At 39.8% G+C, this 247,088-nt stretch overlaps 3 protein-coding genes across 4 annotated transcripts; all 3 read left to right on the top strand.

The window, feature by feature from the left end:
• The first annotated feature begins 20,949 nt into the window (after positions 1-20,949).
• Positions 20,950-68,346, top strand: RFX7 (regulatory factor X7). Its single transcript, XM_074156272.1, has 9 exons — positions 20,950-21,095; positions 42,788-42,821; positions 50,780-50,862; positions 51,696-51,818; positions 57,885-58,001; positions 60,168-60,252; positions 60,957-61,164; positions 63,774-64,069; positions 65,032-68,346. The coding sequence occupies exons 1-9, from the start codon at positions 20,950-20,952 to the stop codon at positions 68,344-68,346; spliced, it is 4,407 nt and encodes a 1,468-aa protein (XP_074012373.1).
• A 14,561-nt stretch (positions 68,347-82,907) lies between these two features.
• NEDD4 (NEDD4 E3 ubiquitin protein ligase) lies at positions 82,908-142,888 on the top strand. Of its 2 annotated transcripts, XM_074156255.1 has the most exons (29): positions 82,908-83,022; positions 94,199-94,272; positions 95,868-95,946; positions 97,084-97,122; positions 97,554-97,607; positions 117,214-117,264; positions 120,070-120,131; positions 121,753-121,855; positions 122,737-122,906; positions 123,511-123,628; positions 123,755-123,922; positions 125,721-125,786; positions 126,409-126,528; positions 126,910-127,116; positions 128,134-128,211; positions 128,426-128,480; positions 128,571-128,629; positions 129,553-129,618; positions 131,880-132,109; positions 132,725-132,846; positions 132,943-133,013; positions 134,582-134,677; positions 135,778-135,851; positions 136,000-136,060; positions 136,631-136,690; positions 136,789-136,896; positions 137,495-137,591; positions 140,899-140,971; positions 141,049-142,888. In XM_074156255.1, the coding sequence occupies exons 1-29, from the start codon at positions 82,978-82,980 to the stop codon at positions 141,149-141,151; spliced, it is 2,709 nt and encodes a 902-aa protein (XP_074012356.1). In that variant the 5' UTR covers positions 82,908-82,977; the 3' UTR covers positions 141,152-142,888. The 2 variants fall into 2 exon arrangements, with proteins under 2 accessions (XP_074012356.1, XP_074012355.1); XM_074156254.1 differs by lacking the exons at positions 82,908-83,022; positions 94,199-94,272; positions 95,868-95,946; positions 97,084-97,122; positions 97,554-97,607 and adding an exon at positions 102,310-104,096.
• Positions 142,889-157,467: 14,579 nt separating this feature from the next.
• Positions 157,468-243,619, top strand: PRTG (protogenin). Its single transcript, XM_074156424.1, is given in 20 exon segments — positions 157,468-157,543; positions 158,250-158,552; positions 194,653-194,797; positions 195,797-195,930; positions 196,238-196,375; positions 197,532-197,690; positions 198,290-198,449; positions 199,096-199,343; positions 203,312-203,476; positions 204,518-204,823; positions 205,942-206,130; positions 231,277-231,372; positions 231,945-232,131; positions 233,830-233,957; positions 234,714-234,884; positions 238,495-238,677; positions 239,833-239,953; positions 240,861-241,026; positions 242,014-242,118; positions 243,230-243,619. Coding segments are annotated over 20 exon segments (3,570 nt in total).
• Positions 243,620-247,088: the final 3,469 nt, after the last annotated feature.

Below are 247,088 nucleotides of genomic sequence, written 5' to 3'. Positions count from 1 at the left end.
ATCCTAAGCTGGTTTACCATCAGTATAGCCTGATACCTTTTGTCTTCTGTCAGAATGACCCTGATGGATGTTGGTTGGTTGCTTGTGTCAAGTTTAGTGTGTGGAAGTCAGAGAGGTGTGTGGGAACTGAGCATACAGATTCTGAGGCACAATGGGGGACTGGGGGCTGGGCAAGCTGACCTAATAAGTCTCTTCCACCTCCAGTGCCTCCAGTTGCTTTCATATGGATTTCCATGAAATGGAAATGTTTATTCTGTTTCTAGCAGCTGTGTAGACATATGCAATACTTCATTTCTAGGCTAGTCTAAGTTATTTTTTTATATAGCTATAGCCAGCATACTTGGGGTATCCAGATTGCTATTTAAAAGTACAAACATTTTTCTTTGTTCTTCTCTGCTTCGCTGCACTATTGGGGCTTACTTATTTCAGTGTCATCCTTCCTAACCTAATCCAAACAATAACCTTGGCTCAACAATTTAAACATATTGAATCCCCAACCAGAGTAGTTTTCCCTAGTAATACTCTGATTACAGCAGCTTTTATGTCTGAACAAGAAAGGACCTTAAACACTAAATCTCATCAGCACTGTAAAAAATAAGTGGTGAGCATCAGTCACATTTTCTTGAAATACCACAAGTCTTTCTTGAGGCCTAATCCTTTAATCTCTGGATTTTGGGCACTTCTGTTCTGATTACTAGGGATCAAAAGGTTTGGCAAATACTCTTCAGACCACTCTTCAAAGTGGCCACTGTAATATTACCAGGTTGTTATGACAATTGTATGATTTATTGTTGTGGTAGTAGCTGGTATTTTTGGAAAAAGCAGAGAAGTTAGTTTATCAGTGCAACAGTCTGCCACATTGAAAATTAATAAAAAAAGCACATGGTCCTCCAGTACAGTGGTTCAGAGCATTTCAGAACACGGCAACATCAAAGGGAAATATCCTTCACTGATGATGGAAATACCTCGTGCTGTGTAAGACCCAACATTTTCTAATGGAGAGTACTCTTAAAGGGTTGCTGGAACATAAACAAATGCTGTTTTCCTAGCTTGTTCCCAAAGCGACAATTCATTTTACTGATATTAGAATTCTTATACCATTTCCTACCCAAAATAGTCATGTGCGAAGTTACATTTAAAAAAAAAAAACAAGAAAGAAAGAAAAAATTTTGCATGTTATCCATTAGACCAAAATCAGTCCCTTAGACCCTACTACTGGACAGTTTTGTCAAATGTTCATTGGTCTGTTCTGAAAGTATACAGTTCTTTCCTAAATGAGATTATTTCCACATCCTAGTTCAAACAAAGGCTATATAAGTTGAAATGAATCAGTGACGACTCCTCCCCAAGTTTTATTTTACTTATTGCAAACTAGAAATAAAATTGGTGTAAATGTTTTTCTCTATATTTAGTCACAGACTCCTAAAGACTGTCACTTTACATGTTAGATCTCTGTCTGAAGAAAACAACCCCATCTCACTTAAACTTGAGAGGTAACAAGCTGCTTTTAAGAAAAAAATCAGTGACTTTCCAACAGAGAGAGCAGATTTTGAAAAAGAAACAATCTTGTAACCTGGATGCAGAGCCCTGCAGTTATCACAGGAGCAAGTGCAAATCTACCTGTGCTATTCCTGTTCGTCACAGCCTTCGTTACTGGCCTGCATTTATTGTTCCCGCCCAAGCGGTTGTCCGTGAGAAATCCAATCATGTATTTAGTACCAAAAACCCTAGAGCCTGAAAGAGCCAAATGCTCTCCTGCTCTTTTCATGAATATTTTATTTGCATAGGTGTGTCATCACTTGTATCCAATTCCTCTTCACTTGGAAGATTATGCTCTGCTACATAGCATAAAATTAATTTCGAAACCCTTTTTTAATACTGTTACTTTCATGGGGCTTGCCACATTGTATATTTGAGCGTGCACATCAAGGGTGAATGCAGATGAGGTCTTTCAAAATTACTTTGCTGTGTTGACAACACCAAAACAGATCTGGCCTTTACTATCAACTTGCATATTTTTATTAATTTTTCATTCTGTGCAGAGTAAGACATAATGGTTCTAAAATATTCAGTGAATATACTGTGGCAGCACCCAGCAAATTAATATTATGTAACAAGTGCAAACAAGTTCTAACATTTTAAATGTGTCAATGTTAGCATTCAATGTTAGCCTTAAACTAGAATAACACATGTTTGGGCATTTGCTCATTCTATGTTGCTTGATAAAAGAAATGCTAATTCAGTCTGTATTGTCAGTTCAGCCCTTGGCTTCCCTGCTAATACCTACTCTCCCTTACAGAACTTGTTCCAGTGTAATAAAAAGGATTAAAAGTCAACCTGAACCTTCCTGTGTAAACCCCCAGTATGAATGCATTTGACTTGTTAGTGCATTAAACTGCATTGGAAAATTATTTCAATTTAGGGGAGGTAAAAACTTTTTTGCTAGCTGTAGTAAAAGATGTGTAGCTCGGTGCGGGCTGGGGGGAGAATGTTGGTTTGTTATCTTTTGCCTGTTTTCATAAAAAAATGCCGACAGCAATTATTGTTACTGCAGAGCCAGCAGAAATTCACTGGGGTTTTCTTTTTGTTGTTCTGCCACACAAAAAAAAGTGATGTTATTTTAACAACAGAATGGTTGATAGCTTTTAAAAATACAAGGCCTAATTTTCAGGCATGCTGAGCCCCCCTAATTGCTATTAAGGTCAGCTCTTGCTGCAGATGCCCGACAGCACGCTAAGGAGTCCCTTGGATTCGAGATCCAAGTACGACATTAGGGAACATCTCTGATGTGAGGGTAGCCACCAGGAAAAGCACAGGGGCTTTTGTTTTCTGCACGTGAACTCAAATTGGACTGAGCCTTCTGAAAGGCACATACATTGAGTGCGTTCATAAACTTTGCCAGGGCATCCTCACAGCAACCACCCTCAGTAGTAACGTCCAGCTTAGCTTAAAATAAAGCAGGGCTTCTCTGATGGGAATTGCTTTGTGAGAGGGAACGCAGAGCTAAGCTTTGGATATAACTACTGTGGGACAATAAGTGAAAGATCTGTTTTTTGAAGAAACTACCTATGACAAAAATAACCCTGGACTGAATACTGAGCTAAATTCCCTGAAAGAGATTTAAAGGGTTTTTTTTGCTTGGTCACTACATTTGTTTTTTTTCCCCTTAGAGCAGCTAAGGTTTTCCCAGGATTCATGCCTCAGCAGGTAACAGTTAACAGATAACTAAGAAGGCCTTCAAAAAAGCCAACCCCAAACTATATAACATTTCAAATCTCTGACAAAAACAGATACATAAATAAAATTGTAATAGTTGCATATATAAACAAAGTGGAAAAATGCCCTTACTTCTGCCCCATCACTCCTTACCATCCTCTTTCCCCCAAAAAAGTTGAATCCCTATTTTAATTTATATGTTGTGTATTCATTGAGCGTTATAGGACAGATGTACAGGCAATGTAGTGGCAGGTAAAAGGCTGTCCATTCCCTTAAAATTTAATGTCAACTAATTTATTAGCATTATTAAGTGAATTTCGCTGTTCAAATGCTCTGAACCTTTGGTTTAACCAGGTAGGAGAGAATTAAAACTGGCTGATGTTAATTTTGAATGACTCAGCTTTTATGCCTGTGGCTGTCCTGAGTAAAAAGAGCACTCCAAAGGCATTTAAGTTCAAAGACTAAGTTGTGGGTTCTTTTCACTAAAACCCGATCAAAAGAAAAAGATCCATTGGAAGAGATATTTTGTTTACTTAGATTTGGGCGTTCTTCTCGAGTGCTGGCAACTCAGACTTTGGAAGATCATGCCACTGCATAAGAAGCAGAAAGTGGAATGTGTAGATGAAAGCAAACGTTTGCTATCAAAGAAAAGTTGAATTCTCACTGTAAACAGGTAGCTTGAATAGTGAAAATATTAATTGTAAAATTATTGTGGGTATCAGTAAATTAAAAAGTTACATTTAAGCATTAAGTGTAAAGTCACATTTAATAACTTTTTTAATCAGCATTTAAACAGCTCTGGTTATAAACATGATTCTGTAGTGCTTCTTTTAATTGAATATTGAGTATTAAAAGGTACTTAGGTGGAATTAAAACTTAAAATAATATAAAATTCTAGACTGAGATTGTCATAAACTTGTCATACCTCCAGAATGGCGACTTCACTTTGGTGAGGATCACCTGCCTATCATTTCTTAACCAGGCTGAACTAACAGCTATATTGTAGATGATAGTCTTAGTACAAACTTAAAGACCAAAAGTGCACTAAAAACCCCACACAACTGATACTGTACAACATAGGAAGCTGCTGTACTCACTGTAAAAGCATTACTTATAGAGGAAGTAATTATCTCTGACATGAGTCTCAATGTGTTTGTTATCACTGAACGCATTAAAACTCTTCTCAGGGACTACCTTGTTAAAAGCAACGTGTGATGCTGGTCATGTAAAGTCGCTGAAGTCTCTTAAGTAATCTTTCTCCTTATTTTAAATATTAGAAGATGAATTAGTTAAATTAGAAGAGAGATAGTTTCAATTTGAAACCACATTAAGCAGATAGTGAATACAATAAAATCATCTTAATATTTTCTACTAAGCTAACTCTTAGCAGAGGACTGAGTAAAGAAAACACTACTTTTGTAAAACTGAAAACATACTTTTCCTTCCCAGCTTGCATAATATTTTTGTAGATCTTGTCTGACAAAGATTTGAGTTTTGTCGGAGGTTTATTCTAACATTGGAACTCTGTTTCAGGAAAGTGGTTAAGCTCACATATAGTGCTAAGCACGTGAGCTGTTATCTAACTACATTGCTGAATCAGATTTCTAAATTTGTTTCATCTCCTTTTGAATGGAAATTGATTGAAATTGTTCTGAAATACTGCTCATGCTAATCAAAACATCAGTATTTTTCCAGAAAGCCATGCTAGTTGAGTTAATATTTGTCTTTAAAGTTTGGTTTCTCCTGGCAGAGGGAATAGTTTAAATTATGTCTGGGCTACAGTAGAACGAATTTCATAATGAATATATAAGAGATGAGAGAAGCATATCTAGCTTTCCTGCAAGTAATATGAAGCGCCCTATTTTATTGTTTGATCTATGCCTATGCTGTACCGTTTGAGATTAATAAGATTTCTTCTTTTGCTTTAAATCTTTTCCTAATGTTTCAATCCCCCAAAGTATTTATCCTTTGAATTAGTTAACAAGGTATGAAACTGTACTGTCTCTTTCCAAGTTCTTTTAGAGTTTACTTTTATACATGTTTAGCTCAATTTTAAAAAAAGTGTTCATGTTAACCCTTTCCGACCTGTACTCCTTCACTTGCCTTACCTATTTTTCAAGTTTTTTTTTATTCTGCATGTTATTTTTATGGCAGAGACCATGATGCAGCGACGACATTTGGGACTGATGTTGTGTGATCTGGAGTCTTTGCAATGTGGGTTGCAGTCACTGACGCGGGACAGAGGTGAGCTCATTAACTTAGCTTTCCACTCGTGCTGTGATGTTTGTGTCTAGGTGGCTTTAACCTTTTACTCTTAAAATATCTCATCGTTACCGCCTCTGGTTTGGCTCCGTGAGAGCGCAAGTCTACAGATAGCTCATGCAACAACCAAGCTTTTGTGTTCTAGGTCAACTAGTATTCAGGCATTCATCACAAAAGCAGCCAAAATAGTAGCAGAAATGGTGAGAAATTACTCTTTTGGTTGAGGGAGAAAAACTGAAGAATGGAACCTGCGTTTCATTATCTCAGACACCAGAGAGTGCTGACACTGTGAATCTGTTAGCACATGCGCACAGTTTGAGAACAACAGCTATCGTGCCCAAATTTCCATGGCGTCTATTCATAATAGTCCCTCTTTCTCAGTAAAAAGCAAGCTTTTGGTGCCCTTTCTGAATTTTTCTGCTGAAAACTATGTATCTTAAAATTTGGATGCAGCTGAACTCTCTGGCTAAGCCTGATTCTTCTGTTTGTTTGTACTTTGACCAAAGGATTACACTGACAGTTTCCCAGGATCCAAAACTGTATTTAATCTGTTTACGGAGCCACGTATGTTATTTGAATGAGAAAAAAGGAAACGAAAGTGGCGTTGCCCACCTCAGCTGGTGGCTGTTCGCAGGGAGCAGCAATTGCTGTCTAGCCTTCTTCCCGGGACAGCCCTCCCCATGGCTTCACCTGGCTGCCTGGTGCGTGGACACACAGCCTCACCACCAAAAACATCAAAAAAGCATCAGAGAGCAATAAACCACAAGTAGAATAATAGGAATTAGAATAATTCCTGCATTAAATCACAAGTAGAATAATAGGAATTAGAATAATTCCTGCATTAACATAACTGAAGGTGATTTCACTTGCAATTGTCAAACTGAGCGGAATTGGGAATGGAAGGAATGTGTATTTGTAATCTGTAGCTGTGCACTCATAGCGAAGGAGGGACTCAGGCCGGGCACACGCAGACGGTATCACCTCTTTCAAATTCCCCCAGCCAGTACAGCACCCTGCATTCTTCCCCTTTGCTTTTTTTGGTCACAGCTCACACATCTGTGAATCATTCAAGGGGAAAGTTTGAGAGATGCTATGTGTCAGGTCAATCCAGGTTCATCCACTGTATGTCCTTAGAAAGCTAGAAACACTGGTCTGTAAACAAGGGAGGGGGAGGGAGGTTTAACTAGACAACCAGGGTTAATCTTTTCTTTCAATATTGTGTATAATTTGGTTTTCTGATTACACACTAAACTACAGTTGTATTTTCTTTAATTCAGTTATACAAACGCGGCAGCCAATTAATATTCCTGCATTCTGTGTGCTGTGAGGGATGCACAGAGAAAACCTTTGTTATTTTTCTGGTGCTAAAGGAGCTGTTCAAGTTAAACCGTATTCCTCTACACAGCAACAGCAAAGTAAGTGACAGCATTAATTCAATTCAGAATGCTTGATAAATTGAGAGGGGTTGTTTACCTAGTGTATGAAAAAGTCTCTCGGGGATGGGTTTTATTGCGATCCGCATAGCCATCCATCTTCCTATACTGTCTGTGTTCATGTCTGTGAGTAAAACACACAGTAATTTAGCATTCAGATAATCCCACAGCTATAATCCAGACAGATTTAGCTCAAATTTCTCCAGGATTTCTATTATCTAGATTTAGCAGTGTGGTGTTGACTGGATATTTTAAATTGCTGCAAATGCTTTTTTCTGCAATAAACAACATATTTTGATGTTCTCATAATTGAAGCTGTGGATTCTTCCTGGCAATAACCACATGCAAAACATATCTTTGTGAGGTCAGTGATTGCACAGCTGGAGCACGGTTTTAATGGATTTCAGCTATTTGTCTACATACTGTATAAGATCATACAATGTTTATAAGAAAATCAATGTAACATGTATGAAAGTACTAACAAGGCTAATCTGAAGAATGCTCATCTCCACACATCATCTATTTGAAAATGACCTCAACTGCTTCAATTTTAATAATGTTTTACTACAGTATATCAGATAATATAATAACATAGAGCCTGGCTCGCTTACAGCACTTTTCATAAGTAGATCAGAGCTTTTATTGTTTTCAGTTTCCTCAGACAAAACTTCTAGTCTTCCTCACTCAGCAGTTTTGAGGAAAAGAGGGAGTCCAGGGGAACAGCGAGCATCATTATCTGCTTGAAATGATGTGATATCAAGTCCAAATGCACTGGGTATCTTTCACAGCAGATCACCCTTTGTCATGCGTTCCTCTGATTAATTGCAAATGTCTTCAAGGGAGCAGAGCAGACACTGTAGAGAGGGTCCAAATATTCTTGTACCAAATATGCCAGCCCTCCCACACTTGCAGAGGTGGAGCTGCAGGAGTAAGAATGCCTATCTGGGAGATTTTTAGGAGGAAGTGTACTGTGGGGGAAATAGTAAAGCTGCTTCTTTCACCCGAGTAGCTTGAGTGTGAGTGAACAGAGGCGAGCTGCAGAGCAAGGCAGTGCATGCACTGTGCTCTGCCTTGTAATTGTGTTGCAAATGCACCAAGTACATTATTCACCCCCAGGCCAGATCTTCTGGGAAGAGGCTTGTGCACACTTGGCAATAATTTGATGCTAAGATTATGTCATCCATAAGTGCCTGAGAAATTAAAAATAAGCAATCCACTTGGAAATGTTTGGAAAACAAACTATTTGGAACCATTTGTGGGATTTGGGATGCCTCATGTCTTATTTTTCTCCCTGAACTGGCAGAATCAGACAGGTATGCTGTACCTGGAAGCACCTCCATCGTGTTCTCTTGCAGATATCTTGTCTGACTCTGCAATATTGCCAGCCCCACTAACTATAAAAATTTTAAGAGAGATTTTCAATGTGAAGAAAGAGGGAGGATGCTCATATAATCAGTTGTGATAAAGCTGGTCCAGGTATAAAACATGTATTTATTTAGTCCCCAAACTGCAGGTTTGCCAGAATGATTAGAGAGGGGGAAAAAAAAAAAAGGCAGCATGAATGAGAGAGACTTTTATAGTTAACAATCACACTTCTGGGTAGAAACCTTCTGAAAGAAATATGCTGTGTCTATGAGGCAGTACTTTTGGTTTCATAATCGCTCTGAGTTATTCTGTGCAATACTATAGCAGCTGGGTTTCAGGAGCAGCAGTGCTTACGTACTTGCAACAAAAAATAACCAGAGCCAGAGCATTCATGCGCCCCGCTCCAATGCCCCTGCTAACGTGATGGGCCTGCACTAAAAGCCCCCACTTCTGGTGCGAGAAATTGTATTTATACTGAAAAATTTACCAATTTCCAAGTTGGATCCCCAGTAAGTCAGAGCTACAAAGCTGTAATGGCAGTGAGATGGAAAAGCAATCCGCTGGCTCTCAAACTGCTCTTTCTTCCAGACTGTGCCTGGGGCACCAACTGTTGTTCTTGGGAGTTTTCAAGCCCCAATTCCCTTCTTCCTCAAAAAGATTTCCTTAGACCCCTAAAAAGTGGTATGAAAAACCCACAAATGAGCAGAAGGCTTTAGAATGGATCTGACATAACTATGCCTTAGCTATGTGAACAGAAGTATAAATCAATTTAAAGTTTTACAGTCAGCATCTGAGGAAGCCGCAAATGGCCTTCTCATTGCTGCATACAGCTACTCAGCTACCTAGTTGGAGTCTGGTTGCCATGTTTTTCTTTAGGTTTGTTTGGTTTTTTGTTTTGTTGTTTGTTTGTTTTTTAATTTTTAAATCCTATTATATCCTCACTTCTTATTCAGCAATTATTTTGAATCATGCTGAGGACACTTTTCCTCACTCCTTCTGGATTTTCACTTGCTAATGCAAATGCAAAATATCATGTTCCCAAGTTATTAGATCCAGGCCTTGATGATGCATACTGGGCTTAGTCAAAGTATCAAACCATCAAAGAAAGACCAAGAAATGAAAGCCATGTAAATATTGACAGATTTTTTTTATGACTAAGCTATGATTGTTCTTTGTTAATTTGTCTATGCTTTCAGAAAGGAAGGGAGGACATTTAAACAGCATAGTGGGGTTTTTTTTAACAAGAGGCAACTGTGTGCAGTGATCGTAGAGTTTTCTATTCAAGAAATCCAGAAATTCAGAACAAAACCCCCAAAATATCTTACAGTGGGGCAAGTCTGGTATATTTAAAAGCGTGTGTCTGCATTTGTAATTTGAGACTATAGACACTGTGGATAAGGTTAAAAACATAAGCTTTTCTAACCACCTACCAGGCATTTATCCAGCATATTGTTTCCTTTTTGACAGATTACTAGTAATAAGGTTCTGCATCTCTGCCATGAGAGTGTTTGTCCTCTAACATGGTTATGCCACTGTATTCTCTGCTATCAGCTGCACCAGTGCAATGAGGGCAGAATCTCGGCCTGTAGCATTTAGTTAATTGTTCTGCATGCCATTAGCAGAGCTGATACCTTTCTGCCCCCTCCCCTGCCTCAATGCTGGAGGGATAAAGCAACTCAAAGTCAAACTAGTCAATTGCTGCAATTCTGAAAATATTTTTTTCTGCTCAAGAAGTTGCCGTCTGCACAATCGTCCTTTTCCTCTTGGAGTAGCAAACAGCCAGAAGGTACTGAGCTTCCTCTCTTCGTGGCAGAGGGAAGAACCTCAGACATGGCTTTCGTAGCTGTGCCCTGCTGGTTTTTTAACGCATTGAGGTATTTTCTAAAGATGCTCTTATTTCCGTGTGCTTGGCTGGTGTTATGGTGACCATGAGGGCGTATATCAAGTTACTGGTATGGGAGTAGCCCTGCCAGGAAGCCAGAGGGCATGTTCAGTGCAAACTGTTTTTAGAAGCCTAAATAGGCACAGCTCTAAGTTAGGTGCCTGCTATCTTAATAAAAGGACTCAGCATTACTTCTTGTACCTTTCAACATAGACAGAACACAGCTTGTGTCTGGGAAAAGGCTTACTCCTGGGTTGGTGTCGCACTTGGTTAATTGGTTCTTACAGCATTGTGTAAAATATTCATAAACTAGGGTTAGGAAGTCAGATTTTTGAGCTTGGGATATGCTAGAATTTTAAAAACTAAAAGGGGAGAAATTAAGAAAAGAAGCAAACAAGCAAACAAACACCCCATCTCCCTCCAACATGGGAAATTTTAGTGAACAAAATGTGATCAACTTATTCTAAGGGTTAAAGTGAAAACGAAGAGCAGAGGGAAAGCTGCCTGTACTTCCTTTCTTCCTGATTTTGAAAGAGATCTGTTCCTTGCTTCGTGAGGGAAAGGAAATAATCTGCCTCAGGAAAATCAAGTTAAGAAGGTGACCTACCGATTTATTTATTTTACTCTTCTCATGGTGGTATAAAACATCCAGCTGCAAAGTGCACTGGTTTGTAAACTGAGCTGCTCCACTAGAGGTTATTCAGGTTAAAACTGCTGAAAAACTCTGAGCACCATCCCAAATGGTAAAGTCCAGGATTTTATCAACTGTAATCCCCATGCTTTCCTCCTATCCCCAGATGATATCTGTTGTAAAATGCCAGCTTTTATATAAATTTCCATATTTGCACACATAATATTTATTAAAAAGCTATTTAAATACATCAATCATCTCTTAGGTTCACTTAAAAATAGCAGAGGACATGAAGTGCTCTCTTATACTGAAGTTTATACCTTAGTCTGTTTTTCTTTTGAATTGTTAGAGAAATGGAACAGCTGTTTCTCGGCTGTATTTGGTATTGATTTGTAAGAGTAGTGATACTGTAACTGTTCAACTAATTAAGACATTGATAAAGCACCTTGATAAAGGATGCCATTCTTCTCCTATCTAAACTGATTTGCTATTGGGTTTTTTGCCAGGTTGACAATCCAACCTAAACACATTGGTTAAGACCGCAAAGATCCCTGTGGGTACTGAGAAGACTCTAACCACCACTGCTGACTCATTCACTGCCACACTCATCTGACATGGGAACCGCTACCCAGCCTTTCCCTCCCACCCCCGTTCACATGTTGTTATCTGCTCATGGACTGGGTTCCCTCAGCAGCTCTCTGGCTTCATCCCCATCTCAGTGGTACCTTTCCTGATTGATAGCCTAATTTTGGCTCTCAGCTAGATCCAGTGCCTAGACAGGATAAGTATAAGATTTCAGCCACATGGATTATGAACAACATTTTCTTTTCAATGTTCTTGGCTCCAACCCCACAGAAGATTGCTTCAGCCCAACAGAATAAAACCCCATCCTTCAGGCAGCTGAGCCAGTTGCGTTACTTTAGCACACAATGTAATTATCCTGTATGTTCCATGTAACAGGTATTCCACTTGGAGCTTCTGTTTTCCATCTGAAATCTGGATGTGCTGCTGACTTTGGGACCACGCAGTGTGAACTTCCTTACAAACAAAGATGAAGGCATTAAGAATCTGGACCTATGTACAGTATCACAAATAAACAGTCTTTCATTTCTTACATTTCACCCTGATAAGGAAAAATAATGTCCATGCTCCACTGAGTGCTGTGCTGGTGAGGAAAACTCCTGTGAAGCTTAAACCTATTCAATGCATATAGATAATATGACTTTTTTCCTCAACCTGATTCAGATTATAAATGAATGAGATTTAGTCCACTAGTCCTTACTGAGTAATTCTGTAATCGTATATTCACGCTGAGGAAGACCTTTCAGTGGGATTCTTTGCAGGATAAGACTTTGTCAGTTATTGGAAGTGGGATGGTTGCAGAGATACTAACATTTTCCTGCTACTTATCAAATGCTGCACAAATCTGCCTGGCATCTTTGTTAATTATTCAGAGTGTAGCAGACAAAGATAATATTCTTAGAATTATTATTGGAAGAATTTATGACCTATTATGAAGTGAAAGCGATTTTGATATATGAGCAGTACTGGGAGGAACTGCCAGTGTGAAAACTCAAACCGGATCTGTGTGCATAATATTCTTGTCTCGCAGGAAGTAGTGGGAGTAATATGTGAAAAAGAGTTGTTCACAAATCCTCGGGAGCTCTCTAGATGACTTCTCCTACACTTTGTGATATTCTGAAGAAAGAAAGATCCTCTTTCCCCTTCTTGAGCCTTTTTCTGTCACAAACAGTGCACACAAAGCCACATGTGTAACATCTCACACTGGTTCTTCATCAAAGGATGCAGAGTACAATCAGGTACAAAACAAAGGTTCCAATGTGTGATGGTGGTTACAACTAAAAATGTCAGTGCAAAATAATGTTAATCATTAAAAAGAAAGGTATTCTTAACATAGTCTCCACTATGAAAGGCTGATTTACCTTTCCACGTTACAGGGGGATGAACACCAGACAAGCTTTTGTGTTGTCTTCACTCACAGCTTAACTGGAATCATGAACAGTTTTCATAATGAAGTCCACAGCCTGCAAAAGATTTGTATTCCAAGTGTATGCATAGACCCTGTTGTTCCAAATTGTACTTCTTTCCTGAAGCATGCACTGACAAACTCTTCAGCATGTTTATTACTGTACAACACTGTGAGCCAAATAATGTTTATTACTGGCTGCGTATTAGGTCAATCCAGAATTTCAGCACAACAAGGCACGTTTTAGATGGATTGTGCCTGAAAGACACTATCCCTTATGGATCAGCTTAATGGGGAAAAGAGCCTGCATCTTAATAAGGATGAGCTAGGCTCCCACCTCAGCCTCAGGGGTGAGCAGGTAGAGTGACAAGTCCTGTCCTTGTATTCCCCAACTACAACCACTCTTGATTTGTATCTGGACCTTTTCCAGGGCTCTGGGATGGAGGAATTCCTCCTCATGTCCTGCCTCACTCCATATAGCTGCGCTAAGGCCAACTGCAATTACTGGTATGTATATTAAGTTGAATAATTAAATTTATGCAACAACATAAATACATGTGTATTATAGCTAAGTTATGTTCATAGAGCAAAGATGCATCCATAAATACATGTACCAGACTGCTCCATACATAGAAGACAGATGGTATTTATTCTGTATTAATTAATATTGGATGCAGTATTTCCTCCCTCTTTAAATACCTTGAACATCCTTTTTTAGAATCTAAATGTACACATACAGATTCTTTTTGATTTGGCAGCTGACCATTGTTCTCCTTTCAGCATAGGTGGCCTTGGTTTGTTCTCATAAGTACTATCTTGTGTATCTTCAAGCTAAATGTTAATATTGTAATTCTACTTTCTACTTAAATCAAGTTAATCAGTTGATGCAATCAATTTAAAGATGGAAAGCAAGCAATAGTGCTAACCATCCTGAAATTTGGAGAGTTGAAAGGTCAAGTTTGACCAGATTTGGGTCTGTGGGTGTTGGCTTCACTGGCCGTCACCTCTTTTTTATAGTTTGTTTTTCCTTAGTCACTTGTTTTAGAATAGCATTACACATAAGGATGAAACATGGCCACTGCTGAGATTTTACTGTTCAGTGAAACTTGTTCAGAAATATTGCTTGAGATGTGGTCTCTGCCATTGTAGTCTTACGCTGGAACATTTCTGCCTTACAACTGGAGCCATACATAGGTGTGGCTAAAACCAAAAAAAGCAGTGATGCTATCTTGGATATTCAAACCCCATTGCTTTAAGGGACGCTCTAAAGGAAACTAGGCCAAAAACTTGACCTATTTTAAAAGATATGGCAATCTGTTCTTTTAAAAAATTGTTCACACTTCATTGAGTCCTTCTCTCTCTCCTATACCATGAAAAATATTGTACAGTAGCAAGATTCAGGATTCTTCTATCTCTGTACAGTTTTTCAAACAAATATTGCAAGCTGAAGTCTCCAGTTTGACAATTTAATTTTTCTCCATCACTGATCTTGAAAAAGAAATCATCTTAAAAATTAGCAAATGCATAAATTGAACTAATTAGGTGTAGCTAACTAAAATTGCTGCAGTGCTGCATTTTCTCCCTAGTGTTAGCTGCAATGGGCCCATTTGGCAACCAAAAGGTCTTAGGATCCACAAAGGATTTTTGCTTCTAGGGACTTTCATGTTTTGAATCTGAAAACCAGGAGCAGTGAGCCATATTTCTCAGTTATTTTGTTGTTTGAAATCTGGCTGTGAAACTCTATTTACTTTGCGTTGGACTCCCGCCAGAGGAGGCCTGGTTTCAGCAGATGGTGGTGGAGCAGAGGCCAGACGTTTCCTGCTGTGTCCTCACAAGGCACTGATAGCACCGCTCCGGGCTTGGGCAGCGCTGCCTTCGGCAGCCACTGGGGCTGGAGAGGCAGTGGCTGCTGGCTGAAAGGTTGTGAAGAGTCCACGAAGCATCCCTGGGGCCCAAAGCCCTCGTGGATGAAAGTGTCTTGATGTGGTGCTCAGGGGTGGTGGAGCTGCCAGCCAGAAGCCGAGCAGGGGGAGGGCTGGAGTTTTGACCAAGAAGAAATGAAGTGTTAAAACCAGATGGACGTAAACCAGTAGCAATGAAATGTGATTGCTCTGATGCTTGACAGGACACCCTGTTGTCTTGTCAGGGATAGAGAGCTGAGAGAAGACAAAACGTGAGGCGAAGGCATCGTACTGTTGTGTGGGTTCACCTGCCTGCTCTACAGGAACAATGTGCAGGTAGTATTTTCCTTCCCCTCCATTTCTGGGGGGCAACTTCTCTGAGAACAGAAATCTTTAATGTGTCCTCAGGCTGTATTTGATCTTTCAAGGCACTGCCTGCTTGCAAGATGGGGAATCAAAGGGCAGTGCCATAATCACAAGCACTTGTGTATCGCTGGATCACTGCCTTGTCAATTTGCATACAGGAGAAAATGCAAGCAAATTTCTCAGGAGGCCATAGGGCCTAGAAATCCTCCAGGATTCCTTCAGGCAGCAGTAAGATTAAGGACATAGAATCATCTAGTTGGAAGGGACCTTCCAAGGGAAGGTCATCAAGTCCAGCCATTAACCTAACAGTGCCAAAACCACCATTAAACCACGTCCCTAAGCACCATGTCTACCTGTCTTTTAAATGCCTCCAGGGATGGTGATTCAACCACTTCTCTGGAGACTCAGAGCTTGGACCAACATAGCTGAAATTCATGGTTCCTGTGCCACATGGCTCTGTGTTTGAGAATTTGGTGCTCTCCCATCCTCTGCTATCAGATACCTGGAGCCACTGTGTTACCCTGTGAGGCTTTCCTGGGTCATGACTTTCTGCAGGTAGGCAACGTTTAGTTTTGAATGCTTGTGCCTTTCCAGTTTACTACTGGATCTCAAAAGGAAAAAAAAATCAAGGAAATACTGAAGTGTTGATTGCTTTGTTACATGAAACTTGCATATATTTCTCTCTCCTTGGCCTTGATTCTGTCAGAATCTCCCTAAAACAGCCTCTGGGTCAGCACAAGAGACAACTGACAAGATCAGGCATCTGCACAGGGGTCTGACTGAAAACGTTTTTCGCCGAAATTCTACCTACAGGATCACCAAATATTCAACAACACTGAAAATGGAAGGATGTCTCGGCTTAAAACCTCACTCAGTCAAGTATCAAACTTTGGTATTTCTTCCTTCCTGCTCATCAACCTTGTACAAGACAGTCTGAATCACCACTTTCATCACCCACTGTCCCCTTCTAAGTAGTTTTCTTAGGTAGCTTACGCCTTTTTCTTCCTTATTGACTTCTTCCAGTTTGAAAACAAGCATGCAGTGTATATGAGCACCATGCTCATAACTTTTTCAAGCTCAGCAGCTGAGCCCATTTGACATTACATTGATACAAAGATTTATTGCACTGTACAGAGGAGGCAGTCTACAGAAATGAAAAGTTTCAAACTATCTGTGTATTAGCCCAGCGAAACGCCACACTCCTCATCTGACCAACTGTGGCAAGCTACAGCCAGGCTTGTGGGAGCCTGGGCCATCATTGTCTTGTGCCTGATGACCATCCACATCTACACAGAGTAAGGGGTGCATACCCATTCCATTAGCGCCTTAAAACTGCATTGCAGGGATATAAATGACTAAATGGATGGCAAAGCAGGGAACGGGAGCTGTGGTTACCAAGAAAACTGTTTCTATAACTAGTCAGAGTGGTGGTTAATACTCTTTCTTTGCTGGAGAAGAACCCGCGATCACGGGGCCTACCTCAGACTTCCCTAGTGTGTTCTTTTCTAATGTTTCCTGTTATTTGCCAGGTTGCGATACTGCCCACCGCACAACGCTTGCACCCTCTCCAAACATGCTGCAAGACCCAGAAAAGTTTGGCAAAACTCCTGGTCAAGCAGGCTTTCATTATAATTAAAATAGCCCCCTTTTCACTGCCAGGTTTGAACACAGCCTGGGTTCTCCTGCCAGCTGGTATGATATGAGTTTGAAGGTTTCCTAGGTAAACTGGCTATTTTTTTTTAAATAATTGAAACCATGAAAGCTATATCCATTAAAATTGGTTAGGTGAATTACTAGTTACTGCACTTTCATTTTACAGGTGCTACACGTGAATGGAGGTAACAAACCAAAGAGAAGCAGAGGGATACGTCTTGGGCATAGCTCAGGATACACGGAGACAGACATCCCTCGGGAAGGAGAGCTGCAAAAAGGCTTCAAAATGGAGTTCACTGAACCAGCATTTAAAGCTTTTGTAAAGTGTCTTTTTTTAGCAAGCCTTTAAAGTCAATTATCCTCACAGAATATGTTTTATGTTTGTCTTGAGGATAAAGATAGCAAGATTTCATTATTTATCCGCCTCCTACCTCAGGTTAGTCCCTGGCCCTGTGCTAGACAAGAGGTGGTGGATCCCTCTCTGTCGACAGGGGAGCGGGAGAAGTGCCCTCCCCTCAGTGCTGGCCAGGCATTCCTCCTTGAAAGCATCAGACGCCCCATTCCCTGACTGCCAGAGACAGTGTGTAACAGGGAAGAAAAAAACCAAAACAAAGCCATGCTAAAGTACAGTAGAGAAAATCCTGGAAAATAGGTTAGGCAGTATTTAAGCACAACTTTTTCCCTGCAGAGAGGACTTGCGTTAGATCCTACGCTCCAGAAATGGAGGAAAAATAAACACAGCTTTTGGAATTATCCTGGCAAAATGGAGTTAGCTCCTGTCTGTCACAGGACCGCACGGTGGAGATTGTATTCGTGCAGACAGCCGCCTCTTTCTTTCCCCAAAACGGCTCTTTCATTCTCTTTTGAAGATCATCCTTTAATGAATATATCTGTCCAGTGCAGCAGGCTTCCAGCGCTTTTTGAGTTAGAAAAGACGGGAATCTTAGCGCTAATACAGCTACATCAGTTTCTAGAGGAGCAAAATCTGTCTGCAGAAGGGGAGAGGAGGAAAGGCAGCCCCCAGCCCACCTGCTCTGAGCTCGGCTGCTGCGCTCTGCCGTAAAAATGGACATGTGGAAAATGGGAAAGAACAGGAAAGATCCTGGTCCTATAAAGACTGGTCGGGTTCCTGACATGCTTAAACTCTCACACATGCCTTTGTTTACAGTAATGGGACTTTTAACTCGTTTGTATTACTTTTTGTGTGTTTTTTACACAGTGCTGGCCAGGAGCTCCATCTCCACATCAAATCATAGAGTTTGGAAGGGACCTTAAAGATCATCGAGTTCCAGAGCCATTAGGTGCAAGACTCCAGCAGATGGTCACAGTGGTCTTGGGTGGATATTCCATGGAGGTCTCCTGTTGGTCCATCTCAGTTCAGGTTCGTCTCGTAGCCGTTAAATAATTCCCCTCAGTGTCTTCAAGCTAATTCTGACAGCACAAGCTTTTTGTGTACACAGTTATTCGGGATCTATTTGTCCTTTGCTTTAGTTGTATATAATCATGTAAAACAGGGTATAAGATGCCGCCATTTTTTCTTTCACCCATCTTGCACAGGTGTGGAGACCGTACAAAACACAAGGTGAGTTCAGCTGGTTGTGTAGGAGTCACTCTGTGTATGGGCCTACCTACTGAATAAAGGGAAACATCCCTCGCTGGGTGTTAAAACAGGCAGATAACGAACCCGCACCAAGCCCTGCGCTCGGTCGCGCTGAGGGAAGGGGAGGAAAGCACCCAGGGAGAACTACTGGGTGAGAATTACAGGCAGAATTCATATGAAAAAGGTTTTTGGGGAGCAGAGCGTGGGCCTCTCTGCTCCAGCTACACACATCACAGCCCCAGCGCTTTCAGGTATCATGCTGGCAAAAATTGTTAAATTCCTCTTTACTGCCAGGCCTGAGGAGGAAACCTCTTCCAAGGCCAGGCTGGATGGGGCTTTGAGCAACCTGGTCTAGGGGGAGGTGTCCCTGCCCTGAGCAGGGCGGTTGAAACTCAATGATTTTTAAGGTTCCTTCCAACATAAACCACTCTGTGATTCTATGATTGATTCTTTATACCAAATCGGACCCCGATCCTATTTTGGGCCTCTGTGCAATCTCATTTTGGGCCTACTACTCAAGCTCAGTAACAGAAACTGGCCAACGGTTCAAAGGCCTCACACTGAACAAGGGCAGGAAAAAAACCCAATTTTTTTTTTTAAAAAAAGGTGACTTGATAGTGAGATGTGGGAGTAGAGACATAGCTTTTGAGGCCCACTGACCACTTCCACCACCAAAGTGCAACCTGGGGGTCTAGCCTGCTTATTTAATCTCTGTGCCAATTTAATCACATTTTGCCCTAAAACACCTGGTGTGATTACAGAGCGGCGGTGGCAGCCCCAGGGTGCCAACCTGGGACTGGCACGGCAGATTTTGCAGGGGAGAGGTGGCTAATTTATTTTTTTGGGTCATATGATGCCCACACAGCTGTAAATAAGCGTGATTACAATTTGACTTGGCTGGGAATTAAATTCACAAGGAACTAAATAACAAACTTGTCTTCCAACTGCTGGTTTAGACTGAAAGCAACACTGAAATGATGTGTACTTTTCCAATTTATTGGAATAGTCTATGATCCTGCAAACGTGATGCACATCTGTTGAACTTTATTATTCCCATTGATTTCCATCAGGGACTGGTAGATAGGCGCTGGCAGGAATGTTTTTGGGGCTGGGATCCCTGCGGGTTAAGCTCCGGCTGGTCAGATTTCACAGGATCCAACCAAAGATCTAAAGAGAGGCAACCCTGGCTGTGTCCATACAATTGGTATGAAGCGGAAATTGCTGCAAAACTAGAAAATATCACCTTTGTCTTCCTGTGCCTCTTTACATGCATATTGATGTAGTTTTCCTGCAAAAAACATAGCAGTTAGGGATTTTAAATTGATTAGTTTTCTGTTTACTTCTGATTACAGTTTTTACTTGTATTTTTCTCTTCTTTTTTTGGATGCCCTTCAGAAATTTCCAATTAAAGTTAAAAAAATGCTTTTAATAAGAGGCAGGAACAAGAGAGCTTAGTTTTTGTGGTTCTGATGAGAGGTTTTACAAGGAGAAGAAAATCACCATCATTGTCATAGCCATAAATGTTCTGATTTTGGAGCAGTGGAAAACGTAAGCGAAGATTTATTTTTGAAAAGTCTCTCTTTGGTTGGTGACATAGTAATTTACAAATACTCATCGTCTAAATTTAGCAATGCCCTGTCTCCATGTGTGTATTTACATCATTAGTCGTCTTTAGGCCCATGTTTTCTGTGATCAGTCCTTTCTCTTTGTGTACCACGGTCAGAAGGGGTACCTGGGCGTCCATCCCCCTGCCATGGGCTGCCCGAGCATGAAGATTGTGACTTCCCATCCAGAATTGGAGTGATTGGGGAAAGAAGGGCAGCTTGAGCGAGAAGCTAGGGGTAAAGGCCTGCGGGACTCATGGCCCCATGATTTATGTCCAGGGGACATAGGAGCTAGCTGAGGGCGACGGACAGCCCCGAGTTGATGACTGTGGCTTCCTCAGGGAGGCGTGAGCAGTGCAGGATTTAATTATTTTTTTCAATTAACGAGCATTTTGAGCTGGCAGCAGGGATGGTGCACCCCGAGAGGCGATGGTGCAGCTGGCTGATGTCACCCTGCCGCAGGAGTGGGCTTCGTGTGTCTCTGGCGACGTGCTTGTTGCACCCCGTATCAATCATCCACATCTATGTGTATTTATATATATAGCCACATAAATATATATATATATTTTTAATACACGCACGGAGGTGTTATTTTCGCAGCGAAGGCCACCCCCGCAGAACGGGGCCGCGGCGGGAGGAGCCCCTCTCTCACCCCGCGGACCCCGGCTACCGGAGGGACCGCCCCCCCCCGCCCCGGCTCCGGCTGCCCGCCGGCGGCCGCGCCCCCGGTCCCCTCCCCGGCGGCGGCGCGGGGCGGCCCGTCTGCTCGGGCAGCGCCGAGCCTGCGCACTCGGCGGCCAGGCGGGCACGGCGAGGAGCGGCGGCGGCTGGGGAGGGCCGGGCCAGGTGCCGCGAGGCGGGGAGGGGGAGAAGCGCGGAGCGACCCTGCGCGGTCGCCATGCGCCGTGCCGCGGGCCGGGCCGGCTATCCTGCGGCGTAGCGACGGGAGGCGACTGGGCTTCTCCCCGCCCGTGATGTCCCCCGGGCAGCGGGGGAAGGCGACTCACTCGAGGGCTGCGGCAGAGGCCTAGTGGCGGCCAGCGTCCCCCATGGCCGAGGAGCAGCAGGCGGAGGGGCAGCCGCCGCGGCGGCTGGCCGGCGCCCCGGCGCCCGGCGGGGCCCTGCCGGCCCTGGTGCCGGGGCTGCAGGGCGGAGAGGCCAGCGCGCTGCAGCACAAGATCCGCAGCTCTATCTGGTAAGGGCCGTGCCGTGCCGGGCCGTGCCCCGGGGATGGCGGAGGGGGGGGCGGTGCGCGGGCGCGGCCCCTTTGTGCCGGGAAGCGCGGAGCCGCCCGCGGGGCTGCGCGGAAAACACGCGTGGCGGTGGGCAGGTGTGCCGGGAGGCGGGGGGGGTGTGGGTGGGTTTGGGGGGTGTGTGTGCGCGTTAGCGGCGCTGCCCGCTGGTGCGCGGCGATAATGATGATTACGGATGGGTCCGGTCTCACCTGCCGAAGGCATTTTAATTAGTCGGCGTCTTACGCGGCCCGCGGTTTTTTACGCCTGTTTTTGCTAAGGCGCGGAGCGTTGGCGCAGCGCGGAATGCGGAGCGCTGCAGTCGGGGCGCGATTTCCCAGCCCCCCTGTAAACCTCGCCTCCTCTCAGCCTCCAAAATGCGATTTCGGCTGAAACTTGTGACGATGGTCCCCGAGTTCCTGCACAGGAATCCAGTTATGTGGTGTTGGTTTTTTTCCCTAAAAATTAAACCAAAATGCATAGCGTACCAACGTTTTACTTAACGATGTTTACTTTGCATGGGTTTGGGGGAAATAGACGAATTTGAGTTTAGCTTGCCCTGCAAATAAAATATTCTGTTGTTTTAAAAAATAAATATCTGCAAGAGGCTGTCACCTGCAGCATTTATATTTTGTGTATGTTTGTAAAAGCTGCTTTTGGCGGAGGGGGCTGATAAAGTATTGTGAAAGTTGGGAGTTGTAAATACAGGTTACTCATAATGTTTTCCTTTATATATATGCACCGTATATATTTATATACATGTCCTCATCCTAATAAAAACATACTGATCTTGCTTGCATATTACCTCATCATATAGTTAGATTTTATGGTTTGAATTGATGTAGGTGGAAAAGAAAGAGAATCTAAATATAATTTTACCTTCTGATTCTTTTATTGTATGGCATACTGAAATTGCATTTATTGTTTAGTTGTTGGTTGTTTTTTCTTTTTTTAATATAGCCAGTAAATAATAATTCATTGTCCTTAATCCACGCTTGCCACCTTTTGTTTTGGTTTTCTCTGCAATGTGACCTAGAGAAGGAATACGAACTGCAGAATTTCCTGTCTGTTTACATCACGAAATCTTCACACCCTCCTGATTTATTTTGTTATTTAGTGATGGCTTTTTATATTTTCTTCTCTTTCCATGAACATGCTGTTTGGAAATGAGCCTCCGAGAGCATGTTTACATTGCATTCAGATTAGGTATCATGTCCAAGTTGAAGACAAAATGGCTACTAAGTAAAAGCTCTGCTTTTATTATGGGTTTTCTTTTCAAGGAAAGAGAGCACATATGTTAGGCTTTTAAATGAAAGCTGCTTATTTGATTCGGGTAAACCTGATGAGTAGCCCAAGCCCAGGTTTGGTACAAAGGAATGTGGAGTTTTGTCTGGTGTAGGTGGCTTGCCCGGTGCCACAAGCCTGTGACCAGCAAAGGTTTTGCCAGCACCTCGCAGCCCTGTCTCCTGGTACTTTTGCCAGCGTTCCTCACCTCCACACGAGTGGTCCTCCTGGCTACCCATTTCCTGCACCTGGCTGGGAATTCCCCGCTGCTTCCAGGCAGTAGCCCTTCCTTGCGGGTTACACTGTTGAAATGCAGTATTTCAAGATAACCTTATCTTTTATAAGAAAACCTTTTTTTTTTTTTTTTTTTAATATCTTCAAATCTTGTGTCTGTGACTACTAGAAATTCTGTGTTGTGATCAAGTGGTCATCATTTGAGGCTGTAGTTTAATGTTAATTTGCGTCTTCGGGGAGATAGGGTCGTTGGTTTTGAGGAGCGTTGCCAGGGAAGTTGCACACGCTGCACTGGGAGGAAACACTGGAAAGTCATCTTCTGGAGTTGTGGTCTCGGATCTGCTGTGCTGCTCAGCAGGTGCTGGTGATGGATAAACAGTGGGAGAGATGGTAGAAGGCAGCTTGTGAAAATGGCAGCGCTCTGCTGTTGACTAGGTGTAATGTGCAGAGGAGACCTTCCTCTTTTCTCCCTTCCCTCCTCTTCCTCCCCTCTTCCCCTGCCGTGCCAGCTGTGTGTGCTGGCAGGTTGGCATCCTCAGTCCCTCCTTTGCTTCCCGAAGGATTTAGCCATCTAGATCAGTACTTTTCCATATTGTTTTCCTCACACCTCTTTTCTCCTACACCTCTGTGCATAGTGGATGGATGTTTTTAGTTGGTTTTGTTTGTTGTTTGTTTTGGTGGTTTGTTTTTTATTTCTTTTTTTAAAAAAAAAAGGCTTTCAGTCTTCAAATTGTATTCTCAATGAAAATAGTAGTATAGTAAAATATAGCAGCTACTGAAATACTGGACTTGAGGGTCACAAACAAGTCTGTGCTTGTCCTTCCACTGTACAGACAAATATAAATATAGTGTGTGATGTAGGCCTCGAGCGGGACAATGAGTTATTCATTATCTCAACTCATACTTAATTTATTCTGTTTATTAAATTAAAATGTAGTTTGACAAAAGTAGTTCAAGTAATTGTGAACATGTGGAGTCCCTTAAAGTGAAACAATAGGTTAAGTCCTGCTGGTTAAAATTGCAGGCACAGTCAATGTATGTACTGAAGACTTAAAAATGTGCTTGCTAGGACTCCGGCATGATCTGGGGGGGGGGGGGGGGTTGTGGTGTTGGTTTTTTTGCATATGAAGTGACCATTTGTTTGGACTGAGGAGGGGAAGATAAAAGAATTATTTAGCTGTGATTAAAAACAAATCTGGAAGTATTTATTTGCATCATAGCATCACATACAGGTATTTAACTGCAGTTTGGTTACAATAAATAAAGTTCATCACTGTCTGACTGTTTTTTTTTTTCCTGTCTGCCCCACTTGAACACATCCAGCAAAGGAGTATCCGGTTTTGTGTTGTGTTGCAGATGCGAGTTGCTGAGGCAGTTGGATGTGTTCTTGCGGTGTCGCTGAAAGGGGCAGAAATAATATTAGATGTCTTTTCCCATTGCTGGATTAGAAGTCTAGACGGGGAGAACACGTCTTTGGGAGCCCAGCCTGGCTGATTAGTGTTGGGTTGGGCGGGTTTGTAAAGTGCCCTGGCCTTCGCTGGACACTGGGCCTTAATCTGCCTAGTTTTATTTCCCTTTAGATTCATTAAAGCTTTCATATTTATTAATAGCTTTTTGTCCAGACGTTAGAGCCGGAGGTGGGAAAACTTCCCTTAGTCAGCTGTCTGAGCATATAGACTAATGGGGTTTCAGTTGTTTTCTTCGGGTGAGGGTACTGTATTACTGAGTGTGTGTTATTTGTATGTGATGTTTCTGTACCCAAACATATGGTGGTGAAGACAGTCTACTCGATATTACGTTAAGTTACCAAAGAATATCCTGTAGCTGGGGACAGCCAGGGGTGTATGTGTGTAAAAGCAGTGTGGCACCAGGATTGGGATGTGGGGATGACCAAGGGAGGAAGGTGTCGACTGAGGGTCTGCTCTCATTGGCGTGGAAGAAAAAGACCAACAGTTTTAGGCAATTTAATCCCTCCACTCACTGTATTAATATAAAATCCTGTCCGTAGCTGCAAACATTGAGGGGTTTGTTTTCTTGTTCACTGTGGCGAATAACTGGCGATGATTCCTCAATGAGTGCTTGTTTACTGTGTAAATGGTAATCTGGTGCTTGCATCTGTGCATGGGTTGGCCCCAGCTTCTTTCACCTTGCCTCCATCTCAGCTTTTTTGTCCTAAAGGCATCTGTTAGGATTTGAATATAATAATTCTGCTTGAGAGATTAATTTCTCTCCTCCCCCACTCCGGTATCTCATATGTAAACCAAGCTGAGGACCAGCGGCATGAAGTGGCAAACACAAAGCACTGCTTTTGCAGCCATTTCAGTTGGATGTGGGTGTGGGTTTCAGATCCATAATCTTTGTCCTCAAATCGCTCTTCCAGCTAGAAATTGTATTGGAAAACCACATGAGCTAGGCCGGGCAGTGCCAAAATTATATGTCCTGAGGCCCAGTTTGTCTCATGTTGAAGGGGGAGTAGGAGGTGAATTGTGCCCTTGTTAGTTTTGGACTCTTGGTATTGTGCTAGAAAACCAGATTAGCTGATCGTAACACCAATATTTTCTAATCTTTGGAAGGCTCCATTCTTTCTTACAACTTACATCATTCCTGCTCCCTCCTGCAATTCATCCATCACTCCTCATTAGGCATTGTCAGCAAGTGTGGATCGTCGCTTAGCTGTTGGCAGAGCAAATGTTCTGCAATTTGGGAAATGCCATTGAGATTTTTCATAATAGGAAATGCTACTTATTTGTACGGTTAGGTCAGCAGAAAAAACGATTGACAGTTTTGATATTTTTAATAAAGCACCTGGCAATGCAGCGGGAAGCTCAAGGGGTACGTGTTTCAGGCTCTTTGCAAATGCAGGTGCAAACAGTTTTTTGGTAGTTTTCTTCTGCAGTTGAAATTACTGTAACACCCTTTATGTATTTTTTCAAAACACGGATTTCTCGAGTCGGGTTGGATAAATCTGTAGCAGTCCATCTGCATTTACTCTTTTTCAGTTTTGTGTAGCTTGGGAGAAGGAGGCAGGGAATAAAAGCAAAAAAAAAAAAAAGTACCCCAAACCCAACCCTCTATATTTTGTTAAGTGGTCTGTCAAAACTGAGTGGAGAACTTAAAATTTCCTGTAACTGATTACAGACTCTTTGTGGTTATTCTGTACCCCCAGCCCAAAATGCACCAGCCACCATTCCCTTCTTCATCCTGGTTAATTCATTGTTGGAGGTGGGAAGCAAAATCTATAATTCTTCGGTAGAAGATTGCTAACTATTGTAAGGAGGAGCTAATAATTATCATTGACAGGCGTACAGGCTGCACTCACTTTGCTAAATCTATGTAACATCAGAAGTGTGTTTATACCTCCTTTGAAAAAGTACTTTGAGCCCCGCAGCTAAGACATGTTGTGTGAAACTGCAAAAATTTCTTGTCACTAACCCAGTTTTCCCTGGGTTTATGGTTCCATGGTTTACAGATGATGGTGAATCCTGAATGTGTTTCCCGATACAGTGTATAAGCAGTCAAATACACAGGAAAAAATTGAGTTGTGGACCATATTTTAGAATAGTTCTTGGTGATTTCAGGGAAGGTCAGCCTTCCTTGGGCAAAGCATTTAGCAGCATGTCATTTTTCTTCACACTCTGCTTCCCCAAATGGATAGGAACAGAAAGTGGAATTTGTTTCATTTGACTCCATCTGTTTCTGCACAAGTTGGTCAAGGTAAGCTCCCTTGTAACCGTTGTGGAGAAAAATGCACTTCTGAGGTGAGGACCATCTCCGAGGGAAGGCGTTTCTGTAAAACAATCCATCTGATCACTTTATATGCCTGTTTCTCTTTGACTGTAAACAAATTTTAAACTGTGTGCCAGGGTGTACCCATCTGTGGTGCAGATCTCTTGAACTGGGCAAAATAAATCCTAGACCATTTGTCACTTTTTCAATGTGACTTCTTTTCCTGGAGGATGACTGCTCCATCCCCTCCATGGGTGGTTTTGGAGATCTTCCATTCCCTTGAACAAGCTCCAGGTACACTCTTTACCTATGACCATGTTTTCCTGTATGGAGGAAACCTTCCATTTCAGGGAGAAGCCCCCACAGAAGAATTCCTCCTCACCAAAGCGGCTTAAAAAAAGCATTTACTATTTTCTGCTGAAATTGATCCCCTTGCTATTGGGAAAGCCTTCTCCGTGCTGCCTCCCACCAGGAACAGGCAGGTCAACGGCACGCTGCCGTCCGTGCCAGATCGGCGTGGGAGGAGAAGCAACTTTCCAAAATGGGGCACAGCCACCACGGTGGTGGCGTTTCTAGGTCAGCAGGTGTGGAAGCCAATTTGGTCTGCAGGCATTTTTACAAGGTTAGAAAATAAACCTGAATAAAGTGAATGCTGACCTTTATGTAACCTTTTGAGAATGGAGTTGAGGTTTTATTGAATATCCTGGCTGGGAGTTGGACAGAATAGCTTTGCAGAAAAAAGATCTTTGTAAATCTGCTTTTAGGAAGAGTGGATTTTTCACTCTTGCTCGTGTGTTTTGTTTGTCTTTGTTTCTTGAAACAATAGGATCTAATCAAGTATATGGGGGAAAAAACCAGTATTGAAGTAATAAAAGATTTGGCTAAGTTTTACTGCTGTTCATTTAAAATGCATAGGAGTGCATTAAATTGTTGACTTCACAGCATCAAACATATGCAATCCCTTGTTTCATAAACATTTTGCTTTCCACTGCAGGAGTTCCCTTCGGTGAAGCAAGTCAGACGGTGTGACATTGTGATTCAGAGCAGCATTTCTAACGAGTTCTTAATAAGCACAGAACTGCAGGATTGTCATCCCAGGCCTCCCTCTTCGATTTGCATGTGTCTGTATGCCATTGGTGAGGAGGAATCCAAATCTCTGTCTGAAAAGCACACCTAAAAACCCCTCCTAAAATTTTCTGGATGCCGTATAAATTAATCGAAAAAATACTGTAACTGGGTGAGATGACAGTAGTGCTCTGTTTTGGGTGATCAGATTTATACTGGAGCACTGATTAATCTTTTAATTGGGTTTTGGGGTGGTTTTGTTAGTCTTTTTGTGTGTGTCGTTTTGAGAGCAGGGGTTGAGCTTAATGTTTTTATACAGATCCTGTAACTTATGTATGTTGCCTTCTCTTGTTACTCCACTCTGCCGCTTGCCAAACAGAAGTATTTGGAGAAGGGCCAGAGCTGCAAAATTCAGATCAGGATTCAAATTTGGATTTTTGGTTCAAGCCTTTCTAATATCTAATATTACAAAGCCTCATATATAAATAAGGAACTCCTTATTTTTAAACTGCGAAGATGAGGAGATGCAAGTAGCTTTCTGTCTTGCCTCTGGAGCAGTCCAGGTAGAACACTGGACTGTACATTTGAAAAGTTATCAGCAGGTGATTCGAAAGGTAAATTGAATAGATGGAAATGCAGTGCTCTGTCACCCAGGAAGAGCCCAACCAGAAGGCCAGCACAAATTGGTACTTTCAAGCTAGTGAGAAGAATCCCCTAAATACATCTAAAACTTCTGAAAGTGCTGGGTGTTTTGTTGTGTTCCCTTAGATCCTTGGGAATTTTGAGGGTTTGTTTTGTTCTAAATGGAGTTAGGCAGTATCTCAATTTTAATGCTTTCTTGATTTAATGGAAAAAGGATTATCTGTCATCAAGTAGGATGCTCGTTATCGGCTGCTGTGCCATCAACAGGCTTTCAGTAAGCTGCCAAGTGTTTTCTGTTGTTGAATGTTTAATCATTAAGACAGTGGAAAAAACCATTCAAAACTTCCCGAATATTTTCCCTATTGCTTGTGGTTGCTGCAGTGACATTGTGCCAGTCAAAGGCTGGGGAGGCCGGGTATTGCTGCAGGTGGAACTGGGGGTGGTAATGGGGATGGTCTGTGTGGGTGGGACCTGGCGGAGGGTCCTCCCGTGGGTGGCAGACCCGACAGGCTCTCCTTGCCCAGCCAGTGGTCTAGTCTTCATGTATTGCTCAGGCTGCCTCGGCTGTTAACTTTTTCTAGCTAGAACCTATAAATACACCACATAGTGCCGTGTGTGGCAGTTGGGGATGTGCCTACGGATGTGGGATTCTTGGGGAGTACCTGTGCTTCTCCGGAGCGATGGATCCTGCTTTGCTTTTCCCTGGAGCTGGATGGGGATGGTATCGCTTACCAATTGTCAGGTACTTCAAGTTTGGGAAGAAAATCTTGTTCCTGGGAAGAACTCATTTATTAAATGAGGCATCTTTGTATCTCCCCCTGAGAGGAAATTTGTGGTTAAATGTCAAGGTCTGTGATTTATGGCTGTCCTTCCTGATGGATGGTCTCACAGGCATGGAGGCAATCTGTATTTCTTAGTCAGAGATTCCTAAGTGCCGTTATAAAGTTGTTGGGACTCCTGCCAGTGAAAAAGTTGGATTGCACTGGATAGCAGGAGTTACAGTTCATTACTTTGGTTGACTATAAAGCAGTGAATTCAATTATTTTTAAAGCTGTCAGCAATACGAACATACTGTTGGAACTTTATCATAGTATGATGTTGCCTGGTAGTGTCTGCCTCGAGCACCTCTTGGACAAATGAGAATTAGCAAGGTGTGCTGGGCGGTAGGATGGGCAATTTGTTCTGATGCAAGTTCCACACCTTCTTCTTGTCCTTCTTTCGAAGTCACCTGAAAATACTTGGAGTAGTCTTTGTGACTTCAGTGAAAATACTCCCGTGTACTTTCTCCCTTCCTCTTCAGAACCGTTACCATATTAAAATACAGACTTAAAAGACAGTTACTCAGTACCACAAGTGGTAACCGGTTGAAGGCCTGTAAATGGAAAAGGTTTAATATTTTTTGTGTATGGAATTGCAAGTCCTTTTTTAATCCGCTTTGAAAAATAGTGACAACTCCCTCCTCCAGAACCACATGCTAGTTTTATTGCTAATTCGGTGGAGAAAAGTACTCGAGTGCTTACTAAGCCGGGGGAAGAACTGGGCAAGGTGGTACTGGATGCTGTGGGAGTGCTGTGTCTGGAGGCAACCTGAAACTGGGACTCGAGGTTTCTACTTCAGGGCTGGACGTCCTCTGGCAGGACCGGTGTATTGTCAGTGCTGGTGGGGTGCAGGCAGTGGTTTCTCTGGAAGAGCACACAGGCAGCAGATGTCCCTGCTGCACCCTGTCGGGACAGGTGCCCTGCCGAAGTGAGCCGAAGTGCTTGGTACTTACACAGCATCGTCCACCTGCGGCTGCCATCTCCCACATTATGGTCAGATGGTTTGTGCTTCTCAAAGTGTTTGTCAATGAAAGGTGAATGTTTGCTCTGTGAACCTTGTGCCAATTATACGGAATTCAGTAGCTGTGGGTGAGGCAGCTCTGGCAAAGCGTGGTGTTCCTTTCATTAAGGGTACATAAAAATTTTGCGTGTTTTCTTTACAGTTTGATTTTTTTTTTTTTTTTCATTAGGCCTGTTAGCATTTTAAATGACAAGCTGTGTTAGGGCCTACAGTTGCTACTAGTGGTCATGTAAACTAAATAAATGAGTTGATATTTAAAAGACAGTCAAGTTACTCACTGGCAGTAATCACAAGCTAGACACCTGGGACCGCAGTGCGCTGAAGAGCTTTTGGCTCTGGGAGCCTGTTCTGCAGAATTACCTTCATTATACTCGATTCCAGCGGTATAGTTCAATGATTAACTCATAAAAAGTTGAGAAATGAATTGGCAGCTGAGAGAAAAGTGTATTGCTGCTTCCATTCAACAAGTGAATGAAGTGGGATTGACAGATCTAGTTCTAAAAATGTGGAAAGGGGTACTTTGAACATAAACCATCAGTTGTATTTAACAACTGGAGATAGCTTACTGAGTCAAAAAAATCCCAGGTAATCAACAAATGTGCTGAAGAATTAAGAAAAAGCACTTTTTTTTTCCTTTTTATGGTAATTTTGAAATGCTAGTTTGTGTGTGTTTAATTACATCAGACAAAAGTTTGTCTAAATGGAGTTTAAAGTGAAATTTCAGTTAAAAATTAATCTTGTAAATTATCATTTTATTGTGCAAAAAAAATGCTAAAATGCTGCCCCTGAAGATTTGGTAACCTATATAACTGAGTCCCTGATCCGTGAAGATATTCAGACAACTATCTCTTACTGATTACTTCCAAGTAGAAGGTGGGTGTCAGATTACCCTGTAGATACATGCCTGAACTTACGCTATGAATAGTCAGTTTTCCTGATTAATAATGGCTAAGGAAATGGTAATACTATTGATCTCTCAGGCTGAGAATAAAAATGAAAAACAAGGTAATTTTTTTGTTTTGTGTAGTAGCAGTAAGTTTAAGCAGTCCCCATTCAGCTTTTGTTCCACATATCCCCATGGATATGTGCATCTTTTTCTTGCTAGAAGCTTGCTTCTCTTGGAGGGATTAAGAACGTGAGGTTCGTGTACCATCGTGGTTTGTATGTTCAAGTTGGTGAAACCCATAGCTGAAAAACAAAAGTTAGATGGTGTATAGGGTGGTTCAGCGTGTGGAAGGGCTCTCTGTGAACAACAAGACACACGTCTATGTACTGGGATGTTGTCCATCAATAGCTCCACATGTTCATTTCTAACGGGTAAGTGTTTGCAGTGCAGAACCTAATAATTGTTATTTGTCACTTCACAGGGATTCTTGTCACTTCAGAAAAGTTCTTAGTTACCACCGAATACTTAAAATGCCAGTAGCTTTGTGGCAAGTTAGGCCCAATGTAGAATCAGGAGGTAGCTCGAGTACCTTGTATTTTTCTGGAAGAAATGGTCCTTCCTAAATTCATCAAACTCAGACAAGTGAGCTGCAGTTCTGGCTTGATTATTAGTTCAGCTGCTCAGCAAGGGAGTGCCAAAGCAGCATATAGTTCACCTTGAAAACTGAAATCAAACTGTGTTAATAATCAGGGAAAGACATTTTTATTCCCTCAATGCAGACGTCTGCTCTCCCACTGGCATGTTTACGCATGGTTTAGTTCACAGGAATGAAAATCCAGGACGATCAATTCTGTAGCGTTCTTAGACAATGTCTCCTTCTGAGAGACCCATCAGACAAGTATTTGGGGGTAACACTAGTGCAAGACTTTTATACAATATAGTTCAGTAAATTGTTAGATGCTGAAAGATGTTAGCCAGTTACATGCTGCAGCCTACAGGTGAATTTCAACAGTGCGGTTATCAGTGAATATTGCTTTAGTAGCTTTCTGTCTACATCCATCTTAAATATATTTCTCTGGTACTATGATTTTGGGTAAGTCAGAAGCTTGATGCAGTTTTTTCTGAAATCTGTTCTAGATTTAATCAAAGACAGCCTTTTCTGTTTCTGACTATTTTAGTAAGTTGTGGTGTAACTTTGCAGTTCCCTGGGATGTTTGAAATGGACATATTATGAATCCAGGCAGGTGTTGTGCAAATTGTGCTATTAGGGTGCTAAACTTAGTGACCTGTGTGGCTGTGGCTTCAGTACTTTCTACCAGGGGAGGGCAGTTTATAAAAGAAAACGGTGGCAATATGAAAACTTTTAAAATAGATATCAAAATGTTTATGGGCAATATCGTGTCTGCAAAGCAGGTGTGTTACTTAAGAAAACGGCCAAGTTCTCAGTGTTTTGGGTCCCATCCCCACCCAGTTGCCTACAGAAGTAGTATGGGGTGGCAGAACCAAGTGTAACACAGTCTGCCTGCGTATGTCGTCCTCTCCTATGAGGAGACAGAGCACTGAACCCTACAGTTGTGGGGCATTAAGTACTGGTCAGATGCCTGGTCTTCATAATTTTCATTCATAAATGAGATTTCGGAGGAAAGAGACTCTGATGGACTTGGTGATTCATTGGTCACGGCTGCAGAGGCAGCCCGGTCCTGAAGGAGGCAGTAGGTGGAGGGAAGGTGATGGAGGAAATGATGCTCCTCTGCCCTACACTTGTCTTTTATGCAGCGCTGGCAGTGGAGTCATCTCTTCTGGCGACCGTGAAGCTGCACAGGCCTGAGGGTGCCTCAGCCCGAGAGCTGATAAACCACATCTTGGGTTGGAGCAACCGGTCCCGCAGTGCAGGCTCTTGCGAGATGCTCGTTTGACGCAGTGAAGCTGCCACCTAGGAGGGAGTGCAGCTGTGTTCCAGCTCAGCTTTGTAGGTGCTAACTGAAATAGATGCGTGCAGGTATGAACTTACACAGCTTTAACTTAATTAAATTTTGTGCAGCTTTAATTTTAAGCAAGCGCAGCTTACAGGTTTAGACAAGCTGTTGAGTCTGCAAGCAAACTAAAGTTCAGCTGGGTTGCAGGCTAGGGGACCTCAAACTTTCCAAACTAAATCCTTGAGAATTGGAGTAGCATGTGTTTGTAACTTTTCTGAAGATTCTAGTTTTGGGGTTAAAATAATTTTAAAAGATGCCATTAGGATTATTTTTTTTATCCCCAGAAACAGAGGGTGGAAAACTTCAGGTTTATACTGCTTTAGTATTCAGTGAACTGGCCTTTGAGGAGGCAAGAGACTTCTGGCTACTTGTAGCTTTTTATTTGCAGAGACCAGACAGTTTCTGTGCCTGGAGTGGGTCGAAGCTGGTAAGCAGAGGTGAGAAATGCCCCAGGGTGCAGGTGCAAGGCTGTAGGACAGAGGTCAGAAAGAACCTGTGGCAGCTGAACAAGAAGGAAGAATTTTTTGAGATGGGAGGTTGTGTGGCTGTCACCATCAGGCAGCAGTGCCATGTTCATCCCACATACATTCAGCTTTTAGATCTTCAACTCTACAAAAAAATTGAGGATGGGAGTAGGGTTGTGGGATATGCCAGTGAGCAGCATGGCACAGATCAGGGAGAGAAGTTACCTTTCCTGTGGCAGTGAAGGTGCGCCCATCTAGCATGAAAGAAGTGACTCTTAGTAGGCAGATGCTTGGAGAGTGCTTGTAGATACTCAGGGCATTACTCAGCACAGGGAAACCTAAGAGGTTGCAAGGATTGCATTCCCTGGGAGTTAGCAAGGTCAGCACTCGCTTACAGGTTCCTCCTTCAGTGGAAAAAAGGGTCCAGAGGAGCTGTGCGGTGGACAGCCATGGGAGGAAAGGGAGCGATGAGGAGGAGGAATGCAGATGTCCAGAGACCGGGGCAGAAGCAGAGGTAATAGGATATTGCAAGCAGCATTGAGAGGAGGGGGCTGGATAAAAGCTGTATTTGTTTGCAGAGAGACAGGCTGGTGTCTATGGGTGAGCTGTTCAATGTGGAGGGGAGAGATGGATGTCTGCGGCGTGGAGGAGGGACAAAGTGTGTGTCAGGGAAGCCCTGTGGGTTGAGCTAAACCTCCCCAGCATGCTGTCTGTGAAGGGCTAACCAGCCCCACAGCACCCTCAGAATGCTTCTCGGCTGTGTAGCACTGAGATGGCAGCATGGGATGATGGCTGGGGCTCCTCTCCAGGCTGCCAGTGGGACATCTGTGGCTATTGACCCTGCAGATTCTGGAGAGGGGCTGGCTGCCTGGGGTGTCCAAGTACTGGCTCGTCTTGATGGGACTCAAGCAGTGCATGGGGCTCAGCGCTGGGCTTGGCAGTGTGGGAGGGTCTGGTCTGCTCCACATGCCGGCACTCGCTCAGGGTAAAGCCACAAAAGAGCTTGGATGGGACTGGGTTATGGCACTGCTAACCAGGTGATACCTCCCTGGGTCCCAAATGAATAGGGTCATGAAGAGGTACAACCAGTAGCAAACCTGTTTGTTAACAGAAAGCAACTAGGATAGCTGTGGGTCATGGAAATGTTGAAGGCAATAATGAGAAATAAAGAAGAAGAAAAGTGTCTTTTATCAGCAGGCTTAAATCTGCCGTCCAGGCACCTGCACCAGCGCTGGGAAACACGTGTGGAAGGAGAGCACTGCTGTAGAGCTGCTAACACTGGAAGCTTTTACATTGGATTCAGCTAAGCTTTGTGTAACTATGTACAATGAACATAGCCCTGTGCAGATTTGTGCATTTATGGGTGTGTATGAACCGTAAGCAGAGTGTAGAACCATTCCTAGTTTCTCGTGAGCATTGTTTCACTTTGCTGCCAGCTATCCGTAGCCACCACTTCTCGAGGGAAAGGCAGTGCAGGACCAGGTCTGTGCCCTGTGGCAGGCTGCCATGCACAGCGAGGCACTGCCTTCCTCTTCTTCCTCCTCCTTCTCCTGTTGGCTCTGCAGGCATGGAATTGAAATGATTTTGTGCACATGTGTTTTGTAGGTGTGCTTTTTTCCCTTTTTTTTTTTTTTTCTCTTGTTAAGTGCTCCTGAGGAATGTCACCCCTTTAGTTTCACTAAGCATCCTTCCTTAGAGCCGTCTGGGACAAAGGCTTGAGAAAAATCTCATCATGCTTTATGGCATCTCTGGTTTAGACCCCTTAGAAATAGTAGCATTAAGTAATAACTTTGTGAATAGGCTTCTGCTGACCATGGCTGAAAATACCCCAGCAGATCTTTTAGCTATCTATAGACTGAATTCAGAAGCAACCAAAGATTGATTGATTGATTTGTTTTTTCATAATTAGTTTTAAAACCAGAAGTTTTCATTGTGAAATACGTGAGCCGTCGGGATGGATGATTTGCTCTTTAGCCACAAACCTGCCTATCTGGCGACTATATCCATTCTTTCTGCTTTTAGTGGGGCATACTTTAGATTAAGTTCCTACTCAAGCAGTCTTTTTTCATGTAGCTTTATTGAGATCACCCTGTGCTTTTTGTACTTAGCCTTTCTAGGCAATTGATCCTTGCAGACTGATCTTAGAACACTGCCCTGCAGTGCCCCATGTATATTGTTAGTAATAAATACAGGATGCAGCTCCTCTGAAGTCATATCTTCACGTAATGTAGAGAGGGCATGGCATCCTTGGAATAGAGTCCTGCCTGAATATAACAATGTGCACTGATTTTAATTCAGAGCAGTGCTGAAAGAACCAGGGTGAGAGCTGTGTAAAAGCTCTCTCTTAAGAGTTCATTAAAGTACCTTGTGGCAAAATACTGTATTTAAATAAATGTAGAAAAATCCCAGGAACTTAAATTACTGTCTTGTTGCTGGAATAGAGCACCTGGCAGTGTGTGTTTTTTGCTAGCTCTTCCCAGTTATTTTAAGAATTGTGGAACAAGCCTTTAGCATTGAATACAGCTAGATTTCTTTGGAGAGCTAAAAGAGATGTTTACAGACCTATATTTCAGACATAGGTATTCTGATGTCTGCTGGCTAATCATTTCTTGGCAGTTCATTACAATGGGCTACAGTTGAGACTTGGGCAGCCTTATCTTCCTTCTTTGTTCAGCTGTTTGTATAGTTGGCATTATTTAATACTCATAAAATGATCATAGTGTCAGAAATGGTGAAGGGATTAAATTTTTATCCTATATGAAATATTTTAATTGCATTTATTTTAGTAACAAGAGTTGAAGTCATGTGTTTGACCAATTTTAACCTGCACTAACTTAAAATATTGTGCCATGCTGAACTACTGCTTTTTTCAGCCCTGTGATGCAGCATTGCTCCTCGCGTCTGATGGAAAACTGGTCTGGCTTATTCTCTTGGGCGAGTGGAAAGGCGTAGATTAGGTTACAGGGAAGATGAAATGGTTGCAGCTTGCCCCTGTTGCACTGTTTTATCGGCTTGCTGCGCTTGTTGCTTCCTTATTTTGCTGACTTGGACTGAGGAGGAGTCTGCCTGAAAGTCAAGCTGAAAGAGCCAATATTTACAAATTCGTGAATACTTGCTTTGTTTATTTCTGATGCCTGAGAGTTGGATGCTTTTCTACATTTCCAGTGGACACAACTCTGTGGCTATTTTTATGCTTTAGGGAAATAACAATAGTTCATGTATTTCCAAGATGCAGTTAGGATCCCTGTAGCTTTTATCTGGAGTAAGAATATATCTGCGTTTGAATACTGGAAGATTTAATTTGTCTTGTCTTAAATATTTTGCTTCTGTTTGCTTGTGTTTGTGCTAGGTTCAAGTGGCTTGTCTGTAAGGTGTGACGTTAAATTATCCCCGGGGGAGAGAGAAATGCAGGCAGGGAGGGAGCCCCTAGGTGGCATCAGAAGCCACGCAATTTTTGGGTCCTGCATGCCGGGGGCAGGGGGCAAGCAGTGCAGGTGGCAGGGAGCCCTGGGTGACTTGGGGACCTGCCGGCTTGAGAGTGCTTTCTCTTCTCAGTAACCGCTGCTTGGCAAAAGCTCCCACTCCATTAGCTGAGTGGTATATACAGTCGTCATTTCACTAATTCAAACATGTTTCAACCTTTTGCAGCTCTGCTTTCTAAATATTTAATTGAAATGCTTTTACAGCCATTTTACTTCTTTATCAACGTGAGCCAAGCCAGACAATGTAACATGGCATATGTTAAGATGTTAATTGAGTAGCAGCACACATAGGCGGCTGTTTCATAATTTTCTCCTTAGATGATCCTTGGCTCCAGTTTAACATTTCTTTGTGCTTCTGAATGGAAGGTTATATAAAGATTTATTTAGAGCTGTTAGTCTGAGAAAGAGAAGCATTAATTCAGTAAGATTAAGAATTAAGGGCTGAATCCTGCAGGCACCGATGGGACACAGCGCTTGTTGTGGTAAGGATGTGATAATAGTACCTTTCTGATAGTACCACTTACTGTAATGGGGCTGGTAATCCTTCTATTGAGTGGTTCCTCACAGCATGCAGAGTAAATAGATTTTTTTTATTTTTTTATTTTTTTTATGTCACCTGATGTCATCAGAGTTGTGGAAGAGATATCAAATCTTTCCAAAAGGATGTGTGGTCAGTTTAATAACGCCCCTCTCTAGTGTGGCTTTCAGAAAGACGACTTTGCCAAAACTGTCACTGTTGGTATTTAGTAGCAGAGTCAACTTGCTTTCTTTCCTTGGGAGCTAGCTGGGTTTTTGCAGGAGGCAGAGAGGCAGCAGGACGCTGGTCAGGAGAAGGAGCTCCTGGGTGCTGCCAGCACCCAAACACCCCTTGTGCTGGGGGACATGGGCCTGGAAAATGCTGCTCATGTGGTTTTGCTCCCCATAGAAAGAGCCTTTCAAGACTACCCATGGACCCTCTTGTGAAGCAGGTTGACAAGCAACCCTCAGAGATGGTAAGGGGAAACGAACAATGCAGTGGAAGATGGAGGCTTTTCAGAACTGAGTAATTTTTGAAAGGCCGTGTGGCCAAAATAATTCTTCCTTGGCAGACACCTTGGACTGCTGTCTTGGGTATCCTTCTCACAGGGAAGGCTTGCTTTCAGATAGCTGAGTAAAAATACTGGGGCTGCCCTGTGTTAGGGCTGGGAGGGTTTCCAAACAGCCCCTGCGCCGGTTCCTCCACTGGAGCTGCTGAATGCTCAAGAGATAAAACTTACAGTTTTTTGGGGTTTGTTTTTTCCCCTTCTCCAAAGAAAGCTTATTTTAGAACTTCATAAACCTCCTCTCTCTCTCTGTTACTTGCCTGAGAGGGTAGGTGGTTTAGTTTGTGAGGTGGTAACTAGTTAACACTGCTGGTGATACCTTAACTGCGCACTGAGGTTTTCCGTTCTAGTTGCAACTTTTCTTACTGCCTCCAGTCTATAGGGTAATAATGTAACATCATTTATCGGTACTGCAGACTGGGAGCCCTGGCTGTCGGGTCAGGGGTTGTGTCCTGTCTTCGTGATGTATGGCATGGCTATTAGCAGTGATGGAAGGTGGGTCCTTTTCAGAAATTGCATTAGGATTTGGCAGAAATACTGTTTTCCCTAGGCTGTCCAAAATGTACCAAGCACATGAAACACAGCTACAGAGGCTGTTTTGGGGGAGGGTGTTTCCATTTATGCAAACATTTGCAGTCGTGGGCTGAAGAGGATACAGAGTATCTGTGGCAACTTCACTGATGGGGTGAAATGTCCTAATGAAAAAATTACTCTTGGCTTCCTGGCTTTGACTGCCTGGTCAAACCGTTGTGGTATTTTGCACAATGAATTGTGGCTCCACTTGTCCCCAGAATATTGTTGAACTGGACTTGTTGTTACTGTCATCTTCCTCCACTCGAGGACTGAGTGCTGGTGCCTGAGTGATGAGAGCCGCATCCCCTGTGACTTTCAGGGCTGGGAGGTCCCTGCTGGAGCAGAACTGTGGTGTCCTGGAGGTGCTGCTGTCCCGATCCTGCCGGGGACACAGTTGGGAGCCACTTCTCCAGCATCCTTCCCTGCACAGTGTGTCCCAGGACAGGAGTTGTGCTGTGGTGGATGGTGTTCACACAGCGTGTTCACTGTGCATGTGCTCCCCAGTATGTGTTACGCTGCCAGCTTTCATGGGGGGTGAGTGATCTGCAGTTGGAAAGCTGATAAGGGTTAGTTTCAGTGACTGTGCAGGCTTTGAGAAGGCGTAGAGTTAACTAGGCAGTAGCTAATAAGTTTGAGGGCTTACCCCTCCCAACCACCTTCCTCTTTCTGATCTCACAGGCAGAAGGCTTCTCATCTCCCTTGAGGTTATATCGCTTCTACTCTCTGCAGCATTAAGGAAATACTCGGTGTGCTCAGAGCAACTGAATTCTGCCACCTCTTGTAATACAATAGTCCCATATTGCTCAGCATAGTTCAGCTACCTATTCCTGAAAGTAAAGTGTTGCTTAATTAGAGGAAGGTTTGGCAGCATCTGGTTTTATGCCACTTCAAAAAAACCTACATCTCCTTGCCTTCTCCCCCGGCCTTTTCCCCTCCATCTCTGCCTCAGTGCAAAGTAAACCCAGAGAGAACACACCTGTGGAGAGAACACACTCCTTATTCTGCCCGTGCCAAGTCAGGGCTGCTAAAATGGGGCTGTTTTCAGTAGAAATACATAAATAGGTCAGGGAAAGCAGACATGCATACTTTGGCATAAGATAGAAGAGGAGTTTGAGGAAATACTTTAGTCTGATTTCCCCCCTCCCCAAGATACTTTCAAGAGTTTGTCAACGTGGCTTCGGCCTTTAGGAGATTAAATTACTGCAGTATTTGAAAGTTACCTTCAAGATTCTTTCAAAGGTCTTGGGTCTAAAGGTTAAGTCAAGAGCTGAGGTTGTTAAGATGGGCTGGAGGCTTTCCAGTAAGGCTTGCTGCTGCAGACACAGAGCAGCCAATGTGTTCCCTGGGCAGATGTAGGGATGGGGGTCTCCTTCATGGCAGGGAGCCACCCTGCTGTGCTTCTCTAAACCACAGGCTAAGAAACCCCCTTTTCTCTGCTGTTTTACTGAACAGTAGAAGCTGGGCTCTTGTTTTTGAGTGGCTGATGGTAGTTCTTCAGATGCGAGCAGGGTGATCCAGACTGTTAATGTTCAGGCTTCCAGCATTTGAGGAGCATTGCTGTAGACAGTAGAACAGGACTACGTCCCTCTTAGTTACTCGGTGTACCTTAACTATTAAACAGTCTGCACTGGTGATACCCACTGAGCAAAAGTTTCGTCATTGGTTGTGATATAGTGTCACTGATTTTATTATTTTTTCAAAGTTTTGATATATAGTTTTATGCTCCCGGGTTCTTGTGGTGGATCAGTATCTGGTACAGGCTGGTGAATCCAAGGCAGCTGTAAAAGCAACCACCTTTCTTACCACTTGTAAGAGACAGCTACCCCCCAGAATCAGAAAACATGCCTTCTTGTCCTGGATGAAACTGCTTAAAGTAGCCTGAACTAAGTTTTAGATCAAGTAAGTGGACTAGTTTAAGTTCAGGGAGGCTGTCGACATCAAGAGCTGTGGAGGGGAGAGTAACGTCCTCTGTGCTTCTGGCTGGGGTTGAGTCCCAGCAAGCCCTCTGGAGCAGCTCTCCAAGAGGATCAATGCTGGCTCTTGGCTCACGGTGCAGTTTGTAAGTTTAGTTTTCCAATGGACTCAAGTCCCTAATAGATTCAAATGGTTATTTTCATTAGTGAGAACATCCATTGCTCCCGCTCTCTCCTGCAGCAGTTCCTAGATGTGTAGCAAAGCATGTGGGTAGCAGCCTCCAAACATTAGGAACGGCTCTGTGTATCAGTGCTGTAGGAGCAGAGGTCACAACTGGGAGAGCCTGAACTAAATTTGAGAGTTTACATTTACTGACTCAGAGTGATATTTGGAGATAAAAGGACAGCTCTAGGGATCTCCTGCCCAGCTGCCTCCTGGCAACTTGTCTCTTTCTCTTTGCAAGAAGAAAATATTAATGCAAATGGGCATGCTGATGTGCAGTTTGGCAAAACCTAGCAGGATGGGAAACTGTGCTGGCTGAAGCATGTTCTCTTGAGAAGCCTGGTGGATAGATAGTGTCCTCTGGAAGTCTGTAGAGCAGAGGCTGTATTTGGGCTAAGTTTGATCAGCTTGTCTTCTGCATCCCCTTATCTTTCGTGTTCTTTTTCTGCATTAAGCTATCATGTGAAACCATAGAAGAGGTTTAGGTACAAAAATGGGCACATGTACCTGAGCCCTGTTGCCTGCTGCCATGAGCTCTGCTTTGCTGGAGAGGCTGTGGATCTGTAGCAGCACCAGGATTGTGAGACTCTGCGAGGGGCAGGAGGCAGTGGGGCGAGGTGGGGTCCAGGGTGAAAGACGTGCTGCTGGAGCAGCCGTCTGTGTCAGTGTGACTTTGGTCAGCACACCTTGGTCAGCTTTGGGTCAGATGTGGTGATAACTCTTCACAGGAGGTTTCCAAACTTGGAGTCCTTTGACTTTTCTTTTGAGACGGTGGTTTTTGAAGAGTGAGATGATATTTGGGTTCCTTTCTTCAGTTGCTATGGTAGATGTGAGCATCTTCCCCAAGGCAAGGAAGAAGCTCCCATTTGACTGTCATTAGCATTGCCTGTTCTCACAAATCCTCAACAGCTCTGCTTTACTCCCTCCTTGGTGTTCCTGAGTGTCCACCCATCTGATTGTCTTCTAGACAAAGTCAGCTGAAGTGGGTGTCTGCTGATGTATCTGCTTCATATATTTACCTTCATATATTTACCATATATTATATACTTACCATATATTCTTCCTGTCGAAATATTCTATTGTATTCTGTCACTATAGCATATGCAGTTCTTTTATGGGAAGGGGCATCAGTATTAGCAGTAGCAGATTTTAGACCGTCTGATTTCAAAATGAGGTGTTGTAACAAGCAGGACAACCAAGCTCCTGCCTCTTCCTGCATCTGGTACAACAGTAGATGCTGGTTTCAGTAGCTTTGTTTCTTATCACCACCGGACACTAGAGCCATTTGTTTTGCTTGTTTGTTACTTATGGTTTTAGTGTATCCACCAGATACCTTTACTTGGTCTTTCTTTGTATGTTGTAGCACCTTTACAAAAGTAGAATAACTGGAAATTAGATGTTTTGTTGTGTTAATGGGAGATTGAATTATGTTTTATCACAGTAGGAAAATAATTGCTCCCTGAACTCTGAAAATGGTTGTTCAGTGCTTGTTCAGTAGGTGTCCACTGGACTATTGTTTGCATGTTAAAGCTCCTGCTTCTCTTCAGACCAATGATAAAATGCCTTCAAGTAATGCAGTCAAACCAAGCACGTGGAATACAGCACCCTTAAGAAACACAAAAGCTGCTTATGGGTGTGTTTATATGAAGTATAATAAGTTCTGTACCGTTGGCAGTCCTTGGCACGTGTACTGATGTCATTTATGGTATACTTTAATTCAGTCCCCACCCAATGTCGTCTTAATAAGCCAACTGGGAGGTAGTGAGACTAACGTGGAAACCTCCTAAGTTGCCAGTGGGATACCAATTGTCTGCTTTGTAGCAGCTCTTTGGAAAGCTAGAAATAAATGCCTTGAAGTGGTGGGATTTACTGAAGCGCAGGGAGAAGGGGGTGTTAATTGTTTTTAGAGATGAACAAATAAAATGCATCTGAATTGTGGAAGAGCTTACAATAAAAGTAGTGATATCCATCCTGGCTGCTTTGCAACTTGGGATAATAGCTCCCAGTTGCAATGATATTTCATTAAAAAAAATACAGATCTTGTATAAAAGAGCAAAACGGAAGAATTCTAACAAACAGTTAAATTTGGGTTGACTTTCTACAAAAAAATGGCTGGATGAATATTCTTCCATAGACGAGCAGGATATTTCACAGCAGGAGATTAAGTCTGTAGTACAGTAATAGAAGTTCTAATATGTAATATTTTTGTCATTGCTGTTTGGATTAATTCAAGATTTCTATTCTCTCTTTCTTCCCTCACATCTAGCAAAACTGTACAATCTAAAGTGGACTGCATTTTGGTAAGTACAACTCCAGAATGCTTTTTAATATTTAATAAACTGCAAGACCAAAATAGATGGCTCTGGAGACTGACAGCTATTACGAAGGCTTTCCATAGCAGTGCTTTAAGCTACTACCACTAAATGTGATCAAAATTAGTTCCCATTGCCAAAAAAATACATGATGTGGCTTTGGTGTTTGTTTTCTGTGGGAGTATTGACCTCTCATTGCCAGCAGCAAGTGGCTGTGATTGCCACTTGTAGAGCTGTCATTATAGATACAGCACAGAAAGGTGACTTAATGCTTTTGTAAGTGTGATTTTAGTAAATGCAAGATTGTGTTGCACAGATCAGAGTATGCAAGAAGCTAATTGTGCCTTCAAGTCCCATTGCTCTTTAAGCCTTTAGTGACAATGGTTATTGCTTTTGTTGTTGTTTCCTTGAAACAGTTATTTCATGTCCAGTACTATGTTTTAAAGAAGGAACTAGATTGAAGTGCATGTTTGCACAAAACCTGGCAGACTAATGTCCTGGTCTGTGAAAATCTTGCGGGCATCGTAATTATCAGGTTTTTGGTTTGTTTTTTATAAAATCTTGCTAACCTCAAAACTTGCACGCCGTCTCAGGTACCTTCCCAGAAATGTGCAACACTGGAGGTCCTGTTAGCTCTGCTGTACTATTTTGACAGAGAGACAATATCATTTTTTGAAGAAAGAAAGCCCTTGAAATGCAGAAACATCATCTTCCTTTGTGCATTAAAATAACAAGATCTAGACAGTGATAAGAGATTATTTCTGGGAAGCAAATATCTAGCACTAACTTAGAAAGGGGTTTTAGTTGTTTTTAATAGTGAGCAGGCTGTGACTTTCTTTACATCAGAGTCTGAGTTCATAAATCTTAAGACTGGAAGGGACTGCTTATTCTGACTTTCTACCTTCGGCATTTCATCCAGAAGTACCAGCGGGTAAGATAGAAAGATGACACAGACAACCATCTGGATACTATCAAACAGAATCTGTTCAGCTGTATGGCTGAGCTAAATAAGAATACTCCTTAAAGTCACATTTTCAAAGGCTAATTCAGATGGCACTCAACTCTCTTTCCTTAAAATGTTGTCTTAATTTATTGTGGTAAGAGATTTAAAATAAGCTGTATTGTCGTATTGCAAACAAACTTTGCACCTAATTTTGCCTATGCTTAAAATTTTTTGGATGCATCCAACTAAAACAGCAATGCAAAATGTCACTTTTGTTCACTTTACTCATCATTCACATTTGTGAACACAATGCAGGTGTCTTATGATCTTAATTTTTGTGTGTGTGAGTCTTCAGTGGCAAAAGGGCAAATTGCACTTCTTTAACGTCAGATTTTTCTGTGGTGAAAAATGGGAAGTGGGGTGAGTGTTCCCAAGTAGCATTAGAGAGGAAGTAAGTTGGAGGTTAACTGATCATCTGCTTCTTGGAAATCTGTTTTAAGAAAATGGAATTACACTAGGACTATTCTTGCATTGAATTCGGCAGATTGGCAGACCTAGGGTACTGAGGTGGGGGTTATCAGTTTGTCTGAGCCCGTTCATTTGTGTAGGTCTCACCCATCCGATGGACAGGCTATTTTTCTGACTAGTGCTCTTGGATGCAAAGCCGTGTCCACGTCTTGACTTGGAACAGAGCAGCAGTGACCTGATGGTCTAATTTTCTGTTCCAGATGCCTCTTCATCTGTCTTGCTGATGAGTTCAGAGGAGTCCTGTCAACAGTGGAAAGGCCACTCTAGGTTAGCAAAGGTAGATCTAACACTGTTCAGGTAGTTTAAAAAAGAAAAAACCAAGATCAGAATAGTTTCAGGAAATAAGAATTAAACTTAATTCTGGCAAAATGGTTTCTGCATTTTTATGTGCATTTGGAAAGCTGTGAGCTGCAAGGCAGAACCTAAAAGTATGTTAAACTAGAAGGCCATGCCTGTATAGCTCTAAACTTGTTTGGAGCTTCCTTGCAGTGTCCTGCAGGAGGTAGATGAGCAGGTTGCCTCTCTGGTAGAACGTCTATGGGTTTGTCAGAGCAGCCCTGTGATGGGGGTACCAGCTGCTTGCAGAGAGTCCGACTCCAAGCTTATGGGCAGGTCAGAACTTTCCCTTAACGTGCATGTTCTTACATGCTTGGTTCAGATAGAAACCTGTGCAGAGCCTTCTAATCAGTCTCATGAAGCATAAAGGGACAATGTCCGTACCTCATCTCCCTTCTTACTAAGGAGGAGATTTGAGACTAGCTTTCAGCTATATTGGGAGGTGCCGATAATACCTTAAAGCAATTAAACTTGATCAGTTTGCTAGCACTCTTAAAAGAAAAAATGCCAATAGACAAAAATCTGACTATGCTTGTTGCCATTTGTGTTTGGTAGGACCAGGCAGGGCCACACACAAATGCTCTTTGGCACGTAGACTGCCTAGTTCAACACTGGACAGCAAGAAAGAGAGGAAGAAGAAACTGAGGTGTGAGGTTGTTCGGGAGGTAGCTAGCAGCAGAGGACTATGAAAAACAGCAAGTATAAGGGCACTGGGGCTGCAATTACTCATACAAGAGACCAAAGTTATCTGCTTTTTACTTGTTATACTGCACCACTTACATTCTGACATAATGTCAGTTTCTGGAAGATCATAAGAAAATCATTGTATGCTGTGCAATCCAAAAAAGATAATTAGCAAGAATTGTGGTGTAAACAGCCATTAAAAATTCATTATAACATCTTTTTAACTGTAGTAAACACGTCTAGCAGTAGATTCTCTTATGACTTCACTTGTTCTATTTGTTGCCACATACTAAGTGAACTCTTGAACCTGTTTTTTTAAATGGTATGCTCCATATAATCTCTCAGCAAGAAGGTTAAGGTTTCTTTGTGTGGTCCTCTGAAAAGAGGTCAGTGCTGGTGAGAGAGTGCTGGATTGATGGCCATGAAAAGTGAAGGTGCCGAGGGCTGGAGCAGTTACAGTGTGGGTAGCAGCAGAGTGCCAGGTCTGTTGGAGCAGTGTGCCTTGGTCCTGCTGCAGAGAAGGTGGTGTCTTCTCACTTGTCTCTTTGGCCGGATAGGAGGTGGGCAGAAGCTCCATGAAGCTTTGGCAGCTGTGCTTGGACACTGTCAGGACAAAGCTGCCATGTGTTTTTAGGGCTTGTTTGGAATATTTAGCACCTGAAATATGTTTCTGCTTCTGTTCAGATAAAGAACATCAAATGTATTTATTAGCAGCTTTATAGAATAATAGATTCTCTTTCAAGTATTAGCTGTTTTCTCTTTCGATCATATTTTCATCAAAACGTCTGACCTTGAGCAAATTATTTAAACTCTTCGTCTTGTTTCTTGGTTCACAGCGTGGGGAGGTGATTGCTTGACTACTTTGCTATTCTTAGCCTGGTTGTTAAATAATAGATGTTTGTTTTGCTGAAGTATGACAACTCTTAGAACCAGCACGCCAGTAGGTGCAAGCTACATTGCCATTGGCATAGCCTTTTTTACTTCGAGTAGAGTATAGTTATCTTTAAATACTCAAAATGTGGAAAGAAATATTAAGATCAGTCTACACTTTCTAAAATAGTAGTCTTGCAAAAGGCTTGCAGCAGTGCCCTCGACCTTCAGCTCCTCTTCACCAGAACTTGAGGACAGAAATAACCTGTAATTCTGCCTTCACTGTGGAAATACAAAATAGTTCAAATTTGAATGCCACTTTTCCGCTGTGTTCATTACATAAGTTGTAACTCTGCTAATTGTTCCTTAGTATATTCTTCCTCTGTCCTATTTAAAGTTTGGCCTGACTAAATGTTTTCTTCTTTAAAACAATTCAGAAAAAGCACATTCCCTGGAGTTTCTCCATAGTAATGTCTTTTGGTTCTCTGGTTCAAGCAGGAACATGAATAAACTCATGTTTCCTATAACACAGATTAAGTCCTTAACCACATTCTATATAGAACTGATCTTTGTCTCTTTGTGTTGCGAAAAGTTTCAGTGTTTAGTTAACTAGTGTCTCTCGGAATGGAACCAGATGTTAAAACCTGCTATTTTCATTTAAAAAAAAACCCAACCCACAACATTTTGGCCATTCTGGTTTATTTCACAGCTGTTTGTTTGCTCAGTCAAAATGCCTGTTAGAATGAATAAGAAAGTTGCTTCTGTTCCTAAGAGATCCTTTTTCTGTGTCTGTCTTAGGCAGCAAAAGGACAGATTGATTTGGAGCAGACCTATGTGGCCACTAATAACACAAATATAAATGGGCCTCTGGTTTAATTTATTTGCTACATATATTGTGCATTTCTTTAGTGAACTATCTACATTTGGTAACTGTCAAAACAAAAATATCAGAGATTTCTGCTTCTTTATTACTGAAAGTCTTTGCTTACCTGGGACTTGAGATTTCAAATTCTTTGTCCTTGGTTTTTCTGTGTCGGAATATAAGATCACTCAAATATTTTGAGTACTTAATATATTTTTGGCTAAATTGAAGCCAAGTTGTGAAAATAAGTATGAACAGTGCTTGCTCCCCATCTTCACTGGATCTTCCTTTATTTAATGCGGTTCTAATTACTGGAGATAAATATAACGTGTGAACAGCAAGAGTAACAGAGGTGGTGCTTTGTGATGGCTTTACCGCTCAACCTGGCAAGCAGTTTAGCATTTTCATGCATTTTTCTAATGCAGCTTCAAAAAATATGGTTTATAAATAGCCTTCGGAGAATTAGACAATCTTTGTATGATTTGATAGAACCAGTCAATCAAGGTCAGGAAACTTCAAGCAAAATTTTTACTTAGATCATTTTAAGGAGCGGAAAAGGATTCCCCAGACATTTTACATCCTGTATGGGTTTTAAATCTACTGTAGCATAAGCTTTAATGGGCTATGCAAAGGGGAATTTGTCCAAGATGATGCTAGCATTGCAGTCTTCCTTTTGATGCTGCAACTCTCTTCCACTCTATTGACCTATTTTTTTTCCACACTATTGACCTATTTGGGGGATGGTGGTGGAGAAAATTTATAGTGTACTTTGTGTTCTTGTTTCTTTTTATTCATTTCCATATGCATCCACCTTAGTACACAGAAAAAATCAGGATGAATGAATCTTTTCCTTCTTAGTCAGTAGCCCAGCTGAAATGTTCCCCCAGTTTCCCAAATTCTTTTCTGATTGCATTAAGAAATTTGAGAGTTTTTGATACTCTGAACAGTTGCTGTAACAGAGTTATTGTCAGACCTTTAGCATTGAGAAATGGTGGGTCAGCTGAGAAGAGATTGTACTTACAGAGGTTGTAAATCAAGTTTTGAGAGTTTTAGAAATGTTTTTATCGCAAACAGCCTAAACAAAACATAACGTTAAACAAATCTTTAAACCAAACAAAACTTGATGTTTCCTGAATCTGCTTGCACTGACTGTCACACTCCATCCCTTGGCTGCCACTTCTTTAGTTTTAAGATGATTTTCTCTAAATAGATTCAGTCTCATCTAATAAGCTTAGGTTTATCTAATTATCACCCAGGTAGGATTACCTCTGTGAACTGCCTGTGACTTCTGGCTGCGTGCTAACTCTCCTGTATCGAGGAGGTCCTGCCTCCCCGGGGCTTTCCTGCAGCCTTCCCTGGAAGCTGGAGGAGTTGTGCGGAAAGTGCTGCCTGGGGCCGGGCCCGGAGTGGAGCAGGGTTTGAGTGTAGACAGCGAGAGGACATCACCGTCCAGCTGCTGCTGCTGAAGATGTGAGAAAGCCGTAATCCTCAGTTTGCTGATGAGAGAGTCACTGGCTCGCTTGTGACCTTTGGAAAAGGCTCTGCTATCATAGGTCCAGTCAATCTTTTTCTCTACACATAGATCATTTAGGGGTTTTGTTATCTTCTTTTTTTTTTTTTTTAATTAGGGGGTTTGATGGATGGGACCTGCAGAGCCTCCACGGCTCAGGCCGTTCCCCGTAGCCCCTTCCTTCAGCCAGGAACCCACAGAAGTTGCTCCAACTGCAGTGAGCACTGAGACGACTTCAGTGGTTTTTGATGAAACCAATGTTTCTTCTAAAATCTCACCGTTTGTATCTCACTCTGGCACATTAGATTTGGAAGTGAGAGGTTGTCTTTACCTCAGTGTTGGAGTCATCGGGGTTTTTTGTTTTGCCTGGGATGCTTTTGCCGTGTGGATTAGCACTTACAATGCAAGGTAATCTCACCCAAAACGCCTCCTTTGGTGTGCTGCTTTGGCATTTGCCCTTCAAAACAAAAAGCAGCTCACTTCCTTGAAGAGGAGATCTAATAAACAAGTGCAAATTTTCTTGCAGTTGTTAGGTTTCTATCTTTTCATAAATAAATGCTAGATTTTCTGTAAATTCTGTCTTTGAAGAGTGTTCATCTTTTCAGTAGTGGGTTTGATAAAGGAAAACCCACCCATCCAAACGCTGTGATTTGTGCAGTGAAACAGAGAATTTAACAAACTGCACCCACTAAGAAATACCTCTCTGGATATTTGGGGGTCTGAGCACCACTGCTGTGTAAGCTGCTGTAGAGCCACGCAGAAATTGGTGTCAGCAAATTGTGGAAGTTTGTCAGAGGGGAAAAAAACAACACCCAAATGTTTTGGTTTGCTGCAGCTTATAAAAGCAACAAATCCAGCGTCTGTTACCTGGCTGCTGCTGGAAGTGTTTCTCTTGGCTCTGAGGGCGCCTGTCACATTGCTGGTGGCCCAGTTCTGTGGAGCAGTTTTGCTGTGGGGTTTAGCGAGCCCCAGCGCCCGTTCCCTGGTTGGCGTGTCCCTCTGAGCCTGTTGCCCAGAGTCCGGGGTCGAGGAGGGACCCCGGTGTTGGCCCCTGCGGAGGGGAAGTGGGAGCTAACCTCTCTCTAGTGCTGCTGTTAATTGTGTGCCAGCTGAAGCGAGGTGGATCTGGAGATGACGGGGGCAGGTAGGGAGCCCAGGTTTGAGGTGAAGTTTAGGTTTTCAGTTTACCCACTCTCTGTGCTCATTCCTGAACTAAACAGCCAGGAGCTGTTGGTCCCTCTCTCTTCTTTTCTCTTCCTTTTGGAAAAGGTTACATTGGCAGTAAGACACCAGTAAAGTAAAAGAGAATTAACTGTAATCCAGAAGCTACATTCTGACTTAAAAAAGCATCATAAGAGTCTTTCACTCTGCGCTGATGGTGCACCCCTCATACCTTGCTTCTGCAGCGTCTTCCTGAAGGAGAACCCATTTGGTCCCTGCTGCATAGCTTTATTCGTGCTGCTGCTGAGCAGGCCTGAGCACATGACCACAACCAATCTTCCTAGGACTTCTAAGTCCCTGCAGCTGGTTTCAGATGACCAAAAGCTAGTTTGTAGGTAGCAATCACTGTTCGCATGCATCAGGTAAAACTCTCCCTTGTGTCTGATGCTCAGCTGGTATCCTCTGGAGGAGTCGTCCAGCATCACTGAGATTCATGTTAACTGAATGGCTTGTCTTCGCTACCTGTTCAATAACTCTGATTTCCAAAGGAAACAAAAAAATACATATGTATGTAGATAGATTCTTAAGATGTCTTCATTGACGTATCTTACGCTTAACTGTTAGTATATAGTGGATCACAGGATCAGGTCTGACATCCTGTGTTATTACAGTGTAGTTGTTTTTTGATGCTGTTTTCTCAGAGGTGCTTCATGTGTGCTCTGAGAAGATAAAGTTTTCATATTACATGCCTAGTCCCAGAAGTGATTTCTTACTGACATTTTTCCTAATTCTGCTTTTGTTGCATGTGAATTTTGTAATGGCGACCAGTGATTTCTAGTGTGTGATTGTGTGCAATTAACACAGAAAGTCACGTTTCTAGTCTGAGCGCTCAGTCACATTCTTTCACATAAGTAAATATTGTCTTGTTTAGAATTAGGTCAGATGACAGTTTTTAGCTGTCAAGCTCAACTCTTATTGTTTGCTTTTTCTCCCCTGCCTCCCCTCACCTTTTTTTTTTTTTTTTTTTTAACCAAAACACCTTTGCTATCTAGCAAGAAGTTGAGAAGTTTACAGACCTAGAGAAACTCTACCTCTACCTTCAGCTGCCTTCGGGTCCCAACAATGGAGACAAAAGGTATGTGTGGGAGTGTGTAAACATGGGCAGCTAATACTGAAAACTTACTTTCTATGGCACTTGTCTGCTGAGCAACCATTCACATGACATGTTTGGTAGCAGAAGGAGCCTTTATTAAACATTGACTCTTCTTTTCCTGAAGATTGTTTTGTTGCTTTTTTTTTTTAACTTTGGAATCTTTAGTGATTAATAGCTTATAAATATAAACCTCCTAAAATGCAAGAGTCATCAGAGAAAGTGTTTTGCAGCCTAAGTGTGATCGTTCCTTTGTTCCTTCACTTTTTATGTAGGAAGTGATAATACAGCAACACAAATGGGGGGGAGGGGGGAAAGAAGGAACTAAATGGTATTTCTTGTAACATTTGTTTCACTAAAGAATGGTCTAGAAACACTAATTTTGGGATCTGCAGGTTGGTTATGTTTCCAGTAGGATGGTTATAGGCAGGCAGGTGCCTACAGGAAGCACTCTGAGCATCTGCTGGGAAAGTTGGATGTTTCCAAAGGGCAGCTGGCAAACTGAGTGGGCAAAAGCTTAGACGTGGTCAGTAAGGAACAACAAATTTAAGAGGGGAAATAGGTGAGCTCTCAGCCATCACTGTCTACTCGCAGCTGCATATCAGCCAAGAACGGGAGTGTGGAGTCTTTGTTAAATTGTGGATGAAAGAGGGAGGTAACTGCTGCCCACACCTCAAGGAGTAGCTAAATGTCTGAGGTACTGGCCCTCGTTGTCTCTGGTGTCTCTCCACCTGTGTATGCAGACAGTTATTAAGTCTTGTAACTGAGGAGGAGCTATAGAGCAAAGTCTTCATCGGCACTGCTTCTTCTTTCACTAGCGATCAGGTCTCCATGTCGTCCAGCCGTGCCCAGCAGATGCACGCCTTCTCGTGGATACGGAACACCTTGGAAGAACATCCTGAGACATCCCTTCCCAAGCAGGAGGTTTATGATGAATACAAGTGAGTGCTTCCAAAACTGGATCCATGCACATGGCTTCGGCAAGCGCAGATAGTTTGGTGACACTGGCTCTACAGGTTCTCCCCTGATGTGCATGTACAGGTGCATAGAGCAGAACCAGGCCGTATGTACTGCTGTACCTGAGAATGTACTAGCTACAGTGAGGCAAACTGTATTCAGTATTTCTGTCACTGAAGATAAGACTGTGACGTTTAGATTGTGCATTGCATATGCTGAAGGAAAGGTACGAGTATTTCTTAACAAGTAACTATTTGTATGAATATTGTTTTTGTTTTGTGGAGAGAGCAGCATGGGTAAAAAGCACAAGTTAGTACCTTACAGTACATTTTAGCTGCTTGTATATACATACATATATGACTGCCTTAACAAGGATGAGGGGTTGAATAGCTGGACATGCAACTATTTTGCACGTAAGACCTAGTCCATCACACCTTTCTTTCCAGAATAAGGCATAAATATTGGACCTTCCTGCAGCAAACCTGACTTCTACAGAGGCACAATATATCTGAATATGTATGAAACCAGTAACCAAGGCCACTGTGTTGTCAAGTCTCAAAGCTACCATGTAACGAGAAAGCGATTAGAAGCAAGGGAGAGGGAGCTGTCTGACGGAAGTTGGATTTGAATTCATTTACGGAACGTTCCCCATGGAGCGATGGGGGGGAAATTGTCCTCAGCCCAGTTGCCTGAAGATGAATAACAGATTTATGATCTAGTATGAATATTTCCATAATCTGAATGATTACAGTAATTTGCAGCGAGCTGAATCCCTTCACCTCCTAAGTGCCTACAGGATTCAGCCCTTAGTAATTGTTATTGCAGGGTTGCCTTCTGCGAATACCTCCTTTTAATTAACTCTCTCTGGTCAAGTTTTTTACTCTGAACTGAAATACGATGGCATTCGCTTGCCTGGGGTTGATAAACATGCAGACACCTATTTCTGAAATCTCGCCATCGACTGGAGTGGTGACGCAGCCTGGAAATATAGCCAATGGCACAAACGTGCCGGGGTGGCCAATCCCCGCACAGCAGCCGCTCGCGCAGACACAGCAACAGCGGCAGCTGCTGTGCGGGAGAGAGATGGAAGCGTTATTCTTAAATATATTTCTTATTAAATAATTTATGGCCTGCTTCAGCAACAAATCTGCTTGGCTTCCATGCTGTGCCAAGCTGCAGATGCCCGGAAAAATCATCATCTACAGATTGTGGAGTGTGAAATTTGGATGGCTTTTGTTTGTAGCTGCATCAAGTATTTGTGTATTGTATTTTTTGTCCTAACAAAATAAGGGTGGTAAGCAAATATTCAGGAAAATATCAAATGTTTGGAATCTGTTCTCCTTTGAAAGCATCTGTTCTGTTTTTAAAACATTCAGTTTCTTTGAATATTTTCATGAGTTATTCTTGCACACCAAAGGAGAAGTAGTCTTGGAGTGGGAGGTGGGGAACAGGCATATAAATAGACAAGAGAGTTAGTTTTGATAAGTCATTTTTCTTTACCTGAGGGTGTTAAGACCTCTCAAAACTCACTTCTGTCATATTAACAAGTTAAAGTTTCCCTTCTCAATGTGCAAAGATAGATGTTGCATGAGCTCACAGTGAGTGACCTTGCACTCTGCATGTATAAATCAAAGTTACAAGGCTTCAGAGAGTGCTGCATCATACCAGCATCTCAATTCCTTCTGTAAATTTTGGTCAAATCTTGCAAAACTAGTCAGCTTCTGTGTCACCTTTCATGGGGTTTTGTGTTTGTTTTTTTCCTATGAAAAGGGAAAGACAGAAGCTCGCACTCCAAACAAGTCCACCGTTGGCAAGTGTTGATGGTGTTTCCAGCTCCTCCACTTTTCAGTAGCCTCTTCTCGCTGAGCTTATTCAATATAGTGACTCTTCCTTCTGTTTTCTTACTCTTCCATTTAATTGTGAGTTCACATCTCAAACCAGATAAAAGTGAGTGGATTCATCTTCCTTTTGAAAAGCATAAAATAAATGAAAAATGCGTCATAACATAAAGCAGTAGCACATGAGAAGATTGAGGGCTTGCAGCTGATTTTCAGAGAGGAGGCAGATGAGGGCTAGTTCACCTCTCTTGTTAGTGCTGTGATGCCGCTTGCACTGACCGAATAGATCGGGCTGCAAGAAGCTGTGCTTCTGCTGGGCACACATGGTTCTTCTGCCAGCACCCTCTGGGAGCTGTGGGGGAATACAGCCTGGAAAAATAATACGGAAACTCATGGGGAGCTGCCTGACATGTTATCGAGCCTGCAGAGAATGGATGCTGCTTGCCATCAAATCCTTTCAGTGTTTTCTTTTAAATCAGTTTTACTTGGGTGTCTTCTCCCCATTAGTAAATGCCCTTCTGGAGGCAGCTAGATGTAGGCTTAGCTGAGTGTAGAGAATTAGGATTCTGAGTTAAGTGCAGTCCTGTAGTACTTATGCAGACAAAATCCCTATTTGCCCACAAAATGATTTGTTGAGCCTTCAGTAAACACTTGGGTCCTCTTATCTTGCTTCTACTGCAGTGACGCAAGCAAAGAAAGTCATTCATATTTAAGTTTGGTGCCCTGAAAATTCACTTGATACGCTTAATATGGCGTAGGAGGTCTTTGAGTCATTCTGTATCTCTTTCCTTCAGTTTGTAAATCATTAATCATTGCTTTACTGGCTGCTGGGCCACCTGACACGTAGATTTATGTGCACAAAGTGTTAAGAATGTTAACCAACAAGTTAGAAGAAGAACATTCAGAAGCTACCACAGAAGTGGGTACTAGGTATAGGAATACCATATCTGTTAAACAAATAAAAGACACAAGATGCATACTAATCTTGTTTGATAGCACTTAACCGGTGTTTTTATATAAAGCTCCCTGATTGGAACAGGTTGGGACCTATTGTATTTTAAAGTCCAGTCCTCTGTCATAAGCAAAAACCTCCATATTCCTTTTAGAAGCTGATCAAACTCCATCTAAAGCAGTTGTTTCCCACCTCTGCTGCTGCTTTTGGGAGTCTGATGTTTAATTTCATTTCTCTAACGGTTTTCAGACATCTGGTTTCCATCCTACTTGATTTTTAAGATGCATTTCTGTGCCGGCATTGTTCATCAGCTTACCGAGAGCCTACCTCTTCCTAAGGTTCTTCACTCTAACCCATTTTTAGAGACCAGGGGTTTTGCTGGATTGTATAAGCCAAGGTCTTTGCTTCATTTCATGCAATAGATTCTTTGTCATTTGCTATTCATAATGCTTTTTCTGCCCAGAAAGCTGTGTAAGCTGAGCTGCAGAGCCTGGCTGTCTCTGTTGGCTTTTTGGTTAATCTTATCGGTAGTTTAATTCAGGTGCACTCCCAGTATATTTTATGACTTGAGTACATTTAATTTGAAGGTCTTACCCTCTCCCCAAAAAAGATCTCTGCACAAAGGAACATAAGCGACTGCGTGTCCATTGTCATTGCTGTCTCAGCGTAGACCTTCCCTCCCCCCATCTGTCTCCCACCCACCCTTCAAATAAGCAAAACAGCTCCTGGGCTCAGCGACGTGCCAAGAGTGCAAGTAGCAGAGAGAAGAGCTTCAGGGAAGAGACTCCTGGTATGTGTTGTCAAGTCAATGAGAGACCACAGATGGACATGGAGGGTTCTCAGCTGAGCTGGGAGGAGGAGGGGCCACATGGGATGATCTGTCTGAATACTGAAATTACATGATAATAATAATAATAGCTCAGAAATCACAAGCTTGCAGAGCTGCCAGTATGGATATGAGAGGACCATGTAACTGTATGTTTTGCTGCTAGCAAGTAATTGTCTTGAAACAGATGTGCTAGACTTGAGGAACTGATTTTTTTTCCCCTGTTTTATTTATTTATTTTCTCCTAGAGAGGGAATAATTTTAACTTTAAAGTTGATTGATTGGTAGGTCCCTAATCCTGTTGGGTTTTTTTATTTTGTTTTGCTGATGTTGATGAATTTCAGTCAAAGATACTGCTGACTGTGGCAGAGAAATTCAGACTTAGTCCTGTAATCAGCATCAGTAAGGGACAGACCCCCCTTTTAGGAATTTTCAAAGTAAAGTTAAAATCCATTGGAGCCTGACAAGATACAAGAGAAAAAAAGGGCGCACAGAGATCTGTCTGTTAATGTAAAGCAACGTCTGATTCCTAAGAGGGTGCAGTGAGGCAGGAGAAAGTATTCCTTTGTATTAACTTCATAGGGAGATGTCCAGAATCTAAATTCTGTGACTGACAGGCATTGAAATGAAGTATGTTGGTATATAAATTGGATAAAAACCTTCTTGGTGTTCCATACAGAAACTAGACTAATGGCTGACTGTATCCCAGGTTGTAGGCCACATCTCCTGGTTTGGCCAGCATGGCCCTGTAGCTGGGGGAAGAGGGCATACACGAGCCCTGCAGGGAAACGTCAGAACCAAAGAGCGTGTCTTGCCGTTTATCATTGTCAAAATAGTAACATTTGTGGTGGTGCTTTCCAAGTGGAGCACACCTACATACAGCCAAGGCAAAAGCAGAAGATACTGCTCTGTAATAACTAGTATTTTTGCAGAGAAAATAAATGCAGTGGAAGCATCTCAAGAAATACATGCTGCTTTCTATAGATCTACAGTTTTCAGAGGAGACATTTTGACTGGCCTACTTGGATTCAAGTGCCATTGCTAATTGTTACTGGTTTTATTGGGTGATGCTGGGAATTAAACAACTGTTTCAGGAGCGCTGCTTTTTCTTTCTTTCTTCCTTTATGAGCAGAGACTTGTTTGTACCTGATCAGAGTAGCAGGCAACGTGGTGCATGAGGGTGTTGTTCTCCTGCTGTCCTGCCGATGCCCACACAGGATCGTGTACAGTCACCTCTTCTTTTCAGAGGCGGGGTGTTTGCCTGTACTGCTGGTAGGGCTTCTCACAGGAAAGGAGGTCGTTGCTGTCTGGTGCTGACTCTGTGACTGTAGGAAATCTGAATGAGAATATTTTAACGGTATGTTTTGGGCCTCAGCACATTAACATCTGGGCTTTTGAACAAAAGGCAATGTGGCACTCATGCCTTTGTGCAGCCTTAAGCACTTGCTGTGTAGGTAAGCCTTCCAGAGCATTTCCCAGTTTCCTCTGCTTTCACACCTTTCTGATTTTCCAGAACATTCACATTTTGCAGCGAAATCAACGATTCTTGTTCTGTGCCTCAAGGAGATATTTTTTAAATATCTCAGATGTTGAAACATCTGAATAGGTGTTGAAACAAAATTCCTTCTGCTGTTTTTGAGAACTGAAGACAGATAACAATCCCCATTTTACTGGAGTAAGTAAACTTAGCAAAATAATTAACCTTCTGTTGCTTTAGTCCCCTATATCATCGGTTCGCACAAAGATCTGCATTTGCAGAGGCAGTTGAAATCTCTGTTAAGTTAGGGCTGTTAATGAATATAAGGATGTCTGTAATTAAGCAGCTGTCATAGTTAAGCAGTGGTACGGTGGTAAGAGGGCTGGGTCCTCAGTACATGTTTATGTTACACCTATAAAGATGAAGCTGGTTCTCTGGGAAGACACGTTTAATTAAATTAAGTTCTGTTAAACTCTCTTAAATGGAGATTGTGTAGGCAGAATCTTTCTCTGGACACTGGGAAGTCTCTTTCATACTGCTTTTTGAATATTCCTGCAGGACTTCAGGCCTCACCACACTCAAGGTATACTTTTGGCTAGAACAACGTCTCTGCTTTTATTATGTCCTCAAATAAGTGAATTGAACCATATGCTTCAAACTAAGTTGTGGAGTAAATCTTAACTGTGCTCTAGATAATGCCGCTACTTGTTATGTCTCTACATGACTTGTCTTTGAACTCAGTAGAGAACAAGGCAAAAACTATGGTATTAATAGCTCTGTTTATACATTTTTAATGCATTCAATTCGTTGTGGATAGCTTCATTAATGTTAAATGTGGTTCTAAATATGGATGGGTATAAGTGTTTTCTTTTGAAAACCTTTGATGGAGTCTAGCATGCAGGCTGGCCTCTGGTATAAACTTTGATTCCATTCACGCTTTCTTTCTCTCTGTTGCAGGAGCTATTGTGACAATCTTGGCTACCACCCATTAAGTGCTGCTGACTTTGGAAAGATCATGAAAAATGTCTTTCCGAATATGAAGGCCCGTCGTCTAGGCACAAGAGGCAAATCAAAATATCCTTTGCTAGAACACTTCTCAGTAACTTCTTCTACACATGCTTGGAGAACTTCTGTCGTTATGGCTTAACTACCAGCTAAATGTAGAAGTAACGTTAAATAAAAAATACAGACACTTTCCCAATGTTCTGTAAAAATTATTAATTGCGGTAGTGTTAGGTTGTAAGATACAACTTTGGAAAAAAGTACTTAAATTTGGGTTCTGACGCTTAGTTGTCACAGCAGCGAGGAATCAAAGCAGCTTTATCATTTAGTACAAAGGGAGATACTGAAATAAAGGCACTTACCTTATATGTGCAGTAGCTAGTATTTTATTGGTAGTACAGCTCAGAAATACCAGAATACTTGGTTTTATTTTATACTTATGCACACCAGTAATTTTAAAATCAGTTGTAAAGCCAAAGATGGCAAACCACTGGTGGTTCTGCTGCTTCAGTGTAGGGGGCAAGAAGCTCTGCTAGGAAAGAAATGCGATAATCAAGTCTAAGGGCTACAAGGATGTGAATTTTTCTCAGGCTTTTCTGAGACTGAGCTGCAGTTTGTCTAGTCTTTAGCACATTGAGTTGTTCCATGAAAAAACAGAAATGGTTAGCGATTTTCAAAGTAAATAGTTTTTTTTATCTAGCAAGAATTTTGTCTTTTTCAAGTGGACAGTTACACCTTCCCTTGAGAATCCTTACAAACTATCATGAGGTGATACAATACCTGCTGCATCCCCCAGGGTCGACTCTTACTGTGTTCTGAGGTGCTGGGTAGGCTCAGCCGCTGCAGTAAGCAAGGGAGGGAGAGCATTAAAAAGCCAAAAAGGCATCAAAGTGCTTGTAGGTTCTAATTAAAAAACAGTCAAAAGAACTAGCAGTGATGGTATGGATGTGCTGTAATACTGGCCTTTGCCAAGGTCTCACTTGAAACATGCACCTACAGAGAGAACTAAATGCTAGTGGGCAGCCCAGAATTGTTTGTCTTCCATAGAGGGGAAAAAACCTTCCCTGTAAATGGGAAGTTATGTGTCAGTTAAATTGTTTCATAAAATACAGTGTTGGATTATTTGGCAGTGGAGTCCGAAATTTAGCAGTGATGTTCTGGATACAGCTAGAGAAGTTTTAAGGAAGAAATCTTATAATGTAATTGTAGCTTGACCCAGGGGATCTCTTTCAGTTCCGTTCCCCGAGTTTCTAATTCAGAATTATTAAAATGTGACCTTATCTCACACTTAGCTTAATACCTAACCTCCTTATATTTATTTTACTGTAATTATGCTCCATCCAGGTTAATGCAAGCAAATGCAAACTTCATGGTCTAGGAAAGAGAAATACAGACATATTTACAGAATGTAAAAAATTAGTGGTCCTGAAAAGGCTTTGTATGTCGCAGAGAAGAGACGCTGTGTGTGAACTCCCAAAGTAATGCTGTGGAGAGGAAAAAAGGCTGATTTGATTTTTAGACCTATAAACAAGTGAGTAAAGAGTAGTGGAGGGAGTATATTTTTGTGTACTGATCTGATGAGATCAATGTAAGAACAAATCTGGGTATTTGTATCCTTATTTTTACAGAAGAAGAGTTATCAGGGGTGGGGAGAGAGCCACAAAAATGGTGTGAAATCTTAGGAAGAAATGTCCTCACCAGTCACTACCTTGTCATAGGAAACTTCTTCAGTTTGTGGAAGTCCCTTAGGAGAAGGAAATGTCAGGAAATTTAGCAAAAAGTGGCCAAAAAGAACAACTCATAATAAAGTAAAACCTAAATTTGGGAACAGACTTTTTAATAGTGATTAACTTTTGGAAATGCATTCTCCATCTTGTTTTAGGCCTGGTTTAGGAAGGGAATTTAGTCCAGATTTAAGTTTATGATTTAAATATTGAGTAGTTAATTGAAATACTCATCATGATTTAGTGGTTCTTCTAAGTCATCAAATGAAATTCATCACACCCAGCATCACTTGCTCCTCTGTGTAGATGGAGAAGCCCAATGACCTGCCCAAGAGTGCAGCTGTGTATAGGCTGTTGACTCTGGCTGACTGTGAGACCATGGTAATGACAGTAATTCTTAGATCTGTTGTTGAGTTTGCTTATAAAGCTTGAGGGGTATCAGAGGAATTACTGCCCTTCCCTCTCATCCCCCAACCAACGAGCAGAGACGATTCAGACCTTAATTCTTGTTCACATATTGCTACAGTGGACTGAGGAAGAAGGCTTTTGTGCATATGCCAACACTGCCCAACCTTGACTTTCATAAAACTGGAGATGGGGTATGATACATACTTGCTTACTTATATATTTCTGCAAATTAACATTTATTATGTTGGTTTTCTGTCTTAAGTTTTCAAAACAAAGTGAAGAGCTGTGTAGTTTTTTAAGCTTTTTATTTACAATACTTACATTCTGAATCATTCTTTGATATTTTTCTATAAAGTTCAGAACAAATTGCAGTGCTATTAAAAAACCTTATTTAGGAGGTGAAGCAGACTTTCACAGTGTTGCCACCCACAAACTGTATCTTTTTAACTCTGATTCTGTTTTGGTTTTACTGTTTTGTTGTTGTTTTTGTTGTTGTTGTTTGTTGTTTTTTTTTTAAAAGTCAATGCCAGGGAAAAGGAACCCCAGTGAAAGAAGCAGTTCCTGGGTAACAGCGGCTGCTGAGTTGGCAAGACTCTGGATGCAGGGAGCATCAGTTCTTGGTGGTCCAGATATGAGGGTTCTCTCTGCAGTTTTCTTCCAGAAATGCTAGCTCCATATAATGCATTTGGAAACAACCAGTAGATTAATGTTAAGACACTTCATTTTGAATGATACTGATGTTGTGATCTCATTCTCCCAATTTCATGAAAAGCTGTGAACATACTTACTCAATTTTTTGTGTGTTTCTGATCATTATTTGCTCTGTTTTTGTTTTCATGCCTTAATGACCCTTAATAATTAAAGTAACCTTTCCTCCTTTGTTTGTTTGTTTTAGTTGGATGGGGCAGAGCCGTCTGGGCAGCTGCAAAGTGCTGATGAGGAAGTTGTCTCTGCGGCCTGCCGGCTTGTTTGTGAATGGGCCCAGAAAGTGCTGAGCCAGCCTTTTGATACAGTGTTGGAATTGGCTCGTTTTCTTGTAAAAAGTCACTATATCGGTACCAAGTCGATGGCAGCTTTAACAGTAATGGCAGGGGCACCAGCAGGTAATGAGATAACTTAATGCTGAATCGATGAAATAGGGGATTTTTTTTTTTTAGAGTAATAGCATCTTGGTTTGAGGAAGCACTTCTCTTCAGGGCAGACTTCAAACTCTGAGTTTGAGCGTTGAACATGCATTTACATGATTTTTAGTCCACATTGCTGCAAATTACTTTTATTGTTGGTAGGCTGGGTAAAGAGATCTGAAAATAAGCAGTGGTATCAGGTTTAGTTTGTGATTCTCCCATTCCTCGAATGAGGACCCTGGTCTTTTAAAGCACTTCAGGGCATAGGAGTAATTGTGCTGAATTTATGTACTTTGCTAGACCAGGAGTTTGGTGCCAGTACAGTGCTGTTTTGTAGACAAACTGCTGGTGTAGCTGTGTTTCCGTCTGATAACTTGTCCTAATTTGGAAACAGTTGTCTGCCTTAATTTTCTCTCGAGCAGATTTTCTTACAGGCATTTCTGATATGTCAGATGCAAGTTTTCCTGAGATATTTGGTCAGTGTCAGGTAGTACGAGCACGTCAGCTGCTGTTGTTATTGAGCACATTAGAAATAAGGGGTTGAGGGGCATTGAGAGGGACAGGAGAGCCTTCTCTGGGGCCAGTTATGTGACTGAGATTCCAGCACTTGATTTCAAATCTTCATTAAAGGTTGAGGTAAAGAGAAGAATTATTTTGTATTTTGCTACATCAGATGAATTCTCGTTCTATTCAGTCTCTGGGAAAGCTTACGTTCAATGTGGTTGGTTGTACATCTACTTTCGTGTTACATGTTTCCCTCTTCATGCTCAAAATCAGTCAATCATTTAAAGTGGGTTTTTTTGTGGCTGTGGGTGAAGTCAATTACAAAAATGAAGGATGAGGAGGGAAGTGCAGGTGCACAACATGCCCCTAAGACTTCCCTCTGGGAAATTCTCCCTAGGCCTGTCAAACAAAATGTGTTTGGATCAAGGCAAATCTCTTGACTTGAGACAGGCTATTTCAAATGCAAACCAGTGGTCAGGGCTGTAGGTTGGGATGATCCCCTCCTGGATCATGTGTTCTCCTTCCAGCTCTCTTTCCTTTAATGCAACTTGGAACTGATCGGTGGCAGTAGCTGGTTTTGCTGCCTTTATGCTCCTTTTTTACCTGTCATTGCTCTGTTGGTTCTGCTTGCTGTGCTGCTAGAAGGAACGCTAGGTGTATGTACAGCTCTCGTGTAGCTTCTCTCCCTTACTTCTTTCAAGAGAAGATGGTTTTCTCCAAGGAAAAGGGCAGCTATTTCCAGTGCATGCCTCCGTGGCTTGGATAGTCATTTCAGGAGAGGTTCTTTCTAGAATGGCAAATAAAATATTCCCATTCCTCTTTATTGCAAGGAACTACGGTGTCTCTGTGCATTAATGGAAGAAAAAGCAAACTTTTCCCCTTAAAGAAAAATGTGTTGATTTTTTTTTTTTCTGATAAATGTTACTTGCCTTCAGTATTCAGCCCACATAGATGACTTGTTTTCCAGTAATTGCAATACATTTGGGCATTTCGCTGCTCTGTGAAGAAAGAATTGTGAAAGTGGAGGCAATGTTGCGTGTTCACACACTCATGGTACATGCAGACTGCTGCTGAGAGGGTGGGCTCCCAGACCACAGTTCCTAAGCAGGTACTGGGGATCTAAAACCAGATACTTGCCTTAAAATGGTGTCAATTCATCTATATTTAAGAGTTATTTTGAAAACTGTGAAACTTGCAAAGTGTAAATGAAACGGTGTTAAAGCATTTTTAGAAGGGCAGTTCAACGGGGTTAGTTGGTCACTGAGAGAGCACGCTAATCCTCCTGACTGTTAGTAAACAAAAGATCATAAATGTGATGTGATTTTGTAAGGAAAATTGGTACCAGCTGTGCGGATGAGACTAACTCCCTGGTGTTCTCTGTGGAAGCACCACTTGCTTGCTTGTGATCAGCAAAGGCATTGTCTCCCGAAAAAATGTTCTTCTATTCTAATTTCTGTAGGTTTTTTCACATTTTCTTTCTTTCTTTTTTTTTTCCCTGGACACTTCTCGCCCTTATTTCACCATTATCCCTGATCACACACAGGTTGTGATCATTCTGGTATTAGATGCATTGTGTTTAATGCGTTGGCCATTAGATAATATCATCTGCTCAGAGCTGCTCCTCTGTGATACAGACCCTCAGGTTTCTGGAATGATTTTTAATTTTTAAAGCTGCCTTAGACATTTACAACAAAACAAAAACACAGTAGATGAAGAATTTTAAAGGTACATCTAAAACATATCCGCTGCCCTCTGCTGTCAGTTAAATGAAATGCATCGGGTTTTAGATTTTGCTGACACAAAAGTTGCAATTTGGAATTCCTGGAAACAAGATGCCCAGTACACAGTATTTGAGCAGCTAATGCCCAGCTTGTCTAACAGATAAAGGTTTTGCCACAAATGTGGAAATAAACTGAAACACTGAATAGATTTGAGCATGAAGTGGATGGGAGCACCTCATGGAGGAGGTGTTCCCAGAATGGTTGTGGAGATGCCTGCCATGTATTCTGGGTGGTTACATACAGAAGTGGCACTACAGCAGACAGGGTATGTGTGGTTATAATTCATTTTTCTTTTGCATTCAGGAATAAAAGGGATCCCCCAGCCCTCAGCTTTTATACCTACTGCTGAAAGTAATTCCTTTCAACCACAAGTGAAAACTCTGCCATCTCCTGTTGATGCCAAGCAGCAGCTGCAGCGCAAGATCCAGAAGAAGCAGCAAGAACAGAAACTGCAGTCTCCTTTGCCAGGAGAGTCTCCAGCAAAGAAAACGGAAGGCACCGCAACCAACGGTGTGACCAGTATATCTAATGGAAGTCCTGCAATTCTGTCCCCTCCGCCTATTGGCATTGTTGTGGCAGCTGTCCCCAGCCCGATACCGGTAATGTTCTCCAGCAATTCTACAGAGAAACCACTTTATGAAAGGGTTGTGAATTGCCGGTAACTAAGTAGTGGTGTCAGTGGGATAGAAAAATGGTTTCCGTTCGAAGGCTTGGGTCCCTTGATGCTTTCCTCTACCAAGGACTGTGATACCACGTGAGTTTTGGGATCGATACTGAGGCAGCCGAGTTCTGATCACATAGCACAGGCCAAGTTTGTCTCTCAAGTCCTTGACAGTGGAATTTCAGCTTGTAATAATCAAGGTTATATTTGAGAATAATTGCCCTTGAGATGGGGTTTAACCAGACGAGAGAGCTGTCACCAGTTGTGTGGGTCGCTGAGCCCCTCATATGGAATCTGAATTGCCTTTCATTGGCCTGGCACGTTTAGTGACGGCAACAATTTTATTTTTGCATGGATGTCTGTAGTATAGAACATCTTCATCTTTCAGCCATACAAAACTGGGCAGCAGGGGAGGGAAGGTTATTTGTTTTTAATGTTGTTGTTTTTTGTGTTGTTGATTTCGATAGTTGAGCCAATTTTTCTGCCTGATACTATGTTTGTATTTAATTTGCTTTTGAAACCTTAACAATGAGCAGCGTTTTGAACACATTCTCTCCTCTTTAACCTTTGTATGTCTATCTTTTTGTTCCATGTGGTGGAGGATTCTATGAGAATGACCCTTTCATTAGCAGAAGAGCAGCCTACTGTGTAGACCAGTGCCTCATGCCTTAAAAATTGAGGGCATGTATCTGTCCACCAGTCCTTAGGCACGCAAATAGAAAATGTCTTGTATATAATTGAAGAACTTGTTTTGTTTCAAACCAACATTAACTACCTTTGGTGTATGGAGCTGTGTTTGTGTTGTCCTTTACCTTTGAAATGCTTGGGGATGAGCTAGTCTGTAGGCTTTGGGGAATTTCTTGCTTCATTGCCACACCTTTTCTCTTTCTCTCTCTACAGGTGCCAAGGACCAGGCAGTTGGTGACATCTCCAAGTCCTATGGGATCGTCTGATAGCAAGGTCCTCCCGCTCAACGTTCAGGTGGTCACTCAGCACATGCAATCAGTCAAGCAGTCACCAAAGACTCCCCAGAACGTTCCCGCCAGCCCAGTTGGTGACCGCTCTGCCCGGCATCGCTACCCACAGATCTTACCGAAGCCAGCAAATACCAGTGCTCTCACCATCCGCTCTCCCACGACGGTGCTCTTTACCAGTAGCCCAATCAAGACTGTTGTGCCAGCTCCACATGTGAATTCCTTAAATGTGGTAAAAATGACAGCAATATCTCTCGCCCCAAGCAGCAGCAGTGTGCCCGTCAAACAGACGTCTTCAGTTAGCAGTAGTGCAGGAGCAGCGGAAGAAGGGAGGACTGGTCCACAGATCAAAAACGGATCTGTTGTGTCACTGCAGTCTCCAGGATCCAAGCCTAGCACTGTTGTAGCTGCGTCTGCAGTCAAGATCAAAATGGAACCAGAAGCATTGCTGGATGAGAACTCGGTACAGGGCCAAGAGAGCTCTGATGTGTCTAAATCCATAAAGGCAACCCCTGACCTGCCTCCTGCTCAACTAATTAATTTTGAAGTTGCAACCTTGAAGGTTTCAGCTGATGATGTCACGGAAGCAAAACCAGTTAAGGGCTGTGATCAGGGAGCTGAAGAAGCAGGGACCAAATATAAAATACAATCTAGTGAGATCACACCAGTTTCTTCAGCAGGCAATAATCAAAGCACTCTAAAGCTCTCAGTTGCCAGTCAGAATTTGTCCAGCACCAGCATCGGTTCACCTCCTACTGGTGAGTCTACAATTAAAGACAAAACATGCACTAAAAGTCCAAGAAAGCGACAACCTTCTACACTTCAGGATTCCCAGGTACCACCTGTAAAGAAACCACTGGTGGAGCAGCTTTCAGCTGGTAGTGCTGTGGAGGGTCAAAAAGCAAACAGTGTTAAGAAGTCTCCGAAGGCTGGATTGTTAGCTAACAGTGACAATACAGCAACACTTGCTCAAGTTCCCAGCACGGTACCTGTGAAGATATCTGTACCTTCTGCAGCTGCAGCAAACTTAGCGACAGACCTTTCTTTGAGTACCAATTTAGATACCAGTGATTCTACTTTAGGACAGCAGCTTGCATCAGCATCATCTCCAGAGATAAAAGTGAAATTGGAAGGAAACATGTTTATCATAGAAAATGATTCAAAATCTGATGGCAGCTTTAACCCAAATACGTGGCACCATATCACCAAAACTTCTGACTTTGCATCTGTGAATTGTGAACAGCAGCAAGATATCAGTGTTATGGCGATTGCAGGGCACTCTGGCTCTAGTGACTTACAGGAATCGGCATGGGAGCCGGTGCACTGTGATGGTATACAGCAGGACACCTACAACCAGCAGCTACAGAGTCAGATCCAGGACTCCTCCTTGGGTCAAATACAAGCACAGTCTTCAAATCAGTTACCTCTGCAGTCTGAGCTGAAAGAGTTTGAACATACAGTCCCTCAGTCAAACGAAAATTTCTTTTCATTTGACGATGACCTTACCCAGGACAGCATTGTGGAGGAGCTGGTGCTCATGGAGGAGCAAATGTCCCTGAATAATTCTCATCCTTACGGCGGTTGTCTAGGAATGGCACTTCAGAGTCAGACCGCAGCTCAAGGAACTCCTGTGTCATCTCATCCAAGCGGCACGCACTTTTACCATTCGATCCATAACAACAGCACTCCAATTCACACTCCCACCCCCACCCCCACCCCGACGCCCACCCCCACCCCGACTCCAACACCCACCTCTGAAATGATCGCTGGGTCTCAGAACATGTCCCGAGAGAGCCCTTGTTCGAGGCTGGCTCAGACGACTCCCGTAGACAGTGCTCTAGGAAGCAGCCGGCATACGCCCATCGGCACACCGCATTCGAACTGCAGCAGCAGTGTCCCGCCAAGTCCTGTGGAATGCCGAAACCCGTTTGCATTCACTCCCATCAGCTCCAGTATGGCATACCACGATGCAAGCATTATATCAAGTAGCCCCGTGAAGCCAATGCAGCGGCCTATGGCTACCCATCCTGACAAAACCAAGCTTGAGTGGATGAATAATGGCTACAGTGGCGTTAGCAATTCGTCAGTTGCAAACCACGGCATCCTTACAAGCTATCAGGAGCTGGTGGAAGACCGCTTCAGGAAACCTCACGCTTTCGCCGTTCCTGGCCAGTCATACCAATCTCAGCCACGCCACCATGATACTCACTTCGGTCGAGTGACTCCTGTTTCTCCTGTGCAGCACCAGGCAGCCCCTGTGAGTAGCGCCACCAAGCAAGAGGGCTTTGCTGTTCCTGCTCCTTTGGACAACAAAGGAACCGGTTCCTCTCTCAACAACAGTCTGAGATGCCGGAGTGTGAGCCCTGCTGTCCATCGCCAGCGTAATCTCAGTGGAAGCACCGTTTACCCTGTTTCAAATATACCACGCTCTAACCTGACACCTTTTGGAAGTCCAGTGACTCCTGAAGTTCACAATGTATTTGCTAATATCCATGCAGACACCAGTGCCAATAACATAGCGCAAAGAAGCCAGTCAGTCCCGTTGACTGTGATGATGCAGACGGCCTTCCCATCTCTTCAGAAACAAACAAACACTAAAAAAATAACCAATGTGTTGTTAAACAAACTTGATTCTGATAGTGATGATGCGGTGAGAGGTTTGGGAATGAACAACATGCCCTCAAATTACACAGCCAGGATGAATCTCACTCAGATTTTAGAGACATCCGCCGCTTTTCCTAGTGCCAACCCACAAAATATGATCAATTCCAGCACTTCAGTTTATGAATTCCAAGCACCAAATTACCTCACAAAAAACAGCAGCACCGATCAGATCAGTTTTTCTTCTGGAGATAACCAAGCACAATCAGACATCGGAGAGCAGCAATTAGATTTTAGCAGCACTGTAAAAGACCTTTTAGGGGAGGACAGTCTGCCAACAAACCAGCAGCTGGTGAATCAGGTGGCATCGGATCTCAATAACGTTGCATCTGTCTTTTCCAGCGACATCAGGTTGTCTTCCGAGCTCTCAGGCAGCATTAACGATCTGAACACTTTAGACACAAATCTACTGTTTGATCCAGGTCGTCAGCAGGGACAAGACGATGATGCTACACTGGAGGAATTAAAAAACGACCCCTTGTTTCAACAAATCTGCAATGAATCCATTAACTCAATGACTGCATCAGGTTTTGAGTGGATGGAGAGTAAGGATCATCCTGCCGTTGAAATGTTGGGTTAATCTTGTTTTATAATATGTATGTAGCACACTGTATCTAAAAGACAGACGTATTGTATTTGTCTTAATGGAAGTGCCTCCCGCAGCAGAAACACTTGCTATGTATTGTGGCATTTTAAAAAAAGTTTGCTGTACCGTTGCTCATTCTTCAGCAGGGAAAAGGCAGTCTTACCAATTTTAAACAAATCTCTGAAGGTGATGGGCTATCAAAGAGCCAGTATTCAAATTTGAAATTTATAGTGTTTCCCATTCAACATTTCTTATTGTAGTAAATATAGAAGTGGTTAATAGCCAGCCAGCAGTGACAGCTATGGTTGCGGCTTTGGGAGGGTTTTAAGTCAAGCTCGTTAGTAGGCTTTCCGTACTTTGTATTGCTTGTTACTTCTTAATAGATGATCCTTACTGACCTTTGCTGTTCTGGTCTGAAATGCAGGGTGCCTGCAGATAGGTAGGCAGTGGGGAGTGGGTACAAGTGAACCGGGTGACACGCAGGTGCCTGACCTGCTCAGCGGTGAACTGTGGGAAATCTCTGTAGCACTGGTGCCATCGCCATCTCTAGTAAAACGCAGAGAGAGGAAAAACTAACAGAGATGATCAAGGAAAAAGAAAGCTGCACTAAATCTTTTATTATTTAAGAGAAATAAATCTATGTAGTTATTTTATCCATTAATATTCATTACGTACTTGATATTTTAGTTCTCACTTCTATGTTTTTATATTAGGTAAAATTAATGCAAAAAGATTTTGAGCACTGAGATTTAATCTAGGCATAACACCCTATTTTAAAGTGATAGGTGCTGTTTAATTATTTATCAACGCTAGAGAAGGAACGTGATATTTTCCCTCTTTTTTTTTTTTTAAATAAGGAGCTGCTGGAGCTCATTAAAATACTATTTTTAAAGATTCATTTTTAAAGTTTGCTCTTTCCTAAGCTAGTTGAGGGTGTAGGAAGATGTTCTTTTCTCTGTGTTTCAGTAGGTTGAGCCTTTCTGTCTTTCTTGCTTGCTCTCTTTCCCTCAAACAGCAGATGACTAAAGTATTAGAAAATGTGGTTGATCTAAAAATATTTCATATAGAGCCATAATACTGCCAGGCACTTTACAGATACACAGTAAGACATGTGATCTTTCTTTCTTTAGGTAAAACTTCTTTTAAAAGTACTTACTGCTTTAGAAGCCTGAATTCAATTTTCATAAGTGATTTGACAGGACTGGTGAATCTAATTTTTTTATTTTTTTTTTTAGAAGTCCTTAGCTGCCCCTCTGGAAAATGAGATTTACAATTCTGCCTCACTAGTTCACTTGCACCAAAAAAGACTTTTTGTTTTTTCAGCATGGCATGGCTCTCTCTAATAGTCAAAACAGAGAGGTACTTAACTGGCCATGGCCCTGATGCTAGAAAGAAGACTTGCAGGGTGAGCTTTTCCAAAAGTGATGTGCTGAGGACGCTACCATACCATCCCTTAAGCTTAGTATAAAACTGATTTTTTTTCTCCTGTGAATTGACACTTACAAAACAGAAAACAGAGCGGAAAACCTCTTCTTCTCTTGCCTTATTTTTTTGAGTGAGTAGTCATGAATTTACGAAGGGGGAGGCACAATAAGCCTCCCTAGATTTACTTAAGGGGAAGATGCTCAGATTTTTCGGGTGATTAGTGTTTTTTTGTTTAAGTGTCTTGGTGGTCTTCTGTTTCTTCAGTTTTTGCTAATGACTTGAGATCCCAGTACTGGTCAATGTTTTTGGCGGTGCTGACTCAACTTGTGCTGCTGCATTGGCACTTGAGGTGTACCACAGCTTCTCTTGTTCTTGCCCCAATTCATGGCCAGTCTGTGGCCTCTTCTGCAGTGACAAACAGTTGTGCCAAGCTATAGCACCTTTTATGGGGGCCTGGTTTCACTGTGCTTGCTTCAGAAGTTTTGCCGCCTTGTCAGGAACAAACTTGGAGAGTTGAGATCCCTCCTTGAAGCACATGGATGTGCGATGGTGTGGTTTGCTTCATTGAAGACCAAGTGACCCTTTTTAAGTTTTGTTAAGGAAATGGGGAGGAGACTAAAGACTGCATGGTTGCCTTCTGCTTGTTATCTTGCTAGGTGTCTGTCAGTAAGGCTTGAACAATTTTTCTTGTAGACTAAAGTTGCTAAAGGCAGGGCTTGAGTTCTGTACCTGCCCGTGGCCTTTCGCTAGAAGTGTGTTGAACATCCTCTTACCTTGTTGACTTCACTGGGTCTGAGAGACACTCAGCACCTCTCTTTTTTTTCCCTTGACCCTGTGTGAAGTGCCAGCACTACTGTGAATAGGTGAAACCTGCCTTCCGACAGAGAGGCCCGGGGGAGGACGCGGGTGCCGGTGCTGCGGGGAGAAGCCACAGAGGTGCTGCAGCAGCCCATGCATTCGTGTGACGCAGTGGCCTCACCTCCAGGTCACTAATGCAGAGACTGAGGTGGGCTTGGGAAAAGAAGTTTTTGCCTAACTCTACTAGTAGTCTTTTAAGAACATTTCTCAGAAAAGCAAGAGTGGATTTAAAGCTGATGCGTTCAAAATTATGCAGCCGTCACCAAAGGTTTTTAAAAGTGCGTTTAAAATTATTTTTAAATACAAGCATTACATTGGGCCTAAACATGTGACTTAATTAGTAGAAGTATTCTATAATCAGTGGATTTAAAGCAAATATATGTTTAATTTAAGAAGTGTTAAATTCGATAAGGATTGTTTCAGAAAAATCCAAGGCACAGGCACAGCTTTGTACATTGGTATGTATTATTTTAGAGGTGTTTGTGTGTTGGTGTTATAATTAATAATGTTAGGTCCCTATTCTTAGTGCTAGTTAGTTCTTTATGATACATTGAGACAGAGCACTACTGCACACCAAAGTATGCAATACCCAAAGGAAAACTCTCTGATTCTAACACGTGGAAGCCTGTCTGTGTCAGATAATCCAAAACTAAGAATTTGAGACAGTTCTGACCCCTTGTTTACATTATTGGCTTCCTACTAACATGAGAAATAAATTATTTTGATAGCAGTTTTTGCTTAAGTATACAAACTAGTGAATTTGTACCCTGTGTACAGTATTGCAGCAAACACTTTAAATTTGGTTGGTTGGTTAGTCCAGCAAACTTTCTGGGTTCATATATTGCACTAAAATTCTGTTGAACCTGTGGCAGGCACATTCCTTAGGATAAATGCAACAAATACGGCCCACAGATTTAAAAAAAAAAAAAGGCAAAACAAAAAAAAAACCTTTTTAATGTGTTTCACTATTAAAAGGCAAAATGTCATTAAAAGTGACAGGTGAAATTGTCTTATGTAGCAATGTGCATTGATCTCAATGAGATATTTCTATTTCTTATTCTCTTACATGAGAATATTACAGCAGGAAAAATTAAGTTTAGTTTGCTTCACCATGTTAATACATGATCACAAAACGTGCATGAGTGTTAATGACTTAATCTTGTACAGTACTAGATATATTCCTGTAACCACTTTTATTTTTTTTATTCTTTTGCTGTATGGAAACTGGTTCAGTGTTAACCAGGTGAGCATAGTTATTCACAAGTTATTTACTTTTTTATGTTAACTAATTCAGCTTAGTTATTGTTGAATATGTTCCTTTCTTGGATTATTTTTTATTGTTCTGGTGTTGAAAAACATTTTTGCATCATTTTATCATGATAAGAATTCATGAAGTAAATAATTTGCAAATAATTGCAATAAGCACTGACTTCTGAACTGAAAAGAAGGAAAGCGTTTCTTGTGCAGTGCATCTGAGGTTCATATAATAGTCTTGTACTATACTGTGCTTTATTTACTGCACCGTGAGGAAAGAAAAACCCCTGTTCCACGTTTTCATTTAGTGCAGGAAATCCAGTTTCTCCCCTCTTCCTCAGTGTTTTGTTGTCTGTTGTACTGCTGAAACTACAGTAGTTGAATATTGCAGTAGCATTTCAGTTATTTTTTTTATTGAAAGTGCTCAAAAATTGTTTTTTAAATGTTTTCAAAAACAATAAAAACATTTTATATTAAAATGACTTCTGGAGTTTTTCTTTATATGGAAAATGTGTTAAAGTTGACCTAAAATACAGAGCTTTCCAGTTTCTGGGAAGACAGATCACAGCTGCCCAGTTGTATGGACTTGCAGCAGCTGCTGAGCCCAGTCAGACACGTAGAGCTGAGCATGAAGCAGCGGTGCCTTGGTCAGTCTCTCAGAGTTACTTGAGAGGTCAGTGGTACTGGGCTTCTGACCATTCACTTTGTCTTTATACTCCATTTCTGTAGGTATCCCTTTTAAGTGGAAGGTACTTTTGTGGGAACACTGTTATGTTTGGGGGATGAAAACAGCTGCAGCTCACAGTTGAACCTGACTGTTCAAATTTGCCATCAAACATTAAAATAATATTTTGGTCAAGGCTGTACTTCAGAACGCGGTAATGATAGTTGTGCTTGTTAGAGTTGTTGGTCACATGCAGCTCCTCTGTGCTGCGTTCCTCCCGGTGTGCGTGCTGGTGGAAGTGTTCGTTTTCGTGCCTGGGTGGTGGCTCTTGCTGTTGTGGCATACAACATCCCATTGCTGGTGTAGCCATCCACAGTGGCAGTGCTTGGCTGGTTTTGCCTTTCGATACTAGTAAAGCACTCTTACAAGATAGTGTTACGGTACAGCTTGACTCGTTGCCATAAAGGGGAAAATCATCTATGGAGTCCTTTATTTAGGCTGTAAAATTGTATGGAAACCCAGCAGTGTTCCCAGCACAGTCTACGTGAACACGATGGAAAAGTACTGCCACAGAACAGAAACTGGCTATGAGAAAATGAGGATGAGGATAAACATTGAGGTTTTCACGCAAAAAGATAGCACTGGTTAACAGACTCCATCCCAGGTTACAGAGGTGCTGAGATGAGCCTGCAGGTGGCAATTTGATGGTGGCACAAAATCACTTAGGTTCGTCAAGAAAGAGAGTCATCAGGGAGACATCAATGAGACAACATGAATGAAAAAGCATCAAAAAGATTAATATGACATTGGAGGGAATGCTATTAATATATTGCACTGGGTTCTAAATTAACGTACTCCAAAAAGAGTTCTCTTTTCTCTGAAACAATTCATAGACATGCTTTCTCCATGTTCCACAGCCATAAAAAAATGCCAATTAAAAATTCCGAGGAATGACATGGAATATAATGTATATTATATAAAGAGATATAAAAGGCTATTTTAGAAATTGATAGTTTATCTGAAGTAATAATAGTTTTAATCAGAACCTCTCACCTGTAGACTGGAAAGAATTGGCCTTCATGGTTAATAGAAGGTGTGATAAGAGCAGACAAATCTGTGGATGGAAATGGCCTAACAGGAAGGACTTAAGAAGGTGGAAATGTCGGAACTAAATGCATGATCGAAGTAACTACCTCAAAATGTTGAAGTCGTGAGCTATGTAGGTTTCAAACAGACTAGATGTTTGTGTGCTTAATAAAGACATCCAGAGTAAATACTAAACAACTGCTTAGAAATATTTTTACATCTCCAGAAATATAAATCTGCATGTGTGATTGCAGCTGGTATTCTGGTAAACAGAATTCTCCCTCTAGGGTCATAAGGATTCTTGTGTCAAATTAGCCGGTGGTTCATGTAGCCTATACAACGTCTCTCGTAATTGATACCACCATCTTCTCCAAAGAAAGAAGCCTTGCATTATTACAAAGTCGCAAAATAAATTGCCCCTGTAAAAGCTGCTCTCCTGGACCCAAGGGCTAGAAGCTCAATCTGAACTCAATGCACTAGAGAAGCGGGGGGCGGACTAGGTGACCTCTGGAGCTTCCTTCCAACCTCTCTTTGTCAGACTGTGCGTCAAGGCTGGAGGGTTGAGTAAACCCAACTGGATCTGACAGTGCAGCGTGGCTGATCTCAGGTAAAGTTTAAGCATAATATTTGATGATTATCAAATTCATTTGACAGCAAACTTTTAATTATCTAGGTCTCCTCTGATGCATGTCAGAGATAACCAATGCTCAGATCTTGCCCCTCTCCTTGGATAAGGATAAGCTTGGAGAAGGAGAGGAAATGCAAGAAAAATGTGTAGTGAGGCTTACAGATTGTGGAGTAACTCTGGAAAGTGATTCCAAACTTAAGAAATGAGCACTGACCTGCCTGTACGCTTAAGATGTTTCTGAGTAATGCTTATAAAGGAGTGCAATAAAACTTGCAAACTTAGTGGTTCATGTAAAACTTTTAACCTGCGTAGCATTCCTAATAATTAGCTGTAATCATTCAGACCAGAAGACCGTTACACATCCAGGAGTTAGTGATCCACGTAACAACCTGAGTATGCTCAGGCCTGTGCTGTCCCTGTGTTGTGCTATGGGGTCAACCTTGGCTGTGGGGTAAGTTTGGCTGGGTAGCTATAGTAGAGGAGCCTGCAGGCAGCTCCCGCTCGGTGCCGATTACACCACCTGCATGTCCTTGCCTTTATCTCAAAGTGCAGCAAGAAGTTCTCACGAGAACATCCTTTCTGCTTCACAGGAGAAGTTAGAAACAGAGTTGTTTTCTTGTAAGAAAATCCTATAATAGCTCAAATGACAAAAATAGGGTGATGCTTCCACAGGCAGGATCTGCATGTGGATTGCAGGCCTGTTCAGTGCTGCATCATAGCTCCGGGATCTGAAAGGTTGTAAGACCGTCTATGCTGTTGTCTCTTTCTTTTTAGTCCTAGCTCTGGCAAATGGCATTTTAAGCAATACTTCACAGAATTTGAGCACCGTTTCTACTGCTGTCATAACAAACCAGCACCTCCTACTGCATAATTAACATCACCTAATGAAATTGCAAATCTTTTAGTCTCTCTTGCTTTTCCTGCTCAACTTGTTGAAAAAAAAAGGTAAAATATAAACTAAGCAAAGCTAGATCAATTAGATCAAAAGTGAACTCAGGATGTGGAGAAATTTGCTTAGAAGACATATGGTGCTAAAAAAGACATCAGTTTCATTCTGCAGATTGCAGTGTTTAAATACCCAAAATATAAGACCACCTTGATAAAATGCAGCATGTATATCCAAGTGATTTTAGTTCCTGATAGATCATAACATTCCTGCTATGTGCTTTGAGTATGTAGGAGATACCCTACTAGTGATGTAAATACTCGAGATGTCTTCCCTTGGAACATTTGCATATCTATTCTCCAACAGCTTTGTCATGGCTCCTCCCAAGTCTGTTCTTCCTGGGCCTGCCTACCCACTTTCTATATCTGGTAATGCCTCAATTCTGCAATCATTAAAAAGGTCCATTTTTTGTCCCTGTGGCTCATCTTTCCTCTGTTGTCGGCTTTCTTTTAATAAATAAGGATAATATATGGATTATGATAAGTTATGCATCATTGGAACTTGGCCTATTGACACTACCTCATTAGATGATGCCCATTAGAATAAAATTTTCAGTGGATCTCAAGCTGTTGTTTCAAATAATGTTCAAATAATGTTAGCAGTATGCTACTAATCTGGAGCATATTCTGGTTTATATGTGAGGTGGTTTTGACACATATATTAAAATTGTACTTGAAAAATTGGCCCAAGGATGGAAATGAGTCTCAGGAGCTTGTGGAAAGGTCCCGTTTTAACCTACCTGTGCATAGCCACTTTTGGTAGAAAAGTTCTCATAGTAGTACACAAATTCTACCAAATAATCTAAGCTTGTCTTTGAAGTCTTCATGTATCTTAAAGGTAGGAAAAAGGAGATGCATAGGAAGCTGAAAATATATCTCCGTTTGTTCAGGAGTTGATAGCCTTACGTCCAGTTATTAACTTAGTGCTAGAGGATTTTTATGAAGACTGAATTGAGCAGGGCACTACCTGGATGCTGCTGGGGCTGAGTCCCTCTGTAGCCTCAGGTTTTCTGAGTGCCATGTGGAGGAGGGTGGCTGCTAGCAATCAAGAGAAGTGACTGTCCCTGCAGCCTTCCTCGGGTAGCTGACCCACCCATCGCCACAGATCTGTGCTTCTCAATGCACTTGCTTTAGAGACTGCTGGACTCCCTCTTCCCAAATATCCTTCTTTCATTTTTAGTACAGAGGGGAAAACACAGCTGTGTAACTGTATCACATTATAAACTAACTGATTAGGGCTCACTCATCTCCTTTCCCTAGGAAAAATATCCTTGAGTGTTCAATTTGCCTACTCTATATCAGTACTTCAACAGGACACTTGTTCCAAGGGCTGTGATAATCAATTCCTGGAGAGATCAAGCCCAGTTTCTCCTTGCTCTGAGACAAGAAGAGGCATTTTGAAATGTGCTGTTTAAAAAGCTGTGTATTAGCAATTGTTATTTCTGGCTGGAACAAAATGCTATTTGATTCTATTTCAAACTGCTTTGAAAATCAGAACAATCTCTCTTGCTATGTACGTATAGATGAGAGGGGAGACGAAGTGCCCGTGTCCAGGAGGCCCTACTCAGAGGTTCTCGTGCCAATGGCATAACTAAAAACCTACTCTGACAAGGATTACTTGTGGAAAGCAAAGCTAATGCTGGGGCCTAAAATGGCTGTCTCTGCAAGAACAAAATAGGAGACCTCAATACTTACTAATAAGGAATTGTTGAAGACCTGTTATGCTGTACGTAACTTTAGAATTATTTTGCTGCTTTAGGAATTATCTGAAGTTGCTTTTTTGTATAAGTAAGATCTACAAAAGGTAGCTATGTTATACAGGAGGATATTTGCATTTCCCTTTGTTTGGCAGAGGTCTTCTCACTAATAGGTATCCTTTTACGGCATGCACAAAGTCCTAGATACTTGTCAGACATCCCAGGTTTAGGAGAACTTTCTTGTGGGATTACTTTCTATGCCAGCCAGACCTGAAGATGTGTGGACACTTCTTGGATGGTGTGCCATTACATCTGGTTTGGCCTTATAAGTATTTAAGTCCCAGTGGCAACACATTCAAGTTCATTGGAAGCCAATCAGTGGACCAAGGACAACACATTGAAAATCTGCATACCCAAAAGTAATCGAGCACTAAAAAACCTGCAGAAGTAATTAAAACCAACTTAAAATAGCAATTACTGACTATTCCCATCTTCCTAATGGAGTAAGGGAGAAACAATATGAGAAGGACCGTCTTGTGTGAAAACAAGAGAGGAGTGAAGATGGCAGTGCATGAGTGCTGCTCAGTCACGCGCCCAGTCAGAACAGTAGCTTCCTCTGGTTTTAGCAGTGTTTTAGGTACTTGCAAAAACCATATAGCAAGTACTACTTCATACGCATATGGACAATGATAACCTTAAGGTATTTAAAGAAGAAAAGCCCAAATACGTCTTCTCTGTAAAGGTCTTACTTCTGTAACATTGCGATGGGTGGAGCTGTCAGTAGAAATATCCACAATGACTGTGTTAACCATGGGATCACTGGTGGTGAATTAAGCTGGGAACAGTGTGACAGCAGCTGACTGGAGCTCAGCACCTCCGGGTTTCTGTTCTGGCAGCTCTCCTCCCTCTCAAGCTGGAAATAGGGAGAGAAAGATGACATCTGAGTGGTGGTGATTCAGACAAGTGTTTACCACTTCATTCAAATGCATATGCACAAAATGAGTGTTACTTTCCACCTCCACCGCAGTTGCTCTTCTTACTATGCAGGTTTGCTCATCAAGCCAGAGAGCTTTCCAAAAGAAATTGCTTGTAAACTGTTATGCTAGTCACAGAAATCAGGAAAAACATTTCTTTCATCTTTCCCTTCTCACAGCCTTCTGCATGTGAGAGCTGGAGATCTCAGCAGCTTTTCTGGGGGACAGGGGATCTCTGCAGGGGGGGAATGGAGGGAGCTGGTCCAGGGCAGGTATTGTTAGTGCCTGGAGAGCACAGATCCACACTTCAAGAGAAATGTTAAATTTCGTCTGCAGGCTGTCCTGAAAAAGGAGCTACTTCAGTGGAGAATTTCTGGTTCACATCTGGTCTGTCCTTGGGTGACAGTAATGCCTTGCTGTCATCCTGCAGGGACAAGTGGGACTGTAGGGTTTGAGACAGCTGGAGGCAGTGACTTGGCAGCAGGCAACACAAAGAGTAACACATGTCCAAAGAGAAGATATGTTGCTTTTACGGGAAAGAAGAAAAGTTGAAAACAGAATTAGTACTTTGGAGAACTGAGAATGAAAAGTAGCAGTAAGGGGCTGGTGAAAACCTGAGCGTGAGTTAATGGCAGTCGAGTTGCAGTGCAACGCAAAGACAACAGTCAGTCTGGGATGACTTTCACCAGACTGAAGTTCTTGCTTACACAAGTTTAGGCTTTCATCTTTGTATCAGTTTTGCATCTTGTTATCATGGCGTTTGAAATGTGAAAAAGTACTGAAGGAGGCCTACAGGAAAGATGGAGGGACTCTTTTATCAGGGAATGTAGTGATAGGACGAAAGGTAGCAGTTTTAAACAGAAAGAGGAGAGATTTAGATTAGATATTAGGAAGAAATTCTTTACTCTGAGGGTGTTGAGACACTGGAACAGGTTGCCCAGAGAAGCTGTGGCAAGAAGAAGAGAAGCTCCCCATCCCTGGAGGTGTTCAAGGCCAGGCTGGATGGGGCTTTGAGCAACCTGGTCTAGTGGGAGGTGTCCCTGCCCATGGCAGGGGGGTTGGAACTAGATGATCTTTAATGTCCCTTCCAACCCAAACCATTCTATGATTCTATGAAATCTAGTATTAAGTGCCAGGGTCTAGCATGTAACTGTAGAGCCAAGACCAATGTTGAGTCTTGGCCTCTTAACTATATCTCTGGCACTAGTCTCATTAGTGAGTCATTGCCACGGTAGTAGAGAAACTGAGATTACTAGGCTATCAATAGGTATTTACTTCTCTTAGTCATAGCAATGACTCACTAGCAATACAATTTTTTTCTATTAATTCCCTCTTGTGTGTAGTTTTCCATTTACCTGCCACTGTGACGTTGTGAGTGGTTCATCATAACATTTTCTATTGTGTGACTCAGTAGAACAAAAGACAATAGGAGAAAAATCTGTGTGTCATTTGCATCCAGATTTTTTGTTTAATTGCAGTTAAAATGACTTCTGATTCTTTTGGTTTAAAGGAAGAGCAGTGAAGATAACTTATCCAATTTCATTTAAAATCCTCTGTAGCAAAAGTGTCGCCTATATTTAATAAGACAAAACATACTTTGATGTCATTTGATATCCTAGCTTTTGCAACTTAACCGTGACTATAGTTAATATATATTTTAAGCTAAAGATTATTGTATTATGATAACCCTTTGGAACTGTGAAATAAATCTCCTTTTCCCACATTATTTCATTCTTTAAGAACAAACAGTGCTTTTTTCTTCAAATCAATTCCGTATAAGAGTGTATGGATTCTCTTCATCTTATCAAAACATTTACAATAAAGACAGACAGAAATCAAGTATTGTAAATGTATATAAAATTCAGACGACAAATTGGGTCTATCAGGCTGAATGCCATCATCTAAGAGAGAGAAAGTATTTTTAAAGTTTGTAATTTTTCAATATTTTGTGGCACAGAAGGTTAATTTAGATGGCAGGAGAAGTCAAACTTTGTTACCAGATAAGAATTCACTATTGGGATGGAGTAATGAGATAAAATATTAATATGTTTTTAATGGTCTTGATATACAGTTAAAGTGTTCTGCTGCACTCAGATGATCGAAATGCAGGTTATTCTCTGCAACTGACAATCAATTATTTGCAGAAAGAGGAAGAGGTCTCAGAGCCATCTTCCACTATTAGTCTGTAATTGCATAAGACCATCAAATATTAAATGCTAGAGATATATATCTTACATAAGAACTCAATGTTTGTTAACAATCGTGGTTAATTTTCCCTTGTTTTTAAGTAAAACAATACTTAAATTTAAATTTTTTCTATTTTGAGTGAACTGCTAGATGTCTTGCTGGAATATTGAAGATAACTACTGATCCCACTGAAAATGCACATAGACCTTATCTTAGCAAAGGGATGCCTCTGGGTACCAAACCCAGAAACACAAGCCTTGTTGATAGCAGGTCATCTACTTGCAGATTTGGGATTTGACTGTGTTGTAATTCCTGTTCCCCTGTTCTGGACAATCAGTGGTCTTTCCACACAAAATATGAATCAGTCAGATATTAGTTGGGGCTGTGTTACACTCTGCTACTTAAAAAATGTAATATAACATTGAGTATGCTAATGCCCTGTTGTAAATTTCAAAAGGGCATTATTTCAAATTTCAAAGTTATTGAAATGACACATTACTCAGAATTTAATATTTGAGTTTTGATGTCTTACAAAAAAGCCCAATAACTAATGTGCTAATAAAATATTCAAACCCGAAACCGTTGTTAAATGGGACTTCAGGATGCTTGAGAGTGTTTCTTCTCAGCCTTCTAGCGTACAGAAAAGCTGAGACTGTGGAAAAACAGACAAGCACAGTTCAGGCAAGGGACAGTAATGTTGCAGTAGGAGATTTATAGGGAGAAATAGACCAGTATCTTTTATTAGACTAACCAATAAAATTTTGAAAAAAAAAAAAAAAAGGTTTTGAGGTCTGATGCTTTCTGTCTGAGGTGGTTTGTACACTCTAGCAGAGTGTAAGAGGCAGCACTGCAAAACCAGGTATTCATGCTTGACAGCCGCAAGCCCACATGCTGTTTCTAGCAAGCTGTAAGAACTATTTACTAATCAACATTAGGCGCAATCCCAGAAACTAGTACTTCACAAAGTAACTGGCCGTGGAAATCATGCCTGCTGTAACTTAAGCAGGTTTTCCTTGCTTGGCTGTCTGCCAGGAACTTCCCATTTAAATTTGGATAAGCCTCTAAACTGGTACTGGGAGAGTGCTGTAGGCAAGGCTGAGTGAAGGGAATTGGAGAGAAACGCTGGATATCCAGAGACTTGATCCAGAAACAGAAAGGGGCTATTTCTTTTGAATTACCCAAAAACTTACCTGTTTTTTTTTTAACAAACTTTATCAATTGGTCTAATAAAACACATTGTTTCCCCATGTAAATCTATCCATTCATATTCATAGATGATCATGACTATGAAGACACTTGCCTGGATGCCACTTTGTTTTGCAAGATACTCACCTGATTTTTCATAGATAATACTCTGCATTGATTTTGGAACAAAACACAAAGTGATGTTGCTGTTGAGGCTGCCTTCCCTGGGACCCTCCTGCTAGCCCTGGGAGGAGAGCACAAGAGTGTGTGATAATGGGCACAGGCTTGCCTGAGCCCTGCCATGGAGGTGTTGGTTACCTGGGTGTTTCATGATCTGCTTGGGGAACAGTCCAAAAAGCTGAGCCTGGGTCTGTGCTTGTTTTGAAAAGGGTAGAGTTTTTCATCAGATGATGAGAGAACTAGGTCACCCAGGTCGTGAGGGGCCAGGTTGGATGAGTTGAAAGATGATGAAAGACACTGGTTCCCTGCCAGTACAGGTGCTGCTACATTTGTTCGTTGTTAGCGACACACATGATTTTCCACGTTTGTCCTAAGACAAAGGTATGTTCTCTGCACTCTCAGGCTGTGCAGCGCCTGGAGGAGTTTGGCTCAGGCTCGTAGAAAGGCTTACAGCTACAAAGTGCAGACCAAAACACTCTATTTATAGTTTTTTAGCACAGCTCTTCCTGTTGTCCTCTGCCGGCTGGGAAGGCTGGTGGGCAGGGAGGGACTCACAAGTGATTCACGGGCAGCTGTTGAGGGCAGCATGAATTCAAGCCATTTACAAAACCACCATGGAACCAGGTCCTTCCAACAGGAGCATGGGTGATGGCAGGGAAGCACCACTGAAAGGTGGTTTAGGAATAACTTCAAGCTTTCAGACGAAACGCTGTCATGCTCCCTTACTGTCTTGCTGTACCACTTTTAAGTTTGAACAGAGGGGTGCAGATTTTTCTTTTGACAAAATGGAAAGTCTTTACAACATGCTTTGATTTCGGACAAGGCTTTTATGGTTTATCTTCTCTCCTCTGGCATTCTCCCTGGGTGTTATATCAGGTCAACTCCTCACAAGGAGCTCCTCAAAGAGGACTTCCTTCCTCCTCCCAGTACCCTGGAAGGCAGCACTACCTCGTCCCGGCGGGCAAGGTCCTTTCTGCACACTGATGATTATTTTTTCCTCTCAGTTTTTTTCCAAATTTTTGCAATTCCAGAAGGCTCCCTTGGGTTTAGGCCAGAGCTCCCACAGCTTGTGCCCGGCCCTTAGAGGCGCAGGAAAGACGCCGACGATGTAAACCACTGGGAAAATTTTTAGAAAAACGCTTTTATTTCCCCCATGACCTCGCTGAGGGCTCCCCTCGGGCCGGGCAGGGGGAAGCCCCCACGCGGGCGGGCAGCAGGCCGGCTAAAGCCTCGGACTGCCCGGAAGGGCGACGGAGCTGACGGAGGCGGCCCCTCCCCACTCTTCGCCTCGGGCTGCCCGCGCGGCGCGTGTTTCCGGGCGGGGCGCGGAGCGAGAGCCAATCGGAAGGCGCCGCTACCTCCCTTGGTGGGCGGTGGCGCGGGCTTCTGCGCCAATCAGAGGAGGCGGAGAGGGGAGGGGGGATAAGGCGGGAGGAGGTGGGGCGCGCGCCCGCCGGGTTGTGGGCGGGGCGGTGGGCGGGGCGCGCGGCGGGGCGGTGGCGGCGGGTAAACACGGCGGCGGGGAGCGCGCGCCGCTCGGCCATGGCGGCTTCTCCTGCTGAGGTATTCGGGCTGCCGGGCGAGGAGGTGAGGCCTGCGACCGTTCTTCGCCCCCGCGCTTCCCGCTTCCTTTCTCTCCCGAGGGCGGGCGGCGGCTTTCCGGGAGGGTCTCCCTTCAGGGCGGGGGGTTTCCTGCGGGCCCGCCACCGTCTAGCGGTGTAGGGGAGCGGAGCTGAGGTGAGGTGAGGCGGGGGGCTCGGCGGGCCCTCGCCCGTTCGCCTCAGCTCCGTCTGCTGGGCTGGCCGCGACCGGTAAGCCGGCGGCTGCCGTGTCTCGTAGCACCGGCATTCCTGTCTCTAGGCTGGTTTTTGAAAGCTGTGCGAGCCTCCCCCTGCAGACGGAGGAATTCGGGTGCGTTGGGCAACTTCCTCGTGAGGGAGCTGGGTGAGCGAAGCGGGGCTGCTCCCCCCAGCTCCCGCCCCCGGTGCTGAAGAATAAAGTCTTTGTTTCGAGGATTGTCACAGACGGTGTTGGAAGCACTGGAGCCGTGCGTGGATTAAAATTGTGCCAAAGGTAGTTCGGGGCCTGAGCGGTGATGCTCTTCCCCTCATTGCTGACAGCGTGAAATACGGTGTGCTCCTCAGTGTTCTTTGTAATAAACTCGTGGGTAACATAAAGTGGCTTCTCTCATGAGGTCATAGTTCCTGAGCACAGGTGGCTTTGGAAGGTGGCTGATGCTGGTGTTCCTGTCCCTAGCTTCAGTGGCACACAGGTGGGGAGGCCTTTAACATTGGAACTGTGGTAGAAGATTGATGGAAAAGTTAACTTCATCAAGAAGAAAGGAGGTGACTTTTTTTTTTTTTTTGATGGCAGGTACAGGAAGACTAAAAGCTGCATCGGTCTGAAAGCTGTTTGGTGACCTGTGTGAAATGTCAGTAATGTTGTCTTTGAGCCAACAGGATATTTTACCAAGACTGTCTTTGATCAGCTCTTTTTGTGTCCAGGCAGTGATGGTCTCTGTGTCAGTGCACACTTGTTGCGTCCTTTGCAGGAATTCACTTAATTAAAACTATGAAATATTATTCCTAGACTGTTAGTGTGGCTTGCTTTCCTAAGTTCTGCTTTACTTCTGGAGAAGTAACTATAAAGCTCTCAAATGATTTTATTTTTTTTCCCTTCATCTTAATATTTGAATTGCATAGGAGTTCTATTAGAAAAATAGCACAACATGCTGCAAGGGTTGCAGAGCACTTCCCGTTGCAAGATCCTATTTTCATTTGCTAGTAACTTTTTGAGTCTGTCTAGTCAGATTAAAACATTCCATGCCTCAGGCTCTCTATTTTAACTTTATTAGGCTTTGGTCAACTTAGTTGTTTCTTAGCTTCCCTTACTATGGGGAAAATATTTTGAAGCCTGGTCAAAATTGAACAATTCTGGTCTTCCCTCCATCCTTTTGAACATGAATGTCTTCCTTTGGGACAACCGGTTGGGGAAGGGGGAGAAAGTTTGAGTAGGTAACAAATCTATCAGATCCAATTTTTTCCTTAATTCAAAAGCTTAGCCAAACCTTTTCAAGTTCCAAATGAGAAAAATGCAGTTTGTTTACGATCAGAGACTACGATATTCAGTTGGTGCTTATCGATTCACATGTAAAGAACTTGCTCAGTTTTCTTCATAATTTTCATGTGCAATTCTGCACGCACAAATGACAAAATGAATTATTTTAGGGTAATAGGAAAGCTGCTGCCAGCTGCTTTTACCTAGAGTACTGGAATAGAAACTAGAGTTTTGCCTCTCTAGATTGTCTTTTTTGTTTGTTTGTTTGTTTTCCCAGAGTTTAAATCTGGAAGATTGCGTACACAGAATCACAACAAAAACCACAATGTCAGAAACCCAAATCATATTGAAAGTAGCATCAAGGAGTTTTCTGTAAAAACCTCCTGCGCCCTTGTTTTGGAGGCTTTTCACAGTTTATGTCTGCACAGTGCTGTTTCCCTGGGGCTGCTCTGTGACCCATTCTGCAAGATGGATTTGCTTGGGGTACGAATCAAAATTGTCTGATAAAAGAAAGCGGCATTATCTGCAAAACCTCTTTACTTGTTGGAGCTATTGTGTATGATCATATGGTAAATATAACAATTGTAAATAAATGGTAAATACAATATGGAATGAAGGTGAGGAGAAGTTGGTCTAATTGTTGAGGCAGTTGAATGCAGTATTAAAGTGTGGATTTTCCTCCCCCTTTCCAGCCCCCTTGCCAAGTTATGCATTTATTCCAGCTTTCTTGGCTAATTGTGTATTAGTCACTTGGACTTGATAAAAAATTGCTAATATGATGTTGCTGACCAAACAAAATGATGAAGAAGCTGGGGTGAAAAGGAAGCTGTGGCTGAGATTATTGTGTATACAGTGGGTTATTGTATATGTTGTATTTAGGTATCTGAATTTCGGTGCCTGAATCTAGCAGATTCAGTTTTCCTTAATTTCTCTGGCTCAGTTTTTCTTCTCTAAAATGGATATAGTATCCTTCGGTCACCCATAGGACTTCATATCACTTAGTTGGATGTTAGAAAAATGAGAGCTACAAAAGTCAATGAGGAAAACTAATAATTCTGTATTCAGAGCAGGGTCTTAGCAGTGTGTGGAAAGTGAGGTCTGGGGTCACATGCTGAAAAATGAAGGCAGGAGAAAACACAAAATAGTCGTTTGTGAGCAATACCAATTTTGTTTACTTAGTAAGGTGTCTGTCTTTTAGAAAGAAATAGTTTATGATCCTATCATCAAAAGTTCTGATGGGGTGAATATGCAATAACAGGCTAAAATGAATATAATCTAGGAACAATATTAGACTAAAACTGAATGCTGATCACGTTTGTGAATGTTTTTATGGTGAATTATTTTACATTGAATGACTGCATATAGAAAAAAGGCAAATGAACAGATTATACATCTTGCTACAGCTGATCTGGATGTAGAAAAACAAAGAGCTCTAATAATATTGTTAAAAATTACATTTTATCCTCTCATTAGCTTTTTTTAAAGAGAAAAGAAATGCCCTAAAATATACTTCCCACCTCCAGGTCAGACTTTCTCACACAGTGCTCTGCCTCAGGCCGCTTAAAAAAATCAGTTGGAAGCATTAACTGCAGCAGACTTTGTCTTGACCTGTGAAGTAGCTGTGCCTGTTGCATATTCAGGATACGTCTGCCTTGGAATATAGTTTCAAGTGTTTGTTCAGATCTGCAGGAGCGAACTGACACAACTGCTTCTGCTTTTCTTTGTCATAGCAGTGGTAACTTTGCTGGTGCTCTTAAATGTGGTTTTTGAGGTGGAGTGTCCATAGCTACAGGGATTTTGGCTGAGGGACTTTCTAATACAAAACTTTCAGGTTGCCAAGACTTGAATTTCTGTAGATTAAACTCTTTGATGAAGCATTTTCTGACACTGAGCTATTTGCTTCCAGTTACTTTGTTTTTGTGACAATTGACTGCAATGCTAAATACAGAATTTTCTAACAGTAATTATGTAGTGATCTTTCAAAGACTGAAGGAAGAATCATTGATATTTCAGCTAACGCTCTGTTATTTCTTTGGTTATAGAAGGAATTACATTTTTCAGTAGTTTGCTGGGTTAAAAATATAATTGTTAAAGAACTGCCTAGAATGACAGTGTCTTTATTTCTGTTTTCTATTAAAATACCTGCTTGCACTGTAGGGCTTTGGAATGGCATTTAATAAAATGACATTGCCTGTCTATATAAATGTATTTCACATCCTGTTTAATTTAAAAATTTCTATATGTCAGAGTTCTTACACTCCCAGTCTGAATTAAGGACTTTCTTATTTTACTTAGCTCTTTTTATATGGCCTAAACAACACAAGTTAGCTAGCTTTTTTTAGCTGTTGTGTCTATTATGTTTGCTCTAGTAGTCAGACTGGTAGTGGGAATCAGACTAGTAGTGTGAACTTCTTACAGGCAAAAATACACTTCCCACTTGCATGCATTTGCCATTTCAGGTTTCTCAGTCACGTCAGAGCTGTCCTATGTAGAAAAAATGTTCTTGTTTTTTGCAGGTCACATAAGATTTCTCGTAAGCATATGGTATTTAGTTCTGGAAAGCTTTAGATATATTTTTATATTCCTTTAGGATATACTACTGGAGCAGGTTGTTTATGGTTACTTAGGTTGCTGCTGGTGAACTGAATGTCTTGGATATGTGGTTTGTCTTCTTTACTTTTGCACACCTTGCCTCCAACCCTTTTCATATTGCTATATTTTGGAAATGATTCTGATGACCAGAAATCTTTCAAACATTACTTCGGAAATGGCATGGACTAGTCTTCCTCTGGATTTCTTCTGACAAAAATGGTAATTTTGTTTGGCTTGTTTGTACCTGGGCTTGAGGCAGCCATGTGCTTCTGTTCATGTTCAAACGCTATAGCCTCCTCAGCATCTCTGTACTACATGTCTGCTCCACTTGAAACTGTTCTTATATTGGACACTCAAATAGAAAAAAAAATAGACATGCATGCCTCTGTGCTTCAGAAATGCTGTGAATTTATTCTAGGCTGTAAAGCACTTTCCCATTGCAAGGCATGATCTGGAATCCAGTGTATCTGGAATAGTTTAGACACTTGTAGAAATGGTGATGTTTGCTGGTTTGGGGTTTTGGGTGTTTTTTTTGTTTTGGGTTAGTTTGTTTAGGTTTTTTTTTTTTTCTTTTTGTTTGAACAGCAATATAATTTGTGTAAATTTCATGGTTGCCAGAAGCTGTCTTATGTACCTGAGTTTGGTTTGGTTTGTTTTTTAAAGCCTTTCTTTCACACTGAAGTAACAAACATGGACTGTGACTGTTGTGGATATTGAGTTGAAAAGTGATTGGGGTTTTTTTCGTTTGAGGCTTTTTTTATGTGTGTGTGGGTTTTTTTATTGTTTTTTTTTTAACCAAAGTTCTGTTGGCAAACAGATAACTCTACTAGTGGACTCTTGTCTTCTTGAATCTTTTCCTTAATTTACAAATAAACGGAGATCTTAAATACAATCTGTAGCAACAGCCAGCATTTCTTGAAGGATGAGATTTCCTTATTTATGAATACAAAATGCTCCTATAGTACAATTAATATTTAAGTTCTTTTAGTGAGTTAGTAAGACTGGACTGTAACCATCAGGTGGAAGTTAATGACTTTCATTATGTTTACAATATTGATTAATGTAGCTCTATAGTAGGAATCTTCCTGAATCTAAAACTTCCTTTGCTTGCTTTAAGAAAACTTATCAAAGAAAAAATGTTTCAGCTCTGTTGGTTGCCATAGAGGAGTAAAAGAGTGCTCTCCGGGCTGTGAAGGAATGGTCAAGATGGCAAAGACTCCTTCCCACTTTCTGCGTCCTGGTGAAATGAACTGGTGATGCTAACAAAACTTACCATTTAGAGGTCACCTAATATATGTCTGCCTTGCTTGCAAGGTCTGAATATTGCAGGAACTACTTTCCGTCAGCTAAGGCTCACCATTCTGTGGGAAATGCTTTCTTTCAAATGAGATGGTAAGTTTTAACAATGACTTAATTGAGCCAATTCCTCATGCTGTCAACTTTATATCTATCTCCTGCTGGAATTGCTCAAGCTGAATATAGCATATATAAGTGTTCTTAGCTGGCCTGATATTATAATAATGTGTTGGAGCTTTTTGTTTAAGATCTAAAGAATTTTATTTAAAATTCTTAGTACCTCTTTCTCTATAATATATGAGAAAGGTCTGTTCTCAAATGTTGTTTTTAATGTTAGACAGGTGAAGAATGTCATTATCTTCTGGACTGCTGAAGGGAAAACCTGCGCTAACCTCAGTGTAGGTAATGGAAGAACCAAATCCTTAAATTATTCAGGCTCTGAGAGGTTTCTTTGAGATGAAAAGACTGCTTATTGCTCCAGTAAATGCCATTAAGGAATATGTTTTTGTTGTGAAACACTCAAACAAAAAACAAACAAAAAAAACCAACCAAAAAACCAAAACAAACCAACAAAAAACAAACCAGAACAAAACAAAACCAAATGACCTTTTAATGCAATTTGAAATAAGTGCTCTTGGATTGGAGATACAGACTAGGAAACTTGCGAAGATACAGGTTTTTTAACACTGCTGTGTTTCTGTACTCAAATTGGCAGATGCAGAAAGCTATCTTACTTATTCAACTGGAATATGTGGTCACTTTAGCTGTAAGTAATCTTTCAGCATTGTTTCTGAGCTGCTCTTAGGCTTCAGAGCCTCTTATGTGATGATGTCTGTCTTGAGTCAACAATTTGTGCTTGAAATACAAACCACTAGTAGGGTGAAGCTGAGTACCTTGAGTAAGACGTCTCACAGATTTGAGAAGCATACTGTAAAAGAAACTGTATATTCATGGTGTGTATCTCTTATGGTAGTACTTATTCTTTAATGGAGTCTTGGCTTTAGTGCACTTCTACCCATGCAAGTGTCCTAACTTTTCATGCTGTTTATATCTGTTCCTTAATGACGTAAGCAGTCTGTGTAGGTGTGCACTGCAGAACACACTATAATAGTTGATAATCTCTTTTCCCCCCTTTCCCCTTCCCCTCTACTGACTTTCTGGAACTCCGTACCTGGGATGGGAGAGATCACTCTCAATGGAACGTGAAACATGTTCAGCCCATTCAACATCCCTTCCTTTTTGTGCTCTTTCACTGGCCCAGGCTATTTGCTGATTTCAGTTTTGAACTTCCAAGCTATTGGTATGTTTATTTCAGCCTGCTGTGTCTGCACATACCCAAATCTGAATTTTCTGTTCCCTTTTTATCTGTGCACTAAATGCAGACGTGATATAAAGCTTAAGAAAGCCTTAATATATAATTCCTGACATTAGCAGAATCTTAAAAGGTGATGCTGCTGTACTGTTTTATCATTGTAATATCCTTTGATACTCTTTTTTTTGGCTTGATTTAGTGGTAGTTGATTCTTGACCTATCTAGCTGGAACAAAAGAATAACAGGATGTTATTGCCTAGAGCAATTGTTTACTACAAAGTGTGCTCTCTGTTATGACTACTCGGACCTTTTTATATTGGCTTCCTCAGAAAAACCTGTCTAGTAGTCCAGCAGATACTACCATTTTATGTTTTAAATCCTTGCTCCTTGCTTTAAATCCTTGCTGTACCCCTTGTACAGCTCTGTTCCCAGAGGTGCTGCCTTTGATGGGCTGTTGCGTGTGCATGTCTGTGTTACTGAGCAGCTGGGTGCTTGGGCATTAAACCTGTAAGACTCCTTGTGTGTTCAAAGCAGCCGTGAATGCTCCATCTCTTCAGATGTGCAGACAGAATAAATTCAGACTGACCGCTTCAAGTTAACGTCAGGACTGCAAAAGTGTGGGTAGGCATTTATGGCCAGGAAGAGACTCGTGGGGAGATAAATTGATCTGAGAGCAGTTTCCTAGACAAGCTGCAGTGCTGCTAGATATAGCTGGCATGTTCCTGGTTACTGATTAGGTGCCTATCCCTTCCTATGCCACCAAAACCACTGGAAGCGCTGCAGTGGTGGAAGAGAGTAGCAAGGTGAGCTTGGGAGTGTCTACAGTCGATATAGAAGAGGTACAGGCTGTAGCCTGTGTGTATCTCGGACCACGAAAATGCTCTCAGACTGCAGCTGCCTGTGGATATACAGAAGCAGTTACCAAACCACCATTTCTTGTGTGTGTTCCTATGAGGGGGGAAAATAAGGAGCTCCTGAGCAAGGTGAATGAAGAAGAAAAGGTTCAAAATTGCCTTTGAAACCACGAAATTTTGGTTTTGAACCTATTCCTTGTGGATGCTTTGTCTCCCTGTAGAGCTTTCATCGCCTAATCTTTGGCTGCATGAAATTGGCTTCAGGCAGTCCTGGAACTGTTTGGCTGTTCATCACTTTCTCAGGTCAGTGTTTGGGGCAGCTTTTGTGAACTGTAGCAGCAGTTCTGCCTGTCAGTGAGTGGGGAGAAAAGGTCGTATGGTCACAGCGCAGAGCTTATCCTGTCAGCAGGCCTCTGCCTCTTCAGGATGCGTGGGGTCATAGCATAATGGATCCTTCCAGCATAAGGCACTTCTGACTGTATTTGGATCGAGCTGTCTGAATTTCTTCTGATCTGTCGTGCATACTAGTGCGACCAAAGAATGGGGAACATAATCTCTCATGATTAAGTATTGCCCTTACATGTTAGCATGGGTTTTTTTGGTAAAGTTTCTAGTCTTTATAGCTTGGAAAAGGAAGAAGCGGACCCTTCAGTATCATCTATAAGTTTAAAAAATACAGGAAAAGGTGATTGGTGGCTTTTTGTGGGGTGAGAATGGTTAGGGGTGAAAGTGAAAAAGGAGATCCATGGGGAAGACTGTGTTGAACAATTCAGAATTTTTTGTAAATTGTTTTTGTTAACCTAGAAGGATACTTCTACGTGGCAGTTCATAAGCAGATGTCAGCTTGCTTAGTTGTTCCGCTAGGCTAACTAAAATCCTGTAGCTGTCCTAGTTTGATACCAACACCAAACAAATACTCTCTCTTTCAGCAAAGCGTGTTTAAATCAATCTACTGTATACCAGCCTCACATTTGCAGCTTTTAGTTTCCTGAGGTCATGTACAAAGCATATAGTCTTTTTGTAAAATAGCATTCAGATAATTCAGATCTGTATTATGATATAAGTAAATAAACTGCATGATTAAGCCAACTTTAAAATCTGAGGAGTATGGATACTCTTTCTGGAATCTCCCCCATGTGGGCTATGTTCATGGCCTGTTAAGCCTGACTCTGAGATGCCCGTACCCAAAAATATCTTTAATTGTCTTTACTGTTCTCATGGTTGAATAATGAAAAAAAGCTCGTGATCTAAGCAACTAAACACAGATGCAAGAAAAGGTATTTGTCTTCCATGGCAGTGTGCTTTATACTAGTGTTTGCTCTTGGTCTTTTTCTGAGGAGATGGTGAGATTGTTTCTTGAGCTGGGTTCTGTCAGTTGGATGCCATGGGCCATGACTGAGGACACCCCTCTTATTGGGAGAGGTTAGTGGTGCACTGAGTGAAGCGTATGCAGCAGTGCTCAGTGAGATTAGAAATGTACATGTGGTGCTCTTCAGCTTGAGTAGTCGTACTGATGTTGAATGTCACTGAAACTGAGTAATTGATAGAAGATTAATTGAACACTATTTTGGAATGTAAGAAGGGTGGATATTTCAGGATATTTGTGATATATAAAAATGCTAACAAATGGCTCTTAATTTGATGCCAACATAGTATTATACTCATTTTTTCTTAAATCTGGTCAGTTCTATTGCTGTCATGAAACATATTGGTAATGTTATGTGCCTTAAAGCCTGATTATGACTAAGAACTTTGAAAGCTTATGACACTTACTACTGGTCGGTGCTGGGTGAGGTTGGTTATTAGGTCTTTCTTTTCTGAACTATTAGATTTCCTAGTAGGAGAAAATTTTCTTTGGGGTGAAGGTAGAAGATACACATGTAATTTGGCTGAAATTGTCTTGGCCAATTGACTATTTTGCCAATAAATGGATATTGTAGATTCATCTCAGTCCCTTGGCAATCACCTCTAACTATAGAGGGTGGGAGAAATTTGCTTACTTTATTTTTTAGTAGTTTGTTTTAAATTTTACCTTATTCGCCAGTAGTCTCTGTCTCAGGATTAGCATGCAATTCTCTGTTAGCTTTACGAACCCATCCAATTGATATTGGTTAGGGAGTTCAGCCCTGTGATTATATATGAGACCAATGATAAAGCAAACTTTCTGAGTACTTCCTAGTGTCTCCTTTTGAAAGCACTTTCAATGACATGTGGAATTCAGGAAGGCCCCAGGGACAACATCTGCTGCTTCACCCATTGCTGTGGTATCTGTTTAACTCTTCAACAACCTAGATTGGGTCAGCTTTCCTCACAAGCAGCTCTGACTACATTGCCTACAAACAGTCCTTCAGCTGCAGAGCTTTTTGCTTTTCAGGCAAACAGTGTATATTTGTCCTTCCTCTGACATGGTCACAGCTGTTGGGATTTTTTTTTTCCCGTCTTGAATTCAGTAGCTTATCAGATGAGCCATGTAAGACTTTGCACAGCTATGTTAATTAACAGGAGGGGTGCAGTCACTTATGTCACTCTGTGAAGCTGTAATTTGAATAATGTGTAACTGAAGTAGTTTTTGGTTTTAAAAAATCTCATACCCAGTTGGCAAGTCATTTCAGAAATTCCAATATTTTGAGCATGACCTCTCTGTGCTGTGAAAAAAAAAGATGCAAGAATTCTTTATTCTTGCCTTTTTTTGAGAGTTCTTTACTGCTTTATTAATCTGTTCTGATGAATTTGATACCCTTTTTATTGCCCCCAGGAAATCTGATGAATGCTGAGATACCATTGGGTAAAAATTTGCTCGGTCCATATGCATTTAACTGTTTAACGCAACTCGCTTGAATGGCTAGTGAGATGTAAATGGCAGCCCATTCCTTGTGTCCTAACAGGTCATGTCCATGTGCACCAAAAATTGTTATGCTGTTCAGAGCATGTTCTCACAAAGGTCCTTGCCTACTCTGTAGAAAAGATGGCTAAGAATTGCCCACTGAGAAACATGGGAACTGCTTGTGGAAACTGATCCCACGTGCTTTTGTTCCTATGAGCAGTACAAGTCACTGGGCTGTATGATTGGTGGCAATAGCAGCTTGCTTTTACCATTGCCCCAGGAGAAGATCTTCATGTGTGTGCTATGCAGTATGTGCATACTGCATCTGATCTGATACAGATGTACTGCAAGGCTTGCTGGGGAAAATGGTGATGGCTGCTGCCAGAACAATTTGTCATTTGGGAAAGAAGGCTCACAGGAACAGTTGTATGCTTGGTTCTGTGGGATTAAGCACCCTAACTCAAACCAAAATCCCATTCCTTTAAAATGCTGAGATATCAAATAAAATTAATTTAAAAAACCTCAAACCCTACTGTACTGATTTACCCCATTTTTTTGGATTCTGTGTCTACCATTGTATGTGGATATGATGGTGATAAGACTTTAAAAGGGGTAAAGGTAGAATAAATTTGCTACTGAAATTTAGAGCTGTTTCTGTCAGACAAAGTAACTGTGTTACCTAGTCTATAGTTTTCAGTGTGAATTCAAAATTATGTCAATAACTGCTTGTAGCTTTATAAATTAAAAATAGAGCTGAAAAATAAATCTGAATCTGTCTTGTATTGTACTTTAATAAATAAATAAAAAATATTGTATTTTTTATTTTAGGAGAACACACGGATTGTCAGGGTGAAGGTTATAGCTGGAATTGGCCTGGCCAAGAAGGATATTTTAGGAGCCAGGTAAGAATATGTGTCTTCAATGTATTATGGGACAGCTGTTTCTTTATTTTCTTTCCACAGCTGTTTAGATCTTAAAAAATCCTGCTGTGCCTCTTTCCAAAAACGTAAGAACTGTTCTAACTGGTAATCTTATAAAATGATCAGAGACTATATAAACATGAAGAAGCATTTCTTGCCCAGGAGTCACTTGGACAGATCTTATGCATTGGGAAAATAACGTGTGAGAGGGCTTAATTCTCTGCATGGTAGGGTACTCCTGCCATGAAGGATTGATACATGTATACATTTTACTTAAGGTAGACTGCAGCTACAGTAGCGATAGTTGAGTTAAAATTGTCTCATCTGAGCTTTAAAGACTTGGAATGAGTACAACGCTCAATACTGATAGCAGCAAGACTATTTCAACTTAGAATTATATGCAGAGGAACAGCATCCACCAGTTCTATAGATGTGCTAAACCCATGCCAGTGGCTGCAGGCTCTGGGTATGTACAGATTTAAAAGTTAACAGTCTGTATAAGGGAAGAAACAATCAAAGTGGCTTAGCATTTACCACAGGAAAGATCAGGCTTTGTAAATGAAATGCTCTGTAGGATCTTGTAGAATTGGCAAGTGGCAGCATGTAGTTTGTACTAAAGCTACTTTTTCTTCTGGCCCATGTACAGAGGGTCTAGAAAAGTACTGATGGTTTTAGTACTAGTTCTGCTGTCAGCTGCTTTGGCATATGTACAGGAATGCTGTTATTTTAGCACTAGCAAAATTGTTACGTGTGGCATCAGTTTAGGATTAGAAAAAATTCTCTTGTGATATTCATATTTTCCCTAAAGTCAGACAGTCTCTTTTTTTTTTCACATAAAGTTTTTTCTCTTAAAAATAGGGCAGCTTTTCTCATCATAACTTAAATATGTGGGAATCGTATGCTCTTTTGCCTTATGGCAGACAGTCTTGGTCACCTTTTGTTACTAGTCAGTTTGAGCAATTTAATGCTTTGACTCTGTTTATGAAAAGTAGACATTCATATAATCTGTTGTTTATTGTACCACAGGAAGGAAAAAAAAAAAATCTGAGGCAGTAGGTCATTTTAAGCAACCATGTTAGGACACCTTCATTTACAGAAAAATTTGGGTTAAAATCAAACTCTGTGAAACTGATAGAACATATTGCATGTTCACGGGAAGTACCTCAAATTCCACGTGTTTTAAATTGTTAAAACCAGGAGATTTAATACTTCAAGCTTTGTTAATCACAGCTGATTTTTTTTCATGTGTCTCGTTGAAATGCATGGGGATTTATTAAATCTGTTCTCATGAAATAAGAACTGTGAAAGAGGAGAGATAATCAAATTGTAGTGATACACAGAATATAAAATGGTGTGGGTAGTATGGTCATAATTAGTAACAATGTTCAGATTAGTATTATTTCTGAAACTATTTAGAAAATGATTGTAAGTACAAATGTGTATGGTGTTCATAAAGTAATAGTAACTCCTACCTTCGTAGCTTCTATTAATGTAAGCCTTTTAAATCTCAACTGCTAATAATGCTGATAAAAAAGGATATATAGCAGCATGCTTATCTTTTTCTTTACCCCTCCCAGTGACCCGTATGTGAAAGTGACAGTGTATGATCCAGTGAATGGAGTGCTTACCAGTGTTCAGACAAAAACAATTAAAAAGGTTAGCCTTCTTATCTTTGTGGGTGTGATGGTTTTGTTCGGGTTTTTTTTTTTTTATCAAACTAGAGGAAAAGTTAATACGACAGGAAATATGAGAATTAATATGTCACTTGAGTAAGTGGGCACGGGGAAAGGAATATTCCATGACCTACTCTGTTTCTCTGTTCATGGCATTATTTTGGTATTTTCCCTTCAATAATGTTAGTGAAAGGCAGAGGAACACTAAAGAATATAAGGTGAGTACGGATTCAAAACTACATCATTTGTGGAAATACTGGATTGTTCTGATTTTCTGAGATCTTTAATGGTATAAGAATTTCTCCTTCTTGCTGCACAACTTCTACCTTTTTTTATGTTTGAAACACAAACACAATTTGTTGTATTTCAACATCAAATTGCACAGTTCACCTGAATCATGATACTACTCATTTCTCTAGAATACCTGTGGGTAAAAGTCAGTGTTAATACTGGTAAGTTATGTTAGATCAACTAAAAATGAAAAATTGTATATGTGAGAGGGAAAGTACTCTTCATTGTTCTTAGATAGTGGCTGTGATTTATGTTACGAAATCACTCATGCATTTTGCCTTCATGTTGGTAATTGTTTAGCTATGATGAGAGTTCAAAGTATCTCTAATATTTTTAAAAATAGCCACAATTGAAAGATGTGTTTAGGTGAGCAGGTTATATTGTGTTTGGCTCACCTGTGCATGGTCCCTCTAGATTACGTTGTTGAGAGATTTGGCATTTGCTAAGAGTTCATAATTTCAGGATTAACGTATGTTTGCATGTAAGCAGTGAAGATAGTGGACTGAGGAGGAGGTGGTGATTACCACTGAAGACATACCATAAATTAACTGATTTTGACTATATAATGGGCCTTTCTCTGCATCCATGGCATTAGCCAAAATCTGAGAATACTTGCATAAATTGTCTCCATTCTGCACTGTATTAAAGAGTACAAGACTCCTATGACTTTTAACTGCAATAGCAGGTTAACTTTTGTGCTTTAAGTGGATTGTTACATGGGATGAAACAGATGTAAAACATCAAAAAAGACACCAATGTAGAATTGTTACTATAACCAATGCTGTTGTTTTCTTTTTTTTTTTCCTTCCCCCCCTCCCCTCCTATATAGTCCTTAAATCCAAAGTGGAATGAAGAACTCTTATTTAGAGTAAGTGGTTTTTCCAGCCTTGTTACTTATGTTGCATATTATTTTAACACATTAGTAAAAATGTTTTCTCACTACTTCATCTTAAAATCAGAAATACATCTATAACTAATGTTCAAAAAGCCTCACAAACTGCTTTCCTTAGAAATATATGTTAACATTTTTATTTGTGCCAGAAGTAAATTTTCAGTCTTGATGTTATATTCCCTATTCCATGAATGAACACAGATTTAAAAATGGTTTGGGATAACACCAGTCTTGGCTCATTGGTTCTGATAGAAATGTGTTGCACAGTGAAATGGCAGCAAGGTGCAGATTTGCTGTTTAATTTAGGCCTTATGCATTTCTTTCCTCCTGCATGAACATAGAGCTTTTGCTGAAGAGAAATGCTGGAATTCGGTATATATTTTAACTGTCAACGCATTTTTTCATAGGTTAATCCTCAGAAACACAGACTCCTTTTTGAAGTATTTGATGAAAACCGTTTGGTAGGTCCTTTTGTGTTCATATTGCATTGTATTAAAGACTTGAATGAAAATAAGTTCATCTGGGTTCAACATGGTTAAAAAAACTGCACCAACCAACCTTAACTTTTATAATGGAACCTAAAGCTAAAGGCAGACATGGTTTCTTTAATTATCTGACATTACAACTTCGTGGTGCTTTGAAGCAGTTATATTATTATTCTTAACTTCCAACGTGCTTTAACTCATAAAAGTGCCCTTTATAGTACTTTTTTTTTATAGTACTTTTCAAATGATATAGCCAAAGTCTTTGGTGATATTGAAAGCTCTGTATTGAATGTTCATTTTTCCCACAAAGTAGCATTGACAATGTAGGTTTCTCACACCACATACTGAGATGCTGTTTCTGTGTACGAGGAGTAGTGTGAAAGAAAGCATGTGTACATTTTCTTTGGAAATCTTAAGAAGTGGGACAGTGGATTATGATCTTGTAGATAGGTGTCACTCTCTGCATGGCAGGCCATAAGTAAGATAAGGATAGCTTGTGCATTTATTTTCCCAGTGAAATCAAAACTCCTCCTCTGACCATGCTCTCATTTAAGGTGTAAAGGTGTCTATTTACCTATCTTTCTGTCCGTATGTTTCATTGCAAATGAGTAAGGCTGGCAGCAGTGCAATCATAACATGTGCATCCCAGGGCCACTTAACAGACACTCCTTCTCACTGGAATATAAATCTTTTTCTTCGGCAATAGTTTGAAACTAATAGGAGGCATTGAGTGCTCTTTAGTTTGTACTCCAAACACTGTTTCATTCTGATAGCTGTTTTAAAGGATCTTTTTGTGCTTGAATAGTGTGCTGGCTATGAAAAGCTTAACTGTTTTTTCCTAAAGCTTTCTGCATATACTCAGTAATCGATTGTATCTATTGTGGAGCTGCTGCTCTGCTAAAGTTGGGAAGAGTGGAAATGTATGTAAATAAAAGTACAAACTGTCTAGAATAATTAGATTTAAGAAAAAAGAGACTTGTTTCTTGGTTATAGGCATTATGTAGTTCCCAGACGATTTACTTCTTGACTGGTGGTATTACCTGTCCCAAGTATTTCAAATAAGGTGTCTCTGTTATTTTTTTCAATGAAATTTTAAAGGGAATTAGCAGCATTTGTGGCTTACGTGGCAGATTAAATATGGTTTTTCAGGATGCTCAGGTGTTCATCTCAGCACGATGTGGGCTACAATGTATTCTTCATGAGGTTAAAGTGCTTTGTCTGTTAGTCGTTGGAACATTACTGCCATCCCCTGGAAGCCAGGAGGCATGATTAGAAAGTCAGATTCCTGATTTTTTTGGGGGAGAAGACCAATGCTTTCTTTGTGGTTTCCACCAAGAGAATTCCATAGCGTTCTTTCTCTAATCGAGAATAGATTAGTTGTTTGATCTGTTTACTTACGGGAGAGGAACTAAGAAAACATTTTATTGGCAGCAACTTGGAAACGGTGCTTTATTTCCTATGTATAATTATATTTAGAGATCAAAGAGTCATGACCTTATCAGTCACTGTATAGCTCTACGATAAGCCAATATTTTTCATCTTTTCCATCTCCTCATTCAGTGAGTGGAAAAGGCTGTCTCCGTATATCTATTTAGCTTGCTTTCAGAAACACAAAGTTTCTATCCCAGATGTCTTGAGCTGTTTTAAGTAAGTCAAATTGTTGCCTTAGCTGTGATTGTTGTTTAGCATTGACAAGCTTCCCCGCTTCTATTAATTCATCTTCCTATGTCAGAAATCATAGGTGCCTGGCACTCTCTCACTAGCATGTGCAGCTATGAACAGAAGGTCTTTAGTCTTCCATTATTTTAGGAGGCTTCAGTGTTAATCAGCCTGTTTTTTCTTCTACCTATTGGATGACTCTTTAAACTCTACCTATGAGTAAGCTGATAAAACTGAAGTTCTTTTACATTTGTGAGACTGTACTCCCAAAAGATAATTTCCTCTTTATAAAAATTTATCCCCAGTGCTTTTATTCCCTGTAACTTTGAGGGAGAAATTGAAGCCTAAATTCCCCGCATTTTGGTTTTAAGAAATGTTGCTTTCTTGGAAACCAGGCTCAAAACTTACCACCTTCAGCTTTAGGCTTAAATTCAAAGCCCTGTTGCATCAACCTGCATATCACCAACAACTAGAGTTTTAAAATATTTCTGTAATAGCTTTAAAACTTTTAAAAGATCCCCTGTCTTGGATTTGGCAAGGGAACACTAAATATAAGTTTGTTCTGCTGCCTTGTTCTAAACCATTAGTAGAATAAAGGATTTGAGCAGTTTGTGGAGCCTGCAATTATGGTTGTCTTTAAAAACACAATAGAAAAATTTGTCAAGAAGGACAATGAGATCACTTATGAGATGGACCAGTGATGACTTTTTGCTATCTCTTCCTGTCTTACAATAACTTGTGATAATTAGGTATATTTCAAATGAAGTGCCAAAATCTTTTGTTGATATTGAAGTCAATGATGTTAAGATTTGAATGGAGGTACTGGTACTTTTAAAAAACTTAATATTTTTAATTTTTGTCAACTCTGATTCAGCAAGATAGAATTTTGCATTTTAAAAGCCGTTTTATGTTGACTAAGGAAGCTGTAGTTGGCTGGCTATACCTATACAGGTATAGCTAAGGAAGAGTGACATGTTGAGAAATTTCACTTAAATCTTAAGCCTGAGTTATCAAATTATGTCAGCTTATCATTTTCTTAGAGGTGTCTTTAGTAAAATTGGAAAAATGTTTCAGATCATCTACTGAGGGAGAAAGCATTATTTTCTTTTACAAAAAGCAGTATCTCTAATAAAGTGGTTGCAGTTTTTTGAGTATCACACTAACATGTTAGGAACTGTGCTACTAATAAATTTGTTGTTGGGGAAAAAAGGACTTTAAGAAATGCGTTTTTTACTCTTCACTCATATCTTAGGGTGGATTTTTTCTTGTGTTGTTTGGGGTGGGTTTGGGTGGGGTTTTTTTGGTGTTTTTTTTTTTGTGTTTTTTTTTTTTTTTTAATATATTGCTTGAAGTTCAAATGTAACTTTTTGAAACTGTGACCTAAAGAATCTTTTATGATATTTGCCTTTCCACTTCTCCCCCCATCTCAGCCCCCTACAACATAGAACATTAGAAGTAGTCCATTTGGTAAAGCATAATGAAATAAATGAACTATTGTATTTGTTGGCTTTTTATGAATAAGCTAGTATTCATTTATTGCTGCATTCTAATCATGGAATTCAGGTAACAGAGGTTAAGTAAGCCCTGGAGTATAATTAGAAAACAAATTTGTTGCTTGCAAACAGAGTACTGTGAATTTGATTCTTGGCTCTTGTTTGGGAAAGAGGTATAAATGTTAATTTTACTGCCTTCTAGCTTAAAATACAGTAAAGGTTAAATAAATATGGAGCAGAAAAAAATTTAGTAGTATGACCTATAAAAGTATAAATGGCTTAGTGTTCTCTTCTGCTTGCACTTTTTCAGCAGCACTAAGTAATTTCTTGTTAGTTCAGTAGCATTTAGTGCTGCATCATATATGGCTTCTGTATTCAAAAGTACATTCATAGCCAAATGCTTGTTTTTTAAAAAATAAAAAGCAACAAAAAACCCATTTAACAGCAAGATTCAAGATTGTCTTTTTTCAAAAGTCCCACTAGGTGCCAGCAAAGGACCTTTTCAGACTATATAAGCCACTGAAACACTTGGGAGTTCTCAATCCAATTACTCTTCTAGGAGTTGACAGTATATTAACTTCTTGACATGCTGAACATTTTATTTAAAAAAGAAAAATAAAAATAATTAGTAATTAGCTATAACTGTATGAGACAGTTTGTATGTAATTATACAGAATCCTTTCTTCTGTAATTGTGCGTAGTAATCATATTTATCTTTGTGCATACTCAGGTCAGTGTTTAAAAGTTTGCATAGCTGGTCGTATATTTGCATGCCATATTGAACTCTGATGACTGTCCCCTTATTGTGGGCTTCCAGCAAACAAGATGAGGTAGTTCAGTTTGTAAGAATAGTTTGTTTCTTTCTACCTTTAACAGCTGTAATTTTGAAAGGCTAAAATATGAAATAAAAGGTTAACATGGTAGGCTGGAAATAAATACCAAATTATTAATCGGAGTAACTTTTTGTGGTTCTAATTCAGTTATACCTCACTGAAAATTCTGAATTAATTGGCAGAACAGGTTTCTACTATGTGCAAATCTTTAGAAAGTGTGATTGTTTAACAGCGTGAAGATTGCAAGATAATGCCAGCTTTCTTTCAAGTTTTATTTAAGTAGTGCAGAAAGACTTTTTTTTTTTAAGGGGAGGAGGCTTATTTCACTGGTTTATGCATAATTCAGACCTCAGCAGTTTGCTAGCATGGTTACTATTTGGAAATTCAATCCTAGACTTGATACTCAATTATATGGGACTTCATTCCTACCAACTTCCTGTAATTCTAAACCTATGGGTAAAAATATTAGTAGTCATACGCTGCTGAGGAAAGTACGGACACATTGACTCAGCTAGTGCAGCTGCAGTAGGAGTTGCTGTTTTAAACTTGGAAGTACTGGAAGTTTATTATTGTATTCATTAATGCAAATTGCAGAAGGTATAATTGAAGCAGGATCAGTAGTGTTTGTCAGCGTGTTGCAGATGAGGTCGTTGGAACTAAGTGCTTTGTAAATGAATGCGTTCTGACTGCAAGCAATCAAAGACGGTCCAGAAACTGCAGTTCAACGAGTGGCTGACTTATTTCAAGAGGTACAGTTTTGTTGAGTGGGTTTTTTTTTTGGTGGTTTTTTTTTGTTGTTGTTGTTTTTTAACACTAGTATCTTGTAGAAATCAGGACAAAGACTGCAACTTTTATGGGCTTTTACTGTTGTGATATACTAGCTCTAGGTTCTGTGCAGCTGCCTGTAGCCTTTCTGCTGAAGGATCTTTGTGGTTTTCATTTCCTAACATGCATGGAAATGAGAACAAATGGCACGACGGTTAAGATTGCATTTTGCTGCCCAGAGAAGCAACACTGATCCGTTATCAGAAACCTCTGAAGATGTTTTGGACAGTAACAATTGTATGTACTTCAAAAAATTGCCGAATTCTGCACCTAATGTTACACAGATGAAACTGACTCCTAGACAAGTTGCTTATGCACCTGTAATGCAACAAGGAATTAACCAAGAGGAAAATGCAACTATTTCTTCATTGCAAATAAAAAAGACCACCTCACTGCACATTTCCCTACAGTCTAGAAAGTACAGTGGATGTTTTCGGTCCAGTGATGCTGTATCTACTGGTGAAGATGCTTCATTCACCGATATTGGAAATGAAGGAAATTGTGGCGCTAGAATTGTGGTTGATCATCGACCTAATGATAGCCTTCTGAGCAATACTGCTCTGTGCAATGGCAGCCTTAGCAGTATTGCAGCCAGTGACAGTGGATCGTTCAGCAGCGCTGGCAGTGACTACGGATCATGTGCAAGTACCACAAGTGATGGAGGTTCATATAGTAATAGTGTCATCAGTGACAGTGGTAGTGGCACTCTTTCAACAAGCGATGGTACTTTCTGTAGTAGTGTACATGGTGATTCTTCATATAGAAGCATTGCAAACCAATGTAATCCCTACAGGAGCAACTCATCTCAGGAAACTCTGTGTAGAAGTAATACTGCTTTTGACCAAGATGCTTTGTCAGTGAGGAAAAAAACTAAAATTCCACTGCGTCGTTGTTCATCACTGGTTATTTTCCCTAGGAGTCCTTCCAGTACTCCTCCAGCTTCTCCAGTAAGCTCGGGTCAACCACCACATAGAAATGCCTATCAAACATCCCATAAACTAATTATTTCTCCTAGTGAGCTGGCACAAAAAGAAGATCAAACCATTTCCAAGGGATTCCTTTCAACAGCAGTCAATGGACTTCGGTTGTCTAAAACAGTTTGCTCCCCCGGTGAAGTCAGAGACATTCGACCGCTTTACTTGAACACATCATTTCAGGACAAAAGTAAAATTTGGAATAGTTCTGAGCGGGCAACTTGTGAAGAAGTATCTGATGGCTTCTCATGTATTTCAGTTCATCTCACTCAAAGAGCATTTGCATCAAGCAGTGAAATGGTTAATGGCTGTTGCACTCCAGAGTTAAATCTGAACTCCAGTGAAAAATATCCTCATTTAAAACTGGCACGTAGCACATCTGCATGTTTACCCTCAAAAATAGATTCAGAATACCAGATTAATATAAATGAACTAGAAAGACCGAATGCACAGATGAGCAAAGCCCACCATGTTTTGCAAAGAAGTGTTTCATTGGAAGGATCACGTCAAAAAGTTTCTTGCTGTTTATCCAGCCTTAAATACAAGGTTCATAGTGCAAGGACGTCTCAGTTGCACATACAGTTCAAACCTGGAAATGAAGGAAAAACAACTGGTGCTAAGAAACGATATGGAACCTCTAAAAGGGAAATGTCTAACACTTCTTTGTGGAGGCCCCATAAGGTGAGTGTTCTAGTTTATAGAAAAACTTGACAGTATTTTGCAGCTGAAATTTAACTTGAAAATAATAAAATTTACAATCAAGACTTAAACACAATGATTTTAGAATTTCCTAATGGTGTCAAACTGTCACCATTAGGAAGTTAATTTTTATATTATCTGTAACATTTGGCTTTTAGAGTTGTTTCTTAGAGTATGGTACATACAGTAGCATATGTGAATAGGTCTTACAGTGAAGTACTTGTATTTACTATATTGTAAGCAATAATTTCCTGTTTACATGAACTCAAGGGGATTTTCTTGTCTAGTTACCTAGACATGGGAATTATTTAAACTTCAGATGAAGTTTTGTAGTTTTAAATACATAACTTCTCAGTAAATTAATGTAATTACTATAAGTCTTTGCATATAAAATGGCTAAATATGAGTGGATTACTGTGAATCTTTTAGGTTTATATTATATAGGCTTATTTTACAGAACAGTTTGCTGTATGTAGAATTAAAGATAAGTAATATTTGAGCAAAGAAACTGTAAATACCGTTTATTTCTGTATACACCCTGAACCACAGGAATTTTCAGAGTTTCCTCTCTTTCTTTTTTTCTTTTCTTTTTTTTCCTTCCAACCACTACTTCGGCCTGAGCGGTACACTGTAACTTAATACCTCTCCCAACAACATTGCTGTTCAAATTATAGTACTTGGGTCTAGAAGGCTTATATTAAATGTATTTTTTTGGTAATGAAACTTGCATCCAACTAAACTGCAGAAGTGTGTTTGCTCTTATTAACTCTTAGGGCATTTTATATTGTCAGTAAGGCATAAGCCACATGAAATGTGGATTTTAAGACTCGTTTAAATAACATTGTGAAGACTTGAATGATCTGAATATTATATATTGGTTTTAATTGTGAGTGCTGATAGAAGAGCAACAATTAATGTTTACGAAAATTGTTTAAAGATCTCATTATCTATGAAATGACACTACCACCTTTTAACTAACATGCTTGTTGAAGTAAAAGGCTTAATGCCAAAGATCTATAGTTATGACAGTCCCTTTCTAAACTAGTAATATAATTACCTTGGAGGTATTAGACTGTAATTTTCAGTCTGTTGTTGCCCTTAGAGTAGTGCCTGATGATTGTACATCTTTTGGCTTCTTCAGAGTTTTCTTTTGCTTTTCAGTTAAAAAGAGTTTGAAGAAAAATGCACTTTCCTTCTTATAAAACTGTGATCTGTCTTTAAGCTTCATTATAAAACTCACAGTGGATCACAGGTAATCACTATGCATATTGTTTGGTGATTCCTCATGCAAAAATCAAACTGTACAGTTGATAAATTCCACAATAAGCACAAACAGATTATGACGAGTTAAGTAGTCTGGATCTAGTTTTTAAAAAGTATATTGTAAAAAGGAAAACATGTTGAGTCATGCACTTCAAGTACATTTCTCGTCAACTTGCACTGTTAGCCTCTGTGTTTAATGGCAGTTTATCTGCAAGATATTTTATATTTTAATATTGAGTGAATTTTAATAAATTCAATTTAGATAGAATCTAACTTCAGGGTTAGATTGTTGTCAAACATTTCCAGAAAACCTCGTAGGGCACTGGAGTGACAATAATTTGTTTCAGTTCCCAGAGTGGTGTTTACAGTGGATTGACATAAAACCTAAGGAGACTTAACTTTTTAAAGCACTTGATAGCACGCTTCTGGAGTAGTTGTGCATTTTTACTGTGTTGATGTGGCAGCAAGTTTTAAGCTTCCTGTATTCTCAAGATTTCATCTTCTGACTGAAAGATGAGAGAGACAAGTTTAAAAATGAAAAATAATAGGAAAAAAAAGTCTGAATCCCAAATATCTAAATATAGCTTTCTTGTACTTTTCTTGTACTTTTAATATATTTGCAAATATTTAGAATTGTGCCATTTCTATACAAATTAAAAAGATCTCTGATGTCAGAAAACTGGACGGTAAAGGTTTTATAGCAGTATACTTGTTTCAGATTCCTTTATGTGACAACAGGCACAGGAGCCTTTCAGTCCTGAAATGGCCCTTTCAGTCTTTGTGTAAAATCAGTTGTTATAGAATATCCCATAAAATATGTTATGAAAAAAATTTAAAAGCTTCCCCTACCAAATCAAGCAAAAAACTTAGTTGACTTTATAGCAGTTTAGCAATTCACTGGAATAAAATAGATAAATACTATTGTATTTACTATTAGTCTTTGTGACAAATATAATAGATTCTATGGCAATCATTTAATTATATAGTCCAGTTAATTATCATGGTGTATTGTGACTCATTTAAAAATAAACAACTCCCAAAATATTTCTCTTGACTCCAGTTAGTCTGGCCTAGTATATTGATATGCTGAGTCTGGGTTCAAATTTAACAAGTTGATACTGGAGTAGCATTTAGTAATGTCAGCTATCTCTACAGAGCAGTCATGAAATCAAATCAGTGCTTTGGTCAGAGACTCCAGAGTCTGAAGCAGCGAAAGGTCTATGCATTCTTTTCTTACGTGCCTAGCTACTAGCCTTCAGCCACCTCATATCAGATTTCCTGCTTTCTATAATCAACAGCTTGTTAAAGGCTGACTTTAAAAAACAAAACAAAACAAAAAAACCCAAACCATCAAAAAACCAACAACAACAACAAAAACAAAAACAAAACAAAAAAAAACAACAAAAAACCCCCACCATTTCTGTGACAACTGGCCTTGGATTATTTTTTATTAAGTTGAAAAATGTGGAATGGTGATGGCCCACATACCACTGCTGATCTTTACTGGAAACATATCGAATAGGTTCTGCAGTAGATAGTGGAATTTCATTTATGCGAAGCAGGAGGAAGAGGTAGTCCATGGTTGCAGTGTTGAAGGTTGTCCTTGACTTTGTATTTCTGTTTTTAATGTATTTTCAGTGCATCTATCTTGCTTAGGGTAGAAATAAATCTGCAACTAAAGCACTTGGACATCACAGGTGTGAATTGGGAGGGTAAGGGAACAGTTTACATGTCGTCTTATGTGTGTAAACTTCAAGAGGTACAGAGGAAGGCAGAAGCAGTGACTACAGTTCCACTTCTTGTAGATTGTAAACAAACTTAAAAAAAAAAAAAAGCTGTATTAATCTCTTCCATGAGTATAATATGCTGACATCCCTGTTGACATCAGCCATTCCTTCCCCATCATCAGTATCACAGCCGGTTAGATAATGTGAATATTGTAAATGTACTTGCAAATCCATTTCAGCAACTGTATACCCTTAAAGTAATTGTTTGTACAATTAAGGGAATCATTGTCATTTTGTTTACAAGTAATTTTACTCAAGTTTTGTCTGAAGTGAATGAAATGCACATATTGAAATGAAAAACTTCAGAGGTGGTGTAAAATAACTGAAACATTTTTCTACTGTCAGGTTTGTGTGAAGAAAACCTTTAGTTGGAACTCTCAAGTTTTTTTCACCAGGTTCTGGAACTCTGCCTTTTGTATTTGTAAAAGGAGATGCTATTTGAATCTCTTGGTAGTAAATTTAAATTTTGGACAAGCAGTAGTTTGAGGGGCCTGTGTGTGAGGATGTCTCTCTTCACTAACTTATTTACCAGCTGATGTGAACATGGTGGGGGTAACAGAACCTGGTCCTGGAAGATCTTGATTCCTTGATAAATGCTGCACCACAAGTTATCACTGAGTAGTCTGAGGTTGTCTTCTCTCTTGCATCCTCTTTAAGTATAGAGTTTCTGTCTTAGCAAAATTCCTTCACAGAAGGTCATGGCCCAACCAGGGAGAAGTGCCAAGAGATCGGGAAGACAACTGTGGCTTGTCTCCAGCCATCTCCATCTTTGCATATTGAGCAAAGGGGCTGCACACATGGGTATTGGTTTCCCAAATTTGTGCAAGGAAGTGAGGTGGAAAAGAGGCAGGTGAAGCAAAGGATTATAGAGGCAATACAAGGCAAAGCACGAATTGACATCGCTTTATACTATTGTGCTACGGTAACCTCATCCCCTAATAATTTTCATATTGTTCGGTATGGGATATCTTGAAGGATCATGTTACAGGACTGTATGGCGCATTGCTCTGTTATGGTATATCAGTTCACTCAAGGAGAATTGGGGTTGAAAGGCTGGTGGTGTGTTTCTGAAGAATCGTGGTTGCAACTATGTTAGACAAATCACACAGTACAATTTATGTTGTCTCAGACAAATTTTAGAAGACGAAGTATACATCAGAGCATTAGAGGGAAGACAGTGGAAACTGTTAACCACAAATAACGATTTATAATTAGTTCTAGGTGATCTCCTACTTACATCCTTTACGTAACAATGACGTTACGGAGGCAATCAATTAATATTATTTGGTGTCAGCTCCACCCCTAAAGCTTTTCTTTGCTCCAGCACGTTATATCTGGCAGCAGTGAACAATATGTAACTTTCAGAATGAGATCGTGCTGTAAGGAACAGTGTCTGGGCTGTAGCAGAATACTTGAATAACCCTGTATATCAAAGCTCTAGCATTTTGTAGTCACCAGCAAACACTACATGTATATACTAAGGAGGAGTTTTATTTGATTGGGCTCTGCAGAAATTATTGTTAACTTCATTCTGTTTATCATGTGCAGCTGAAGTGGCTTCGGGTAGGTTTCTTGTGCCAACGAAAGAGGGAACTTAAACTGTAAAACCATGTGAAGCAGAGCTCCTGAAACAGCTTATAAATATTTAATTATCCAGACTTCAGGTTGATTCATGTCCTTTTAATATACCGTGAGAGAGTGGAAAGCATTGATGGTGTAGCTTCTTTAATATAGCCACAAGCTATAGTTATTCTGTCTGTTAAAACTGAGTGTACATTTAAGAATGTGTTAAAGTAAAACTTTTTCCCAAGGCAAGAGATGGAGACATTTTTCCCTTTACTCCTGAGTAGCCAAGTAACTTGCAGGCTTTCAGATATGAGGCCATGATCAATGCTATAAGTCTTTTTTTTTTTTTTTTTTAATGGTATGTTCTTTTGCTTTCTGTGAGAAATTAGAGCAACACTTTGGGTTAAACAAAAGCATTTCTTGAAAAATGTTATGGTGATGTAGAAATCCTAGTCTTTGTAAGCATTATAGCAGAAGACAGAAATCCTTAACAAAACTTATAGTACCTGCATGTATTTTCCCAAGAATTGTCAGGAAGCTCAGCTCTAAAATTGTTGAAATACTAATTATAATAAATAATTTTTTTATCTATTAGAATCTCTTACTTGAAGGAAGATAGTAAGTAGTATGCTGATATTTTAAAAGGGGAACTACAGGGAACTGCAACAGGCCAGTCTGGAAGAAAGAGTACGTTGAATAGAATCAGTAGACATATGACATGTTTTATGTTTACAGGGAGGGAGACTGAGCACTGCTTTCATAAAAGGAAGTTTTGTCTTACAAATCAAACTAAGCAATGACGTGTAAAGATGGGTGAGCTGTGGTTAGTGCAGGATAAAAAGCTTTTCAAAATATTTGACAAGAACCTAGCAGACGTTCTGAAAATACTCTCAATGTGTAAGTGCACAAAAAAGCTTCCTTGTTGATGACAAGTAATGAAAAGATAAATCTCAAGTTGCAGAAGATCTCATGGTAGTGAGCGACTAGGCAGTAGAATGGACAATTTGAAAATCAGTGTTGATAAATGCCAAGTACTGCACACAGAGGAAAAACAGCTACTGATGTATGTGTGGTAATGGTGTCCCATACTGGTTAGGAAATAGTTTATGTCACGGTGAGCAACTTGCTGAAAAAGTCAGCTCAAATCTTGTTGACAGCTGAAAGGCAAATAGAAGGTTAGGATTTATTAGGAAAGGAATAAACTAACAAAATTAAAAACACCATTATGGAATTGCTTATGACTGACTTTCACCCTTGTCTGAAGGGGACTGCTCTGCATTTCTGTTAAGTGTCTCTGTTTCAAGTGAACTTTCTTCCTCACTCCTTGTGATGAACAGAACATGCTGATTTGGGAATGCAGCCAGCAAAATGTGTGTAGCTCATTTCAGTGTTAGTATATGGATATATAATCATCTCTGTTTCAAGAGAGTACATCACTTTTTTCCTGTTGTAGACTTTTCAGTTTAGCATAAACTGCCACAGATAGATGCAATTATTGTTTGAGACCTTGGGCTGCTTTCAGCTGTATCAACTGGAACATAAGCAAACAGAATTTAAGAAGGACATCAGCGAGTTCCTGGCTGAAATTACATACAAACTTGAATTGGAGTCATTGAAGTTAGGGCATATTAAAATGCAAATGGGACACTCCAGCTACTCAGTAAAAGGAATGTGGGAAGAAACATAGAACTAGATTCTTTTAGACGTAGATGATTTCTCTGGCATCTGTGATTTTCCTAGCATAAGGGAGAAAACCTTGTTCAGTAAGTGAAAGCACAAGGGCTTTTTGAAAAAAAAAAAAAGTTTTCCAGAATTTGTTACGAATATTGCTTATTTTTTAGTAGAGTTTCTACCTTAGCCAGTAGTTGTAGTTATAATTTCTAGTAAGTTCAATTTGGGACAAATATTTAGCTTATAAAAAATAAATCCAGAGTGGTTAACATCTGGTAAATTACAGGCCAATAACACCCATGTCTAATGTGGGAAGGATAATGTAACTTCAGTAAGAAAGATTGCTGAGATTATCTGAAATAAATTGTAACACTACTTTTGTTGTAAAAGTAATTGTGGGTGGATTATTTGTATTGTAGTTGCCTTGTGACATAGAGGTTGAGGCATCCAAGGTCAGTTCATGCAGACTGGTTTTGGACAGGATTTATAACTTGAGCATAGCACAGCTTAAGACAAATCAGTAAGTTCTGCTGTAACCAGGTTATCTGCCTACACATAGGGCTGGCAGCAGTAGGTTTAGGGTTGGAGCTGGGAAAGGTCAGCAGGTAGGGCTTGGGGCCGCTGTTAGATCAGTGGCAGCTGAGGACTAATGGGGAGTGCAGAAGAGCATGGAAAATTGCAGTGTGGCTGGCAGTGGCCGCTAGCTGTGAGGGGGTGCAAAGGCGCAGGGAATTCCTGAGTTAGTGTTGATGTTGAATTTGGATCAACAGTGGCTAAGAACAGTAGGCCTAAGAATGCTTTTGAAAACTGCTGGACTAACTTTGGAGTAGGCTGAGGCCATTCAGCCTGTATCCAGCCCTGCTGTAGGTCTGCAGTCACAGAAATCTCTTAGAAGGGGTCAGTTACTTGTACAGCCTGGGCTGACTCTTCAAGACTATATTTAGAGCTGGAAAAAAGCAGCTTCCTGGCTCAACCTGATTTTGTGCATCTGTGTGGCACTGTACTGGGCCTAATATACTTCCCAGTGAGACCGTGATGCAGAGATGCTCCAGTTGCCTATCTGCCTTTTGGAGGCAAATCGTTTGTCTTTGGTTTGTTCCCTCTTGCTCTGAATAGCAAAAAGTTGACTTTGTATTGAGTCCTTTGGCTGAGTGTAATAATTAGACAGTGTGGATAACATCTGTCATACCTGGTTCATTCTTGCTCGTTTCAGGGAGCAAATTTCATGTGCAGTTTAACGTTTGATAAGGTTTTCTATTTATTGAGTGTTTTAAGTTTTATAGTGTTAATTGGTGAAGGTAAAAGTGCACCTGGAATTGTAACTACAGGAGTTTGTTTTTCAAACTTTATTCTAAGTCTTAAGATTTGGCACAAAAGCTTCCACAAATAGATGCAAAAGATTTATGTTTTTATACTACTGTGAAGTTAACTGACTAGATGTCAAGAATGGCTTCTCAAAATAGTACCTAATTAAACGTTTGGTACTGCTCTCTGAATTTTTTTTTTTTTTTTGAGCATTAGCTGGTTTGACACAGGAGGCTCTTGACTTTTCATAAAATGTGATATTTCTGCTTTTTATATAGTAGCTTATTTGGCACATCTGTCCATAAAACTAAAGGAACTAAAATTCCTGATGAATAAAATAAATGCATTAGAAACTTTTGGTTTGTTCTGTGTTTGTTGTGCTTAAGTATGCTTCATTTATACTAGATGGCTATTTGTCTTCTGTGACCTATGTGAAAATGAATCTTGTATGCAAAAAAAAAAAAAGCTATCTTAAATTGCTTTGTTAATGAACTTTTAAGCACAAGTTCTCAAAGTAGCAAACACTGAGTGGAGTATTATACGAATGTTATAAAATTACCGTAGACTAAATAGCTTCCTTGAAAGTTCCTATCTATAAGATACTGGTTCTATATAAAAAAAAGTAAGCTATAAATGGAGAAACAGATGACACTTTTGCTCTGGTCTTTTTAGAGAAGCAATTCTCTGAAAATATCTTTGGAAGCAAGGGAGAATTAGTGAAAATAACTTTAGTGTCATTTCTAAATGCTGTCTGTTAAACAGACGGTAAAACTGCTGAGGCATGCTATGCTGACACCTGGCTGTTGAAGCAGCCAGCCAGGCTGAAAGTTCTGCAGAAACATATTGCATAATAACCATTGATCCGACAGTACCTATTTTCACTTTTTTGAAAATGCTGATAGGTTCTTATATCTCAGTATCATAGATATTTGATCATAGAGGACAACTGAAAAAAAATGCCTACGTGTCATCAAAGAAACCCAACCCTCCTTACTATCTACCTCTCTCCTTTAAAAAGGCAGGAGACTGGGACTTTAACGAATTCCATGCAACAAAGTATATATTGTTTGGCAAGATAAAGAAAACATTGCTTTTAGAATCCATGAATTTGGTAAGATCTTAACATGATAATTGAATTTTGCTTTTTTGAAACTGTTATTTTCCCATGATGAATAACATATGCTGGCAGTATTTTATGGAAGAAAAAAGCTCATTTTTCTCTATTTAGAGTTCAAGAGAACCAAATAATATACTCGGCGCAGCATGAGAAGAAAAATACTTGAAGTTGCTAGTGTAGCTCAGGAAAGGTTTTTTTTCATTCTCATCAAGCTTGTAACTAGTGTTGATGTTTGGGTGTTTAAGCAAGAAGAATGTTGGTTTTATAAGGGATCTATTGAGCTCTTGTTTTCTTAAGCAGTGATAGTCCAGATCCCTGTTTGTTTTTTCAATTTGAATTGATACTTTATATTCCCTCCAATAAAAGCTTCATGCTTTCTCATTTTGCCATACAGCTGTAGATTTCTGCGTGAAGACCGACTTACGCACAACTAGCTGTCTGTTTAGTCATAAAAAGACTGGTAATATAGTTAAGTTCTAATTCATGTGCTAACACCAACAAAAACTAGTCACAAAAGTTGATAGAGAAAACACCTCTTACTTCAACACCTTGGTCTTCTATAAGAGCTATTTCAAAAGGCACTGTGATGAATCCAGCAATTAAGAAAGGCATTAAATTCAGTTAACTGTCTTCAGACCTGATAAATTATGGGTAATGTTCTCAGTGCTGCTCTTAAGTGTGTGACTCAGATAAGAATGTCGGTTTAAAATCTACTTCTATCCAGTTTCTGATGGGAATTGTGGAAAAAAAATATATCCAAAACCTTAACTGTTAAGGCTTACTAAGTATGTATCATAAAATAGGCGAAAACGAGTTTTGAACTGGATTACTTTCTTTCGGTGCTTTTCCTCTTTGAGCACTTGCTTTGGCATTGCACTGGAGTTCTTTAAATGTATTGTATACAGCAGCTGTCTGTCCTCACATGTTTTTAATAACTTTCTATAGACTAAACCAATGAATGAGTGAAATAAAAGGCCTCTTTGTTAGTGTACTATATCATTAATTGAAGTTTATACACTTAGGGTTTGGCAAGCAGAAAGTTTGAGTTCTCTGGCTGTTAAGAAATTAGAAGTTGACAAGAACAACTAACCCACTTGTCTGTCTTGAAAAAACTGGGATGCCTGCTGTCGTGAAACAGAGATCCAAACAGTTTCAGCTCCATTGGCATTTAATTGTTAATGTGCACAATGTCTGTTTCAAAGCTTCTTTGGCACTTCTTTGAAGGCAGTTAGTCAGCTTGTCATAGTGAGGCACATTGCTAAAGAGCATTCCTGCTATCTGATCTATGTATTAGTTGTTTGGAGGTCAACAAAAATCTCCACTGGAGGATTTTACTCTCTGGCTGGAGGAGAAAGTACTGTTAAAGGTTGGTTATTGAGGCTAGCTCCACTAAAAATAGCAGGAGAGACAGCAGAATAATAAAATGAATAACAGGAGCCCCTGCTAAAATAATGCTGGTAACAAACACAATGTTCTGAGGTTTTCTAAAATACAGCAGACTTTTGTCCCACATTCCAGCAATTTATTTGAAAGGCATGTTCCACTTGAGGATTGCCAAGAACTTCACAAATACTAAGCCTTTTAACATGTCTAAGGTATGTGCCGTGCCATTTTAAAAAGAACCTCATAGGCAAAAATGATAGCTATATTTTTCCAGAAGCTTGTGGTCTATAATAATACAGAAAGTTTTCCTTCAGTAGTTCAGAGAAGCTTCAGACTCTTCAGGTATGAAAACCTGCTGTAGCTTTCTATCTCAAATGAGTTTGTGAGCTAAAAAGGTTGGTGTGTTGTTTTTATTTCCACTCCCCTCCCTTCAAACCTTAACTATAAATTCAATTTAAAGTTATGTACCTCTAGATTTTCAGCATGTTATTATCTATGACAAGCTCTGCAGTCTAGTTGTGCTTTTTGCAGGTGTGAAAATTAGAGCTTATACAAATATGAGGCACTGGTTCTCCATATACATGTATGATTTAAAGGTGAAATGGACAAACTTAGGACAACAGAGCTAAAGAAAAAAGGTACCAGAATTATTAAGGGAGAAAGAACTGCTTCAAGAAATATCTATAGCCTTAAATGTCAGAGCTGTTTGAATCACAGAATGACAGAATTGTAGGATTTGGAAGGGACCTTTGTAGATCATCTAGTCCAACCGCCTGCCAAAGTGAGTTCACCGTGAGCAGGCTGGACAGGAATGCATCCAGGCGGGTTTTGAATGTCTCCAGAGAAGGAGACTCCACAATCTCTCTGGACAGCCTGTTCCAGTGCTCTGTCACCCTCAAAGTAAAGAAGTTTTCCCGCATGTTCAGATGGAACTTCCTGTGTTCCAGCTTGTGTCCATTGCCCCTTGTCCTGTCACCAGCCACCACTGAGAAGAGCCTGACCCCATCCTCTTGACACCCGCCCTGTAGATATTTGTAAGCATTGGTAAGATCCCCTCTCAGTCTTCTCTTCTCCAAGCTAAACAGACCCAGGTCTCTCAGCCTTTCCTCATAAGAGAGGTGCTCCATTCCTTTGATCATCTTTGTAGCCCTCCGCTGAACTCTTTCCAGTAGTTCCCTGTCCTTCTTGAACTGGGGGGCCCGGAACTGGACCTGGTACCCCAGATGAGTCCTCACCACAGCAGAGTAGAGGGGGAGGACGACCTCCCTCAACCTGCTGGCCATATTCTTTTTAATGCACCATTGGCCTTCTTGGCCACAAGGGCGCATTGCTGGCTCTGGTCAACTTGTTGTCTACCAGGACTCCAAGGTCTCTTTTTGCAATGGAGAATGCTGTCAGTGGGACAAAAAATGACTAGAATGGGACTGAAGTTTTAGTACTGTAAAACATTGGCTTTGAAAATTAAAAATATAGTTGTGCTAGAAGAAAGGTGAAATACACAGCTTTGCCCTGAGGCGAAGGGAATAGATGTCAGTGAGATGCAGAGCCTCATAGGGGAAAGTTTTATGGAAGAAGACCATCAAATTCTTGGGTCATGAATTTGAATACCAGCTTGTGGTACACCAACAGATGTGGGAAAGAATAGGCATCAAATCTTTTGTTAGCTGGAAAAATCAGGAAGATTAGAAATCCAGAGGTTGCACAGCCTACACTGTTGAAGACTTTCCTTACTCTGTGTATGCAAAAAACCATAGTCTTGTTACAGTGTAGATTTTGAAAAATGCTATAGGCTTATACATAACTTTTAAAAAATTTCATGCCCTCTTGATTTTAGTACACAGGTAGTGATACGTCTTCATGTTAAATGACCCATACAGTACATCTTCCTGCTTTCGTGGAGATTCTCAAAGGCTTTCAAATCACAAATGAACTTGAAAGAACTTGGCATATGTTCCAGTAATCCAGTAAGAAGTCAAGTAAAGTACTTTGACTGTTGGCGATGATTATTGGCAAATACTGAAACTACCTACGTAAATTACTAAAATCTTAATGTCTTTGGCAGGCAAAAATTGTTCAAAAGTAAACTGTGCACTGATACTGTGTGTTGTCAGTCTTTCCCCTGGTACTATAGCGTTGGTTGGAGGGAACTGGGCTGCAAAGCCGCTGCATTCATAGTCTGGTCATAGTCGGACAGTCCAGACATCCATGTCGGGGCAGAATCTTTCAGATTTTAGTTGTTAAAACTAAACTTCTCAATGTGTAGGCAAATGGTATGTTTTCATAGATATAATGAATTCTAGCACATTTTCAGATGTCAACAGGAATGTTGGGCAGGGGTTAGGGGAGATGTCAAACTTCAAGCTCCTGCTGCCAGGCTTGGGACTGCTGGAATTGCTGGAACTTCTGAAGCATGTACCACAGATGAAACTTATTTTTGCTTTGTCTTATTTTTGACAAAGCTGTATTATTTTGAAAAGAAAAAAGTGTTTATATCTGCCGGTTTTAAACAGCTGCCTAGGCTTACAGAAATTGTCAGGTGCTCCTAGGAGGAAGGTCTTTAGTTCTGTGTTAACCTGTGATAAATGTTTAGTTGCTTAAGCATATACTAAGACAATTATTTTACTGTAACAGCTAAGGGAAAAAGTGTCTTTACTCTTTACCCTTTAGGACAATGTTTCTACTGGAGATGCTGACAATGTCAGTCCTGATGCTGAACAACTCTCTCCTATTTGATTAGCATTAGTCTGTATGATTTACAAAACAATCTGAATCCACCCCGGCTCCTTCAAACCTCACCTATTTTGAGGGAGGCAGAACTATCCACTGCTCTGAGCGTTGGGTCAATCAGAACTCGTTCTGTACAGAACAAGTTTTATTGTATAATTTAAAAGTGTCTTCACATTCCTAGGAAAGCATTACTGTGCTGTCAGGGCTTTGGAACAATGTTTTTAAAACACTTTGCAACTTTAAACTTTCTGTGGTTTTTGTTTGTTTTTATTTTCCGTAGACTCGAGATGATTTTCTTGGGCAAGTGGATATTCCTCTTTATCAGCTACCGGTTTGTATTTTTTGTTCGCTTGTTTTTGTTATAAGATTGTTAAAGGGAAAAATGATTCGCTATGCAACTGTGTTAGTCATCTAAGAAGGTTAACTGTACTGATAATATAAGTGATTAAATTCTTCTGCTCTGTGGGTTCTTTGTTTAGTTTTCTTTTGTGGATTTGTTGGGGTTTTTTTGGTGCTGATATTTACCAAAAAATGTAGGTTACCTTGTGTTTAGATATTGGTTTCTGCTGCTGTGAGAGTTAGGAGTGCTTTTAGCATTTTCAAGAATACCACTGCAAGATTTGAAACAGCCCTAAAGACAAGAAGAGATTGTAACTATTGTCATACTTCCTAAAATATTTTCTTGAAAGTCTACACATTTACTTCTAATTTTCCTTATTCCCATAAACTGATAAAGAAGGTGGTAAGTGGGAAATAGAGCTAGTGTTGCTTTGTACGTTTATTTCCGTTTTCGTATTCCTCTTGCAAAGCACATTGTTAGTTTTAAAGAAAGATCACCAAGAATGTTGAAATAAGTAAGTCTTCATTTTCTGCTGAGGTCTCAAAACATTAGCGAATACTAACAGATTTATCAGCAACTGTTTTAGGATAGCAACTGTGGCAGAACAGAGCAGTGGTTCTTTTACTCTGGTAAGAACCACATCAGGAATAGCTACAGATATGTCCAATTTCCCACTGTACCTGGGATGTGAGATCCCACTAACTGCTCTCTCTGTCAGGTGAGTTGGAAAGACTGACTGTAATGTCCCTCTGCGGAGAGGACTCTGTGTTTGACAGCAATATCTGGAGTCTTTTGGAGATATTGGTGCATTTCCTTTCTTTTTTTTTTTTTAGCAGAAACTAATTTATAGAGCCTCACTTAAGTATTTTCATGGCTGTTTGCTTACCTTCCTCAAATGTTGACTTTTCCCTGTCTCCTCTTTGTTTCTGTCTTCCTGGTTCCTTGTTCTTAATTACTTGGTCTTGCCATCTAAATCCATTGTTCTTTATTGCCCCAAATATAGGTTGATTTTTTGGAAAGTCTTTCATTTACATAAGTAAATATATCTTGGATAAATAAAATCAGTTTATAAGTTCTTTATTACATTTCGTTTTGCTTGATACTGTGCAAATGCAGACTGGTTATAACTAAAATGAGCTGGTAGTCAGGGACGTGTGAAAAGGGCAAATCGTCTGCAAGATAAGACAGTTGGAAGATATGAATTTGCTCTTTCCAAAACCAAAATTTATGAATCCAAGTGTAATCTAGCATTGATTCTAAGGCAACTCTTGTTTTTGGAAAGTCAGAAAAATAATTATGAAACTTAAAAGAAGATAATCTTTTTCCTCTCCTCTGCGATGTGTTTCCACAGTGTCTTAGTGTGTACATTGGTAGAAATAATGTAATGCTGGGGGGGAGAAGGGGAACCACCCAGACCAAACCCCAAGGTTAATTCCATTTTAATTTCAAAGAAGTATTTACCTTAGTTATAAGATAATTCATTTTATAAATATAGAACCTATTCTTGGAGATAACACCAGCGTAACGCATGTATTGTTACAGGATTGAAGATCTGCATTTTAATTCAGTGAAGGTGGAACACTTCAACTGGAGTGTAGTGTTTCTAAATTTTATTAATAAGTGCTTACACTGAAATCTCTGAAATACAAAAGAACTTTTTTCTTTTTGAGATTTGGTGTAATAGTTATCACATTTAGTAAAATTTAGTCAGCTTGATCTTAGGACTTTTACATAACAAAGCTCAACAGCTCCGAATAAAATTCTAAAATCTCTAATTTAATAATGTCTCTTCTTTAGATTCTGGATATTTTTTTTTTTATTTATTTCCAATCAAATGTTGACATACATTAGATACTTTTTGAAAAGACCAATATGGAATTAGTTCAAGGATTGCATCGTGTACCATTGTTCTTAATTAAAAGGCCTACCAATATAGCAATTGCGAGGTTTTCCTCATTATACAGTACTTCTTGAAACAGTTAAAATGCATTAATTAACTAAGGCCTAGAGTTACTTCCCAGAATTTATAACCAGCTGAAAAAGGAAAAAAAGAAAAAGACTCAAAAAAGAGATTTACAAATGTTCCTAAACATATGGTATTGTAAAAATAAAATGTTTTTGTAAGAATTGCAGAACTTCAGATGAATTATAAATATTTGTGTTAACCAGAAAAATAAGTATCTTTGTTTTTTTAATGATCCCTTATATATATTTCTCTACCTGTACCTGGGATTTATATTTATAAAATGATGTCTGTTTACCTCTGCGCTTCTTTCTGTTGATCAATGTCACTTTTGTGAATCAGAACAGAGAATTTCTCATAACGGATTCTTTTCTGATTATTTTTTATCCCCAAGTCCTAAAGCTAGAAATGGCCTTTTTATGTATGCTGTGTGCAAAAAAAAAAAAAACCAACCCCAAAAGCAAAGCCAAAACAAAAATACCAAAAAACTCCACCTAAACAACCTTGTAAAATACTGAGGGAGAAAAAAGAGTTATGGTAGACCTTTTAAATGTGAAAATTGAGAATCTATTTCTGGATTTCAGGCTAAACAGGGTTTTTTCTATACTTTAGAAACTGTAATATATATATACACTGAGAGGTAATTTTTTTTTTTTCTTGAACCAGGGAATTAGGCTTATTACTAAGATTAAAGCTGGTGTTGCTATTACTGTATCTAAACCTATAATTTAAATTCTAAAATGTTAAAGAAACTAATTGTAAACTTCTGATAATTTTCTTTAACTTCAAGTGTTTGACACAGATTTTTCTTGAAAAAACTTGTCTTATTCCAGACAGAAAATCCAAGTATGGAGAGGCCATATACGTTCAAGGATTTTGTCCTTCATCCAAGAAGGTTAGTAAATACCACATAAAAATATCTAAACAATGCTGTTAAGTAATTACTTGTATGTAAATACTGTCTAAATTTTTATGTTTTGATGAAAGAAATTTGAGCATGAAAGAAATTTGGTGAGAGTGAAGAACTTTTCTTCAGACCATCATAAAATTCACATTATAACTTCATCTGACCAATTTACTGTTTTGCTGAACGGTGAAATCAGTGACTGATGTTATGCCTAACTCATTTATCCCTTTTCAACTTGAAATAGTTTCCTGCCTTCCTGTCTCTTTTGCTTGCCTGTTTCATGTAGGCAGTTCCATGTGACTTTAGTTATAAACATAACAAAACTTAAACTGAAAAGCTGCTAAACATTTAGGAAGGCCTTAGTTAAAAAAACAAGGAATTTTTAAACGATAGGTAACACTTTGACACTGCTATTACTGTTATGTGTTTCATGTTTGATTTGAAAATGTAGATTTTTAACCTAAATCTGAGCAGTTTTTAGCAACTTTTGTTATAAATAAAATACATAAAAATGCATGTCAATGTTTTTCAGATAATAGCTTCCAATTTAGAAGTAACATCAGAACATGTGGGTTCTATAGATTTTTCTCAGTGACACTGGTAGCAGAAGTATTTTTAAAATATTTTACACTTCTTGGTTTTCAAGCAGATCAATGCTTTTAACCGAGTTAGTGACTGTCAAGTTTCATTTTGATCTCCTCTCTTTCCGAATCTAATGTTTCTTATCCTATAAGCGAAGGAAGAATAATATTTATTGTCTTGACAAAAATTCAATTGTTGTTTGTTAGTCAAGGATCTGACCTCATCTTGTTGTGGCTAACATATGGATTTGGCAGTGCTTTGTAGTAAATGATACTGCCACAGATTCAGGCACTTTTCTGCCTTGAAATCTTACTGTAACTTTTAGATGCTCTAGTATTGTTAACGCATGTTTTTAAATTTTGCTCATGTTTGTATTTATTGAGACAGGAATATTAATAAAAATGAGGTTGCTACCTTCCCAATACCTCAAGCTGAGTAAGAATTATTAATATGATAATAACGCTGAAATGAATTGCTTTAACTATTGTATTGGAAAGTAAGATAGTAGGTTACTTCCTCCTTCAAAGAGATGTGGGCTTTTCTGAAACCAAAACACAATCTGAATGAACATGTTTATAATCCAACATGAAATGCTTCTCTGGATATCAGGAAATCTAATTCACTTTTTCTGCATGGCAAACCCCCCCCCCCCCAACAACAAAAAAACCAAACCAACAAAAAACCAAAGCATTAGTCTTTAGTGATGTGGGGGTGTGGGGGTTTGGGTATGTGCAGGTATCCAGTTGACTCATTAGTGATATTTTCAGAACTCTTATTTTCTTTGTTTTTTATACCAATAGTCAAAAGAGAAGGAAAGTTTTCCAGTTGTGGTACATAATATCATGGTGTATTCAGAAGTCTAAAAACTCAACACTATTATAGACCTTCAATAATTTAAACTATAAAAAGCCAAGTTTGTGTTAAGAAACCAAAGGTTAATGCTCTAGCTGTGCTTTTTCAGCCATTTCATTTCCAGATAATAATTTCAAAAGTGCACAATAAGAACATTTTCTTTTCTCTTTTGCAGCCATAAATCCAGAGTTAAAGGCCACCTTAGGTTAAAAATGACTTACTTACCTAAAAGCAATGGGTCTGAAGAAGAATCCACAGAACAGGCTGAAGAATTGGAGGTGGGAAAAGATGTATTTATTGCTGAAGAACCTAGCAAATATCTTCATTATTAAGGGTAGTTAGAGTAAAAATGAATGTTAGGAATCACTAAGCCATAAATAGTGTTTTAGAAACAAACCATTTAAAAGCGGTTGCTTACATCTTACATAAAAGTTGTAAGTCTGCATAGGAATTCTGGAGCAGTTTTTCTAACTGAAGGAGTGGCTTTATATAATATCTAAAAAAGAAAACATACATTAGGCTTTTGGTTTTGTTCTGATACTGACTTGCCATATGTCTGTGTAACTTCTCTTGTTTTAGAGTTAATGGAAGTATCCTTGCCCAGTATTTTCACTGCTCTTTAATGCTGTTTGACCCCAACCAGCCAGATACTGACATCTTGCTGGTTTTAGAATGTCAGCTCTTTCTATTTTATAGGGATATTTTGATCTTAACTACTTTATATTTGTAATGTTTCTAAGCACATCCAGTTTAGATCAATGGTTTTCCTTTCAAGTCTTAAACAACTCCATTCAGCATTACCACCTTTGCTGTAATTAAACTTTCTGTTACAAAATGGTATGCTTATCTGACTAGTGCAGCATATGTATGAAACGAAATTTATTGACTTTTTCTGATCTATTCTCTGAATGCTGTTTATTTTCCTGGAATAAACAACTTTTGATGCTAATATGTTTAAGGAACTTGAGTTAAAAACAAGATTTCTGCATGCATAATTTGTCCTATCATTTCTTGAGAAATATACACAATAAAACCCAAAGCCAATCTTACCAACTTAAGATGTAGTAGAACTGCACCTTAAAAAGGGGGGTGGTTTAATAAACTGAGATACTTTTTAAACTTTGGTAATATTAAAGGTATTTAATATTATATCTCTTAGCCTGGGTGGATTATATTGGACCAACCAGATGCTGCTAGCCAGCCACAACAGCAGCAGCAGGAATCTCCTCTGCTGCCCCCAGGTTGGGAAGAAAGGCAAGACATCCTTGGAAGGACCTACTATGTCAATCATGAATTCAGAAGAACACAGTGGAAAAGACCAACTGCACAGTATGTCTTTTGGCCTGAAAATTCAAGTCTTACATTAACTATTGTAACTACTTCACTCTTGTTATGTTGAAAGCCAGAACTCAAAAGTGAACAGCTTGAGAATTAGGAGAGAACTTTTCATAGCATAACCTTCAAGCCCGTGTATAATGGTCGCTGGCTACTGGTCAGTTTAACTGCACAGAACTCTTGCTGTTCTCTGGAAGCATGCATTCTAGCAGAAACTGGTTGCGATTGTGAGATGTAATAACTATAGTAATGGAAAGGAAATTATTTTCCAGCTCTAGGCCTGGTTCCTCCTTCCCAACAGGGACTGCATTAAATCATTTACCTTGCTTTTCTCAAATTATTTTCTTTTCCCTTAGCATGTGAATTACGAAAATAATGCCTGGAATGTTATCTGGTTCTTTAACTTACACTTCACTTGACATGAATGCTTATTCTTTTTAAACTGTTTACATTAATTTTTACAGCTCATGACTGTTTCTTTTTCTTCTGCCAATGTATGTTGTTGCTGTTAGCCTAGTTTACTGTTGAAAGATAAAACATGGCTACTGTATGCTGACTTCCCAAATCCTCGCTCCCCCCACCCCACCCCCGCCAACAGGGACAATGTAGCTGCTGCAGATATTGGTAGTGTGCAGTTGGAGGCCCAGCATGTGTTCACTCATCGGCGACAGATATCAGAGGATACAGAAAATGTAGACAACAGAGATTCTCCTGAGGTAAAACCAATCTCTATATGAGTCTGAAACACAAGTAACTTTTTAATCTAGTTAAAGAGCTTGTCTTAACTATTTATAATTTGGAACTACTTTTGCAAAATGTTTTTCCTTATTTTCTTTTTAAAGAGCTGGGAAATTATAACTGAAGATGAGGCTACAATGTATAGCAATCAGAACCTTCAAATACCTCTCTCACAGAGTAATTGTGATATACAGACTCATCTTGCAGAAGAATTGAATACTAGACTTACTACCTCTGGAAGTTCAACTACTGGCCAGTCAGCAGCCTACACTGTAAATTATTTTTCTCATTGTTCTAACATATAGAAACATCTATAATATTTTGCACAAAATGTTACTGTGGTAGAATTAGATCCATAAGTACTTCATATTAACAATTATATTTCTAATTTTGTGTCAAATGCAGAGAATTTAAAAGTAATCTCTTTATGATAGAACCCCATCTAAGCAAACATTCTTCCTCACTTTGCTTGTATGAATTTCTTCCTGAGATTAAAACAGACTTGTGTTAACTGTTTTTCAGTCTGTAAGTCTACCTCTTATTCTAATGTCATACTGAGTACTGCTGAAAACTACAGATGAAGGAAGCTATCTATATCCTGAAAGCTTATTTCTAAGGGAGTCGTGCTATATTGGTTACTTTTTCCACTAGGACAAGTTTTAAGATAACTCATTTTTCCTTGTGAATCTTGGGATAAGACTTTATGACTGAACTGAGTAAACCTGGTGACTCCAGAGCCATGAAAAAGGGTCCTCGTTTATATAGTTCCACAACCCTTGTATCAGTTATGAAACTTGTCTGATCTCTCAGTAAGTCTGTTCAGCTTGCTAACCCAGCAGAAAACTATTCTCTTTTTCCCCCAACTGTGTTTTTTACTGTTTTAGCAAGCTGAAACAGCACCCTAGGTTGTCTGAAAAATACTACACTGGCAAAGAGAAAGCAGCAGGAGTACACAGCCAGGAGTGAGACTTGTCTTTTTGGTGGTAGCAAGCAATTAAATAAGCTCAGCTGTTTTATGAAACCCGAGCTCCACAGGCAGCCTTGTAACCTGATATGTGATTGGAGAAAATCCTCTGTCCATTGAAGAAAGCCTCTAGAGGTGACCCAGAGCGTTTAGTCTGTAAGACTTTGGTATTTAAATCAAATCATTAGCTTTTGTGATGCTGAGAACGTCATTCCAAATGTAAATTTGGAATTGACCATGTTTTTCTAAATTTGTACAAAGACATCACCAGTGTTGCTGGAAACAGCAGAGACTAACAAGACTTTACTTGATCTCTGCTATTCAGAATCCCAAGGATAGCAAGAAAACTGTTACTTCAGCTTGCTTGGGTGGCCTAAGCAAAAGAAGAGGCAGATGTTCAAATTATCTGTAAGAGCCTGCTAGGATGACAGTCTTACCTCTCTTCACCTCCATCATCCCCAGAAAAGAAAATTTAAAAACTTAATCATGCTTTTTCCTTAAAGTATTCCGAAAGGGTATGTGTATAGGGAAAAATCCTTCAAATAATCTGGGAAGTCCTGGAGCAAGATGAAATATAGTTGCTTAATTGTAGCAGATGAGATCTAAATAGGGCTCTGGCAGAAAGGTAGGTGCTTATGCAAAGTCCAGAGATTGAATTACTCTTCTCAAACTGAATGTCTCAGACTCATATCTTGTCATTATTAACTTAATCTCCTGTCTGAAAAGTTGCATCAGCTCCGATATACCACAGGCTTTAGTCTGCTGACAAGATAATGCAGGAAGTTCTATACTGTAAATTCAATTGTAATGTAACTGGTTGCAATTAACTCTTAATGTTTTAAGTGCCGAAACATCCATTGTTAGAGTTTTCCGAACTTTCACAAGCCTCTGTAGTATTCTGTTTTAAGTGTATAATAGACTTAATGTTTCTAGCAGTGTTAAAACAGTGTTCCAGAATAGTAGATTAAATCGACGTTGCAAAACAAATAAGACAGTTTGTTCAAGATGAAAACTGTAATAGTGTGAAGTGATAACCATTGTTGACTGTTTTCTGCCATCCTTAAAGCTACAATAATAGCTAATATGTCATTCTTCACTACTTCAAGAACCATTCCAGCAGAAGAGGTAGCCTGCAAACGTACAGAGTTGAAGAGCAGCCTGCACATCCAGTGGTATGTCATTTTCCAAAAACATAGGCTTGTGAAGCGGAGGAGTTGAAAGCTTTTCTTCGTGTAGAACTTTTAAAACTATGTATTATGTGCTGACATTTTAAATGAGATTTGGTGGCCTTCTGGCAGCTGTCCTGACAAAATTGGAATTATGAGTCTAGTAAGACTGGAGTTCAGTTGTAAAGCTTTCGTGTTCCAACTTGTGGTTTTGGTTTAACATTAGCTTAATGCATGGATAGAACCTGCAGAAAGAAGTAGTCTTCCCATGAAGCTGAGAGTTTTGTTTTTCAAATTGTTTGCTTTATAATTAAAAGCTGTACCACCTGCTGCAAACATACAATGAGCTCATAGCCATAAATACGAGGCTGGATCAGCCATGCCTAAACCAGGTATATAAATGAATCCTCTTAGATGAGAAGCTTGAGTCTGAGGGGGGAAGTAGTTTCTGTCACTTCATCCTATTCAGTAAGGATTTAAATACTGATTTTCTATTTTATCCAGTCTGCGAAAATCATGAACCTTCTGGATTATGGTTTTGTTGTTTTACGTTGACAGAAGAAAGACTTTTCATAGTCACTTTCATAGTTTTCTTAACTGTTTTTCTTCTGATATCACTAATATTTAGTTACTGCCTACTTCATCTGGATTACCTCCAGGCTGGGAAGAACGACAAGATGAAAAAGGGAGGTCATATTATATAGATCACAATTCTAGAACCACTACCTGGATAAAGCCAGTTGTACAGGTACTGTCTGTTTTCTAAGTTTTAATGGTTTTATTCGTTTAACCTTTTAAACATCTCACATAATAGAAGCAAAGTTTAGAGACCCCTTTGAAATAGAACATGTGAAAGGCATAAACTGGTAAAGCGCTACATAAAAGATGTGAGAGAATGCAGTGAGAGTTAGGAATGGTGATATTTATGGCAACTCACTCTACTATTAAAGTACCAAGAAAGCCTTCTGGAGGGTGATAGCTGGTGGAGAAGCCTGAAAGACCTCTTTTTAATCTCGGCAGCATAACCAGTGATTGTTAGTCAATGTTGTTGATATTAGACGAAAATATATTGCTCTACGGGGCTTTGATTTGTTTTATTTTAATTATTTTTGTTTTTCATTTACCATAGATTGCTATGGAACCAAGTCAGTTGTCAGCTGCACAAAGTATTTCTACAGGAAGACAACCACAAGCAACATCAAGTGATTCATCACAACAGTCTTCTCAGCAGCAGCCTGAAATGGAGCAAGGATTTCTCCCTAAAGGCTGGGAAGTGCGACATGCACCCAATGGGAGACCATTCTTTATTGACCACAATACCAAAACTACAACATGGGTAATGGAAAAGTGCTCTTGTGGACTGAAATTCCAATTTCTCTCAAGGCAAAACTTTCAGCAAGCTTCTGTAGATTTCTTTAGTGACAAGATAGCTGTGTCATGTCTGTTAAGGAACATATGTCATAAAAATGCAAAGTCATTTAAAAATATCAGTCATGAGTAGAACGTTATGAATTTAATAAACTGTATTGGCACTTGAAAGTTTAGGTTGGAAGGAGGAAAATACTGCTGTATATAGGAATCTCTTTTACAGATGTAAAGCATCTCCTAAATGACACTTCTGTCATAACTGTAAAACTATGATAGCATATATGCGCTGTTAACAGAAATCAGTTTTGTAAACTTACCTTCAACAGGAAATCCATTACCTTTAATTCCTCATATGGTACAGAGCACAAGGCATATTTCTGTGAATTAGTAAGAAGCAGGCCAGGTGCAGCTACAATATGGATGAGGAAGTTGTATAGCTACAGTTCCACCAAGTGGCATTGCACTCCACTAGGCAGTGCTAATAGATGGACGTAAGCATTTAAAGAGTAGGTCAGTACTACTGTCAGGTGAAAGAGAATAGAGAAATGCATTAAATTGTTTCAAAATTAATATTAATTTCTCCAGGATTATGGAAAGACCTCATTTAACACAAACGCCTTCCCCCTATCCCCCCAAAAAAGCTAAACCAACCAAATAAAAAAAAACCCAACCACCAAACACAACAAGCATAAGATGTGCCAGAAACTGTGTGGAAAGATTAATTCAACTCAGTTACACTAAAACCGACTTGAATGAGGGATTTTTTTTATATATACGTAAAATAAAGTGAGAGGTCATCACAAGATGTTTCTAAACTATTGGAGGACTGAGAATCCCCAAGGAACTACTGGTGGCAGAATATGCAACAATTATCTAGTTGGTACTAGGCATATTCTTTAAACAATCATTAATAAAGAGGAAAAAATGAAGAGCAAAACAAAATAACCAAAGGATTTTAACGTGCTGCTTGTTCTTTTTCTCAAAGGAAGACCCAAGACTGAAAAATTCTGCTCATCCGAGGCGAAAGACTTCCCTAGATCCAGTAGACCTGGGGCCGTTACCAGTAAGTAAACTGTTTTATACTTGTTTTGCGGATACAATTTAAATACTTAAATTAGCACTATCAAAACTTGCACGTGAGAAAACAAAAACTACTCTATTTTGAATTCCAGTGCTGAGAGTAGATGGAGCAGGGGACTGCCCCTAACTGCAGATCGTATTGAGTTCTATGCAAACTATATGGTGAGAAATTTATAATAAGTTTCTCCTCCTTACAGCCAGGGTGGGAAGAGCGAACTCACACAGATGGAAGAATATTCTTCATAAACCACAGTATGTACAACGTTGTATTCTTCCCCCACTCATCATTTTATTTCTGAACATTATATAAATTAATGGAACTAATTAATAAATGTCTTGCAGATACGAAGAAAACACAATGGGAGGATCCTCGACTGCAGAATGTGGCAATAACTGGACCAGTAAGCTTTTCTTATGTAGCTTTACATATTTTTCAAGAATATTGTTAAGAGCAAACTCTTGTCATTTATCAGATACTCAGTCTGGAAGATCAAACTTCAGGGTATTTGAACAAGGCATTTGTATTCCTTTTTAAAGACTGTTTAGAAAGATTCTGTGGAAATGGTCTTTAAATGCCAGAAAGAAAAGTCAGTTCCCACAGTAGTAAGAAACTTTCCTTATAGACTGGGGAGAGGAGACATTTGAAGTGGGTAAGAAACTTTTTTTTTTTTTTTTTTTTTATCCACAGTGTCCAAAATAAAACTAACTCAATTCATGAAGTGAACTTGAAAAAAAAAAAATGAAGGGGGGGAAAAAAAAAGGCTTTAAAAGGAATGAAATTCATTTCCAACTGAAAAATAATTATCTAGCCTTGATACTTCATCTGAAGTGCAAAATTACCAGGACTAATTGCAAAGACAGTACACATTATAATTATAGATGGGTTTTAGTGTTCAGCTGATATCTGTGTTTATTAATAGCCCACGTATGTAAACAACCTTCTCTGTCCATGGAAAATCGAGGTGTTTGTAGCCAGGTCTCTCATGATACAGCAAGGAAAGACTATGCGTTAAGTCAGCAAAGGCATTTTGGTCACTTTGATCTAGGCCAGTCGGTGATCTTAGTCACATCAGTTAATAGTGAAGTACAGGATAAATTCTGTGGAACTGATCAGAACAAATGATCTGAATGAATAAGTACTTTTCATTCCAGATGTTTTGAACTGCCCATATATTTATAAATTAAAATATCCCATAATGCTTAGTAAAACATGTATTCCTGTCTCCTCAGAACTTAAATGCATTGTCTGTTTTACAAATATAGACTAATTTATATTACATTAATTTTCAGGAGTATCTCAAGCACTTCTTTTTTCTTTTCAAAGGCTGTGCCTTATTCCAGGGACTATAAGCGGAAGTACGAGTTCTTCAGAAAAAAATTGAAGAAACAGGTTAGTAATCAGTAGGAATTGAGCAGAAGGTTAAGAAACTTATGCCCCTAAGCAAAGGAAAGCTTAGTTTACAGCAAAAGGCAATTGAACTCTGTAACCTGCTTAGGGAAGGTAAATTGACTGTCTGATCACAAATACATTTGTGAAGCAGCAACTTGGTATCAATTAGCAATTAACTATTATATAACAGTAGGGTTAGTAACTTTATGCATTGATGACACTACAAGCAGTCTAATTGAAAAAGCAGAAATTCTAAAAGGTTAGAAAAGTTGTGAACCTGACAGTAGTTTGGAAATCACTAATATAGTGTATAATAGTTTTTGGAACTCAGAATATGGAAATAGAAGTTCTCAGAATGTATTTTAGACTGTTCAGATAGAAAACTGTACTGTCATCTTGATCAGGCAAGATGACTGTAATACATTGGTATAGCCTTAAAATCTTAAGTTTATGAATCTCATTTGCAAGTTCCAGTTTGAAATGACAGTGGCAGAGATATTTATAACACATAGCATAAAAGACTGTAAATAGCATCTGGATATCCAGATAACAATGGCTCTTTGCACAACTGCAATCAAATTTGGTATTCTTGGGAGATATATATATAATAATAGCATTTGAGTTTAGACTCATACTTCATCTTTTACTTACCGAGTTTGTCTCTCGCCTTTTGGAAACCTATGCATTTTGAGCTGATGTGTAAATTGCAAACAATTGTATATGCACCCTTTTTTGTGTCCCTAGTCAGACAAGCTTGGCATTCATTCAGATGTCATTATCCTAATTTGAGAAGTGATAAGACAGCTCACCCACATAATTTAATTGTAGCATTTTAAGAATAAAATACACCTGTAGATTTTAAAGCCTACATTACTCTTGCCTTTTAAGTATTCACAAATACCTAAATGACAGTTAGGATAATGGATTGATTTATATCGAGGATTAATTATTGAATACTATTTTAATCAATTCAGTTTGGTTTTAGTAATTGATTTTATTGTTGCTTGAACTTTTTATTCTGAAAAGTTGATTTACAACTAAAACTAGGAAAAAGAAATTTTTTTTTTTTAACTGTAGGTTTATTTGCTGCTTTCTGAAATGATGACAAAGACCTATGTGTTTCAGCCACCATGTAAATTATAGACGCAATATTGTATAGTATTTTGCAACTTGGAAAATGATAAATACTGTGCTTAATTAGTAATTATTTTTTGTTTGTAGTATGGATCAAACTGTTGCTGCATATAAATAGGCATTACATTTAAATGCTGCATTCAGTTTTTTTATCTGTGACATTTAGAATAGATTATTTAAGGAGTATAAGAAAAGGAAGGAAGTATATCTGAGCATGTGCTCTTCAAACTGACTGTATTAAATATATCTGCATTCAAAAATCCATTATTTCTACTCAGTGTGTGACTAGTTATTTGAAATACTGAGTTTCATTGCATCATCCTAATCTAGTCATAGATCAACACAAGTTGAAATTTCCTGTTCCCACTTTCACTGAATTTCTCAATTTTGCCTGAAGTAATTGCTGAAATAAACTGGCTGAAAACAAGTGAAATCAAGAAAATACTCTGTTTTCATATGGTGATCTAATGATTCAGCAAAGTTTTATTTCCTGGTTTTATGCTACTCTGAAAGCCCAGCAGCAAATAAGAACTTCTTGGATATTTTTTCTTTAAACAATTTCCTATATGATAGTAAATATAAACCTTGTGATTTGTTCCCGTGATCTCAAATTTTAAGTGGACTGATTTTTATTTTACTATTGTAGGAATACTTGTTTGTCATGTATGTCTTAAGTAAGAGAACTGGACATCTAGCCTTGTAGTTAGAATATTGAAATAAAAGATTAAATAAGTCAGGTAAAATCGTTCCAAAATAATTTTACTTATAAACTCTGAGCTCTTGTTTATAATTGAGCTTATAGTATGATAAATTTTCAGTGTTAAAAAATACTCCATGCCTTGCTGCCCACAGAACAACTGAGTATGTGCTGTTACAAGTAAGAACTTATTTTAACCCTATTTTCTTGGTATGAAATAGAATTTAGTATCTGAAACTGTCCAGACTAGTTTAATCATTTATAAATAGAGCCTTTTGTCAGTCATATTCTGTTATGTTTCCAAATTATTTAAGAAAAGGATTTGTGTGCCATTATTTGTTTACAGAATTTGCATACTCTGCAAGATTAAAAGATGTTAGGTTTTGTTCTGTTGTTCTATGGTTTCTTTTTCTTCTTTTTTTTTTTTTAGAGTGATATTCCAAATAGATTTGAAATGAAAATTCATCGCACAACAATCCTTGAAGATTCTTATAGAAGAATTATAGCTGTAAAGAGAGCAGACTTCCTTAAAGCAAGACTTTGGATTGAATTTGATGGTGAAAAAGGTTTAGACTATGGAGGAGTGGCCAGGGAATGGTTCTTCCTTCTCTCTAAAGAAATGTTTAATCCTTATTATGGATTGTTCGAATATTCAGCTACGTAAGTAATACAGGTCTGGAAGACATGAAGACTAGTTAGGGAAACCAGATCAATTATATTTCTCATACCTACTTTAAAAATGGAATTACTGTTCTTTTTTTTCCTCCTCTCCTAAGCTGTATAGGCGGGTTTAATTGTTAATAACCGCAATATTCTGCACCTGTTCTTTGTTTGACAGAAGAATAATGTGGAGACAGTACCTGTGTCTTTTTTTCAGTAGTCTAACATAAGCCATGTCATCTTTGCATAGACAAGCATACACTTGCAACCATCTACTACTTACAGAAGAGGCAGTATTTAACAAATAATGTGGACAGTGTTATTCTGACTACTTTAATAGGAGTTAAGCCCTTCTGTTTGGCATGTCTAACTTACCAAGATAGTTCATGGTGTTTCAAAACTGTTATTTCTGCTATGCTAATAGAATCTTCTATTGAATGTTGTTTAATATTAGATTAGTGATTTATTAATCCAGATAGGATTGTTTTTTCAACTTCATGAAAAATAATACCCGATTTAACCAGTGATATCTTTCAGATTATCCAATGTGGGACTGTTCCAATAGTACAACATTTTGTTTTTCTTTTTCTTCCCTGCTCTCTCCTTCAACTTCAGAGATAACTATACTCTGCAGATCAATCCAAACTCTGGACTTTGCAATGAAGATCATCTCTCTTATTTCAAGTTTATAGGTCGTGTAGCTGGAATGGCTGTTTACCATGGCAAACTTTTGGATGGTTAGTATTTATTTTATGTAATATATTTAGATTAATATTGTGCGTATTTTGAATTTTAAGTTACATACTCTTCAATTTATTTGTTCTTCTTTAAAGCTTTTTTTATTCGTCCTTTTTACAAGATGATGCTCCAAAAACCAATAACGCTTCATGATATGGAGTCTGTGGTACGTAATTTGCCTTATCATATATGTTAGGATTTCATGTTCATATTAATTTTTTAAAATATATTTTTAATGACATTGTGAAGGTTGAAAGTGCATGAATCAAAGAAATTTTAGGCTACATCTTTTATAAGTCTCTAAGTTGTATAGGAATTAAAACTTCCAGTGAAAATCAAAGACACCTAGACTCTGGTTTAGGTCAGCTAAGCTGTGTTGAAAACGTGACTAAACTCTCTGTGGTGTTTTCTTAAAACATTTTTAGACACCTAGTATTTTTAAAAACTGAATATAAATATCTTTGGGATGCCTGTCTCAACCTGTTTTTTAAATTTGTTTGTGTCTTTGATTATTAAAAGGAAATGTATTCTTATATTTTCAGAGACTGAAAATATTAATGAGTGATACGATGTAACATTTTTAGAGGAAAACATAGTCCTTAAAATTTTCTTGGTTGTTTGTTTCCCTGATAATGGCTCTTATCTAGAATAGTCATGAGCAGAGTGATTTTTATTCAATCTCTTTAATTTATTACTGATCTTGCTGTCCTGTAAGAATACAGAATATAGTTCCTATCTGTTTCTGAGTAACAGATTTACAGATGTGTCCTAATTTTTTTTTAAATTTTTTTCAGTACTATAGAATCACAGAATGTTCTGGGTTGGAAGGGGCCTTAAAGATCATCTAGTTCCAGCACCCCTGCCATGGGCAGGGACACCTTCCACTAGACCAGGTGGCTCAAAGCCCCATCCACCCTGGCCACAGCTTTTCTGTGCCAGTGTCTCACCACCCTCACAGTAAAGAATTTCTTCCCAATATCTAATCTAAATCTCCCCTCCTTTAGTTTAAAACTGTTACCCCTTGTCCTATTGCTACACTCCCTGATTAAGAATCCCTCTCCATCTTTTCTGTAGGTCCCTTTTAAGTACTGGAAGGCTGCTATAAGGTCTCTCCAGAGCCTTCTCTTCTCCAGGCTGAACAAACCCAATTCTATCAGCCTGTCCTCATAGCAGAGGTGCTCCAGTCCTGTGATCATCTTTGTGGCCCTCCTCCAGACCTGCTCAAGCAGGTCCATGTCTTTCTTATGCTGGGGATCCCAGAGCTGGATGCAGCGCTGCAGTTAGGGTCTCACCAGAGCAGAGTAGAGGGGCAGAATCACCTCCCTCGACCTGCTGGCCAAGCTGCTTTTGATGCAGTCCAGGATGCAGTTGGGGCAGTATCTTAATTTTCATTTCCTAAGGCTCTTTGTAATAATGCCCAAGTATAAAGGGAAGATAAATACAGGATGAGAGACAGAGAAGAGTCCAAAATACATTACTTCAGATAATGCTGTGACATCTTATCACCATTTTACTACATGTGAGATTTTTAGTCCTGAGATTGCTGAGTTTTCAGGTTTCAAACGTCTTTAAAGGTCTTTGTAGCTTGGTATAATTTATATAATTGCAGAGTCTCCATATCCAATACAGGATTATCCTAGGTGTCAGCATTCACTGGGCTGGAGTGGAGCCTCTTGTAGCTTAAAAGGTGGCAACTCTATTTTGTATTTACTATTTTGTAATTCTCTGTCTTAGGATAGTGAATATTATAATTCTCTGAGATGGATTCTTGAAAATGATCCAACAGAACTGGACCTCAGATTTATAGTCGATGAAGAACTTTTTGGTCAGGTTAGTATGTTTATGTAAAGTAGAATAGACAAAACATGAAAGAAAACATCTGATCTGTGAAATTAGCTGATTTTATCTGTATAGTATTAAGGAAACCCCTTCTTTCACAGTCATGTTGGTTTGTTCACTCAGCTGCTTCTTTTAGCTGGCACATGCTCATGCAGTGCTCTTTTAGCTTGGCTGTGATGTGATAAAGGACTTGGAAATCAGCAGAGCTTTAAAAAATGGTTCATGCTTTTTTTCTTAAATCATACTTGTATTGAAATGTAGCTGTTACTGTGAGCGCAAGTGAGACTAAGATATCCATAGTCCTATTCGTTAATCTGGAGTAGAGATTGAGTTTATGTGATTGGCTGGAAAGGATGAACTCTTTTTGAAAGGGCAGGAATCATAAAATTCACTGGTAGATAATAATAGTTAGTACTAATAATAGTACACCTTTTTCTCTAAGGTGTACTAGAAAACTGTGGAATAAACAAGTTTGTTGTGAGTAGAAAGCTATCCAAGATAAGTCATGTAGAAATACCACAGGTCTTGAATAAAAATTCCAAATTACAGACACCAACTAGATCGAAGTAGGATAATTGCCTTTGTGGTCTTGTGTAACTAAAGTGATCCTAAGTAGGAGTGTGAAAACATACATCCGTAATGAACTGAAAATCAGATATTTGTCTACTGAGGTCTAGTAGTATAAATCATTATGTAACAGACAAGCATATCGATTTGCCTTTTTACTGGGACCATTGCTGAAATCGTTCTGTAAGTGTTTTTCCTTGAGATTTGGAAAAAAGGCCGAGTCACCGAATATGTAGTTGAAGTCCACATTACTGAGAACTTGTGTGCAAACTTGGGCAATTTATTGTAGCAGGTCAAAAAAATGGAGGTTGCTCCATTGCAGTCTGGCATCCCTGAATAATACGTATGTTTTTTTTTAAACAATCAACAGAATTGTTTATTCAGGTGACCTGTGAAACTGATTCTAATTCTCATAGTTTATGAATTCTGCAGCCTTCAAGAGTTAACTAAATAACCTATTATTACCATATGAATTCTGTTACATATGCAGCTCATCTAAGACCTATTCTATGTATTGCATTTAGACCCATCAACATGAACTGAAAAGTGGTGGATCAGAAATAGTTGTCACCAACAAGAACAAGAGAGACTACATTCAGTAAGTGGTGGTCACTGTGTGCGATGTATCTCACTGTGTTGCACCTCTAGTAATAGTGGCTGTGTGTTACTTAGATTAACAAAGGGAGGATGATGCTTTGTATATAAATTGCCTTTATTTTAAATGCTGTTGTTTTGGTTTTTTACAGTCTTGTAATTCAGTGGAGATTTGTGAGCAGAGTACAGAAACAAATGGCAGCCTTTAAAGAGGTATAGTTTTAATAAAATTAGACACAACAAATTCCTAGAAGAATTTCTTTTGTTAAGACAACTTTTGTTTCGACATCCTGAAGGCCCACATATAATGGTGTTACAGGTATAAAAAAGGAAGTGATAACTGGAGTGTCAGCTTTGAATTATTTCAGCTTTTTTTGTCTGTTTTTACTGAGGTGTTTAATTCATATTGAAAAACTTGCTTATTTCTTAATGCTGGCTGACAGCTTTAGCTGTAGTGCAAACTGTTTAATGAACTCTGCAGAAATGAAAATTAAACTAATAGAATTAAATTAAACTAGCTGGTTTATCCTTATTTGCATAAATGATAATGCATATATGATATTCAGACTTAAATATGCATCATTCAATGTAGCACAATAAAGATGTGAGAGAAGTTAGAATTAAAAGTACTATAGCCAAACTGGGGGCTGCTGGTGTCCAAACTTTAGTATTTGATGTTTTGCTTTGGCTGTGTTTACTAAAGCATATAGATATGATTCTCAGTGAACAAAAATGCTTAACTAATGCTGACTTGATTTTTAAAAACTTCCTTCATTTGTTTAGGGCTTTTTTGAACTAATACCACAGGATCTCATTAAAATTTTCGATGAAAATGAGCTAGAGGTAAGTGTATCATGGGAAAGAAAGCAAATTATGTTGAAACTTAATGTTACTGACTTAAACTTTCATGGTCTTTTGTTTTGTATTTTTTATCTGTATAGTTATTAATGTGTGGGCTGGGAGATGTGGATGTGGCTGATTGGAAACTACATACAAAATACAAAAATGGCTACAACATAAACCATCAAGTAATACAGTGGTTCTGGAAGGTATTGTGAAGTTCTACTTTTTTACTTAAAACGTTAAAAAGCTGCTGCCTTTCAGCTATGCTAGTTTATTGTGCGATTCATCAATAGGTAGGTAAATATTTGACCATTAAAACTCCTGGAAAAGACAGGAAGAAAACTAAAGATGAGATGCGTGGTCGCAATGTACATACAGTACTGATACTTGCTTTTACAAAAAAAAAATCCACATCTGACTGGGGTTAAAAATATTTCTGTGTAGGTCTTTCTGGCATGGTTACACTAAAGAGGTGTTAAACTCTTCTGTTTAATAAATTACAGGAATTTGGCTGCTAGTACATAACATCAGGAAACTTCAAAGAAAGTAGGGGCCAAATCTTCAAGGGAAGTATTTTAACAGCCTGCTAAGCCAGTAACCATACTCTTGTTACAGTGCCATTAAAAAATTGTTGACTTCATAGCTTTTAGCAATAGGCAGAGAAGTAGATTATGTGTCGCTAAAAAAGATGCATATATACATAAAGGATAATGATTTAGAGATAGAAACTATGTTGCATAACTCTGCTAGCTTAAAACCTTAATTTAAAAATAAATCTTTAATTGTAATCATTATCATTCATAGGCAGTCCTAATGATGGACTCGGAAAAGAGAATAAGACTACTTCAGTTTGTTACTGGCACATCACGCGTACCTATGAATGGGTTCGCTGAGCTGTATGGTAAGTACCTATGATTATGTTCACAATTCAGTAACAGAGAACATGATACCAAAATTGTCGTGATATTTGACTTCAAACACAGGCACATTATTTTTCAAATTTTACTTTAAAAATAAGTATATATTGGCAGTTAAAAGAAGCAAAGTTAGAGAAGAGTCACTTAGATCACATGTGTTTCCCATGTTCTATAAATACTTTAATTCTGCTTTTGGAAGTTTTTAGATGTATAAGACTTCTCAAATGAATGTGGATGTTAAAGTTCTAAAGCACTGCAGAAATCCCTATTTAACATGTGACTGAGCTTGAAGAAAATTCTCTGTTATCCAAGATCTGGTTACAAAGACATGCTGGCATCTGCAGTTAACTTCAGATTCTTATGTGAGCTTTCATCAACTCACAAGCCATAGTTGTACAGATAAAATTGTAAGGATCTACTCTAAAGAGGACGGCTGAAATGATATACAAGTCAAACGTAATGCCAAAAGGAAAGTAGTGAACCTACAATGGAGAGACTGAAACAAGCAGACAGCAGTGGGGAGCAGACTTTAATACCAAAGCCAGAAAACCCACTGTGGAAAGACTGCAGGCAAGCGGATTGAACAGCCCACAAAGGGTGGGGGTGTTTTGCTTATGGCAAGTCTGTTTTCAGCTGCCATCAGCTATTATGTTTTCTGCTAGATGACTTTATGAAGGCTAAAAGTGCTTGAGATCCTATGCAAGTGACTGAATAGCCTAACTTGCCTATTTGAATAAAAGTTTCCTTCTTTGTAAACAAGACGGTAATTTGTTTGTAAAATACTAGAATTGTGAACAAACACCACACACCATGTGTCCCCATTTCTCCCTCTCTTAATTTTCATCGTAAATAGTCGATTTATCTTTTCCATTGCATCAGTGAATGAGTTGTGAGTTCCAATGGGAAGGACAGTACCCTCAGCAGACTTGAGCCATGTGTCTGCTGTTGCACCTGAACCTTGGTACTGTTGGAGTTACAGCACATGCACATCGCAGTGGAACCCGATCAGAATTTTGCTGCCTATGGATTTTTGTTTGTCTAAAAACAGTACCAGAGATAAAACTAAAGAATGATATAGGGGAAGAAACTGTTGAAGTTCTTGGTTCCTTTCTGCCCAAGGATTAGGATATCCGTCTTCTGACCAAGTCCCAGTTTCTGCAGTTCTGTTCACTCATTAACAAAAAATTCAATTAGCAGTTGTTTTGCACAGTGCTTTGTTTCTTTCTCTTACAGTTATTTCTGCTTTTCTGTGGCCAGCACTCCATCCTCACTAAACCCTAGTAAAGATCACAATCACATTTCCAGTACCTGCTTGTATCTGATGAACCGTAGGTGGTTCTTCAGTGCTTCGTGTTGGTACGTGGCTTCTTGCTGCTGCCGGCCTGCCCCGGCGGTTGTTCCCTTCCCACCTCCGGGCTGCAGTCCTAGAGCTGGCTTTCTGGCTGGGGATCTCCCTCTTGTGGCCTAGAGAGGCATTTCTGCTCATAAAAAGGGCGTGCTTGGTGTCCTGGAGCAAATCCACCCAAGTTTGAGAACTACAACACTGAACAGATGTGGCTTTCTTGTATTTCTTGTCTTCCCCTCACCCTGCCTTGTCAGCCTCTGTTCAATTAGTTGGATAGCTAAAATGAACTTACTCTTACCTAGCTATTAAAAGGGAGTTTTATCTTCGTGTCACATGGTAGAACGCACTGTCAGTCGTAGAACTGCTTCTCTGCTTCATCCTTATTCCAGGCATTCTTAACTAGTTACCTTTTCTAACCAGCCTTCTGTGTTGAAGAAACATGTAGCCCAAAGAAGAAAGTAAAGAAGAGGAGCTGGAAGTGTTTCCGCAACTGCTGACATAAGTCTCACTGATAATGTTAGGATTAATTGCTCAGTGTCTGCTCTCATCTGTCTAGTTTATTCACTTCACTTGTACGAAGTGTAGTTTCTGTGCGTTGTGTATTTTCTACCTTTTTGTGTGTGTTAGTTTTTGTAAAAGGGTTTTTTCTTCCTCTTGTCTTATTTTCGTCTTTGGGATGAATTGTCTTGGGTCTTTTTTTGGTTGGTTTTGGTTTTTTTTTCTGTATATAAGTTGGCTAACATCTTTTTCCAAGTCCATTTTTAAAATGTGCATTATTACATGTTATCATAATATAATTTCATTTTATTATGAATATATATACATTTATTCTTTTCATGTCTCCATAACACCACAAATGAGTTCTTTCTGAATTGACAGTTAAAAATTATAAAGTTAAAAAAGCAACAACCAAGCATTTTGGAGGAGCATAAAAAAGGGAAGGTGTCACTCTGCATTGTAAAACCAAATCCCGTCATAGGTCTAAAGGTACTCTACGCAGGACTTATACCTCAGCTGTATTCGTAGATCAGCCTGTTCTCATTACTGCTGCTCAACTTTAATCTGAAACGTGTTTCACATCTACCATTTGAGAAGCAGGAGGGTACTCATTCTTGGGTAACCATCTGCCTTGGAATACAGTTCTGTAACTATTGATGGTCGTCTTGTAGAATAATCGGAGGACACCCATTATCAGACATAATCTCCTGTTTTCTGAACAAATAGTGGGTTTTGTTGTTTTGTTTTAGTTTTTTGGGGTTTTTTTTTTTTGCTTTTTTTTGTTTTTTTTAAACTACACAGTCTTCTCCAGACATACACAAATGCTTTCAACAGCTTAAGGAAATGGTTACAAAATGTCCTTTACCATCCACCTCGTGAGAGCTGGGTCGTCCAAGAAACTTTCAAGTACCACACGCTGTAAGACAGTCGCTGAAGGCACAGGCATAGCTGGAGCTGCACTTGCTAAAAAAGTTCTCTCAGGTGCATATGTACATCCCTGGAGTACACGTATGGTCACCGTGTTTCAAAAAGTTCTCAGTTACTCTACTCTGTTGTTGCGTAGGTAAAGGTGGACACAGAATACTTTCTGCCAGGTTATATAACTTGGTATATTGTAATAAACATGTCTAAAGTTTTACATGCAAAATTTATACAGTATAAAACTGTCTTCTACATAAAATTTTCTGCCGACTACTATGCATATGCATTTAGATACTAGACTTCTGAGCTTAAGGTGTAAAAGTCTCTTGAAATGAAGATATAGCAAGAAAGAATTTAAAAATACAAGTGAATTGGTATTATTGAGTATAGACTGTATTTGATTCATATAAATAGCTCCTACTAATGTCAGAATTGGATTACAAAACCCCAAAATATTTCATAACTTGAATTTCTAATTATAAAAGAACCTCATAATGGGGTGAAAATTGATGTATTCTTCTCTGCAGGTTCAAATGGACCACAGTTGTTTACAGTTGAACAGTGGGGTACCCCTGAAAAACTGCCAAGAGCTCATACCTGGTGCGTATTTAGTTTAAGTAAATTATGACCTTTAGTAAGAGTGATAAAATACTTAAGAGTTTTCATCTGTTTTTCAGCTTTAATCGCTTGGATTTGCCTCCATATGACTCATTTGAAGATCTATGGGATAAACTTCTTCTAGCCATTGAAAATACTCAGGGTTTTGATGGGGTTGATTAAGACAGAGTCATAAATTGTATTGGTCCAGTGCTGCAATTTCATTTTAAGGGTTTACAAACAAATTTGAATTTTCCAGGGACTACCATTGTATTTAGTTACATGGCTATTGAGTCTTCATAGTATGACTTGTAAAGTTAAGTATTAAAAATTCACTAAATTTTAAAAATGTATTTTGCCATTTCCACAGTTTTGTGTACTTTGCCAATAACTACAATATACACATTGGATGGGCCAGTGCCAAGTAAGTCAAAAACTAAAATGTTTTTAAGCAGTTGCTTCTTCTATAGTATTTGACAGACTGTCCTGCAGTAAACTACTGAAGTAAAACTGTGAAGAAATCTTTGCAGAGAGTGTAAATTTGAATTGCTGCGTTAAGAGGAACAACTGAAATTGTTAAACTGTTTTTAAAATAAATTAAAAAAACCAAAACAAAACCAACACAAAACCACCAAACTTCATGTAATGCAGTATCGTAATCTGTGCTGCTTCAGGCTGTTTGCTACAGATCTGCCCAAAGCACCTTATAATTCAGCGTATTAGGTAAAATATTGGAAAGCGTTTGTTTGCATTATCAGCCGTGAGTTTTGCAGAACATTGACTTGCTGACACATTTTATTTGTTAGATTTCTCTTTCTAACTTGCTTTTGTTAAAACAGTGTAACAAAACCAAAATCTTTATATAAAACAGATAAGCAGCAGAATTCTGAATTGCGGTGAGAAATTATATCCATTTTTTGTCTGAATTTGTATACTGTCGTTGGTTTATTGAGTGTTCATCACTTTTTGGGATAAATTTGTAGTTCAATGATGGATAATATTTTCGATTCAGCCTTTTGCAACAAATTAATCTTAAAGTGAAATTTATATGGATATCACTCAGTATTAGTTACTGGTAGTTAGAGGCCTTTATTATCCATTCTTGCAGTATTGCACTACATAACAATAAAGAACATGTTTACAGGGTTTCCTGGGCCAAATTCAGCAGTCTGTTATGTGCAAACTTCTCTGAACTGTGTGGAGGTTATGCACATGTCACCAGGTGCAGAATTTGGTTCTGTAAGATGTTTACAGGTTATGCTAGTTTCTATAGCTGCATTTTTATATTTTTTTTCTCCACTGTTAGTCTAGAAACCAAATTTGTTAAGACAGTATAACCAAAGTCATAACCAACAACGTGCAATTTATTGTAGATCAACTTGTCATATAAATATTAGTTTGATTTCTTTTGTAAATGTGGGTATTTTTTGTATTAATGTTAACACTTTTTTTTGAGCAAGTGCTGGTTAAAATGATTAGCAAAGTTGGTTTTAAAAGAAAAAACAGTTTCTATACCTGCCTTGCTCTAATTTTAACATTTTATTACCAATATGATCTGAGGAAATGACAGTATCTAAGCTTTGGCCAGCAAACTTCTGTTTAGTCACAGTCTTTATAAATATGCAAGAAGGAAGTGTAGCACATCTCTCTATAAAGATATGTAAATTATGTAACAAATGTAATGGGTCTTAAGGGATATTTAAAATCCCACTTTGTTTTATTCTTTGACTAGGTCATTAGGGCTGAGAATATTACATGTAAATAAAGGTAACTTATACAAATTTCCAAAATCTATATGCAGTTTTGTAAAACATGAATGATATATCAGTAAATCTGTATAGATTTGAATGTAGCAGGTTTTGTTGCATACTTTGAAGTATAAAATGAGGATCCTGAAAGCAGTAAATAAAAGTTTATTCTAATAAGTTGTGACTCAGTTCTTTGAAGTGCAAATTGGTAGTCTTGAAATAGCAAAAATTCAGTAATTTTAGTACTCTGAGGTAGACCGGGGCAGCAGTTCCACCACAACATGCTGCTACTTTTGGATAGGTGTTGAGGTGCAGCAGTGCTGTTTCCTTGTGTTCTGCTGCCAATAAATATGTACAGTCTTTGAAAAAATTAATACCATGTTTTTATAAAAGCTCTAGGTCGCTGTGAACCTTCACTGTATAGCCAGCCTAGAAACACTACACATGGCAGCCAGGCAAAAGTGGAGCCCCACGGAAATGCCAGCTGACTGCTGCTGAGGGAGGGTCAGGCTCCTCTCTCCTTCTGGAGGAACACCCTTCTCAGCTGGTGAGCAGGCACGCAGCCAACAGACTTCAGTGGTGAGTGTGGCAGGGTTTCACAACGGGCCCTGAAAGGCTGCTCCAGGCAGCATGGGCAGCCCAGCAGGACTTGGTCCACAGTGCCAGCTGGGGAAGCAGCCCTGGGATGTGGGTGGAGGCTCCTGGAGGAGGATGCTGCTGCCAGGTCTCGGGCTGCAGGGAGTAGCTGGTGCCTCTCCTGGGAGCAGGGACAGGGCTGCCTTTGCCTGCAGGGGTTCTGCTGTGAGCCGGGCACTGAGTTTTGCCCTATGAAAGAGCTACAGGAGAAGTGAGCAGACGTAGCATTGGGTCGTATGGACAGCAAGAGGTCATAAGGGTCTTTGCAGAGACAAAAGCCCAAACCACGCACTGGGAATAAGAAGGAACGGCTGGAGGCCTTACTTGGGCAGGTGGTGGATTGAGATTCCCAAGATAGTGAAGTTTGTGACTTCAGGCATCAGAAGAAAGGCTGCTTTTCCACCCTTGGGTGTGAATTTACAAAAATGCTATAGTGCTGTAATAGACAAAGAAAGGAATGAGTTGCATTAAGGGAAGGGTTCAGAGCCAGATAGGCCTGAGTCAAACATTCACACTGAGAAGTGGTGGGTGATGGAGTGCAGAGAGTCCCTTCTGTGGGTTTGAAACTAGGTTTGCTGAGGAATGGTGATAACAGCTTGTGGTTAAGTGAGAGAAGAGAGGTCAATGGTGCTAAGTACTGGGGCAGGGCCATTGGGAGGGAGGAAGGCAGTCCTTGCCGGAGGATGCCCCAGGCTGAAGGGAGCCCACCTCATGTGCCTGAACACACAGGCAGCCAGGGAAAGACCAGGAGGAGCAGGAGAGATGGTTCGTACGGCTGGAGCCACTCAGATGTGGGAGACCTGTGGTAGAGGTGACAGGCTGGTACAGAGCTTTATGGGTCTGATTCGGAGGAGACACCAAAATGGGAAACATCCTGGTGAGACCTTGTCCTTGGCCGCCTGTTTGTCATGAGGAAGTGGGCAGAGTGGTCTTTGAAACATCTCGTGGAATTCCGAAATCGCAAACCTGGCCTCTTACAGGAGACTGACCTTCCTGACATCTGAGGAAGGATGACGTGAGGGGATGCAATCTGGGAGGTTCTAAACAAGGGTGTGGGCTTGGCCAACCAGGGAGATGCTCTCCTGGATCAGCCACCTGTCCCTTTGTACTCATATTTTCTGCACATCGTACCTCCATATTTGCTGAAACATACACACTTAGATTTTGAGGGGCAACTCCAGAGATGCTGCTGTGGACACTGAGCTGTTTTTTTCACCAGAAGGGGTTCCTAGACCACGACGTTACAGATGAGGGTAGCAGCTGCTTCCCTAAGTGTTAACCACCCTCTCTCCTACACTGTGATTTCATTACTCTTAAGACCCAGATGAGGGGTAAGGCAGAAAAATTTCCCGGATAGGTAAGAGCTAAATACATCAATCTGCTGAAAAAAAAGCATATAGGATGGACATTTGGCAAGAGATTTTGTGCAGGTCTGGTTAAAAAGCATCGATCTGTGCAGAAGCAATCTTTTAAGGGAAGACTTGAGCAAGATGCTAATTCTAGAGCAGGAACTGGACCACAACATGAGGGAGAAGATGGCTGCAACAGGAACAGTCTCACTTTTCTCAGCTTTGAAAATGATGCATGGAAAATTCATGGGTATTTTTGGTAGGAGTTTTCTGGGCTGTGCGGCGCCTGAGAGCTGTAAGCGGAACAGTTGCCTACCCTCGATTATGGCGTCTGCAGGTAAACACTGATTCGAACTGGCTTTTATAGAACCTGAAAGATGCCAATGAGAATCTGCCCTTTACTTAATTTCCACCCCCTCTACCCCCCCTCCACCTCTGGCCGCTGCTTGGCGCCTTCCCGGCGGCCGCCATCGAGGCCGCCCGTCCGCGGCGGCGCCGGAGACGGCCGCCAGGTGACGCTGCCGCGCTGGGGCGCGCGCAGCCTGCGGGTCAGCCGCTTTCCGCCCCAAAACCCTCCCGCTTCGGACCCGGCAGCGTGAGGGGACCCGGGCCCTGCCCCGGGCGGGCAGAGGGATGTGATTAAGCTGCCGACAAGGCGGGGTTGGATCATCCCAGGACAGTGCAAAACCTTCTTTTTCTGAACATTGTTTAGGGACTTGACTTGTCTGACCAAGTTAAACCATTTATGTTTCGTGTTTAGTAAGGATGGTGGTGACAATTATTTGTGAGTTGATTATTACTGTTCTATAGTGAATGGTGTTTCTGAATAAATAAATATGGTGCTGTCAAATCATTGAATTTCTTTTGCCTAAAAAAGGTAAAGTATATAGATTAACCTCAGCAAAGCCTTGCAGTATAAGATCTTTGTAATTCAAAGGACTACTTTGCTGTGGGTGAGGTTTTCGTGTATTTTTCAATCTATGTCAATAATTTGATTTGTGTTGACTTAAAGGGTTTTGGCCTGGAATTGTCTTTCTCTAAAATTTCTCCTTTGCTCCAAAGGTGGTCACGTATGTGGAAGTGCTTTGCAGTCTGGTGTTACAGAAACGAGACGTTAGGTATGAACAAGTAGCATTCAACAATAACTTCGAGGCTTGGGGCAGTGTAGGCTGTGGGGTTTTTTCCTTCAAAATTCCTTTCTCTCAACTGGCATTGGGTTGTTTTTAGGCTGGGTGTTATTTATATCAAATCTTTCACTTCTCAAGGTGGTACAGGTGATTCTTCGGTGTTCTTGTTGCATTATGAGGCAACGCTGTGAGTTGGTATGAAGTTAAAACAATAATTTATTTCAAGTGCCACTGAGGCTTCACTTACGCTGCTTGAAGGTTGCATGACTTAAGTAAACTATTTTTAATTACTATTAATAAGTCACATCTGTAGCATATTAAACAAATTATTTTTTACTAGATACAGAGTACTGACACATCAAACCTGGGCAAAATATGAATGTAGGCTGCTTATTTTTCTTCTCTATTCTATTTTTCCCTCTCTAACCTCATTGTTTCCTGCATAAACTTACTTTGCAAGCTGCCTAGTGTCTTGGCATTTGATTTGTTCTTTAAATCCATAAGCACAGTTTGGTGCTATTTCACTAGTCTATGGTGTCTTTACAAAAATCTGTGTGTATCTTGTTGAAATCCACAGATGCCTCTGGAGTGGGAATTACATAATCACGATGATAACATGCTAAAGCACACATGAAGTAATTAAAACTGAATGTATGTAATTTTAAATACTTTTTTGATGTTACTTATTTCTTGTGTGGTCAAAAAGAATGTCAAGCATTAGGAGACCAAGCTCTTCTGCATGTCATTCTTCATGCTGTCCATTTGTGTTTTCCTTTCTGTTTCTTGTTAATTAGTTTGTTCTGGTGCTTGGGTTCTTCACATAGAGTCTTATAAAATTATTTTCTTTGTATGAGCTTCTGCTTTTTTAGGGCAGTTTGTTTATTTTATTATCTCCCCTTTTTAATGAACAATTTCTTTAAAGGAATCAATGCACAGTTCTTATGATGTGAACAGAGAGGAGCCTGCAGTTAGACAGTTAGTTATTTACCTGCTGTTACACCGCTGCCACCACCAAGAATCCATACCTCTTGTGTGCCATAGAATCAATCACCTTGTTGAAACATCTATACGTTTAGAAGGCAACCAACACCTACCATCTTCCATTGCTATGGGAATTAAGCATTTAGCGGCTGCTGTATTGCTCTGCGGCATCACAAAATCAGTAGGAGACTCAAGCACAAGCTTTGGTTCTCTTATAGTAAATCATTTTTCTTTGAAGTGGAGACTTAATTGCTTTTTCTATGTGGAACATATATCATTAGCACGCTAATCAGAATACAAACGGCTCACAAAAGGGGATAATGAGGGAGAACTTCCATGTAATGCTTGGTTTACATCCACGTGACTGTAGAAAAATGTTTTGTTTTGCTGAGCTGTCCTTAATTTGAGGTTTCTTGCTTAATGAGACTTCAAACAAATTCTGCATTGTAGGTTTCAGGTTTTCATCCCAGAGAGAGGCTTGGGATTTCGGGGAGGGGGAGGCAAAGCGGCTTGGAAAACCTGAACAGACATTAAGTGAGCGAGCACGCCTCTTGAGGAAAGACAGATAAGGCAGCCTTCCTAAATGTGACAGGATGTAAAACTTTCTGTTGAAATACACCACGGTCTAAAAACATACATCACAATTTGTTATTCTTAAGCCCTTTTGAGTTTAATTTAATGGAAAATGTTTTCATAATTGTCTGGTAGGTTTTCTGATATTTTCTACAAGCTGAAATATTTCTGACTCGGGTTTTGTTTTGAGGGCTGGGAAGTATGACCTTTCAGAGGCTGTGAACACACGTCTTACTATGCACTGCTGCTTGGGAGTATGCAAAATGCTAAAGGTTTAAATCAAATTGCCCCGAGGACTGCTTACTGACCTTTTGAGTGCAAAGCTGTCAAAACCTTCAACTAGGCATCAGCTAGAGAAGAACACTTAAGGCAGATCAATGCAAATAGAAAACAATGTGTTTCTGACTTTTGGCAATTCCCAGTTAGTGGGAAACAGTTACTATGCTGCAAGAGCTGCTGGATACAAACCCACACTGCCGAGGATTTGCTGTGAGTAACATGTAATAGTTGATTTTCAGGGAAAACCTTTTATAATCTGCTTAAGAAATTAAAAGTTTTCATTAATTGCCAAATCCTGATATAGTTATCTGAGCAGGATGCTTCATTGACTTCAAAGGGATTTTTGTCTACTTAAGGAATGCAGGGTCAGGCCCTTAACCAGTGATAACTTTCTTCAGTGGATTGTCAGATATGACAAACTATGCCACTTTAATAGAGGTTCCCCTCACCATGTCATGCCATCCCTTTTTTCCTCAAAACCTGCTTTCTTCCTTTGACCAGGTAATAGAGTTTCTGGGAGGTTGCTCTATAGAAGAGCTTAGAAATTACTCTCTAGCTGAAGCTGTGTTTTCTGTGAATATGTTTTCTTTACTTTGAATAGCTATAACACATAATTTTCTAGTTATGAGAGATACAATAAATTTAGTTGCGGAAAGTGTTTGGTGGAGTTATGAGTGCTGCCACATTCTGTGAATTGCTGCCCAGCAATTCATTGTCCATCCTTAATAGATTTATTCCTAATTAGTTGTTCATGCACTATGGCTTGCTCTAATGCAGGGTTTTAAATAAATGCTTTCCTTTCTGTGTAGGCTTACAGAAATGGACCAAAAACTAAGGGACTGAGAAGCTGTTCATTCGTATGTTGGATCTCAGTCCAGTAATTATAGGCATCCTGTGCAAAAAGTATTAATTGTGTATATCCTGTGCTGAAGACTCACTGAATAATTACTTCACAGGTTAGTAAAAAATAATTTTCTTTGCTTTATCAGAACGTTAAAATTGCTCTTCTCTCTGTAATTAAAAGTTAGCTATCAAAACATGAGGTGCTGCTTCATGCAAAGCAAAAATAATAGTTATTTTTTCAAAATAATTCTTTTTTACTGTTCTCCACACTGAGAATTCAAAGTCTGACTATAAACCATTCTAAAATCATATTTTCACTTATATAAATGTCTACAATTTTTTAAAGATAAAAAAGAGGTGAGGTTGAAATTTCTTGCACACCTGAATTAGGAAAGCAAACAACATTTCAGTCATGTAGATACTTTTTTTGTATTGGAAAAAGTCTAGCTATTTAATTGACTCTTAAGGTGCAAACAGGCTGGATCAGTTGATCTCTCACTGTGGAAAGAAATTAATCCTAATCGTGCTGTATCTAACTTGAAGGCTGAAGAGCTAAATTAGTTGATCCGGGGCTGCAGCTGCCGCTGGCATGGGACGTGACAGGGAGCTGAGCTGCAGGATGAGGCTCGGGGTGTCCCACACAGGAGGTGTTAATAGGGAGGGGGCTGCAGCTCGCTCAGGATGCCTTGGAAAGGGCATTTGTCCATCCCTTGCCCCTCTGGAAGCTGATAGGAGTTTTAATACTTGGGGGAGGATTTGGACTGCTCTCTGCATGTTGAAGGTTTTCTTTAGTTAGGCTAAAGTGTCGTTCTTTCAGTGCTGCCATAGCTTGCTGATGCTGAACTGGATGCCCCTGTGGCCCCAGCTGCTCCAGATGGGATTTCCTCTGTGACTTGCTCTGGCATGGTCCTCAACTGAGCACATTAGGCCAATTTAATTCACTAACTTGTCATAAAACACCCCACCCCCTTTTTTCCTAGTTACTTAGGATGAACATTCTGGCATTCCATATGTGTATTATTTGCCCAATACGAGTTCTGTCGTGTGCCAACATTTGGCTACTGTGACTTTCTAGAGGTATCTGAACATAAATGACAGAAAAATATTATTTAGCATTTAGCAAACATACTCCTGGGGTAATGATTAGATACTGAATAGCAGCACAGCTGAAGCCAAGTAATACTACCAGTGGCCTAACTGCTGGTTGCTCTCCTGATGCACTAGGCAGGCACATCTGTGTATGCCACATACTAAACTCAACCAGGGACTTGATTCCAGCAAAAAAACCCCAACATATTTTTCTCCCCCTGAGTTATTTCCACCAGGATTGTTTCTCTGATCTGATCCCTTGTTTGGCCATGCAAGCTCTTATGCCAACCAAATGTAGGCACTGCAAGTTACAAAGCACTGAATGGCATCATAGAATGGTTTGAGTTGGAAGGGGCCTTAAAAATCACCTAGTTCCAACCCCCCTGCCATGGGCAGGGACATCTCCCACTAGAGCAGGTTGCTCAAAGCCCCATCCACCCTGGCCTTGAACACTTCTAGGGATGGGGCCTTAACAACTTCCCGGGGCAACGTGTGTCAGTGTCTCACCACCTGCAGAGAAAAGAATTTCTTCCTAATATCTAATCTAAATCTCCCCTCTTTCAGTTTAAAACTGTTACCCCTCATCCTATCACTACACTCCCTGATAAAGAGTCCCTACCCATCTTTTCTGCAGGCCCCCTTTAAGTACTGAAAGACTGCTATAAGGTCTCCCCTCGAGGCTTTTCTTCCCTTCTCTTCCCCAGGCATCAAACCAATGGAGGGTGCCTGTGGATGTGCTTCCAGCAGAGCCTCTGATCTCTTCCTCCTGCCCTACTGTGTCTGGGCAGGGGCCGGATGGAGACCTGAGCCAGGTTTGTAGTGATGTGGAGGAAAGAGGAATTGGGGTCGGTTGCTCCATTTTTCCTCCATCCCAGGGCACTGTGATGCAGCCATGCCTCCTGTCTTCAGCTCCTGTCTAGCATCGGGCAGACAGCTCTTCCAGAGCCTCTAAAAAATGTGAAATCCCTGTGGGCTCCCAAGTGACTCCCCCAGCCCAGCTGAGATAAAATCCCAGTGACTGCAGCTGATGGAGTCAGTAATTTCAGCATCAAAAGCAATCACCCCTGTGCTGCCCAGCTTTTGGCTCCCCGTGGTTCATCTCCCCCGCCGCCCCTTGGCTCACTCCTTGCACCAGGGTGTTGCCTTTAGCGGTTCAGCCTGAATTCTTGGTAAAGCTGTTCTGGTGTAAGTCACAGCTTCACATGCCCCTTCAAACATCTCGGTATTCATCCCCAAAGCCGTGTTGTGTGCGAGGGGCATTTGCAGGACAAGCCTGTGTGCATGTGAGGGGGAGGAGGTGCTGGGAACATGCCTTGAAGGCTTCAAATCTGTTTATCTTCACACTCCTGAGAGGCGATCGCTCTCCCGTGACAGGGCTGTGCGCTGGAGGGAGCTGCACTGGCAGTAAGGAGATAAACTTATGGGGCACAGGCTGCTTTGGCCAAGTGGCCTCTCCCTGACCAGCAATTCCTTATGTCTCTGTGAGATGAAATGGGACAAGAGCAGCAGGAAGCCTCTTCCAATCCTTCTTTTTAATAGTTTCTTGGGATAAATTGTAGATAAGAGGAGAGACCGCATTGTTAACAAGCTGAGAATGCAAAGACAAAGGAAAGGGCTGCAATCTTTCACAGCAAAAATAAATAGGTATCTGTAGCATGGTATATTCAGCTATACGCCCAACTGCTAGTCAGCCTCTGACTTGCCTTGTTTTTCATTTATTTTGTTTCCAGTAATTGTTTCCTGATTGCAAGCATATAGAGGAAAAGAGGCAGAAATGATTTGTGTATTTCCTGTTGTAACAGCAGAATAAAGGTAACTTATACAGGGATGAAAGGAGACCATATTTCATGCCTGTTGCTAAACAAATAGCTGCAGAACAGTGGGTCGTCATGATAAGCAAGAAAGACACTAACAAAAAGCTGCCTCTCTCTGAAAGGTTTGAGAGATTCCTTTGTAGATTCAAACATAGAAAGTGGTAACCTAGGAGATATTTTCTTTCTGTTCAGTTATTCTTAGTGTGATACTTACTGTATCGATCCAGTGTATTAACACTGTGATTTATGGAAGATAACATCACAGTAGAGCACTGCAGCATTTCCAGGATTTTGTTTTGTTTTCTTATTGGGGAAAGGGTTGAGAGAAGGGACTGTACTGAGCCAATTAAAAAATATATACATTGCAAATGCAGCTTATGGGGCAGCTCTTACCCACCTGCTGACTGTTCCTGCTCCTTGCTGCAATTTCCACATATGCATAAACCCTTGATGAAGTTATTCCATGTGTTTCAGTGCACAGATTCCAGCTGCGGCTGCTCATCCGCTATCACTTTGGTTCCAAGCCAGCCAGGCAGTGAGGGCTTACTTCCTAGGAGTGCTGAGCATTCCCGAGGTCAGAGGCAGAGGTAGTAAATGGTGCTCAGCACCTTGTGTGAGAGCCCCAGGTGGCACGGCAGAGGCGTGCAGGCTGTTCTGGCCTGGGAAACTTTCATGGTGGTTTGGCTGATCTGACTCAGGGCAGCTGCTGTCCTGTGCTATTGCCATATCTTTAGCAGGATGTTGCAACACTTGGTGTTTCACCATTCATTTTAAGCTACAAAGAACCAAGTCAGGGAGATAAACCAGGAGAAAACATGCTTTACTGAAAAAAAGGAAGAGTTTTCTGGCAGGTTAGGTGTCCAGAGAAACCCAGTGCAGGCAGAGGAGCGTCAGATGTGGCTTGAGGGCCAGAAGAGAGCATGGAGCTGTGGTAAACCCAAACTCCACACCATAAGAGCTCTGCACTGTGTGCTAGGGGAAGAATGCATCTGGGATCAGGTATGCCCTCAGGTGTGTACTACCTCTTTCCATAGCTGTAGTGTGGGGTTTGTTGAAAGTACCCAGAGGATCTGATGGCTTGCATTTAGGAAACAGCAGAGAGACTGACCAAAAATACTCAGGTATTTTTTTACACCTTCCAGCGGCACTGAGCAGGCATGGGAGAGTGAGGAAACACACTTTACCAGATCCCTGTGAGGTTACTCCTCCAAACTGCCTGCAGTTACCTCCAGCATCAGGGGAGGACATTGGAGTATCCTCTTTCTTCTGCTGAAATTCATGACAAGGTCCCTTTTCATTCTGGTGCGACAAGCTTCAAGGGTGGGGGTAAATGTGTGGCAGCTGCCTCTGGGGCACTGTCAAGCAACCCAGCCAAGGCACTAGGTTGTTCCACTATTGTGGAAGGTGGCTGGAAGGAAAAAATTTTTTAAAAAAATGCTAGTGTGGCAAATAATTGTACTCCTTCCACTTCGGTGTTTGTTGGTTTATAACCAGATGAGATCTGTGTTAAAATCCCTTTGTCAAGGAGGTGTGCTTTTCCTGTACAGGAAGGCTCCCTGGAGAGAAAGTTCATTAGCATCCTAAGGGCTCAGCCCAAGGTGTGTTTGCCCATCTGCTCATGGAAGGAGTGAATCTCCTTTGAGAAGGCAACGGAGATGGTAACTGTACACAGGTTCAAAATGAAGCAAGAATCCACTAAGTGACCAAATGTGCCGAAAGTAAACATTTGTATGGTGGGTCTTAATAGAGTTAGCTTAACATATTGTAAATCTGTGAATACAGTTGTAATTGAGTTGGGAGTTTGGCATGAGAAACAAGGAAGTGTCTAAACATGTCTACAGTGACACCAGATCAAAAACACTCAGAGCAAGAACTGTAAAGAAAAAAGGGGCTTCCCTGAGAAGAAGGGTTAATGACACCCTGCCGGGAGTGCAGCGATGTGGCAGCCGTTAGCTGGGTCTTGAGGACTCCACTGGCTGAAGGCAGAGCTGACCTGATGCAAATTGCCGTAATTCCCCTGCAGTTAATAGGGCTCTGACAATTACCACTGCTCTCAGCCTGCCCTGAAAAATGACTGTAGCTCCAATACCGCCTCAGCCGTGCTAAGCTGCCCATGGTGATTGTACCCTGTCCTCTGCCCTGGGTGCCTGTAGCTACAGCTTTCCTCACGCTAGCAGTGACACTCGGCAGCTCCTGTGGTGACCTGCCAGAAGAGGCAGAGGATGAGCTGGGACCAGGCACTGGTAGCAGGGAGGGGTTGAGCCTGTGGGGCTGGGAGCAGTGGGGGGACCAGGATGGTGATTATATGTTGGTTTGAAAACAGATTTGGGCTCCAGGACCTTACTACTGCCTCTTATAGGCTGCAGCTAATTGAGGACAGTGTTGTGATTGCACTTATGTGGCAATGGGGACACTTAAACTGCTGTAAGCAGCTCTCTCCTCACCTCTCCTCTTTCCCACCCATGAGTGCTCATCCCTATCCTTTTCTGTCCCACAATGTTACAGTGTTAGAGCAAAGCTGTATGAAGCCAAACGGGGGGAATGGATCGTGTGGGCAAAGCCACTTTCCCACCTCTGAGCTTGTTAGGTCAGGTGGGACACGGCAGCACACGGGCATCCAGCTTGGGCAGTTTGTGGCCATGCCAGACACCATCCATGCTGCTGGGATGGCTCTTCCCAGACCACAGGGATGAGAGAGCTAACATGATGCTATTCTTTTTCTCAGGTAGAGCCGAACTGCCCGGTGCAAAACTGACCTCAGACCAAACTGAGCTAATTCTGGTTTAAACAGAAAGAAATGGAAATGGTCTAACACTAGAAAAATCTTATTCTAACTTGGAAAGAAACCACATTCCCCACCCTGGGCTTGCAGCCCAGTTACAGGTGAATTTTCAGCTTCTTTCATTTTCCTGGGGCTACACACACATAAGCAGTGGAGCAAAGCCCTGAGCTAGATCTGTTCGTGTCATTCTGATTTCCAAAATCTTTCAAGTCAGGAAACATATAAACTGGACTTGCCGAGGCAGAAATGCAGCATAAGGTAAATCGGGTTATTTTCAGACAGCAACCTGGACACCATGCTGTTATTCCAGCTGTTGGTAGCACTTCAAAGACAGCTGTTACTACTGACTTGGGTTTTAAGCCATTGAGGAGTTGACTGCTGAAGTAATACAAGTTATTCTTTGAAAGATGTGTGCAGCTTGTTTGCAAACTCCAAAATCTAAGAGAAAGCATAGAAAAGGGTTTATGTGGGTCTGAAAAGAACCACAAAAACTGGGGAAGTTTGCATAATTTCCCACATATGCTAAAAATACAGATCGAGTCAAGCAAAAAAAGTCTTGTTGGTGACAGAAGAAAAATTGCTGCCCTGCAGCAAAGTAGGCACATCTTTGTTTATGTTGGCTGGCAATATCTTGTACTCATCCTGGGCCGCCATTCTGGCCTTCTCAAGATAATGCTGCTGCGATACGGTTAGCCACGTAGATAATTGTGTTTATTGGCTCCATATTTACTAACGTGGTGTATTTGACAAAGTTATGGCTGGCAGTGCCTTTAAACTGTGGTTCAGTGGGTTTATCAGCTTGCAGTGAAGTATGAATTTAGATACGTTATCCCAAGTCTGCACTAACTCTAATCCAATTAATTACTGGAATATGCCTTAAAATAATGGCTTCTGACAAATGAGGGAGAGTTTCTGCTCATCTGGCTATAGGACTGCTTAATTCTAGTAAGGAATTTATTATTTATTTTGCTCAACAGAAATGTGGAAATAGAAATATTGGTGTTTGCAGCTGCCCATACCTGGGCACAAGGAGCGCTCCAGAGGGAAGCACTTTTCTTTGTTAAGCCATTTAAGACAAATATTGCATTTGATCTCACAAGTCATACCTTCCTGCTGGCCCAGCGTAGTCCAGGGAGACGGTAAAGCATTTTCCCCACCACAGCAAAATACAGCAGTGAGCACAGATGACACAGCTAACGGAAACCAACCCACAAGTAGGACTACAACTCGCTTTCTCTCCGTCGCCTTTTTTTGTCCCCTGGTCCACTAGGACCAACTCCTCCTGCAAAAAGGGCTGGTGAATTGGGCAAGGATGTGTCTCTCCTGGGATGGGTGGGATAGTGTCCAGTGCTGGGCAGTACAGCCAGCACAGCCACCCGCTTCTGTCTGCAAAGGGCTGCAGGGACATAACATTACATCTAACCAGGGACAGTTTCAGCCTCTCCACCAACTGACCCAAGCACATGGCATAGAAATGTTACTGGGTAATGCATTGCCTGTTGGTGTGTTTGTCTTCTAGACGTGCTGAGGTCATCTAGGAAATCTTCAAATTCAACCGGAGTTTAGCAGGAGAGAGTACAGTGCCAGCGTGAGCTGCAGATGGAAGTTGTGAGTTTGCTACAAGAAAGAATGAACATTTAATCATTAATACTCAAAATGATATAAACAAAACAGCTTGTAAGTGATACTTTTTTTCTTTTCATAGTTCACTCTTTTGTGACTGGATAATGTCAGACACTGAGGAAAATTCAAAAATACTGGGTCAAGGGGATCCTGTTTATGTATTTGCTCCTATCTGGACACCAAAGTAGTGCATGTGCAGTTCTGCTCTGCAAAGTGACTGTGAAACTGCCTGGATGCCTTTTGGGTAACTGATTTGCATGTAAAGCAAATATTCCCTAATTACCTTTCCTGAAAACTTGTGCTAAGATCAGAGCAAGCTCAATTCTTCTGCTCGTGTATTTTTGACAAGGAAGGAAGGTGATATAGGTCAAACTACGGCTTATGTTGTGTTTAGATAGCTCTGATTTTCTTCCGAAGGCTTTCAGAGGAGTCACTGACTGTGGCTGTAGCCAGTCCCGGTGATGATGCAGCAGAAGGGACCAAGTTTGGCTGGCAGCTCTCGGCTCTGTGAGCTTTGCAGTTCTGGCAGGAACAAAAAGCAATAAAAACTTGCCTGTCACTGAAGTCAGCAGCTCTCACAATGAATGCAAACAGGGGGCAAATCTGCTGAGTAAGAAGATGCCTTCCTACATGGTAACTTTAGAAACCAGAACTCTGAACAGACAAAAAAGAGCTTAGAAATCACTGGCTGCAAGCATGGAGTAAAATCACCGGTGATGCTGAAAGCTTAAATGATAGTGGCAGCATTTGATTTGATGCTGTCTCCCATACAAATGGTCCATAGGGTGTGGATAGCGTGATTCTCAAGCCATATGTTTGCACTTTAGGCTGCACTTCGGCAAGCTACATTTTGGACTCGAGGCAGATGTAAACTTCTGGCTGCTTTCTGGTGGAGACAAGTAAAGGGCAGCTCATCCTCGGCAGCAGAGCACTGCACCGCACGGCCATCTGGAAGTGGTTTTATCGGCCATGGCCATTGACAAAAAATGGCCCTCTGTTTCCTATTCTCCCATTCAAAAACTAGTCTGTGTATGTGGGAAAGCCAGTTTCACCCAGGCAGGGGGAGGATACTCTCCCAAAGCTGGACATCACGGCACCTGCAAGGTCTGCTGCATTGGGCTGGTACACACACACCCCCCCAGGTGGGCATCTCTCGCGTTGGCACAGACCTTTGGTGGAGCCGGGGCTGGCTAAGCGCACGTTTTGCAGATGCTCCACGCCGGCGAGAGGGCTGCCGTTTGCGGTGGTGGGGGGAGGCATGGCCGGCAGACCCTGACCGCGAAACGCCACAGCCGGGCCGGCTCGGGGCTGTCCCGGGGGAGAGCTGCCGTCGGGTCCCGGGCGGGGGTCGAGCCCTGCTCGGCCCCCCCGGCCCAGATGGCGCCGGACCCCCTCGCCCCTCGTGCGCGGGGCCGGTGGGTCCCGCCGCCCCCCCTCCCCGGGGTATTGTCCGCCACGGCGGCCCGCCCCGTCCAGCGGCCTCCCTCCCTCCGCCCCCCGCCCGGCCCTGCCCCTCGCCCCTCTCCTCCCCAAAGGCCAATGGAGACGAGATGCGGAGAGTAGGGCCGGGACGGGCGCGCCGGGGCCGCTCCGTCCGTCCCTTGTCTCCTCCCCTCGCCCGCTGACCGGTCTCTCTCTGCGGCGGCCGGCGGGGCATGCCAGCCGCCTCCAGCTAAATGGCGCCGCTCCGCCTGCGGGCGCTGCTGCCGGCGCTGCTGCTACCGCTGCCAGGTGAGTACGGCCCCGCTCCCGCTCCGTTCCTCTCCTCTCCGCCGCACGTGGTTGTATTTACCCGGCACCGGCAGCACCGGGAGCGGGAACCGGCCCCGCGCTTTGTTGGCGCCGCGGATGGGCGGCCCGCCCCGCCGGCAGGGGGCGCGAGCGGGCGGCGGGGCCTCGCGGCGCGACCGTTAACGGGGTGCTCTGAGGGGACGGGAGGCGCCCTTGCGGCGGGCCGTGAGGGGCGGCGGGCCGGTTCGGTTTCGCTAACGATTTCTTGTAAAATTAGCTTTTTACGACTCGCCCCCCTCCGGCTCCTTTGGCAGGCTCGTAAAATTAGCGAGAGGCGCGGGCGAGCCCCGGTAGCCGGGAGGGTCGCACCTGTGTGGCAGCCCCGCGCCGCCGCCTCCCGTGCCCAGCCCTGGTTATGGCTGGGCGGCGGGCGTCGAAGGCTCTCGTTCTCCAGCTCCTTGGCACAATGCGTTTGAAAACTAGGAGGCAACGCTTGGGTGTTCTACGGGCTGACGGCTTTACTCTACTTGAAGCCGGCACCACAGTTTCCCCAGAGTTTTCCAAGTTTGGAGGGCTGGGAGACCTCGGAGCCTGTAATACAGACGGTTTTACCTCATGCTGTGGGTTCAGCACGATGACTTGCAGCTCGCACTTGGTAACTTGTACCTCTGCACTTACAGGCAAAATCTTTTTTTCTCTCTCTTAGGAGTGTGGTGCTTTAGTGAACTGTTTTTTGTGAAAGAGCCTCAGGACGTTACTGTCTCAAGGAAGGATCCAGTGGTTTTAGATTGCCAGGCCCGTGGTGAAGCTCCTATAACTATTACATGGCTGAAGAATGGAGGCAAAGTATCTGAAAATGAACGGATCTACACTTTATCCAATGGTTCGTTGTATATCAGTGAGGTGGAAGGAAAGAAAGGAGAACTGTCTGATGAAGGATTTTACCAGTGCTTAGCTCTGAACAAATATGGGGCCATTCTCAGTCAAAAAAGCCACCTCACGCTAGCAAGTAAGTTCCAGCTCTTGTTTATTAACCTGCTCCTGAGTTTGTGACAGCAATTCCCTGAACAGAGCATAACAACCCACCCTTTTGATTTTGTACCTGAAAAGACAAACTACCAAAGCAAACTCTGTTTCTTTGTTTCTTTTTAAATGTGCAAAGATTATGAGCAAAACTTGTGGTGGCTCCTTTTTCAGTCCCTGATGCGGCAGGAGCGGCACGGCCACCTATGAGACCTCTTGGGCAGTGGTGCCTTGTGTGGGTAGCTCATGTGGGTCACTGGTCTCCAGAGCAGGTGGTGATGCAGAGCCATGCTGGCAACCTGCTGCAAAGGTCCTGGGTCTTGTTTCTCAAGTGCTGTTCAGGCAGCCTTAGAAGGGTTATGTACAAATCTGATAAAAAATTATTATTCCTTGTTCAATCGCTTAACGTTGTGTTCCATCTCGGGGCAGGGCAGAACAATGATAGAGATGGCTGTCTTTGGGAGGGGAAAGGTTTTCTGGGGAACCATGAGGCTTAAATTACCAAGCCCTTGCTTTTCTGACACGTGTTCAGCCAAGCAGATGCGGGTGCTGTCCCTTGTGGAACTGCTTCAGGGTCCTCTGGAACCAGCCGTGAGGGCCTATTACGTGGTTCCACTAGGAAGTGAGAGACATGTTTCTAGTGTGACTCCCTACTCTGGATGAATGGTGAAGGAAATAGCTGTGTGTAAGTGCCTTTATGGCTTTAACAGTCTGACCCTGAGTGTGTGTTGCCCTCCGTTTTCCTTGCATCTTTAAATGTATTGAGCAAGAGATGTGTGTTAGGAACTGAATGCCATGCCTTCTTCTGTGCCCGTGTGGCACTTTGCCAGTAGGCTGCTTCTACAACACTATCTTTTTTCTTTCCAAAAGTACGTGGAGTTATTTCAAAGAAAGTATAACACTGAGAATACACAGCTTATGTAGTCTTCTCATGTTTCACCTATAATAGGACTTAACTGATGAACTTAATCTAATAGGAAAAGGCTTCCTTTGACCTCTTCAACTCTGTTCTTAGTAGCAAGTTGCACAAAACTGTGGCACTGATACCTCTATGGAAGCTTGACATTAATTGTAAATTGCAAGTTTTACTAAATTCAGTCTTGAACTAGTTAATACAATTGGTACGTTAGCTTACATTAAAAAATGCCTGAGCATTAACATTTGTTCTGTGTGCTTCTGAACTGATAATAAATACCATCCATGAGATACCCTAGAAAGGTGTGAAATACCTTGTTCAGTGAGCTAGAGCACTGAGCAGTTGCAAGCCAGCCTGGAAGCAGGTGGCTTCAAGTAAGTCATGAGTTTTTCACGTACTGTAAAAGGCTGATCTGTGAACTCTCGATTTCAAAAACCTGGATACTTTTTACTTTGTATCATGGCATCCTACTTGCATACAGGATTAATAGCCCCAGCAGTTCTTGGATACTTTTGATAAAACGATGAAAAACAAAGTATTAATATGCACCATTATTAAACAGACTGAAGAAAACCTTTCTTAAGAGGGTACGAATTTTGTTGTTGTTAATAAATGCTGTTAATAAAGCAGTGGCTGATGGATTCTCTGTGTAGGACTGTGGAAAATTCAGGGCCATTTTAAATCTGAGAAGTTGCAGGATGAGCTCTGTGCTCAATATCAGGACTTCTGGAATAGTGTGGAGTGCTATAGTGGTACAGCATATTAATACTCTTGTAGTAGCTAGGTTTATTCAGACAGTACTGAACTTTTACAAATGTTTGTTTCTTGCATGCACATTATTTCACCAGAAAGATGATTTAATTTAGTTTTGGGTTTTTTTGATGATGAAAGATTTTCACCAAAAAGAGTTGTGAGCTAATAGGTTGCATGCTGTGGGGTGAAACTCTTGTTTTGCAGCCCTTTCTTTTTCTCTCTTTTTTTTTTTTTTTTTTAATTCTCCCCTTCCCTGTAAGACTGTGACAAAAGGTTTCTTTTTCTTCTTTGAATACTTGAAAAGTTTCCTATGGCTGTTGGAGAAAACTGGAAGAGATAGTGGATCCATAATGATCACAGTAAGTGTTGTTGACTTAGTGATTAAGTGGTTAACTAGTGGCCAAACACGAAGTTATCCTATGTAGCAGCCTCTTCTTTTTAGTCATATTCCAATCTGACTGGTTTCAGGATGTCATCTTTACTGTAAAGCTGTGAAATAAAGCAGTAATTTGTATTGTTATATTTGAAGCTCATAAAACGTGCAAAATTAGTTTTATATCTCATTTTTACAGTGTTTCTGCTTACTATCATGAGTTGATTGAACTTCGCAGATGTTTTAAGTGAAATAAATTAAAGTCGTGTGGTGGATTTTGTAGGTTTATAGTTTTGTTTAGAAGCAGTTTTTGGTTTCTGTGAAGGCAAATTACCTTGTGGTTAGGGTGCAGAAGGAACTATACATATTAAACAGGTGGAGAATAGGCATTAAATGGGCATTCTTTCTTTGGAGGAAAAAAGCAAATGCTCTCTTCAGTCTCTGGTAGCAGCAGGGTGCGAGGATGTTCTTTTACTTTGCCTGGTCAGAGCTTTTGCCAGTAAGCTTATCTTTTGCTTCAGAATTGTAATGTTTAGTGTTGCATTTGGAAATCAAAAACTTTAATCTGTCCAAGAGTTTAAGATTTGAACACACAAGGAGATCAGGTCTTGGTTTCTAAAGTTAGGAACTGGAAGCTGAAGGTTGCACTCTTGGCAAGAATTCCATTATTCATGTGCAAATTAAGAATTCACAGGGTTAAAAGGTTAGAAACTGGCCAGGATGAGGTTTACCCTTGTGATAAAGAGCAGATGACCCTCATTCATTGGCCAAAGCTTTCATGTAGCTCCTCTGCAAAGTTAGTGATTGCCATGAATTGTTCTTGAGGAATGCAGAAATTCAAATGTGAGCAGGCCTTTCCTTAAGTGTCACTATGGAGCCTTATCTCCCGAGCACATCAGAGTAGGTCTGCAGGGACAGGGTTCCTCCCCAGAGGCCCCAAGGCTTTGCTTTCCTGTTGTTCATCCATGCACAAAAGAATTTGACTAATTTAGGTCTTTTTTTCGGTGAGATCCCCCTACTTTTTTAAAGGAAACTGTGGAGCTGAGGTATTGCCTAGGTAAAAATAAATACTAGTTTCACTACATGCTTGTAGTTGCTTCCAAAGTAGGCTAATTGATGTGGGGGGAGTGAAGGAGGTTCCCGTGTGGTTCTTTGTGAGGCAACATGTGGGGGTAAAATGCTAATAGTGGAGAGTATGACTTACTCAAAATTCAACTTGCTGCTGCCAGTGCTACTAAGAGGGGTCTCTTTTAATGGAATATAAAAGGAATGTAGACTGTGGAGAAAGTGGAGAAAGCAATTTTGGTGCAGCTTTGAATCAGACAAAAATAAACAAGCTGAGATTTTTGTATTCCTGCATTTTTAAATTACGACTATTTACCCACAGTTAAGTAAGATTCTGTCTAAAAATAAAGCTAGACTTCCAATAAGATAGTATTAAGAAGAAATGGAGAAGGTAGATCGTGTTCTGAAGCTGGTAACATGGGCTTTGGGCAGTGATTGGACAGGATGCTCATTGTTTATTTCCTTTTCACAAAAAGTGGAAATTGAAGTCTTAAGATGGTTGGATGGGATATATACAGGTGGGTACGAGCATTCCTAGATAACCCTTTCTCCTCTTGTAACTTGGCTGAATTGATTTTAATGTTTGTGAATTACAGGAAACGTTAGGCCAATTCTTCGTGTATGGGTTTCTACATTTCACAAGAGTGAAAGGTTATGCAAGCAGAAGGTTTCTGGGAACACACTCCTGGAGGGAAGCTGTGTGTGCACACTGCACTGCAGTTTGTGAAACTCTGGGCCTTTTACACGTAGCAGGTTATACTTTGTGGAGATTTTACAATTTTGTTTACCTGCTGTGGCAGTGATATGACTTCTGGTCCCACTGTCTACCAATAATTGGTAATATTTATGTTTTGATATCCTAATAACATCTTTTGCTCTGCTTTTGAGTATTTGCACTTAAGAGTGTATCCAGCTGAGCCTTATTCTGTACTGTGACAATCATGTTTTCTTAGCACTTCCAGCTGTTTGTTCCCACTTTTGCATTGTGCCCTTCCTTGTGTGGGCACAGCTGCACGTGTGGTTAACTGAAGGGGGAACTGATCTGGGCTAAAATAATAGAATTAAAACAAAAGATGGTGTTTAACCCAAATGAGTTCCCTGATGTGGTTTGTCACAGAGCCACTCACAGTGATTGCACTGGTGTAACTGAGAGGAATGATGTGGAGGTGGGAAGGCTTAGTGAAGACAGAGGAAGGCTACTGAAACTTAGACTGTTGCAAAAATACGCATTCATCAAACTACTGCCTTCATGGAATATGTGTGTAGGCAAAAATTTTGCCCTTCTGCTACTATTTTTTTTAAAATTAATTTTAGTATCTTGCCTTAAATTAAGGGATTAATAGCTGTGGTCTAACAATATAGTTTGTCATTTTGTATGGAATCTGTCATTTCAGGTGTCTTCAAAATGTATGTATTTTTAGTTATTTTCAACAGTAACGGAGAGAAGAACAAATTCTGAGATGGAAGGATGGGGTTGGAAGGCAGAAATGTTTTTTGACTGAGGTGGAAGTGAAATGGCAAATGGCTGTTGTAGACAACAGTCTTGTGTTAAAAGAGATACCAAAGTCTTAATGCTGTAGAACTATTGTGGTTACAGACAGTTTGAGGAAGCTCCTGTTTTCATTTTTTACAAGTGCTGCCTTATTCCTAATGCTTTGGTTAGTTGATTTGAATGTCCTGAGAGGAGAATCCATTTCTAAGCTGAGAGTGCACATGGCTGATCCTTGGTGCATTTAAATTCCAGCATTTAAGGCAGGAGGGGGGCGTTTAATGTCTCAGTTGGCAATGTCAGTTGATAATAGTGAAGAAGAGCAGTAAGATTTTTTTGTTCTTTAACTGAGATACACTGAAGAAAGAAGAAAACTGGGAAATATTTTCCTTCTTAACCGTTTCTCTTGGAGGATTTTCCTCTAGAGCTTCCCCAGACATCTTTCGACCTGAGCTCCTACAAGATCTTTACAGAAGAAATTGTCAATATCATTTTAAGACATAACCACTAGTTAATTTTATTTTTTTTTTCCGTCGTACTGGGGCGTTTCCTATATATTCTTTCAGCAATGACTGGTCTGCACTTGTAGGAGCTCTTCCACAGACTAAGGAATGGCTTTTATATTGTTGCCAGGACAAAAAATGTATGAACAGTGCACATGAGCAGTGTTTGTTTCTACTGCCACGTTGCTAGAGAAGTAAGCTTTTTATGGGTTTCCTCAACACCTGAGTTTCAAATTTGTGTCAACCATAATGCCAAACTGAGGCATTTCATGCTCTTACTTTTCTTCCTAGCTAGTAGGGCCAAAGCTGTTATGACTTTTACTAGTTTTTATCACCTTAACTTTATAATGTATAAAGTTTTTACCAGCTTCTTTTTTAAAGGAATGCTCAGGCAGTGTACTCTGTAGCTAATAAAACCTTCACCTATGTGAGAAATGTTGAAGGAAAACATGGTACCATGCTAGAAGCTGTTCAGAGCTGTGACTAGAAGCACAGTTCTTACCTGGTGCAAGCTCTACGTGTGGTATGTGCACTAAACTATTGCGATTTCTTTTCAACTTGCAAAGCAATGTAGGGCAGCAAAGGATGCTGTTCTGTTCTTGCAGTGTGGTGCTCCCCCCCACTGCTCCTTTTCTTCCCCCTCCCTCTCTCTCTGCATTTCTTGGTTAGGAATTGTTGAAAGGGCATTCAGTAAGGCCCCCTTTTGTCAGCCAGCTCTGATTATCCTAAAGAAAAGGATCTCACTCTGAGCAGTTGTTTGCCTAGAGACTTGTTGTCACGTCTTCACAATTTAACAGCTGTGGCTATTGATGGTGTGCAGAACAATTTAAGACAATGACAAAAGAGAATCTTGAAGGAAGAATTTAAAAGTTACTAAGCATTTTCCTACAGAAATATGGTTATTTCCATTGTTGGACGAGCTTGTGCTCAGTTTTTGTGTGTTTTCCTCAGGATTTCATATTTTTCCACATCTTATCTCCAAAATTGTGGACATTAATCTTTTGTTTAGTTTTGCATTGTTTTTTTTGTTTCATCAATAGGCCCAGCTGTTAAATTGGGATTGATTACTTCCAGTCTTTATAACTGGTAATCACCACCTAAGTGAAAAAGTAATCAACAATGTCAAGTCTCCACATTTTGTTGAGTAAGTGTGGGTTGTATGGTCAACATTAGTTATTAGGGTCAACCTCTATGTAGCTTTTAAGCAGCAGCATTTTAAGCAGTGTCTACACTTTAAAGTTGATTGTCTCAGCAATTGAGTTAGGGGAGAAAAAAAAAAAATCACACTGGATGATCTGTGTTGGGAGTTCAAAATCCATCTGGCAGCCTCCAAAAGCTACATCTACGGTGGAAGCGTTTTTTGTTTGGATGGGTGAAATTGTTACTTTTTTAATAGATGGAGATAAACAGCAGACATAGGAAGGAGATGGTTGTGAAACCACTGGAGTGTGGAGGGTTTGTCTATGACTTGCTTTATGGAATTATTGTAACCTCCTCGTCTGTGTTGTTTTTTCTGTATGTAGAAGTTTTGAAGGGAGATGGCCTTCCTAATGTATTAGAGGAAAATGGAAATAAGCCGTACTAGACACATTTTCTCTACTGCTATTACTTTATTTCATAACTCAACAGTAATTCTGGTTGGGTTTATTTCAATTAAATAGTGTTTGAACTCCTTAGGCAAGTAGTAGGTTTTTTTTGTTTTTAACAACATGAATGCTCATGAAGGCAAAATAAACTAAGTGGCATCTGGATAATACAGTTACCAACTCAAGGCCCTGTTCCGAAGTGCTTGTTTCCCAATTGCCTGGCTCTGTTGGGCTTCTGGTAGGAGTTTTCTGACACGTTAGTGCATCTGCAGCTTAGGGGAATAGGATCTGGGTATCATTCCCCCCAGATGCACATAGGTCTCCTGTGTGCTCATGAAGTTTACTTAGATTCTTATTATCATAACCCAAGAATGACAGAATGCACAATCTTTGTGTTTTATGGGGTAAAGATTTCAGGGTTACTGAGTCTTTCTGTGCCACCGTTACACTGAACAGCTTTTAAAACTCCCGCTGTGGTCAGGGTATTGCCTGGGTTTGGCTGATGGGAAAACTCTGCAAATTTTTCAGCAGTTAAGCTTGAGGAAATTATGTTTGTCTCTAGCCTGAGCACTTCATTGGAGCAACTGTGATAGTATTCAGTGAGTACCTTCTCATTTACTGGATGTTGGAGCAGTAGGATGCAATGTGAGAAATGAAATACTGAAAATGAACGTTATAAAAGACATAGAAATGCTAACAACAAGCTTTACATCCAAAGCTTTTATCAGAACTTAATCATTAATTTGAGGCAAAAGTTGCAATGTACAAAGATACTACTTCATCTCTGGAAGTGTTACCGGACACTTTACTGGGGAGGGAGAAAGTCAGCAAGGAGTGCAGTTATTTAATCTTCTGTAATCATGGTTCTTAGGCTTACACCTGTATAAACTAATCTTCTCTTCTGACCAAAGTAGTAAGAATCCGCATGTACACACTTATTCCCATAAACTACTTGAAAATTATCTTAGGAAGTTGTTTCTGCATGTAGGCAAAGTTTTCAGGAAAGGACTTCTGGAATGTGAAATAAATGGAAATGCATTGATTACAAAGTTCTAGAAAACTGAGGACAAGAGCTTTTGTTATAGAACTAGAAAACAGGTAGAAACCTTATGAAGTAGGGTTCTCTGCAGTCATGGGCGTAGAGACTTGCGAGGCTCACAGAACACATGATGGACACTGTCCCAGCTTCTCCTGGAAACCTGTCCTTACTGTCTAAGACTGTTAATACAGGACAAGAGCATGAGAGCACAAGGGTGTGCCACCCATATCCTAGATCTCCACAGTTAGGGGATTTGTTCAATGAAAATATCTCAGGTGACCTTGAGAAATGAAAGGAAAGTTGAAAAGAAATGCAACTTTAATGCTTTCACCTGCGATATTTCTTCCTGTCACTAAATCTGGGCATTGGTTTAAACTAGAGTGTACAAGAAACAGCCAGCTCATGTAATTTTCCCTTGTATAACATAAATCAAGGAATTATTTTCCTAAAAAAACCCAAACCCAAACAAACCCCCTAAACCCAAACAAACCTTCCTCCCCCCTGAAATCAGATCCAAAAAGATGCAAAGCCAAAAACCATTGGAAAACTGAAAAATTCAAAGAGCAAGGCTTCTCTTTTACAAAAATGTGCAAAAATGTTTAATAATCTACAAGCGTGGAGGTCCTGCCTTTGGATACTTCAGTAGACACTAAACTGTTGTCTCAATGGCCATTTTTAAGGTACATTGCTAGAAGAGAAAATACAACTGAGCCATCTGCTCAGTTAAGTCAGTGTTAAAAAAAAATAAATCCAAATCTCAGCAGTCCCTTCCATAAGCAATAATGATCAAGACTTTTCCTTTCAAGAGGTTACAGTTACACTTTGACTTCTACCACTGAAAAAATTGGTAAAATAGAATACTACTGAGCAAATTACATCTTCAGCCTTTGACAAGAACTGTGTTTGAAAGCGATGCCTGCCATACAGAGTCCTGGTAAAATTCTCCTGCACAACAGGCAGTAAGATCATTGTTGTTTCTGAATTATGACAGTAATCTGTTGTGAAAAGCATGAACGTAACTGCAGAAAGGGTCTTTGATATCCTTTCCCATCTATAGAAATCTCAGAAAAAAAACTTCCTACATACTGGCCAATATAAAGGCACTGGTGATAGGATGGGGTTTGTCTCAAAACATTGCAATTCACTAGGTCTGTATTCTGATGTGAAACATCTTTGCCATGCCCATGTTTAAGTAGATGTTGGAATGGGCAACAGATTCCATTCTGTGCAAGTTTTACAGTTCTGTCTGAAATTGGCAGGCTTTCCTGAATCACAGCTTTAGGTGGGATGAATACAGTATTTTAGAAAGGAGAAAAGAGTTTTCTCTAGCTACAGACTACACTTAGTGGTATATTGATGGCAAAGCAGCAAAACTTACATTGTTCTAGTCTTCTAGCGTCAGAACATGCTAAAATTATGACTTTGAATTTACTAATAGCAACGATTTGCCTTGTCTTAGAAGTATGTGTAATGGAAGTGTGCTCTTTAGCTCTGAGGTGCAGTAGTTCCATTTTGAAATGATTTGCCTATGAGAGAAAGAAATAGTCACCTGACTGACCAGGAGTAAGGGGTACATAAAAGTTATGACAAGCATTAAACATGTCATCTGGTGTTCTTTTAATACATAGCTAGGGGGCAGTTAAACTAAGTCTTTACAGCTTGTGATGTATATCTTGTGTATGCATGAATGTTGGAAACTGGAGGGGATTCTGTGAACAGAAGCAACTCTGTATCTTCAGATTTGATTTTTAGCATCTGCAGATAATAATCCTGTTCATGTTGATTGATTTCATTGTTTGTTCTCATTTCAGTAGATCAGAATTTCTTGTGCAAACCCCTCAGGTCTTAATGGTATCGCTAGCAAATTGATAAACTTATAAAAGTAGAAAAAAGGTTGGATTTTTAATTGATCAGTGTAATTTTACCGCGTGTATACTAACTCATCTTTGTACACCCTGGTAGATACACAACTCACTTTTAAAATCTTGCATTGAACCAGAGATCATTCTGAATCTTCCAGTCAAGAGAGTTTTTATTTTATTTTATTTTTTTTGCTCTTCTTTGAGCCATTTCAGATTGAAGACAAAACAAGATAAAATAGAATTAGACAAATAACTTACTCTTCTATATCTCCTCAAACTTTGCAGCTTGAGTTTTTCATGTGAAATAGCAATGGTCAGCCTTCTCTTTCTCCCAGTAAAATTATGAAAGTCATCTATCAGCTTGTTTACAAAGTGGGATTGTCAGTTCTTTTAAGCTGTATTGAGAGACACTCACTTCCTTACACCTCAAAATCTAGAGGAAAAAGTGTCAAATAGAAAAGCTTTTCATTTATTTGCTGATCTGTTCTAATATTCAAAATTCTCATTATTTGTGTACTCCCCCATGTTTCCACTTGTTTCTCTTTCTCGTGTCAGGTGCAGGCTGGTTTTGATGCACGTGGACTCTTATTTTCCCTTTTTCTCTTTATAAATTGTCACGCTATGTCATTGTTTTGGATTTGCTAGACTGTTTCTGGTGATCCCCTGTTTCTTATTCCTGTCTGATGACTGGAAGAAGGCACTGTTTTCCAGTGGAGCTTATTTTCACAGCTGTGGCAAAGGAGGGAAGTGTCATAAGATACTTTAAGGTCAGTTTTGACCCCAAATTTAGATGAGGTAAAAATGATTCGACAGAAGTGTAATATCTTGTCTCAAGTGGTCTGCCTGTCACTTCAAAATCAGATAATAATTATGGTTAAGAAAAAGCTGTTTTGATAGCCATTACAAAGTACAATAAAAACAGCTCAATGTTACACAGTATTGTTTTTTGTTTTACAACTTGATACAACTGGAAATTATCAAGTCATTATCTTTTAAAAGAAACTTTAAAATTAATCTTAAGGATTTTGAACATGCAGAAGAGTTTTAAGTATTTTTTTATGCTTGTACAATTTTCAACATATTAATAATTTTTTAGGTAACTTATCAGCAAATTAACTAGTGTAAATTACTAAATTACCATTTCACTGTCCACATCAAGATCTCTAGTAAACCTCTAATAACTGTAACATGTGCCTCAGGCAGAGCTGTGCATTATGTATGTTCTTTGTAACGAGAATTCATTGACTTTATGAAGCCATGACAGACATTTATCATTTTGTTCATTAAACTTGTCTGTGACATCCGGCAAATTGATGTTAACTGGAAATATTCTCTGGGAGTTCTGGCACGACTCTGTCATTTTGCCTGAGGAGAGAGAAACTTTGTACATAGCATGTACCAAATTACAAGGGTGAAATTTCCTTCCCCTACCGCCTCCCTAAAGCGTAAGTGAGCATACGAGCGGCTCTTTTTTTCATCTTGCTTTTAATGCTTATTTATGCAAACAACCCTGTGGCCCACAGTTTGCAGGCAGATTTATCATTGATCTTCAATAGAGGTTGAAAGTAGATACTGCTTTTATTTGTTCAGCCAGTCTGTGCCAGGAAGGCAGCTCAATTTTATCACACAACCAAACTATTGTAAAAATGATCATAATACAAATCCACAATGCTCTGTGCACAGTGGCTCATGGAACTGGTATGTGTGAGTTGGTATTGAGATGCATTAGCCTATGCTCTCAAAATTGGTTTTTCATTTATTAAGAAGTGGAGACATAATTTTTTTTCTTTCTATTTTTTTCTTTTCCTTTTAAGAGTGTGAATTTTATTTCTAGCAATTTTTTTTTCTAGTGTTTGGAATTCCTGGATATACTAAATACTAGAAGAAATAAGCATTCATACAGCGTACAAGAAATTAACTATGGAATTCTTTGTAGCATTGATGGGAGTTTTGTGACATTCCCAGCACAGGGCATTTAGTACTTGTTTTTAATGGTCATCATCTTTACCTGATGTTGCTGATTCACATAAAATATATGGTAAATGACCAAATACTTTGTTGAAAGCCTTTATAATATACTTTGTAGAACAGTGCTTCATTAATTTTAAAATTACTGTGTTTGGAATGATGAATGATACCTCATTCGTTCTGCTCTTGAGTGCCCAGTGTGGGAAAAAAAAAAAAGGCACTTCTAACACCTGCCTGTGTTTGATTCCTGTGGATAGCTATCTCTAATAATGGCAGAGGTTGTTAATAGGATATCTGCCCACCTGCTAGTGTTCCTATTGTGCTACCTGAATCCAACTGTATCAGGGATCTTTCAAACAGGAATGAATGTACTAACAAGTTGTGGCATAACTGACTAAAATGTTTATTAATGGGTCAAAGATAGTGTTCAGATTGTAAAAACGTTCCAAAAATTGAACATCCGGAAATCCATTACATAAAATTTTTGTCTTTTGAGAGAAAGAGTAGAGCAGTTGGCTCTTTAAAATATATTGTGTCTCACTACATAATAGTCCACTGGATTAAATGAATTTATTGATTTCTGCTTCTTTACTGACACACATTTATGAGCAGTTTCTTTGGCACCATGGCCACATGTCAAAGGTCATAACTTTCCTTCACTGTGGAAGAATAAAAGCTTTCAGATGGTGAATCCCTGAAATCCACAGTGCTTTTTTTCTCCCCTCCCCCCAATATAATTACTGTTTTTGCATAACTTTATTTAAGATAAATAAACAATAATAATAAAAAATATACACACTAGAAAACCTCCTTATCTATCATAAAATAACTGCAGGAAACTATGTCTCTGCACAAAGGATGACATATCTAATTTGCTAATAGGTATCACTATGAGGTACATGGTGGTATATTAGGCTCTTTTATGGTCAGAGATTTTACTGAAAATGGTCAATTTTTAGAATATAATAAACATTTCTCATGAAGAAATTTATTACACTTCAGTTTAGAAACAGTATTTCTTTCCTTTTAGAGCTGTTTCAAAGGCATATTGCACTTTGTGCACCAGAGGTGATACTGCAAGTAGATCCTACAGAGAGAACGAAGGACATACAAAATCTGTGCTTTGTGTTTAGATGGCCATTTATAATGTTGACATTTTCTTTAATGTCCTTCTTTAGTAGTAGCCTGTGGGATTTTTGGTGTGGTGGTACTAGATATGAAAGTCCGCTGATGACATAAACACGAAGCTACTAAAAAAGAAACCGCAATGGAATATGAAGAAGTTAATCAGTTCATTAGTTTGCAAAAAGAGAACAATAAGTCATGCTTTAAACATAAAGTGGCTGACACTAGTTCTGAAATTTTGGAAATTTAGAATAGGATGCAGTTAATGCCATATCCTTTGTGCAGTCTGTGGTGCTCATCTGATGGATAGCTATCTAGATATTAAAAAAAAAAAAGAAAAAAAGAAAAAAAGAATTTTTTTCTCCAGTTTATCAAACTCAGGCAGTTAGCTGTGATGATTTGAACTGGCTTTCTGTGTTATCTGACAAGTGCTAGAGCTGGCTGGAGGTAAGCAGGCAAGAGTAGTTGGGATTTGGGACTATCTGGGAAGAGTTTGTCCTTGTCTTTTTAGCAGCTACTAACAGGTAGATTAGCTCCTACCATCTCAAGAAACAGCAGTGTGAAGGTAACTTCACTCAGGTGTTACTTTGATTTAAAATCATCAAAATGTTTGTGCTACATAACGTGAAATATGTTTGAATTGTTAGCAGGACCTGGCTGTAGTCCTCCTAGCAGGACTGTTTCTGAAGAAATAGCAGACCTTAGAGTTGTATCAATGGGAAAAAAATCCCCCGATTTTCTGAGAAGATTAACAAGTCTTCCCATCACCCACCCCAAGAAAGAGAATTGGCTGCCAAACCTTATTTGGACGTAGTAGGGATGAAGCCTGATGATACTTTTAATTATGACTCTTGCAAAACATACCAGTGGTAGACTTTTCTTCTGCTCTGTTGTTTTGTGCAAATGATGATCTTATTCTAAGTGGGCTAGTGGAACTCTGCTGTTAAATTTACCGAATATTTTTATTGCAGGACTGTTGCTAAGTTTCTGACATGTTACCCTTCTGGATAGAAATTTGTGTAATGTCAGTATTCATCTCTTTGCTTTTAATTTTTATTATTTTTTTAATACAGTATACATCTGCAGGACTGTTTATCCTGTTCCCTAGAAAAAATCTAAGATGAAACTGCTTTTTCTGTATTTTTGTTTTTTCAATAGGATATCATGGGAATTCTACTTAGGTTACAGAGACGTGGGATTTGTTGGGAAGTGGTCTCTGTGTCTGGAAGTAGATTATGCTGTTGCTAAGAATATATTTGCAAATTTGGTTGTCCTGTAAGTTTTGAGGAAAGATCTCAGACTTTTTTTTTGGCACGTGTTCAGCACAGACTTACTAGGCCTAACTAGCTAGAGACACAGAAGATGCTGTTTGTGCATCTTGCATGTTGCTTGTGAACGCTGAGCTGGACTTTCCCTCTAAGAAGTCCTAGGCAGCTGTGGACTTGCCTTTTTTTCCTGTTCTGAATTAATGAGGAGCTGAAGTGTGATCTAACATGGCTTGTAGAAACCAGCTGGAATTGAAAGTTGAAGTGAGTGAAAACAATGGTCTAATTACCTAGAGAGGAAGTTTGGGAGGGAAGTAGGCAAGGTGGAGGTGTGAGTGGTCTCATGTGTCTAGAGGTCAGGAAGGGGAAGAGAAATGCATTGGTGGGAAGCGGCTAGTACTAAGGAAAAGCTTGTGGAGTGAGGCCTGGGGTTGTCTCGGTTTGGAGATTGCCGTGGGCACAAGTTGGGAATAGGAGAGGATGGAGGTGCTGGCAAAGACTGGCTCCAGAGAGCGTGCCTATTGGAACAGCTGATCTTTCAGGACATGGAATGTGGACCCAGGAGTCTTGGACTTCCCTTGGGAACTTCAGAAAGACAAAGAATAACCTCCCACTCAGTGGAGCTTTGGCAGATTTTAAGTTGCATCACTGCTTCAACCAGAAGCTTCTATAATATGTGACATACGTCCACTTGTCCCTACTTTTCATGGGAAGTCTGTGATTACGCGTTTCTTACGGTCTCGGTGTTTGACACGAGGTTCTGAGATTTGATCAGTTTGAGCTGCAACTAGTTGGGAGAGCTGTGGTTGCAACACATGGAGCGCTGTGAAGGATTGGTGTCTTGTCTTAGACACCTACATTTAGTGAATATCTTGGGCCACCATCCAACTGTTTTTCCATACCCAAAAGTAAATTTAAAATAATAATAGAACGTTATCTCAAGGTTTTGTGGGAGTAGATACATTAACATTTGTGAAGAACTGTAATGCAGAGCCCTGCAGAAAAGGCCATAGGGAAGTTAATAACTCTGTCTACGGGGCAGTGCTTAATAGAGTGTAATAAATAAGGAATGAGGCCACACACTGAACAGAGAAGAGAAAACAAAATATTGAATAGATGCTCATTATGTGAGCACCATTCATTTGGTGCTGTGAATAGTGGGGGAAGTGTGATTGTGCAGCTGAATTGTTTCCTAAAGCATGTATATAAACAGAGCAAATCAGTTACATAAGCAGCTTCGTTTCTTCAGTTGCCTAACTTCTGAGCATTTGGGTTTGGAGATTTCACCTCGTTTGTGTATACACATATGTAAAAGGCAGATATGCTGAATGCTGTGTTAGTGGGAAAGTTTAGGGGTTAGCTTCATTTATCTAATGATGTAGGTAATGCATCAAAAAGTGAAGTAAATATGCTTGAAAGTATTAGAGTTTTATAAAGGCAGGGTATCGGGAAAAAAAAAGACTTGTAGCAGAGGGCAGTGGGACAACTTCTGAGACAAGTTAAAGTAAGTTTATCAGAAGTTTTTGATTCAACCAAAACATGGGCTGGTGTCTAAGCATGTATTTAGTAGTACCTTTAACTTGATAAGAATAATCTTCAGATTACTGACCAGTGAAGATACTGTACAGGCCTGCAGCAACACTTATAAACCTGTTGGTAGTATTATTTATCAGAGTGTAATCTGATTTAGAAAAGCATTTTAGCACAGTTCTAACAAAACCCACATTTAATTTCTACTTTTGACTGTAGTTTAAACTTGTGTTTGGACAGGGCTTAGGTGAGTGCTCACCTGTACACTCTCTGGTGTTTGTCAGTGCGTGATTTACTCTCTCTGTGACCTGAGTGAGAGGAAATTGGGTTTATTGCTGGTGTACGGGAGAAGACCTTTTTTGTTGTGCGTGGTATTAGGTAGGTGTCAGGCAGGAACATGGGCTCCAGTGCTGTGGAGGAGTTAGCATCAGTGGGTTTCAACTCCTCCTTCACCTGGTCTCTTTTCTCAAGTATTTACTCCAGCACATAGACTAGAGTACCACCTACTTGTTAGGCTACAGGTCTTACCTTGAACCACAGGGCAGGTTTCTGGAAATACAGCCCAGCAGTAATGACTAGAGAAAAGCCCTGATACTCTTTTTCTTTTTCCTGACACATTTATGTAAAGAATCTCAAGGCAGTGAAGTATTCAACACCTCACACCTTCAGTGCAAGGTATGCAACTGGATCCTCTTGGGGATCTGGCCCTTTGTGAGCTAGGACCTTCTTTTTCTGAGAATGTTTTTCACAGGCATGTTCAGAAGCTGGAACTATGAGGAAATGTAATGCGTTATTTGTACTTATTTTACTTGTTCCTTTCCTCACTATTTAGTTGCTGCTGTGTTTGCCATTGTCTTGCGTTTACCTAAATAATGGTTGCCTGGCCTTTCACGAACTCATGAAGAGGAAAGATGGTGACCACCTGAAACAATAATATCTGCGACAGAATAGCCTGAGAACTTTAAATAACCAAAGGGGACCGTTTCCTAGGCAGCTAAGTGACCTTTGGATCCCAGAAGCAAGCTATTCATAGAGGCGAAGCCTTTGTCCTGCTTTGACCAGTGGTCAGTGAACTCTGGCAGGCCCCTCGGCTTACCATCTTGGCCCTAGACTAGCAGCTGGTGATTGATTCATTTAACTGTCCAGATTCACATTCTTCTGTCAAGGACTTGTCAAGGAAGAAAAAGGTTCTATGGAGGGCTATTCATTTTCCTAAAAGGAATGGGATGCATTATATGATTGAGTGGATTACTTTTGGGTCAGAAGAGTTCTTGCATTGCTCCGTTTTAATTCGGCCTTCAATCAAAGAGAGATTTAGTTTATCAGCGCAGTGTGGTGCTCGTGAAGAGGGACAGATCGTTTCAATTCCATCAGTGCAATAGGGCTAGTTTGTTTTGTGGGTTTTTTTGTTGTTTTCTCCTCCCCTTTCTGAGACTCACACCCTCACACATTTTTTTGCCAACAAATCCATAAATTTTTGTGATTAGTTGATATGACAGATGGCTAAGAATATTAATTTCTATTAATCTCACTCTTAGTTTTAATGTGTATAATATATTAATATTAATGGTCCTACTACCTCTCATATATGCTCTTAAGCAATCCAGAAAAGCCTCTCCAGAAAAGAGTAAGTAAAAGATTAGTGTGTTACTTCTGTTTTAGATGTGGAGAAAACTGAGAAGAGAAGAAATTCTACAGAATCAAACTAATAAATTACTTTCCTACAGATGACATGGGCAGCTGTAAAGCTGAGGGTAGAACCTAGTATTTTCTATCCAGTCCCCATTTTCACCTGATGCACAGAAGTTTGTTGTACAAACCCAGTATTTTCCAAATGCGCGAGTGCTATCTGTCCATTTGTCTGAAGGTTTAGAATCCCTTTATTAAAAGAAGAGGAAGATGTTTTCATGCTTTATGAAACTTGAATTGTGTTTTCAATTTTATAATTAACGTGTCAAAAACCTAACTTTGAATTGCACTAGGGAGGTGTGTTTCCTCTTCATTGTGTTGCCAGGCTCCTTTGTCCATCTTCCCGTCAGCTGGGCTGTTTCCCTTAGCATTAGGATTTTTTGGTGATCCTCTTCATGAAGTTCTGAGAAAAGAACATCATTGCGTAGCTCCTTCCGCTGGAAATAACAGAGATTAAAGAACAGATCCCGCCGGTTAACCTTCTGCCTCCGTTTCATTGAACATGATGAGCTGCAGCAGATGAAATACGACCTTCAAGTTTCTTTACCCCACTCTCATAAGCTATGTATTGTTTTGATTTGGCTTATTGAACGCATTATAAGGGATTTCTGATTGGCATCAGGCCAAGGTGTTACGCTTCTGCTGATGGAAGTATGAGTGCATAATTTAGAAGAAAATACAGTGAGACTTGGTCTTTTCTATTCTTTTCTCTCCCTCTTTTTGAGGGAAAAGGGAGAATTTTGTATTTGTTGAGATAAATGAGTGGCCTAACTATTTTAAGAGCACAAGAGAGGAAGGAAGTCTGAGATAATCTAACCTTGTTTAGCTCTTCTCTGTTATACACCTCTACGTATGCGTCAGAAATCTGGGATAAGTACACCACCTGTTGAACAGACCTGCTTCTTTCATGGAGGCCTGGTGGTATTCTTTTCATGTCTGCAGTTGCATTTCCCAGGGCTCAGTCCCCTTTCTCAGAGCTTGCTTGTTTCAGGCTGGAGCATGATGTCTGAGATGAGGGTACTGGCCTCTCTGTGCTCCAGGTAACACCTCCCTCAGCACCTTCCTGGTAGCTTTGATTCATGGCCTTGAGTTGGAGATAAATAATGAGCTTTTGAAAATCATGGAAAAGGAAAATGGGTTGTCGTTGTGTATTAGAGAATATAAGTAATCTAATAACCAGCGGTATTACCTTCTTAGTAGAACATGGTTGTTTGCTTGCACTAAGACTGGGCAAACTGGAAATCCAACTATTGCCTCCCACCCAAGCAGTCAACAGCCATAGCAAGGTGGCTTCCTCTAAAGACAAATTTTTTTTGTTTCTTCTGTTTGCCTTTGATATGAGGGCTTTTATGGTGAAATCAGGATAAATTTCCAGACACTTGAGTGAGAGAGAGAAATATACTTGGGGAAAATACAGGGATTTCTATGACATTGAAGACAATATGATTTTTTTCTGGAAGCCACACTTCTGGTTTGTTTTATGTGAAAATTGCAAGAGTTGTAAACTCTTCCTCCTCCCCTACCTCCAGAAAATTTTCAGATAAACATCTGATTAGAAGATTTAAGTAACTTCAGTAAATAAGCTGTACTGACAATGCCGTTTGTGACTTGGTCTTTTTTGCGTGAAGTTTTTTTCTGTTTTTCTCCCTGGGCTCATTCAGAATTTTGCTATTAGTTAATATGCTGTGTAGGAAGACTGCTGTTGGGGAGAGATCTCCGGGCTGTGTAATGCAGTAGGGGGGCATTTGGTGACAGGGAAATGAGCTGCAGGCGTTTGGCCCTTGAGAGTGGAGGCATCTCTTCTTTCCTTTCCCCATGGGAACGCCGCAATGTTGACATTTGGAAAGGGGGCCGAAGGGCTTGAATTCCCAGTGCCTCTCCGCAGTGTTTTGCAGTGAAATTGTGTCTTTCATCCAAAGATGCTGATTCTGAAACACTGTGAGCAAAAGATGGAGAGTGCTCATATCTCTCAGGAATAGCATTTCTGACAGTCTGAAGACTTACAGCACTACCATATCAGCTTACGCTCGTTCATATGTGGATGGTGTCAGTTTGCCACTGTATGAAATGAAACCTCTTCCTCCACCTCCCCCCAGATGTGAGGGAAGGCGCAGTGGTGGGCGGCGCAGCAGAGGAATGTGTGGGGCCCCGCTCCTGTCCTGGGATGCGCTCTGCGGCGCTTCCTCTGATTGATGAGCTGGGCAGGGTGAGGTGAAGAGTGGGTATTGCATTCTACTTAGGGTCTTGTTTTATTTTAGCCAGGAATAGCATTTATTTATTTTTAAAGCTACATGGCTGATAAATAGAGGTCTTACCCTTCAGCTGGCATCTGCAGTGAAATTCATTGATTGGAATGGGGCAGCTTTAGCACTTACAGTGCTGGAGGCTCTTGTTGCACAGTGCTGAAACTGTCTTCTCTGTGTTGCACTGAGTGATTATTACATTGTCGTTGTTCTTTTTGGGGTTGTAGTTGTACTTTGAGGAACCTTAGAATCGTAGCAGTCAATCTTTACTTTTCTATTTCTGTTTTTCTTGTTGTTTTTTTTGGGGGGGGGGAGTGTTGTTTAGATTTTTTTTAATGCCAAATTAGGATAGTTGTGAAGGGATACGTCTTTTGTTGCACAATTCTGCTTGTGTTCTGATCCTTCTCTTCATGTCATAAAGTGCAAAACTGTGCTGGATGTTCCCCATGCAACAGTTGGGCTATTAAGCAGAACTAATTCTTCAGAGAATGGCAACAACTCTAAAGAAAGGCATCTGTAGGATTAAGCATAGATACTAGAAGGCAATCACTTGGCAAACTGCTGAAGGAAAGCAGTCCTTGCAAGGGAGAAAGTGGTGTGTTCTTTATCCTGAATGCATACAGCCACACAAGTAGAACAGCTTTGAAGCTGGTTAATGTGGCTTACTGTGTGCCTTTTCTGTACCATTTCCTACATTTCTTGTCTGCAGAAGAGCAGAGGGGAATTCCTTGATAAGTGCATTAGCGTTTATTGTGCATTTCTGTGGCCACACACTGTTGCCTGGGTGGTAGATAGACTGAGAAGGGAAAACCCCAACTGGGATGCCTTCAAAAGGGAAAAGATCAAATCTCTTATGCTTGTTTACATGATTCGGTAGGGTATGTCAGTTACACCACCAATAAGCTGTTGAATATATAGAATCATGTATTTCTGAGCCTCAATCTTTTATTTATTTTAAAACAGTGCTAGTGATAACTCCTGAGGTGATACGTATGCTTGGTTTCATTGGGAAGGGTGGTAGTGGTATATTTTTTGCCACTTATTAAATGATTGAGGTCTAGTAAGGCAGTATGTGTGGTTACGTGAATATCTTACACATTGCTGCAAGAGGTAGGAAGTGCTGCTGTTGCAACTTCATTAGCTGCTTTGACCAAGGTAAAATAGAAAGATTTGGGTGCATTATCCTGTACTTTCTTCCTACAGAGATTGGGAATTTTGATGCATACCCCTGCATTGCAATTCTCCTGGATCGTCCTCTCAGTGTTGCTCTAAGAGTATCTGATGGGCTGGAGAACAAACAGTAAAATAAGGCACTCATGGGTTGGTAGTATGTTAGTTAGGATCCTCCTGTTATTTTCTCTAGCCCGTTCGTGCTGCCTAGGATCCCATTTATTGTCACAGTTATGTTAATATGTCACGAATAACAAGCTGTGTGTCTGTTCCAGTGGTCTGAAAAAACGAAGAGGAAACTGTACAGGCTAATCGCCCTGTCCAGTTGTGCTTTTCTGTTCCTACATGCATGTTTCTGCATTTAAGAGAACTTTCTGAAGGGTGGTTGTCTACGTCGAAGGAGCCAGTTTTCTTTAACTGTTCTGATGTTTTTTCGTAACATACAGCAGACATGCTAATTACTAACTCTTTCTGTTGTTAAGATTACTACTTCCCAAAGTTTACAGTGAATATATGCTGCCTATTTAGCAAAAGGAAAGAACATCTTTCATAAAATACAATATATCCTGAGGTGAAATGATTGCCTTTATCCTTGAAAAAATGGATCAGTATCATAGAGACTGCTGGTGTGTTGTGATGCTTACTACAATAATTTTGAATTTGTAGTTTTACCCAAGAAAGAAAGCTTAGGCAGCCAACCACTTGTTTAAATGTTGAGAATTGTTGTATCCTGTGCCCAGAAAACAAACATTTATGGGGCTTAAAGCTTCTGAGACAATATTTAAATGGCAGTGGTAGGGCTTGCTTCTGCCTTCAGGGATGTCTGTGTGTGTAGGAAGGAGTTGCATTTCCAAAATTGCCTTGCCAAAGGGAAGCTGTTCCAGAACTACATGCCTCATTTATTATTTTTTTTTCTGCTGATTTTCTTCTGGAGCCACCAAAAATCACGGAATCATGGAATTGTCAGAGTTGGAAGGGACCTCTAGAGATCATCTAGTCCAGCTCCCCTGCTGAAGCAGGATTGCCTAGAGCACATTACTTAGGACTGCATCAAGGTGGGTCTTGAAAATCTCCAGAGTAGGGGACTCAAAATGATACTCTGTCTTTGAGACCCTGTCTCCAGACCTTGTACTTCTAAGAAGCTCTTGCAAGAGGGAAAGAAAGTTTTGTTCTGTTCTTAACGAAAACAAAAACAAACTTGGGAAAGTCAGGACACACAAGGAAAAGACTATTCTCAGTTTTTTCCTGGGGGGTGGAATTTTTCCTTATCTTGTCAAGTTTCTTTTCCTTTCCTGTCAACTGTCTTCAACATGCATCCATTTGAGTCCTCTTCTCTTGACTTTCTGCACTGAGATATATCAGAAACTTGCTCACAATAGCTTCCATTCTGTATGAGGAGAAGACAATATACTTTCCTGCTTTCTGAGGATACTGTAAGAAAGAAGAAATAAGAGGACACTGTAGGAAAAAAAGAATAAATTAATACACTTCCCTAAAAACCTAGCCCAAAATAGTCTACTTGACTTCCAAGTTTTCAGGAAAAGAAAATACTGCATATGAAACCTCAGAGCAGTCTTAACTTCGGGAAGCTGGTGGTGAAAACTGTCTCTATGTGTGTGGCTGTGTGTGGCCAGAAACACTTCTACAGCATTTAGTCCCAGCCCAAACGGTGGAGAGCGTAGTGATCTTCAGTGGACATATTCTGACTTGGTTATTCCTGTACAGCGATTTTTAAAGTGATCATTTGTCAGCCGCTGAATTAGGAGCTTTAAAGAAAGGAGCAAGGGGACCTGAAAGTGTTAGAGGAAACAAATGAGATTGCAGCTGACATCTCCAAGGGAACTTTTGTTCAAGGGTGCTCAGGCTGTTGACCTCTTTGCTTCTCCATTTCATTGCCTTTATAGCATTCTTCAGTACCCGAACGAGAAGTAGTGGCTTGTTTGTGACTGGGCAAATGCTACCTTTCTTTTTTTTTTTTTTTTTTGGTGAGGGAGGCAATCATGGACATTGCTGTGCAAAGATTTTAATGCACAAAGAAACAGTTTTGCATTGTATTTTAAAAGTGTGATTTTATATATGAAGCTAATGATTTATTTCCTCTCCTCCCTTCTTATCAGAGATTGGAGAGTAATTCCTAGTGATCTGCATCTTAGTCTGGAAATCACTGTCTAAAAATTACACTTCTAGATATTTGTCAGCAGGTTGGCAAAAATATGAGAGCGGAAAGGAAAAATTAAAACATACTGTTGTGTCTTGCTTTTTCATTCCTTTCTGTGTTGCACCTCCTTCTCTTTGTTTAGTTTTAATGGCGTAACTAAGTATATGGTAGGCTAGAAGTAAATATTTGTGCAATAAGGTGACCATAAGTTTCAGCAGAGCAGACTCTTTCCCATATGTAATTGACTGGCAGTTTGTTGGAGGCAAAACTGCAGTAAGCTCTGCAAAGGAGCTCACTCTTTAGCTTAGCAGGCAGAGCCCTGGAGAAGATTTGTAAGAGGTAATGAATTGAGAATAGCAGAAAGGGCAGATGGCCCAAATCCTCACTCATTACTTCATCTGGGGTCTCCTTGGTATTTATCAGTGAAAGCTTTCTGTAAGTACCCCTACGTGCAGAGCAATTTCTGGTCCCTCCAAAACTCAAAATTTGATTTTTGAGAGGGTCTCACAGACTAATGCCTCAGAAAGATTTGCGCCTTGCCTACAACATGCCAATGGTGTTCTGTGAACTGAAACGTTAGGAGCATATGGTGTGAAGAATCAGTGTTGTCTGTAGGGAATGTCACATTTCATGGCCAAACCTGGCTCATTCTGTATGCTTAAATGTCTTCCACACTGTGGAAATCTTGTTAGTTTTTTGTAATATTTGGACCTTTTTCCTTTTTTTTTGTTTATTGTTTAGGTTTGTGTTTTCAGTAGAAGTATTGGCATATTTTGCATTTATTTATTGAAGAAAAAAATATTTGTAAATATTAGTAAAAGAAACCAGAACAATTCCCTTGCCTTCCAGTCTTTTTCCTTCCCTCCTTCTGATCCCAACAAAGCAATATGTCAGAGTTCTGGAGTAATACACACAACATCTAGAGAATTGAGGAGGCACAGTATTTTCCTTAATAAAGAGTCTCTTATCTTTCTAAGGTAAGGCCCTGACTCAAAGCCTGTTGAAATCAAGGGTAAGACTCCTACTGGTCAACAGGTGTCAACAGGTTAGAAAAAATGAAGAAATATGTGTCAGCAATCTTAAACGACTGCCTCTCAAACTTTCTGCATTTGCGAACATAAAGTGCACAGATGCCAATAAGCTATGCCAGTAGCTTCCAAAGCGTCATCCCATTTTGATAAAATCTATTCTTTGATGTAGGGAAAAAAAATGATAGGGGGGGAAGAGGAACCTAAGTTGTAGTGCTAAGCTAGTGGCTCCTAAAAATGCAGCTCTGTAATTTCCCACTCTGCAGGGGTTTCCAAAGTGTCAGAATAGTAATGATCACTGAGGAATATAATTGTATTCAGAACAAGCTGTAATTCCAATCCACCTTCTTTAAATTGTTAAAATGCCTGCTAGGAGATTCTAAATGGCAAATATTAAGAAAAATCTTTGTGATAGACAGATTAATAGGTGTCCCATATCAATTATTTATAGTGTCAAATCAATGCAGCAGTTTCAGTCTCATTTAACCTCCCTATTATTTAATTCTAATGCTCTAAGGTAATTGCCTGAGACTGGACTCCTTTTTCAATACAGTTCTGAACTGTCACCTTCAAAACTCGCTGCTATGATGTTCATACTATCACAATCTAAGAATTTCTTAATATTGCTAAAGTCATAGTGGAACATTTTTTTATTGTTTTGTTTTCATTTTAGAAAGAGAAAATTAGTATATTGGGTTTATCCTGGAAATACATTTAACTCAAGAAATATCTGTGAAAATACACAGTGTAATCTGTTTCACAAATAGCATGGTGATAGGCTAAATGCTTGCTGATATTTCCAGTATACACAGTAGGCTGTGGGGTTTTGTTCTGTATGTTCCTGAACAGTGTAGAGAGAGCTTATTAAAAAAAGGGACCACTATTTCCACTTTTCCTTTCTTTTAAGGAAGTTTCCCTGCCACTTGGACTGATTATAGAGGCATTTTTCAAAACTATTCATGAGGAAAACCTGATTTTTCTGAGGCATTGGCAGTGTAGAATTAGGGCTAAATGCACAGTTAGATTTTTCTGTAGAATTTTCATCCTGCCAGCGCAGTAGTTCTTCTGCAGATCCATGAGCTTTTTGTGTTGTGAAAACACTCTCTGCTAGCTATTGAGCTGCATGTTCAGATGTTTCTGGAGAAAGGTATTAACAAAGAATCTGGAAAGTACTGAAATATTTCTGTATATAGAAATACTAACTTAGGTGCCAAGCCTTGCTTTGTAGCGATGTTAGTAGTAAAACCTGTACACCTGACTATAAGGGCTTTTAAACTCCTCACAGTATACTGTGGTTTGAGGAGTCCTTTTATTTATGTAATGCTACTGTTTGCTTGATTCCATCTCTCTTTTTTTTTTTCCTTTCTTCCTTAAAATACTTGTTTTCTGTTAAGTAATATCTGAATTAGGTACCTTTTTTTTAATGTCATTTTTAATGTTCAACTGCTAGCTTTTCTAGGAAACATTATTTTTCATATTGCAAAATCAAAAGTCATACATGCTAGTTTGCCATTAGTGAGTATCTGTCATGTAATCTTAGGTCTGATTCCTGTCGTCTTCTAAGAATGACTTTTAATAACCAGCTTGATAGAAGAAAGGAGAGGCAGAAATTAAAGCTAAAATATGCGGCTGGAAATCAAAACAGAAAGGTAAAACGAATACCCTTAAGCAGGGATGACCACACTTCCAGGCAATTCAAGCGAATACTGATTTTCAAGTCATGTCTAACAGTTTAGTGTTAGTACCTCATTAAAATCTAGGGATTAATAGCAGCAATCTCCTTGTTGCACATTAAAAGGATTTAGTTTAATTTGGGGTTAGGGGGTACAAGGTGCCATTCTAGCAAAGCTATACCCAAGGTATCAGTGAGGTGAAATGGGATGGCTTAAAGACTGTGGTTTCTCTAACTGTCCCAGTTATGCTATATATTTATATACGTATACCTGTATGGATTTTGAAATTTTAATGAACTGGTTCAATAATACTTTATAATGTATGTTATCTTTGGAAGTGAAATTGTCTGGAAAAGCTTGTTTGAAATGTTAAGAAAGGCAGTTAGAGTTAGAGGTCCATACTGCTTATCTGGGACTGGAGTGTGGTTGGGCTCAGGTTAGTTCAAGGACTTTAAAATCTGTGGATTCTGATGTTGGAGATTCAACCTGTAAACAAAACTTTCTTGTCTATTAGATAAGGAAAATGGGCAATATTCTGCTCTTCTCTCCTGCAAGGGTATGCAGCCTGTGCAGTGTGTGTGAGGAGTTGGAACAGGAGTGGTCATTATTCTCCTTCCTTTCGTACTACAGGTGTTTCTAAGCATGCAAGTGACAAGAACAACTGTCTTTAGAGCCCTAATTTATGAATTAATAAATTTGAGGAGAGGCATAGGATGAGTGTGTGGACACTACAGTCCTCTCCCTGGTTTTAGATTTTTGGGGAGAAGGAGAGGATGATTAGTTGGTTGTTTTACTGCTATCAGTTGCTTTTTGTTAAGCTATCTCAGCTCATTAATATGTCAATGTGTGGTAGCATTTACTGCCAGGGATTAATATAGAGAAAAAAAATTTAAAATTCTAGTGTAAAAAGTTAAGCACTTTATCCGGAATTTTCATTCTGAGTTCTTAACATCTTGGCAGTGCTGTCAGCAGCCTGTATTATTTGATGATTTTATTTATTTGCTTATTTTTGAGATGCTTCTGATTTTTTTTGGAAAAAAAACCCAAGAGACTAATATGTTCCAACTGAGTTTAAGTATCATGCTTTCGGCACAGTATACATCTTTGGTTGTTAATTAAAAATAAGTATATTAAACTAAAGTTTTAAGTAATAGTTGTACAAATCTATGCAATTTCAGAATACTTCTTTAAAATGCAAGGATATAGAAAAAGTGTATTTTAGTTAAGCTTATTTTTCCAACCACTCTGGCAGAAATTGAAAGTAACAGCTGGCTTTAAGGAAAAAGCCACACTTCCAATTTATCCTAAGAGTTAAATCTCTGGTAATTTACAAGAATGCCGTTACCAGTATGTTGTTTGAATTACAATCTTGTCCTCTTTACTCTTTTATAACAGTCACAATGAATTGACACTTTTCCTTTGTGCCTGAAAGGGCCAAATGTGTTTTGGATGATATCACTTCCTCTTACAGATGGAATTCAATTCTGTCTCAAACTCAGTTGTGTAGCCATTAAGAGGGGGAAAATATCTGTGCAGACAATGAGTGAGGCTGAAGGAAGAGAAAATCTTTGCAGATGCTTCCATTTATGATTTAAACTACTAGAGGTCCATAGTTCAGAAGCAAATTTTTCCGGTGGCTGGAGTGGTCAAGACTGGAGGACTAGCAGTTTGGTCTCAAGTTAACATATACTGTTGCATTTCAAAGAAAAGCAAGGTAAGATAAAATCGAGTCTGATCCTTGGAGTTAGAGAAGGACCATTTAAAAGAGAATACTTTGGAAGGAGCAAAACCCAAAAAAGTCTCCTCTTCCATTGTGTGTGTGCATGGTTTTGGTTGGTTTTTTTTTAATACTTTGTCTTTGGTTTTTTTCCAATTATGTTGGCTTTTATCCAGCTTGATGAAGAGGATGTCAGATGGTTTGTTCCTCAAATGTTTAATTCATAATTATATGAAGACATGGTCTTTAGCATGGTGCTGCTGTCTTCATCTGGTCACAGTATATCAGTAAAATTCAATTTCCTCTTGATCTCGTCTCCTGCTGTTGCAGCTGTAGCAGTGCCTCCACTGTGACGACAGTTGATTGTTGTCTGGTTGCTTTCCAGAACGAGTTACAATTTCAGATGTACTTGTACTTATTTGCAAAGTACTTTTTTTGTGCAAGTGTTTCAATTAACTACAGTAATCCAAACAGGGACATCAATATAGTTGTAATACTTCTTTCACTTTAGTCTCCTCTTTCTCCTTTTCTATTTAAACAGAGGAAATTTATTCACTGGGTAAAGTCAGGCTGACACTTTGCAAATTTTCTCTTACAATCTTGGTCCTGCTCACATCCTCACTGACCCACAACACTGCAGGTTCTGAGTTTTTGCAGAGCAGACAGTGCCAGTGATGTGGTTACTTCAATTGTCTGTGGTGTTTTTACTGAAAACAAAGGTAATTTGGATCAAAAAAAGTCAACAGGAATCTGTAATGAAAAGCTGAGCATTATAATAATCTCTTTCATCAACTGTAGCACCTATGTTCAGTATGGTAGTCCTGCTGAATAATATATACATTAATGAGAGAAACTTGAAAAGGATACTTAGGAAAAAAAAAAGGTGGGGAGGGAGAGAACCTGAGGGAAGGAAAAATCCAGCTTCCTTGTTAACGGATTTAAGATTGAGGCCATATCTCCATTTACAACATACATGCAGAAGGCAGCATTTGCTTGTAATTGAGCAAATGCAGAAAAATTGTAGTCCATGTGCCAAGAAATTCACAATTTAAGCAGGAAAAAAGAGACAGTAAAGAGATTCAGACAGGAGATTATAAGGAAATTATACTGGTCCGTGTGTTTGGTCTTGGTCTAGCTGCCTAACAGTTAACTGAAAATTTTTTGAGTGCATCGTGACACTGTAAGGACAGGTTAGATCAAGAACCTTACAGCAGTTCCTACTATAATTTAGAGTTCTCTGAGGTTCATACTTTATATGAGCATATCTGCTATTTCATATTCATATTTAGTGGTAACTGAAGATGTTCTGAATCAGTTGGAAGATTCATGGTACTTTAGTGACTTCATTGCGAGGATATTATGTTGCCTTTAAATAATAATGCAAAGGAGATGTTTGTCTTGTATCTAGAATTTAAGTTATCATTTAAATCAGACCTGTAGCTACATTTCTTAGTGAACTAGGAGCAGCATGTTCCTAACCCCTTGAGTAAAATACACATCCTCTTAGATGGCATTTACAGACTATGTGCTTCTGCGTGAATTGTTGTATAAACTGCTTCCTTAGCAACTTAGTAGAAACAAGTCTTTTTAAATGCCTGAAGAGCTGTCACCTACCCGCATCCTGGAAATCCTATTTTATGAGACTTTACAGGTATCTGTGTGTTTAGGGTTCCATATTTCAGTATGGAGCTATGATGTGCAAACCTCATGAAGTTCAACAAGGCCAAGTGCGAGGTCCTGCATGTGGGTCAGGGCAATCCCAAGCACAGATACAGGCTGGGCGGAGAATGGATTGAGAGCAGCCCTGAGGAGAGGGACTTCTGGGTGTTGGTGGATGAGAAGCTCGACATGAGCCAGCAGTGTACGCTCACAGCCAAGAAAGCCAACCGTATCCTGGGCTGTATCCCCAGCAGCGTGGCCAGCAGGGTGAGGGAGGTGATTCTGCCCCTCTGCTCTGCCTGGAGTACTGTGTCCAGCTCTGGAGCCCCCTACATAAGAAGGACATGGACCTCTTGGAGTGGGTCCAGCAGAGGCCACAAAGATGATCAGAGGGCTGGAGCACCTCTTGCATGAAGACAGGCTGAGAGAGTTGGGATTGTTCAGCCTGGAGAAGAGGAGGCTCCAGGGACACCTTATAGCAGCCTTCCAGTATCTGAAGGGCGCCTACAAGAGCACTGGAGAGGGACATTTTACAAGGGCATGTAGTAATATGACGATGGGTGATGGCCTCAAACTGGAAGAAGACAGATTTAGATTAGGTATTAGATCATTGTATGTTGTATGCCAAAGTTGGCCTTATGATGTTGTGGGTTTTTTTAAATTAAAACTATTAATTTTAAATTGAAACACAACAAGTTATAACCAGCTTCATAATTAAAAAAAAGCCAATAATATTTTGCTTTGAAAGATGTGGATTTCCCCATGCACTTTGTGTTTGTTCTCTTTGCACAGATGTCTTTCTAAGAAAGCAGCACTGTGTTGCAGACTGCAGCCTCTACAGATTAAAGACTGAACAGTTTAGGTTTGTGTTGCTGTAAAACTTATCTCCAATTCAACTTGTGTTCAAATCCTGAATGTATCATTTTAAATGAGTAGGCTGATGTTTTGTTTTTCAAAACCAGTAGGGCTGTTGTCCTCTTTCCAAGGTAGTTGAAGATCCGTTGAGGCATCAGAAACTCCTTCCTGTACCTGTTGATCATCTGGTCACTTTTTTCTCCAAAATAAGTTTATTGACTCACTTAGCTCAAAAAGAATGGAACTGTGTAAGGGTATGGATCAAGCTATTGAAATGCATCAGCTGTTGAACAGTAAGTGTACAGACCATTGCCCAGCAATAGCGGTCCCAGGTGAGGCTGGGGGTGGCACGCCTCAGGGGATCAGTGATCAGTGTGTGACTGACACGTCAGCAAGGGGTGCTGTCGGCACTGCCTCTGTCTTAGATGCCCTTTTGTTTATGTACTAGCTTCATTATCTTATCTCCACAGATTTTTAGGGCCTATCAATGCAAAATGTATTGATAAAGCTCTGAAGAGCAAAGAAGAATGAAAGGGAAAGTAGGAGGGGAAGGCCGAGGGATGGAAAACTGAAGAGCCTCTTTATACAAATCTACTCTGAATTGTCTTTTTGCTTGGGCGGAAAAAACCCAAAACGCTACTAGATTCTGGATTTTTCTGAAGGACAAAATTATTTTCTTTGTGAAAGGATCTTTACTGTAGCATTTGGTGTGAGGAAAGTGGCAGGAGCAGTGTCATTGCCTCAGGGCAGGTAGGTAACAGCCCACAGCCCAGGCTCCCCTCTTGCTAGCAGTTTTATCACCTCCCTTACTTGCCTGCTCCTGACTAATACATTTCCCTTTAGCAACCTCACCTGAACTTCCCCTTCTAGAGCTAAAGCCTCTTCCTGCTTTTTCTGTTCTTACTAATTAATGAGATTCATCACTTCCTGTCCTCTCTAATATCTCCTCCTTTGTATATTTGTAAGACTGTCACTTCTCTCTTCAGTTTCCTTTCCCAGGGCTAATCAGGTCCCAGGTCTTTTAATCTTCCCTTACAGGTCAGGTTCTGTTTTCCCCTGGAACCTCTCATTCTTATGCCTCACATTTTAAAAATAGTAATTCTAGGTCAAACAACCCTTGATTAAAAGTTTAAGGCTGAATGTAAGATATCGCTATGCTTGTGGTAGCGCATACAGAGCACCCTTTCACAGTAATCCCTTTTCACTTACCGTTATGAAAAACTTTACCCATATTGCTCCATTTGTGTGACATTCACCTCTGAACTGTATGTATTAAGCCGAACTTGAGATCCCAAATACTTTATTTAATTTTTACTCGCATCTCCTGGGAAACTCAGCAAAGATCCACCCATGAGATTACTTGATGGCAGCTCCAGCTCTGTGTGCTCCAGCTGCTTCAACAGAAATAGGGAGAATAGCTGTGTGTCTGTAGTCTCGCTGCCTGCCCGGATCTGTTAGTACTCATGTAAAGGTTACTTCCGATCCAGATTCAGACCAGAGTGTGTCATTTGAGTAGCAAATAATTTGGAAATATGTGTCCATATACCAAAAGCATGACAGAACTCTTTTCATAATCTATTTTAAGCCTTGCTCCTGCAAGGAATGAGAAATTGCACTAAACTCAAGGAAAATATGCGCAACTTGGCTTCTGTACTAAAATCTAATATGCATGTATATTTGTTGCATTTTTAAACATTGTTTCAGAGTGAGAGCGCATCATGAAAACTAGATCGAGAAAATTTGATATTAAATTTATCATGTGCTGTTCTGAAATGCATTTCTTTGGAAAAAGCCATAGCTCTTCTTTAACATGTAAGTTTATTTTTCTCAAATGAAACCTCTTCACCTGAGAATTAAAAAAAAAAAAAGTAAAAGATTCTTGGTTTCATTTGAAGGGTTAGGGCTATTGTGTAATTCTCAATAGCATTAACACACAAGTTCTACAAATGGCATTATGCACTTTTGTTCTTTCCACCTGAGCAGTTCATCTAACTGAGTGGCCATTATCTCTTGAGAAACACTTAAGTGGTCTATGTCATGTGCTGGAGAGTTTCTCAGTATTTGCTGCATCCTGGTTACATGAAACCCAATTCTGTGCTACTGTTTCAGTTCAGGGGCTTTATCTTACATTCTCTCAGTTTCTTTATTATACAGTTACAGTCCAGTCTTGGGCTAGTGTCAGCTGTGATGAAACCAGCAACTTTAACAATGATGAACATGTAGGTTGTTGGAAATTTTTTTTAACCTCTTAAGAAAGCTTATTCAGAAAATCACTTAATGACTCAAAGTGTGTGAGTAGAAAGTGCAGCATTTAAGGGAACAAGTCACCTGGGTTTGTGTTGGAATGAGCTTCAGGACTTCATTTCAGGAGTGAATGAAGTAGGTGTGTGTTGTGTTGTGTTCTTCTTTGTCTTTGTTTCTCTCTTTTCTTTTTTTTTTTTTTTTTTCAATTGAGTGAAGGATTGCTTCTGTATTTAAACAAACAAATGAAAAAGATGTGAAGGATGAGCTTCTTAACTTTTACTTTTTTGTACCTTAATAGTTAAATCTGTGTAAACCTATTTAGGTACACAAATTATTTTTTGCATGCATGCAGGATAATATTCAATCCATATATGGTGCAGGAGACACCGGCAGTGTTTCTCTGATATTAAATCAGCGTATGACAGCAAGTAATCATTTGGGTTTTGAGCCTGTGGATATTTGCCTCAATGGTAAATGAGGGAACTCATACCAGAACTGAACTCTGATTTCTCTCTGCATAGGTAACTTTATTGGACAAAACTGTGTGTTTTATACCATCAAAGATATTCATACTTAAAAGTAACTATACAAACACATGTTCCCATCACATAAATTGCAGGAGCTTATAATAGTAAATAAAGTTTCTAGCTATTGTTCTCTTCTTCTGTAAGCAGAATTTGGTACCTTGCAAGTTAAAAAGGGCAGGAGCATCAGGTTCTCGGAGTAACATTAATTGTTTTCTTTTGGCTATAAATCTGGGAACAAAATGATTAAATAGACTGGAGAAGAGGGGAAAACTCAAATAAAAAGGCACTTACATTTATTGCATTTTGCAGGGTTGTTTTCGGGAACAACGTATGTCTCTTGAGACTTTGTTTCTTATCCATTTTATAGAGCTCTGGCCTCTTAACAGCACTGCTTTAATGACTTTTTCTTGGGGTTCTGAGTTGGTATCAGTGCTTGCCATGAAAACAAGCCTGTTACAAAGAGGTCAGGTTTCACGAGACAGCAATAGACTTGTAAAAACAGATTTTACTGGAACAAATAAAGTCAGAATTAAGAAGAAAACAGAGATTTGCGCAAAGAAACAAGTTATAGAAGGAGCAAGTACTGAGCTAAACGGATAAACACTGTATAAATTTAGATGAGAGATAAGTGGGGATTTTTTGTTTCTAAAACTACATTTAATGATGTTAATGAGTTTTTCTGAAGATTTTGTGCAGTTCTCTGTAGTTCTGACTTTTGGTATCTTTAAAGATTGATTTTCTGAGGAAATGCGTCGCTCCTGGTCAGGTGGGAAAATATTCTTTAAATATCAGCTTCAATTACCAACTTGCATTGGATTTTCTAACTAGTGTAGCTGAATCTGTTCTTGCTTGCTATCATGATGACATTTTGTGTTCTGTGAAATACTGGTTTTCCTCATTTTCTTTTGTAGTTCATGGGAGTCACTTCTGTTTTTAATCTTCAGCTGTAATGTACTGGATGCATGGAAATAAATCATTCTTTTTATATGCATAAATGAAAACCTAATATTGTGTTTCTGTTGTCTTACTCTGTCCCTTTAAATAATTGTACCAATGTAAGAAAATTCTGGGTGTGGTTTTTATAGTTTCTATGGAGACAAAACTTAAAAGGTGTGCAAGAGCTTTGCTGTGGTAAGACTGTGTATTTTCTGCATTGTTAAAATGGTCCTTTCTTGTGCCACTGGCTGTGTGGTGCAGCTGTGCTACATGATGGCTCTGAAACCTGTGTTACGTTGATTTCTGTTGTTCTTACTGTATATGCCTTCGTTACATTCCTAGAGATCTTATTTTGAAAGCTAAGCAGGCTTGCCTGGTTTGCTACGTCATACTTTCACTAAATAAATGAAGAATGCAAAGCACTATATTTTCTGTTAGAAAATCTGTTAAGAACCTTACTAGGGAAATATGAGTCTGACTCCACGTGAACACGTTTTCTGTGTAGAAAGGAATTAGAATGGAGAAGGAGGGAAGGGAGGAAGTAAGACAAGCCTGGATGCTTTTTTTTTTCCTTCCCCTTTTTCTCACTGCTCTCTTCTGTAGTGGCAAACTACAGGAGAGTTGGACTGCATCAAATTCAGCAGAAAGCAAATCCAGAAATTTCAGAGTTTTGGGAACAAGATGGTATATGTGCAGGTGATTTGACTTGCACTGAGTCTGTCTGCTCTGTGAAGCTGAACTTCTGTAGGTAGGCAAAGAACTATTAAGTATCTTTTTTTCTTCTGATGATTCCTTAGCAATTGAAAGAAAATCTGTTTAAGGAGAGAACTGTTTTCTGTCTCCCCTCAACAGGCTTTAAATGTAAGACTTGTGTTGTAACATCTTTATGCAAATTGTGGGGTTTTTTCATTTGTTCTTGAACCCGGTACTGCTCGTAAATTAAAAAAGTGGAACATAGGGAACTGGGTTAAATTCTGGTGGTGAGAGAGGCTAGCTCTGTCTGCAGTGAAGGTGCGTAGGGAACAGGCTGCAGAGTGTGCTGGAACTGTGGGGACCCACTGCCAGAAGCACTGGACTCTTTATAAAAATGGATGCCAGCAGCACATCTGCTTGTGTCCTGGGCGTCTGAATGACATTTGAGGTGCCAGACCTATTTTTCAACAGATGTGGTGTTTGCATCATGGGGCCACAACTGCTTTTAGGTGATTTTGCTGTACAAGGCAGTTTGGTTGTCTTGTTAATCACAATCTTGGGGAGGTCTGTTCACAAAGCTGCAACACTTTAACTCTGCTGGTATGATTAGGAACGCTCGTTCCTGTCCTACTCATGCAACTACAGGAACGCAGTGCAAAAAAAGGATTGATCCTGGGACAGGAAATAGGTATACTAGTAATAGAAATCTTTAAGATAGGTAGTTGGGTCCGTTTTAGGAGTTAATTTGTGCATGGAGGGGAAAGCAACCAGGTAGTCACATTTCCTTCACACTGCCCTGTTTGTCTGTTGACGCTATGCAGTAGCATTAAAATGACAAGGGATGGAGAGCATTCATTAGAATGCTTGCTGTGCATCAGTACTGTGTGCATCCTCTACGCAAAAGGATATTGCATTTTGGAGTAAATAGGATGAAAAACCATTAATAAACAAGTAAAATAGAAGAATTCTTTCAACACAAAACTGGTTTATCTATTGAAATAATGTTTTATATAATTTATACAGGAGTAGAAATTTATTTGAAATCTGATTTTTTAAAAAACAAATCAGTACCATTAAGTTTATGCAGTGATTGTGCATATGTGCATTATGGAGGTGGAAATGTGTGTGGAATTATTTGAGTTGCAAGTTATACAAAGGGATTTGCCTCTGAAGAGTTGTTCTTTCTGTTAATTATGTTGTAAGTAGCAGTAAATGGAGCAATTAATTAGAGAGGTTTGTATTCCTTTCCCTTTGGCTTTTATTTTCTGAGCAAAGAAATCCAACTACTGATAAATTTCTTAGCTGTCTGTCAGCTGGAAGGTATTTATTGATCTGCCACTTCAATTGGCTGAATTTTGTGAACTCCTTAAGTTGTAAATGCTTGAAATTATATTGATGCTCTGTGCATCAGACATGATGTCAGTGACCACTCAGACTGTTGGGATGAAAGTGTTCTTATATGGTTAAACTTACTGAGATCTTTTTGGGTTTGATTTCTTTTTCTTGTCAATTGTGAACTCATACTAGTATCTAAATGCTTTTACTAAAATGAGTATTATTAAAGAACTAAATTATGACTGTCAGGAACCAAGTGTTGTTTTGGACATTTTCTATTGCAGTCAGATTTTTTTTTTTTTTTTTTTTAAGTATAGTGGGCTCAGTCCTAAACGAGTTGCACTGACATGAACTTCAGTAGTTTAATAATTGATATGCTTTCCAGCTGTGTGCCAGTCAATTCCTATGCTTAATTCTATTTGAGAGTGTCATTTTCATTTTTTGGAAACATTTTTGTACCGAATTAGGTTAAAGCAAAGTTATTTTAAGTAAGTCTTCAACGAATGAAACAATGCTATCGAGCAAAGTTGACCAAGGTAATTAGACCTATCTTTGCATGTAGAAAAGATGGCTATTTGAACTATTTGTGGGTATTTTTGCAAGTTGATCTGTGATCCGGAGTTTGGTTTAGTGAAGAATTTTTCCTCACTTTAGTCCTTTAAATTCAATGTTCACTTATTTTTAGCCATTTCTGCTTTTGAAGTCCAGCCACTTTCAACTGAGGTCCAAGAAGGTGGAGTAGCTCGATTTGCCTGTAAAATAACAGCAAATCCTCCTGCTACTGTGACATGGGAAGTGAATCGAACAACTTTACCTTTAGTCATGGACAGGTATGTAGAGTTACACATTTTAGCATGTTGTTTATTTCCTGTGATATTTTTGAGCCTGCTACAAGAAGAAAATCTGAATACTTGCGATGCCATTCCATAAAAAAGGTTCCATGTGTACTGTATGTCAGCTATTAAAATAGCTAGTAATAGTTATGTTGCTAATGAATTTTAAACAGACATATGAGTGCAGACCAGAATCACCTGCTATTGTCTACACAGTAATCATTGGCCAATGGATTGTCATTGGAGAGTTTTGTATGAAGTCCTCTTCAGGAATGGGAGTTGCTGTGGGATACAGAATGGATGGACTTGGGCTGGGGGGTGGTTTGAACTAGAGGTATTGCTTTCACAGAGGAATTGATGCTGAACCTATTTTTCTTTAGAGGGCAAAGAAAGATTTATATGTACAGAAAATTGAGTTTAAACATTTCGTGCTAGGGAAATTCTGCGCAGGGTGACTTCTTTTGAATTGATTAACTTGAATATGAACAGCATACAGCCTGTTAGGTTCTTTCGCTGTCCAGATGCTATTTGTTGAACCTACCCATTCTCTCGACATGTAACTTTCGTTCAACATGTCTAAAATACCTAGCATGCGAAGGAAGATAAAAAGAGAAACATAAAAATTGAAAGTATAGATGGGTTTCTGGGAACCGTATATCAGTTATGACAGTGTATCAGAAATTGCTACCAAAAATCTGCCAACCTGAATAGTATGAATGTAGTAGCTGGCTGAAGAAGGTTAGGATGGTTGCTTCTGAGGGTGAGAAAGATCTGCTTGTTGAAAGTAAATTCCTCTGCTCTCATCGTGATGCTGGGGGGAATCTCGCCTCTGGTTCAGAAATGCAGGGAGGTGAGTAATATATAGAAAATGTTTTTGAGTCACCAGCCTGCTGTTCTCAAGGCACTGTAGGTTGTTTGTAAATCAAGTAGTTAATTCCATGATGGTGTTCATTGGCTGAATATTTATCCACGTTTCTTTTTTTGTTTCTGTGACAGGATAACCGCTCTACCTACAGGAGTTCTTCAAATTTATGGTGTTGAACAGAAGGATGCTGGGAATTATCGATGTGTTGCCACAACAATAGCCAATAGACGTAAAAGCACTGAGGCAGTGCTGAGTGTTATTCCAGGTACTCACCATGTGAGATTTTTTTTTAAAGGCATTATATTCTTCTTTACGTTATAGCAAAAACACTTATGTGAGTTGAAGACCTGTAACTGTCCTCTGAATCACTTGCCCAAATAATAATTTTGCTTGCTTGTATCCTGTGGCTAAAATATTGTTCAGTGTAAGTTTCCACAATTACTGAAATAAGGCTTTGGTGTAAATTTAATTCTAAGCCTCCTTAAAAAAAGGTAATTTTATTTCCTATTTAATTGAGTTTAATTGTTCTCACTTTCTTTGATGATTTTTTTGTATTCTTTTTTCCTCCAAAGCCTCAGACTTGAAGCCTTTTCACAAGCCATCTATAATAGCTGGTCCTCAAAACATTACCGCATCTCTTCATCAAACTGTCATACTGGAGTGTGTAGCCACAGGGAATCCAAAGCCAATCATCTCATGGAGCCGGTTAGGTAGGTCTTAAAATTACAGCATGTGACCTTCAGCCTGTGGAAAGGAAGTGAAACTGGAAAGAAAGGATTTCAGCAATTAGGTTACTGTGCTGAGGTTTCATGTAGTAGGTAACGATTAGGTTAGGGTGGGATAAGTGAAACACTTTTAGTTGCATACTTCCATACTGCTTTTAAGAAGCCCTGAGGTTTTCTGAGGCTTTAGACTTCCCACTTCTGCTGTCAATCCTGCACTGCCCTCAGCGCCATGTGGGCAAAGTGTTGGGTACGGTGGTAACCTCCAGTGATCTGTGACTTGAAGTAGAAGCAATGGTGAGTAAGGGCAGGTTGGAGTGGTTGCATCCTATGAAACAAACCTGTAAATGTTTCTCCCTCTCTTCTTAGAAGCAGTATATGAATGTGATTTGGACCTTGTGTTAATGGGCCATTTGGACTATGGACAGGTTTAGTCAAACCCCAAATAGTCTGCCTGGAAGGGGAGAAGAGAGGGACTGCAGTAAGAATAATAACATTCATCAGCACATCACATTTTTCCATGAAAACTACCTCTGCTTTTATTCTGACGTGTGCCTAACTGTGAAAGTCAGGGCTGTGCCTGTAGAAGCATGAAAAGTTTTACCTTTTTATTTCTACAAGTGGGAGAAATAAACATATATTTCCTGGTTTATTCAATGGCTCTTACAGACAAACAAGTAAGAAAAAAGTTACCGAACAGTCATAGAGCATTTGCTGTGAAAATAGAAGAAAATATGAGTATATTTGATTACCATATTTTTTCCCCAGCATAATTCAGAAGGAGATTGATGATCCCTGTTTGGAAAGATGATGTGGATGTTGGTAGTGATGAACTGAATTGTAGCGCAAGGCAACTGGGGAGGCTAACTGGGAAAACGGCATTAGGTTTTTTCGCTGTGATGGTGAATATGAACCACTTACCAAGTGGTGAGACCCAGCCATCTGAATGGGCAGGTCACTAGAGCGAAGAGCAAAGCAAATGCAAAATGGAAACCTCTGAAAGCTCATCTGTGATTTTTCCTTTGCATCTTTTGACTTTTAAAATCTAATCTGTGCCATTACTGCCTAGGCAATCCTATTCAGGTAAGTTATTTAGATACATTGAACAGCCTTGTAACCACGCTTCTCCCACTCTCTCAAATAGATCATAAGTCCATTGATGTCTTCAATACCCGTGTCCTTGGAAATGGAAACCTCATGATCTCTGACGTAAAGGTGCAGCACGCAGGCGTGTACGTCTGTCGAGCCACCATTCCAGGCACACGGAACTTCACAGTCGCAATGGCAACTCTCACTGTGCTCGGTGAGCCTGCTTTGACTTCCACTGGGTGTTTAACAACTTGTGTCTGTCTCGAGCTGTGCTATGTACTGTGCTGAATTTTTTATCTCAAACGTAGCTCACCAAGGGCTGTAGGGAGACTGCAGAGATGAAACAGATCACAGAAGTGTGGCTGCCGCCTTCTCTCTGTTTACTTAGATGAGAAGTGTCAGATACTCAACGTTTGAGTTATAAATTAGTAGTTCATTTGCCCTTGGAGATACCCAGGTGCAATGTTTGCTGGGAAGACAGGCTTTCAACACAGAAAAAAATCCTGTAACAAAGCAGAAGTATGTAATATATATGTATGCTTTTTGAGCAGTATGTCATAGGCTGGAGTTTGATTTGTTTGTATTACTAAATGCATAACAAAAGTGCATAGAAATGTTGCTATCTGTGCAGATAGTATGCATCTAAACAAATGTGCTTTGTTTATATGGAATGTGCTTTCTGCATGGGTATATGTGTATTTGAGTGGCCTGAGGAGAGAGGTTTGTGTGTGGAAAAGTCATTATTATTCTGACTGTCCTTGCATTTGTGGGGGCTTGATTTTATTTTTTTTTCCCCTTGTTACTTACCTGTAGCTCCACCTTCATTTGTGGAATGGCCGGAAAGTTTAACAAGGCCTAGAGCTGGTACCGCTCGTTTCGCTTGTCAGGCGGAAGGAAATCCTGCCCCCAAAATTTCATGGTTAAAAAATGGAAGGAGAATACACTCCAATGGTAGAATAAAAATGTACAACAGGTAAGATTACAATTGCTGTATGAGAGTTATGCTAGTGATATGCTGCCAAAGGATGAAATTCCAGTAACTAAATACAGCCAAGCAAGATATAACTCAAGTAAACATTAAATTGGGCATTAAATGTAGTTATGATATTTCCTTGGCAGAAGAAATGCAGATTAGTCAATACCTAAAATCCTCAGCAAAGCTGTTGTGATTGCTGCCTTACCTGGGGGGGGAAACTGAGGTGTTTTCACCACACAGTTGCTCTAGATTTACAGTAGTGTAGCAGAGACTAGAATCTTCCTAGCTGTTTGAGGCTCCAATTAACTACTTCTGTATAGTGAGCAGCTCATATTAAAGACTTGGTTAAGATATGACAATCTTAAGGTTGTGCTTTCTGCAGGCGGGGAATAGATTTATACGTTTCTTTTCACTGTGCCTGCCTTTGCAGGCAAGAACATAAATATGGCAGGTTTTGAGGAACACTTCCAGTTGCTAAATTTCACAGCTACACATCTGCTTCTAAGAGAAGAGTTTGTGGCGTGGAAGTCAGTTATACAAAATTCATGAAGCAGGGGCAAACCCAACTATTTTTGAATTATGTAGAGCTGAGTTTACCCACAATGTGAGCTTTTTTCCCCCTTTTTCTTCCTTTTGGATTCAGTAAATTGGTGATTAACCAGATCATTCCTGAAGACGATGCCATTTATCAGTGCATGGCTGAGAATAGCCAGGGATCTATTCTCTCCAGAGCCAGGCTTACTGTAGTTATGTCAGAAGACAGACCCAGTGCACCTTATAATGTCCATGCTGAAACAATGTCAAGCTCAGCGATCCTACTAGCATGGGAGAGGCCGCTGTACAATTCAGACAAAGTGATTGCATACTCCGTGCATTACATGAAAGCAGAAGGTAAGCAGTTTGATTTAAATGCTATTTAACTAGTGTGTGGTAAGAACTTGGATGTTTTTGCAAAGACTGTCAAATTTGAATGGTTCATAACCAGGACTGCATCCAACCATACCAGCGTATAAATGCATATTGTAATCAATAGATGTGCCTGGGGAAAAATGCTTTTTTCACATCATCTCATTTGTGGGACTGAGTGTTCTTCCAAGTCACCCTTGTCTGGTCACTCCAGTGAGCAGATTTTGAAGCTAGGAATGGGCTTTAAAACCTCTGGGGGCTCCATACTACTATCTGGGTTTCCCTCTGTCCTCAGCAGGAGCTTCTACCTACTCTCTTGTGTGCGTATGCTTGGCAGGGAAGCACAGAGCATACCGAACCCTGAGGCTTACAGAGTTGAACTTTTCACCAGAGACAGCTCTTTTATCTAGCTGCCCAAATTCTAGTGACTTTACTGGCTTTCATATATTTTTGAGTAGAATAATTGATATTTTATTGACTTTAACTATCTTATCTTAGAATGGATATTGGCTGAATGGTAAAATCTGCTCTCCTTTTAACCCTTCGTCTCCTATAGTGAGAAAAGTATACTCAAACTCTAAAATATGCTGAAATAGCCATGGGTGGTTTGTCCTAGTCTCTGAAATGATATATCAATTTCTATATAAAAGGGAATGGATAGTTAGAATAAAAATGAGTAACTAGACATTTAAAAAACCCTTAGTATTATGTAATTGCTTTAAATTAAGGTAATCTGTAAGGTGATAGAAAACAGGCATTCTTCATAAGCAGGAGAAGTGATTGACAAGTGACTTGAAAATTTGTTAGGTGAATGGCTTAAACTAAGCTGTGATGCAGCTCTGTTTTCTAGGAGTGATTTCTTTTTCCATTTCTATTCAGTAAGTGGTTTATTCAAGGACAGGACCGCAGATGCTCAGCTCTGTGTGGAATACCAGTCTGCCATCTGCTAAGCAGAGGACAGGAAGGACAGCTTAATTACTCTAATACTGATGCAGGAATAGCTGCCTTTGCTTTTGCAAGTGGGATATTTCAGGACACAAGAGAATTTTGTCTGAAGGAAGGAAGGAAAGAGTTTTAGAAGATAATGAGGACAAGAGGTGCAGGAATTTACCCCCCATACTTTCAGTCACTGAGGTATTGTGCTCACAACCCCCTCTTAAAGCTAATATGAATAAAGTCACACTAGATAACTTATCTGGGTAATTGTATGTCCAGTGCTAGTGTAGAGAGCAGAGACCAAATAACTTCAAAGAAAACTGGAAAACTGTCCTTAGGGAAGCATGTATTTGTGCAGGAAATACTCTTGAACAGAAGTGAAAGGAGGTATCTTCTGAAATGTCTTTTCTGTAAAATCATTTTGCAGTCCCTGCTTCATTTGCTTACTCAAAGGTTATATCTTGTGAAATGAGGTTGTAACTTGTCTTGGTTTTAAAAAACAAAACAAACTCCAAATAAAAGCAAGCAACGAAACAAAATCCCTCTGATTTATTTGAACTTGCTTTCCCAAATACCCATTTTTTTTCATCTTTCCAGACTGTCTTTGGGTATTTACTATATTTAGTAAATGCTGTTGTGCATCCTTTCACATCCACACAGGTAGAGCGGAGAAGGCTGTGTTAAGAGGAGTAATTACAGTGATGGGAATCAAAATGTAGGTGATTTCCATGCATTTTTTCTTTGGTAACACAATTGGGTAGTACCAGAAGATCTACATCAGGACACAACAAGACAAAAGTGTTTTTTCATAGAAAAAGATATTGAGCTTCAAAGGCTAGTGGACTGCACTGCTGTAAAAGTAATTGCTGTTTAAGTGATAGACTGTAAACCTTTCTGAGGATGTTACCTACATATCAGAGGCATTATTAAAAACCTAGAATATGCTTTTGTGAGAAAGTATCACATCAGCCATCTCTCTAATGAAAATTTAGAAGCAACTATATTTAAACAAATGCAAATTAAATATTAAGGAAAATCTTTTGATTATATTCACACCACACCAGGCCATAGAGGTGCTAACATAGACTGTTGACATTGTCAACACCTTATTTACTCTGTAAGAATTCTTGATAATTATGTATTAATTATCTAGTTACGTATTAATTAAATAGTTTGTATGAATTGCCTTCATTATTCCTTTCAGGCTGTCTTTCCCCAGTTCGCCCTGACACCCCGTGTCAGACCCTAATGAAGATTAAAAATTATCTCAGATGTATCTGACTTAACTAGAGTATATCTTACTTGCTTAAAGCTTCTCATGTATAACTTTTTACTTTATACATTTGTGTTCATATATTGCTCTTTTGTTTTGCTTAGGAACCACATTTTTCAGTGTGAGTAAAGAACATTTTATTGCAAAAGAAAAACAGTGCTTGCGAAGTCTCCGAAGTTGTACTGATGTTTGTGATTCCATAAACTTTAAACAGAAAGGAAAACTGGATAATACACTAATAATATACAGTTCTGTAGAGTTTTTTCTGTAGACTTCACAATGTGGTGGGTGCTTTGAATACAAAAGATACCATCACTCATCCTTACATTTCACAACTCGAGTATTCTGATGTTTCACTGTAAAAACAGGTTCAGGTCCTCTTCCCTATTAAAAAAAAAAAAGTTAGTGTTTTAATCAAGTTAGTTGAAGAAACTAACAGGTGGTTTTTTGTGTTTTTGTTTTTTGTTTCTTTAAGCAGAATATTTTACATTCAAATCAGGGTCATAGTAGCAAGAAGAATAAGAGTCTGATGAGCGTGCATGTTGGAGTGTGTTAATTCCTTGTTAGTGATTTAGAAAAGGCACAAAGGGAACACTGATTGTGGTGGAAGGCAAGCCTTGTTCTCTATTATGGCTGTTTCATTAGGGCCTCTGCATGAGGCCTAGCAATCCATTCAATGAGAGAACAAGTCCTTTTAATTTGAGCTCAAGGATCTTGTTTAGCAGGTCAGAAATCGTGCCTTGCAATTCCTAATTAACAAGCCATTAACTAGTCTGTTGTGAGATGCTCGTAATCTTGTCTAATTAAAATGCTATCAAGTTAATTCATAAATGTGGGAAAACTTAATGGTGGAATTTGCCTTTCGTTTTGTTTATAAATTCAGTTGTGAAGAGGAGGAGCTGGCTCTTACAGAGTTTTGATTAAGTTGACATGCACTTGGTGTGAATTGTTCGTTAACACAGCAGCTTTATCCACACTTATTCCACTTTATAGCCTTCCTCTATAGGAATAAAGCCCAACAAAGGCAAGGACTGCTGCATGCATTGCTATGCATATTTTAATGTGAATTGCTGAGAATTTTTTTCCCTTTCTTTTTTTTTTTCCTTTTTTTTTTTTTTTTTTTTTTAACAACTCACTAAGGAGCCAAACATTTTTGAAGCTCATTCTGGTCTGTTCTTACTGGCCTTTCTCCAAATTAAAGAAAAAAACCCGTGTCAATCAAATGTAATAGAATTTGCAGGGCTAAAATGAGATCCTTTTGCTGAATAAATTCTTTCTGTTTGTTTCTTTGGGGGGGTGGTGGTGTTTGTTTTGTTTTTGATGGAGTGGAGCCCTCGCATTCCTCACAGTCTGCTATAGAAAGGCTCTGTAAATAGGTTTTGAAAAAACCTCCCTGACTCTAAACAAATAGATTTAGAAGCTTGGTATGAATGATAAGGCTATTAGAGCTTGTCTGTTGTGTTACTGTACATTGGGCACAGTTTGTTGTGACTAATTCTGAATAGGGTTTAGAATTGCATTCAGCATCCCTTATTCAGGAAAGTCCTGAAACACCATAATCTACACCACAGCAAGACACAGTTACTCCTGTGCATAAAAGAGCTTTTACTTAGTAGGGTTGAAAAAATAGAGGTAGGCGGGGGAAGAACATGAAATAACTTTGTAAAATCTTAAAGCCAAGATACTGTGATGTTTAGGGATTGTCAGTAAAATTTTTGTTTGTCTAACCCTTGTTTTATGCCAGGTTTAAATAATGAAGAGTACCAAGTGGTCATTGGAAATGATACAACACATTACATTATTGATGACTTGGAACCAGCCAGCAACTACACCTTTTATATTGTAGCTTATATGCCTCTGGGAGCCAGTCAGATGTCAGATCATGTGACTCAGCACACCCTTGAAGATGGTAAGGCAAATAGCACTGATTTAGGTGAACATTTTAATTTGCACTGAATAGAAATATGCAATCCAGTGCTAATAGCTCTTGAGGATCCCAAACTTCCGTTGACATCAATGAGACTTCTAGATATGTGTAATGTAAGACTGAGCCAGCTAATGACAGGAATGAGAATAAAATAGCATTCTGACAGGGCATCATAGTATGTTACATGGTGTCTTTTTCTACGTTGAAAGACATTCCATTAAATCATGTAAATAACTATGCTGGACCTTTAAGAACTTCCTTAGTGTTGAGAATTTGATGATAGCCTAGGATTTATTCTCTCTATGACTCTCTTGTGCATCTGAAATGTGAATCAAACTGCACACCCACTGCATCTTTTGCAAATTTTGAAGGAAAATTTGGAATAAAAGTTTGCTATACCAAAAAAAGTAACTTTTTTTTTTAAATCTATGTGCTTTTTAGTAGAATCAGAATTTCATAAAAGACCCTGCTGACTTATTTCTGTGCCATAACTTAACTAATCTAAACATCAAGGCAACAACAGTTTAGTATAGTTCATTAGAAGTGATTAATAAATTCTGTCAGGGTTAAGCTTTGGCAGCGTGGAACATTGCCAGTTCCAGTTGTCTGCCTGTCTCTTTGCCAGGAGTTACTACCCTCATTACATGGTTGGTGGAAAAGAACATGCGCTGAGTCTTCAACAGTACAGGTTGTTGTCTAGACTCTCAGTTCAAGCTGCTGCATCTAACCTTGACAGTCAGTTTGTCAGAACAGTAAGGTGCTGATTGCCTTTGATTACTGCTGGCAGCAATAAGAGAAGAAAACGTTGAGGGCCTTATGGAAAGGAGCTTGCTAAGTCTATGCTGCATGCAGAAGGTGAGAAATGAACAGTGTCAAGTTATCCTTAAAATAAACAAGAATCTACAAAACTTCTTGGATTATTTACTCTTACATTACTGACACCTCATCATAGGCTATGGTGTCAGATGGGAATTTTCCATCTCTCTTTTCCCTGAGGTCAAAAGTGCTGTCTTTTCCTTTTAGTTCCCTTAAGAGCTCCTGAAATTAGTTTGACAAGCAGGAGTCCTACGGATATTCTCATCTCTTGGCTACCTATTCCTGCAAAATACAGGAGAGGTCAGGTGGTCCTGTACCGTCTGTCTTTCCGCCTCAGCACAGAGACCAAAGTCCAAGTCTTGGAGCTTCCAGGGACTTCAGATGAGTATCTCCTCGAAGGCCTGAGGCCTGACAGTGTCTACTTGGTTCGTATCACTGCTGCAACAAGGATTGGCTGGGGAGAGGCATCTTTGTGGACTTCCCACCGGACTCCCAAAGCTACAAGTGTGAAAGGTAATTCTTAACATTACCAGCAGGCTGGAGATGGGCTCAATTGCAGGCTTCATCTGAAGGCTACGAGTTTTTCTGGCAGGTAGTGCAATGATGTGAAATAGATTTTCCCATTACATGTTCTGGTGATCTAGAAAATAGTGTTCTAACCATTATTCTGTGCATAATCTGCAAAACCTTTTGATTCCTTTAATAAATTAAATGCAGTTAATACATAGTTTCAGGATCAAAAGTTGAAGAGGAACTAATCTGTCTTATGAAAGGCCTTATAGTGACAACAGAAGGAAAAGCTGATATATTATTTTGGTGTCAATCTTTAATTCGTGTTTGTGAGCTGCTCCAACATTTTAGCTTGTAGACTTGTTTCCAATGATAACACAGTTTTTCTTCTGTATAATTTGAATAAAAAAAATCAACAACCCCAAACTCCGTTGCTGTTCAGTATAAAATACCTTTCTGCAAATTAGGACATTATGCATTAGAATTGTGTACAGGTACTTAAAAGATCTAAATTGAGGCAATGCACTTATGTTTTGAATATGCCATTTGACTTGATATTTGAAGTCTTAAGTTGTTATAATTGAGCTTTGGATTACATTATTATTTAGTAATGTCATGCAGAAGAACATTCAACTTTGCATGAATGGCTTGTAAAAGATGTAGATTTGAATTTGTAACTTTATTTCTTAGCTGTATCCACTGGATCCATCCACTGGATTTCACCGAGTTTTTACTGCTATAGGAAATTGTTAGCACATGATGAACGGTCATGTTATTGTTAATCACATTTGCTCTGGCGCACTTTAAAACAGGAGGTAATTTTATAACTGTCTTTGTAGTGTTTTCTTTTTTTTTTGAAAATAACTACCTTATAAATTTAATTAATTGATTAATTAAGATGCAGAATTAAAAATGTTTCTATTCTGATTGATCCTAAATTAAGTTGTTAGATTAGCTTATAGGGAGTCAGACATCATAATAAAGAAACAGTTGTGTGAGTACACAGATGAGGAAGTATTAAAGTCATGAGTGAACTTTGGACTGATGGGCATCTAGATTTTTGCATGAAAATTACTTGTTTCTAGAATATAAGAATATTACATGTATTTCTCTAAAACCAGCACCAAAGTCTCCTGAGCTGCGTTTGGAGCCAATGAACTGTACAACCATAATAGTACAGTGGCAGCAGGACTCCGAGGACACTGCAGCTATTCAAGGGTACAAGCTGTACTACAAGGAAGAAGGCCAACAGGAGAATGGACCAATTCTGTTGGGTGCCAGTGATCTTGAGTATACTGTCAGTGGTTTAGGTGAGTATATAAAATATTTCTTAACTGTTCTGGAGGACGGTTGAAGTCAAAAGGCATCTTGGAGACCTTAAATCATTAGACCTGTAAGGCAACAATGCTAGGTTTGGCCATCTATTTTCCTAGCAATAAGCTTTGCAAGCTTGAGTTACACTGCTGATGGAATAATCCTCTCTCAAAATATACGTTGTACAATGCTTAGAAAAACAGATCTTGCAAATCTTGTGTAAATTGGAAGAAGGACACTCAACTACTTATCAGAAGGTATGGAACTTATAGTTAGTAAATACTGCTAGTAAATGATGTGGCTCTTTAATAGTTTAATACTTGTTTTTTTCAGCTTTGGTATATTTATGCCTGATCTAGTAACAGTGAAAGATTAATACAAAATACCAAAGATTTTTCTCTGGTATTTCTAGCCTATTTCTCTGCTATTTGTAGCCTTTGTGACAGCTATACTGCACAACAAGCACTGCTTGCTCACCGTAGCATCTATTAGCCCTTGTGCGTGTTATTATCCTGTTAATATTTTTAAGGAGTACTGGTAAATATTTGCAGTACTGAGCACAAAGATTAGGGCACAGAGCTTCCTGAGTCCCACTGGAATCTTTCCATTGATCATCTGACTCTGTTTCCTCCTGTAGCTCCTGCGATGTGTATAAGTACAGATGTGTTGGTATTATCCCTAGGTAGGAGGTGCTGCTTCTGTTTACATATATAACTGAGAATTTATTTCATAAAAATATGTGACCTATAATGTAATCAGCAAAAGTAATATAGGATTTGACACTTAGTATTTGAAGTGCATTAAGATAGTTTGCTTAGGGGTAGTATAGAGAATTTTGATAACTTGACTAAGTTATCAAAATTGACATGCAGTCTTACGTACGTCAAATGGCCTCTTGACCATGCTCAGGTATTCTCATCTGCTGCATGCAGTTGAGATACTATTTTAGGGGAGATCCAAGGAGAGCATTCTGATCTCTTAACTGGACAACTGACCATCTGTGACCATTTCTAGCCAGAGCATCTGGCAGCAGCTGACTGTTTAACAGAGTTGTGAGACAAAAGAGCAGTGGGTTGAAAGGATGTGGTGTCTGTGTGTCCTAGGACATAAATGCATTTTTTTTTTTTGGTCTTCTCATTATGCAGTTAAAAAGCAGTCATTTCAGACATGTGCACGCTTATTAACTGTGTGATCCACATCATATGGATTTTCTCAGTACACTAATCCTCAGATTAAATTATTATTTTAAAGAATTATTTTAGAATGTATATTAACTGTGTGTTTTTATTGGTTTATCTTTCCAGTAAGCATGTAGACAGAGGGAAAACAAAAGCAAAGTGAGGTTAGGAAATTACAGCTTTCACACGGTCACATTGTTACTGAATTACAAGAAGTGTGGGCATGGAAGAATTCATGTGCTTGACTTAACCATTCAGTCGTGGTGCATGTGATGTGTTTAGTGTTTATGCATTATCAGAGTTCTAAGTATCTAAATATGATTACCAAAACATGATACATTCCATATAATCTGATTGCCATAATTTATATTTTTCACACATGCGTAATTTATGCTGGCATTGGTTAGATCCATTGAAAAGTATTTTTTTCAAATAACTTCAGTAGAAGTTAATATTTTTTTTTTATTTTTTAATGGGATGTGTCGAGTTATTTGAAGTGCATATCAAATGGGACGTTTTCCTGTGTAAGTTTTTTTGCTGGTTTCTTATTTTTGTTTGCTTTGTAGCATTTGCAGAAAAAGCCATTCATTGTTACAGCTACAAAAGACTTGCTTGGCACAGGACATTCGATTACGTCATGATTTTCCACTGCTAAGATGATTACATATGTTGAAGCCTGGGAAGTTCACACAGACTTCTCATAGTGACAGTGCCTGTCTGACTGCTGTATTTGCCCATTGAGAAGCTGCCTGTTTGAAATACTTTTGCACGCTAAATTATTTCTTAGAAAAAAGTACTCAACCAACTTATTTCTGCCTATGGCAGCTGCATATGTGGAAAATATAGCATGTAAAATTATATGCAATATATAAACCCACAAAGACCCTAGCAATGTTCACACATTAAGAAGGGGACTGATTTCCATTTCTTTTTATTTCTTGTGAATAATCTAAATCATTTGGACAAGGTTATTTTATTTATGCATTTCAAATTTAAAATATTAAGAAGTGGTCCTACCTGGCAGAATTTGAGATAAAACAAGGAAAGCCACTGTTCTAGGTTTTGTGACCATGGTAAACTAACTCTTCACAAACTGGACCGAGGCTTTGAGGACTAATGTTCTGTCATCCATTTGCCTCTCCTGAGGACACTAAACTACTGATTTATTGACAGCCTCTTTAAAATAAACGTCTTCATTATGAGCTACAGGAATTAGTAGAATACTGCAAGTATGAAACCTGAAGGGGAAAGGTGTGCGTTAATATTTTTGGTTTCATATATGTTGAATAACATGGTCAAAAGAAGAGGTTATTCCTAATTTGGAAGAATATACTAATAGTATTAGGTGCTTCTCAGTGGCAAAGATGGAGTAGTTTCTCATGCACTATCTGTTGCCGCTGAAGTTATTTGGCTTCTGAACACTCCATCTTCGTGTCTTAGTTTGTCATGACCTAAGGCTGCTCTACCATTCCCTGTTCTCTTGCATAGTTAATAAACTGCAGATAGACTTCTAGTGACGTTTGGAGCATGTCAATATGTCTCTCCATGGAACTTTCTGCAGATGTTGGTACAACTGCTGATTGTGCAAAATCTATGTATTCAAAGAAGACAGTTCACTTACTCTGTGGCAATTGAAGCGCATCACATAATTGGAATTCATAATATTCTCTAATCAAAGAGAACATTAGCATTGATACTATAAGCACTGTTGATTGCATTGATTGTTGATAGCATTGATATAACTACTGTAAATGATTTGCAAATGTCTACAGGACTCTTGATGGAGCGATGAGTATGATGGGTAAAGCAGAATCAGCAATGCCTAGTGTAAAATAGGTTACAAGGATTGAACGTGAAATATAGCAATATGAATATTATGCTGTATGTTTTAATCTTTGGGTGGTTCCTACCTTGTTTTTTTGAGAACTGACCTCGTACTCCAGTGTGGGTCTACCCAGCTACTTCTGTGTATTTTTAAACTGGATTATTTAGCATGATAGTTACCATGTAAATAGAATTAAATGATCTGATCAGAGTCAGGGCTGCCATTCTTAAAATAAATATCCACAGTTTCACATAGACATTTGTTTGTGTGAAAGGTCTTGGCATTTATTTTTCAATCGCAGGCCATTTCCTAGTCCAGTGTAAAATTCCATTATCACTTGAATTTACCACAGGAGCAGACCCTTGGGTGCATACCATGCATTTTTGCCTCTATTTTTAATTCCTCCTTTGCTTCCTCCTGCTCTAGAAAATTATTCCTAACAGAAAGCCTTTCATTGTGAGGCTTGATGAGTCTGCTGGTACAGGTTCAGGTTCTGTAATGTTTCAGAATATGCGTGTTCAGAAATTGAAGCAAATTCTTTTTGGTGGAAGAGTTTGTTTGGGAACCTTCTTGCTGTGGAACAGGAGAGGAATTGGCAAAACTTGAAAGTTAAAACAAAGGGAGTGTCCAGAGAAGTTTAAATGTCCTCAAATTATTTTTTTTCAAAGAGCATTTTAGTCATGTGCATATGCATCTCTGCCTCAATGTTCTTACTCACTGCTGTGCTAGGTGGGCTGTTTTCCAGTCACAGCTCATTGTGTTTGCAGCTATGTGACCAGTAGGAAGGTGGGACTGATAGAAGATGGCCAGTGACTCAGAAGAACACATTTTAAGCTTATCTAGTTTACTGGAGCCAGGAACTCTTCATAACTAGGTTGTAATGCTGATAAGCATCTCATCCTGGAACCTATATCTAGGGAGAATAAAATCAAATTCAGCTTCTTGGTTAACAAACTCAAGAAAGCATGATCAATTCTGATGCTGTAACACAAGAACACTGTTCTTCAAGCTGCCTGGAAGTTTCCCTCTCTGAACTTTTTTATTTTTCAGTTCTTATCGTGCTAGTTAGAGCAATATTTTTACTAATTAAATGAATGCCACTAGTGATAGGAGAATGCAACATGTTCTTGTGCCATTAATACTTTATACGCTGGGAGGGAGGAAAGCAAGAATTCGTTCTGCTAATTCATCCTTCTGTAGTTACTGTCTGGGAGCTATACCACCTTGAGTGCTGGTAATTACAGTAAGGATTTCAGAAAGTTGCACTTTGGTGTCAAGTCTAACATAAGGTCTCACTAAATGCGCACGAAACCTTGAGGCAAGCGGGTTGTGGCAGAGATGTGTGCACCTTAGGTGCTCTTTTGTTTCTATTGCCTACAAGATGATATCGCAGTAAATAACTGTTTTCAGGCAGACACCTTAGGGGGTAGAAAAACTGGTCTGTTAGCTTTGGTGAAAATGCCCTGGGCACGGGAGCCCACATACCTTGGCCTTGCCCCAGTGAAGGCCCCTCCCCAGGAGAGCCTGTGGAGTAGAGTGTCCTATGGTGGGACCTGCAGCCCCCAGGAGCACTGCTGGGCTCCCAGGACTTGACGTGCTTGCAGGCTGCAGGGCACTGGGGAGAAACTGCCAAGTGATTTGATGGCCATGAAATGGCATATATCTGCTTTAAAAAAAAAAATAAAAAAAAAAATTGGTTGGTGATTCCTCTCAGGCTTGGAGAGACTGCAAGCTCTCTCACTGGGAAAGCTTATCCTATCCTGACTGGTGTCACGTAAGCTGCTTAGCATGAGGGGCATCACAACCTCTTGCTGTTTCTCCTGGTACTCCAGTTTTACATTACCCGTGGAATTTTCCCCTGTCTCAATCTAGTTCTTTTGGAAAAATAATTAGATTCTGTCAGGTTCATTTGTGCAATTTACTCCAAAAAATTTGGTCTTAATCAGAAAAACTCCCCTGCCCAAAAGCTCTTCTATGTCCTACCTCTTCTAGTCACAGAGAGGAGAAATAAGGGAAAGTACATTTCCTCACCCCCCGCAACCCCTGACTTGGACCAAATTTCCAAGTGAAGAATTTGTCAAAGTCTAAATGACGCAGAGACACATTTTGTGACCCTGCATGGCACTCTCCTCTGAAAAGGGGGATTGTGCTGAAGAAGTAGCCAACTACCTACTACACTTAGCATTACCCCAGAGACTTGGCCTTCAGTTGCTTAATTTCCCCTGGATCTATTTATAGCTAATCTTGACTCCAGAGCAGCAAAGATGACAAGGTGATTCTATAATCTATAGAAAATGAATAAAGGTGTCTAAGAAGAGCCAATACAAAGAATTTCTCTAATTAAACTGCCTGATGCATTTTACCCAAGCGTCCCTTGTAATAATTCTGTGAAAGCGTTACGAAGGTTTGTAAAGCAGTTGATATGATGCTCAGATATGACATAGCAGTGTTGTTTGCACTATATTGCAAGTGGATGTGCTAGAAAAATGTAAATTTAAAAAAAATTAATGACAGCTTTGATGACATCTTTCTTATTAAGAACTGTGAATGGTGTAATATTGAGAAGGAATACTGGAAGAGCATTACATGTATTAATGTAGTTATTTCTGATAGCTAGGGCTATAATTTCAGTTTTATGCCAGGTTTTGTTGGTATCAGAATGTAGTCTTACATACTTGTGTCTGAACATTCTGGGATATCCAAAATTGTGTATGGGGGACTTGATACTGCTTTTTGGTTATAAGTTCCCATGGAAATTTAGCTTGGGATTCCCATACAAATTCAAGGAGCCAGGCATTCCTCCAGTTTCATAAGATGATGTGAAAAAAACACAGGTCTTTTCCCTTGAAACTCAGTCTTTTTTTTTTTTTTTTTATTTCATAATTAACTGTTCTCAAATGGCATTCAAGAAAATATAATCTAGTATTACATATGTACTCTATTTCTGGTTGAGGTATTTTATATCAGATCAGACATTTGCAGTTAATGAAATGTTGATTTGAACAACCTACAGGTCTGTTTAAAAAAAAAAAAAAAAAAAAAAAACAGAAACTACTTTAATTCTTAATAAAGACCAATTAAAAGCTCAGTTTTCTTGCTTGGAAAACCAGATGATAGCACTGTATGCTATATATACTGTAGCCATTATGTTTACATTGCTACATAGTGAAAAGTGTCTAATAGTTTAGTAGGTGACCAGGACAAATATTATCATTTATTTCCACTGTTTACAGCCGGGTCAGTCTAGTGTTTACTCATGCTGATTACATCCTTAAACTAAACCTCTTATCTGTCAATTCTCCTGATTGCGTGTAACAGGCTTGCTGCTACTACTTATCAGCTAAAACATAAGGGATTTGCTGAGAGAGGGGAGGAGAAATTGGTCATATCGCACAGTAATAAAAGCAAAAGCCCTAGAAGCAGACTGGGCATGTTTAAAAGCAACCTCTTCCTCAGCTAACTGTGACCTCTCTCTCTTTCATAGACATGGCAGTTTATGTGTATTTGTACTTAACAAACCTGAGCTCTTGCCTAGTCCTGGTATGATAGCACACTTCCCCTACATGTCAGTAAACAAGACACACATTCCTTACTTAATAATCATGAAAGGCAGACCTGCCACCACTCTAAATGAGCCTGTCTTCCAGATGCAGACATGGCATATCTGCATATAATTTTTTCCTTGTTTTTTTTTTTTCAGGGTTTAAAACGGGAGGGGGAGAAATGCTTACAGATAAAAGAGGAAAGGGAGGGGAGTTTATTACCCTTTACCTTTTTTTACCTGCAAAATATCAAAGCAAATGCTGCTATGTTAAGCTTTTACTTCTTTTATATAAGGAACCTCATTGCATTTTACATGCTGTAAATGTAAATAGAGATCAAACTGGTTTTTATTCTGTTTTCTTGTTGCAATTTGTAAACTGTCACATCATGTTGTATTTCCAGTGCATGTCACTGCTAGTAATTTTTCTAGATATGTTTGTAGCAGAGAGCTCCTTCTAGATTCATATTCTTGCTTGTACAAGAGCTAGGTTGGTTGGCAGAGGCAGGGAAGAAATCAAACCTCTGTCTTGTGCCGCGTTTCTGATTTTGTACTTGCTGGTCCATGCGCAGCTTGACATGTACCAGAACAAGCAAGCAGGGAATATCAGGAGGTTGCACAGTGCAAATACACCGACATGAGGTGACCAGACAAACTGATTCACAGACTTGCCTACTTAGTTCATGCCTTCCTTATGGAAGAAAAATACTAAACTACTCTGTTAGATGCAAAATTGATTCACTCAGGGTGTAAGTTGAATTCTTACTGAGCAAAACTGAAGCTCATGTTTAACTATGTGGCCCTTTGTTAGAGCTTATTGGCATGGCATCCATTACAACTGTATCTTTGGTTCAGCTTTATTTAAGCACTCTTACACACGACTGAGTGGGAATCCTAGATAAATATCAGCTTGTTCTGAGCAGATTTGCTGAGGAGAGGCCAGTTAACCATCAGCTGCTAATGCTGCATGCTTATTATGCAGTTCAAGTGCCACATCTGTAAAAATGTAGTGCCTTCCTTCCTGTGTAGTTCTGCCATTATTTCTCTAGCACTGTGCACTATAGCAGATTTGTGTCTTAATTACATATTTCCACTTTAATTTCACTACAAAAAAGAAGACTTTGTTGTGTAGTTTTTCTGACAGCATTTGTTTGCTTCTATTAAAGAAATTAGATTTATCAATTATTATTTTTTTTAATTCATAACAGTTACTTCTGTGCATGTTTTTGTTTTTTGAAAGTAAATGTTATTTTCATAGAGTTCATTTGTAATGGAAAGCTTTACTGTTTAATGTATTTGTGAATTTTAAATTATACCATTAAGCCTCTCAATAGTTTACTGATTTAGCCAGTAATCAACTTCTGTAGATGGTGGAATACTGAAATCTGTTACATCTGCATTAGCAGTATAACTAGTTTTGGTGCTGATTAAAGTTGCATATAACAGACTTAATAAGAGGAATCTCTAGGCTTTCTTTGAATTAACTGTGGAGTCTTGAAGTGGCTCTAAAACTCATGGAAAATTATTAATTTGTCTACATGCTAAGCACCTAATCTTGGGTCAGAAAGGTGCATTCTTGCTCTCTTAGACAGTTAAGATCTTTCAGAAACAGGTAGATTGGGTGTTGGAAGGATTGCCTTATATATTTTTATGTAACCTTCTTGAACATGTTCTCTGAACTGGTCCAGTTTGAATCCGTTTATCTGGGAAAAATAGTCCTGACATCCTCATTTAAACATGCCTTGACTTTTGCAGTAATTAATTTTAACTTCCCAAGCTAATGGCTCTTTAAAGGGGAAGGACATGGTGAGGGAGGAGACACCCAAGTGCAGAATAAAGATTGAATGTACTGTCCTTCAAAAAAACAAAATAAGAGTGCTAAGACCAGTTAAGCCTGGCTCTCTAAAGAGATAGCGGGAGCTGTCAGGATGAGGGAAGTTTCATTATTTCATGGGACAATGCCTTGTAGCAATTTTAAAGCTAAAAATGTAAAGATACAGGCTTCACTAAGGCAACAGGAGAGGTGATGTTCCACGGGCCCACTCCACTAGCATGGAGGGTTGTTGCCTGTTTTTGAGAGACTTTCTGTCTCTTTATCAACTGTCCCCATAACTGAATCAGATGCAGTTTTTTCTCTCAGGACATCAGACTAATTGTGTCACAACTCGAAGAACTGGAATCAAGGGTACTGCAAAGCCTTGGAATAGGAGGGGGAGTTTTTTTGCACTCTGGCAAGATAACTATAATAAAGCAAAATAAGTCATCTTCAAAGTATTTAAAGGTAAAACTTTCAGTGGTGGGAAAGTGATTAGAATCTTGCAGGAAATGCTCTCTGCTGCCCTGTGTTCTCAGGGTAGAAATTCCACCATTTAAAGCTAAACCTGTGTTGGGAATTCAGTTGGGAAATTGTGTCATGTTGATTGAGTAACAGTTAGGATGTATACAAATAGTGTTTCATTGTTCATTTGCTGGAGCTGAAGGTTAAAATTTGTTTCATGAAAAGGACATATTGATCAGTCTTTACATCAAGAAACTTGTAAATTATTTTAAGTAAAAACCCTCAAAGTTGCTTTTCAACTTTGTATTACAATGGATAGGCATTTTTATAGCTATAATGTAAAAGGGACCATTAAATAAATACTAATTTCTTGGAAGTGGAAATTAAGTTAAATGTCTACCCCAGTTTAAAGAGAAAAAAGAGCAAGCAGTTAACAGTGGCAGGAATGACCAGATAATTGCTTCAGTTTCTTAAACAAAACAACAAAATAAACCACACAAAAAAGCGCCCGGACAAGTATGTGCATTCCTGCTATACAACCTCTTTTAGATTTAAACAGAACTTTAAAGACAGTGGTTGGTGGTGGGTTTTTTGTTTGGTTTTTGGTTGGGTTTTTTTTTTTTTTTTCTTTTTTCCTGAAATGACAGGATTTTTCTCTGGGAGACAGCGTTATTTAATTTGCTATTTATTGGACTTCATTAGTAAAATACTTAAGTCCTGGATTGCAAAGAAACTGCTCCTTGGAGAAAGCTTAGAGAAAACTCCTGTTATAGGAAATTAAATCAACATTGTCCATTAATCATACTGCATGTCAACCCCCAGACCTCTCTTGATTGTTCTTGGTGAATGTGAGGAACCATTAGATGTGTGAGGTCCTTAAAGGTCTGAGTAAGTCAAAGGGGAAGAGTTTAAAAAAATGCCACCATTAGCACATGAAAGAGACTTCAGAGTGGACAGAAGAAAACATTTGCTGTACAGGGCTAGTTAGATTTCTTATTTTTTTTTCCCTTTTTTTTAAAAAAAAATTAATTTCTTCCTTTGTTTAACAACAGATGTTGTGATCAAAATGTTAACTTATTTCTCCTGAGGTTTTTTTCATTAACTTTTTTGGGATCATGTTACCACTTGTGATAGTTGTATGGGAGAGATAATAGTAGAGGCTCTTTGCAAATTCTGTGTTAGTGATAAGCAAATGCACTTCTAAAGCTAAGCTAATATGTTTTCTGGTAGCTTTCCTGCCTTGAGTAACACCTTGGTTATATATTTGCCATGAAGGCATTATTGCTAACAGAAGCATATTTCTATTTCGGGAAAAGATGCAATTGTGGAAAAGCCAGTGTTTTGTTTTGTTTTTTCAGGCTGTCTGGAGTCACACTTTCGTGGCAAATGTAGGGAGGGTATGCGGGAAGTGGGTGAAAAAACAGTCTTGTTTTGGAAGAAGCAGTTCTTGCTGTGAAACTTCTCTTCCAAACTTGTGATTTTTTTGCATCTGGGAAAAAAGCTTAATAGAAATAAGTTTTGCATTAAAAGTGTATTTCTGCATTTATACTCACTTCCACAGTGTTTATACCATTATCATAACTGAATATTGTACCCTGACTCAAGCTGGTTATCATTACAAAACAAAGATAACTTGTTACTGCACATGTCTGAAGAAGCTGGGACAGGGAAATACATTCTTGATGCTGTTTGGCAGATCATTTGAAGACTTGAGTTTTCTGCCTCTTGTGTGCATCCAGTTGTGCATGCTGTAGCTCTGTACAACTGACATTTGTATATTCAGACAAAGGAGGAGACATAAAATATTGTATGCAAATACATCTTGAAAATGTGGTCTGCATATCAGATCCCAGGGCTTTTTTTAAGGTAGTTGAACTGGAGATGTTTAGAAGCAGTGGAGTAGGACAGTGTATTTGGGCAAGTGAGGCAGATGGGTACATGTTGCACTACTGTGCCTTGTGTCCGTTTACCCATCGATTCCCCACCTTCTCCTTTGTATATTTAAGATGCAGGGAGGGATGTGCTCACAGCTGGTTGCCTAGCTTTGTATCTGTGTGTCTATATTTGCATGTGTATATAGAGGCTGTTGGGAGAAAAATAGGATATCTTCTGAATTCCTGATGCTCTTTGTCTAGTCCAGCACTTCTCCATCAGAAGCATACATCTTACTCTATTAGTCCTTTGTATTAATTTTTATTTTCATTATAATTGTTAATGTTGGCCTAACCTAGCCTTTTTCTCTATTTGTGTCTTTTGGCTGCCTTCCTACTGCTTCTTACCTGCCTTTATCTAATTTCTCAGTTTCCCATCAGTCCTTGTTGCCTCAGTGACAGCCACTTGCTTTGGAAAACCCATAGCTGTAGCACTGCCTATCAGTTATTTGTGCTGGAAAACTTTGCTCAGAGGTGGCTTGGATGTGTTAAGTCTTTGTATGTTATCCAAGCAGAGTAGAAAGGTATGCATGGGCCGTGATAGGAGGAGCCCTGTCATATGCAGTGATGATCATCCCTCTCCTTCAGAAATGACAGCCAGATCACGCTTCCAATCAACCCAGTAAAATACCTGAAGAAAAGCACCAAAGCACAGTCTAGTTGTAGGACAGAAAACTGATTAGCATGATTCAGAGCGCAGGCACAAGTGCAGGGTACTCTGGCTGGCCCTGCACTGCCTACACCTCCCTCTTTTGCTTGAGCCTCCCTGTTGGAAGATCTGCCTCTGAAGGGTCCTCTTCCCTCTTCTGGAAGCCAGGAGTCGTCTCCCGTGTGGGACCCCAGAGCCTGTGTTGTCCCTTGTGCCCGTTGTGCAAGGCAGCTGAAGCACGCTGCTCGGAGTGGTGCGACAACAACCCACTTCAGTCAGTTATTCATATTTCCACTTCTCTCTATTATTTCTGCTAATAATACACGCTGCGTTCTTCCAGCACTTTGTAACTATTGCAATGAGTTTCAAAGGTGGATGAGTGTTCACTGCCTCATCTTACAAACTGGGTTACTGAAACATGAGGAAGAGAAGGGCCATTTTCCTGGAGTTGCTCGGGTACTGATGGTTTAAACTGAGTATGATGTGCTATCCCCGAAATCAGTGACAGAACTGAGCTGTAAATTTTCAGATTTCCAGCTTTGCATTCAGTCTATTAGATAACAGCTCCCCCTTGAGGGAAACTTCTTTTATTAATAAATTCATAACACATCTATTCTAAAATTGGAGGTTTTGTGTGGGCAGGTTTGAGGTTTGTGATTTCACCAGACTGCGTAAGATGAAGCAGACCCATGGTGGCTGTGTTGTGTCCTAACCAGCTGGTCACAGCTGAGAACAGTGAGGTGGTTTTGCCAGTGACTCGCTCTGTCGCCTTGGGATGTCACTTAGTTCTCAGAGTTGATCAAAGTGCAGCTCGGAGCATGATAAAGTAGCAAAAGCTGGCACTTCTGGAAGAAAGCACCCCTTATTCCTTGTGTACCTGTTGGTGCTAATTTGTGCTGCTCCTCTCTGTGCTTGCGTTAGCATTTGTGTGATTGCGCAGGGACAGGGTGGGAAGCTGGCCTGAATGGAAAATAGCTCGGCAAACGAAGGTTGTGGCAGGAGTGAGTGGCTGCAGGGTGAGGAGAAGCCGGCTGGCTTCTTTCAGCAGCAGTGGTGGTTAATGCTGGGTTAAAATGCTCATCAAACTGCAGCCTCAACTTAGCATTTGTAAAACTGAATTAATGATGGGAAACCCTTTTAATTGTACAAAGGAAGATAGCTAGCTAAGAGTTAAGTAGCTGTGTGTTTATTTTACTTAAGTAATCAATCAGTCAGACTGCTTTCCATTTTCTAAGTGTTGTATAAACTTCATATGCAGAGGAATTACATCAAGATAATTTTGTTCTCCCTTTTTCAATCAAGATAGTAATATAGCTCAGATTTAAATCTTGAATGCATTAGGAAAGACAACAAAAATAACCTTGATTATGAGTAGTCTCCTCGTCTTTTACTCTGTACCTTTCCATTTGTTAATGCAATGTTTGATATGTATTCAATGTTCGTCCTTCACAGAACTAATTAAAAAATACAGTGGTCCCGGGTATAGCAAAAGATTTAAATTACAACTGGTCTGTGGTCAAACATTTGGACGACAACAGCATTGGTTCCTGTAAGAAATGATTTTGTTTATTAAAAAAGAAAGTTAAAAGAAAAACATTTTGAAGGAAAAATTTAAGCCAGACGAAATTCCCTTGTATATAATTATGGAAAATACTTTACACACATAAAAACGTATTCTTGGAAAAAGGGACACAATGTGTGAAATTCTATTCCAGATTCTGCGAAGTTGTAATTTACTTTTCCATGTTGTTATTGCTATTCTGTGCTATAATGAGCATTCTTTAAAGTACAGTAGTATATACCTGTAGTAAGTAGTATTTACATTAAGAACATGTCATAATCCATTTCCAAGTGGGGGAAAAATATGCTTTTTACAAAACACCAGCAAGTGTAAAAAAAATAGTAGATGCCGTGTTATCAACCAGAAGAGCAAAAGCTTTTCAGAAGTTTCAGTCTACTCTTTTTCTTTAGATGCATCTTTATAGGGACATTAAACAACATTTTTGTAGAAGGGTATTAGTACTCAGAACCCAGTTCGGAGAATTACTCTTGAGTAAAGGATTTGAGCTCCTGTGAATATTAGGTCCAAATTCAGTATGCATGTTAACCTCTTTACACCACCTGCGAGATCTGTCTATGGTGCTCTCAAGAACACTGTTCCAGAAATTGGCTTTAATTAAATAGTCTTCAAATAAACCATTAACATCTATTTAACTAAAAGCAACAACAACATTAAGTTGCACAGCTGCTGCTACTAATATAGACTGAGTAATCCTTCTGGTGAATTCTCGTAGAAGAGCATAGTCCTGGCCTGGAAAGAGATGACCACAAGATGCCATTGAAATATGGTTTTAGGTGGAATCAGTGTGGAGACGAAAAGTTAGTGTAATTTTTACAGAGAAGCAAATTCTCCTGTTCTTCTAGATGGGTACTTCTACCAAATTTAAGCTTAGCAAAAGCATTCAAGAAGGAATATAAGTATGTAGTGTATGAGGCTTCATTGCCTGGTGACAAGCTGTCACCTACTGCGTTCTTTTAATAAACCTCTTTGTGCAAATTGCTACCACAAAACTAATTATGAATAGCTCATGCCAGTGTGGCATTGAATATAACAGCAGTGCAAATTAGAGCCAAGGACATTGTAGAGTCCTGGATACTTTTAATATCATTACAAATGGAAATTTTCTTCAGGGCATGTTTTAGAAGTCCAGGATGTGCTGTATGAAAATGTAAAGGCTAAAAATAACACTGCTGTGCCAAACCACTAGGGAGGTTGTTCAGCATAATCTAAATGTAATTAAAATGAATACCCTTGCTAAATGTCAAAGATATGCAACCAGAGAGACTGTAGAGAACGAGGCATCTAAGAAGATAGGGAGAAGTAACAGACATGTTCGTGTCTGGAGAGAGATACTGCAATGCATTTCGTGGCTGAGGAAACGGAGACCTGTGTCCTCGTGCCACCACACTTCAGGTGAAATTACCTGCTGAGCTATGGCACTTGAGATGAACTCTTTACAAGTGCTATAAGCTGCCTTCCCTGCTTCCTGGATTATTAACCTGGGTAATTGGAGTATGTTTAGCATTATATGCTGAGTTGTCAATGAATGCTTTGCATTAAAAGTGGTGTACAACGGAAGCTTGATGCCAGCCTTTTATTTTAAGCCTTTTTAATGCATCTGGATTTAACTTCAGCAAATGAAGTATGAGAGTTGTCATAGTAGGAGCAGTAAATGTATATCAGACTAACTGTCAGTCTATGACAAATGTGTCAGTTTAGCAAATTCGCTATAAAACTTCTCAGCTTTCTAGGTTAACTTGCTTCTCCACCCTGTATTCTTCAAATGAGTGCCAAATTTTGAGCTTCATTAAGCAGTTGCTTTATTTACATCTGCAAAACATCTTGTATAATAATAGTTCAGTGCTCACACAACTGGGCATGCCAGCAAGCCCCTGGACACCACCTGTAGTTGGGTATCTCTCCTGTCTAGTAGGTGCGCGTCCATGGCCTGGTGTCTGACAAATAAAAGGGAGCGCTGTGTGAGCGGGAGCACACATGGCCCTTGACACCTGCAATAACAGAATGTCCCACTGAAGTTAGGGCCCTAATTATAGATGCAGCTGGATATAGGCTAAGCTGCCAATATTTGCCTTAAGAAAAATACAGTGGTGGTTTCTACTTGCATATATTTTGTTTGTTTTCCTGTCGTGACTGACTGGTTTTTACATCTAGCAATTTGAATGTGTTTTAGTGCAGTTCCTCGTTGCCCTCTCAAGGAGGAGAGCACCAGACAGATTGGTAGTTGCCTACCTGAGACTTTTGCATCTTGCAGTCATGCTTGCAACAGCACAACTCCTAAAGCTTGAGATCTGAGAAGAGTCACCAGACCACAGATGTTTTTGCAATGAAACTGTGCACCTCCTAGAAAGTCACTGTGGTGCAAGTAATGATAGATAGTGTTTTCATTTTGCTGCACAAAAGGGTCAAAATGGCATGGGGAGTCCATGACAGACCAGCAGAAAATGTTGGTTCTGAAAGAAAATTTATTTCATAGCTTCAGGGGAAAGTTTGGGCGCTGCGAACAGATTGTCTTTGTCATTGTGTAAAAATGTGTTGTTTGTAAGATGATGCTGGATGTCGGGCAGTCAGTGCGTATGTGTGATAGAACCTGGTACCTAAACTGACGTTAAATCAAACTTAATAGAGTGCTTATTACATCGTGTTTGGATGCGTCTCTGGAAGCATTCCTCTTAGTGTGAAAGTCAGGCAGATTGTCTAAACTTCCTTCCCATGTGCAGCCTAGAAATGTTGGTCTTCACTGTGGAGATCATTTTTTCAATCTCTTCCATCTTTTGAAAAAGAACTTTTTATAGCGCACTCCTGTTTTGAGATGTGATTGTAGCAGCATTTGTGGGGGGCTTTGGTTTTTTTTTTCTTTATTTCCCCCCCCGCCCCGAACTGTAATGTTTGATTCTCTAACTGTTGTGTCGGTCCTGCATGGGTCAGTTGCTTTATGTAAGGGAACCTGTTGTATGGATTGGCACATCCTATTTGGACCCCTGCGTGAATTCTCAGTGGACGTATCTGTGTTAGTAACTAGGGGTAATTAAGGTTCTGCTGGCTCCTTCGGACACTCTTTCCCTCCCCCCTCGCCCTCGCTTTCTTCTTCCAGAGGTGGCCTCTCTACATAATTCCATTAAAGTGATTGTGCTCCGAGGGGTGGACTGAGGGGCAGTGCTCTCATCTTTCAAAGCAGGACCAATGAGCTATGTGCTTTCCACTGGGCAGCAACAAAAGAAAAGGTCTCTCAGAAGAAAAGACGAGCACAAAAGATCAAAATTAGGTGTTTGTCCAGGCCTCTGGTATTGCTTTCAAGTTAGCTTTTGAGGGCTCACTTTGAAAACGGTGAGCCAGGCTAGTTAACATAAGGGTGTCTGCTGGTTTTAGAGTGTGGTGTTAGAATAATATTGGAAGAGAGCTTTTTGCTTGTGCAGTTTAACAGTTCTCTAAAGCACAAGAGAAACATAGGGACTGATGGAAAACATTGCAGGCCCTAAGGAAATCCAGCAAACTTTAAACCCTTGAGATTTGCTTTGCTTCTTTTAAAAAGATTAAAAAGAAAAGATAGTTCTCTTGCTTCTGTAGTCTCCAATAGGCCAAAATGCTGTATGCTGGGAATTCATCCTGCCCTGCTAGCCCTCCCCCCCCCGGGTTTTTGTATAAAGCTGCTATTGCTGATGGCGGGCAGTAGGAGAGGTGATGTTTTTACTGCAAGGGGGTGTGAGGTGTTGTTTGTCCTGGGGCCCTCGAAGGGGATAGCGCAAAGCTACAAAAGGGATACAGACCCTTTTCAGATTTAGACAAATAAGCGAGAGCCATCCAAAGCTGTGGAAAGCCAGACCGTTTAGCTGGATCAATTCACATATGTCATATGTTCTAGTTTCTACCAAAATAAACTTTTACAGTGTTTTACAAAGCACAAATTGCTCAGTTTCTACTTCAGTTATTTGGTTTGCAAAGGAAAACATGAGTATCACAGACAGTCTTTGTTCTATCTAACTGGTTAAAGTTACCTTTAAATTGAAAAAGAAACTGAGATGTAAAATGTTGGCGATTTGTAACCTCTCAAGCTATTCTAATCTGATATTAAAAACTAGTTATTTAAAACGTGTGATCAATTGAAATTCCAATTCCTTTAAAAATAGAAGTAATTAAACATTATTATCTGAAGCTAGTAATAATGCTTAGAGATTACATACCCAGAGCCTCGACAAGATTTTAAAAACCACAATAGAACAGGATTGCTAAACTGTGTTTATTTGCTTACTCATATGTACTCGAGCAAGGTAAAAAGGCATTTTTTAGAAACGAGAAATAAAATCCAATACTGAAAATCTGAGAGGGAATACCTGCTTTTGAGAGGAATAGACCTGAATCTGTACCATCCTTCTACTCACTCCTGTTACTGTTTGTCTTGATGCGCTTCCCTCCGTCCCTTTCGTCTAGTATATTTGAAATGTATTTGCTTATTTTCCTAATAAGTTTCTGCTGTATTTACATTACTTTGCTTCAAAAGTACATTTTTTAAGGATAGTATTTCTCAGTGCTCTTCCTTTCCCACCCTTCCCCCTTAATAATTCCCCTGGACCTCTGTTGCTTGGAGCAGACTTTGGCTAGCCCCAGATTCGATGTCAAAGGCCATGACCCCATGTCAGAGCGGCCCATGCTGCTGGCCTCTTCTTTGAATAATTATCTGGAGTTTATTGTGTTGGAGGGACGGGCTTGGGGGCAGTGCAGTCACCCTGGCAAACCAGACCAATGAGGTATCCAGCCGGACCACTACCCAACAATGGACCTGTAGGTTACACAAAAAATCCAGCAGCACAAAAGATTAAATTAAAAATGGACATTTGGCCACAGAAGTTTTTTCCTTAGGACAACCATTTTTTCAGCTTTCTAAGTGTGGTGTGGTTTTGATACCTTTAATTGAAAGGAGAAAAGTATTATTTAAAATTTTGTGTGTAAGCTAGAATAAAACAGAAATGTTTTTCTTATCCCCTTCCCCAGCTGTTAGAATTGCCATATTGGATGTAGCTTAAGAAGTTGTTTCTGGTTGTTGAACTCGACTCAGAACACCAAGCCACCGAACTCTTGGTTTTTTTTCTCTAGAAATTCTGTGCAATCCTAATTCTTTTAGAAACAAGAACACAGCCCCCAATACTTTTATTTCTACCAACGTTTTCCTTTGAAAGTGCTGAGAATGAGGGTGTTCAAAACTGGTATGAAAGTAAGTTCAGTATCCAGACTTAATGAGTCAACAGTAAATTATAGTTAAATGTCCATTTTCTTTGGGCTTCCTTATCTTTTCCTCTCTCCACAGAGGACTTAAAAACTCTGAAATCCAGATTGTGGAGTGCTGTCTCTTCTTACCAGGACTGAATGAAAGGCTGCTGGAGGTGGACTCACTGTTCTGGAGGGGTGGAAAAAAAAAAGAAAGTTCTTTCATGGTCTGACCTCGGATTCTTTCTTAATTTTATCTAGCCCTGACCTGTTGGCTCTGCTCTGGCTGCTTTCAAGGCCTTTGGAGCTTCACAAACATGCAGCAGCTGAAAGAAACAATGACAGGGCTTTTAGGGGTTGCAATATTACACTCTCTTGTAACCTTGGCTAAGAAGCCTGTAAACAGATACTTTCTATGAAGCATTTGCCAGAAAGCCAAAATTTTGGCTGTGTTGATATCGACAAACACAGCTATGTAACACTCTTGATTTAGGACCCTACATTTTGTATTCAATATAAGCTCCAGCTGAATGAACAGTTACCCAAAGTGTGTCTCGTGTGTACAGAGTGGTTGTGGAACCTGCTGTTAAAGCTTTTATACTTACCTTTAATGCTATAAATTTACCTGGAATAGAAGAATCTTATGAAGCCAAACTACCAAAATCTGAATGGGATAAATGCAGTTCAGTGTTTTGTAGAAAACTGATTTGAAGATAGTGTTAAAATGTAATCAGGACATACACATTTCTGTGTGTTCTTTTGAGAAGGGGGGATGGAATTATATATGGATTAGGATTTTTCATTGGCTATATTGTTAGTGTTGTGTTGCTTTAAGTTTATAGGGTTTTAATGCTGTAATAGAATGCATTGAGAATGGAATTTTTGCTCCATTGTGAATATGGAAGTGACATTATTGTTCTTAGAAACTTTTCCTAAAAGTTCAGTCTGTGCTATCTTGGTCATTTAAGAACGAGGTAGTTGCATTTAAAAAAGTACTTCACCAGCTGCAAAGTGATTAGAAGCACATTTTTGGTTTTAGTTGCTTAACTGCTAATACAGGCATTTAGTCTTTGATGCTGCAAATTTTTCCAGCTGTGTTCCTTGGAAGTGCATGGGGACACCATCTGGCAGTAATGAGGTATAACTCTACCAGATGGAGCTAACCCACGTTGGTTGCAGAGATGTGCCTTCCTCTCCCCATTTCGCTTTTATCACTAGGGAAATGCCTTCAAAACAGGGGAACTTTTTTTTTTTCTTTTTTCCCCCAGCCTTCCTCCAAATAATGAGTGGCTCCAGCAGTCATCCCAGCAAAATCTAGATTTGCAGTAGATATATTTGAGAGGCCAGTAAGGGTCAACGGAAGCGCCATTTATTCTATTGTGGAACGATGCCAGATTGTTTTATATGTTTTTATGTATTTGTCACAATGTCTTAGAAGAACTGAAGAACTAAGATTGAGACAGTAACTCAATGGAATTCCATGGAATACACCAACATACACTAAAATTAGTTCTGACATGAAAAGATATCAGCTCTGTGGCTGCTTTTGCCTGCCATTGTGTATATATTTACTAGACCATTTATATTTTCCTAAGCTTTGAAAAATGGGCTCTGTGTGTTTAATCCATGTTTAAGTAATAAAAATATATAATTTGAATGTATTAAAAACTTAAGTTTTGGAAAAGAAAATGGGAAAATCCAAATATGAGTATTTCTGACTGACGGCTGCTTTGCAGTAGCAACTTCTCCCCTTACTGAAAGAGAAATGGAAGATTTACGTAGAAGCAAGGCTGATGGCAGTGGTAAAGAATACTGAATAACTCTGAGGTGGTGCAATAAAACGTGGATGTTCCAATGAACTCTGGAGCAATAGAGCTGCTAATAAATCAAGTCTCAATTCTTCATGATATTTTTGCAGTTTCTTGCATCCAGACAGATAAGCAGCTGTGGTTCTCCCTCTATGCTGGGAAATTAAATGACTTGTCACAAAAACAGAGTTGGAACATCTGTGTGCACTGTAACACTTTTCTTGAAGAATCTTTTTTTACAGCAGTAACATCAGTAACTGCTATGAACTTCCTATCTGCTGAATATAATCTCTGAGATTATATCTCAGGGATGTAGTAAAACAGTAAAATGCGCAAGCAAATCATTATCATCCAAACTCTTACCAAGCTTCAGCCACTGTAATGGTTAATGTTTTTTCCAAGTTACAATCCACGATTTTTTGGCTCTACTTGCAGTATTTAGCTTTGCCATAGTTTTCCTATAAGGTGTAGAACCTATTCATAGACCCACAAACCAAAGAGAACGGTCTCCCATGTGTCTTGCTGCTGAAAGACCTATCAGGGTTGGATCTGCAGGGCTGACTGCAGATTTTTATGGGAGAATGAATGACAGGATATGGGATTCCAGAGGAGTATCGCCAGGGAGCAATGACCTACCTACAAAAACTGCCATAGGAAAATGAGGCTGATCCTACATAAATTGTAAACCACTGATTTTTAGGACAGCATCTATTTTGATAATATGAAATTAATCAATATAAGGCATATTTAGCTGCTTCTTACTCTTATTTTATAGGAGTATTATTACCAGAGGTGAAATCTCTGCCTCTTGTTGAACTGTTATTCATGCGTTTTTAATACTGACAGGTTTTGGTTATATAAAAAGGGTATGTGAGGCAGATCCCTTGTACTCTGTGAAGCTATGTCAGCTTGCTACATGCCAGCCTCTTTTCAAAGACAGTCTCTGTGTACTCCAGCGGCAGTCTTGCAACAAATTTATTAATTAGCTCTAGCATGTTTATATCAACAACAGTTGTGGCCTCTTGATTTGTACAAACAGTGTAGGTTTTGTGTCCACCAGCTGATTTAAGTAATAACGATAAAAATGCCTATTACAAAGCTGTAGGTGCTGTGACACTTAATTTTACAACAACCTAATGCCAGCAGCACTGAAAAAAAACAAACCAAAACAAACCTCATTCCGCAGAAACAAATTAAATAAAAAAATTCAGCAAGTTGGCAAATAGGCTACAAAATTGTTCCTGTTCACCTTAGGTCTGGGAACAAGCCTTCGACCACTACACAAATGCTGGCAACTGCAAGAGAATTAATTGAAATGACTCAGTGTTACCAGGCTGTTTAGGGAAATTTTGAAAATGCAGAGGTGAAATCTTTATGTGAGTTTTTTTGATTGAAGCTGAATGTATGTGTTGAATTGGTTGAGTAAATCACCGCACCTAATTTGTTTCTGAATAGCAGTGATCTCCTGTGGGAAGATGTGTTACTCCTGGGTCTGTTATGAGCATGACTGATGGCCTCAATACTCGTTTCCCTGATTTCTGAGCTTCTCAAGCCTCCTGTTGCTGTATAGTGTCCATGGCTGGCATACGCTAAATCTGAGACTGTCAGCTCCCCAGGTGGCCATGCTATCCCCAGTCTTTTATCAGTGATTTATGTGTAAACTATTCAGGATAATCTATGCTGGTAAAAGATAAGAAAGTTTGTTTTCTCTCTAAGGATAGGTCTGACTTTGAATGTTTGATCCCGCTGATGAATTGCTGGATCAAAGTATTTATGCTGGTTTTGTACTGGGATTGCAATTGAGGAGTAAATCATATAATAAACCTGTAAACGAAACAATTGTTAAAAATATTCTAAACAGAAGATACTTTAGACAAAAAAACTATTTTCCACCACTTCATAACAGTGTGCAAGTATCTGCTGGAACTGGAGGCAGATCTTCGGCTGTTTGTTATTTTGTGTTGCATATGGTGAAGCTATGACCAACACGGAACAGCATCTCAGCAGGTTCCTTGAATTGGTCTTCAATAATGTTATACATGTAACCTGCGCAGCAAGTTTCATCTCGATTTCTTTCACTGCTCAGTACATTGTCTTTAAAATTATTTTATATTCTCCTTGTTAGATGACTATAACATTTTGGATTTTCTAGGCCACTACATAATGCAGCCCTTCTCAGTTGCTGTTTCAGTTACAGATACCAGCAGATGTTTTTTCAACCACAGAAGCAGTAATGTGTGACAGCTTAGAAATTCTGACATTGCTTTTGGGTTGAACTAGCCTTGCTACCAGTTGAACCATGATGTCCTGAAGTGGAAATAACTTGTTTTTTAGATGGTAGAGCCTAGTTGAGAGACTTTAAACAGGTGGTTCTATATAAAGATAATTCGTTTTGAAACTTCTTGCATTACACAAGAGTAAGTTGAATGGTATTCAACATTGTGCTTTTTCTAAATGTAGAGCATTAAAACCACTTAGAAATAAGATAAAAAATTGTGGTTTTTGAAAGAAATTTTAAATTTTTGTAGGAGTTACATTTTTGCCTTTCTTACACGTGCCATTATTCTTCCTCTCCTCCCCAATCAAGTGTTAATGAGGAATTCAGGTTTTAAAAAAAAAAACCACAAAAAAACCCCAAAAAACCCGATGAGGATAAACAGACCTCACAGGCTCCTCATTCAGCTCAGCGGGGCACTAGACCTTAGCTATTCTTCATTTCGCAGTGAAGATGATCAGTTCTGGGTGACCACTTTCAAAGGGCACAAAGTTTTTGAAGGTGCTTGGCAGGATGATAAATTGTCGTGTCTGTCATCCTGTGTCTTGCGGAAATGCAGCAGGGGTCTCTTCTGCAGGAACTTGTAAAGAAAAAGATAGACTGTGACACTTGGCTGCCTGGATGCCGCCTGTTTCTGTGGAATCTGTTCAAGGGTCTGCTAAATAGAACCCGAATTCAAGTTTTTTCTACAAATGGATGGGAGAATTGAATATTATAACAACCTCCAAAGCATAATCCTAAAGATGTCTTGATGGCCTGTTTTTAAAATTTTGGCTTTGTTTTTCAATATTTTAGTCATGAGCTAAATATATGTATTCCTACCACAGGTTAAGAAGCCTGGGAAGGTACATATTTCCGCTTTTCTGAGATGCGTGCTGTAATTCACCTTAATAAGTCACTATAACTTCTTTTTCGTTGGGCTCAGTGTTTTTAAATGCACCTTCTCTTTACATGTCCTTTTTTTTTTTTCTACAATTTTTAGAGAGGTTGCAGTGATTTACATATAATATCTTACTATCTTTCTGAATATTCAGTTTTAAAATTCCTTGTTTTCTTTTATCACATGCTTAAGGTGTTTGTGTCCATCTTCCCTTTTTCTCTGATTGATTGTATTTTCTTGGCTAGGAACAACTGATGTCGTCTGTTAAAATGATATCGTAAAACGAAAAAAAAGACACAACTTCAAATGATAATTTTACTCTAGTTTAAAAAGACCTCATTTTTTGACATTTTGTAGTTTATATTGTCTATTTGTGATGTTAAAATCTCTTTGAAAAATGGAAATGAGCTTCTCTTGCCTATTCTACCATTAGTGTTAAACACATCAAAGAAATACTTTAATGCAAATTTAAGAGCCCCTTTTCCTTTACACCTATATTTAGATTTTGGTAAAATAGTATTTTAAAAATAAATATACGTAGCGATAGCTCGTTTAAAGCTGATGTTGATAACTACAGCACAATAAGATTGTCTATTTCAAAATAAATACAAAAAAGATTTTACAAAATGCATTATTATGAAATTACTATGCCATCTTTACAGAAACGTCCAGTCGGAGTTGCGCAGCTTGTACTGCTGGTGCAGAGGCTGCAGAGGGAGCTAATGATCTGATATAAACGAAAGTCCTGTTTGTGGTGAAGAAGTGTCAGGGATTTGTGTTCCTGGTTTTTTTCATGAGAGGCCATGTCAAATCTCAGCTAAAATGAGAAAGAGGAGAGCTTATTTTGAGAGGGATAGTATTTTAGGGCACGGAAAAAAAGAAATAACCAAGATCAGCACTGTTATATAACATCTGTCTAGACCTTCCGAAAATCTTAACAGAAAGAAGTAGGTTCATGACAACAGAAGAGGAAAATGTCCTAATATCTACATCAGTACTGGGGTGAAGTTTAGCTGAACCCAGAAGAGCCTGTATGTACTAGTAGCAAATTCCACCACCTTAGAAGTCATCATTGTGTGGAAGGGATTTGTAGCAAACAGCACAGCAAGGGAGCAGGCTGGAGAGAAGCAGTGTGGCCATCCTGGTGGTTTGCACTCCTAACAGCCGGTGGGTACCCCACACCACCTCCACTTACTGAAAACTCGGGGCCCCTTTTTGACTCATTCCTCCGTAGTAATTTTTCACTTGGATCTAGGCCAGCGTGTCATTAACAGAACTGAGAGAAGCAGGACACTGCAATATGGGTACCCAAAGACATGGCCAGAGAAAGGGAAATAGGGAGACCCTTCAAGCTATGAACAGTGACCTCCTAAGAATGCCAGAACCAACTTTCAGCAGAACACTTGGAAGCGGAAGTTGTGAGTCAAGGGCATTATTAACAATCGCTGTTTTTTCACTATGTATCTCCTCTGGGAACCTGGAACTAAAACATTTCCCGTTTCTTTGCCGAGTCCTGTCTTTGCTTTGATTACCCTGCTTCATTACAGCCTGCTTATCCAGAAATAAATGCTGCTTTCTGTGGACCTCATGCTGTTTGTTTTAAAAAATCTTTATTATGGACTGAAAGCACTTTCAATATGCTGAATAATACTATTAAATCTAGCTCTGTAGCTGTGAAGGTGTGATTTACTTACAGATAGAAAGGTGATGTTTATCCTGCTCCCACTGTTTCCTGTTTCAAACTTCGATTTCAGGCTATCAGAAGCAAGACTGGGAGATAGGTGACTGATTCTAGTACAGTCTGGGCAAAGATTCAGGGAAGTTCACAAGATCTGGAAAAAAGACAGGCATGCAGCCTGTTCATCAGTCTGCTGAGTGTAGCAGACAGATTTTGAACAAAACTTGCAGGAGAATTAAGTTATCTCACTACCTGTAGAAGTCTGAAAATCCTTACCTTTTTTTCTTGTGTCTAATTATTCCTTTACTCTTTGTGCAGATCCTAGAAGAAAGTATCATGTAAGGCTGCTGGCATATAACAGTATGGAAGAAGGTTATCAGGCAGACCAAACAGTCAGCACTCCAGGATGTGTCTGTAAGTGTTGTAGGTGCATGAAGAATTTATTAAGAGCTGAACTGTTTCACGATCCCAGCAGCTCTGTGTTTTTAACCTATAAATAATCAATTAATTCAGTGTAAAACAGAGAACCAGAAAGATCATATCTGTGACAAATACTATCCTAGTCATCCTGCAACCGAGACACATCTCCTGCGTTCATGGACTGCAGCTGAGGAAACCAGATAGCTACCAAGCTCATTTTCCTCTCCTATTGGATTGTCTGCGTCATCTTACCAGTGATGTATCATGTATCTTACGAGAGATTTGTCTCTCTCCCTTGTCCCTGTTTATAGTTTTGACTTTGTTTCTGAATAAACAAGTGGGAGTACAGAAACTATAAACAGAGGCAAGGGAGAGAGACAAATCTCTCATAAGCTTATTGTGACAATATTGGTTTAACAGCTTGAACCGGATTCCTGGGTCTGAGTACCAGGTAGTGCTGGGTAGGGCCAGATTGGGATCTAAACCTGTGGGCTCAGGCCTGTCTCTTAATCTTACCAGTACGCAGTTCATCCAATAATTCATACTCCCTTTTTTGTTTTTAACAGCTGTCCGTGATCGCATGGTGCCACCGCCACCACCCCCTCACCACCTCTATGCCAAAGCTAACACTTCATCTTCTATCTACCTCCACTGGGGAAAGCCTGCCTTTACATCTGCGCAAGTCATTAACTACACCATCCGCTGCAACCCAGTGGGGCTGCAGAATGCTTCTCTGGTTCTCTACCTTCAAACGTAAGTGCAGTGCTACTAACGAGTCTTAGTTTCCTGTTTCCAGATCCTTCCCACTCAGTTTCTACTCTTCCTGCCCTCTCTTAATTGCCTTTTACTGTAACGACTTTTATCTCCCTTAGATGACTGTGTGTTTTGTCCAGTGGCTGCTAGTTGTTTCTTGGTTTATTTAAGGCATGTTGGTAGAATAGCTTAATTCTCTACCTGTGATCCTTATATTGGATTCCTGGACAAGCTCTTGAATTTTTAATGGTTTTTTTAGATGTCTAAACTGAATTTAGTTTTAAGCTCTTCTTCAGCCAAACAGAAGAGATTACCTATTTTATAGGTAGCTTGTCTGAGCAACGATGGGACTTAGTGTCTGATTTTAAGACTGGAAACAAGAACTCTTGACTTTTGAGGGGTTGAGCATGTTATTGTGGGAATGCCACATTCCTGACTGTGTGGCACCCTGCCAGGAGAAAGCCAAGTAGGAACTACAGCTTGCTTTTCAGAGAAGCAATGCATGAGCCACAGAATGGCAGGACAAGGAGGAAATTCTGCCTGGGCCTGGTGTGTGACTCTATGCCCAGGTGGTACGGGAGCAGGAGACTTTGCTCCTTTGGGGCTGCTTATGCTGGGTGCTGTTGAGGGAATCTGTATGTGGGTAGCTCCCTCAATACTTGGGTTTACTGAAGCCTTCTAAATAAGAAAAATGCTGTCTTAAAAGATAGTTCCTATCTTAATATTGATGGCTTTCTCTTCAAAGAACACATTCCCTGCTGTATAATTCCTGACTTAACAATTAGACACAGTATAATCACCATGTAAAATTCTTAGTGTGCAATATGGAGCAATGAATGCTGCTTTTTGTGAGAGGATGAAACTATTGCAAATATTGGTGACTTCCTTTGCAGTATGGAAGATTGAAATACTAAATGAGATTTAATAAAGCAGTATCTGTAGAGTAACACCATTTTAAACTTGAGATTTACCCTCAACTTGGATATTATCACCCCAGAATTAACCCTGGTGTATATGAAAGATTTCCCCCTGCCTTCAGAATCAAAATAAAGCAGAATGTCTACAATTGACTCTGTGATCAAATAGTGAATTGCAATATTACAGTTAATACAATCAATTTTACAGCTAATAAAATATCAAATATGACTACAAGATAAATAGGGAACATTTATATTCTACAGACATCCTCTAATCATGAGGTGATGCAGGCTGTGCGTTAAAGGGGAAGTTGCACACATCTGTGTCTGTTGTATGAACTGAGAAGCAGATCCAGGAAAAGCTGGTGGAGCCAACAGTATGGGCCTTTTCAGCTGTGGTGCTGGTTGTAGCTTAAGTGTTACTCTAGCTTGAAGCATAGTATCCTATGGATAAATGTAGAAGGAGCTGAGTTTGGGATACCTACTTGTGACCTGGGCAATAATATTGTTGGTCTTGCTTGTGCGTCAGCTGTCCTAACAACCTTGATAAAAACTTGAGCTCAAGTCAACCAACAGCAGACATAATATCCTCCAGAGAGCTCCAGAGTTAGTACAATTAGATTTTCAGGCAGACAGCACAGGTGGACATGTCTGGACTTGAACTGGTTTGTGTTGAACTGACAGTGAGAATCTACTCACAGAGGTAAGAGATATCATTTGAGTTTGGGGTCTTCAAGTCAACTGCTGCTGTTAAATTTGTTTTATTCCTTCATCTGTACAGGTCAGAGACTCACATGTTAGTTCAAGGTCTTGAGCCAAAAACCATGTATGAATTTGCAGTTCGGCTGCATGTGGACCAGCTCTCCAGTCCCTGGAGTCCAGTAGTCTACCATACTACCCTTCCAGAAGGTAAGGCACTAGGAGAAGACCACACGATTCTAAAAAGAAACCTCTGGAAACCAAATGGCCTGAAAAATTGCTTATTAACTTTAAGCTGTCTGTAGGAGAGAGAAATACTTTCCTCTGAGATACCGATATTGCTCTTCTCAGTGAGAGTGAGAAAAATGCTGTCAGGAAAATCCATGTTTTGGAACTGTGAAATTCTTTTTTGAAATCTACCTGAAATCAGCAAGGATTTTTAGTAACTTGTGATATACTTAAACCACTGAATGAAAATAAGTTAACTAAAAAATGTAAAATAGGTATTGAAGAGGCATGGCCGATTCATAGGCATCATGAAAACATGTTTTAAAAAACAGAAGTCTTAAAAACTGTAAGAATATTACACATCTACTGCCCGAGCTGCTGGTTTGCTTTTCTGTCAGCTTGGTCAGTGAAAGTCAAAAACTTCAGTTTTGTGTTCTCAGCATCGCAATGTTTGGGACATACCTGTTCACAGGGTAATGATGCAATTTTTTGTCAGTAACTGTTTCCTTCTGGAGTTGGAGGAAAAATGTGAAATTTGCTCTTACAAGAGCCAAGCTATTGCCAGATGAGAGTTAACAGGAGAGTTTCTCTTGAGGAGCAGTGAGTATGTCTTTGTTTATATATTGTTTATCTGGGATGTAGCAGTAGCCATTAGGTCTGCACATCAGTTTATTTCTGAGCAATTTAATTGCATGTAAATTAGGTTAGCCTAATAGCATTGTGTTACTGTTCTCACAGCACCATCTGGCCCTCCAGTAGGAGTGAAGGTGACTTTGATAGAGGATGATACTGCTTTAGTTTCCTGGAAGCCACCTGATGGTCCTGAAACAGTTGTTACACGATACACTATCCTCTATGCATCCAGGAAGTCTTGGATTGCCGGGGAATGGCAAGTGTTGCACAGAGAAGGTAAACTAAAATCATAAACCTATGAATTGGGCAAAAAAATGATGCTACTTGTAAGATGCTTTGTTACTTTCAGCTCCCTTGGACTACAATAAGAAAGCAATTCATAAAAATGTTCACATAAAAGTTATAATTAGTTTAGAATTATTTCCATGGTTATGATGAAAATGTATTAAAACCAGATTAATACCCAGAAGATGAGGGAGGAGGGGCTGGATGTGTTGCTTTGGAACTCAGTGTGTGCATGTGAACCAAAATGTCTCATAAATTCAATTATATCCATCATACTTCTGTTGTAACCATGATTGCGATGGTTTCATTTTGTAAATGGACTCTTTCAAATCTGAAGTCTAAGAGATGCCTTGCTCTCCAGACCTAAATTTATAAATGTGCTGTGTGGGTTTATATATTTCTTTTGATCACTGCCAACCCAGTTAGCTCTGTTTGCTTAATGAACTTGCCCCTACTCACAGTAAATTGCTCTGCAAATTCAATTTAACTCTCTGGCTGTATTCTACTGCTGAGCCCCAGCTAGCTAATCTAACAGTAGCTCAGGTATAGTAATATCAACTGCAGCCACATCTTTGTGATTAGATGTAAATATACTCTAAATAGGCACTTTCCAGAATAATACTACGATTTGAAGAGCTGCATCAAGAACAGATCTCTGCTATAGCCAGAAAAAAGGGAAAAAAGCATTTACTATTTGATTGGTATTCAAAATAGACAAAGGCAGTTCAGAATAGATAATGTTCTAATAATGTATTCAACCAGAGAGGGAAGCTCAGTGTTACAGAGTAAAGTCACGTGCTTGAGTAGTTTAAGAGGACTGCCCAGAAAGAGTTAGGATTTTGTTGCTCTGTGCTGTTTCACAGCTGAAAGCTTAGCCGTCAGCAGAGAGTGAGGCTTTAAGTTTTTTGTGGAGAAAATTCATAAAACTTAATGAGTGTGCTGGCAGTGGACAATTCGTTTCGCCATATGTGAGAGTGAACTGTTTTAGTTCAAAGATGGTGGTTGTCCTTTGTGCTGCTCCTGAAGAGGGGACAAAGGACTAACAGCCATTTTGAAAGGTGGCAGTGCCGCTTTGTCTTGGCTGGCACAGAATGGTATTTCTTGGGCTGGCCTCAAATAGGGTGGTCAGCCACGAAGAATAGCAGTGAAGTTATTATTAATCTTAAGCAAAATTTGTGAAAAATAACTAGTCTCTGAAATATCAATGAGGTCTAACTATAGGGGAAAGACTGAGCCCATGGTTTCTCAGTATTAAAATTGTCCACTGAACCAGTGATATAAAGTTGTCCCATTAAATTGTTGAAAGAAATGGTGATGTAAAGTTATGATATTAAAGGACAAATTTAATATTAATTTTTACTCACTAAAAACCCTGTATATTTAAATTCACAGAGAGCCTATATGTGAAGAATAAATCTTGTCATTCTGGTGATGTTATGCTGTATTTGTTGTGTGCAGCAAAGTGACTGAATTGCTTTCAGATACTTACTTCAGCTCAGCCATGGCTGTGAAACCGAACAGCATCCCAAATAGTATCTTACCATAGGTATTTCGGATGAGGGGATGGCAATAACAGTAAATATTTTCTTGTGTTCCTGATAGTGTTGGAGGGAATGAGCAAATGGAGAGCTATAAATCTCAGTGTATTACTATGTCCATCAAAATTAAAGTCACTAATTTTGTATTTTGACAGATATATTAGGGTTTGAGGCATGGCATGGAATTTGGGCATCTTGACACGTCAGGGCAATCTATAATGCTCTTAGTTAAAGTACAGATTAAAAGGTCTGTGAAAGAAAATGAGTATGTCATGGTAAAATTGGGCAAATACTGTGACAGTCCTCTGACAGTCCTTTCATAGGTGATTTGAGGTAGAAGCAGGGTTTGGTTTTTTTTTTAATGCATTTATTCTGATAAGATCAGCTAACCCTATGCAATAAATAGCATTGTTTTGTCTTGACACTAAACTTGTTCTGCTGAAGATTTGTGAAATCTTAACCCCATTCCTTTCCCGTACCTCCAAAGACCCCCCCCAAATAAAAAAAAATAAAAAAACCCTACCAAAACAAAAAAGGACCAACCAGCCCCAACACCTATAAAAGTGCCCGAGCATGAGCTTTATTTTATGCATGAAAATGTCTATCAACCCAGCAACTTAAAAAACAAATCCCTAATTTCTGTTAGCCTTGGCAGAATTAGAAAATATACCTGCAGTTTGTTGCTGATTTGTGATGTAAGATATCTTCCAGCCACCTCCCCCCTTTTTCCTAGTTCTCTTCAAGTGGATCAGAAGTTACAGCCTTTACACCCTTGGTGTGCAGTAAATCAGTACAAAGTGCTCACTTGCTTTAGCAATGCAGCAGATTTGAAAGGAGCTGGTGGGAAAGAGCCTGTAATATTGAAACGTGACCTTTCGCCCTTGGTGGTGCTAAATATTACAGCTCCTTTGGTTACAGATACCTCACATTTTACTTCAAATGCTTTCAGCTAATGGATGTTTTTTATGGAAGAGCTGAAATAGCTTTTGAAGTAGCTTCCTTTTTGCCAAATGTATAATCTTTTCTGTCAACATATCAACCTTATATTTTATACGCTCCCATGATACTATAAATTCTAACAATTTGAAAGGTTGAAATTTAGACTTAAGTCTGGGAAAGCGAATGGAATATGTGAAAGAGAACAAGGGATAGATTTGGTCCTGTAACTGCCACTATTTAGGGAAAGAAAAGCAATATATTTCTACGGTAGGAAGAAACACAGGCATTTTAGAAAGGAATTGAATTTTAAGCAGCAGTCTGCAGTCCCTGGACAGGCAAAGCTCTCATTGACTTTGATAGAAGTTTTGCCTGTCTAAGGTCGATGCAAGTGAATCCTATTTATGTTCTTAATCTGTTTTTCCTGCCTTGAGGGACTTTAGGAAATGAATCCTTAGCATGTGAAAAAGACATTTTCTGTAATATTTTTAGGAGCACAGCTTAGATGCACAGTAATCAAGGAAGCCTACGCAGGCCTAAATGGGTTTAATTTTATTTTAGAAGCGTGGTATAATGTACTCTTACAAATCTGTCATTTATATTTTACCAACTAGACCTGAAATTTGATAAACTGATCCTGAATTATTTTTTATGACGATTTGCATTCACATTTGTGGTACAGTGGATCTAGGAGAGGCACATAGATTACTATATGAGATAGGTCTAACATTCTTCTTTCTCTGCCTGAAAGTCTGGTTAATGCTCAGAACATCATCTCACAGATACGACATAAACACTATCTCACTGAAATGCATCTAGAGCTAGATTTAGGATTAGTATGCTGTGTATCATAGCCACTAATTGACTCTTGGTTTTGAACTATACTGGCACTTCACAGTGTGCTGTGTTCAAGCAGTATGGAGGGAGAGGACAGAAGGGACAAGCAAGCAACCCCAGTGTTCATTCTGTACCCTGTATATGCACGATAGAATGTATAAAAGTGATCACAGTCCTCAAACAAGATTTGGAGGTGGTACTGGAAAGAAAGTGTAGGTCCCAATGCCTATATCTCAGCCTCTTCCCGTAGATTTTGTCTAACTGGAACTGTTTATCAAATCTTTTCACAGGAGCAATGACCATGGCTTTGCTGGAAAACCTTGTAGCAGGAAATGTCTACTTGGTCAAAATAGCAGCATCCAATGAAGTGGGAGAAGGACCCTTCTCAAATGCCGTAGAACTTGCTGTCCTGCCAAAGGAGACATCAGAGTCTAATCAGAGACCTAAACGCTTGGATTCGGGAGATTCCACAAGTCAGTAGCAGTGTTTGGATTACTGCTGTCACAAGTACCAGGAAAAAAAGATCCCTGTTTGTTTCAGCTTGTTTAGCTTTCTGTTTCATGTGAGGCAATCCTAACAGTGTAGCATTTTCTTCTAAATGAAATAATTTTGGAATTTTTACCTCAGTTCAACTCAGAACTGGTTTCTTTTACTCAGAAGTTGGAAGTTTGCCTTTAAAATGAGAATACATAACTGTTTTGAATTTTACATCAATGTCAACTTTGCAGCCACTCTTTTAAGGAACTTCCTTTTAGTCCTTTATTTGGCACTGGATAACCAGGTAGCCCAGCAGAGATGAGAGGGCATCTCAGATAAATCTGTTGGATTTTTCTGGTTCCTGGTATTCCAGCAACCCAAATCAACCTGGCAGGCAGTGGTATACCAGCATCACCAGAGAAGTCAGCCCCACCTGCAGCTCTTTGGGGAAAACTATGTGTTACCTTGCAGAAATTCAGGTAACATCAGTGGTTTCTCCATATAAGAATGGAAGAACACGTTGTCTTTGTCTGGCATAAAAGAGGATTTATCTTGGTGACTTGTTACAGATTTTAAAGCTATTTGGGGAGACAAGAGCTAGTAATTATTCAGGTACATGAAACTTTTAACCTTCCCTTGTTGCTACACATTGAGTTGTGAATAAAACACAGGGAGTTTTCTTGCTCAGGTTTTCTCACTTCCTGGAATTTAGTTATATTTTAGGCCTGAATGAGCAAATGCCCTCAGGATTAGGTTAATAGACATATGATGTCAAAGCATAAACTAAAGTGAACCCTCCTAGGTGATAGTGCCTGGAATTCTCCGAGCCTTTTCTCTTTGTTGTCTAGTAGCACTCTAAGGAAGGGGATGGAGGGAGCTCCTCTGCTCTGTATTGTAGGTCACCAAAGAGGCTATGGTGTGGGGCAGTCTCTTCTTCCCCTCCCACAGCAGGACTGCATACACTGCTCTATTTGGTCTGCAAGTTTTATTTTCAAAAGTGTCAAAGTGTATGACAGAGAAGGTCTGGAAATCTCATTAAAAGGAAGCATTTGTCTCTGTGGTTGTGACTGTAACCCTATTAATTTCCTGACAGGGAGCAGGGGGTAACCCTTCTTATTTACTGAGCCTTTCTATGTTCTTTTTTGCTATAGCTTATTCTGACTATTACCATCTGGACCAGAAGTCAATGACTGGCATTGTTGTTGGGGTTTGCATAGCCTTGACCTGCATCCTTATCTGCATCCTGATTTTAATTTATCGCAGTAAAGCCAGGTAAGTTCTCTTTCTTGAAGACTGAGCTCTTTCTCAATTCTTGGGACGTGACTTCTTCTCCAAGAGTGCTAAGTTCTCTGAAGTATTCTGTCTTTTCACCTATTTCTGCTAGCAGTGGAAACAAAGCACTTTGTTGGCTCTTCCTACTCTACTGGAGGCCCTCTAATGAAAAGAAGGAAGAACCACAGAGTCAGTGGTGCTTTGACAACTAAGTATGAGGCATATTTCCAAATAAAACCCCCTTTTGAGTCAGATAAGCATGCTGCTTTACATCATCTGCTCCTCCTGCTTAACCCTCCAGCCTGCCCAGACCTGGTTTGCAAGGCTTTAACCCCCTGGTGTTGCTGGACAAGAGGAACTCTGACATAAAGCAGTTCCATGATGCCATTTCTTTGCAGTGGTGCAAGCCAGCATCTGTCCATCTTATCATCAGCTGCTATTGGGCATAAACTAGCCCAGTGTCTCTGCACATAACTATGGATTCAGAACAAATATAAGTTACTTGAAATAATAAATTAAAAACTGTATGAAAGTATATTTTAGTAACAAAGGCTTTTTAGCATACATGCAGGAAAAAATACGAATTGGGAGACAGTCTGTGTAGCATGGTAGAAAAGTCATAATAATCATTAGTAGTTACTTCCTCCAAGTAATATTACTAATCATGACAATTCCTGTCTGCACTTAAGGTTGTAGATACTGTGTATGATTAACTAAAAGCAGTTGTTATTTTTATCACTAGCAGTAACATTTTAAATTCCATGAGAGTTAGGACTATCATATAACAAAATGTAGATGCCGATAATATACCAATATTACTTGATTAATAATAGCTTTAAAGTTTATCCTTGATTTTTTTGTATTTTCTTCCTGTGGGTCAATTTTATTCCTGCTTAACATTGTGTAGGAAAACATCTGCTCCTAAACCTGTGCAGCAAAGCACTGACCAGCTGTCACATACCAGCATCTCATTAGCCAGTGCTAATGAGGTGGAGAAGAGTATTGAAGGAATTGCAGAGAATGAAGAATCCTTATTGCCAATGATAGTGGGAAACAGCTTCATTGACGCTAAGGTACTGTGAGCTTTACTCACTCCCAAAACAGAAAGATTTCTTTAGAATTTATTGCTCGTTCATTCATCTCAGTCCTTATCAAGAGTAAAATATGTACACTACAGATCCACAGTGGGTTTTTTTAATGTGACAAGCACAAGTTTGGCAATCCAGGGTCAAATTTTCAAGACTCATCTTAAAGTTCAGCTCGAGATCTGATTCAGTACACTTGTCTTGTGCTGTACTCTGCAGATTGCAGAGTCTGGCTCTGGCACAGCATCAAAGGATAAATCTCCATAGAATTAGGGCTGCAAGGTGGCCTCTGCTACTCCAGGGAGATAGATAGGTCCTTGTCAGCACCTAGTTCAGTAAGTGCCTGTGCACGATCTAGGCAAGTATGACACTAAGCAAGTATTAAAAAAAATACTATTTTTCTATGTATTTACTGGTAAGAAAATGTTACATTTTATAAACTTATATTTGGTCAAATTATAAATTAATCTAGATGGCAGGATGTATCAGTGGCTGTGTAGAATCTTACAGTCCAGGAGTCCAGTGTGACAAAACCACATTGGCCTTACTTTCACATGCAGGCATACTGACTTAAGGCTTGTTCTGTGCACACTGCAAACTTGAATGGAGCTGCTGCCTGAAGATATACAGATGTGGGAAATGGAAATGGACCCAGTACAGGCACAGACACTGTGTCTGTGAGTGGTCACATTCAAAGCAATAGAGCGAGAGCTGCGGCTGGAATATTTTGCTGTGTGTTTGCAGTATTACAACTGTTGGGTCTGGCCTGTGGGCTTGCCAGAGTTAGTGGATCTGGCCTTGACTTGTCTCGAGCAGTAGATGAATACCAGACCACAAAAACGTGACTGAGCGCTAAGACTTCATTTGTCTTCCTTTTCAGTATGGAACCAATAAGTAGGAATAGAAAAATATTTTCAAATATCTTAGAAATTTATTTTGTTAAAATAAATGTGTGTGTGTCTCCCTCTACTGTAGGGGGGATCTGATCTGATTATTAACAGCTACGGGCCTGTCACAAAGGCTAACTGCAAGAAAAGGTGGCTGTTCTTCCAAGATACTAAGAAGGTGAAGACTGAGGAGGTAATTGCTCTAATGGGCAGAGATGCACAATCTTTACTGTAATACCCTGTGTTTGCAAAGGAAGATACATAGTTTTCTATTTATGGAAAAGCATAATTAGTGGTCTAATTTTATATTTGGATAGTTTGGATTGTGTTAAGGTTGATGGTGTTCTGCCGTGTAGTAAAGTCCTATGGAAGTTTCATTTTCTGTCCCAAGTTACCAGATACTGTAACGGTTTACAGCTAACTGATTGCTTTCCTGCCTGTGCCCTTTCATCTGTGAGCAAAAGGATTTCTGTGTACTGGGTCTATGCATAGCATCTACAATATTACATCTGCAGAGACTGGATATAAATATAAATTAAATAGGTAATAATAAATAAAAATAATATAAAAATATAAAGAATCCTCTCCTACCCCAGCAGATAAAACTTTGTTTGCTGAAAAGAAACCAAAAGAGGGCTATTAAATGATCTACTCAAAGTACTGAAGAAACTGAGAATCTGAGTAAAACTGCCTGGCTTCTGAAATTGTTTCTCTGAACAAATTTGTTACTTGGATGAGAAAAATAATAGTTTAAAACTGAAGTGTTAAACCAAGTCCTCAACCTTATACTGCAAATTCACACCTATGGGGCATCTAACTAATGTTTATTGAATTGTAACTTGTATTGTGCTCCTGTATGTTTAAGGAATAGGAAGTCTTGATATCCATGTTGTAAATTCATATTCCAAAATATTTCCAGAAGCAGCCGCATATTTCTGATGCCTCTATAAGCAAAGTATTTCCTACCACCCAAGGAGTAATGCTTAAAGAATATGCATGAAGGGATGGGAGAGAGATTTACCAAGTATGTTTTTAAAATACCATTCAAGTCTCTACACTGAAATCATTCTTGATTAGCCATGCTTAGCTAGAAGGGATTATTTCATCTATTATGGAAGAGAAAAGTATTAGCAAGACTTGAGATCGATTCTTTTTAACCTCCTGTAGGAAAGCCCAGGTTGTTCTGAGCCAATGCTGTTAGAGGCACTCTGGCAGAATAGGAAATAGGAAATGCAGTAAAAATTCAAATTATGGATAAGCTTTTCAGAGGCTGAACAACCTTTTTCTCTGTGCTTTTTATGTAGCCTCAGAGAAGATTTGTCCAGGCAGTGTGTCTGTACCAGCCAGGCACCACTGTGCTGATCAGTGAGGATGACTCCCCCAGCTCCCCTGGCCAGCAGTCTAATTTCCAGGTGCCATTCAGTATTGTTGCTGATACAGAGCATTCAGCCAACAGCGAAGGGAGCCACGAGACCGGTGACTCTGGAAGATATTCTCATGAGTCCAACGATGAGATACACCTCTCCTCTGTGACAAGCACCACGCCTCCCACTACCAGTCCTTTTGTAAGCAGTGACTTGGGTACGAACACGATGAGCCCTGCCATAAGTAACTGCACAGAGTCTCCTCTGCCGTTCGCTACTGACCAGACTCCTACCTCACCTCTTCAAATACACCCTGCGGTGCAAAACTGACATCCTTAGAGCCACGCCAGACATTCTTGCAGTGTATGTCTGTTCGAAGGACAATGAACAGGGAGCCAAAGTTTTACTGTGGAAAGCCTGACTAACCGAGCAGGTGATTCCATATTTCTGTTGAATGTTGGGGGGGGGGTTGTGTTTTGTTTTGTTTGTTTTTTAAAGCTCACTCATTTTGAATGTTCAGTGGTCAAAAAATGTGAAAGGACAGTGAAGATTTCTGACTAAATTTAAAAATATGTCACTGGAGCAAAGGGAAGGCTGTTGGCCCTTTTGCTGACTATCTACCTCAGTTTGCCAAGAGGTGAACTCTGAATGACGACTGCTTTACCTCATTTGTGTTCTAGTTGGTCTCAGCTATGGAACTGATGATACTTCCTAGTAGTGTTGTTTTATTTTGGGTTTCTTTTTTTTGTTTTCAGTTGTGTGTAGAATGTGTGTGTGTGTGCGTGCACACGTGTGTGTGCTCAGTGATCAGGGAGTTGTATAGGTAGGTGAACAAGATTGTTTAGCTGAAGCTCTGCCTTTAAAAAGAAGGAAACCTCAGAGTATAAAATGTAATGATTTAATGTGGTTGACATAGAGGATGTTAAAAACTGGGAAAACTGGAGTTGGTGCTTCCATGTATACAGCCACAGGAAATCTTTTGTACCTCTTGATTTCTCATAACCCAAATAAGCCTAGGACAGTGCCTTTCCCCAGAAAGTTGTGCCAGCAACTGCTGGCAGGATGTGTGCTATATCCTTAGGGCTCTGGGACATGTTGGGTTCCCCACAGTGCCAAATGTTGCCCCTTATTTGACAGTTAATGCTAAAAAGCATGGCAAAATGAAGAAGTATTCAGCATTTCCAAACAGTTTGGCTCTGCCTTAGAGTCCTGGAATAGATCATAATGCTGAGTATTCCAGTATCACAGTACTTCTTAGCAATGGTGCCTTGCATTATATATTATGAAATTTCTGATTTGCCTTATGCCTTTTTAGTATTCATAAAGTTGCTTTGGAGTACAGAAAGATGCCTTAACTGTTTCTTAGATGTTTTAAGTAAACCGTATCATGAGTTTACACTTCATTGTTACCCAGCTTTGAGTGCTGATAAGCACTGCGAGCATCGCAGTATATCTCGGAGCTGTTGTGAGGATGCAGCCCTGCTCCTTGCCTCACCTAGTGTGCTGTTAGCCAGGAATTTTAGCTCAGGGAGTGACTTTATCCAAATGCCAGTTTAAAACTCTGATTAGGCTACCATCAGAAATAAAAAAGCCAGAGCTTTAGTTGAAGAGTCTGTTGAAAGAGGTGAGTACTGGTACTGCCTTGAACCCATGCAATTCCTGTTTTATACTACCTCCTTTAAAAGTTATTCTAGTGTTTTTTGGGGTTTTTGTTGTTGTTGTTTTTTCCTGTACTCAGGGAACAGTTTGTTACTTTTGAGCTGCCTCACGGAAACGTGGAGCAAACTGACAGGGTATCATGTTTTGTTTTTTAATAGGAGAGAGAGAGAGAGGGAGGAGGTTGGAATCACCCAATATTATAAACTTGCCTGTATCTATATCCAGTCCTCTTCTCCACTCCTCCTTTCTCCCTGTTTTACTTTAAAAAAAAAAAAAAAAGAAAGAAAAGAAAAAAAAAAATCAGGCATATGTTTTTACTTTTAAAAAAATGTTTAAAACGTAATGTTATGAGAAAGCAACCATAGGAACTCCTGGCTCTATTTAAGTCTGTCAGAACTCTCATTGACTTTACTGGGCCAAGATGTCACCCCTAAGGTAGACCAGGCTGACTCTTGTATTGTTCTTCGTGTATCAAAAGGTGGTCAGAAGTCATCAATTAGCCCTACTGTTCGGTCTGTTTTGTGTTGATGAATCAGCCTCTAGTTACTGTAGTTCTTTACCTTGTAACTGTTCGCTAGTTCTGAACCAGACAGTACACGTTCACCTTTTCATAGCAGTGTTGATTCAAACGCTTTAAAAACAATCTTGTACCAAAGACTTTTCTGTAGAAGGAAGCCACATATTGTCCAAAAATAATTGAACTAGTTAAAAGCTATAGGTTTGAAGAGCTGAATACATTTTATTGTATAAGTAGTTACTAACAAAAAACAATAGGGCTTCTTGATTGTAGTAGTTGATTGCATAGGTGAGTTGTATGCTTCTACAATTTTAACTACCTTGTTGTTACAAGAGCCTTTAAAGAAAGTTATAATAATACCAGCAGATATCTCCAAAGACTTCCAAGTGTAATTTTTTTCTCCAGCATGTAGTTGATCAATAATACAGTATTAAAAAAAAAAAAAAATATTTTTGAACAGGTTTTTATCTACTTGCTGAAGAAAAAGAAAACCTTTTCACCAAAGATTTATTTTTGGTCTTGTCAGGCAGAATGTTTAGTGTAGAGCAGAGTACTGTTTCTAGTTAGGTAAAGTGTGAATTAATCAAAACTAGATTAAGAATGTTTAACTGTAGCATGAAGTTTCACACTTCATCTTTCAGAGTAGCCTCTTTTGTTAGTTTCAGGCAGAAAGCGCTGATATGCAGATGGTAACTGTTTGCTTCTCCAAAGACTTGTTTGCTGTTAAGTACTGATAATCAGATGTAATTTTATGACCCTCATTACAGGTAAATACTTTAAATCCTAAACTTTTTCTTCCAGAGACCCACTCTGTAGTGTAACACATGGACAGGTAACAATGGAGAGAAACAAACTTCATATAAAATTTGTCAATCTAATATAGATGCTCTAATTTCAATAGCCAAAGAGTTGAAAATACTCAGTGTATTAGAGAGCAGTGCATCCAGAACTCTATTCGTCACTTCATGTTTTATTACGGTACTTTTTATCAGCAAATAAAGAAAACCAAAGATATTTAAGGTTACCTCAGCATATAGGCAAGCTTAGTTAGACATTAATTATTCTGTCTTTTTTCTTTACTTTTATGTTAACCAAATATAATATGTTTCTCCAGAACCCAGTCAACATTCATGTGCTTCCCTTTACTTCATCACACAGTCATGATTACTACAGAATAAAAAATACGTTCTCCTCAAAATTTATGGCCTATGAATAATGTATCACAAGATTTTGCAAGAGAAAATTTGTTTTAGGATTGAAAATTCCACCAACGTAAGCAAAGGAATCTCCAGAAAAATTGTGTAGAAATTGATACTTTATTGAACTCAGTAGCAGAGTCAATCCTTCATGATTGTAACAGTGCAAATTTGGGCTCAAAGTTTAAATGCTTCATGTCCTTGAAGCCAATTCATGTAATTATAGATATGATATTACAGATTTTAATTTTGTTAAAAGTTTATACCTGTGGCTGTCTAAGGAAATCAGTTTTTCATATGTAAACTTTGTTCATTCCATTTGCCTAGAAAGAGCTGGCAGAACACAGCAAGCAGAATGGTTTCAGGTTTTCCAGTATTTTTTTCTTGGCTACGTCTGTGAAACTGGGTCCTGGAGAAAAAAAATATC

This window comes from Numenius arquata, chromosome 11 (assembly GCF_964106895.1).
Source record: "Numenius arquata chromosome 11, bNumArq3.hap1.1, whole genome shotgun sequence".
Taxonomy (NCBI): Eukaryota; Metazoa; Chordata; class Aves; order Charadriiformes; family Scolopacidae; genus Numenius; species Numenius arquata.
The sequence above is the reverse complement of the archived record's forward strand: the minus strand, read 5'-3'. Positions and strand labels throughout refer to the sequence as shown.

Excerpts from the sequence above, each read along its gene's own strand:
- NEDD4 (XM_074156254.1), top strand. The coding sequence starts at position 102,585 with ATGGCACGACGGTTAAGATTGCATTTTGCTGCCCAGAGAAGCAACACT. Across the intron at positions 132,847-132,942 it reads CCATGGCAAACTTTTGGATG|CTTTTTTTATTCGTCCTTTT; the intron begins GTTAGTATTTAT and ends TCTTCTTTAAAG. Across the intron at positions 137,592-140,898 it reads TGGGTTCGCTGAGCTGTATG|GTTCAAATGGACCACAGTTG; the intron begins GTAAGTACCTAT and ends TCTTCTCTGCAG.
- RFX7 (XM_074156272.1), top strand. The coding sequence starts at position 20,950 with ATGGCCGAGGAGCAGCAGGCGGAGGGGCAGCCGCCGCGGCGGCTGGCC. Across the intron at positions 42,822-50,779 it reads CTAAAGTGGACTGCATTTTG|CAAGAAGTTGAGAAGTTTAC; the intron begins GTAAGTACAACT and ends TTTGCTATCTAG. Across the intron at positions 60,253-60,956 it reads TTCATAAAACTGGAGATGGG|TTGGATGGGGCAGAGCCGTC; the intron begins GTATGATACATA and ends TGTTTGTTTTAG.